The 283,551-nt window shown below is 46.6% G+C and overlaps 10 protein-coding genes across 22 annotated transcripts in view; 6 read left to right on the top strand and 4 right to left on the bottom strand.

The window, feature by feature from the left end:
* The window catches only part of PDE4B (phosphodiesterase 4B), a gene marked incomplete at its 5' end in the record, with an annotated part of 194,197 nt that extends 155,098 nt beyond the window's left edge, over nucleotides 1-39,099 (top strand). For both annotated transcript variants that reach the window (XM_082314235.1, XM_082314236.1), the window contains 10 exons: nucleotides 11,503-11,615; nucleotides 27,014-27,107; nucleotides 30,250-30,428; nucleotides 31,025-31,123; nucleotides 31,262-31,426; nucleotides 31,840-31,939; nucleotides 32,651-32,805; nucleotides 32,902-33,024; nucleotides 34,060-34,242; nucleotides 37,044-39,099. In XM_082314235.1, the coding sequence (XP_082170361.1) occupies nucleotides 11,503-11,615; nucleotides 27,014-27,107; nucleotides 30,250-30,428; nucleotides 31,025-31,123; nucleotides 31,262-31,426; nucleotides 31,840-31,939; nucleotides 32,651-32,805; nucleotides 32,902-33,024; nucleotides 34,060-34,242; nucleotides 37,044-37,409 (1,577 nt within the window). In that variant the 3' untranslated portion in view covers nucleotides 37,410-39,099. The remainder of the gene's footprint in view (nucleotides 1-11,502; nucleotides 11,616-27,013; nucleotides 27,108-30,249; nucleotides 30,429-31,024; nucleotides 31,124-31,261; nucleotides 31,427-31,839; nucleotides 31,940-32,650; nucleotides 32,806-32,901; nucleotides 33,025-34,059; nucleotides 34,243-37,043) is intronic.
* Nucleotides 39,100-52,959: 13,860 nt separating this feature from the next.
* Nucleotides 52,960-109,588, top strand: SGIP1 (SH3GL interacting endocytic adaptor 1; the record flags this gene model as incomplete). The annotated part of the gene is made up of 25 exons (XM_082314302.1): nucleotides 52,960-52,978; nucleotides 53,501-53,545; nucleotides 72,101-72,164; nucleotides 74,742-74,766; nucleotides 76,205-76,282; nucleotides 77,473-77,529; nucleotides 78,116-78,170; nucleotides 79,161-79,336; nucleotides 83,218-83,229; nucleotides 84,060-84,084; nucleotides 84,506-84,557; nucleotides 85,335-85,420; nucleotides 86,700-86,792; nucleotides 88,046-88,120; nucleotides 90,157-90,612; nucleotides 93,795-93,916; nucleotides 94,796-94,922; nucleotides 98,455-98,514; nucleotides 103,928-104,039; nucleotides 104,449-104,604; nucleotides 105,086-105,218; nucleotides 105,511-105,713; nucleotides 106,300-106,364; nucleotides 106,961-107,125; nucleotides 109,578-109,588. 25 exons carry the CDS (start codon nucleotides 52,960-52,962, stop codon nucleotides 109,586-109,588), a joined length of 2,472 nt encoding a protein of 823 aa, XP_082170428.1.
* A 6,836-nt stretch (nucleotides 109,589-116,424) lies between these two features.
* On the top strand, nucleotides 116,425-119,110 carry DYNLT5 (dynein light chain Tctex-type family member 5). The gene is made up of 3 exons (XM_082312535.1): nucleotides 116,425-116,480; nucleotides 116,605-116,729; nucleotides 117,568-119,110. The coding sequence occupies exons 1-3, from the start codon at nucleotides 116,444-116,446 to the stop codon at nucleotides 117,769-117,771; spliced, it is 366 nt and encodes a 121-aa protein (XP_082168661.1). The 5' UTR covers nucleotides 116,425-116,443; the 3' UTR covers nucleotides 117,772-119,110.
* Nucleotides 119,111-119,303: 193 nt separating this feature from the next.
* INSL5 (insulin like 5) lies at nucleotides 119,304-121,074 on the bottom strand (the record flags this gene model as incomplete). Its single annotated transcript, XM_082312692.1, has 2 exons — nucleotides 119,304-119,545; nucleotides 120,900-121,074. The coding sequence occupies 2 exons, from the start codon at nucleotides 121,072-121,074 to the stop codon at nucleotides 119,304-119,306; spliced, it is 417 nt and encodes a 138-aa protein (XP_082168818.1).
* Nucleotides 121,075-125,602: 4,528 nt separating this feature from the next.
* On the bottom strand, nucleotides 125,603-142,803 carry DNAI4 (dynein axonemal intermediate chain 4; the record flags this gene model as incomplete). Its single annotated transcript, XM_082313253.1, has 16 exons — nucleotides 125,603-125,864; nucleotides 126,654-126,880; nucleotides 127,539-127,637; nucleotides 128,335-128,456; nucleotides 128,656-128,813; nucleotides 129,895-130,046; nucleotides 131,730-131,816; nucleotides 133,183-133,433; nucleotides 134,718-134,912; nucleotides 135,403-135,561; nucleotides 136,742-136,881; nucleotides 138,342-138,498; nucleotides 138,723-138,832; nucleotides 140,932-141,122; nucleotides 142,002-142,164; nucleotides 142,766-142,803. 16 exons carry the CDS (start codon nucleotides 142,801-142,803, stop codon nucleotides 125,603-125,605), a joined length of 2,511 nt encoding a protein of 836 aa, XP_082169379.1.
* A 481-nt stretch (nucleotides 142,804-143,284) lies between these two features.
* MIER1 (MIER1 transcriptional regulator) lies at nucleotides 143,285-182,786 on the top strand. 7 transcript variants are annotated; one of them, XM_082314070.1, is made up of 15 exons: nucleotides 143,285-143,444; nucleotides 143,681-143,730; nucleotides 143,819-143,963; nucleotides 161,183-161,207; nucleotides 162,755-162,900; nucleotides 168,080-168,247; nucleotides 170,769-170,901; nucleotides 173,115-173,179; nucleotides 173,489-173,561; nucleotides 176,842-176,993; nucleotides 177,582-177,663; nucleotides 179,013-179,107; nucleotides 179,632-179,759; nucleotides 181,468-181,607; nucleotides 182,457-182,786. In XM_082314070.1, exons 5-15 carry the CDS (start codon nucleotides 162,802-162,804, stop codon nucleotides 182,780-182,782), a joined length of 1,461 nt encoding a protein of 486 aa, XP_082170196.1. In that variant the 5' UTR covers nucleotides 143,285-143,444; nucleotides 143,681-143,730; nucleotides 143,819-143,963; nucleotides 161,183-161,207; nucleotides 162,755-162,801; the 3' UTR covers nucleotides 182,783-182,786. The 7 variants fall into 7 exon arrangements, with proteins under 7 accessions (XP_082170196.1, XP_082170191.1, XP_082170190.1 ...); XM_082314065.1 differs by lacking the exon at nucleotides 143,819-143,963 and having other exon boundaries at nucleotides 143,353-143,730; XM_082314064.1 differs by lacking the exons at nucleotides 143,285-143,444; nucleotides 143,681-143,730; nucleotides 143,819-143,963 and adding an exon at nucleotides 144,413-144,454.
* Nucleotides 182,787-186,950: 4,164 nt separating this feature from the next.
* SLC35D1 (solute carrier family 35 member D1) lies at nucleotides 186,951-199,220 on the bottom strand (the record flags this gene model as incomplete). 2 transcript variants are annotated; one of them, XM_082314071.1, is made up of 12 exons in its annotated part: nucleotides 186,954-189,655; nucleotides 190,523-190,605; nucleotides 191,529-191,607; nucleotides 191,937-192,004; nucleotides 195,366-195,458; nucleotides 195,973-196,075; nucleotides 196,386-196,454; nucleotides 197,268-197,339; nucleotides 197,830-197,897; nucleotides 198,232-198,318; nucleotides 198,401-198,434; nucleotides 199,018-199,220. In XM_082314071.1, the coding sequence occupies 12 exons, from the start codon at nucleotides 199,218-199,220 to the stop codon at nucleotides 189,547-189,549; spliced, it is 1,068 nt and encodes a 355-aa protein (XP_082170197.1). In that variant the 3' UTR covers nucleotides 186,954-189,546. The 2 variants fall into 2 exon arrangements, with proteins under 2 accessions (XP_082170198.1, XP_082170197.1); XM_082314072.1 differs by lacking the exon at nucleotides 197,830-197,897 and having other exon boundaries at nucleotides 186,951-189,655; nucleotides 199,018-199,190.
* Nucleotides 199,221-203,987: 4,767 nt separating this feature from the next.
* Nucleotides 203,988-223,812, top strand: IL23R (interleukin 23 receptor). Its single transcript, XM_082312455.1, has 15 exons — nucleotides 203,988-204,100; nucleotides 206,482-206,576; nucleotides 207,363-207,656; nucleotides 207,805-207,928; nucleotides 208,860-209,056; nucleotides 209,241-209,386; nucleotides 210,245-210,404; nucleotides 211,379-211,461; nucleotides 211,743-211,959; nucleotides 212,847-213,044; nucleotides 213,802-213,885; nucleotides 220,260-220,310; nucleotides 221,150-221,246; nucleotides 222,472-222,562; nucleotides 223,012-223,812. Exons 2-15 carry the CDS (start codon nucleotides 206,519-206,521, stop codon nucleotides 223,630-223,632), a joined length of 2,421 nt encoding a protein of 806 aa, XP_082168581.1. The 5' UTR covers nucleotides 203,988-204,100; nucleotides 206,482-206,518; the 3' UTR covers nucleotides 223,633-223,812.
* A 13,066-nt stretch (nucleotides 223,813-236,878) lies between these two features.
* On the top strand, nucleotides 236,879-255,069 carry IL12RB2 (interleukin 12 receptor subunit beta 2; the record flags this gene model as incomplete). Its single annotated transcript, XM_082314626.1, has 15 exons — nucleotides 236,879-236,936; nucleotides 238,028-238,354; nucleotides 239,026-239,140; nucleotides 240,820-240,995; nucleotides 241,200-241,339; nucleotides 242,022-242,166; nucleotides 244,867-244,946; nucleotides 248,175-248,394; nucleotides 249,671-249,871; nucleotides 250,874-250,975; nucleotides 251,055-251,210; nucleotides 252,042-252,179; nucleotides 253,467-253,554; nucleotides 254,160-254,259; nucleotides 254,569-255,069. 15 exons carry the CDS (start codon nucleotides 236,879-236,881, stop codon nucleotides 255,067-255,069), a joined length of 2,547 nt encoding a protein of 848 aa, XP_082170752.1.
* A 7,703-nt stretch (nucleotides 255,070-262,772) lies between these two features.
* Nucleotides 262,773-280,029, bottom strand: SERBP1 (SERPINE1 mRNA binding protein 1). Of its 5 annotated transcripts, none has more exons than XM_082314050.1 (10): nucleotides 279,504-280,028; nucleotides 276,048-276,216; nucleotides 274,978-275,115; nucleotides 274,759-274,854; nucleotides 274,082-274,156; nucleotides 271,540-271,717; nucleotides 268,325-268,372; nucleotides 265,594-265,767; nucleotides 264,437-264,475; nucleotides 262,773-263,182 (listed from the first exon to the last, which is right to left on the bottom strand). In XM_082314050.1, the coding sequence occupies exons 1-10, from the start codon at nucleotides 279,889-279,891 to the stop codon at nucleotides 263,126-263,128; spliced, it is 1,362 nt and encodes a 453-aa protein (XP_082170176.1). In that variant the 5' UTR covers nucleotides 279,892-280,028; the 3' UTR covers nucleotides 262,773-263,125. The 5 variants fall into 5 exon arrangements, with proteins under 5 accessions (XP_082170176.1, XP_082170177.1, XP_082170180.1 ...); XM_082314051.1 differs by having other exon boundaries at nucleotides 274,759-274,830; XM_082314054.1 differs by lacking the exon at nucleotides 274,759-274,854 and having other exon boundaries at nucleotides 279,504-280,029.
* Between the last annotated feature and the right edge of the window lie 3,522 nt (nucleotides 280,030-283,551).

Raw genomic sequence — 283,551 nt, 5'->3', positions numbered from 1 at the left:
GCCAACTCAGTCAAGCTAGGAGCCTCTTAGCAAGTCAAAGTGCAAAAAGAGAGCAGGCAAAGAGTGAAAAGGACTGGTAATGACGGAGGGATGTAAAAGCACTGTTTTGGCGTGTGGGGTGAAGCTGGTCAGACCAAAGGCTGATGGAGCTGTGGCTAGTGAGGAGACTCCAATGTGGGTATGGAGTAGGAAAAAAAAGTTCAGAAAAAATGTTCATCTATGGGGGAAACAGCCTAGTGACAACTGGTACATGAAAGGCTGAAGTACTCGGTGCCATTTTTGTCTCAATCTTTGCAGACAGAGCCTTGCGCCCAGGCCCCAGCGCCCACCAGCCTGCTTGGGAAGGAGAGGGATGGAGAGCAATGAGGGAGTAGTGGGTTAGGGGCAATCTGGAGGAGGTGGATGTGTTCAAGTCCATGGTGTTGGACAGGATTCAAGCAAGAAAAGCTGGTTGATGTGACTATAAGGTTATTTTGTGTCCTTCATGAAAAATTGTGGTGCTTGGGAAGGTCTGTGACAACGGGAAAAAGGTCTATCTTTGAGAAAGGTGAAGGGGATGTGGGGAACTATGGCCTAGTCAGACTCTTCTTGGTCACTGGAGAGGTCACTGAGGGTGTCCACTGGAGTCTGTTTCCAAACACACAAAGGACAAGAAAGTAAATTGGGAATGGTAGACACAGATTTGCCAAGGGCAAATCGTGCTTGAAAGTCCTGACCTCCTTCCCCAAGGGCTAGGGGGATGGCCTGGCTGTGGGGACATGGGGGGAGCTGTGGGATACCTGGCTGCAATGAGCACTTGGGGACTGTTTCCCACAGCATTCCCACGTGGAAGCTGAAGCAGCATTGGCCGGACAAATGGACTGTTGACAGGGTTGGATATTGCTGGACCACCAGGTTCTAAGGGTGGTGATGAAGGCTGCATGTCCACTTGGTGGCCAGTGACAGGAAGGGTGTGGGGTGTCTGTCAGTGCCCTACAGCTACTTGAGCATCAGGCTGATGTTGTTGATTAGCTGGGGATAGTCCTGCTCTGAGTGGGAGGCTGGAGCAGATGACCTCTGGAGGTCCCTTCTAGCCAGTTTCTGTGACTCTGCGGTAGAGAGGTGCCTTCTGCAGTTAATGGAGAAGGATAGGCACCTCCGGAGGGTGATTCAGCCCATCACAGCAGTCATGCTGAGAATAGACCAGGATCACCCCTTGGAGGTCCCAGCCACTTTCCACTGACTGTGCGGGGAGCTTAGGTGATTAACTTTTAGACAGCTAAAGATAGCTCAGATGAGACCCCCCCCCCGCCCAATGACATTTCTCCAGGCTAATATTACTGCTTATCGGCGTTGCTCAAATTACATTGCAGCTGGCTCAGTGATCGGGCGGCGAGCGCGTTGGCTGTTGACTCAGAAACATCACTGCTACTATGGCAGTCGAGTGACTAGCAGACGTCTCCTGTGCTTCGCGTCGTGGCCGAGTCACGCTGCAGGCATTCCTCCCGTCACTGGAAGCCTCCGCTTCAGTGGTTAGATGAGCTGTGGCTTCTTCCTTCTTGGGATGGCTGCAGCAAGGGGATGTGAAGCACTTTGGTCTTGTGTCGTTCCCTACAGGCAGGAGGTTTTTCCTTCTCCCTTTCATTTTGCTTTCTGTGGTCCCCGTGCCTTTGCTTGGTGAGGCGTCTCTGCTTGCTCCCTGGAGTCCTCCAGGATGAACCTGGATGTGTCTCCGACATTTTTGGCAGCTGCTGTTTTAATCACTGCCTTGGCGTCTTCAGCAATTTTGGAGCCGTTTTTCTAGGGGCTGAGTTTTCCCAGCAGCCTTTCTGGGCAGCTGAGATGGTGTGTCCCAGAAAGGACCTGTCTTTAATTAGGGAACTTATAATGACAGACTCCTCAGCAGTGTAACAAAAGAGTTCATTTCTTCTGCTCCTTGTTGCTTTGGGGAAAAAAAAAAAAAAAAGAAAAATGCCCCCCAAAATCTTGGCCTTATTTTGCCTGTGGTTGTAGCGCATGTCAAACAACACTTTCATCAACAATTTCAGTATCACAAGCGTTATTCCTGGCAGCAGCATCTCACTCATTTCCTGGCATTTTTCGCAATTAGCAGTAGAAAGCTTTCACTTCACTTTTTTGTCTCTATCTTCCTCTATCATCTCTGAATACAGACTCCATTGTTTCTGCTGCTTTTGAGCCTGTGTTAAGATTTTGTCTGCGTTCCCCCACAGCTGGATCTCCTCCAGTGCCCCTCTTCAGTGTACCTCTAGCAGTGGCTTTGCCAATTAATCCCATTGTCTCTCTTTGGAGGCGTTTCGCTACCCTGCCGTCTTTTACCGCATCTCATGTATTAGCGCTGGGTAACAGAGAAGTCCACATTTCTAAAATAGCTTTTTGCTATTACTTCGAGACATGCTGCGCTCCGTTCATTTGCATGCAGTGCCTGTGCCCACGCCGTCCGCAGCCTGCCCGTCTCCGGCTGAGCTCTGGCACCTGCTGGCCCTGCTCCACGTCTCTCCTGGTGCCCGGCATGGCTGCATTGTGCCGGGGCGCAAGCGAAGAGCCCTTCGCTCTTACTCCCATCTCCCTTGCATGCCAGAGGGAGGCTGCAATATAGCTGCAGGTGTGAGAAATGTGAGAGGGGACAGCTAGAGTTACTGGTCGAACTGGAGTCCCAAAAATACAATCAGGAGGGGGGAGAAGGGCAGGATCATCCATTTGTTCGGGGAGTTGCTCAAGAACATACTGGCTCCACCTGTTCCACAGGTGCTGGGGCTTTATGCCTTTCTTAGCACATCTGCACTTATCTTTGCAAAAGATATAATTAGTTTCATTGCATACAATGAAATGGGGGGGGGGGGGGGGGGGAGTGCATCTCAATACTCTCGTTGTTCCCATGATTTTAGATTACTCTGTAATTCCAGGCCCACGGTCCAGTGGACTGGGAGTGCGCAAGTGTCCATAAACCTACAAGAGGGAACATGTTCATGCGCTGGCAGCGTTGCCAGCATGTGTGGCGTTGAGTAGTTCTGCTGGATACATCTTGCTTTTGAATAATACCTTCTTTTAGGAACATTTCTAGCTTTTGTGCTTGAGAAAAAGTTGAAAATCTGGTCCATAGGCTCCCTGGATATTGAAAAACGTACAGGGCATCTATAAAAGAAACCTGTAATTACAGGATACAGGGTTTTTTCAGTGCTTGCAGTTTGTAAGATGGTGCTATCAGACTTGGACATTTTCATTGCAGATTTTAAATGAATCACTGCAGTTGTGCTCTGTGCCTTTGATTTTGTTTCCTGTGAATTTTCAAACCCATCTATAGAACAATTTTCTGAAATATATTTGTTGGATGTGTTAGAACAATGGCTTAATTCAAGGAAATAGCTCTCTGCTCATGGGTAGTCATGAATGCACTAACAGGATATATTAAACAAATAAATTATTTGGTGTCAGTTATTCACTCGGCATTGTCAGGGATAAATATGTAAACATGTCCGCACAATCTGTAAGCAACCACAGATACATTAGGGAAGGCAAAGGCTAAATGGCTGACAGCCTGCACAAGTCCCTATTCTATCAAGTTTTGGCATGTTGTTTGTTGATAAACCTGTTTTACTGAACACCCTCTATGCTCCTGGGTTTTAGAGTGACGGTAGACACTGGCTAGTAATTATTACTATTATATAGTAATATATACTTATAAAAAATAAGTAAGGCTTATAAAAATCTCGCTTTCTGAAGTAAATAACCATATTCTTCTGTTGAAGGGAACTGGAGGGAGCACCTTTGGTGATTTGGATCTATGTGACTTTTATCTAAGCCGTGACCACATGAGTACCTTGTTAAATCACGCAGGCCACCCTTCCTTTTTTTCACTCCTTTCCCTTTTCCTTCTCCTTCTCCTTTTCCTTTTCCTTCCCCTTCTCCTTTCTTTTTCTCTCCTCTAACCTGCATCAGGACTTATTATCAAATGGGTCTCAGCTGAAGCACGGATGAGTTCAGCTGGTGGATCAGTCTTTTGTGGCTTAGATCGTATGTGAGGATCCCACAGAAAGGACTTCTGCCAGCTTGCTTAGATATAAGCTCTTAGTCATTAGCAGCCAAGGAATGAGAAATGTAAATGAAGCCTTCAGTAAAGATTAATGATATCTATACCGCTCACAAAATAATAATGTCATTCACGTGATTAACTAGAGGATCTCCCTTCTCCTCTTAATCTTTTTTGTCATCTATAATAATGATAACAGTTATGATAATCTATAATAAACATAGTATGTTTTATAATTAAAAATGGGTTTTCTTAAAGTCCTCTGATGAATTCTAAGCAATAAAGACTCATAATGTATATTGTTACAATTTTTAAGAAATGTCCATATCTGAATGTGCTTTCATTTTTAATTTTTTTTTTACTTTGTAAATTATTTTAAATATCTGTAAATAAGCAAAATATTCAAATGTGCCTCAGACCTCTGGGACAGGGGTTGAGCCCTGTGGATTCACACTGAGAAGTACGTACATTTTTAAATTGCACTCTTAATTTTATTTTCAAACATTTCTACAAGTTAAGAGCCCGGGAGTGTGCTTTCAAACATTTCCTAAAGCAGAGTTTTCAGTGCCTGCAAGCGGTTTCATGCACCAGGATAAACATTTACATGTTCCCATACAAGGACATGAGGACTTCAAAAGCCCCAGCTCACCTAAGAGCCGTAGTGGAGCTCAGTCCACCAAATCTACTGATTATTGACTGTTTGTTTCCCTGTCACTACTGGGAGTTAGGAAGCATTTTCTTCTGTAATACTTGTCTTTTAATCTTTTGTTTCTTATGAGTGTTTGTCTGCTTCGTGTTTTGTTGAATTTTATCAGTTTGTTAAACATTCGAGGAACATTTCAGTGCCTGCCTATTGCCACGTTGTACATACTGGATTTGGGAACAGATCCAGTATTAAAGCTTTTCCAAGGCAAAAGTGAGCAACTGCTCTTATTAATTTTATTTTTAAATGAACAGACTTGATCCAGAGCCTGAATTGTTGTTGAGGTAAGGTTAAGACAGAGTGTTAATATTTTTTATTAAATCAGCTGGAATCACTGGAAAATGGGTACCTTGGTGGCTTCAGTGGCTGTCCTTTGAGTCTCAGATGAATTGCTGCTACGAAGGCAGGCTAGAGCTGAGCGCAGGGTGCTTGTGGGAAGGACGGCCTCAAATGTTAAAGAAGTTTAAATTATAAATAGCTCCAATTTATTGCAGCCAGGGTGCAATTAAAAGTAAATAACCCAGAAGATGTCTTACTGGCACTGTAAACAAGTGGCTTTGCATGTGGAATAGGATATACTGTGTTAAAGTCGGGAAGACTGCTGCAAGCTGCAATGCCTTGCTTTTTACCCTTCATTGTAAAAGTTTCTCTTTGCATTTTTTGGCACAGAAAGCAGCCCTTTTTGATAGAGACTGTTGGGGGGGGTTGAGTCTCTATCATGCCTAAGGTTTACACGTGAAGTTACAATCCATTAGGAGTAACTATTTCTTTTCTTTGCGGAATTAGGAATTAAGTCTCTTATCAGTACAATCAGTCCATAATTTGATCTTTAAGAGCTGAGGAGAGCTGAGTTTGTAAAGATGTCTGCAAATATTTGCATTCAGCGTCTCTCACCTGCCAAATTGGTCAATCTGTTCACAAGATAGAAACCTGTTAGTAATATTAGCCTGCTAGATCATGAAAAATTTAGTAATTTGGCACCTAAAATATTCTACTGAGCAAAGAGGAGAACTGCAACTCCTCTCCAACTTTTTTAACTCAACTGTTTGGGATCTGGTATTTTGGCCACTCTTAAAACTTTTTAGCCTTTACACTTTCTGCCAGAAGCAAGACATGCTATGTCTTGAGGTATTTATTTAAAAGGCACTAGAGTGACAAGAGAGAATTGTGAGGGAATCAGGAGAGAGAAAAACTCACTTTGAATTTTGGTGTTTGGATCTAGTTTCAAAATGTTTCCTAACTTGATTTATCTCCTGCGTAAGTCAAAGGCAAAGCCACCATTCACTCCTGCAGCTTGGGGACGAGGGTCTCTGCCCCACCATCCCGCCGTGCTGCCTCGTGGGGCTCAGTGTGCTTGGATGACAGGATGGGGGACAGTGAGTTTGTGGGTTAAGAGAGGAACCAGACTGCACAGCTGCAGCTGCAGATAACATTGGCCTTGTGCTCGGAGATATCCCGGCCAGCAGCGAGGGCAAGCGTGGGGGCTTGCACGCACAGCCATGCAGCGGCGAGGGGCTGCAGCTCTGTGCTGCAGAGAAGCGTGGTACAGGCGGGGTTGCTGGGGGAGCGTCGGGCAAGAGTTCATCACATTAAGTCCCCTTCTCATCTGCGACACATCATAGGCCTTCTGAAGTGCATATTTGCTCTTATGCTGAACCATTCTCAGGAAGGAGGATGATCTCCAAAACCTTTCACTTTTCAAGTACTCCAAAAGAAAAAAAATCCTCGAGTCCATATTCATTAGCAGCTCTCACTGTGAGAAAACAATAACATGGCTAAGTTAGTAAATGGGAAAAAGGTTCTAAAAATGGGCTGCTAAGTCACTTCTCTAGTGAGAGATACTGTATGTTCCATCATCTTACGGAGATGAAAAAGAAATAGATGGCAAAAAATACCGAAAATGTAGTTGTTGCAAAATATTGGCACATAAATGAATAGCATTTAAGTACGTTAGAGTGCTCTAAGTGCCAACGGAAAAAAGGGCGTGCTGCTGCTGAAGGCTTGGCCAGTCTGTCCTCTGATGGACTGGCAGCAAATCAGGTCTTGTGACGAAATGTCACCTCAGTTCCTGCTAAATTGCCATCAGGATCGAAAGTCGTGCACAAACACCATGGAATATTTCAAAACTGAAATTAACTCCTTTTGTTATTTAGTTCTTTATTCTGTCTTGGAAATGATTTCACGTAGGGCGCTAGAAAAAATGACGGAAATGCCCGTTATAATTTTACGGGTAAGGGCTTGGTTATGCAACACCCAAATATAAACTGAAGCATGATACAGTTGAAGACGCGTCATATAGTATTCCAGGAGACCATATCCAGAAATTGTAGGACTGCTCCCGTAAGTGGCCATGTGCCTCAGCTGTACCAGGAAGGTTATCAAAGTCTGTGAGTGGAGAAGGTTTAAGAGTGTTTCTGGCAGAGGATGTTGCGCTCCTGACGTCAGTGGGATGCTCACCTTGGCTTCAGGGAAAGAACATGTCATGTAGCACCTAAACTTCTGTTTACTGTTTATTTGAATCCCTGTAGTCACACTAGATACCACTCAGTGAGAGAATCCCGATGCACTTCATCTTTCTCCTCTGACACTTCTTTTTCTTCTCCCCCTGCTTTTGTAGGGTTCCTCCATTCTCCCATTTGCATTTTAACCCTACCATCACTTCCAGTCCCCTCCTGCGCCCCACACGGCCACTGCTGCAGAAGCAAATGCTGCTGCTGCAGGCAGCGCTGGCACTGAAGCACCACAGGCGATCACTGAGAGCTTATTGTACTCTCGTATATCGTGCTGCATCGAACACAGCACTGGCTGTGCCATCTGCAGGGGCTGATGCTGCAGGACCACTGAGCAGGGTGGAAGGTGGCACGGGGCATCAGGAAGGGAGGAGCTGCTCCTTCTCCGGAGGTCTGTGTTGGGTTCTGCTATAAAGTATGGTTTCCCTTCTCAGTATCAAAATGTACTGTTAATTTTAAAATATTCAAATGCAATTAATGTGGCATATATCCACGAATATTAACTATTAAGAAAGTCAGAAAATCTGTGTTATTCCCTTTTAAGAGCATTCCCACAAAAAGTTATTACATTCGTAGAAGAGTAACTTCTAATTGGCTTTAAATCTGACTGTTATTTTTGGATAGCTGTGTATCTTACAACATTTTATTAGGGACTTGGAGTATGTATTTTAATTTTACATGCTGTTTTTCAAAAACACTTGGTGCAAATATGGCCTTATCTGTGGAACTGTAGCCAGTGCTTTCACAATTTATTTGTAAATAGTCACAACAAGTTAGCAAACAGGGAGTTAGCAGAGTTGCACGTTCCCACGGAGGGCTGGTTTGATACGAACTGGGGTTTCCAGGTTGATTGGTCTCAGACTGGGTCACTTAGAGAGTGGCTTAGGAGACAGTTACTGAGTTTCTAAGAAGGATTGAGCTCTGGCTGTCTTCCTTCTGCCGAGGAGGATAGTGTCTTTTCATCTACTTGACTGTCTAGTTTCTTGAAACTCATACGAATGTGGTATCTTTGACGTACTTACTGGCTGAGCAAATGGAGCTAAAACTCACCAGCAGGTTCAGAAATGACTGAGGAAGGAGGGCAGGGAGGGTGGAGAAGCTGAAAGACATGCAGACACCTGGAGGGAGGCACGCCATCAGAGCCTCATTTCACAAGACTCATTTCCTTAAGAAAATGAGTGAAAAAATATTTAGATTAGTCGAAACCAAAAGACACTTCAGAATTTAAGAGCTGCTGAAGGATGCAGGTGATGCATCTTTCCCGGAGTCCGAAGACCCAGATGGAGCTCTGGGCAGGCCAGTGGAAATGTCCAGGCGTAGCGTCAGAAAAAGCGAGTTCTGAAAGAAACGTTAACAGTGCTTTTATATGAAAATACACTTCTTCTAGACCGGCTACTAAACAGCTTTTGAACAGCAGCAGATCTCACCTTTTTTTTTTTCCTTAAAATGTTACTTAGCAAGAACTGTTTGCTATCACTTTAGTGTATCTTTGCCATTGAATGACTAGAGATATTTTAAGTGGCAGTTTTCAACACATCTGCATTTAAATCGTTAATCTATTGTTCTCTAAATGTTTTTGTTGAAAGGCCTAAGTAAGTGGTAATACTCATATTTTTACATGAGTAAACCAGGCTTCAGCCTGAAGGGATCCCCGCTGTTCCCAGGCTTCCTTCAGGTCGCCTCACTGAAAGGAAGCAGACGGGCAGCTCACACTCGCGAAACACCAGTGGGAAGGAAGGGTCATTTTGCACAACTGTCCAGATTTACTGTGCTAAAAATTCTATAAAACATTTGGAATGTATAAAACATTCATAGTATTTTTATCTGATCTTCTAAAAACTGAAACTAAAAATTTAAATAATTTAGAGCTAGCAGTGGGCTAGTACCAAACCCATTCATTCTATACCTAAGCCCTGAAATTTCCTTTTTTTCATAATTTGCAGTGTTCTCCATAATATCTAATATCTTTCCTTGATGGATTTGGGTTTTTTCCCCCTTTTATTACACAAAACTCAAATTCTGAACTAAGGGAACAGCCTGGACCCTTCCTCAGCTCTGGGGAAAATAAGTCCTTCTGTATCAAGTGTAGATTTCTGTTCTTGGTCTTGCATTGCCCCGATGGTTCTTCTGGAGGTGAAGACTTGAAGTGAAGTGCTAGGGGCAGCAGGTCCTGCAACCCTGACCCTGGGCAAGGCTGGAAATCCCCAAATGGCTTAAATTAGGGTCTAGTGCCAGAGTGAGCCTGTTCCTTCTGCTACAGGAACGCGCACGGAGCTCGCGCCGTGGTTGCATGCCGTGGTCCTGCTTACTGAGAAGTCTTAGGGCAGGAGAACGCGTTACAATAACACAGTACGGTTCATTATTTAAACATATGGTCAGCTCCTCTTTAGTTTGTCTGAGGAGATTTTTTTTCCTATTCCTAATCTCATGATTTAGCCTGTGTGAATTTTATCAATGCAAACGTTTTCTATTACAAGGAATTTGAGCCCTTCCAGGTCAACTAATTTACATGATAAAGTAGCTGATAGAGAACATGCATGTTAGAAAGGAAAATACGCCCGAGTTCTGTGTGTTTTGGCTATTTCCACCTGCTTTTTGATATATATATCACAGAAGTATGCAAGAACGAGATTACTTGCCATGTTTGGAGCTCTGTGAGCACAGAAAAAACATTAACTTTCAATGCCACAAAGATTCAGATTTACTGAATCTTTAAAATGTGTCTGTGCCAAGTGCACCCTGCGCGTTCATTGCTGAATTACTCTTGGGCAGCATTTATCCTCTGCCACGTAACTTCAAACGCTGAACGTACGGTCTCCGTCCAATGTTAGTGAAGTTCGTTGTTCTACGGATAGGGTGAACGATGAAGAGGATCTGTCCTTGGGAGGGCAGATAGGGGCAGGAGGTGCAGTTCCTTCCCCCGGGTGCCGCCGAGGGCGGCAGCCCTGCGGGGAGCACACCCCACGCGGTCCCAGCGAGCGTTTGGTAGGGAGGGCAGTGGCGTACACATGTACGAGGCATATGTATATACGGCGTGTGTGCTATACAGCAGATACATTGCTGAGTGTATATCATAGCAATCCCGACCTCTGATGTCACTGTTACCTGCTCAGCCAGTGCCATTAGAAATGCTGAATCCATTAACTTTGACAGATTTATGGGGTAAGCATATGTCACTGGTATTATGAGAAGCAGTTACATTCATGGGGAGATTTTATGATTCACTGTATCCGCTTATGTAAACCTTAACTTTTACGCCGAGAGCCACTCAGGAGCACGTTGTCCAGCTGGCAGGGTCAAGGAGCAGAGCTCGGTGGGAGCAGGGTCTGGCGGGGTTGGGGAGTAGGGCTGGCGAGGCTGGGGTGCAGGGCCTGCTGGGGAGCACGGGCGGGTGGCACTGGGGAGCAGGACCAGCGGGGTGCGGGGCTGGTGGCTGATGGTCAAGGCTGGCGGGGAGCACGGGCTGGCAGGATTGGGGAGCCAGGGGTGACGGGGACCAGGGATGGCCGGGTTGGGGAGCAGAGCTGGTGGGGTTGGTGAGCAGGGCCAGGTGAGGTTGGGGAGCAGGACTGGTGGGGTTGGGGAGCAGGACTGGTGGGGTGCCGGGGTTGGCAGGGTTAGGAAGCAGGATCAGGTGGGGTTGGGGAGTGGGACCAGGTGGGGTTGGGGAACAGGAGCTGGCAGGGAGCAGGACCAGATGGGATTAGGGAGCAGGGCTGGCAGGGTTGGGGAGCAGGGCTGGTGGGGTTAGGGAGCAGGGCTGGTGGGGAGCAGGACCAGGCGGGGCTGGGGAGCAGGCCCGGGGATCAGGCCCCGGCAGGGCGCAGGGGCCCGGCCGGGCGGGGAGCGGGGCTGGCGCAGGACCAGCGTCCCGGGCGCGGGCAGCGCCGAGCGACGGGGGCGGCCCGGGCCCCCGCAGCAGCCGGGGGGGGCCGGCGCTCCCGGAGCCGCGGCCCGGCCCGGCCCGGCCCTGCCCTGCCCGGGGGGCGCCCGCTTCCCCGTCCCGCGGGGGCAGGGCGGGCTGCGGGGCCGGGGCGGGGCGGGCCGGGGCGGGCCGGGGCGGGCGGCCGGGGCCGGGGCCGTGCCGGGTGCCAGCGGCGGGCGGGGATTTGCTCGCCGGCGGCGAGGGGAGCGCAGCGGCGGCCGCATGATGAGGGAGCGGTGCGGCACCTCCGGCGGCGCTGGCGGCGGCTCGGGCGGCCCCGCCATGGAGAGGCTGCCGCCGCGCCAGCCCGACTACATGTCCGTCTGCCTCTTCGCAGAGGAGCCCTACCAGAAGTTGGCCATGGAGACGCTGGAGGAGCTCGACTGGTGCCTGGATCAGCTGGAGACCATCCAGACCTACCGCTCTGTCAGCGAGATGGCATCCAACAAGGTGAGCCGGGCGGCGGGGGGATGCGGAGCGGGGATGCGGGGCGGGGATGCGGAGCGGGGATGCGGGGCGGCGCGGGGCACGGCAGCGTGATGCCCGGCCCGTCTGCGCCTCTGTACAGGAGGGCAACTCCAGTTACTCCCGGGGAAGGAGGTGCGGGTTTCCCCCGCAAGTGGCACGGCCAGAAAACACTGGCGGTGGCACGGCGGGACGGCGCCGGGAGAGCGATCCTTACCGCCGGGCTCATTTCTGAGAAGTGAAAGAGGTTTCAATTAGCGCCGGTCCCTTCGGAACCGAGATTACCAGAAACACTGTTAAAACGCCCGCATTTAACCAATTATCACTTCAAAAGTCAATTATCTTCATTGTTGTCTGTCCGTAATAATGGAAAACTCTAAACATTGTGGTACGTTATTTTATTGCTGTTTTGTCTTTCGGTAAGCGTTTAATTTCATTTTTAATGTGGTGGGCTGGCTCGGCACCGCTTGCCAGCACATGATGAGGGTGCGAAGTCAAAGACCGTGCGTAGGGAATGAGCTTCGAGAGGAGCCGCTCGCCCGCCTCCCGGGACCTTTTTTTCAGTTTTTAATGCGCCGTGAACGAAGGGGGAGTTTAGAGTTTTTCTGCGAGGAGTACGGTGCTAAAATAAAGTAAGCAAAGTACGCTGCGCTAAAAGGCAGAGGAGCAGGAGGGAGAGCGGAGAGTCCCCGGCGTATACTGAGGCGCAGCAGAGAGGAAGGAAAGCGAAATGCGAGGTCTGAGCACCTTTGTGCAACTTTTGGAAGTTGATGTTCCTGCCCGCGCCGCCCGTGCTGGAGCCGGGCTCCCCAGCTCCGTCCTGCCGAGCCAAAGCATCAGCCCAGGTTCGCTTCAGCATCCCCTCAAGTCAGACCTCAATTTGCCGGGGTGGCAGCTGCTGGATGGGAGGCACTCCCTCCCCCGGGGCCGAAGCCTCCTCCCCGCTCTGATCCCAGCCGCTGCCCGGGGCAGCGCTTGGCTCCAGCGGAGCCTTTGCACCTCCGGGACAGGCTGGCTGCTCCCCATCCCCGTGCCTTGGTTTTTTCAAGTTTTCTTGGTTTCTGCACCCAGGCTTTCAGGCAGCGTTTACAGCCCTGCGTTGTCCGGTGGAGCAGGTCATGCAGTCCCGGGCTGAGCTTGCTCGGTCCTTGGGATGCGGGCTGTGCCTGCTGCATCCATGCCTTTGACCAGTTGCCATGGTTAAACCCAGTTCTGAGTTGTACTGCACGAACCCGATGTGATTATTTTTTTTCCTAATTGGAAATTAATGAAATCAGAAATGCTGAATCATAAACTGATTTTATGGAAAAAGTTGAGCAAAGAAATATCCCGTGTTATTCCAGCTTCCTCCTCTGTTAGTGATTACCACGACGTGCAGGGGCAAAGGAAGCAATAAAAGTTTTATAGACCGAGCTTTCAAGAAAGGAATATTATTTTTTTTGAGTTTGTGTTGAGGGAAGCCAGGGTGAAAGTTGAGAAAGGTTTAGGCTGCAGAGAAGGCTGCTGCTCCAATGTGGACGCTGATGCCCTTCATTTTGAGATTATTTTTTTTTTTGCTGAGTGCCAAAGCTGGACTCGTGAAGGTGAAAGACTAACTAAACTGCTTATTGTAGTAATTAAAAGTTGTGATCCCTCTGTGTGCAAATGGCTTACGGCTGGGTCGAGCAAAAGGTTCCTGAAACTTTGTTCTTTCATAACCAGTTTCTGAAATGTCTGCACTTTTTGGTCAACTTCCAGTATCGTTTTCATCTCTGAAAGAAGAGCATAAAATGGCCTCACACCTCGCTTTCCTTTCCTCATCAGCAGTAAATATTGACACAAATTAGTTTGGGGGTTTGTGGTTTTCGGGTTTTGGTGGCAGATGTACAATCTGCTGAGTGATCTTGCAGTGCGAGGAGCCGTTGGGTTGGAAACGTGCATCTTCAGGAGGAGGCTGCAACGGTCCTTAATTGGTCAGGTTTTTCCCTTCGCCACGTATCCCACTCAGCTGCCTGCTTCGGTCAAAGGCATTTAAATTTGTCACCGGTAAATAGCAAAACAGTCAGATGTTTTGAAAACAGGATGCTTGGGCTCCACGTTATTAAAGAAAAACGGAAAGAGAAACAGTATAGATAGGAAGAAAGCAAATAGACTCAGCATGCTCCCAAGTGCAAGAGCAGTATAAACAGTGACCTATCTTCCTGACCTCTCCTCTTGACGAGTTCCTGGCCCCACGCCACCCAAGCCAAACTACGTCATTTGAGACTGATAGTAGGCATGGCACAGCTGTTGCAAGTGTGACTCGAATTTCCTGTCTCCTTCCTGACAGACGTAGTTTAGAAAATCCAGAGTTGCAACAACAGCAGGCAGAGAGGGAGTATCTCGCCATACGTGTTTGCAGGGTGATTCTCAGAAGTCCTGCACCAAAACGGAATCGCTGGGGGGAAACGCCATGCAGGACGGCATCCTGGCTGTGAGCTGATGGTTTTTGGAAAACATCAGTTAAAACATGTGCGTATACTTTTTAAAGATGTGAGTTAATTACAGGAGAAGTGAGGAAATGAGCAGGTAATCTTACTGTGAGCTAACAAGCCTGATTGCACTGACATCACTGTGAGCCAAGGGAGCACTGCCGCTTGCACGGTGGGACCCTACAGTCCTATGACCGGGGATCGGACATCAAACTGGCAAAGAGGGGAGCTCTGCTCCCCAGCGTGCTGTTGTCGGCGTCCGTGAGTCCTGACGCATTACCAGAGCAGTGCCTGATCTGCAAACCAGCCCCAGTCACTTGCTGCTCCAGCTGCAAGCTTCTGCTAAAGAACAACTGACCATGCACTGGTGCCCTTAACTTTCTAAATTAGAGAAAAAACTACCTGGAAAACTACCTGGTTGCAGGGAATGCAACTGACATGAAGGGAATTTATTTTCCTGACATTACACTGATCTTTTGCTGTGAGCAGAGTATGGCACTGCAGCTTTGCAATGAAACAAAATTACCTGTAAAGCTCTGTAGGCACTCAGTGCTGCCTGCAGAAGCAGACCACATGTATTTACATTATTGTAACATATATATTCTTTTTTTCCTGCATTTATCACCCTGTCCAGCTTCCAGCTCAGGCAACTGCTGTGTCTCAGAAGGACTTGTGAGTCACGGGGCTGCCGAAAAAGACGGGGTATTTTCTCTCTTGGTGGCTACTCTGTAATGTTGCGTTCGGCATTAGGCAGCTGTCCGCAGCTTCGCTTGTCCTGCAGACGGAAGCGCAGGACCCTCTCAGCTCTATTACCTAATATAGCATTTGGGATCTGGGGGAGGACATGCTCAGTGCGTCCCCCGAATCATAAGAAGGAGCAAGTATTTTTCCCAGCTGAAATGCTGCTCTTGCCAGCTCCAAGTTTTTACGGAGCCATAATATCATAGAAATGAGGGATGGAGAAAATGTATTATTTCTCAAGAGCTACCTGCCTGTCTGTGCAGGATACAGCCCAGATCACATGTAAAATGGATATATCTGAATGGACCTAAGCAGCACCTTTCCATCTCCTTAAATTGGACCAGTCTTATTTAGAGCTTTTTGCAGTCCATCGAGTAAGTAAATGGACAGATAACATAAGTTGTAGTCTGTGGGGATATTCTAATTTTGGGTAGACAGAGGTGGTGTCATCAGGGTGCCTGCCTTGTGCTCTTGCAACTTTCAAAATCTTCTTCTGTCCCCAGACTGTTCCTTGGGGGACCCTTCCCTGCCAGCACTGCCCATGCAGCTACAAACACTGCAGAGTAAATCCTTAAACTCTCTTATTTCAACTCTTAAAGACATCTCCGTTACTACCGAGTGCTGAATAACATGACTTAAATCTTGCCACCCAAGGCCGTTTTCAGCCAGCAGCTCGGGGCAGCAGCACGGCGGGGCTCCACAGTGCTATCTTGGTCGCTTGTGAGCCAGAAGCCACTAAGATAAACATAACTGATTTCATTTTGCTTGTATTTCAAAGGGCATTTCGGTCAGAAAAGAGGAGCAAGGCCGCACCTAGTTTTCAGGAGACAGTGGCTAAATAAACATCTGGACACTAATGTAAACTCCTGAGGTCCGTGGTGGAGGTCGAGCACGGTGTGGGGCCAAGTGCCAGCAGCGTATGTGCTGGGCTGCACAGCCTCCGCTCTCACTCGCCTGTCTTCTGCCAGTCCATCAGCCCCGAATCTTGTCCTCTTCGTACGTGATGTTTCCCTTATGTGGTGCCGAGCTGTTTAGTCTTTCGGTTGCTTTTGCTGTAACTTCCTTTGTTTAATATGCTTTAAAATAACCGAGCGCCGCACAAAGAGAGGCTTGTTCACTTGTGCAGCAGCCAGCGAAACAAAGAGACTTCCACGTCTCCTGTTTTTACAAGCCAGGATGAATCACTGAGCTCCGCACGCGGTTCCCCAGCCGCATGCCGGTATTCCCCTCGCCCGGGGACTTGCGTTACGGAAACAGGGATCCACGACCAAGCGCCTGGGAGAGCTCTCCGGAGTGCGGCAGGCCGGTCAGAGCAGCCCCTGGCATTGCTCCCGGCAGTCCCTGCAGAGCTGGTCCCTGGAGAGCCCTAACCCACGTTGCGTGCTCCGCGGCCGTTAACTGTTTCTTAGACGTACAGCTGCTGTCTGCAGAGCAGGACACTAGACGATCATTGTGCCTGATGAACACTGCGGTGGGAGCTGTTTATACCTGAGGTTGGGAATATTCACTCCATCTTTGTTTTATCTGATGGCATTTTATTTGTGTTGAGGATGTCCTTGTTCTAGAGGACAGGGCACTGTATTTCTTCAGGCAAAGCTGTGTGTGATGCGGGACCCAGGTTTTTTAACAGGGACACTTGGGACTCCAGTGAAGCCTGCTGGGTGAGGAGGAGCCAGCTCTGGACGGTGGCTCTGCCCCAGACTGTGATACCCCTCAGAGCTCCTCATGGATGTTCAAGACTTGGGGAGCTGGGTCCCAGTCATCTCCTGTGTATCGCTTCTCATCACTATCCTAAATGGATTTTAGGATAGCTGTCTCTGTATCCATCCTATTCCTCCTCCCTTGCTCTTTGGCCACTAAAATAAATAATTCTGATTATTGTCATACGAGTGAGGTGGAATAGTGGGGCCATACGTGGGCTTATTTAACAATCTAATAGTTTGGTCTTGCAAGCCCTCTGGGCTGCCAGTTTCCAGATATCTTAGTTAAACTGATTCAAATATTAAAAAAATGAAATATTGGAAAGCTTCACCATTGTCTGTGAAAAGTGCCAGTCAGGAGCCCTCCTAGAGCAAAGTGACTTTGAGTGGCCGACACTTTCTCATCCTCTGGGACTGTTGTGATAAATGAGCGCGAAAAGCCTGTACGAGGGCGATCCCACAGCCATGCACCGCACGTGCGGCTGGTGCACATCTAGATAGCCACAGCAGAGATGAAGGCTTTGGGGTTTGAGTTTTGCTTCAAATCCATCTTCCCAGGAGCCTTTCTGGGGCGCTGCCATCCTCCGGGACACAGCGGTGCCCAGGACCTTCTAGCATGTCCTTTAAACATTTCTGCTTCTACTTGGATGTGATGGGTTTTAAAGTTCTGCATTCTCAGACTTTTACATTACAGCACATTAGGGTGGGGCTTAAATAAATAATAGCTCAAAGGCAGGTTCAAAATGAATCATGATTTGAGGGCAGGACTAGAGAGTCACTAACTGTTCAGAGCAGTGACCTCTCTGGAAGTGAAGTAAGGATACTGGAGATGCATGAAGTCTCAGAGGAGGAGCATCACTTAGGATGGGAGCAGGCTGTGAAGGATTTCAAAGTAGGATTTAATCCTCAGAGTCCTGACTCTGATCTTGTGGACCAAGCTGATTTCCACAGCCTGCCTCCAAACTCCTTGGTTTTTACCCAGTTGCAGAACAACTGCTTTTGGTGGGGCAGCTGGTGATCAAAATATTTGCACTAAGTGAAACTTAATTGAAAGAAGTTGTGTTATCAGAGCTAGAACATGTTGTGGAGGTGTATTGGTTTGAAAGCTCATCCGTCAGAGCTCTTAGAGGGAGAGATGCCTCTGATTAAAGCCTTTGCTCTGTGTTTAAAGCAAACAAACAAGAAATGCCTCACCTTGCTGCTGGTTTAGCACAGCTGGGCAAACGCTACATAAAAATTATTCTGCAAATCATTTGCCTATCTCTGTGTGAGACGGATTTTTCATTTAAATATATTTACATTAATTAGTGCATTCCGTATGGTTTTGGTGCTTGCATTAGGCTCATTTTCACTTTGGCAGGACCAACTGCCATGTTTTTTTTGGTGGGGGGGGGGAATTGTATTGTAGAGCTACACTGACTTCTTCCACAGGACTTACTCTTTATCCTGTGTTTTCTGAAGCAAAGGGACTTATGTTGACTAAAAGTTGCCAGAGTTTTTCTTATGGGCATCTTGGAAAAGTCATCTCAGGGCACAAAGTTATTTGAATTTTCCAAAGCCTGTTCTCCTACTCAGGTAAAACCCCAGCTGGATTTGCCTAAATGATGACTGCGGAGCCTGACTCAAATTTAAATTAAATTTAAATGGCTGCTTCATACGATTAACGAAATCCCATGTTTAATTGCATTGCTCTCTTGTTAAATGACAAATGCTCTTCCCTCTCAGTTGTTTGTTGTTTTGTTTTTTTTTTTCCTGAAGATTGGGAATGTAATCCAGGTATATTGCATCTGAATGTCCAGCATCTCCTTACCGTTCACCCCCAAACCCCACAGGAGTAGGGATGCCTCTGCCTGCTTCCTGCCTGCCCTGGCAGGGACGAGCGGCTGGGGAGGCTCTTTGGTTTGTGGGCTCTCTTTACGTAGTCGTTTCGCTTCCTTTGGCACTCGAGACTTCATCAGTGTGGTTTGCATGGGTGTGACTGACAGAAGATTTTGGTCTGAGATCTGCAGCCTTCTGGAGCACTATCTGCTCTCAGATGCTCTCAGGCCACAGATGTTGTCAGCTGCATCAGGTCTTTCTTTAATCAACTTTATGTCAACAAACAACCTGCTGTAGGTTTTAATTTTGCTGTTGCTTCCTGGCCTTCAGCTCGGGCTGGTACTTACTGTCTCTTCTTCCTGATTTTACTTTTGCAGTTAACGTGACAAACATTTTTCCACCTTGTAAAGCTCTATAAAAATGATTTTGCAGAACAAGTGTTTTTGCTTGTTTCTGGTTTGATTGACACACCTCTCATTCGAGTGAAGAATAAAAGCAGCGCTGGGATGAAAAACTGATATGAATGCTCATCGCGCTGCACACAGCTGCTCTGGGAAAGGTGGTGCTAGAGTTACCCCTTGCCTGTAGCTTGTCGTTTGTGTGTTTGTCCTTTCTCTTCTGGTGCAATTTGGTTTATGTTATAAAAATGCACCTTTCAGTGATGGAGAGAGAGCAGTTCCTGGGGACTGCTGCTCAGCTTCTGTCTGATCGAGAGTTCTTGCGGTGTGCAGTTTTAACAGGTGAAGAGTTTTGGTGCCAGGCGTTTTTTTGCTGCTTACTGGTGAGGAAATTAATACAAAATATAATAAACTGACATGTAGACTCCAGATATAGTTGCAAGTATTAATTGGCTAGAAGAGACCTATTGTTAAGTATAGGAGGAGCATTTTGGATGAAGTAGAAACCAACCTGAGCCTCTTGCAAAGGAACCCAAAGCTTCAGTTCAAGCTGCAGACTGGGCCATACCCCACTGCCGTGGTTTTTACGCCAAAGGAGACACACAATATGTGCTTTGTCACACGATGCAGCGTGAAATCTTAAACTCTCTCAGTCCTGCTATTTTATGTCCATCCAAACAAATGTAAATCTAAACCAAGGGCTGTTGGGTACCAAACACAATGGTATTGGATAGACCGAGACTTGAATTCATCGGCAATAGATGCTGCAGGACTGCCCCGATCGAGGAGGTGGTAAGCAGATTTGGCCCTGCAGGGTATGGCAGGCATTTTCTCTGTGTGCCAACAAAAGCTCGGGCAGGCACACCTTATAAACACATGACACATTCATTTTCAGGAAAGTAAACGGAGTGGTTTCTCCATGACCTTACCGATTCCCCAGCATCGGGTGGAGGGGGTTTTTCTTCTGCCGCCTTACCAGTTCCCAGCAAGTGAGTAACATGCCCTGAGCCTGCTTTTAAATAAGGAAATTCAGTATCAGTTTCTAAGCAGTGCAAATTCACAGTGCTTTCCTTGGGCAGGATCCTATAGGGAGTTTCTCCTTTCCGGCATTTTAATGCAATTTACATATTTCAAGTCTCACTTGTCTGGAAATGAGCTGGAAATGTACTGGTGATAATACTCTTGCTTCAGGTTCCACTTCATCACTTTTTAAGCCCCGTGTTGCATAAATACGTCCCACCCAAGGGAGGTTCCGCTGCTTTCAGAAACACTAAACTTTATAGGTAAAATCTAAATATTGTTCTGTCTACATCAGATATATGTTATTGCTTTCAGGAGCAGCCACATGCTGATTTATGGCAACATGCTATTTATTTATCAACATTTACATTGTGGATTTTTAAATTATTCTAATAACATAAGGCCAACAAGTTGGTCATGATGTTACTCCTTTAAAGTCTTCCTTTGAACATATATATAAATCAACTCTCCTTTGATGTGAAATTGGAGATTTCATAACCGTGTGTTTACTTTTTGGTTTAAAAAATAAGCTGAAGGGAAAACAAAAAAAAACCAAAACCCAAATAGTATTTTGTATCTCATTAAAAATAGTTTCTAGTGCATTAAAAACTATATTGTTTTAGGAAACAAGAACTAGAAAGAGTTGCAAAAGCATTTGATTTTTCTAATGACTGATAGTTGACTGCAACCATTCCACTTTTCTCCAGGCACTGAAATATGTCTGAAAACTTTCTCCTTTGGTACTGATCGGTGTGAAACGGGCTCATTTTTTCTTTAAACATTTAAATGCACCTTCCCATCATCTTTCATGTGAGTGCTTAAAAAGGAAAATCGATAGAAGTTACGAAGTAACAAGGACAGCTGCAAATTTGTTTGACACAGTCCTTTCTGTAAGTGATGTAACATCAGGAAAGCACAGATAAAGGATCAGGTTCCTGCCCCTATAAATCAAAGAATTTTAACTCTTTTGACTTGTGAACTTTTTAAGAAAACAGAAAATGAAATTCCCCAGCCCTGCAAAATCAGCAGGTTTTCCAAAGGTACTTTGGGGAAAAAGCAGAGTAATGAAGAATTATCTTCAGAGAGTTACAAGGTGCTCGTGTGCCAGAGATCTGCTTCTCTGCCCATCTCAGGAGTGAGCAGGGGGTGTCCAGGTTTGGTACTGACTGCTGTCCTGGGGCACCCGGATTGCACCCTGTGAGTCTCGCTCTGCCTGTGCTCAGGCAAAATCCTAACTCCGGGAGTTTTGTCTGCCTAAGGGTTAGGTGTCTCTGTGCAATAGAGGAACAAGGTAGCCGTGTCAGGAAGGGAAAGCTAGGAATTTACATATATTTCTTCCAGCTTCTCAAACACAGGTGATGAGATTAATCTCATTTTTTAAAACATGTGCAGTAGCACATGAGTGTCATATCCATTCCCTTCAAGCGACCAGAGGTCCAGACAAAAGCATTACACATTTGCTGTTTGACCCGGTTACTGCATACATGGATGAGTAATTTCCCTCCTGCATGTAAATAATTTCCGGCTGGACTCGCGTTTCCGCTCTGTCACACAGGCAGGTGAGTGTCAGCTCTTCCCAGCTCCCGGTGCTGGCCATCCAGTTATTCCCAGGAGAAGAGCTGTTGAAATGAATGGAGTTACACCAAAGTTTAATTGCGCCTCTGAAACTGAAGTGATTTACCTGGGCAATTAAGCTGAGAAGGATTCAGCCCAGCTGCCTTTGCGTGGAAATCAAAGGCGAAAGTAGCCCTCGTGCCACAAATCCTTTTGTTCTAAGGATTTCTAGGAGCGGTGGAAGAGCGAGGGATGTAATGTTTGCGTCAGAAGGGTGGGTCGCCGGGAACAGAGTTTATAAATATTTTTACACACTGGAGATCTGCACCGAGATTCCTCCATCAAAGTGTGGGGTGGGACCCCACTCTCCCTAGGTACTTGGGGCTGGACCCGCAGCATCTTAGCAGCTCTTTTATCTTGAAATTGCCCTCAGCTCCTGCAAATGACTAAAACTTTTTTAAGCAGCCTCTTTGCATAAAGACTCTTGGCCTCAGGGAACCCCAGCTGGTATAAATCGACTTCAAAGGATTTACATCAGCAGCAGATACATCCTCCTGTCTTTATTCTCCCTGTAAAGCACCAGGAACACCTCTGATGCCTTACTCCAAAGGGGAATAGGAACAGGAATAACAGAACTATTGCTGGAGCCGGTGTGGGGGGCTGGAAAGGCCAAGAACTGTGTGTGCCTCTGCGTGGCTCTCCCTAACCTTCCTAGGAAAGGAAGAGAGTTGTTTCTTGAATAAAGAGCCAGAAAGGTGGGATTTTCCACATTGAAGCACCAGGGAGATTTCCCATGTGTGGCTGGATGCTGCCCTGGACTCCACCCCATATCGCATGCGGCATCCCTGGAGCCAGCGCGCTCCCAGCGTGCTTGGGCTCCTAAATGTGGCAAATCTTATCATAAATTAGGCCAAATTTTCTTCCTCTGCGCAAAAATGAAGGCAAGCAAGCTTTGCCTGCAGAGCATTTGGTTAGGACGAGGTGAAGGACCAGCTGCCGAGCGGTTGAAGGAGCTGCTGTGCACTTGGTGCCGATGCCCCTGCCCTCCCGCGCGCCCGCAGAGGTCCCCATGGTCGAGTCCTTGCAGAGCTTTGGGCTGGGGCCAGTGCTCAGCCCCGCGCTGCCGCTGAAGAAGTAATAGCAAATAGTGCAACTGCCGGCGCGGAGAAAACGTGAGCAGCGAGGGTGTGGTATGGGCAGCCAAGAGGGGAACTGTGAGTGAACTTTCCCAATGGTAATCAAGGAAATTACCGCACGCACGCACAACTGGAAAGCTGGAAAGAAACTGTGATTCCCTCTACCAGAGAGTATACGAAAAAGGGTCACTGCTGGTAATCAAAGAATGATTCAATTTCTGGGAGACTTAATTTGGTTCAGATGGCTTCTGCAGTTACTTCAGAGCATGCAAAACAGGAAAACTCTACGCGATGCGGTGGCTTTTTCTCACACAATCTTCCAGATGGTTTTAGACCTCTGTGACTTGCTGGGAAGGTCAGCTGTACCACCATGTGTATTTGGTTATTAAAAATTTCAGTTGGGGCTTCATCTTATTTACGTTATCTGCACTCTTTTCATCAGTTGAAAGTGTTAATTGCATGGTCCTGTGATTGGAGTTTGGGGTAGAGAGAAGGGAGCCCCAAGCCCATTTCCTGATTTTGCTTCTTTTTAAGGGAAAACCCCCTTGAGTTGGGGTGGGCATCCCCTCCCGTGTACATCCTCGTGTGCGCGCACGCATATTCTTATGTGTGCCTCGGTTCCCATCTGTACAGCGAGGTTATCAGTGCTTATTTCCTTTGTAAAAGGCACCGAGATGATTATTAATTATGAAAATAACAGCACATGTCCACATGTTGCTGATAGGCATTATCATAATTGCCGAGCTGAGGGCCGTGCTGCGCTCATGCACGAGCTCTTTAAAGCAGCAGCACTTCTGTTTGCTTAATGGCAGAGCAGTTGGTATTTTCTCATTGCTAGCGTGCAATCTGTTTGTTTTACCCTTTGCTGTCAAATCGATTTAACGAAGGGATCGTTACAGAGGTTTGCACATGACATCAGTCATTGATCTGTGCAGAGAGGCAGCAACGTGCTTTCTCCCCGCGGGCGCCGCAGGCAAATGGCAAAGCAGTTCAGAGGAAGCAGTGTCGCTCCAGAGCATCCCGACATCAAGGGAAGCTCAGGAAAAATCCGAAATACCCCCCACGAGCAGTGAAGACATTGTGATTACTGAGTGCACCATCAGCATGCCTCGGTCCATGCTGAACTGTGTTGTTTTTAAAAGGGTATCGTGTTATTAAGTAAATCCTGCTTAGGTGCCAGCATCATTCAGATGGTAAATTGCAATAAACTTTGCAAAGCATGTGGGTATTCTCATAGCACTGTGGGTGTCTCGGCTGGGTTTGGCACCAACAGTCCTTTCAGCAGTGCTGTAATATTGCTGTCTGCCTTTATAAAAGGTTGCTGATTAAAAGTCTGGAAAAGTGAGCAAGATTAAGGCTGTTGGAGGAGATGAAGGGGACAGATTTCTAGTTAAAGATCAGATATGAGAATCCCAAGGTCTTTTATCTGTCCTCATCTCTGCTGCAGGTGGCTTAGGTGACCTTGTGGAGGCCATTTAATTGCTTTGTGCCTCTGTGAAGAGGTAGCAGCTACCCTTTGTACTTTATGAAGCAGTTGTGAGGTAAAGGCATTTTTTTCAAGTGTTTGTCCACCACTTGCGATTATTTGTCTGAAAGGGGCGATTGTATAGAAAATCCGACTGATTCAATGTTGCTTAAAAGTTTTTTGTGTGATCATCTGATTATGGTGTTTGCCTTGTAAAGATAAAAGCCTCGATCCAGAGAAATGTTTCAGCACTTGCTTCGCTATAAGTCTGTGGGAGTGCTCACGTGTTGGTGGCTGGTGCTTGTGACCGGCGAAAATACGTCACTGTGAGGAATGATAGGATCAGAGCTCTCCTCTCCTCCCACGGGCTTTCTCTTACTTGGTTTTCATTCGTGCTGCCGCTCGTTCTCAATCACTAAGGTTTCTCTTAGGAGTTTCAAAAAGGCTTTTGTCCCTGTTGGTTGGCATGAAGTTCAGTGGAGACCCCATGAGCCAAAGCCCTTGCCTGTGCCCTGGTGCTGTGGGATGCCCTCATGGGCAGCCGGCATCCTTCACATCCCGCTCCTGCCTGTATCCCATGAGATGGCATCCTTCACATCCCGCTCCTGCTCGCATCCCATAAGATAAGATATTTAAACTGGTTGAGTAACCCGGAAAGTGAGGCTTCACTGTGTGACATTCACACTGGCAGGGCAAGGCAGGTTGCTGCAAGAGAAGACAGCAGAAGAGGTGGTGGTGGCAGAGTCCGAGCAGATAGCACCCTGTCTTTGGTCTGTGCAGATAGCCACGTGGTAAAAGGGTGGTGGCATCAGCTTTCCACCTCTGATAATCATGAATTTAAGGAGAGGAGAAGGTGGGCTCACAACTTCATTTGTTCTGTGTGGTTCTTATGGCCGAAAGGCTGAGCGGGAATCCCATCTGGACGGTGCTGAGCAGCGACTGGAGCCATGCCTGGCCAGCGAGGCGTGATTTTTGTGGTGCTCGGTGCTGATCCGGCAGCCTGGGCAAGGAGGGAGCTGCTGGCTCTGCGTGGGCTGTGCGCAGGCTCTGCATCTCCCTGCCCGTCAGCTCTTGCAGTGGGGGCCGGGGGTGCGATGCAGCACGGGCTCTCCCCCCTGCCCTGCATGTCCCACAGCATGCGAGGAAGCCTCGTGACGTCATGCCAGGCGAGGCTGATGGCATTTAATCAAGGCAGTCAGAGAAGGAAAATAATTTTAGACCAAAGATTGCACTTTTATTTTAGGAATCCTGGCTGCTGTTGTGCGGCATATTACAGCCAGCAATCACCAAGGACGTCCTAAAGCAGTATGAATGCTGCACATCAGCGGTGGTTCCTTGCTGTGATCTGTATTGCATACACAGTACAATGTGCTTTGCTTTTGATTTGGTGCTAAAAGGACAGCTACAGCTTCCTAATAAAGTGATTGCATTTCAGTTTAGAATAAAAATTAAAGTAATGATTAAATCTTGAAATTCAGATTGTGAATATATTCTTCTAAGAAAGAATTTATTAAAATCTTATATTGTGATTGCAGGCTGACATTACGGATTTAACGTTATTATTAGTTTGTACCTTTTACCTGAAAAATATTTCCAGTTTGTAAAGGTACATTTTGCTACATTGCTACATTTTGCCCTTTACCATGTAGGGGAAAAAAAATTATGATCACACTGAAAATGTGAAAAATTATGCTTTTAAAAATCCATATGTGAATACTTGCTTTGAAAATCCTCAGTCTCTGTAATGAAGAGGATTAAAAAAAGCAGAAATGGAGAAGAGGCTACTGCCTACTTTTGACTTATTTAAATATGCACAGAGCTTCCTCCATTTTAATCTTCCTTATAAAAAGATGGCTGTGTTGCTAAAGCTGGCAGCCCCTCAGAAACCAGCATCATTTTTTTGTCGTACAGTTCAGCTGAGCAAGGCTAATGTGGAGTGGGGACCCCCTTCAGCCAACTAAGCAACCAGGACGATTCATAATTCATAAGTGCTTCCAGTCATCCAGCTGAATACATTTGGATTAGTTCGTTTCTTCGTGCAATCCCTGATTTCATTATTCTCTCCTGCGAGCAAATACACCCACGTTCAAGCCCTCTGTGAAGATGCTATGCCAAGCTTGGCTTTGTCTGGGATTAGCAACTGCCGGGCTTTGGGGGATCTCTGGCTTTGATGAACGCTGATTTTTTTTATTGACTGGGGAAGGGGGGTGTCCGCGTGCCCGAGGAGCTCTTCTGTCTGACCGGCAATTTCTCCGTGAGGATTTGTGGACGGTGGCGTGGAGTTTTCCAAAATGCCTGAAGCAAACTATTTGTTATCTGTATCTTGGGGTTATATTAAGGTGGGTTTAAATCCTGAAGGATTATGAATTACTGTTTTTTTGTGCTGTATTGCTTGGATAAAAGCTCTATAAGGAAAACATGCTTTTTAAATGGTTATTTATGTGTACTGTATGGCAAGAGGAAAACATATGTGCGTACTGTGCATGCGGTGTACATGTATGTAAATTTTTTTCTCCCTTTGGGAATTCACTGTTGCAGGATAAAATGATGCAGCAATGAAAATGTGTGGTTAGAAAATTAGGAGGATGATAGCATGTATATCTGGGTGAACAAATGCTTGAATCTTACATTTTACTGTAATGATCCAAGCAGATCTTCAGATTTATGGCATATTTCTCCTCTGCTCTGTTCTGAACATACGCAATTGTCTTTTACTTGCATAATTCAAGATGGAGCAAACTTATAAAATTCAGAACAAAAGAAGGTTACAGGATGTGGAATTTAAAACCAATACAAGAATTTGATCTTTCAGAGAGGTTACCTGAAACATTATCTTCTCATTTGTTAGAGTAAAAACTAATATGCATCTTTGGAGGAAATCAATTTGGTAGTTTAGTGTACTGAAAAGAAATATCTAGTCATGATGATGCTGAACAGTATCTAAATGAAACCATATGTCACTGACTCTGTTCCAAATATCTCCAGAATTTTGCTTTTAACGTCTTGCTTGTGGACTTGCTTGTGATACAGTTTGAGCTGTATTAGTTTGGAAAAGCATTCAGAAAAATGCCATCTTTGTGTATGTGCTCTTCCCCTCCCAGTTCAAGAGGATGCTGAACCGGGAGCTGACACACCTCTCCGAGATGAGCCGCTCTGGCAACCAGGTGTCCGAGTACATTTCCAACACTTTCCTGGGTAAGGCGTCGCATCCCAAGCTTTCGGGTGACTCAAAGATAACAATTAATGGCAGCCTAATACCCACCAGTCAATGCTTGTGCCCAGTTTTCCTTTGGGGCAAAACATTATTTAAATGTTTTGATTTTTTTAATTTCAAAATGGATATAGGGAGGAAAATAATAGTGTTTGAATAAGTCTATCCACAGAAGAATTCCTTCTCTAAATCAAAAGATTTTTTCTGTTCACATTGAATTAAGTTATTGGCAACTGCATTATGCAATATTTGATCTTTGTGTTGACCTTACGGAAAGGACAAAATCACACAAGCCCAACTGCATACTCTCATCTTTGCAACTACTGCCTCTTACAGCTGCATCTTCACCCTTCAGAAACAGGGGTTCAGACAAGTAGGTTCAGCCCAGACATTTTATATATTACTTTGTGTGTATTTGCTCACTTTCCACTGGAAGTCAGAATAAAGAGTAAAGAGAATATTTTGCATTTCATTTTGTTGGAGCTCATAGGTCTACTGACATGAATTAATCCTCTGTGTTTACAAAATATATTTGTTATGAAAAATATAATTTCCTGTGTTTTCAAGCAGCTTAGAATTTGTGACCATTTGCATATAAAATGAAGCATAGCACAGGACCCTCATATACATATCCCTGAGTCCAACAGCTTAAAATGCTGAGTGTATGTGGGATGCCGGAGCTCATGGGGGACTCATGCCCTGCAGTTAAAATGGCCCAGAACGCATTCACTGTATGACAAACAATTATTTCCATTAAGGGATTTTAAAGTGATTTCAATAGCCAGTTGCAACTGGAACGACTGCGTGCATTTAGGACACATCACATCATTAATAATCCATGTAAGTCTGTAGCTGCTTTGTGGGAATCCTTTGGCCCTGTCTTATCGCTCAGCTTAATCATGATATCCAGAACATGAATTAATACAGGGAATAGAAATGAGACTGCCTAGCTGCCAGCCAGCAGGCCACTTCTTCAGCTGGAGAGCCTGGAGCGTACACAGTGCGCCGGGGAGCATGACCACCATGGCATTTTCAGGGAGTTTGTTGTTTATCAGCTCTTGCCAGTAGGCATATGTTGCTGGAGCAGGATGTGCTGCAGCAGAAATACCCAATGTGGCTTGATACTGTGGACCTAATATAAAACTAATAAACCACACATACACTCATAGTGGAGTCTGTATCTCAGCAGGGGCTAATTAGCTGAAGCTGCTGCTGGTGCTAATGGGGCTGTATTATTCCCCCTACTCAGGCTGCGTTAGGTAACTGCGTTTCCCTTTGCAGGTCTTGACAATGGTCTTGTTCATTCCTGTTCTGCTTCTTCTCACATACTCTGTAATGGTGACGTCCTCGCTCTTTTGTGGCAGTATGAGGGCCGGTCAACCGCTTAGGGCCATGTTAATGCCAAGTGGTGCAAGCTCTCCAGATTGGGCTAGATTGCAACTTGATTACTCATATTAAAAAGAAATTAGTAAAGCTTTTAAAAAGATCTTAAAGCTTTTTTAGGAAGTCATGCTGTTACATTTTTATTAATTACTTCCCTCCCCTCCCCCCCCTAAAATTTGGTTTAAAATTAAATGAACACACAAAATAACGGGAGTCTACAACTGAGGAAGTTGAACAAACAAACAAACAAAAAAATATGTGGTTAGGACATTCATTTATCTCCAAACAGTGTTTGTTAGATGGGGATAACTTATAGATATTAAAACCAGATCATGTTACTTCATTCAGTCTCTTGACTTTATTAAATGAGCTGAGGAAGGCACCAAGAAGTGATGTCCTCTGCAGAGGGGCCAGTCCTGCAGTCACCATTTAGTCAGTGAGAGCAAGGACGCCAGCTTTAGATCTGTATGAAGGACAAAGTTGAAAAATGATGGTTTTATCGTTGGCCACATCACATAAATGGGGAAGACCATGATGGCCTTTCAGCACATGCCCTTTCCTAAGGGGCGAGGGGTGTTGCTGCTGCCACCACCGTGGAGGCATGATTTAACAAATTATAGAGATTTCTGTTCAAGAATGTCAATTTTATGCTGCCTTAGTGTTAGTCATTGCTAAGGAGATTATATAGAGGAAAGTCCTTCTGTTGTTCAGCAAAAACACACAAGGGAAACACCCATTGATGTCAGCTTGACTGTTGCTGTGAATAATGGCTTCCTTCTTAATTGCAGTGTTGCAGATGCAGTGGTGGTTCTTATTTCAGAGATTTTTAATTAAGCCAAGGCAAAAGTAACTAATGCCTGGACGCCTGGTCCCTCCAGAGGTCCTCAGAGATGCAAAGGTGCAAAGAGATTATAGTGGCCTTTTCTAAAAAGTTCATGAAAAAATGGTTAGTATGAAAGTAATGAACCACTGCATTTCCATTTGAATGCAGCCAATAAATCAGTTGTAAAGGCAGTAAGTGGCATATGTGGATAGATTTATTTATTAAACACATCTCCACAGCCAAGTTTTTGCCCCACTAGGTGCCTACTTGATGTGCGCTAGTATTGTTACTATCTCTGAGCATGATAATAGAAATATGACCTGTGCATTGTATGTTATTCTATACATATTTGTAAAGGACAAACGTTTAATAAGTCGGTGACACCAATTTTTTATTGGGTTGGTGTTTTAAGAGCAGAGGGTATGGAGATGGGTTTGGCCCTAATAAGTGTCAATAAAGTGAATGTGAAAATATATGCTTATGTACTTTATTGAGGAAAAATGTGTTGTTTGAATACACATTTTATTTTCCTGAAAATAGGTAATAAAAATTAATTGAGATCTAGCCATAAGCAGAACCTGGTGCCCTTCAGGCATGCAGAGCTAGCTCCTGTACATGTGCTGTGTCCCCAAGCGATGCAGCTTGAAAATGGCTATGATGAAAGCAGCCTGGCGCTTCATGTCCCAGCAGGTCTCAGTGGGAAGGTTCAGTCTTGCAGAGGGCAAACAGAGGTTATGTGACTGTTTTGCTTTGGTTTTGGTTCAGTTCGATCCCAAATTTAGGGAAGATCCCCAGCAGAAACACACAGGTTTGAACCAGGGTGCGGAGCCACTTAATCAGCAAAGCTAAGGCTTGGTTCTGGGGGGTGTGATGGGTGCTCACGCTGCAAACGATGTTGAGTCATTTCACCTTTGTTACAGACAAGCAGAATGATGTGGAGATTCCTTCTCCCACCCAGAAAGACAGAGAGAAGAAGAAAAAACAGCAGCTCATGACACAGATCAGCGGAGTGAAAAAATTAATGCATAGCTCAAGCTTAAATAACACCAGCATTTCTCGATTTGGTGTGAAAACAGAAAAGGAAGACCATCTGGCCAAGGTATGACAGATTCTTGCCATTCTGGGAGAATCAGTGTTATCTGGAAGCAGGGGATGGACTGGCTGGATGGACTGCCCCCCTCCCCCCCAAACTGGAATCGGTGTCCCTGAAGTGATGTGGCCATTATAAATGCTGTAATTAATGGTACCAGGCCCTAACAGCATATTCTATGTTCATAAATTCCTTGAAAATATCCCTAAAATAATAAAAAAAAAATGTGATGAAGGCTGAGGGCAGTAATTATCAAACACAGGAAAGTATAACAACGCCATGTCCAGCAAACTGGCTATGGGGCCTTTGTCTCTGTCAGGGCATTTCTTCTTGCTACCTGGAAACACACATCACAATTAATTCCCCTGCCACACAGAGAAATGTCATCTCCTTGTACAAGTGCTTTGGCATCAGCCTTTCACAGTTATGCTGTGTTCGTGTACTTTATTAAGTACGTGTGTTCAGGCACTTACATAATTACCATAATGAAGATTGAATTTGCATCTGTTTAAATTTTTGGAAAATGCAAACGATGTGATGCAAGTGATGAATACAGAATTGTCTTGAAAAATATTGTAACCGTTCTCTTTTTGTCCTTTCGAAAGGAACTGGAAGATCTGAATAAGTGGGGTCTCAACATATTTAATGTTGCAAGGTATTCCCACAACAGGCCGCTCACCTGCATTATGTACGCTATATTCCAGGTTCGTGATTTTCTGATCAAATTTTGTGTTCTTTTACAACACTGTTTTAGTTTCTACTTGCTTTCTGTTTTGTTGCCTTCTGCAGTACGACATCCTTATTTGATATATGCATGTATGCTTGTACCATTTATTATACAGGAGCGAGATCTACTAAAAACATTCAAGATCTCATCAGACACTTTTGTAACGTACATGATGACGCTAGAAGACCACTACCATTCGGACGTAGCTTACCACAACAGCCTCCATGCTGCTGATGTTGCCCAGTCCACCCATGTTCTGCTCTCTACCCCTGCGCTGGATGTGAGTTAGCTGGTTTGAGCTAAGTGCTTTGTGTTGGGCAGTTGTTGTGTTTAAAGGTGGGATGGTGGCTTAAAAGCACCACACTGCCTATGTGAACGTAGGAGAATAACCTTAAGCTGCATCAGTCACCAGTAGCACTCAGACTTGCAAAAAGCAGTGTGCTGCCTGCTCTTCTGAGGGCTCAGTTTACAGCCAGGGAAATCACCATTAAGAAATTTCAGCAGCAGCTTTGCCAGTAATCTCTGTTTCATCTTAAAGAGCACATGCTGCTTGTAGACCTTTCTGCTGTGTAAATGTCTTCTTCTCAGAAAACTAATTTAAAAAGCACAATTTGTTTCTCTAAATCAGCCTCCCAAACTGTTGAGAGACAAAACATAAGGACTTCTCTGACAAATTCCTTTTTTTCTTCCTAGGCCGTCTTCACTGATTTGGAAATCCTTGCTGCAATTTTTGCAGCTGCAATTCATGATGTGGATCACCCTGGGGTCTCCAATCAATTTCTTATTAATACAAGTGAGTTTTGTTTCAAATACAACAATAATTTCATCTGTGAACTTGGAAACTAATGGAAATGCATCTTCCATTGCAGCGAGGTCACAAATTATGGCTTTCAGACTGCATTGCTTTCTCAAAATATTGTGCAGTAAACTAGTTAGATGTTTTGAAATAAAGCAGTAATTAAAATTAAATTCCTAACAAAGGAAGCTATTGTAGTGCAATTTGCAAGTGCCCTTGAATCTTGTGAATATTACTACCTGCTAATGCGTAATAGTTCTTCCAGTCCTGAGTGCAAATTTTATCATTAATATAAGATAAATAATGCTATTGCTATTGACAACGATAAAGCTAAATATTGTGGTTCATATTGTGTTCTGCAACAGGCTAAGCATGTATCTTGATTCCAAAATATGAGTATTGTTCTTTTTTGGAAAGTGCATTTGCAGGATTCATGCTTTCTGTTGTCAGTGATTGTGAAGCCCGTAACTAAGTCAACCAAGTACTATTTTGTTCATTAGAACTGAGCAAAGGGCTGTTTATATTATATACATATGTGCTCAGATTAGAAAACCGCATGCTCTTGGCACACATGAAGCAAAGAAAGAAAACAAAACTTTTCCCGATTTGTTGCATACAGATAAAGATTTTAGTACCCAGGACAAGCATTTGCTGTTTGAAATCACATATTTCACGTGCTGGAGTCACATATTTATGTTGCTTTGCTAGATTCTGAACTAGCCCTGATGTACAACGATGAATCCGTCTTGGAGAACCACCATCTTGCTGTGGGTTTCAAACTCCTTCAGGAGGAGCACTGTGACATCTTCCAGAACCTGACCAAGAAACAGCGTCAGACGCTCAGGAAGATGGTGATCGACATGGTATGAACTATGCACGCCCTGCTTCTTGTCTCAAACAAAAAACTATGTTCTTTGTATGGTGGCCTGTACTGAGATTGTATTTTCATTTCTGTAAAGGTATTGGCAACAGATATGTCCAAGCATATGAGTCTGTTAGCTGATCTGAAGACTATGGTGGAAACTAAGAAAGTGACCAGTTCAGGAGTCCTCCTTCTGGACAACTACACAGACAGGATACAGGTACATCAACCAAGTTTCCTGGATTTTGTGTATTTCATTCAGGATTGAAGAAACTGTGCTCCTGTTTTTACTGTGGCTTTTAAATGGACCGTATATAGAAGCTACTCACCTAAACTTTCAGCAATCATTTTCTTCTGTTCTGCACCACAAAGAGGTAAAAGGTGGTGCCATATCTTTTAGGTAAAGGAGGTTATGTTTTTAACACTTAGAGCATGGAACTGCAAACATGCACATTCTTCTGAAGTTAATCTATATGGCTGAGTTTTTGAGGGCTCCTGAATTTCCTTGCTGCTTTCTCCCGTTTGTTTCTCCTGTCGAAAAAGTATAGCAAGATTGCTATAGCATTGCAAGATTGCAAGAATTTAATTTGTAAGTCCATACCTAAAGCAACTCTCACGCTGAGCTGAAATTATTGATGTACAGTCTGTTCCCTATATAATCCTTGAATTACAGAAATGACAAAGCAGTACTGGAACAGGGTCACGTAGGTAGTAGGACAAGACGCATCCTGATCTTCTCTCCTCTTTGATGGCCAACTTCTTAAGAACAGACTCATGGGAAAACTCTCCTTACATTTTTATTTAAGACTGCTGATGTTAAAAACAGGTCACCCTGTTGCTGTCTAAATCCTTGCAGCCACAGTTAGTCAGGCACATTTTGTGTGTGTGTAGAAGGGATATTACTCATTTAATAAAGTAGGAACATTTAACCATCTGAGACCATGGAGGTAAATTTTGAATAGTGGCAAGCACCTGAATTCAAAAACAAACCTATATGATGTAATGAACATTGCCACAACTGCACCCTGTGTAAGTATCAAGTTACCTGAGAAACATACAGCATGTTTTACTTTTGAAGCGGCCCATAGCAGCTAGTCGTATATACGGAGATGTTACGATGTTAATATTTTTATAGTCTGTTGCATAATCAAAGAGTCTTGTGGTTAGATGTTCTGAATTAAGCAAGCAGATAGAGCTTGAAACCATCCTCTTTTTCCATTTGATTTTATGAGTTTTCTGATTAATGTAATTGCAGGTTCTCCGAAATATGGTACATTGTGCGGACTTGAGTAATCCCACAAAGTCTCTGGAGCTGTACCGGCAGTGGACGGACAGGATCATGGAAGAGTTCTTCCAGCAAGGAGACAAAGAGCGAGAAAGAGGAATGGAAATCAGTCCAATGTGTGACAAACACACAGCGTCAGTGGAAAAATCACAGGTAATTGGCTGTGAGCTGCATTTTTGTATTGCCTAAGCTTGTATTTTTAAAGCGGAGACAAAATTCATCTGCTTTCTCTAGCACAATTAGGCAAACAGCCAACTGTTCAGAGCGTTGGTTCTGATTGACCCTGACATCCAGCTGTGCCTGAAGCTCATATAGACTGGCGAGGCTGTTCAGACTCCTTTATGTACCCCTTGGCGTCTCCTCATTTCCAAATGCGTGTACATCTTGCTCTGTTTGCGTCCCAGTTTCCAGAGTGAGTTGGTTTCCTTTTGTTCCCCAAGCTTGAAAAGTACAATTCTGATCTTCCTTTCTGCCAGGTCTCTTCTGCCTTCACACCCTCCAGCCTCCTTAATTACCACCTCCTAAACCTACTGACATCGTACCCCATGTTAGGCATTTATAGCAATGCCAGCCCTGTTGTGCTGCAGGGTTAGGAGCTTCTCCCTGCTGAGATCCACTTCAGGACACTGGAAAAGTCTGGATGTCAGTCGTTATTCAGCCTCGTCCCGAACAGTTTTGCAGTGCCTGATGTGGCTGGTTAAGTTAGAGATCTGATGGAGCTGCCGTGTGCTGGATGAAGTCAAAGAAATATTTATTTATGTCAACACAAACCTTAAAAGGAGCTGGATATGTCTTGTTTTTTGAGATTAACTGGCTCATCCGTAGTTCTGATTCATAGATTAAACAGTTTCAAGGTCAGATTTTGTTCTGACCTGTGTAGCACAGGCCATAAAATTTCACCCGGTTAGTCTGTAATGAAGCCGGTAATTTATGTTTGCCTAAACATATTCCAATCTTTATATAATGGTGTCTTGGTTGTTGTTTTTAAATGACTCGAGCAAGTCATCATCGAGGTTTTTCAGCTTGAATAAGTACAAAATTGATGATAATTATTTCCAAATGTCCTCTAGGGCTAAGCCAAGTGGTTTCAAAATTATTCACTCAACCGCGTGGTGATTTTGTTGGAAAAATCTGTCTTATTTGTTAACCTAACAAGGAATGAATCCTTTGGCCAGGCTTGGCCAGAAAATGCCCATGTGCTCCACATGTGAGCTCCAATTAATTTTTTGTTTCACATGTGCACTTCCCAGAGGTTTCAAAATGGCATTTTTTGCTATGTAAAATGAACGGGAATTGCACGAAATGACTACCACTGAAATCCCAACTAGTGGCCAAGGAGAAAGGGAGGTGGCATGTCCGTTCAGGAGTGAAACAAGGAACCGATGGGAAAATAGCATGCAAGTATTTCAAAGCTCTAGGTGGTACCTCTTTACATCAAAATATTTTAAGATCAGTGCTCAGCCAGCTGGCCAGCTATTCCGTGATTTGGGATGTTTGTTTAAAGAAACAATGACCTGGTTACGAGGTGACCGATCTCTAGCCATTGGTGCTGTATAGCCTTTGAGCATTTTGAGTGGTGGTGAAGCCATCAGCTAACCATACAGAATTTTTTTTTCACTTCAAAAGTGCTCCGGAACATGTGCTGCAGGAAATTTTCATCACCTTTTTGTTTAAGCTGCCTCAACAGTATGTTACAATTGAATGTTAATGGTTCTATTGACATCCTGTTGTGTCTGAAGGAGGCATGTGTGATTTCCAAAGCAAACACCTGCACGTTGAGTCTGGCCCCTTTGAGAGCCATTTTCCTGCTGCACAGAAATGTTGTCCAGCGGAGCGAGGAGAGAAGTGACACATTCTGCCAAGACGGAAGAATTTCAATCCTCTTTATGGCCATTCAGTTTTCTCCATCCTGGACGTACGTCCTCTTAGTCAGACAATTGAAAAACGATTTAGCTCAGAGCTTACGCGCCAACCGGCGGAAGGACTGACGGACTCGGCCGCAACCCTCACTGTTTCCACCGCTGGCACGTCACTCCATGGGAGTCGGGCAACAGCGGTCTGTCCGCCTTCGTGCGGGAGGAGTGCTTCTTGGGATGAGCTGACCTGCTTTCTGCACTCTTTCCAAAACAAAATGAAAGGAAAGGAAATCTCTACCAGGGCTGGCTCCGCAGAGAAACAGGGTGGCTGCTTTGGCAGAGTAGAGGAGAAATGATGAAATGTTTAAAGATGCAGAACCACGAAACAGTTCAGAATAGGTACAAACTACACACCATAGTAAAATACACCTAGAGGTGAAACTTCAGTCCATAAAAGCAGTGACATTCAGCATTAGGACGGCTGCTCGCCCTGGGAGCACTGCCGTTTTCACAGCTGCCAGCCACATGCATACCCTGGGGTACCGGCAGCGTTGCCATAAATGCACCAGCCTTGTCCACAGTCACCAGGGAAACCTATCTGAGACACAGCAAACTTTCTCAATGCTTAGGGCAGAGGCAATGATCATCTGAAATGCCTCTCTGCACTAACAGCTGGTAAGAGGCACCCCTCAGTGGGGTGTTCTGTCTTCAGAGCGATGGCTTACCCCGACTTCTGCAGGGCAGGGATTGAGCCGCTAGTCAGGAACAGGCATCGACAGGGATATTTAAAATCACGCGTGCAGCCAGGGATGGGATTGGCAGCTCCGTCGCTGAGTTTCCAGGCGACTCCTGCTTTTAGTTAAACTTTCATCCAATATTTGATTTTGGACAAGGTGTCAACCTAGTCCAACGTTGTAGGTGCAGCTTTGGGTATCAGATGGTTATGTCTGCAATTAGACTGTGCTGCTTTGGGAGTCTGCTCTGAGGCAGATATTTTGCTTGTAAAAATCATGTATTAACAGCATTTGAGCTTTTTAGACACCCATCTGCTCATAGCCATTCCCTTCCCCTAAGCGTGCATGTTCCTGTGTTTCTCAGGTGGGATTCATTGACTACATCGTCCATCCGCTCTGGGAGACGTGGGCTGACCTGGTGCAGCCCGATGCCCAGGACATCCTAGACACGCTGGAGGACAACAGGAACTGGTACCAGAGCATGATACCTCAGAGCCCATCTCCTCCGCTGGAGGAGCGAGGCAGGGACTGTCAGAGCATGATGGAGAAGTTCCAGTTTGAACTGACGCTGGAGGAGGAGGATTCGGATGGACCGGAGAAGGACGGCGAGAGCATCGGCTACTTCAGCAATACAAAGACACTCTGCGTGGCCGACCCAGAGGAAGAGGATTCACAGAGGGAGGCAAACATAGAAATCGTGACAGAAGATACGTCTCCTGTCGACACATAATGTCCCGTACCTGTGTGAGTGGATTTTAAACACTTAATGAGCATGCAAGCAGTCTCACGGACTAGCCTGCAGCCTGGGTCTGAGGCCTGTGTCTAACATTGGCTGAAAGATCTTCCCAGCTACTTGAGATTGGAGTCAGGGTTAAAGATCGTGTAGTGAATGATTGCTCAGGAAATTAACAGGTGATTTACATTGTGGTTTGAGCCTTGTCAGCTAAGAGCATCGTGTTGTCCTGGAGCTGGCTTGGGTCATGACTGAAGAGTAAATGACACACAACTGAGAGATTTTATACTGTTAGTTTTGGAATTTATACCAGTTAGACTGATAGCAACTACTGATTAATAACTCTCCATATAAAACCTGTCCACCTGACCACCTGTCTGCAGACCTGTGTGCCTTCTTTGTAAACACTTTCATGTCTTTTCAAGAGTCTATTAATTAAATACACAGAGTTTAGTATAAAAAGTGACACAAAGTGTTTCAAAATTGACGGATACTTTTTTGATTCTTCCTGTTACAAGAAGCAGTCTTCCTTTTTTCATGGGCAATACCTGTCACTTTACTGCAGTTAATCACTTTTACAGACTAAATAGAAGGGAAACCCTCTGTTTTGCATTACTGCACCTTTAATCGTCTTCTTAATACCCCCGGTGACCCATTTAAAGTCACTTCATGCCATCATGCACCATCTCTGTTCGCTTGCTAGGAATAACAGTGTATTTTCCCCAACCGGGTTTTATTTTTGTCGTGCGCAGGATAGAGGGTAGGTTGTTTCCACGGCACAGTGCAGTACATATATAAGTAAGCGTGATAAGGCAGCGTGTGACGTGCGTTCCCCCTCGGCAGCTCCTTGGCTCAGTGGAAGTTGCACGCTCGGATATTTGTGTTTCTCTCGCCTATTGTTCATGTTTCCTAGATCTAGGTCCACCGTTCTCCTCCTGCACTGCCTTGAGCTCTAACACCTCCATTACTGTTTATAACAGTGTATTTATTACATAATGTATATACTGTAATGTTTTGTAAGTTATTAATTTATATGAATTAACATTGCCTGTCGGCGGTGATGTTAATTGTGTAGAAAACTCGGAATAAGAGTTGCCTTTTTTTCTTGTAACCTTTTGTATTGCATAAAATACGAGAACCTGAACATAGCTGAAGAGACAGACGCAACCCAGGAAGGGCATTTGGGTGGCAGCCGCCCGGGGGGGGTTCGTCTTCACGGTGAGCTGGGGGGGACCGGACCCCAGGGCAACGGGTGAGTGGTTGGAAGTGCTGCAAACCTAGAGGGGGGGAACCGAAAAAAAAGAAACCCCCGCGAACGGGCCGGCTTTTAAATGTCACGTTCCAATTTCTGAACAACCCAATGTGAATTTCTATGACAAAAATGTGAACTGATGTAATAATTGTGCTGTGAAACTTCTGACAAAGCTTGTCCGGCATCGTGAGCGGTGTCAATCTCAGTTTGTAAAATATGTTTCAAGCTTTTGGTCCAACTTGTGACTAACTAGTTAATGAAAATAGCACAGTTGTGCATGATCAATGGGTTTGTATGTCTGTTGAACACTGCATTGTTCCAGGTGGTTATTTTATTGTTTCCAAAAGTTTCACACAATGTATGTTATAGTATTATATATTGTGTTCAGATGCATTCATAAGAGATTTTTATATGAAGTGAATAAATGAAAGCATGACCCTGCCTGCGGCTCTTCGTGCTGCTTTTTTCAACAGGTCGGCATGGGCAGTACCTCAGCTGCAGGCGAAGGCGGCTGCGCTCGCCGCGCTTGGCTGGGACTTGGCTGGCACCAGGGGTGCAGTAAAACTGAACCCTCCTGCGGCCGAAACCCAGCAGACACGCGGAGCCCTTGTCTTACGAACGGGAAGAGAAGGGTTTCTGCGGCCAGAGGGCACGGCTGCCCTCTTCGTCGTGCCGGCTGCGAGACCTTCGCCTTCCTGAGCGGCAGCCGGCGGCGGAGCGGGGCTGGTGGCAGCGGCGACAGGAAGGCGGTGCAGACAGGAAGGCGATGGCCGCAGCCGGCAGCGCAGCCTTCGCCCGGCGCGGGGCGGCACCAGGGCCAGCTCGGGGGATGCTTTCATGTCCCGGCCTGACCGAAAACAACTGACTTTCCAGTAAAAAAACATCCTGCCGGCAGGCGGTGGCGGGGGCAAGGGGCCGGCGGGGACCCCGCGCCACCGGGGACTCCCCTGAGCCACCCTCGCTGCGGGTGCCAGCAGGGGAGCTGGCGGTGGCTGGAGGAGACCCTGCTGGAGCACCGCGTGGGTCTCCGCAGGCTTTCCCCAGGCTCGCTGGCTCCAAAATGAACCACGTGGAAACGCGGATCCCCCATCCCGCGCCTGCCTCCCCAGGCAGCACTTCACAGGAGCAGCGCGTACCAACCCACCTCCATGCAAACGCCTCCTGTCCCGGTGGAAGGGGGCTTCACCCTCAGCTGACCCCGGGCTGGGCAGCCGCCATTAACACTGGGTGTGCTCGGCGCCTGCCTCGCTGGGAGCCGGGACGTCCCCGTGCCCGCCGGCTGCAACCCTGACCAGGGTGTTTCTCCCACTGCCTTGCCAGGATTTTAACCGCTGGTGAAAACTTCTTGACGGTGCTGATACCAATTTCTCTTTTCCAGTGAATTTACCCCTATGCATCATTTACATGCGCCTTTGCTGTGGCGGCTGCATCCGGCTGTGCCCGGCGCTGTGCCCACGGCTCCCGGGGACAGGCAGAGATGGGAAATGTGTTGTCGGGCTGGAAAAACATTTGCAGTTCTGGGTGGAGAAAGTGGCCAACTAGGACAGAGAGGAAAGAGCTGAAGTTGCAGGTAAACCACCAACCCACAGCCAGCGGACGTGTTAGGGGGGAGGTGGTGTGCCCGGGTGCAGGGCCAGCACCGGCACGGGGTGCTCTGCCCTGGCCCCCTCCCCTCCGCCCGTGCTCCCCTCCCTTCTGCCAGCCTTCGCTTGCTTCATTTCTTCCCCTTCCAATGACCTACTTCTGCCAGGCAGCGGCTTCATCGTGAGTACATGCAAACACGGTGGTGTTGCTCTGGCGCTGAAATAACAGCCTCCTTTCACTTCTCCTTCTCAGCAGCAGCAGAGAAAACGCTCCGATGGCAGCTACGTTGCAAAACTAACCCGAATCCCTTCTGTTTTGCTTCCATTTTTGGGGTGCAAAATCCCAGTTCAGGTGCGGGGCAGCTTGCTGGCTCAGTTCTCCTGCTTTCTGCAGGGGATGAGGAACCCATCTTGGCTCTGCTTTACTGTCCTCACGTCCAAAACTCCCACTGGCCCCGAGCACCCTGTGGGGTTTGCATGGTTTCCTTCAGCATCGGAAGCACGTCCGCGTGGAGGCAGCGATGCGGTGCTTCCGCCTCGCTCGGTAGTGGCCTGGATGGACGGTGCCGATGGGTGCCTGCTCCCCGTCCCTGGTGGTCCCCCTGTGGGTGCAGCCGTGCTGCCTCCAGCGACCCCCAGCAGGTCCTGGCTGCGCACAGAGAGGCTGGGAATCGCTGCTGCTCAGAGAATGGGGTAAAGCAGGATGAAAAACAAAACCTGCAGGAAAACAGGGTGAAGAAAGTGTGGCTTTTGGGGGGGGGGGGGGGGGCTCCCAGGTCTGTAACTGGGGCATGCAAACAGGTGTGCAATCCAGGCATGCAACCAGCTGTGCAACCGTGGTGTGCAACTGCAGCGTGCAACCGTGCATGCAACTGCAGTGTGCAACTGCAGCGTGCAACCATGGAATGCAACTGGGCTGTGCAGCCCAGGTGTGCAATGGGGGTGTGGAACGCTCACTGGTGCCGGGTCCAGGAAGGGCTGGGGTGTGCGTGGGGTTGATGGTGCAGGACCCCAGCCCAGCTGGAGAGGCTCAGGACCTCCAGTCTCGGGACCGCAGGACAAGGGGGAGCACACGCTGTCCCCTCCTTGCTGCCAGCGTTAGTGATGGATGTTCCCAACAGCCACTACTTCAGCAGTGGCCGAGTGGCAGCCGTCCTCAAGGACATAGTTTCCCGCTGAGGCCATAGAGCTGGGTTTTCACGGGGGATTTCCACCAGCCATAAACCTGCCCGCGGGTGTCAGTCCTGGGGATGAGCCACTCTTTGCTCTGCGCAGGGAGCGGAGCTGGCGCTTCCCTGCAGCGCAGGGACAAGGGTCCCGCAGAGGCCCCACCGCTGCCAGGAAACTTCTGACCCAGAGGTCGGCGTTGTTAATAGAAACCATGATGCAAAGAAATAAAATAATAAACCAGCTCTGTTGCTTTTTCCCATGGCGCACAGGCACCGTGCCCGCTCTCCTGGGTGTGGGGCCAGTTTTCCATGTTCTTCTTTCCCCCTTGTCCGTAGGAGTTAGGGACGAGCGTGGGCGTTCGCACCTGCCATCCACCGCAGCGATGCACACCAGTGGCTGCAAGCCAGCGCTGGACCCTGCTGCAGCCGGAGCCGCTTGCGGTGCTCTACACCAGTGAAAAGTGTTGAAGAAATCTTGGGTTTCTTCTGAGGAAATGCTTCGAGCATGTGGATTCCTCGTCTGAATAACAACACGCATACACAGGTATCAGCAGGTATCCTGAACCCCTCACTGCAGGCCTGGCTGGGGACAGGGATGCGGATCCCTGCGCTGGGGCCACCAGAAGCCAAACATCGGGATGGCTGAAGCCACAGCAATCGCCTCTCGTTTGCATAAATAGCAAAAACACCTTTAGAAATGTGCTTTTCCTGCAACGGGTGCTCGGTGCCTGGAAGCTGACTGCTTCTGCTTGTGTTTTGGCCCCACCAAGGTTCACTTCATGTCCACCACGTTCGCATAGGGGATGATCATGTCCCTGAGCACACCATGGCCCGCAGCACTGTGTCCCTCTGTGTGCCAGCCAGCGGGATGGAGCATTTCCCAGGTTATAATCCAACCGTAAGGATTTGCAAAGTGCTGGAAGCAGTTTGCTGGCTGAGGAGATTTCGGTGCCACTGACGTAGAGTTCACCTAAAAGTCCTACAGATGAAAAAAAAGAAATGAAAATCTGAAGCGCTGACAGTTTCGTAGTCAAAAACAGGAAGGAGCTGGGGAGCTGGCGCACAAAGCACAGATTTTATCGAGTCTGCGGCGCTGGAATGGAGCCCAAGGGCTCACGGCACCGGTAGCCTCTGTGCAAAGGGGAGGTGGGTCTCCCGGTCTGGCGGCAGGGACGCTGGCTGGGATCCTCCCAGGGCTGGCCAGGAAGGACAGGGCAGGTTGTGGCCCAGCTGATGCAATTTAAGATGCGTTTAGGTGTTTTAGCTCTCCCAAACATCCCTTTTGGGGTGACACAAGGAGCCTGTCCCTGAGGGCTCCCCATGCCCAAGGGCTCCCCATCCTGGAGGGCTCTCATCCCTGAGGGCTCCTGTCCCTGAGGGCTCCCATCCCCAAGGGCATCACCACCCCTGCTCTTGCTGCACGAGTTTCTGGTCTATTGGAGGGTATTTCTGCCATCCTGGCCAGATGCCGTCACCACTTCTGTCATTTCAGCACTGTGGGAGGTTGGGGACAGCAAAGCTCTGGCCTACATGGGGCTGTGGGATGCACCCCTGTTGCAGGGGCAGGATGGGCTCTGCAGCCCCCTTACCTGCCCAGAGCAGGCTCTCCTGGGACACCCGTTCGCGTTACAGGGGTACCCACCCCGCGACTTACTGGTGGGAGCGCTCAGATTCACACGCTGTGAGCTGGGTGCAGCTTGTGCTGGCGACGTGGTAACGTGCGAGGGGCCAAATGCTGCCTTTGCTCACGGCAGCTGGGCCAGCTGCAGTCTGGCACCGTTTTGGGGGGCTGCAGGGGTGCTGGTGAAGGCTGACCCACAGGGGACAGCAGGACCAGCCTGGAGACATCCTCATCCCCATGGCAATCTTCTCATTGCAGAGAGAAGATTGCTGCAATTAAAAAATAATATATATATTGCAGAAGACATTTCCCTGCAGGAGGGGGTCGTTGCTGCCAGCGGGTCCTGCTGTGGGTCCCACACGGGGTCACCGGCTCCCCTAGGTCCCCCCGCCCCAGTTGCTGAAGCAGCTTCAGCTGGGGCCGAGCAGGGGATTTTTGTTACATGAAATAGTTCTGTTTTATTTCTTCCTTTGCCTTTGCCACCCTCCTGCCTCGCTGCCTGGAATGGGCTCTGTGAGCAGCCCTGCCTTGGCTGGGCATCACACCACACGTCGGGGCGCATCCTGCTGTGGTTTGGGGTGCAGCATGCTGCGATTCAGGGTGCACCATGCGGCATTTCAGGGCTGACTGGCTGGCCTGAGGAGGGGGGTCACCGCTACGCTGCGGACAGAATTCAGTCTGTGACAATGGCAGGGCCAGGGAGCCATCCCCAGGGAGCACAGGTCCCCACGGCATGGGGCTCAGCCCACTGCAGTGCCACTGCCAGCCCCATCCTGCCTGCGCAGGGCCGCCTGCACAGCTGCCCAGCTCCCATCCTGCCTGCGCTGGGCTGCCTGCACAGCTGCCCAGCTCCCATCCTGCCTGCGCAGGGCTGCCTGCACAGCTGCACAGCTCCCATCCTGCCTGCGCAGGGCTGCCTGCACAGCTGCACAGCTCCCATCCTGCCTGCGCTGGGCTGCCTGCACAGCTGCACAGCTCCCATCCTGCCTGCGCTGGGCTGCCTGCACAGCTGCACAGCTCCCATCCTGCCTGCGCTGGGCTGCCTGCACAGCTGCCCAGCTCCCATCCTGCCTGCGCTGGGCTGCCTGCACAGCTGCACAGCTCCCATCCTGCCTGCGCTGGGCTGCCTGCACAGCTGCCCAGCTCCCATCCTGCCTGCGCTGGGCTGCCTGCACAGCTCCCATCCTGCCTGCACAGGGCCGCCTGCACAGCTGCCCAGCTCCCATCCTGCCTGCGCAGGGCCGCCTGCACAGCTGCCCAGCTCCCATCCTGCCTGCGCTGGGCTGCCTGCACAGCTGCCCAGCTCCCATCCTGCCTGCGCTGGGCCACCTGCACAGCTGCCCAGCTCCCATCCTGCCTGCGCTGGGCTGCCTGCACAGCTGCCCAGCTCCCATCCTGCCTGCGCTGGGCTGCCTGCACAGCTCCCATCCTGCCTGCACAGGGCCGCCTGCACAGCTGCCCAGCTCCCATCCTGCCTGCGCAGGGCTGCCTGCACAGCTGCACAGCTCCCATCCTGCCTGCGCTGGGCTGCCTGCACAGCTGCCCAGCTCCCATCCTGCCTGCGCTGGGCTGCCTGCACAGCTGCACAGCTCCCATCCTGCCTGCGCTGGGCTGCCTGCCCAGCTCCCATCCTGCCTGCGCTGGGCCACCTGCACAGCTGCCCAGCTCCCATCCTGCCTGCGCTGGGCTGCCTGCACAGCTGCACAGCTCCCATCCTGCCTGCGCTGGGCTGCCTGCACAGCTGCACAGCTCCCATCCTGCCTGCGCTGGGCTGCCTGCACAGCTGCACAGCTCCATCTGCCGAGGCCCCAGACCACTGCACAGTGCAGCGCACAGCGTGGGACGCCGCACAGCCAGGATGTGCACAGCAGGGATGTCCACTGCGGGGACGCAGCTCGGACACACGCAGCAGGGACATGCACTGCAGGGACACACACAGTCGGGGTCCAGCATGGCTGGAGCTGTGCACAGCTGGCGACCCAGGCAGCTGGAGCAGTTCATGGCTGGGCCCCAAACAGCTGGAGCCATGCCCAGCTGCGGTCCCACATAGCCAGGGCTGTGCACAGCTGGGACTGTGTACTGCTGGAGGGGTGCATGGCTGGCCCCCCTGCACATCTGGAGCAGTTCATAGCTGGAGCCTTGCACAGCTGGAGACTGAGCAGAGCAGGTGCTTGAGCAGAGCTGGAACCCCACACAGCTGGATCATCGCACAGCTGGAGCCACACACAGTTGGAGCAGCGCACAGCTGGATCCCTGCACAGCTGGATCCCTGCGCAGCTGGATCATTGCAGAGCTGGAGCCATGCACAGCTGGAACCTCACATAGATGGATCCGTGCATATCTGGAACCCTGCACAGCTGGACGCAGTGACTCCAGGCCTGCTTTGGGGTGCTCACCTTTGGGCATCCCTCTGCCTTTTTTGCCAGGTTGCACAGGTGTTTCCCAGCATGAATGCCTGCCCTTTCCCCGCTCCGATGTGCCCCAGCATCGCTCCTTCTTGCTCCATAGCAGCTCACGGTTTCGCATTCACTGTGCTGATGTGCAAGTGCAGCTGGTGGGATCCAAACTGACCTGTCTGACCCATCACCCAGCCATGGCCCAACTTCTTTGTCTCCCACCTTCTGTCCCTCCCATCTAACGCACCGCCTTCAGCACCCACATGTTTTTTCATAGAGTCTTACTATATGGGTCTTGCAGAAAAATAATTTTTTTACAAACGAGGGATAAATGTTTCTTCCCTGGCAATGTGGGCCACATTCCTGGCAGCTAGAGGATACAATCACATGAAGGGCATTTACGGGTGCTTGACCAAACATGACATTGCCACCACATCAAAGGTGGGGAGTCACAAGGCGTGAGGTTACACACCACAGCAGCAACAATGCCAAGCGTTTGACTTCCATTTGTCTCGGACTAGGCTGGCCATCATCTCTCCACGAAGTGTGCTCCCACCCAGCCTGCGGCAGGTGGTTGGAAACACCCTCGAAGGCTGAAGGAGACACCAGGAAGGACCATACCCTTTGCAGGGGGTTGGAGAGCATCTTCTTGGGGCTTTGGAAACTGGTGGGGGCAAAGGCTTTCCCTCCTGCCTGCCCAGGGCACCACAGGTCTTCATTAACAGCACCCTCTGCCTCAGGGCTACCTGCGCCCCTGCAGACCCCACACCAGACTCTGGGGCAGGCTGGGTGCCATACCTACGCAGCAGCCAGGAGCACCCCGATGCCCGAGCAATGGCCCTCTCTGCAGCAAAATACAGGTAAATCCTTGTAGCAGCCCCAAAGTGTGCTCTTAGGGCTGGGGGAGCAGAGGTAGGAGGGGCTTGCAGCAGAATGGTGGTAAGAATATTTTCAGTGTTAAAATAACGTATTTTTTCCATAACCTCATTCTCAGCTGAGCTATTTGGGTAGAAATCTTCTGCCCCTCACAAAAAAAATCAACCCGAGGCTGGCAACTGTCAGAAAGCAGCAGCGTGACTGGGTGGTGCCTGGCTGCAGCGCTGGGGAGGGGGAGCAGGATGTGCTCCCCGGGGGTGTCCATGCCAGCCGCATCTCTGGCCAAGCTGCACCCGCCCGTGCAGCAAGCAGGGCTCCCGCCTGCACCGGGTTTTGCTGGACCCATGTGGGTTGTGCTGGTTCGGCTTCCTTGAGGATGCAGCAGAGCCCTGCTGCTCCCGGGGAGAGCGAGTTTGCTCCTGCATGGTCAAGGTGGCTGGGGTTTTTAGACTATTTAAAGTTAATAAGCCATCGCACCTGGAGGGAAAAACGTGTTTGAAATATTGTTGGATTTGGACCAGTGCAAAATTTCCAGTTTATCTTCCACTGGGTCTTCCCATCGCAGGCAGCGTGGCTACCTCTGGCAGCGCGCGCAGGCAGGCGCTGGGGGCCGCGGGCAGCGTGCGGGGCACCCGGGGGCACCCGGGGCTGGGCTCTCCCGCTCCCCCTGGCACCGCAGGGAGAAAACCCCCCAAGCCGGCGCCGGAGCGGAAACCAGGCGCTAGGCAGTGCATCTTTGGCTCACTTCATTTTGGTTTGCTGCGGATCATAGGTAATCCCAGTCTTGTTCTTTGATTCTTTTTTCCCCTTGCTGATTGATACTCTAGTTAAGCTAATGCTTGAACTGCCAGGAAGAGGGGAACAGCGCAGGAGCTCAGAGCCTGCTTTTATTTGTGCTAGTATCTAACGAGGGAACAGCGTCCAAATGCATGAAGTTTCTTTGCTGACACTGTTCCTATAGAGTTTATTTTACATTTGAAAGCTGGCGCTTGCTTCGCCGCTCCCTGCGTGCTGCTTCGCCTCCCTTTCCACCCTTGGGGTGCAGTGTTTCGAATGAAATGAATGTCTCTTTGGGCAGAATTGGATGAAATGGTATTTTTGGGGGTCCCCTGCATGCGGGTGCCCAGGGGCCAGATCCTGCCTGGGCTTCCCAGAGAGGGGGGCTCATCCCCGCTCCCACCTCCCGGTGCCTGTTGGGGATGCTGGCTGCAATGCGGGGCAGTGGGGTGTCCCCAGCCCAGCGAGGTGTCAGGAGCCGGGGTGCAGTGCTGACTGCTGCCTGGGCTCGGGGGCACATGGGGAGGCCCGTTCCCATCCTGAAAGCGCACTCGGGGCTGATGCTCTCAGTGATCAAGTCCAAAATGGGCTTAATAACATTTAGGACCAGGTGCGAGGTGTGAAGTGGGGCTGCTGGCTGCAAAACCCCATGCCTGTGGTGCACACAAGGACTTTTTCAGTGTTCCTGAAAGCCTTCTTTCTAGAAAAAAAGAAAAAAAAAAGGCAATTAACAATATTCCCTCTGCCATCTCTTTTCTGAACAGTTGGGCAGTTTGTTGCTTTCAGGCCCATAAACAATGACAACCCGAGTGGATGTGGGGCTGCAGAGGCTCCAGGGGCAGGGTTTTTGGCTCAGACCCCTGTCCCCACTTGGTGCAGGAGGACACCAGGGCAGGAGCATCCCCGGGGCAGCCCTCAGCTGTGCCTCGTCCCTGTCGGGGTGTGGTGCTGGGGTGCTGGGGCAGGTGATTAGCCTGATTAGCCCCTGATTAGCAGGGGTGGGGGCCAGGAGGAGCTCCTGGTGCAGGGGAGGTTGCTGAGAGGAAGAGAAAGAGAGAGCAGAGGAAGGTGGGTTTTGGTGTGGTGCGTGCGGAAGGTGTCCTTCCTGGCTGGGTGGAAGTGGGTTTCAGTTACTGCTCCATCAATGGTGCTGGTAAATGGGTATTTTTGTATGCAGTGTCTCTTTGCGGTGTGATTTGCAGCGATATGGAGCAGGAATCCCAGCCGCCCTGGAAGGAGCAGCTTGCAGGGCGTGCACAGGGCTCCCATCCTGCCTTTACACCCCAGGGCGTAGCCTAATTATCTCTGCTTACATGATAGCTATTAAGTAAGGTAGAGTTGGCTCTGGCAGTGTTAAATTGCTCCTTGAGCGTGCGTGTTGTGCCTCTGCTCCACCAACACCTCTGTGCTGCAGGGGCACCTGGCTGCCGCTCGGCTGAGGGGCCCTGCTCGGCAAAATGTGAGTTTTGGGGGCACTGAGTGGGCCTGCAGGCTCCAGCACATGGGTGCCTGCTGCCCTCTGCGCCCCATGTCCCGCTCATGCCTGGTGATGGAGACAGTTGGTCCCGTGAGACACTGTTTGGTTTCAGGGGAACTGCTGCCCATTTCCAACCCTGTTATGACTTGTGCCGTGGTTGTGATTAGGGGAGTTGCTTGCTGTGCTGGTTCTCAGCCTGGGCTGGGTGCTTTGGGGGGTGCTTGGCAGGGTGCAGAGCATTTTGCAGAGTGCTCCTTGGGGGCTGGCTGCGGTTGTGTGCCCCCGGGGCTGTTTCCCTGCGTGCCAGTGGGGGCAGGTGTTGGGGGAAGGCAAGAGGCAGCACGTGGAGAAGCGTGGGCAGGAGCGGGGCTGGCGAGGCTGGGGGAGGCCGGGGGCACAGCGGGTGCCGTGCTTTGCTCCTGTTGCATCCCCAGTGAGCTTCCTCCACACCAAAGATTTGCTGTTCTCTGTACCCGGAGGAGAGCCAAGTGCACTGAGTCTCTCTTTAAAGGCAGGATAAGCACGTTTTCCCCGGCACTGCTGGGAAAGCAGGCGCCCCATCCGGCTCTCCTGCCTCTCTGAGCATGCATCCCTGAAGGGCTATGGCACTGCGGGCCAGGGCTCGCTCCCGTGTCTCTCCTCAGAACTGCTCACTGAGATGGAAAGGGCCCAGCAGCTCTTTGTGCGTGGGAAAACCCGGGATGAATAGAGCAAAAAAACTAATAGAGCAGAAGGTAACGGGCTTTATTGTGGAGCAAGGAGCAGCTGCGGCGTGAAAGGGGCCCTGTGCCCGGAGATGTGTGGGGATGCGGGTGGGCGCTGCTCCTCTCCTTCCAGCCCTGGCCAGGGCACCCTGTGGTAGCCCGGGGTGCCCGGTGCTCCTGCCTGGGGTGGTGGCAGCGAGCTCCTTGTGATGGGCAGGAAGGGATGAGATGGGGCCCGGTGGCTGGCAGGGCTCGTTCCTGTGAGCTGGTCCAGCCCTGCTCCCGCCAGGGACCGTGAATGCATGTGCAATGCTCTGGCTGGGCAAAACACGATGCAGGGTGGTTGAGCCCAGAAGCATCTCAGGGCACAGCCTTTTTCAGCTCAGCTTCACAGGCAGCAGCATTTCCAAGAAGGTTGTGTGAGCCCATTTGGTGCTCGGGACCCAGCTGATGGGCTGATTTGCCTCTGCGCCCTCCTGAGCTCACTGGAGACTTGGGCGAGATGCTGCTGGTGGGGCCCTGCGTCTCCCAGCCTCCTCCCCTGGTAGGGAGAAGCCTTTTGAGGAAAGAATCTTGTAAATGTGTCACTTTATCAGAGCCCAGATGGCAGCCTATGCAAGGGCTTGGGGTTTGTCTTTAGCTGTCCTACAGCAAAGGCCAAACATCTGCGTTCGCGGTGAGACTCCTGCATCCCAGAACTTATAACCTCCAGCAAACGCACACCGACTTCCAGCGCCCTGCATGGAGGAATCTAATTTTATGGGGGAAGAGGCAAATGGTTGAACTCTGTTGGAAAGTCTATTTTGCAGGTGATGGGGGAGAAATCCCCAGCGCTGCGTAGTGATGGGAGCTATTGGTAATGAGGCTGCCAGGGGGTCTGGCCTCATCCGCTGTGTTTCCACCTGGAACAGATAAATGGATGAGCTTATTTTTAGTAAAGGTTTAATTATGGTTTAGCGAAAGGGTTGTGGAGCCACGTACGTGGAGATGTAAACAATCCACCGGCTGCCCGCTACCGCCGTTAATGCTGGGGGATTTGCCAGGGCCAGATCCTGCGCAGGGATGAGGCTGGCGGATTGGAGCTTTATTTAGCAAATCCCCGTCCGCGCTGTGCCCCACGCTCCTCGCCTGCCCCGGGGGCACTCTGTCCCCGGCCGGCCGGGGGACGAGCTGGGCTCCTCCGCTCCCGCGGCGCCTGTCACATGTACCTAAAGCATGACTCTGCTCGGATATGAGTAATGCACTCCAGTGACTCATTTTCTGCTTTTTTTTTTTTTTTAAGGCCGTTGACTTTGTCTCTTGATGTTTACTTGCAGCCTCCTAATGCGTATCCTTCAGGAGCCACCTGAGATTTCCAGCACTTTTGCTGAGAAATGTCCATGTGTCAGCTAGTGTGGTTGGAAATCGTTTGGAAATCTGTAAATACCAATTTTACCTTGAAATGAGAGAGGCTTGCCCAGCTCTCCCTGTGCCTCCCAGCTTTGGGAAGGGCCTGTGGAGGGAGCTGGTTCATGGCGTCATTAGTGTGGGGTTAATTTTGCCCTCAGGAAGATGAATTTTGTTTTTTCCACTTGACAAGAATTATTTCATAAGGTTGAGACATCCTGCAGAGCCGACCAAAGCTGGAGCTGTGCTACGGTTAGCAATAACCCATGGGTTTCCCACCTGTGCTAATGCAGTATATGTTGGTGCAACATAGAGGCTGCTGCAACTTGGCACCAGAATGGAGGAATTTGGTAAAGAGAACTTATTTAACCCATTGCCCAGCTTGGGCGCGGGGTTTGCAGGGGAAGTTACAGCTCTTGTTTGTTTAAGGAATGTGAGGCCTGCTGGGGAGCATCATGAGAGCCATGGGAGGGGGGCTGGCAGGTCTGTCCTGGCTGGAAGCAGAGCTGCTGGGATGCAGGATGGCTGCGGCAGCACCATGCCATGCTGTGCAACAGCTATATGAATTTCAGAAGATAAGTGTTATTTCGGTGTGCCCAGGAGGGATTTGGACATGGCAGGTGCGGGTCATCACCTGGGTGTCCTGCCACGTGTGCCAGCCTGGTTCCTTGGGACATTTTGGGGTTTGTCTGGGGGGCAGCGGAGCAATGTTCAGTGCATTGCGCTCTCCCTGGGATTACAAATGCATTTCCCGAAGGTGCTGGGCACTCTTCCCTGCAACCCCGCTGCCTGTGCTGAAAGTGCAGGCAGCTGAGGCAGGTTGCAAGAGCTCCTGGCAGGGATTAAACAAACCATCTGTTAAATAATCCTGTCCCTCCGCCTGGGTGTGTGGTGGTGTTTCTTGCTGGCTGGGATGGGTGAGGGCTGCAGCTTGCTGCTTTGGGGCTGGGGACCCTCGATGCTGGAGCTGATGACGTGGTGTTGAAGCTCATTTCCCCACTGGTGTAACTGAACCCTGGAGGTGCTTCATTTTTAGATTTTTTTTTTTAATGTGAAAGATGGGATTTTTTTTTAATGGGGAAAAAAATGGGAATTATTTTTTAATGGGAAAAATGATGCAGGTATTGCTCTCCCTGCTTGTGAGCAGGGTGAAGTCCTGAGAAATGCATGGGGTTGACTGGGGTGGGTCCTAAAGTTGGTGATGAAGGGTGAGAGGTAGAAGTTAAGTTTCCATCACAGATACAAGGTCATTCTGAAAAGCTGCATTTGTGAGTGCTGAAATGGGCTGGTTGGGCTGAAACGCTACTGTTGTGCCTGGCGGGGAGCAGAGGCAGGGGGAGGCAGCTCCTCCACGCTTGCAGGTTGGTGCTGATGGTCATAATCCCCATCTTTGCTGGGCGCTGAACTGCGGTGGTGGCCTCGGGGACAGACCCATGTGCACTCCCGGCCTGGGTGTCCTCCACCTCTGGGACAGGGCTGTCCCTGCTGTCCCTTGCAGCGGTGGGTGCTGTTTCAGATGAGCACACCAGGGACACAGCTCCTGTTCTTGCAGCCGTGCATGGGGACTACTTCAGTGCAAGTGTAAGGGGTTTTAAAGCATCTTTTCTGCCAGCAAAAAAATAACGTAACTGAAGTTTTGGAGCTGGGTAAAGCCAATTTTGCCAGAACCAATTTTGTATCTCACATATTTGCTGGGGTAGTCCTAGTAGTGTCCCATGTAACTCCTACGCTGGCATTGCCTGTCACCTCCAGCCAAACTCCCCTCTGCCCTTGTTGCAGCTCTGAGAAATGGTTTTCAAGCCGGTGAGGGTCATGCACCCCCTTGGGGGGCTGACTGAGGCGAGGCTCTGTGCCAGGGGGGCTGGATGCCGTGGCTAGCAGAGAGAAATGGGGGCACGTGGCAGTTTGCTGGGACGGGCTCATAGCATCTGGCTTGGGTGGCATCTCATAGGGCAGAGGTGGCACCAGCTGCTGCTGGCCGCAGTGATGGGAGGTGGGGGGGGTCCCCGGGTGGGGGGTGTCCCAGGCAGAGGCTGGGGGTCAGCTCTTGCAGCCCCCCACCCACCCAGCCTCTTTTGTTCCCCGCTCTGGTGATGCTTCAGCTGCTCTTCACGCAAAATTAATTCCCAGGCGCTCCTGGAAGGCAGTCGGGGAGAAATCTCTCCCGCATCATCCTTTCGGGGCTAATTGCTGGTGATGTGACGTCAGCTCGATGGATTTCTCTCTTGAATGGCTGCGGGAGAGGCGAGGAGGGCCCGGCGCCCGCGGATGTGCATCTGAGCTCGCAGCCCTTCTGCTTGCCGAGCATGCCGAAGCTCGCTACCGGTGCGAGCTCTGCTGCCTTATCCAGGCTGGATTTATTTCCCCCCCCCCCCTTCCCAGCCGGTCTAATCTGACAGCGCCTGGTAATTAATCTGGCTCCTCCAGCCGCTGCAATAGGATTAGAGGGAGGGGAAGTGCGTCACGAGGTACGAAGAGGGGTTATGCTTTTGGTGAAAGTGTGTGTGGGGGAAATGGGAAATAGGTTGGTGCGTTCCCGGTGGGGGTGTGTTGGGAGCGAGCGCGCATGTGAGGAGGTGCGGGGCGGGAGGGACCCGCTGCGCCGCTGGCAGCATCGGAGCCGAGCCCGGCTCGTCCTCCCTTTCTCTCAGCATCCTCCGGTGATCCTGGAGGTGATACAGGCACAGCAGCATCCATGGCCTGCCGTTAGCTTCAGCACCTTTTTTTTTTTTTTTTTCCTCCCTTGTTACTCTGGCAGCTAAGCAAGCTGGGGATCAGAGGCATTTGATTGAAAGGCTTACATTAAGCATCTGGTAACTGGGATCGTATTCTCCTGTATTTTTTCAGGCTCCTTGGAAATTGAGGAATGCAATTCTGCCACCATGATGGAAGGTAGGTGATGATCTGAGTATGTCTTTCGGGATTGCTAGAGTTTTAAAAGCAATGGTGGAGGAAGGAGGATGCACTGAACCTGTGTGTGTGAATCCTTTTCTGTTTTAAGAAAATAAAATAAAAATAATAATAAAAATAAAATCTTCCCCTCCCCCTAATCCTAATCAAACTGAAGCACCCTGCCCACTGCCGGCGAGCTGGCAAGCTGGCGGATGGTGATATAATATCAAGCTCATCACATTATTTGCAATTCCATCCCCAGCCCTGTGTAGGCAGTTCAGGGTATGCAAACGCCCGGTTAACCGGCGGAGCCGCCGGTTCCTCCAGCTGGCAAGGTGGCAGCCTGGGCAGGGAAAGGGAACCCAGGCCGGCACAGCTTGGTTGGCATTAAGGTCCTTTAAGTATTATTATATCCTCTGCTTGGAAACCCATTTTCTCAGCCTGACATGATGCACAGAGGATGAATTTAAGTGTTATCTGTACATACAGACTGGGGGCTGTGAAGCCTGTCAATAATAGATGGAATTCTATGGTTTTTACAGCATAGCTGTACGGATGAGCATCTTTTCAGTGGGAAGCAAGGATATTTGAACTTAAGGTAATTTTTGCCATGTAGTGTCACTGTTTTGAAGATGCAGGCTCTGAGGATGAGGAGAGGGGATGCTGGATTGAGGCTTACTGGAATAAAAAAGGAAACAAGAAGGAAATATGGGCTCCAGGCATAAGATACTTTAGGGAGCCTTGTGAGACTGTGTGTTTGATCATGTGTGGGAAAAGCCCCTGGGCATTTGTTAAATAAATTTTAACCCATGTCGTTTGTCTCAGCTGTATGTAAAGCTCCTCTTTTTTTTTTTTTTAATGCCTTGTGGAGTAAGATGCAGGGAAAGGAAGATGTTAATTTTTTTTTTTTTCAGAATAGGTACTTCAGGGCCAACAAGATCAAAATATTCTGTATTTTTTCTGTAATGGCCCATTGGCTGAGGCAGAAGGGCTCACCTCGGCGAGGGCTGTGCAGAGCCGCATCCAGCGCCGGGCTTGCAGTGCTGCCGGCATGCTAACCAGGCAGCTCCCCGGCCTTCCCGAGATGACAGGCAGAAATTAGACTGCCTCTCAGTGTGTCCCTGTAAATCATGGTCTGTTACCCTGTCCAAATTAACCTAGGAAGGCGTTGGGCTCCATGTAACCGAGACGTCTTGTGTTGACTTAAAATATTTGCCTAACCTTGGAAATTCAGGTGCTGTAATGGCCATGTGTGAACACAAATTGCTGCTTGCTCTTTTTTGGTTCCTTGTTGTTAAGGGAATGAGTGGTGTTGTTCTTTGATATGAGGAAATGCCTTCGATGTCTTCTCTAATATTGATGATAGTCACAAGCAAAAGAGATCTTAATTTTAGACCATGACATCAAACTCATCACACCATGCTGACATACATGACACATTGGGAACCAGGCACGCAGTCTGTGCAAGAACAGGTAATTTTAAAGAAGATGTCATTAACAACACGGTTTCTCTCAAAAGTGCCTGCATTTGTGGAGGAATTAATGTAGATAAATTAAAGTTGGCCTGCTGTAATTCTTAGTTTGTGTTATTTAACTAGTTCTAAGGCTGGTTGGGGGGAAGGCGATTGGCTTTTTTTGTTTGGTTTGGGTTTTGTTTCTTTTTTTCCTTGAGGATTTTTGCCTTGCTTATGAAATGCCCATGGTGTGCTGCTGTGCAGGAGCCTCGGCTGCCATGGCTCAGGCAGGTGGGTGCAGGCAAGGGGCTGGCGGGGGGTGTCCTGCCCTGCACTGGAGATGTTGGCTGGGGATGGGGCAGCTGGCTTGTCAGGCTCTAGTGGAGGCAACAAAAACAAAAAAAAACAAACCCCAAAAAAACCCAACCAAAAATAACTCCCCCCAAAAACTAGCCATAAAAAGTTTCCCCATTATTTGTAATTTATTAAACTGCTTAGTGTTGTTCCCCAACTAGCTAAGGTGTATGGGAACCTAGAGTGGAAGCAAGAAAATAGCATTAGAAGACATAATTACTGCTTTTAATGCATTTTTAAACAGTTGGAAACTGTCTCTATTTGTGGAATAGTGAAACTTTTGTGACCAATGTCCTACTGAAACACTGACACCTTGCAGAGATACTTTATTTTAATATAAGAATGCTTTTGAATGTGCTTAATTTGACCTGAAACTTTTGAATCCTCACAAAATACTTATAGTTCCCTGCAGTAAACATGTTAAAGGATTTTTATTATTATAATAAAGTATTTAAATTGCTTGCAGTGTGTCTTGCCAAAATGTTGGACACTGCTGGAAGCTGAGGGTGGAGCTCGGGGAGGAGCTGGGCTGTGCCTGCGCCCACGGGCAGCCCCAGCACCCCCAGTGTTCAGAGCAGGGGGCCACCCAGCATCACCCATGTCCGGTGGGATGGACTTGACTCGTTTATTTTTGGATCCTCTTCTTTGGAAATAAGAGAGTTTGGCTCCTTGGGAATGATGCAGGATGTGCAATTTGTACTAGTTTGTTCTGAACCCAATATGGAGTATTTTCTCATTCTCCTGGTAGATGGGGAGAAAAAGTGCATATTTTTCACTGTATGCTTAAAAATCACAATGACATCTAAAAAAACTAAGTGTGGACACTGTCTCAGGATACCAGTCCTCACTGGGAAGAGAACTGAACACATGCCACATGGTGTCTCGACCACCAGAAGTAGATGGTCCTCCACCTCTGTAGCATGGTGGGGTGCGGCGTGCATGAGCGTTGCTGTTGTTCAGCAGGCTCAGCGTGTTGGGGATGGTTTTGCTGTGCTTGCCCTTGCTCACACAGGTGGAAAGTAGGTGTTGACGATGGGGACTAAAATCCTCCAGCTTTGAATTGACGAAAATAACCTGCAGCAAAACTGCGTCGCATGTCAGCACTAGATCTGGGACTGAAACTGCTGCTGAAAAGGTCCCGCTGGGTGCTGGAAAGGTCTCTGCATGTGTGGCTGTAGATGTTGAGAGGTCTTTGGATCTTCTCTTTGATTGTTAAATAACTCACCAGTACTCAGAAATGCACTGAGCGTGTCGTTAAGGTAAACATCCGTGCACAAGAACAAGTTTATCTCCTTTTTTTAATCTATCTGTTGCATCTCCAATGTACTGAAGGTATTTTATACAACTTAATTAAGTTTTGAAATCACTGCTGCAACATGTCACTCAAGCCAGAAGCTCTGTGATGTTCAGAAAGATTAGACAGCCATGTGGCTGATGGGAGCAGCTGTGGTTACATTAGAGAAGGTAATTTCTTCTTCTGCGGGAAATGGTACCTGCATTTTTCCAGAGCCCAAACCAGATGTTTGCTGGGGAGAAGCTTTCCCAGAGTGGAAATTTCTCTGTAACTCTCTTCTCCAGGCTTTTTTGCACCTGTTTCTGGGGAGTTTGGTCACTCCGGGAACTTCCATGGATGACTGGTCATATCCAAAACGGCAAAAAATTCCTTGCATCATCTTTTAGCAATGGTTGTCTCCAGGCCTTACGTTTTTCTTGTGCTGAACAGGTAGTACTGGGACCGGAGGCATCTAATAGCTCATAAAAAAGCCTTTTTCTTCATTAGGCAAGAAAATCAGCTTTATTATATTTTAGGTGGTCTCGTTTTGGTAAATGGTGTATTTAAATGTGCTTAGTTTGGCTGTGTGACTCGGCAAGGAAATGACCTGGTAGAAACATTTGGTTTTCCGTTGAGAAACCCAATAGCATGTTTGAGGCAATCAACATATATTCAGGCATGGATGGCAAAACCATCCTAGAAAATGCATGAGGACCATAACACCAAATTAGAACCTGTATTTTCCAATATGTTGTTTGAGCGATAACCCATGACTGAGCTCAGGCTTGCAAAGAAGCTCAGGGCTTTGGCTTGCAGGAGCATCTCCAGCCATGTCCTGAGATGCAAGGGGGATTTTTTCAGACCTGCTGGAACCTGCTGCCTAGCCAATAGACCTGACACTGGTGGGGAAGCTATTTTTTTATGAATGCAGGAGAAGATTGTTTGACCCTTCTGTCATGCTTGCACAGCACAGGGTGATGCTGTGCCTGAGCCAGCAGCTTGGCTCCCCTCATAGCACAGGGCTGGGGACATTTCACCACTTCTCAAATTCAAAGACATGCATAAAGCCTTTTGGGACGTGTTTGGAGGGATGGTCCTGCCCACAGGTGCTGCTCAGGGGACAGTGAGATGCTCCCACGCTGTATCTTGGTGCTTCCAGTGACATCTCATGCACTCTGGGTTAGAGCTGCACTGGCAAAACTGGACCCAAAGAGCATCCCCATCAACATGGATTGAATTTGTTCGGCTGAACAGGTTGCAGTAGCAACCTCTAGCCTATGGAGGGTGGGGGCAGAAATCCCTTTTTGCAGGCATTCAAACCCTTCCCACTGAGCTGGTTTGGGTTTTTCCAGCTCTAGTCCACTGGCAGCATGTTTCTCCATGCTAAGGGAGGGAAGGGACAAATGGCTCTAGTTCAAAACCAGCAACGCCAAGCAAAAGGCCCCACCCAAACCCTGGGAATCTGGGAAGTGCTTTGGATTGGGGCCGGTGGCACTGGCCAGTTAAAACCCATATGGAGCCAATGTGGTGGCTGAAGTGGTGACTTTGAGGATTTGAACCAAAATAGGAGCGAGGCAGCAAAACCTGACATTTGCCTCACACCTAAAATCATCGATGGGAAGTAGTGGCTGAAGCAAAACCCAAACAGGGTTTTTTTGAGGGGGGAGATAGAATAGAAAATATGGCAAAACTCAACAACTGCATGTGACACAGGTCTGCAAAATGTCTCCTTGGAGTAAACCCCAGTTTAAAGTGTGCCCTTGGGCATGTCTTAGACTGGTGCCCAAACACAGCAATTGGGGTTTCTCTGCCAAGGCAAAAACTTTCTGCATAATTCATTGGCCTTATTCAAATTTTAAAGACGCTTTAAAAAAAAAAAAAATCACAGGTTAAATCAGGTGTCTGTTCTTCTTGAACCTCCATCACAGGGTCTTAAGCAGTTAAATGTGGAAAAACATGGTTGTGTGTGGAAATACCTTTCCTTAAACGCTGGTGTTGAGGCTGTGAAGCTGTAGGTGGTATAAAATGTGATTTACCCAGCACTTGTGCTGGGGATCCCAACCCACCACCGGGATCAGAGAGGGGACAACATGGAAGGAAAAGCAGGAAGGAGAAGGTAGAGCTCCTTCCCAAACCAGTGACTTTAAACTATTTTCGTGGCCAAAACTTGCTCTGGTTAGAGAGACTTTCACTAAAAATCCATCTCTCTTTGGAAAGTCAATGGAGGTATGATGCTGGCTGCCTCCCTGCCTGGGCTGCGAGCAAAGCTCACATGTGGTAGCATTCCCATTTTCTGTGTTGGCCCTGTATAGCCCTTTTTGAACTTTAAGACAGTATATTTGAGTTTCTAGAGGTTCAGTAGGAAAAAGGCGAACACCTGACTGATGTGAAGTTTGTTTGTTAGCGGAGTCCGTTGTTCATGTGCAATGCAGTAGTACAAAGTGTAGCCCTGTTTGCCTTGCCAGCTATTGAATAGCCTCAGCTATTTGTTTTTAATAGAAGTTCAGTTGTAGGCTGATGTTTCTGGGGGCTTTTGAAGGTTTTTTGCTTTATCTGTGTGAATGAAAGAGGAGTAAGGCTTGCAGTAGTTACAGCTACTGTTCTTTTGCACTTACAGCATCACAGAATGATGTATTTTAGTTTTCAGTTTAGTTTTCGGTGTTTTTTAATTTCATAGATGGTCACCAGGCAGCTGCTGGTGCCAGCACAACTGCCCGGGGTGCATGTGCTTTCCTGGGAGCCAGAGGCGTGGGATTTTGGGGCTGTCCTTTGGGACAAGCACGGAGCTCCTACCCTGTCCTACAAACCCCCATCTCCTCTCCACACTAGTGAGATTCCCTGCAGCGATGGGAAGGGGAAATTCCCTACCCCATCCCTATTTACATTGGATTAGTGCTGACAATGATAGTATCGTTTGAAAGCAGTGAGGTACCAGGACTGGAAAATCATACTTTGCAGCCCACATTATCTGGGAGCCATTTCTTACCCATCCCAGCCTTGGAAAAGCAACCCTGACTTTGGCAGATCTTTCTTTGCATTTAAATGATGACTTTTTTTGTGTGTGTAGTTTTGGGGTCTTTTTTAGGAAAGTTATTGAGAAAAAAAAAAAACCTTAAAATTCTCCACCTACGTGTTGCAGGGAATTCAAAACATCAACTTTAAATTAATGTCATCATGCGTAGGATGTGTGGAAGTAATCTTTCAGGGAGGTTTGGGATAGGTTGAGCCGAGGAGGTCGGGAGCCGCAGTGATGCTGTGGGCAGGTTTTGCAGCCTGCCCTCATCACCCAGCTGCAGCTGCTGGTTTGGATGCCTGGAGGATTTCATACAGCCCCACAAATATATGGGTTTTCTAAAGTTGGATCTATAGAAATCATTAAAGATGCACGTTGTTATTAGAGCCAATTAATAATAAATGGGTGTCAGGCTTTTAAATGCATGTGTGCATGTCAGTGGGCATTTACTTATTTTGTGCTTCCCTTAAAATATCACCCAGCATCACACCTATTGCCTGGTGGGTGCAGGTGAGACAGGCTGTATCCTGTGCCCTGCTCCTGTTACAGACAGCATCAGCTTCAAGAACAAGCTCGTGCCTAAAACATCAGCCTGGATGAGTTTTTTGATGGCTTAAGCAGAAGCTTTTGTATCAGCCAAAAATGAAAACAAACTTGGGTATGATGAGACAGTACAAAAAAAAAAAAATCTATATGAAAATCTTCCTTAAAGATCTGAACCCTGTCCTTGGGACCAGGCTTGTGGTGGTCAGTGGTTGGATGCAGACCCAAATCTGTGTGCTTCTTGAAGGGCTTTTTTTTATTATTCACTATTGCTGAGAGCAGCATGATTAAAAATAATCTTCTCCAAGTATTTTTCTGTCAGCAAATAAATTAATAAATGCAATGCTGCTGAAAACAGCTCTGTAGTCACCTCGTTACTGGTGGAGTTAGCTTAGAGCTGGTGGCTTTGGTAAATATGCCTGATGATGCACTCATCCGGGGCACTTTTAGGTCCCTCTTAAGGTGCCCTTACAAATGTCAAAAGGGGACTTAATTTTTAATATGATTTATTGGAGTTTTGCAGGGGTTTAGCCTGGTTTTGACGTTGGCGCAGAAGATGCGAAATAAGCCTATATAAGTTATTATTAAGATCATTTATGCTTCATGTTTACCTGGCTCCTTTCACCTGGGGACCTTGAGCTCCTTCACGCCACACAGTTCCTCTGCGGGGAGACAGATGGGTGGAAGAAGCTCTGTCAGTTTTGTCAAATGCTGCCTGGAAATGAAGCCTTTCTTTGGGTCAGGTCTCCTGCTCTTATTGTTAGTTACACTGTTGCTACAATTAATCACTGCTTTGAAATCAAGGTATTTGTTTGACAGCAGACCGTGGGAGGAACAGGACAGTTAAAAGAACTGGAAAGAAGTGTCTCGTCACGCTTTATTTTGGGTGTAAATCTTCACCATATGCAAATGTGACTATTGCAAATTTTTTTTGGATGACCGAATTGAGAGCAAGTGACGCTTTTCCCTGGCAGCTCGCCCGGAGTTCTGCCTTGTCGCCAAGGAAGTGGCTCCCATGTCATGCAGGTGACAAACCCACCCTGCCAGCCTGTGTGTCCTCTTCTCCACCTGGGAAACCGGGAGTGGGAAGTCACGGAGGACCACACAGATGTCAGCTGCAGCGGGGTGGCCTTGATCGAGTCATGGGGTGGATGGAAGGCTGTTTCTTAGTGTCATGCCTAGGCAAGGATTTTGCTGGGTTTTAATAAGTCCTTATGTTTTGCATAAACAGTATGACTGCAAAATTGGTGTGTGTTTTATAGAAAATTGTCAAAGTAGTTGCTGGGAGTCTGTGGTGTGCATGGAGGCAATGGGTTTTACGGAGATGCCTTTTAAAACAAGGCTGTGAGATGGGACCTGCTGTTGGCCATGGCTCCAGCCAAGGAGCAGATGTAATGGCAAAGCCTTGCAAAGAAAAGGAGAGGTTTGCAGTCTGATTTTTCTTTTTTTTTTTGGGGGGGGGGGGATGGGCCAGAGGAAATACCAGCATGGGGGATATAATGTGCATGGGTGTCCCCTGGATGCACTCCCTGCAAGGAGCTGCCCTACCAATGAGCCCAATGCCCTCCTGCATCTGCTCGGTGCTAGGTGAGACATGTGGGAGCACCTCATCTCCTGTTCCCAATAAACCAAAAGCCCCCTAAAAATAGAAATCTGAGTGTCATTTGGGAGGGAGATCCTGTCCTGGACAACTTCTTAAGTAGCACAGCAACCTTTAGAAATGCATCTGGTGTTTTTGTGTGTGTGCCAGCTGTGAATGAAAGCCACAACTGTATCCAGATTTAATTTACTGACAATATTGGTGGAGAAATTTGCGTCCTGCGTCCCTCAGTTGCCGTGCACCTGGGGTCTCTGAAAGTTGATATTAAAAATCTAATCTCTGGGGAAAGCAGGCAGTGAACAATTCCTGCAGCTGCTTTACTGAGGTTGGTGAATAACCTATGAGCAACAATTTGCTTTCTTCTGATGTTAAATAGTCTTTAAATGCTCAGCTCCATTGAAGAAGAAAAATGAATTGATGTCCTGTGTGTTGTGATGCATCCTGCTGATGCTGCCCTTTATTTTAATGATAGCCTATAGGTGCTGGCCTGGTCCCCGAGCTTTGCTTTGGGGCTGGGGCTTGCTGTGAGTGGGGCAGCCCTGCTGCATGGGAGGAGAGCTGGGTGTGGGTTTGCTGAGCATCCGTGCAATGAGATGGAAACGTTTGGGCTCCTTGCTGCACCCAGCTGCAGTGATGCTGATTTTTGCAATGTGCCTTGCCATGGGGAGAGCACATGTATATATAAATATATATGTAATATAAATATATCTCCATGGCTCAGGGTGTATTCCTGTGTGCTGGAGCTGCAGTTAAAGGCTGGGGTCTCACCCTGCACTGCAGGCACAGGTTATCTGAACTGAATTGTGCCTGCAAAGCAAAGGGGCCAGTCTAATGCCCAGTCACAGGTTTAATCTCGGGTACATTTAAATAAGCCGGTGCACACCCCCTCACCACAATGAGCGCATGCCAAGCAGGGGTTTCAGCTAAAGGGCTGTGCTATTTCTCAGCCATTTGAACTCCTGACTCCAACTGCTGCGATGAGTATTTGGGAGGATTGCAAATGGAAAACTGTGCAGACCAAAGGGAAGGGGAAAGATGTGAAGGTCCTGGGAGCCCAAACCCCTCTGGGTACATGGAGTGGATGCTTGCTGCTCCAGGGCAGGAGCAGAGCCTGGTATGGGGGCTGCTGCTCCAGGGCAGGCAGGACAGGTGTGTCAGTAGCCACAAACCCAGAGGTGGTCACTTGGCCACAGGGCTTTCTCCAAGTTCTTCACATCTAGTAGCTGAAATAGGATATGTATTTTTAGAAAGGTGTTGAATGTTAATTCAAAAACTCCTTAGGCAGAGTTCACCACAACCTGTTCAGAGACTTAATTACCCTCACGGTTGAAAACGTGACTGTATTTCTGAATCAGCCACAGGATCCTGTATTACCTCTGTCCATTGGAGCACAGATCCCTTCATCACCACGTTTCCATTCCCGGGGTAGATGCTTGGACCTCAATGCAGCTGCTCCCGACGTGGTTTTGGTGCTGTGCTGAATAGACGAAGCTTCTGCAGGTGCCCATCTCTTTCTTCAGCCTTTCAGCTGCCCTGATTGCTGTCCCATCAGCCGTGTGCCAGCTCTGGGGTCGCTCCAGAAGTGTTGGGTGGTGGGGTTGGGCACAGCAGCTGAGCAGGACCGAGCCCAGGTGTGATTCCACCTCTCTGCTCCTCTTCAACACGTCCCTGCCTGATGGGGGGGGGGGGGGGGGGGGGGGGGCTTGTTTTTAGTACAAAGCCTTTGATTTCCTTGATGATAACAAGAGCACTGTCACTGGACCGCCTCAGTGAAAGGTGGTGTGTACCACATCTCAAAACCGCACTACTTACAAGGCTCAACAGCCTGGGACCTTGAGCCAGGAGCAGCCACTCCTGCTGTAGGAGAAAATGATCCCAGAGCATTAACTTGGGATGTTTTATTTTATTCAGACTTATTTTTGATCTTATTTTAGGCTCCCAAACACTGTTAGTCCTTCAATGTCTTCCAGCTAAAATTTCTGATAAGGAGCAAACTTCTCAGCATTTATTTTTATTTAGAAGAAAAAAAACCAAAACCCAAATCCACAGCTGTTGTCGCATACTTTTGTTTTCAAGTATTGCCTTTCCTGAAAGCCACAGGCAATAAGGCAACAGTGTTGAACTCCAGCAGAGAGCGGCAGTGAGACCACCATCCCTTTGTCCTCATTTTTTTCACTTTCTACCAGGGAGAAACTGTTGTAAGCAGGTGGAAGATTGTAATACGTGTCTGTGGGACTTTGCTAACCAGACCATTTTTTTCAATAACTTGGAGGTGTAACAGGGTAGAGTAAATTCACATAGGTAGACAGTAAGGACCTTTAATGCCTGACTAGCTTGTTATCAAAGATGGCTTTGTTAGCCCCCCATGGCAAAGCTAAATGTAGTGGTTTAGTGACAGTTTGCACTGGAAACTATTGGTTTACTGGGATGAAATATGAAGTACAGTGAGATCACGCAGCCACTGGGCAGACCTGGATGTGCAATACAGCACTGCACGTCTTCAGAAGGGGCATCAACTGTTTGTTTTAAAAATTACTTTTTATGTATTTTGAGGTAGCAAAGCAAGTAAGCTCCTGCGGGTGACTCCTCAGCCTTTTTCAAGGGGCTTTCCAGCAAATTTTCAGAAAAATAAATTTGCTGATTGGTTAAAATATAGACTTTGCTTGTGCAGGGAGAGTACTAAGTCTAGTCCTTATCCCAGGGAGCAGCTGGTTTCTAGACCCCCAACAGTCAAATATCAATCAAAATTATCATTATCAAAAATCTTCAATTCTAGGTAAACCTTCTCATTTGAAATCAAGGCTTGTTCACAAGTCAAATGTGCATCACACTGGGAATTTGTGTTCTTGCTGGGAAGCACAGCTGCCCCTTGGCCCAATCTCTAAGGGTCTGGTGGTGGTCCCCTCCCCGAGCTGGGGGTGGTGGCTTCCGTTGGTGGGACTTGAGACAAAAACTACTTTACCTGGTGCTATTAAAGCCTGGGAACTGTTCCTGCTCCCTGAGCTGCTGCCATGGCACCTTCCTCCTTCATCAGGGCTTTGTCCAGTTGTAGTTGATTTGAAGCAAAATACTCTGATCTGGCCTCAGGACAGATTCCTCTTTGAAAGAAGTTCTGGGTTATTTCTTTTTTTTTTTCTTTTTTTTTTTTTTTTTTTTGGTACAAGAGGAGTTGAGCTGTAAGAAATGCATTGGTTTTTTTGGGAGGTTTGGTGGTGGTGGTTTTGCTTGTTTGGTTGTTGGTTTTTTGATTTTTTTTGTTTGTTTGTTTAATTGGTAGGAGTATCTTCGGTATGTGTTTCCTGGGAGCTATGGTCCTGGAGGATGTCCCTGTGCTGTGAAGGATGGGACATCTTGGCTGGTGGAGCAAAGTGCTTGAGCAGGACAGCCCCAGCAGACCCATAGGAGAGGCTGGGGGAGAGCAGTGAACCACAGTGCTTGCTGGGGACAAGGAGTTGGAGAGTGTGTTGTCAGAAAGTATAAAATAGTGTAATTTAGCCCTGCTAGGAAAAGGAAACCTTGAGAATTAAAGGGGAAAATGAACAACCAGTCGACTTGAAATAGAGAGGGGTTTTAAAATTATTTCCTCATGGGGATAAGAAGGGTAATTTATTGACTGAGAAGACAGACATTTGGTAAAAAGACCCGGCATGCATTATTTATGTCACTTTGCACAGAGGATGGGAGGATAATGCTAGAAATAAATACCCTCGACAAGGGGGAAAAGAGGGAGACCACAGCAGAGCAAATGCAAAGCTATTTGCAATACCAGGAGCCTGGCGAAGCCTGCAGCCTTGCCTGGGCTGGAGACTGGTGTGAGCACTTTCCAAGGACAAAATTATATGGGTTTAAATAGGTTAAAAAGTGAATCTTTACTAAAAGTTGGTCTACAGAGGTAGCTGAGATGCAGCACTTTAAATTAGGAAAGAAGGCAGGTAACAGTGTAGGCAACTGTGTGTTGTTAGTTGCCTGCGATGACCTTTAATGGTGATGGGTTTGTGGCTGGAGCCTGGTGCCTGCAATGACACCAGGGGAGGCAGGGGGAGCAGCAGAAGACCTTGACTCCTGAAGGACGCATGTTGTAACCCTGGCCATGGCCCAGTTGCTGCAGGAGGAGCCCCCTCAGGCTGCCAACACGAATGGTGCCATCGCTGCCCGACTGCTGCTTCTGATGGTCGATCCTCTCTTCTCCAGAGTAACGTCTGCAATTAGACTTGTAAATGAAGGCGGTTAAAATATTAATGACTGTATCAAGGCAGTATGCGGAGGGCTCAGTTCCTCACCGCATTATTAAGCCTGCTGAAAGGCTGGTAATGAGCTTTAATGCAAAGGTTGGTTTAGGTAGAGCATTTTAAATGTTATGAAGATGTATACTAATTTAATTACGTATGAGGTGGGCAAACCCAAAAATAACATGGACTGAAACAGCATAGTTACTGAGACTTGACTTTTCTGCTACTGAGGCCATGGCAGTTGAGAATCCCTGGTTTTTGCAATGGACCAAACATGCCCATTTTCATGTAAAATGTCATCGGTGCAGCACTTGAGCCCGAGGTAGGTGCAGGCTGCTGCTGTGTCATAGCAGGGGAAACTTCTTCTGGGCTGACCCACAAAAAGCGTTTGGGATGCTGCTGTTCGCATTATTTAGTTGGGGCTTGATGTGGTTACACCCTAGCTTCTTAAACTTTAATTTACCATTTGGCTTTTTCCTCTGGATATGACTCAGAGGATTTGTGTAGTTTTGTTTTGTCTTCGGTTTTGTTTTGCTGAGCAAAGAGAGGATTATTATTTCTTCAGTAAAGCAAGCCAACACCAAATACAAAGTCCTTTGGCTATGAAACAGCAGCAGGCTTCCACGTCTTCAGACCCAGTGAGGTAATTCAGTAAGAGCACGCACAGGTTTGTGTGCAGTGGGAAAAGGGGATTGCTCAAATCCAGCTCCAAGCTGCATGCAAAAAAAAATCCACACCACCAAGACAAAGAAAAAAGGAAATGTAATAGTGATTATTTCTGGCCTCCCTATTTCTCCCCCTTCTGCCTTCTTCCCCCTGTCCCTACAGGTACTTTGGTCATTTTTTGCACAGACTAAGTTGAACTAATTTCAGTAATTTTTTTCTTTAGTCATCACAAAAGAGCATTTAAGGCACAGATAGTCTCATTGATGTCCTCTCCATTTTAAGAGGCATGTTGCTTTTATGAGGCCCATCCTCTGAGTGAGTAGCTTTTCCTCCAGGGACCCCCCTTGATATTTGGGGTTCAGAAGCAGCAGCTGCTCTCATTGCCTGGGGACGGAGGATGAGGGACTTGGTTTGGGAGAACAGGGTTCCTTTTCTTGTAGAGGTGTTAAGTCTTCAGTATAGAAAACAAGATGTTCATAGTTTTTAAGAATAAAGCTCAGAAATCTCCATAGTGTTAAATACTAATTCGTATTTCTCAGATGCCAATTCTTAGGTATACCAGGAAAAAAAATGGATAATAGTAAATAAAAGGTGAATAATGCCCCTGATTCGGAGAGCCATTTGTGTTGGGAATGAGATCCCTGGCACACGATGATTAGTTCAGCCTTGGCTTGTGGCTACTCTGAGTCTTTGAGTAAGAGCATTTGAAGCCATTTGGCTTGAGCACTAATTGCAGCATGTGAAGTTGTTGTACCTTGGAGGGGCCGGTGGCTTTCCCCATGTTAGTCCTCCGCGGGCAAGACTGGTTTTGTGGCTATTGATGTAGTTTTAGGCATTCTCGCTGCCATGCAGGTAATACCACATGAATGACTCTGGGCTGTTGTGCATGAGGCTCATTGAGGAAAACCTGCTGAAGGAGACAGCAGAGATGTCAAATACATCCATCCACAAGAAGGGTGTCATGCTGGTCCTTGAGCAGGACGCACGGGTGCGGTATTTGGTGCTGACATTGCTGGTGTTTTCTCCAGCTTATGCTTGTGATGGCTCGATGTGTTGGGGGCTCATACTGGTGTTACTGTGCCCCTTCAAAGAGCCTAAACTAAACTGCTAGTGAGGGTAATGCATGGCCTTTCCTGCTTGGAGATCAGGGACAGCCCACCTCTGCTTTAGCCACATAATAACTGTGCAGAATGAAATCAGCTCTTAATCTTTAAAAGAGTGGTGAGGAATGCAGTAGCTGTTGGTGGGAAGGCACGCCTGCCCCCCTTCCCTGGTGCTATGAAACCAGCAGTAAAGCTCGAGCTTTGTTGTGACCTTTGTCCACCTCAAAGCACGGATTTAAGCTGAGATTAAGACAGAGACATGCTGCCTGCTCCACAGTGCTGCGCAGCCTGCAGAGGTGTGTCTTTCCTTGTATTTTGGATGTGACAAAAGGGAGAAGGTTTCAGGAATGTAGGTAGGAGCTTCTGTAATTATTAGTGTTACGTACTTGAGCGCATTAACGTTCCTCCTATGAGTAAGGTAGGAAGTCCCTGGGGTGAATGGATGGGGAGAGGGCTAGGATGGCAATAGTTGCAGGGTTTTAAACCCTTCCTCTCTGGTGCTGCCATTAGCCCAGTACCGCATCACACCCATCTTTATCACTCTGTCACTTATGGGGCCTGGGACCTCATTCCCAGTTTTCCGACACCTCTGGTAGCCCTGTAGCCAATGGGTTTTTGGTGGCTGAAGGCTGTGACACTACTGGGCAGAGTTGGTATGGGTCAAAGGAGACGTGTTCCCAGTGTGCCACGTACGACCTGTGCAGCGAGGTGGGGTGCCTCAGGGCTTTAGAAAATCCTTGCCTCTGGAGACCTGCAAGGGAAGGGGTCTGGAGGAGCAAGGAACAGCTGGGTGTCTTGCCCAGGTGTCCCCAGCAGTGCTGGGCACAGGGTGGGGACAGCTGAAGGAGTGGGCTGTGTCTTCAGGTGACACATGCAGCCCTTCGTGCTGGTGTCACCCAGCGCTGCCAGCACAGAGCAATGCAGCTCTCCACGTCTTCCCACTGGAGAGTGGTTTGGATCTGGTACCCAGTGCTCCTTGATGAGGAGAGGTGGGATTTGATCTCCATGCTAGGTGCTGCTTTAGAGAGCATCACCCAAGTGGTGATTTCAGCTCCTCCCTGCTCTGAGCCATCCCTTGATGCCTTGATGCATGGATATGCTCTATTTTATTCTTTCGTGCCTATCTTTCTGCTGCCTCACTGCCTCTTCTCTGCTTTCTCTCCCACTTACCATCACCTTTTCTCTTCCAGCAGTAAATCTGTCTTGTCCTGTGAGGATTCCCTGAACCTGTAGTGTTTCCATCTATCATTCACTCTGTGGACAAGGTCTTATTACTTTTTTGTAAGGATGACTCTTGCCAGGACTGGTTTGATGGTGCTTCAGTTCCTAAAACCCACTGAAATGAGACTTGAGGACCAGAGTGTGCAGTGCCCTTTCATGTACCACCCTCAGCTCTGTCCCTGCACCATCAGACAGGGTACTTTTAACAGCTCTCTGGGCTGGGGTTGACCATGCCAAGAGAGGCATGAGCTCCTCTGAGCTGCAGCCACCTGAAAGCAGAGCTGTCCTGGAAAATCACCACGTTGTCCCCCACCAAACTGTGGACCTCTCTGGTGTCACTGTCAGGGGACAAGCAGCCAGTGCCTGGCCCCAGTGTGGGCGATGGGGTTCAGCTCCCGACGGCTCTTGACAACCGTCTCCAAAGGAAGCTTTCATTTTTGTTCTGCCTTTTCTAAATATCCCCTTTTCCCCTCAATCATTACCATTTTAAGCAGATGGTGGGCCTATTATATAACTGAGCAGAAGGCTTCATTACAAAATTTAGCCAAATCGGGTGCTTCTTCAGATAAGACTAAACAACAACTCATTTCTAGGGTTTTTGGCCCTCCCCGTTCTACTTTGAGTTTGGAAAATGAAGTTATTCTAGGGGGTGCGATCAAAGGAAACCTTCCTCAGTTATTAATAACTCAATTGAGTCTTGAAGAAATTGTAGGAAAGCTGAAAGGCAAGACGTAGTAAAAACAAAGCTGTCTGCCCAAGGCTGCAGGATGAACCTGTGGAGTTCAACATCGCTCCCAGCTGCTTGTGCTGCCCTTAGCAGCTGGGAGTGTATGGATCCCATAGGCTGGGGGTGTACGGGATCCCATAAGTGATTCCTTCATCCCTGACCATGTAAGGCTTGCTTTGGGCAGACTAGGGAAGTGCGCTGGGTGTGATTTTTTCAGGAGCAGTCCCTTTATTTCCCATTTCATGGGGGGAAATGTCCAACCTAAAAGCTCTATGAGCAATACCAAGGAGACCTGCTGGAGCCTCTCCTGGTCCTACCCTGGCTGGCTTAGTCCTAGTATTGGCCTGAAAAACCACCCAGCCATAGGGTATCGAAAGCCTGAAGCATCCCACATGTATTTTGATAATATAATTTAAATCCATCGATTTTTTGATGTGCTGCAGAAAGCTAGCATTTGTGTGCTTGTTGCATGCTTCAGTCAATGCCCAGAAGAGTAGGATGTTCCTGGGAAAATGGAAAATAATTTCAATTCAAGGGCATGTTCAAAGCAGGAGGCAGACCAAAGAAACCCAGTCTCCCCGAAAAGCATCAGTCAAACAAACTGTGCTGGGACACATAGCTCCAGGGACGAGTGCTCCTGTGTTCCTGGGGTGTCCAGAGCTGATTTCAGGGGAGCTACAGGAGATTTGACTGAAAGAGCACATCCCTCAGGGTAGAAGCTTGAGGTTTTTTCATTGAATCCTAGATAGTATTTTTCAAGAAAGCAGGTTTTAGCACAAGTATAGGTGTGTGCTTCTGGTATGGCACACATTCCGTGAGCTGTGTCCCAGTCGTGATAACCCTGGTTTATGCCGCTGAGCCTTGTCTGCACCTTTGAAAATCATTGCACGCTGCATTGGGGAGAGGAAGCCTTGCAGCAGTGGGGCTGTGCAGGCCCAGGGGTGGTTAACAGGACTCCTAATGGCAGCGTGTTCATCTTTCCTGCAGATTCACACCATAGCTGTCTCCTTGCCACACAACTGGACTCTGTGCAGGTGCCCATGGCTTCTTGGTGGAGCGCCCTGCAGGGCTGGCTCGGCACCCAGCAAGGAGGCAGCAGGGCAGCATGGGTGCTGCCAGACCTGCCTCTCCTCCCCTCCGTCCCTGCCAGCAGGCCCTGGGCTGTGGTTAATGATGGTCCCTATTTGCTGGGCAACGGCTCGGCTCTGCTTTCCGTGAGGTTTTGGGGAAGGAGCTGCTGTCGAGCAGGGACCTTCTGTGGTTCCTGAACACTTGATAAGGTTGTTTGCTGCGGGCCAGCTCGTTGCATCAGTGTGATCTGTTGCATTTGCTGCTCCAGACCATTGCTGCATCCTTGCAGCTGTGTCTGCTGTGTCTGACCCATGGTGCTTCACATTTGGGTGACTTCCAGACCAAAGCAAAACTCCTAGGGGCTCCAAAACGAAGAGGCCAAAAATGGCTGTTCTGTGCTCAAGGGCCGTGGTTCATATTGGCTACTTCGGCCACCAGGACTTCTAAATTGCACCCTGACCCAAGTTAATTGCTATTGTGCTGCTGGCAGTGATTATATGACGAGTGTGCCTGGCAGCACCCAGCACGAGAGCAGCTTCCAGCCGCAGCCAGGTCTCGGTGGTCGGGCTGGATGGCCACTGCCAGCAGAAAATTATCTGCGTGAAAAGCAGCCAGCCAAGTGAAACGTGCTAGCTTAAAATGCTCCAAATGCCTGCCTTGGTGTGCTTGCTGCAAGCGGTTATTAAAAATCCCTCTTGTGGATAGCTCTTAGGCTGGAAAAGAGGGAGAAACCTGCAGAAACCCACTCTCCTCCCTCTGTTTTTAAAAGTGGTGTGGCGGTGGCCACTGCCCTGATGGGCTCCATGGCTCCCGGGGCTTCCTGCTTCCCAGCCAGCTCCAGCATCGTTGGTGCCAGGCATGGTTTTAAGCACTGTGCAGATCAAGAGTCAGTGCAGAAAATAACCAGCCTCGTGGTTTAAACTGTGGTTTTGGGTTTTTTTTTTTTTTTTGTTCGGTTGTTTTTTTGCACCAAAGAGGGTTTCCCCACTGTGCCTTAGTACCCACATGCAGCACAGCAAAAGAGTGTATAATTAAGACAGTACGCTTAGAAATATTAACTGTGAAATATGTAGTCGCACACACTGAGATCAAGTTAATAAGTGCTAAGTGAACAAATAAAAGGCATAAGCAAATGTGTACACCACCTGCAAAGTCCTGCTGGCAGTTTCTTGGGTTTGGGTCTTTCTTTTTTAACCTTATTTATGAATTACAGCTGACAAGGGAATAAGGAACATTTTGCAGGATTTATTAGAAGCATGATATTAATATTGCATTCTTATTTATATTTCTTCTATCCACAGGATTGAAAAAACGTACAAGGAAGGCCTTTGGTATACGCAAGAAAGAAAAGGATACTGATTCCACGTAAGTCAATGAGATATAAACCATGTTAATATACAATGATGCTGGGGAGAAGTTGACGCCGGTGTGTCAGGACAGGAAGGAAGTAGGTGCATTGTAGACATTTGTCATCCTTGGATCAAGTCTTGTAATAGCAAATACATTTAAGCTGTTTCCTGTTGTACATCCAGTGGCCAAGAAATAAGGTATTTTCTCAGTGGCGCTGCAGAGATAATAAAGCCGGTTCTCCACGTGTTTGCAATTTACAGTGACAGTTAGCAGTGATCACAAGAAAATTACTCCTCTGGGAGTTTCAGCAGATTAATCTCTGCCCAAACTACTGATTTGCCCGTCTGCTTAGATATTTAGATGCAAATTCAATTTAAACAGATGCCTGTGCAGGCAGTGAGGCCGTCGGTGGAGTGAAGGGCTGTAGAGCTGTGTGGTTGGGGCAGGCTCGGGATGGCGAGAGTGCATGGAGCTTGTGGAGCACGTGCTCCTTTGGCTTTGCTGTAAGAGATGCTTTTGCTTCCTGGGAAAACATCTGGCGGGGGTTTCCCCCACATCTGGTGGGGGATGCTGTGCATAACCACTGGCAGGGCGTCGAGCCCAGCCCAGGGAGGGCTCTCTGCTGCCACTGATGTGGCTTTGGGAGGGATGTCCCAAAGCAGTGTGGCAAATGAGCCTGTTCAGCCCGTGTGCTGGGGACGGAACAGGTGAAAGGCAGCAGGGAGCCCCGCTCCTGCACTGGCAGCATCATCCGGGTGCTTAATGTCTGGCACAGCAGAAACCCTGTGGGTTTTTTTCTTTTTTTTTTTTTAAATTTGTTTTCCTGAGCTATTTTATATCTCAGCAGCCGTTGGTGAGGTTTCACCATGCCATGGCCGGTTCTGGCCATGCTCCCAGGGCCACGGCAAGCTCGGCTGTACCAGCACCTGCAGGGCTTTGCCCACTGCAAAAAGGGGCCCCAAAATATGGGGGAGACATGGAATGTATCCCAAGAGGGCTGTGCAGCACTGAGCTGTTGTCCTGCTGGCAGAGGGGGGCTTGTCACCAGGAATGGTGGCTGTCCATCCACCAGCCATGCAGGCTGCGGGACAGCCAGGAACTCCTGCTCCAGCTACGTATGGCTTCATTTATAATTTATCAGAAGGATGGGCAGGAAACAGGCTGCTTCGCATCTTCCTCTTCTGCTCACGGAAAATCAATGGAGGTCCTGCCTTTAGCCAGCACCGTGATTTCCACACTTGCTTGCAGCAGCCTGCTCTTCCTAGAGGCTGAGGAAGCTGGTGGCACACAGAGCTAATGAATCCTAGGGCATTCGTGATGGTAACAAGCTCATGGAAAGGCCACTGTGGGGGAGATGCTGCAATTAGCAAGCAGCAGTGATTAGCATGTCGCGAGGTCGCATCACGGTCATCACCCCGAATGGCTTTGAATGCTCTCCAAATCCCCCATCGGCAGCTGGCACGGGGCCGGGAGGAGCAGCGAGGGGTGGTAGGTTCAGACAAACCCTCTGGTCATCCCCGGCCACAGCTGGGCCACTGCACCCCCAGGACCTGGTGGTGGGCACCACGGTGTGGGGTCTCTGGAGCTGCTGCCTGGCTTCTGGGGAGATGCAGGATGTGTGGGATGCAGCGCAGTGGTGAAGGACCTGCCACCCCCTTCCCTCCACCGACTGGGGGTCTCCGCAACTATTTCTGGCTGGGCTTTGGGGAGATGAGCAGGAGGTGACATTGCCTGCACGTAGGGGAACCAGGAGGGATCTTTGCTACTTCCAAAAAATTTCAGAAATATTTGAGCAAAGAGATTAAATGCAAGATAGGAGAGATGGGAGGCAGATGTGTATGAATTGGAGAAGTTCATACTTCATACTCCCTCAACAGAGGGAATGCGTTACCCTCTGTTAAACTGGAGTCGGATGGGCAGCAGCTCCCTGCAGAGTTTTGATGATGCCCTGAATCAGTCGTTAATTTGTGGCAAATCTCTGTCAATGCATAAAACTCGGGAGCATGTGGGAGGTGGAGGAGCACGTCTGGTTTTCATAAACATATTTGTCTTTTCACTAAATAACTTAGCATCCTTAGACAGCATTTAAATATGGCTGCTGAGCCTGCCATGCCGTGTGCTGTGACCGAGGTCCAAATCCCATAAGCGGCTGGGGATTAGGATCCCTAAGGAGTCTCATCAGTTTTCAAATCCATTCATAAGAGAAATGACTGGGCTTCTGGCAGAAGAAAAGTCTCTAAATTACTCTATGTGTAATTTTTGTCTCCAAGAGGATGCACACCAAGGGAAGGGCTGTGGGGCGGGTGCAAGGAGGAGCCAGCCCACCTCCTCAGCTGGGAGAGTGAGATCATTGGCAGGAGCACTTTATTTACTAATAAATATAAAATTTGTCCTCTGATAACGTGAGAGCAATGGTACTGAGACCGTTGTGTGGGTTTCACGAGGAGCGTATGGCAGGTAATTCAAATTTGCTGACAATTTCATAATTAAAATCATTGCTGCTATGGATTTGTCAAGAAAACCATTTCCACAAGTTAATCAGGGGACGGTGCAGTTTGGGAGCTAACATGGCTGCGTTTCTGTTCTTTGCAGAGGGTCACCAGACAGGGACGGCATCGTAAGTATTTCATGGACCCTGGTCCTGCTTTCCTCTCCTGCTGTGGCCCCTTAAATGCTAATTCCTCCATCAGCCACCATCAGCATTTTGTGAACTGTCTCTTCCTTTCTGTTTAATATAGAAAATAAATTTCCATAAGAAGCAATCTGTTTAAAATAATGACATATTCCAGGTTTTCTACAAAATTAGAGTAAAGAAAATAACAATACAGAAACACCTGACGAGCGCCGTGGGCAGAGGGACCAGGTGTCCTGCTAAAACCCCTGGCTCCGCATCCTTGTTTCTACTCCCACTAATTGGCTTGGGTCAGATTTGCTGTATAATGAGTTAAGGGAAAATTGCCAGAACAGGTGTTTCCAATACCTATTTTTATTTTCTATATTAAACTGAAAATAAGGAGATACTTGTCTTTGAATTATTGCTGCTTTTATTTATGGTGTTATATAGAAATGCCCCTGCTAGATCTGGGTAGTAGATGGACCACGTCTCCTTTAGCCATTTGATTTCAAGTTTCCAAATAAGTATGTTGGGCTCAGACTGGGACTCTGATGGTCGTTATTTCTTGAGCAAATTCAGATGTCAGAAGCTCACCTTCAAATAAAAATGAGACCCCCTTGTGAGGCTCAGCAGGGAGAGCAGTGCTGGGGTGTCTTTTACAAAGCCATACAAAAATTGGGGTGCCAAATTGCTCCTTTAGAGAGATCACTTTTTTTCACATCTGACCCAAGATCCTTGGCTTTGGGCTCACCCTGTGTTCGTAAGCTACTTGTTAAGAAATAGCAATTAAAAAAAAAAAGTCTGCAGCTTGGGTAGTGCTTTAACCAAGGCTCTATTCAGCAGTAACAAATAAATGAAATGCAAGGAGCAGCCCAGAGCAGTTCCCTTCACCGGCACAAGTGCTGTGGACAGCCTTTTCTTGCCAGGCATGGGCACAGGTACCTTGGGTGAGCTTGGGTGCCCTCTCAATCAGGCTCCTATTCTTGATTTTCCAGGTGGCTTGCTGTTTAAGCTTGGGGCAGGGCAGGGCAGGACAGGATCTCCAGTGCCCCAGCAAGCTGAAGGATGCAGAAATGCAGTTTTTAGGAGGGTGTAATGAAGCCACTGAATGTGTTGGTGCAGGGCGGGGGAATTGGAGGATGGAGACATCTTGCTCCTACAACATGTTCTCACCATAACATTTGCAGCCACTGGAGTGGCCAAGAGGCAAATCCTCTGACTGCTGAATAGAGCCCCGTTACCTGCCCCCAGTAAAAACTACGCTTACTCCTAATGGAGCCACAGCTGAGCCCTCCTTTTCTTATAAAACTGTGCAGTGTGTTTGCTGATTCCTTGTAACTTATTTTTGTGTGTTTAAAAAAAAAAAAAACAAACAAACAAAAAAAAACAACCACCACCCGATACTTTAACCCTTTTTCTGCCAAACCCCAATCCCTTCCAGCAGCCCAGCCCTCATCCCAATGAGCCACCTTGCAATAGCAAACCCGAGAGTGTGCGTGAAGGAGGAAAAAAAAATTCGGTAAGGAAAACAGAGCTTGGTTTACAGCTACAAAAGGGTTGTTAAAAACAGTGAGTAATTTTTGTTTTGAAATCCAGAATATAGGAAAATACCATTTAGGTTGAGTCAGGTGGATGTATGAGTTGAATAGAAATGGGTTAAATACAAATGGACTGGGGGAAAAGCAGAAGTCCCACATCACTGCATTGAGAGTCTGATTTTTCACCCTTGTACCTCTAATGAGGCTGCTCCGTTCTTGGGCAGCATCGTGAGGACCGTCGGGTGAAACATGGAGGGCACGGGTGCTGGTGGCCTGATCCAGCCCCTGTGCTCCTGCTACCCCAGGACGGTGTATTGCATTAGACCCTTGGCAGGGTGCTGAGGCGGGGGGGCTACCTCTGGCAGCTGAAGGGAACCAGATTATCTAATTTAGGTGCCCAACATAGAGAACCCAGCCTAACTTCAGTCCCCGAGCTGGCCTTGCAGCACTGCTGGCTGGCTGCGGTGGCCAGTGGGAGCTTTGGGGATTTTTTGGATGCCCAGAGCTGACCAGCAAAGGGTCTCACAGGCGATGGATGCCCAAAGCCTCCTTCCAAAGCAGACCCTCCTCAGTCCGAAGCAGCAATAACCTGTGTGTGTGTTTGTTGGTGTGTCGTGACGTGCATTAATGCCGCATCCCAGCTGGGTTAGCCCGGACTCCTCTCACTGCTGCAACCCAGCTTCACCGCACAGTGAAGCAATGACACCCGGCTTGCTCTGCGGGTGGTTTGGCTACTGAATAACAGAAACAGTATCCTCCTTTCAGTGTGTTCTGGGGAAGGTGTTTACCTCCCAATAAATGGCAGTGCCACCTGTGCTCGATGGGCATCGGAAGCCCTTGCTGCTGCCAGCTCTCCCCATGGGCTGGAACACCCCAACACGCAGAGAAATAGCCATTTAATTTCTCTTTCTTAAGAAATATTATACATTCAGCTAATGAATGTTCAAAAAAAGCCTTTTAGCTCTCTGGAATGGAAGACCTTCCAGAAATGGGAAATGCTGTTGTGTATCGCTGATGTGCACGTGCAGAGCGGCTCTCCGTATTGCCTGCGCAGGCACCTGCAGCAATACTCAGCAGCATCCCAGCTGTGTCAGTGCACACATATAAGGTATGCTGTGTTCTTGTTTCCTTAATTTAAAACTCGGAAATTTTGTTTTCTGATGTGTTGCAGAAGAAAACGAATGGAGCCCCGAATGGATTTTATGCGGAGATCGACTGGGACAGATATGTAAGTGTCCAAAGGAGCCTCCCTGCCGTCCACCCATGCGGCTTCTGACAGGGGACCTGGGCTGCGCTCCTATGCCACCGTTTAGGCTTTCTGGGTGGCCATTTTGGGTGATGTCCAGGTGTTAGTTGTGTCCAGATACATATTTCGTACCTGCATCTTAATTAAATAGTATAAAACTGCCCAGAAACGGGCTGGCGCCAATGCCCAACACCCTGCAGGTGAGGAGAGCGTTGCCCGTGCCTGTAGGGTGTTGCAGTTACCCAGAGAAAACCCTGGGTTGCAACCAAGCATTGCAAAAAACTTTCCGCGAAAATTGAGCGTTACAAAATCTTACCTGTGAAAACTGAGCACTGCAAAAATTGATCTGCAGCGAGGCTGGGTGCTCAGCCCCTGCTAGATGCCCCAGTGGGTGCCGTGCCACAGCATGGGTGCCATTTGCTCTGTGCAGCCCCAGGGGCCACCAGTGGGCTGGAGCAGTGCAGGCTTTTGCTGGACATCGCCTCCCGTGGGAGGAAAGAGCTGCTCCAGCTTTCCAGGAACAGAATTAGCATTCCTAATTCTTTTGGGTTTTTTGTGCCCTATTCAGAATTCACCTGAGCTTGATGAGGAGGGATACAGCATCCGACCTGAGGAACCAGGCTATATCCTTTATTGTTGGCTTTGCCTCTTAGTTTACAAACTGTAAGATGAGCTGGGGTTCACAGGCAGGCCACTGACTATTTATTATTATTATTACTACTACTATTATTATTATTACTACTATTATTATTTAATATTTATTTATTTATTTCCCCCCTTTTGTTTTCCTTTTGAGCTGTCACTCCACAGCTAAAATTGGCTCCCAGAGGGAATTACCTGAGGCAGTAGAGCAGAAGGTGGTTTTAATTGCCTTTGATCCACTGCTATGAAATGAAGATGAGGAGGTGTGAGCATCGCGGGGAGCACTGCAGTGGGGTGCCCCATGGAGACTGTGACGCCCCATCCCATCTGCGGTGGGTGCACCTGCAGGGCTGTGTGTGGGTGCCGGCCATGTGGTGCTTTGTCAGGGCAGAAGTGATCTGCATGGATGAATGCTGTTTCAGGGCAGAAATGATCTGCATGGCAGTAGAAGCAAAATGAGCAAAGATCAGTTTGCAGCTCCCATAGCATGCCCTGCTAAGGGGCGAGGAGATGTTGATGGCCAGAGCCCATGCATGTGCTGAGTTCATAGGCTGGCAGCAGGTTTTAAGCCTCCTCGTTGCAGCTGGAGGAGGGTAAGAGGAAAAGCAGAATTTCTTCCTCTGCCACTGCTGAAAAATGCTGGCTTTCTGTGGGTGATGGGCCAGTGCAGTCACGATGGGGAGGAAACCCAGGCACTGATTCAAATAGCTGCTGGGCTAAACCAGGGCTGGCTTTATCACTGTGAGCACCAGTTCCCACGTCCTCTGCCCGCACATGGATAAAGCAGTGAAACATCACAGCAGTGACAGGCACGGCAGGAGGATTTGCCCCTGCACACTGGTCCTGCCCTAGGGCGTTCGGAATAAGCATTTCCAGAACACCTAATTCCCACTCTTCAGGGAGGCTTGAGCCTTTGAATGCCAAGGCTCTGCCCTCACAGCAGAAGGAAATCTTCTTTAACTGTGCTCTACCTACCAAAGGAAAGCACTTCTACTCCTCGAGTGAATCCGAAGAGGAAGAGGAGGCGCACAAGAAGTTCAACATTAAGATCAAGCCTTTGCAGGCTAAAGACATCCTGAAGAGCGCGGCGACAGTGGACGAGCTGAAGGCGTCGATAGGCAACATTGCACTTTCTCCGTCCCCTGTGGTGAGTCCTCGGTGTTTCCATTTCTTCCCCTGGCTGCTAAAGCAGTGGTGCTCTGCAGGGCTCATCCTGAGTGGGCAGGGGGCTCTTCCTTAGGTGCCAATGGTTATGTTTGCGTTTGTGTCCTTATTTATAGTGTCTCATCTATATAGAGGCAATAATGTGACTGCAAGGAGATCTCTGATGTGTTGTAGTGATGTTTCCAGTTCAAAATGTCTCAAAAATTCCCTTTCCTGCTCATAAAACAGAGCAACTGAGATCAGAATATACTATTCCCTTATTTTTCCCCTTTTTCCTCATTTTTCAATGTGATCATTATTCAGGACATAAATCAGATGTGTCTTGCCCTGATTCCCGGGACAGGGAAAGCATCTGTGGGTTTTCCACACTTCTACTATGGGATGTTAGAGGGACATTTCTCACCTTGGGGGTGAATTTGGGGTCCCTGGAAGGAAAGGTTGTCTCTCTTTAGTCCCTCCGGGTATAAATACCATCACCCTCAGGTTTTCCTAAGGCTTGTCAAGATTTCTGTCGTCTCATCCCAATCTGTTCAGCCGTGAAAAGATTTGATTTTTGTCTTTCAGTGGGCTTTAGTGTGGGCTTATAGTGTCTTTTCAGATGAAGCTTTCTATGGTTTATAATTAGCATGTATCTGAAGTGTGAATGAGTCTCAAACTCTAAGCGAAGAGGAAATAAAATTACTGTGTTTTATTTCTTCTTTCCAAACCAACACAATGTCACCAATTTTAATGAAAGCTTCTGGGACAAGTCACTGTCCTTGGAAATACCAAGTCCCTCTGGCACAGCTCTGCCTCCCTCTGATCCTTGGTCCCTTTTAGCGACATGCACTTCTGGATGCTTTTTGCCCTGTGACCAGGGAGTTTCTGGCTGTTAGCATTGAAGAGTTAGAAACTGCAGTTGGCAGTTTTGGGAAGCACAAAAAAAAGGGGGGGAGAAAAAAAAAAAGGAGGGGGAGGAAACAACAAAACCACCACCACCAAAAACTCCCCACCAAAATTCAGCAAAAAAGGGGGTGGTGGTGTTGGAGACTGGCAATTATTTGCCAAATAGGTGGATAATTTTGATCAAGAGAGGGAAAAAAAACCCCAGAATTTCTTATTGCGAAACCAAGCTAATTTTGATTTTCCAAAGCAATGACCCCAGCAGTTTGGTGCACACGTGTATATGCGTATAGTGTAGGAGACAACGTTATTTTGGGAGGAGAGAAAATAGTGCAACATTTTAAAAATGGGATAGGGAAAGCACTAAGAATTTATTTAAGGGGCCAAGTCTATATTTGGTGTATTCTCCTTCCCTTCTGGCTTTTATTTCTGTATCCCTTGCTGGCAGCAGGCCGCTGCCACAGGGGTTTGCTGCTCTGGGCACTGCAGGGCACCCACCCGTCACGGGGTGTAGCTGGTGGCTCTGGCTCAGCTGTGGCAGAGGTGGGGAGTAGCCACTTACTGATTCTGTACTGCAGCCTTCAGTGTAAGGATTTCAGAGAATCTAGCCAAAAAATATAAAGCAATGTTGTCTCCAGCAATAAATAAAGAACTATTAAGAAATTATCAAACGATTACACTCAAGTCCTAGCAGTCCAAAGTTCCTTGATTATATTTATTCTTATTGATGAAACACTTGCATAATTTTGCACCAACATACAAGGATTAGGCTGATGTGGCCAGCAGTTCTTCTGCACCTCTCCTTTTCCAGGGAAACAAAGCCCCACAAAACGTGTATTTTGCTAGATATAATTGTCTCTCCTCTTTTCTGTGGCGTTTTTCCTGCTGAGGCTGGGGGGAGTTTTGTCGTCAGTTAGGAAGGATTTAGCCCCTGGTGAGCATGCCTGTGTGTGTCAGCGTGGTGCAGTCCAAAGCCTGCTCTTTGGGCATTGGGTTGGGACACTGTGCTTTGCTTCGGGGAAATCCCTGTCCCCAGCCACTGCTGGAAGAGCACAGCCTGGGGCTGGGGCCGATGCCTCCTTGTAAGAGAGTGCAGACGTGCTCCGCTCAAATGGCTCAGGGAAAAGCCCTGTGCCAGGCTGGACAGAAGGAACCATGCTGCTTCCCTGTGTCAGGATCCAAAACCTGGTGTATGGAGCCAAAGGGCGCAGATGGGGAGGTGAATGATGCCACTGCTGAGCGGCTGGGCACTCCCTGCGCACCAGGTCCTGGCAAGTGGCGCTGGCCCCGCTGTCCAGGAAAGCACCAGTACCCCAGGCAGGAGCTGGCTGAAGGAGTTTTGCATCCATGGGAGTTCCATGCTTTGCTGTCTGGGTCCCTGACCTCGTCCTGGGCTCATCTCCTCTCCGCAACCAGCTGCAAAGCCCTGCTCTGGCACCCTGATCCTCCTGTGCACCAGCATCTCTTGGAAGACAGCAGTGGGATGGGAGATGCAGTGTCCATAGGCACTGTCCTCCCTGTCCCTTTGGGGTGTCAATTATGGTGCCTTAACTTGAACACAAGAAAAAAAACTGGAGATGCTGCTGTAAACTGGTGTCAGCTGCATCCCCTGTCTGAAGCCCAACAGCTCAGGTCTCATTTCTGGAGAAGTATGCAGGTGGTGTTACAACCTGCCCGTGCCATGTACCGTACCAGCAACAGCCTGGCATCTTCAGACCTCCCACCCTCTTCCCTGCTCCTTCCTATCGGCAGGTCCTGCCCACTTCGCTCTTTGCAGCACAAGAAACTCAGCCCCAGGAGCAGGGGCTTTGGAGCGGTCTGAAAAAATAGTCACTGGGCAAAGCTGATAAGTAATAGCCTTAAATTTAAGCACTTAGGGGTAAAATTGTGCTTTAGACTTTCCTCTCATATGGGCCCTTCCAAGAAATGAAACAGGTTGGGAAATGGCCTTTGTCTATATCTAGCAGGGCCCACTAATGACAAAGCATGTGAATCCTTTCCATAAGATGGCTCAGATGCAGGTTTTTATTTCTATATACTCTCTCTTGCTCCAATCTTCTGTTTGAATGAATGACAGCCTGGCTGGATGCACGCACGACTCTGCTTTGCTGTATGTTTAACAGTTACAGACCTGATGATTCTGGTTGTAATACAAATCTTTTATTTCTGTATTATCCCTTTATAGAAAATATCTTATATTCTCATTTTCTTTTTTTATTCTTGTGCATTCTTTTAGAGGAAAAGTCCGGTAAGAAATACAGTTTTTATCTCTTATAATTTTTTTTAACACAGTCTTGTGTTCTCTTGTTTGCATGGTTCCTGTTTTGCATGTCTCTAGAGCTGAAATGTAAAATGCAAATAACAAATCCTCCCATTCTGGAAGGCATGGTGTTTACTATTTTGCTTCTTCCTTGATTTAACTTAGAGCATTTTAAAATAGAGCTAGGCTGTCTTTGCTTTGAATGTACACAGTCTGAGCATATAGTTTGGGTGAAAAAGCTGGTGGTTTTGGACAAGATGTATAAGGGCACAGTTTTATCTGAGGTATGTCATTGCACATCAGAAGGTATGAGAAAGCAGAAAAACCCATCAGGGGCTGATGACCTCTGATGCCACTGTATGCAATGGTGATGGCTTCCCCGAGAGAACTAGGCTTCAGGCTGTTCTGAGCCCAAAAATGTGGAAATTTACCCGTTCCACTGGGTTTAAGTTCCCTCTGGAGTCTCTTCTGGACACTGCTCTCCACCCGCCTCGTGCCCCATGGCCAGGGTGACCCACCAGCCCATGGGAGCAAGATGTTGCGCTCCCACCAGCGGGTGACGGGGCTGGGGGCTGCGTGGAGGGGGAAACCCACCCAGCGCTGCACCACTGTGGCCTGTGAAACCGTGATGGAGGGGTGTGATGGGCGTTGGGGGTCTTGGGGTGCTGACCTGTTGCTCTCTGACCAGGTGTCTCTTCTCTCTTCCTTCTCGCTGACCGCAGCGGCGCAGCCCGGTAAGCACCCGCGCTCGCTGCTTTTGCCCCTGCCGCTCTGGGAATGGGGGGTGCTGGTGGGGGTCTGAGTCTGTACTGGGGTTAAGTGGTGAGCGCAGGGGAAGGGGAGCGGGGTACTGGTGCTGTTAGCTGCCCTGCTGTGTGACCCCAGGTGATGGTGGGATCTTATCCCCCCAGCCAATGCAAAGGGGTCCCTGATGATAGGCATCCTCCACCACTCGACCTGCATCCTTGCAAACCCACTGGAGACCCTGCCCTTGGTGCAGGCAGAGCCACGGTGCTCGCAGTCCCCGTTGCCCGTCCCCCTCTGGCAGGGCTCCCACTTCCCTCTCTGCCGTGCAGCCCCCGCTCCCGCGGTCTGGGGGGGTTTGGCTTTTGCTGCATGCAGGCACATATGTGTTGTGTGGCGAAAGCGAGGATTTAGATTGCTGAAAATAGGTTATTTGGCTTAGATCGATTTGCAGCCCATTAAACATGAGGATTTTGGATTTATGTCACTTCTAATGGGGTGAGGGTGCCAGTGACTCCTGTAAGCCACTCGCAGTCAGGATGGCTGCAAAGGCAGCACTGCCAGGTGATGCCTTTATGTGGCTCAAAATCCTCTCGGTAGGGTTTTTCTGCTCCCTGTAGGCTGGGAGCGAACGGGATTTCACAATGCACATGTGCAGCTTGGCATATTTCAGCCGCATACAGTAAATATCACCCTAGACAGGCAATTCCTGCCACATCTGCTGGGCTGCTTTGCTCCTGCTGTGTCCCTCCTTGGGTGACAATTGCTATGCGCCTGTGTCCCTGTGCATTCTGCTTACCTCGTGTGTTTCTAATTCTAGGGGACGATTAAAAGGAATTTATCCAGTAAGTATATTCTGCAGCCTTCAAGAACAGTGGTAGCTATGGCAGTGTGGTGGTGGTTTTTTGGGGAGGGGAAAAAAAAAAGTGCGAGGAGGTTAGGTTTGCTTTAAAGTGGTCCTGGCAGAACTGATGGCACCCAAATGTCTTCCTTAAAGAAGGTCATATGGGACATCCTTGGGGCACCCTGTAGAAACAGTGCAGCTCCTTAGTCTATCTCTCTACAGAAATAAAATCTGAGTTAATGAAACAGAGCTGTTAGTGCCAGCATCTCCATAGCCGGTGTGGGACGGGACACGTGCTGTGCCAGTGGCACGCCTGGTGTGAGCCCTCCTGCCAGCACAGCCTCCGGGTGGGCTGGGGGTGATGCTCAGGGGGCGGGCGGGGGAACGGCTCTAATCCCGGCGCTGTCTGTCCTATGCCGCAGGTGAGGAGATTGCACGGCCCCGGCGTTCCACGCCGACGCTGGACTCCGCCAGGTCAGTATGGAGTCCATCGGTATAATTATCCAAGATAGCTATGTTTGGGCACATCATCCCGATGTGGTTTTTAAACATTTTGATGAGCAATTGCACATTTACACCATTGCTCAATGGGAAGCATCTGTTTTCATCTCCAGATTTTGATCCTTTTTCATGTATACATGGATAGGTCAAACCCAGAATAACACAGCAAGTTCAGGGGGTATTTACTGCTGCACAAATATTACTGTCACCTAGCTGAGCTACCTGAACTTGGCTCATCAAAGACACCACTGCAGAAACATCACTTTTATAACTTTTTAGGCTCATGAGACAGCCAAACTTTTGTGTGGAGTGTTTAAATAAGCTGAGTAAATGCTCTGTGCCGATGGATGCAAGAGGCAGAGGGAGCTTTGGGTCCACGGGCTCTTTGCTCAGATGCTGTGTGAGTAAATGAGAAAGGAGTTGAGGTGCCCAGGCAGCAACAGTGGATCCCCCTAGAGTGTGGCCAAACAAAAACATTCAGAATTGAGGTGCTGATGGCAGTGGCACCCCTGGTTTCAGACACACAGCATCTCCCACAAGAGCAGCAAGGACATCCACTGCTGGAAGTTGCCTCCAGCCTGATTGATAGGGAGAGCTGGCAAGTGTGGGCTGTGGGTATATATTGATTTAGGAAAGCTGTTAGTCTAGAACATAAACACTCCCTGAAAAATATACATATTTGCACTCAACCACCAGGTCTGAGTACAAACCTGAACCTCATGGTTCCTCTGTGCTTGTCTCGTCCTGCAGCAAGAAGGCTGGGGAGGACCCCGCTGCGCTGGCACCGCTCTTCGGGCCCCCGTTGGAGTCGGCGTTCGAGGAGCAGAAGCTGGACGGTGGGTCTGGGGACAAGGGTGGCATCTCCTGGCAGTGACCCTGTCCATGCTGTGCCTGGGGACGGCTTGTGGCACCCAGGTCTGCCAGCAAGCAGGGTAGCCTTGGTGGTCAACCCCACAGCCCTCCTCTTAAATGAGAGGAAAAAACACAATTAAAGCAGAACGCAAAGGGCGGTAGTTGCATTACAGGCAGTGTGGGGTTGGGGTTTATATGGGTTATATGGAAACAGAGCAAGTGTTTAAGTCAATTAGTTAATGATGTGGTCTTGGGACAGATCCTGAAAGAGAGCAACTAACGAATATTAAAAATATTGACTTTCAAATGAATCTCTGGTTTTGCCTGTTTAGCAGGCTCTGCTGATGCACCTCAAAACGGTGTGTGTTTAACAGTGGCGGCCATTAGCTTCTGACACCGCAGCAGCATTTCAACATCATGCTAATTTAATTGAAGGAAGATATGAACGGAGCAGTCTGGCAGGGCTTTACAGCTCCCCGTGCCCATGAAGATGTCATCTCAGTCATGTCATCTTTTCCCAGAAACTGCGTTCCCCTGGACAGGAGTATAGGGACACTTTGTTCCACCCCCAAGCCTTTCTTTTTTTTTTTTTTTTTTTTTTTAAAGCTTTCCTGAAGTGCAGGGATCTTGCAAGGGTTTTTCTCCCCAAAGAAAAACCCCATTCACCCGCTGGAGCGGTTTGTTCCCGGAGACAGCCAGCTCTGCTCGGCTATCATGAAATGGCTGCTGCCACTTGTAGCCTGGTTATGTCTTGTAATTAATGACTCTGGTTAATTCTCTTAATCACAACTATATTTGCATGCAGTTCTTGACATGTAAGCTAAGAAAAACAGTGCAAAAAGTTTAAATGAGATATAGAAGAGGATTTTTTCCCCCTACAATTTGTGTGAATGTAATTGGATCTTTTCATTTTAATAGCTGGTTTTTTCTGTGTATACTAAAATTCCAGACAATTTCTGCAATTAATGCAATGTTTCACTTAATGTAATAAGCCTCCAAATACGTAAATGCATTGTTTTGTTTGTCAAGCATCATGAGTGTCAAACTAATTGCATGACCTGTTTAAAAATCAGACAAGCTTGTAATTATCTAACATTACAGAAAAACCCCTGTCTTTAATTAATGAGAGGTTTCTGTCACTATTTAGTTTCTTCTCTTTACAAGCCTCAGATGAATGCATCTCATCTGTGTGTTTTGGCATTTGTAAGAAAATAGTTTTATCAATGCCCTTGCATGTGTATTTATTTATTTTTGATTTTTCAGCTACTCTAGATCAGCCTGAGATATGGGGTTCGGTCCAGCCCATCAATGCAAGCGTAGAGTCCCCAAAGCTACCGAGACCTTTTCCAACTGGAAGTAAGTGACCGTGCAGGTTATCAACCGAAAATAAATTAATATATACAGAAATCAAATCTTTTACTTTTCCTCATCAGCACTCCTGTACTGTGCAATTCTGTAACATTTTAATGCCATAGCAAGTTAGAGGGGTTTTTCTTCCTCTGGCTTGACTCTAGCTGCAGGAAAGACGGGGGTTTGATAAGGGATGGGATGGATGGTACCCAGGGTTGGAGAGATGACGCATGTCCTCGTCCTCGCCGGGGAAACGTACTTCTGTACTTCTGTCGGCGTGTGCTCAATTTGCAAGTAGAAACATCTCTGGCCAGGGCAAATGGCCTGCATGGAGCCAGTGGTTAAACCCGCCCTGCCCTCGGAGGCGAGGAGTACCTGATCATTTGTGTTAATGATGCAGTTATTTGGCTCGAAAGGTCGGAAGCACCGGTTTCTCCAGGCTAACATGAGGAAAGGCGACACAGCCCCAAATCCCTGGTTTTCACTGCAGCTTTCCCCATTGCCTGGGGCAGCCAGGGGAAATGCAGCTTTTCCTCCTCCCTAGCTGCAAAGTCATTCTTTCCTTATTCCCCTCTTCCTTTTTCCTCTCACTAGCTATTAGCACAACCTATTTCATGCCAAACCCAACCACCAGCCGTGGTGCTGCCGGCTGGCTGGTGCCGATGTGCCAAGGTCAAGGCAACCTCTGGCCATGTCACAAGCTTGCAAGGGGATTGTGACACTTGTGATTGAAATGGTTGCTTAAGGTGCTGAGCTGCGGCCTGGGCTGCTCCTCCAGGAGGTTTGGACTTGGATGCTATTTACACCTGCTTTGTAAAAGTGCCCCTGTAAAGCAGTGTTGGGTTAATTGGCCATGGCATTCCTCCTCCCATGTGTGCCTCCCAGATCTGTGCAGGATGGGCACATGAGAAACGCGGAGGCAGATAAGTGCCTCGGAGGCTACAGGTTTTAATTAAAATGTTAATTCAGGTTTTAAAACATGAGTACAATCTAAGATTTAAAAATTAAAAAAAAAAAAACAACACCAAAAAAGACCCAACAAAAGAGGCCACCAGCGATTTCTTGTTGCTCAGTGAAATGCTGTAAACTCCCAGGCTGCAGGGATGCTCCTGCTTGCCTAGCAGTCATCCCAGGGCTGGTGCTACTGCCTGATTTGCACCTCAGCAGCACGCAGCCAGATCCCCTGTTCCCAGCGGAGCTGTGCGCATTCCTGAACACACTGCCACTGAATTTTTCCCTCTCTCTGCTCTGTTTTGCAGCGCCTCCACCGCTCCCACCGAAAAACATCCCGGCCACGCCGCCGCGCACTGGCTCTCCTCTGACGGTGGGAATAGGTAAAAGCTCGGTGTCGTGTCTCCTTGCACGTGCCATTGCACAGCCCCAGTAGACTGACCCAGAGCCTGCGGGGGCTGTGCTGGGGGGTCAGATCCCTGTGGCTGTGTTTTGGAGACAGATTTGGCCCCTGTGCATCCTCTTTCCCTTGCATTCGTGGTGCTTCAGTGGATGCTGCAGTCAGGGTGATGCTTTAGAAGTGGTGCAAAGATGCCTTTGACTCCAGAGCCAGTGTTGCCCTGGTGAAATTAATGCTCTCTCCTCCCCCGCCTTTGATATTGGTCACTTTTAGAAATGAAATGCAACACTAACCTTCAAGTCCTGCTCAAAATTGTGAATAACTAGAGCACTGTTACTGCCTGGAGTGGCACTGCACAGCCTGTGCTTATGAAATAACAGGGCATGTGGCACCTGCCTGTGTCAGAGGGGCTGGTCCTGCCCTCCCTACACTCCCAAATTCCTACTGCTGTCAGGGAAGGTGGGAAAAGCCCCCCCTGGTCAGGCAGTCCAGGGCTGGCAGCTGGAGATGCGGAGGGGCAGGGGAAGGAGAATGAAATGGTACCTGGAGTAAAGGACAGCCTGAAGGAAGGGATTGAAAGATGCTGTTGAATGTAGCCAGAGGACATAAAGTGCTTATAAGCATATAATTCATGTTGCTGGCAGGGTGCTGTCTGCTGGAGCTGCAGGTTTTGAGGAAAGGCGGGCAGTCCCTGGTCTCTGGACAGGGACACTGTATGGACACATGCATGCAGAGCACCTCGGGGCATTATTAACATTGCCATGAAGAAATCCCCTGCTCTGAGCTTACTACTCTATCCATCAATATTTCATTCATGCTTCCATATCTTGATTTTTCTATTTATCTAAGCGGCCAGACTGGCAAAGTGTCTACCTACATATGTAGATTCATCAACATGAGCAAATGCAATGCCCAGCCATGTGTGACAGTTTATTTGCTGGGGTCTGGCTTGCTGCACGCTTCAGCCTGTGCATCAAGTAAAGCAAGTGGCAGAGGTCTATTTTCTTCTGTTTTAGCAAAACTATATTTTAGTCTCTAAACGTAGAACCACAGATGGCTCCCCCAAATGCAGGAACAGGGGTGGGATGCTGACACGAGGACCCCAGAGGGCACGGTAGTTTTAGCAGCATGCACATGGCTGTAGCAGGGGCCATGGGCTCCTGTGCTACCCTGGTGCTGTGGCCACACGCTGCCCTGGTCCTTGCCTCATGCCTCCGTTCAGTCTGTGCAAAACGGAGTCACTGAGTACTGAGCAGCCTTCCTGACGTTAGAGGGCTGCCAGCTCCCAAAGCTCTAGCCCTCAGGGAAGAGAAATGCAAGAAAACAGGGTAGGAAAGGAAGGATGGAGGATCTCTCTCCTCTGGATGCGTAACATTTTGCTGATGAATCCTGTCTCCATGTTGGCTATGAAGTCAGATATGAACATTGATGTGTGGTAGCTCAGTTAGTGAGCAGAGCCCTAAAATACCCTTATCTGCTGCTGCTTGCAACCGAAATACATACACCCTGTCTACTTTCCTGTACTGCATGCCCAGCACCAGTTCTTGCGAGTGTCAAGCCAGCATGTTTAAATATATATATTTATATGTGTGTGTTTATAAATATATATATAGTGGAGTGTGCAAGAGAGCTTAGTGCATAAGTTTAATATCTGCTGATAATTCAGATGATAATGACATAACGATGTTATCTAGACGATATGTAACAAAGGCTGAGAGCCAGCGGTAAATTTTGGGAGGATATGGGTCTGTTGTGTATGAAGTGATGGAGGAGGAGCTGGGCTTGGCTTGTGGTGCATGTTCTCTCTCATACAGTGTATGTATTTCAATCCAGTGTGGTTCATTATATGCTGCATATAACCTGACATAGAAACTTTCTTGCACATGAATTATATTCCTTGGCAGCTTATAAGAAAACATGCTTTTAAAGCATCTCCTCTAGAAAGTAGTGACATAGAGCCCTGTAGAGAATAGTGTGACTGCAGTGCTCTTGGTTAATGCTAAACTACTTTGACCACAGGAGGGGACCAGACAGCAGCAGAGCTCAAAAGTGACAAACTTCCGTCCATCAATGACTTGGACAGCATTTTTGGCCCTGTGCTATCCCCCAAGTCTGCTGCTGTTAACACAGAAGACAAGTGGGTCAATTTTTCTGATCAGTCCCCGGAAAACGTGACTCCGGAGTTGACGCCCCGGGAAAAAGCAGGGTCCCCACCAGCGGCAGTGGGCAGCCCGGCCGATGCTCCAGTGGCTGAGCCCTCCCGCCCGATCCCTTCACCGCTCCACCTGGAAGAGGTTCACAAGAAGGTTTCTGAGCAGCCCCACCTTAAGGATGATAACTTGGAGCCGGCTGCCTCTCCCAAAGATTTTGGGCTGGGACAAAGAGCAACCCCACCTCCCCCTCCACCACCCACCTACAGGACGGTGGTCTCCTCACCTGGACCAGGCACCAGCAGCGGCACGGGAAGCACCAGCGGTACGTCCCGCAGCCTTGGGTGTGCTTTGGTGTGGCCGTGACCGCATCCACGATCCCCTCCTGCCTGGTTGTGCCTGTGCCCGGCGCCCATGCTCCCACCCAGCCGTCTTGTGCTTCCACGTCCAGCGTCTGCCCTCAGCCTCCTGTGTCCTCTCCCCTGCTCCTTGCTGCGTGTCTGATGGTCAGATGGGTCTGACAGCCTTTCCCCAAAGCTCTCGTGAGCTGCTCTTCCTACCCCTGTTACGCACATAACCCCCAACACAAAATTAGGCATAGGATTGCCATTGCTGCAGCTCTGTCCTCAGTAGGCTTCAGAGCGAATATAGGTGGAAACATTTCGGACAAATAATCTGAGCGAGCCTCAGAAGTAGGGGAATTTAAATCTTTTACAGACAGACAGGTCACCGCATACCATCACCCCAGGGCTGCTGAGACCAAATAACTCGCAGCTCAGACATGGCATGGGTCTGAACGGTGCTTGGTCCCTTTTGGCTGTGAGAGCGTGGATGCCCAGCCACATTTGGAGAAATGGCTTCAAGGATGAACCTCTCACAAGGGCAGAACCTCATAGGTGTGTCTGGCATGGGCTGGCTGCCTGGCTTCACCTGTTTAATTATGAATGTCTCCATGCCCATTAGGGCACACGAGCTCATCGGAGGTCAGCTTACACAAGCTCTTCCACAGTGCTTGAGAAGGTGCAACCTGATCCTGTTATTTTAGAGGCTGACCCCAGGGCACTTACTGTACTGGTGCAGCTATGATGTGCAAATCCCCATCCCCACCAGCTGCTGCGCTGCCGTCCTGCATTGAGAAATTATTTTTGAAAGCATTACCCTGCAGAGCCTTGCAGACACCTCAACCTCTGCAGGCAGTGGTGGGAGATGATGGGTGTGTTGGGTGCGCAGCTCCCCAGCCCTGGGCCCGACCACTGTCACCAGCCTCATCTGAGCTTGAAAGCCGTGTCATCTTTGGGGGTTCGCCACCTCTGGGAGTGTGTATGGGGCTACTGGGGGTATCCCCCCAAGCGTGGCTGTTGCTGTGAGTGTGGCTTCGCTTTAGTGGTGGTGGCTTTTCTGTGCCGGCTAGGCAAGGCAGCTGCGGGGTGGGGGTGGGGGTTCGTATGGGGGCTGCAGCATCCAGCTGCCAGTGGCACTGGTCTGAGCTGGGACTTCTCTGGGAGATCGGCAGCAGGAAACAGCAAGCTGCTTCCTACAGTGCTCCACCCCGATGCCAATGGAGCAACTGCCTTGCGTGAGCGGGGATCTGCAGGACGGGGATGTGCTGGTGGCTCCATGTGTGGGGATGGATGGAGAAACCCCACTCGGCGAGGCAGCACTGCCTGTTTGGGAAGACCCACGTCTCTTCCCCAGAAGTTACCTCCTGTCTCAGTTCAGCATGCTTTGCAGCCTGCTGACTCCTCAGCCTTAGCCAGCCCAGCGTGGGACAGTGAGCTGTAAAAATGCAAAGTGTTGCAATACACACACAAAAATCATGCAAATCTTCAGAAAGCTGCATCCTGCAGCAGCTGGTCTGGGTGCATGGTGCAGATCCAGCACCCTTCCCGCTCCTGCCCTCTCCACCTTTCCAAGGCCCCTGTGGCTGCATCTGGCCCTGGGGGTGTCTGGCTTTTGGATGCCTCAGAACAGAGACATCCCAGGATGCCCTCCTGCCTTTGTATCCCATGGGAGCCCAGGCTTATGGGTGCAACCGAGGCAGGGCTGGGGACTGGCATCCCAGCAGGCTTCTGATTTCATGCTGATTTACAACATGCATGCCACAGTTTCTTGTTGCAGAAAATATCTAGAGGTACGTCGGTCTCCCAGGGACCTTAAATATCTGAAGAATAAACCTCCCTGGATGAAAGATGATGTCTGGCAGGGCTTTGGCTAGCCGCTGGCCACTCCGGAGCTGGGGCAAAATGCATCCTCAAAGTATCCACCTTGTAACACTCATTCATTGCTGCTAAGTTACTTTCTCTCAGTAATTCCTATTTTTTCAGGTTTTTATTGGGATAAGGAAGGAAAAATTCAAACTTTAGTTCCCAAATTAGGCTTCTAAATAAAAATGGCTTGAATTTTGGAGTTGCACAAATGAATGGCCAGGATTTATTCTTTAAACAAGCCCATTTCTCATCCTAGCCTTCTGTCATTTACCTGTCAGTCTCATTTCTATAGCTCTAGCTTTGATATTTCCTTAATCTGAGCTGTCACCCAAAAAAACTTAGTGAACTGATTCTCTTGTAAGTGGGGAAAAAAAAGCTAAAGACATACCCTTATTGTTGCTGTGAGCAAAACACGCTGCTCTGCAGATCGCAACGCACTGCTGTGCTCCATGGAGGCTGGTAGCAAATGCCAGCTCAGCCATCCTGCAAAATGGGATCTGCATCTCCTCCCGCTCCTGCCACCCCTCTTGTCTTGGTGCAATCTCTGACTGCTCTGTACAGCACCAGTTATTGAACTGGAAGGAATTTCTGTACATGGAAAAAAATAGTCTGCTGGGTATCCTCTTAAGTATCTGTTAAAATTTCAATTTGATTGCAAAAAGTCCCCCTTCACAGCAAGGCAGCAGCCCCTGGGGACCATACGAACCCTGACGACAGCACCCTCTTGTTCTCTGAAACTCTTCCAGAGGGTTGCGAAATGCTTTGCACTCCCAGCAAATCTGATAACCTTGCTCTTTCACCCTTCCTCTTCTTCACTTGGACAAAGCATTGCCCCTCTCACCAGGACCCCCTCATTCCTGTGGTGGAGGACCAACCCTGCTTGCTGGCTGTGGAACCCCAGGAGCTGTGGCATCAACACTAGCTGCTGCAGGGGTTAAACTCATTCTCGGCACATCATTTTTCTCCTGCCCATGTGGCTAGTTTTCAGGCAAAGCCGTAAGATGACTCCAATAATTTTGCCCAGCAGACCTGGCTGAGGGGGTTGGGTACCCGGCGCAGATGGGCAGCCCCTGCAAGAAATGCATCAGCATCAGGAACCCTGAAAAGCTCTTCTCCCGTGCAAAGCTGCTGGTGTGGAGCGGCTGTCAAGGGGAGCTTGTGCAGGGTGTGTGTGGGCACCCATGCCGGCTCCTGGGGGAGCAGCCTTTGCTTTGAGATGGGGCACGGGTGGGCACAGGGCTCTGGGGGGATATCTGTGGGGGCCATCCTGCTGCGCACTCACGGCTCCTGTTTGTTGCAGGTTCCTCGTCCCCGGCTCGCCCTGGCACGCCGCTGGCCGCTTGCAGCACCCCTCCGCCACCGCCGCCCCGGCCCCCCTCCCGGCCCAAGCTGCCCCCTGGCAAGCCCGCCGTCGCCGACGTGGTACGTTCACGGCCCTGAGCAGGAGCGTGGCATCCACAGGGGATGCATGCACTGTGGGGGCGGTGGGTCTGCATTTGCAGGCTGGTGAGACAGATTAACAGAGCGGAGCAAGTCATTAAGAGCAAGTAACTAGCGGGTGCTGCCTGGGCCGTTTGGAGTTTTTTATAATTTATTCACCGAGACAAATTGCACCTGGGAAAATGGCTGTGAACCCCTCCTGCTCTGCCTGCTGGTGCAGCCCAGAGATGCCAACCACGGGCGAGCGGTGGTTTGCAGTTACGGTAAAGGCTGAGGGTAAAGCAGTGTGGGTCTGGCCATCCTGGGAAGGGTGTCTGGCTGGCGGGGGCTGCCCGGCAATCTTTGGTGGGGCTCCCCACCACCGTACTGCGCTGGCTGGGCAGCTGGGTTCTGCCCTGACACCCCGGGCTGCTTCAGGTAAGCTGTAGAAAATTTTTGGATTGATGTCATGGATATAAAATTATCCCTAAAGGATCCATAAGGACTCAATGAGCTGCTCTCAAGTGAGCTGGCACGTAGTGGGCACCACTCTCTTCCCGACAGCGGGTGCGTTAAATCCATCCCATGGGCCCCACAGCTCCCATCCTTGGTGCAGATGGGGACTTCAAACACCCATACCCACAAGATGGTGGGAATCATCTGCTATTTTTCTAGGTCCAGACTAAAATGCTATTGGCACTAAAAGAACTAAAGTTGTTCAGTTTTGCACTAACCCAGCAGGGCTGCCCCGGGACGCCAGCGGAGCCAGCTGGCCTGGAGGTACAGAGGGTTATGGCTTCAGGCAAAAGCTTCTGTTTGTTTGATGCAAATGTTACTGTGCATATTTTCTTTAACCTTTTGTTATTTTATGTTTTTCTACAGTCCAGGCCTTTTAGCCCTCCTATTCACTCATCCAGCCCTCCTCCGATAGCACCTTTAGCCCGTGCTGAAAGTACTTCTTCCATATCTTCCACCAATTCCCTGAGTGCAGCCACCACTCCCACCGTTGGTAAAAACATACAGCACTGCTGTTCTTTCACCTTTCCTACCTCTGAACATCCTTAAAAGATTCCTGAAACCTTGCTAGATTGTTCTCCAGTTTCACATTCATTAATTTTCATCAGGTTTCAAAATGCAAAAAGGGATTTGCGGGGGGTGTAACAGATCATGAACGTGATGCTGCTAGGGAAGCTTTCTTTGTGGCAGCTCCAAATGTTGTGCAAAATGAATGTTTGGTGAAGGCAGAGGTTATCACTAAGTGAAATATAACATAAAATGTGATTATGGTCTGTAAATTTAATCAAAATAAGCTTTTTTTTGTGGGGGATGTTTGTACCCTGGAGGGGAGGGGGGCTGGAAGCCAGACCTTGGGATCCAAGAGACAACTAATATTAAATCTCTTTGAATGTCTTAAATTCATACTTCCCCTTAAAGTGGTAGCGGGAAATGGGGTCTTGGAAAAGGCTCTTCCAAACCATTAGCTTGGCACACCCTAGACCAGAACAAAGTGCTGCAGTTTTCTTTTGGAGGAATGTCCTGAAAAACGTGGGTTTTGCCAAAACCCCCCAGGTGCCCCCTGGGGCCTGAGACAAGAAATGCAAATAAAGTCTGGCTGGCAGCTCCCAGGCTCCACGCACTGGGTCCCCCCGTGCCTCCCTCCTCCGTCCCCTCCATCGTCTCTGTCCCCACTGCCGGCGCTCCTTCCTCTGCCATCCCTGCCTTCCCACCCGGCTGCCAGCCCCACCTCCCCTTGCTTCCCGCAGCTCCATCTTCTACCAGGAACATCCCTCCTTTTTTCTTTTCTTTTCATGTTTTTTGTGATGAGCACGCCTGGTTTGCGAGGCGGGGAAGGAGCTTTGCAGGCCATGGCTGGCATAGGCTGGGAGATGGGCTCTGCGGAGGGAGCTAAACCCCAAAAAGCCAAACCTGGCTGGTGTTCGTGCGTGCTCAGCCACGGTCCTGGCTGCAGCGTTTCCCTCCAGCTGTCACCTTACGAGCCATGGGGAGCAGCAGCATCGCCACCCCAACAGCATCTTAGATGGCTGGAAGATGATGGGATGGCCCGAGCCTTGCGGCGCGTGCTGTCCCCATGGTGCTGGTGGCTGCGCGTGCCCACCCGAGCCCTCCCTGTAGGTTTGCTGCTGGAGTCTTCAACCTGCGTCTCCATCCTGTTGTTTGCTTCCCTCTCGAGGTGTTGTAGATGCTTGTGTACCTGTTCACCGGCTGTTGGTCACCGTCAGAGCATGCTGCTGGAAAAAAAATGCATCTGAAGCAAGGGGCCGGCCAGCCCCGAGCATCCCTGGTGTGTCAGCTGTCGGTCCTGTCTGTGCCCGCTGTCCTGCAGCTTTGGCAGTGAGCTGCCGCCAGTGGGGCTGGCAGTGGCCCCAGCCAGTGCCTGTGGGCACGGTGGCCATGGGGCGCTGGGACCCATGGTGGTAAACATGATTTTGGTGGAGGGAAGCAGTCAGGCTGAGCACAGGGATGGTTGTGGGGGCTTCAGGAGGCTGGGAGAAGTTGCTGTTAAATGGGGGCTGCGTGCTGGTCCTGTGGGCTGAGCAGGTGACGGGTCCCTTAGGCTCTCACTTTAATTTTTTTTTTTCTCTCTAACACATATTTTTGTGAACAAAAATTGCTGCTTGATGTTTTTAATGACCTACCCACCCTGAGCAGCAGAGGCTTACGTGGCTGTAGGGGGCAGAGAAGCTGTGCCCACTGACCCCAGTGGCTCCCACGCCCTCTGTGGGGGTTTCCTAGAGAGCTGAAATCAGCGCTCTCAGGTCACCCGTCAGCAGGGGGACGCTGAGCGGGGCAGCCAGGAGGAGCACCCCCAGATTGCAGGTTCTGCACTTCCAGCTCCATGCAAACCAAGTGTCGGGTGCCGTGTTGCCAGGATTTGGCCTGGGAAAAGCCGGACGGGGGGGCAGGCAGGGGCAGACGGGATTTGGGTGCCACTCCAGGAAAGCCCAAGCATCTTCCCCTTGTCCCCACCAAGGTGGCCGGGGTGAGGGTGGGCACTGGCGCTGGGCGAGCATCCATGCAGCACTCACCTTGCTGCACCGGGCTACAAAGCCATAGCGGAGGAGACGGCGCTTCTAATTCCTGGGTTTGTCATGCAGAAAGAGAAAAAGATAAGGTGAAAGGTGTGCAGGGCAGGGGAGGGGCCGGGAGCAGGGCTGCATGGGCAGGGACAGGCAGGTCTGTGTGCACGGCAGCGGGTCGGGGACCACTGCGGGTCCCGTGGGACTGGCACGGGGCTGGGACACTCCGACCTGGCTGGGGCTGCCCACAGCCCTCGGCTTGCCTCTGGGTCCGTCTCCACCACGCTCTCCTTGTTTCCTGTGGCAGAGTCCGATGGAGTTTGTCCAAGAGCATGTGGAAGAGTTATTGCACTTATTTGTCCTCTATGCTGTACTGGTTTGCTATCATTGTGGTTGTCTGTGCAGTCTGAATAATTTATTGCAAAGAAAGAAGCTGTTATTTCTGTGTCAGCGCCCCTTCCGTTATTTTTCTCGTTAAAATCCTTCTCTGTCTTTTTTCGTTGATACAGTGCGCTGCTTGATTTCATTTGGGATTCATTTCTTCATTCTTTTTTTTTTTTCTTTCTTTTGCGTTTCTTCTGCTTATGTTATCAGAAGATGATGCTTTTATTGACAAACTGCCCGCGTTTGAAAGGTGCTGTGAAACGCCTGCAGGTACTGTACTAGCAGGGTGCTTTTGAGACATCTGGCTTTGGAGCGGGCAGCTGCGGGCACCCCAAGTGCCCGAGCCCCAGCACCCACCGCTCGCAGCACCTTGCATGACAGTTTCTCAGTGACAAAAAAGACTGCGAGGTGAAAGACTATCACCTCCTGAATTCAAAAGGGTTAATTGAACAGCTCGAAAAGCCGTTTTTTTTTCACTCTACTCCTAGTTATTTCAACAGTACCTGGTGTCTAACGTGGCTTTTGAGGCAGTGTGAGTGTAGGGAGCTTGTGGTTGTAATGGGAAAGGAAAAATTCCAGTTAGGTATCTCCTGCTCTCTGTGCGTGTGTCTGTTTATCTGCAAGTTTTATGTCCTGAAATGCAACAGAAAATACCTACATTTCACTGTCACTTATTTTGCACATGGGTGCGGCATGCGGTTGCAGCATCCCGCTGGGGAAACGCTCGCTGCTGCTGTTGTAGCACCGCAGAGACATCGCTGGAAGTGAAGAAGATAAGGCGTGTTTGCCAAAATCAGTGCAGTTAAAATATACTAACGGAGTGCATGAGCCAAGAAGCCTCTTCTACTCTAGACAAAAAAGAGAACCCCCCCCAAAAATCCTTACCAAGCGGGCAAAAATAATCTTCCATCTGGGCTTCCATAGCTTTGCTTTCTGCTTTCTGTTTCCTAAGCCAAAACCAGAATTTAAAAGCCTCCCCTTTCCTTGCACGTGAACGGCTTGCAGCGCCTCGTCCCCTCCCCGTAGCGAGATAAATGACCTGCTCTGTGACTCACACTGTGTCCTTCTCTCTCCCTCTCCTTAACCTTTCCCATCCCGCTTCAACTCCTGGCCATACAGAGAATGAACAGCCTTCCCTCGTTTGGTTTGACAGAGGAAAGTTTTATTTGACTTTCGAAGGTAAGTAGTGCATAGCATACCTGGTAACGACTTGCTCCTCTTGCTCTTGCTCTCTGACTCCCGGGGTTTCCTTCAAAGGCTCCAGTCCGGCTTTCCATGCAAAATGCTATGGCTACTTAGATGACATCACAAGTTCGACCAGAATAATTTTGATTTGATTTGTGCCATTTGTCCCAATGATCTGTTTCCCTGTTTATTTATTAAAAAAAAACCCAAACAAACCAAAACCCAAAAGAATATTCTCGTACTGAGACTGCGGTTAAAACCAGAGAGCGAAACCACTTGCACTCCCGAGGAACTTGACTCTGTCAACCAGGGCTTCTTTCTACTCTCCCTCGCAAGCTGCTCGTTACCCTGAGCGGGCTGTGGCACTGTGTGGTTAATGAAAAACCAAAGGGCGATGGGTTCTCCACCAAGCCGGGGCCCCCTCCCCACCTCCCATCAGATTTTTCTGCGGCGAGGGGTCGGGAGCATGCCAGCACTACCAGCAAGCATAGCTGAAATGCCACAAGGTTGTGCTGCCAGGGCGGCTGTTCAGAGGCATTGCGAATTTCGGGGTCCCTTGTTGATGAGAAGGCACACTGGGGAGGATGCAGGGGAAGAAGAGCTTGTTTTGGGGCGGGTGGCAGCTTCTCTGAGCAGCATCACGTCTCGGAGAGTGCAGAGGCATGGGTGCCTGGGCGGCCAGTCCCGCTCCAAGAGCTCTGAGGCTTTGGAGGAAGCCTCATCTCACAGACATTGCACCAACGCTTTTCTTTAAAAGAAAAGCGGGGAAGTTTGCTAGCAGCCGGAATAGGTGCTTTAAAGCCTGAAGGAAGCACTTTGAAGCTGTTGTGGTGCTTGCAGGCAGAGCTGGGCTGGGGCAAGCTGGGGGATGCTGCTGTCACGGGGCACGCCAGAGCATGGTTCCTGTGGGTCTCGCTTTCTGTGAAGCGTGTGATCCGTGTCCCCTCCAGCAAATAGCCGAGTGGCCCGGGATTGCGCTGCCTGGCCACTGAGCACGAGGTGTTGGTGTTTATGGAGCAAACACTGGTTTGGTGAGCGTGATGCTGTAGCAGCAGCAGAAGGCAGGGATGGAGGTGGTGGTGACCAGGGGGGTTGGTTTCTTCTCTCCTGCCTTCTTGCCTTTTAATCGGCCACAGCTGCTGGGCCCCGAGGTCCCCGCTCCAACAGCAGCTCCTGGCTTAGGCCTGGGAGGGAGCCGGGGAGGAACTCCTCCCGATTCTCATTGCAGTTTTGCTGCTTCCAGCAAAAAACCCTTCCTGGGTTTCCTTTCCCAGGTGTTGACTGCTTGCCCGGAGCTTTGGGAAGAGCTGAGCGTGGTAGAGCAGGGGCTGGCGAGGGCTGTGCCGGCTGATTGCTGGGTTGAAGCAGCCGCTTTCAAGCATTATCCCTCAGTATGTGTACCCTGGCACCGCGCGTCCCCACTGACCTCCCTGCTCTGTGTATCCTCCTCCCCCTCGCTCAGCCTAGCACCAGCACTGCAAGCACATCTAGTGTTTGGGGGTTTTCTTGTGGTTTTGCGTATTAATGTTTTTGAATGGTATATTTGAATTCTTGTACTTTGTTATGGCAGTGTGAATGGTCTAGAGTTGGGAGCGTGGGTTTGTCCAGGGCACGCTGGCCAGCTGGCACAGCAGCAGGGCTGCAAGAGCGTGGCACTGGCTCCAGGCTCATCTCACGTCCTGGGAAAGAGCTATCTGGCTTCCACACACTGTATTTCCTGATCTATCCCTAAATCTTTGAGTCCAGCTTAAATAAAAAAAAAAAAAGCTAAATTTTAATGCTCATCTCTAGGTAGGTGAAAGGAGATCTGCTGAGTTTGGCATCTGTAACTCAGGGCATGAAATGCCAGAAGAGAAATGATCTTTTGTTTCTGGGTTTGGTTTGTTTTTTTTTTTTTTTTTTGCGAAGATCCATGCATTTACAGAACGTGGGGTAGTTTGTTTGTGTGTGAAAAGACATGGTGCAGCTTTGGTGATGCTCTCCTGGATCCACTCCAGCATCACTGGTACTCAGCTGTTATTCCTCCATGTCTGTATTTTCCACCTTTGTGTAGGGAAAAGTAAGGCCAATGAACATGGCGCACTGGTTATGGCTGGATCCAAAGCTCCATAAAGTGGATTTTTTTTTTTTCTCCAGTGTTATCAGGTCATTTTGCCAAAATGAAAATTTCTAAAAATGTCTTCTGAAGCAGTCACTGAAAAGCCAGATTTTTGGTGGAGGCGTGCTACAGTAGCTAGACTTGTCTCTCAAGTTTCTGGAAAAGAATTCTAGGGCTTAAAATAGATTATGCTTTTCTTTTTACATTAAAGTTTTTATTTAAAAAGTTGTTTTGTGTCTGAAGCCATTAAGAGAAGAATATATAGGTTCATGAGGGAAGAGTGGAGGGAACCAAGAGTCCTGAATGCCAATTACATCCACATGATCCTTATTCAAAATCAGATTAGAAGTGTGGAGGATGTTTTGTTGCTGTTGCTGTTCAGATGAACTCAGATTTTCAAAGGCCAGCTGAGCCTGGTAATAGAGATACATGAGACGAGGCGGTTTATTCTTGCACATGTGATTTTTCATTCTGGAGAACGAAGAAATCTCATATACGTACAGAGAAATGGTGGGAGAAATGAGAGATTGAAAATCAGGGAAAAGGCACATTGGTATGAGAGACGCCTACCCCTTGTTCGATGCTCTGGTGCAGTCTAGGCTAAACCCGGCTGCAGTCAGAGTGTGTATGTTTGGGAAGTGGGTTTTTTTTCATTTCCAAAGAATAATGATTATATTGCCAAGGATCGTGGGCTTTGCTGCTGGATGGCTAAAGACCTTCCTCTCACCTCCCTGCTGAGATAAGCCTGATGTTACTCTGCTGGGTGATACCTCCAGTTTTCACCCCTCTATAGCCAGTCTCCATTGATGTTTTTGAATCTCATCTGTATCTCTGAGTGGATGTGATGAGAACATCCCACCGCGTTCGGCTGGATTCGACGTGCTGGGGGGTCATTTCTCTAGGTGTGGGGAGCAAGGATGCGCTCTCTGCACTCTCTGATAACCCAGCAGTCATGTCTGTAGAAAGAATTTATAAAAAATATGTTACCCTACTAGTCCGCGGTGCTGCCCCGTGGCCCTGCGTGTCCCCTCTACCACATAGCCAGGTATTGCAGCGGGGCTGCGATAATCTGCGTGTTCGGTGGTTTGGGGGAGCTGCGCGTGCAGGCATGGACATGAAGCATCTGCTACTTAAAGGGATGTGTCTCGAGTCCCTGATGCATAGCTTGGGGCTGTGTCCTCAGAAGCAGAAGGCTTGGGGTGCCGCACGCTGCCTCCCTGGGGTCATTAGGATAATTAATGTGTGTGTGGCGATGGGTCTGTCGTGTGCGGGTGAGATGCTCAGTCTGCTGGTCCTGTGCATTGGGGCAGCTGGACACGCTGCACTTACTGAGCATCGTTATTCCAGGCTGTGGCTGAAACCTACTTATTCCCCTGAGTCTCTTAAGACGTATGACCAAGAGGGACACATGTGGCTACATTAATTTTTTACATCCTTTTAGGTTACTTTAGATGTTTGAAGGGAAAATCCAAGCACTGGAAAGGCTCATCTGTGCCTCTAGGAGACAGCAACTTTGGTTTTATACATTAATGTACTGTCTGCACGGATGCATTTGTAAGGCGTGAGGAATCTTCATCTGCAAACGCCACATTTTTTCACAATTAATATATCAAAACTCAAAGTGTAACTTAAGTGACAGAAGTGCTTTCCTCAGGAGACGTTATGAACCCTGATTTCCTGCACCCAAACCCTATTATTTACTCGCACAAAATTTGCAGCAGCATCCCAGGACCTTATTGTACATCACACAAAACCCATGGCAGATTGCTTAGATTCAAGGCAAAACACAACAGGCAACGGGGCAGCAGTGGGAAGCAGCAGATAAAGAAGGGAGGGGATTATTGTTTTAAGATAGTCCAAGCAGAAAAGCAGGAGCTCACCAGAAATATGCTGCATTTTGCTCAGTTGCTTTGCTTTTCCCTTGCCCCACTGCCTGCGGAGGTGTTGCCTTTTCCCAGGCCTGCATTTAATCTTGTACGGTTTCGGCTGAAGCTGGCACACGCTTGCATGCTCTAAACAAAACCCTGGGCTGAATTAATAGCCCATTTCACCTGCCTGATCCAGACCCCGTAAATGAAGGTAACAGAGTAAGGGGGTGTCAGGGTCCCCGGGTAAGCTGCCCCTCCGGAGACCTTTGCCATTCCTTTTTAGCTGGTTTGGGGCAAAATAATCCTTGTGCTTAACCTGATGTACAGACTATGATACAAAAAAAAGGTTCCAAAAGGGTGCGTTGTGGAAAAATAGATAAGGCTGAAGTGGGGGTGCCAGGGCAGGAATGGTGACCTCTGAAGGACTTTTTCAGGTGCCTGGGGGATCAGCGCCTTGTACATTGGGCGACCAGACACTAATCCTGGGCTGATCTTTCAGTGTTTTCCCCACCGGAGAGGAGAGAGCTTTGCCATGCCAACAGCCCCCGCTCGCTCTCCTCTTGGCGGCGGGCGCTGGGAGCAGGACATTGCCCCCACGCAGGGTTTCCAGCATGCCTGGGGCTTCTGGCATATGCTTGCAGTGATGCTTTCATCCTCAAATGTTTTTCGGAGATAGGCATTCCTGGCCAGGAAAGGGAAACCTGCATGTGACCATGCAGGGCTGAATTATTTTAGAGCCTGGCTAGTGTCCATGGATGCACAGCATAACTGAAGCAAACGTCTCCTCTTTTTTTCAATCATATAAATAAACCGTGGATTGATTGCTTTAGCTTTTGCACCCAGAGTCCCACGTTCTCCTCTGTAGTTCCAGATTTCTGATGATTTGCAGATTTGCCGTAGCGTACCGCAGGCTTTGTGGGGTGAGCAGCCGTGTGGGGGGTTTGCCAGGCATACCGGGGAGGAGAGGGGAGCGTGCCGGGGATCGCAGGGGTCCCCGCATATTGGGGTTCCCTCAGGCAGGAGTTCAGGCAGCGTCGGGGGGAGACTGCCGACATCCCGCTTTCCCACAGGCAGCCTGAGCTCTCCAGCCAAGGAACAACGAACCTCCCTGGCCTCTCTTGCCGGGGCCCAGAAACCTACTGCAAAAACTGTCATGCAAAGCCTGCCACGTGGCAGCCCCTCCGGAGCCATGCCGCTGCCCTGCATGCTGCTCGTGGCTGGGGCTCCTCCGTTATTTTCTTTGCTTGCTTTTCATGGGGGGGGATAGATAATTTTAAAATGTTTTTGAAGCCTCATCCAAAGCCTGGGGGACTTTTTCTTAATGCTTTCCCATAAAGCTAGGCTGGGGCTCTTGGTAAGCACCCCCTCGCCCCGGCCCTGGGTGGGGAGCGGTGCCATTTCTCTCTGCACATAAGAAGGGGAGGTTTTTGCTCTGTTGCAGGCTCATCCCGGGGACCCAGCCCCCTCACCATGGGGGCACAGGACACCCTGCCCGTCGCCGCCGCCTTCACAGAAACCGTCAACGCGTACTTCAAAGGGGCCGACCCGAACAAGTAGGTGCCGACCGACAGGGTCTGGGTGTCAATACAGGGGGTCCTAGGGTCAGGACAGGCTTGGGGTGCTGTCGAGGCTTTGGTGAGCATCTCAAGGGATGGGAAGGGAGGAAAGGAGGTGCTCTGGGCTTGGCACACGCGTGCTGGGATGTCACCAGGTGGGGGGTCCAGGGTCAGGATGCTCCTGGGGTGTCCCCATGAGCATCGGTCCCCATCCCTAGCAGGCTGCCAGCCTTTGTTGCTGTTTCAGCTCGCTCTGGTTTAGGACCACAAGAGGCTTGTTCCCCCGGCGCAGAGGGTGGGAAGTGGGGTGCTGTCACCACACTGCCCCTGGCACGAACCCTCCCCTCCTGCTGTGTTTTGAGCCGCCTGTTTCCTCCCCCCTCGGTCTCTGTGTCTGGTGCTGCAGGTGTATTGTGAAGATCACAGGGGAGATGGTGCTGTCGTTTCCAGCGGGCATCACCCGACACTTTGCCAACAACCCCGCTCCAGCAGTGCTCACCTTCCGTGTGCTGAACTACAACAGGCTGGAGCACGTCCTGCCAAACCCCCAGCTCCTCTGCTGGTAAGCCCCCGCCTTACCAGCATCCCAAAGGAAGGCAGGTTTCCAGAAACATAAGGTGCTTTGCACAAACCCATGGCCTGAAGTGTCTTCCTTGGAAGCCTGCCCTGATTTTGGGAAGGGAACTCTGAAGCCCTTAAATATTTGCCTGAGTACTCCCTCTGAGAGCAGCCCCTTTGCCAGGCAGAAGAGCATCAGCAGAGAGGAGCAAGTGCTTTGACGGGGTTTGCTTGTTTTGTGCTTCACTCTGCTCATTAGACCTCCTGTTTGCAAAATGAGATGACCTACAGGTTGCATCTGCTGTGCCTCCCTGGAAGTATCTGAGGACAAGCCAGACATATGTGGGAGGGAGACAATATTTCTCTAAACGTGGGATTAAATGCGGTCCCAGCTGGTGGCTGGCACTGCTGTCCTGCATGCTTTGTAGAAAAGCTTTCTTCTGCCGAGGTGGCTTACACAAAGGGTTAATTCTCCCTCTGTGCAGTGACAACACGCAGAGTGATGCCAGCACGAAGGAGTTCTGGGTCAACATGCCAAATCTGATGACTCACCTAAAGAAGGTATCGGAACAGAAACCGCAAGCCACCTATTACAATGTGGATATGCTCAAATACCAGGTAGGGGTTTTTTTGTAAGACAAAACTGTGTCAAAAATGTGTGCTTATCTTATAGACATAAAAGATGGTATTTCCCCAGTGCACAGTGGAGATAACGTGAGGTGGGGGCATGCTATCCCGCTAGTCACTTCTGTATGTCACTAGGTTGCCTGACTTTGAGCCCAGTACGAACTTTCTATGAAAATACAAGGTATCATCTCCTCTGAAACCAAATGCAATTACCGTGTCTGTAAAATGGGATTTCTCCCTTCACCCCTATGGAAACTAAATGTTTTTTCTGTCATTTTGGAAGGTATCTGCCCAGGGTATTCAGTCTACTCCATTAAACCTTGCAGTGAGCTGGCGGTGTGACCCTGCAAGCACTGACCTCCGCATTGACTACAAATACAATACAGAGGCAATGACCACACCGGTAGCTCTAAACAATGTCCAGTTCCTCGTCCCCGTCGATGGAGGAGTAACCAAACTTCAAGCTGTGCTTCCTCCTGCTGTCTGGTAGGAATCACTCGCATGACAAAGACCTCGTTAGCTGTCTCCACCATGTCCCTGCCTAAAGCAGCAATCCTGCCTGCTGGCTGCAGGAGCAGGATCGCCCTCGGGAGGTGTCTGCGGGCAGGAGCTGGGGGCATGCTGGGGACCCAAACCTATCCTCCTCTTGCAGGAGGAAGCATGCAACCATACTCTGCTTTTTTTTTTTCTTGCCGTTCTCACAAGCAAGCGGTCAGAGCTGAACGCATGTGCTCAGGCAGCAGAATAACAACCCTTACTTTGTGTTTTGGCTACTTTTATCCGGGGCTCAGAGGGAAGCATGGCCCTTACTGCTGTAGGCACAGGCATACATGCTTGCAGTGGGGAAGCAGGGCCCGGCCCGGCCCCACTGCTTCTCGCTCATCACTCACCTGCAATGCAAGAGCGATGTTTTCCTGCTCAGGTCAAACCCAAAGCCAAGCTCCCAGAATTGCAGCTCTGGAGAGTGGCACCGGAGCTGCTCCCCCAGCCCACACGACCTTTAGCAAAGTTCAAATGACTCCTTCATAATTTCTTGTTTCCTACAGAAATGCTCTTCTTCATGTGTTTTTAGGAATGCTGAACAGCAAAGGATATTGTGGAAGATCCCTGATATCTCTCAGAAGTCAGAAAATGGAGGTAATCCTGCAAATGTGCATGTTATTAACTCTGAATACTTAAATCAGACACTGACCCATTTATCATGCCTGCACACAAGTCCAGACATACAGGTTCCTGCTGGTGCTTGCCAGGGAGGATGCTGTTTAAGTCGAGGAGCAAAGAGCTTTGAAAAGCAGGGATACGTGCCACTGGTACTGTTTTGCCAACTGCTTTGGCATCACGGAAGGGTATTAACACAACGGGTTTGGATGTGGTTGTTTGCCAGGTCCTTTGCTCCGTTGGCCCTCTCTGCATTTGAAGGCTGAGGCCCCACGTTGCATCCCCGTTGGGGGAAATGCAGCTTCCCATGGGTCACTTCTCTGCGTGTCACCCATGCAGCTAGCTTGCTTCGTATCGCTGGGGTGTCTTAAAAGTAAAAATCTGTTGGGAGGATGAGGAGGTTTGCCTCTGGCCACCCCCCAGGGGATACTGCTGGCTCAGGTACCACCGTAGGAGTGGGCTTCACTTGCAGCACTTTGGCCATCTTGTTGCCTTTGCTGGCAAATCTGGCCCTGGGACACGGGGCGTGCCTCTGCGGGCTTGTAAGGGTCTTGTGCGGGACTTTTAAATTGCAGGTGTGGGGTCTCTACTGGCCCGATTCCAGCTCTCGGAGGGGCCGAGCACCCCAGCCCCCCTGGCCGTGCAGTTCACCAGCGAGGGGAGCACGCTGTCCAGCTGCGACATCGAGCTCGTCGGCGCCGGCTACCGCTTCTCCCTCATCAAGAAGAGGTTTGCAGCAGGTAGGTGCCTCACCCCTGGCTCCTCTTGGGATGGCAGTGTCCCTGACAGAATCACAGAATCGTTCAGGTTGGAAAAAACCTTAAGATCATCAAGTTCAGCCGTTAACCTAGCACTGCCAAGTCCACCACTAAACCACGTCCCTAAGCACCACATCTGCACATCTTTTAAATACTTCCAGGGATGGGGACTCAACCACTTCCCTGGGCAGCCTGTTCCAGTGCCTGACTACCCTTTCATGAAGAAGTTTTTTGTAATACCCAATCTAAACTTCTGCTGGTGCAACTTGAGGCCATTTCCTCTTGTCCTGTCGCTTGTTACTTGGGAGAAGAGACCGACCCCCACCTCGCTACAGCCTCCTTTCAGGTAGTTGTAGAGAGCAAGAAGGTCTCTCCTCAGCCTCCTCTTCTCCAAACTAAAGAACCCCAGCTCCCTCAGCTGCTCCTCATAAGACTTGTTCTCTAGACCCTTCACCAGCCTCGTTGCCCTTCTTCTCCAGCACCTCGATGTCCTTCTTGTAGTGAGGGGCCCAAAACTGAACACAGTACTCGAGGTGCGGCCTCACCAGTGCCGAGTGCAGGGGGACGATCACTTCCCTGGTCCTGCTGGCCACGCTATTCCTGATACAAGCCAGGATGCTATTGGCCCTCTTGGCCACCTGGGCACACTGCTGGCTCATGTTCAGCCAGCTGTTGACCAACACCCCCAGGTCCTTTTCTGCTGGGCAGCTCTTCATCCACTCCTCCCCCAGCCTGTAGCGTTGCATGGGGTTGTTGTGACCCAAGTGCAGGACCCGGCACTGAGCCTTGTTGAACCTCATACAGTTGGCCTCGGCCCATCGATCCAGCCTGTCCAGATCCCTCTGTAGTGCCTTCCTGCCCTCCAGCAGATCAACACTCCCACCCAACTTGGTGTCGTCTGCAAACTTACTGAGGGTGCACTCGATCCCCTCGTCCAGATCATTGATAAAGATATTAAACAGAACTGGCCCCAGTACCGAGCCCTGGGGAACACCACTCGTGACTGGCCGCCAACTGGATTTAACTCCATTTACCACAACTCTTTGGGCCCAGCCATCCAGACAGGTTTTTCACCCAGCAGAGTCCAAGCTGTAAGCAGTCAGTTTCTCCAGGAGAATGCTGTGGGAAACGGTGTCAAAGGCTTTACTAAAGTCCAGGTAGACAAAATCCACAGCCTTTCCCGCATCCACTAAGCAGGTCACCTTGTTGTAGAAGGAGATCAGGTTAGTCAAGCAGGACCTGCCTTTCGTAAACCCATGATGGTCACCTCTGGCTGTGCAGGCACGCCTGGGACTGCCCTCGCTGTATATTTGTTGACCGTTCAAACCCAGAGGTCCCGCCGCAGCACGGTGTGATGGGGCTGGCTGGCAGAAAAGGGGAAAAAGCTCCTTTGCATGGAATAAATCCTGCTACCGCTTACGAAAGCCTTGAATTTCATGGGCTTTTTTCTGCTTGTGGGTCCTGTATGAAAGGCAAGGTCTGGGGATCTTCAGGAAGAGCTTTTGCCCCATTGCTGCAGATAAATACAAGTATTTTTCTTTTTGCCCCATTGCTGCAGAGAAAGACAAGCATTTCTCCGTGTGCCGCTTGTGCATCACAGCAGTGCGGCCGTGGGTGCGGGGGCCAGTGGAGGCAGGCAGCCGCCTCCCGAGAATCGGGGCTGCTCCCTCCCTGCAGCTGATTTCTGATCCCATTTCTAGGTAAATACTTGGCCGATAACTGATGGAAGCTTATGCAAGTCTATGGAAAATAATATGGAAAATACCCAAGGACTGCTGGGCATGGAACGGGTTTTAATTACAGTTTAAGGAAAATGAACTAAATCCTGCACTTGGGACATTTCTGTTGGAAGTGTCGACAACTTTCAGCATTTTTTCCTTGGAAAACACCGTCTTGACCAGTCCTACAGTATTTACTTCTAGATGTAACATTGTTAATGGTTTTAAAATGTAATTATTGTATTTGTAAATCGTACTCATTCCAGTAAGGCTGTATTTTGGCAGTTAGACACTTGAGTTTTAGCATTTTACCATTCATGAAATGGATGTAATTTAAACTGTGGTATATAAATTTAATAGTAGTACTGTCGAATGGCACAATGCTTACAGAGGTAGATTACATTTTGTCAATATATACGATTTAAATACAATACTGATAGCTGTTATGAAGGGGGTGCCTCATAAAGAGAGAATGAAGTAGAACCGACATGCTGATTTACTTTTTCTTCAGACCTTAGTATGTCTCATGGTGATGAATAAAAAGCTCTATCTTCAGGTTTAGCTGGTTTAACTCCAGAAAAATATTGCTGTAAATGTGGAGGTTCCCAATAGAGTCTCCCAGCAAAAAGCAGAAAAAAAATGTCACTTCTATAGAGTATTGACTTCAAATTTCCATTGCAAGCAACCTCTGTGAACATGCCCTTGTTCTCTTACAGCTGCAGATTAACCGTCAGGAGTCCCAGCAGCACGTCCACAGGCGATGAGCGCTTCTCTTTGCCCCATGCTCTTACATTTTGCAGAGATGCAGATAAGGAAATAAGCAGGCAAAGAGGCTGGGTAGTAACTCTGAGCTTACAGCACTGTTCAGAAAAGTTATTGCTGTTTTTAAGGACGCATTTTCCAAGCAGTCTCCAGATTTTTGGTTGCATTTCTACGTTCCTTTGCTCGCCTCTTCCATTTTTGAAAGCCCCACAGGTTTAGAAAATGCTTTAAAGACATGCAGCCCCTCTCCGTGCCTTTCCATTTTACCACTTAGGCAGGAAAGCATATATATACAAAGAAAGCAGAACGAACGCAGCCCAAGCCTGACCCTTGGTGGGACACCCAGCGCTGGCTAAGGCCAGTGTTGGTGTCAGGAGAGCAGGAGCAGAGTGGGGGGCTGCCAAAAACATGGGGGGCAGGAGCCCACCTCACTGGCATCAGGAGCAACTATCTTATGGAGATGGGAAAATGCATAAAACTGCTAAGCTGGAGGCTGCGGGGGAAAAATTGTCCCTCTGTGTTTTTCCTGAGCCGATGCAGGCTTGGGGCTGGCCTCCTGCACAGTGCGCTGCTCCTCTCTGTGCATTGCCTGTGCAGCATGCAGCGTTTGATTTCTAGTTGACGTTAGTCTCGGCCTTACTGCTGGCAACATGCTGATACCATGCATGGCATTAATGCAGTGGCATCTGCCAAGATGGAGAGCTTGTTTTAATGGGAGAATTTGGTGATATGGGGAAAAAAGAAGGAATCTTTTCAAAATTAAATGCAGCTGCTGTTCAGATGCACAGAGAAGCATAGGTGCATCCACTGAACGTGGTGCTGGGGACTTTAGAAATGTGTGAGATGACAAATAGTGCTAATTTTACAGTCACAAATGTTGCCAGGATTAGGCTTGTGCATTTGCATTGGAAAACTTAGACTGTGCATGTTAGGAAGTGCTTGCTCACAGAGCAGTTTGGGGTGCCGTAAGAAAACAGAAATCCATGCCCATCTTAAAAGAAAATAAGAAAATCTGGAGATATTTCAGTTCTGAGATGACTCCCAGACTGAGATATGTATGATAGGGTGGTTGATTTTTGTGCATGCTCACAAAAGGTATCAACACAGAAGGTAAAGCACAATTGAGTTATGCAACTTCATACATCTTTGCAGTTTTTGAAAGTAAACTTGCCAGTACTCTTGGATGGAGTGTTCAACTCCATTAATAATTTTTCCCCTGAAATGGAAATATGTATCAACTGTGTAACCTACCCCTTTCTGACATAGGAATATAGGGCAAAATCTAAGAATCAGTTTTTGCATAATTGGTTCATGCTGTGTACAATTGTTATAAACTCATGCTTCTGAAAGAGCTCTATGTCATAGTCCTGAAAATAAGGATTTTATAATGTAAATATTACCAGAACATAGATATTTTACTTTATATTTCATTTGAAAGACAAGGTGTTTACATTAGCATTGGGTTTTTAAATGCTTTTTAAACAAAAAAACCCATAACCCAAAGCTCCCAAGCTTGTCCCATTTGTGCTGTCCCACGAAATGGAGGTCACATTTCCCGGGTGCATGTCGGTGCGGGGATGCAGCCCTTGGTAGAGAGATGAGAAAGTCTCGTGCCCTTTCTGGGTTGAATTGCCTGGCAGACCTGAATTCAATGTGCCGGCACGTTGGCAGCCCCACAGGGGCACGGCCCCCTCCAGCCACCCACAAGTGACACAAAACAGCTATTCCCAGCCCACGACACTGGGACCAAAACCAGCAGTTTGGGACAGGTTTTTTGCATACTCCTTTTGCCAATTTTTTGCATAGTGTTTTAGTTCACTCGGTGTTTGCTCAGGAGCATTGAACTGCGTGTCTCCACTTTCCCTCCCAGCATGACCATCCTTCTGGACTCCTTTGCAAGGAGACATTGGTCCACATTGACCATTTAGTTTTCCTGCCCTGCTGGTGTCTGAGTAGAGAGGCAGAGCAGCAGAGTGCCCCAGGGATGCTTATTTTGTCAGGTATTTGTTTTCCCGCATGCTGTACGAGTGTGGCACCCCAGCGTTACCCTACGTGGGGAGGGGGAACAGACCAGTTGCGTTTCTAAGTTTGAAGTGCAGGAGGCTGGTCCTCTTCCCACCTGGCTTTGAGAAGGTGTCACCAGAAAAAAGATTACGAGCAGTAGCTTGGGATGTATCAGACTTAAATTTAGAGCACCAAATAGGAGCATATATGGGGATGTTTATCCCCAATTCCAGCTTCTGTAGTAGCGGTGAGAGCCCCTGGCTCCGGAGAGGGCACGGGGGATGCACTGCCCTTTTGCATTCAGGGCACTCAAGCTCTGCAGGCTTCACCTCCGCTTTTAGGCAGGAAAAACTGCGTATCTTCAGGGAATGCATCTGTTTGGCACTCCCTGCCCACTAGCAGAGAGCAGCTATGTCAGCAGGGAGTTGAAAAGGCGGCGATTCGGTTGCCTGTAAGTCACCTTCCTAGAGCAAAGCATCGGCACTCTGTTTCTGAGCATGTGGCCCAGCAGGTCTTTTGCCAGGCTGAGGCTGAAAAGGGGGCTCAGCCCTCCAGCACTGCCCAGCACTTGCACCCCTCAACTCAGCAGCACTCAGATACAACTATCTGAGTGAAAAAAAAAAAGGATAAATAAAGGAGGCATTCAAATAATAAATAGGTGTGATGCATGCAAAGAAAGGCTTTAGCTTGGTTACTTCTGTGGACTTTTCCCTTTAGACTGTGTCCTCAGCCACCTCTCCCCCGAGGGATTTTCCTCTGGGGTCCCCCGGTAGCTGCCAGCAGCCCACGCCTGCAGGGTCAAGGTGCCCGCTGACAGAGCAGGAGTGTTTTTCCCCACTGACACCTGCAGACTCGGGTCTTTAGATGTTAGGAGCAGGAAGTCTTTATTTTGCAACTTTTCTTCTTCTGTTTGTTGCAAATATTCCTGATTCTCAGCCAGCTTACGGTGCTCCTCACAGGAGACATTTCAGACCAATTTTCTACTTTAACAATATTTCTTAATAACAATGAAATTGCTCAATAGTATGAAATACTACCAAATAACAAGCTTTTCATTTGGTGTTTGCATTTGTTCTTAAATATCGCTCCCCTATTATAAAGCTTCTTCTTATTTTTGCTGTAAGGCCACTGTCCATTAAACTCCTATTCCTGCCCAGCTGGTGTGAGTTCTCAGTGCGTACGTGTGTGGCTTCACTCGCAAAAGCTTTGTCACACGAGTGCAATCTTGTACTGAGGAAGTTACACAACTGCGCGCTCCTCCTGACGCAGGCTGCACTTTTAGTACTGTTATTCGGTATTTCAGTTAAATTAATTTTGTCTTCCTTTTTAGGATTTATCTATTAGAGGTTTTTTAAAACATAAGTGGGGAAAAAAAAAAGTTTATGTTAAAATGACATCCCGTTTTGGCCAGGCAGGGAGGGGATGGAGAGGGAAGGCAGTTTCCCAGGCAGGCTGCAGGCACCGTCACACCCTCGCTGCGGGATGCTGCTGGGGTATCTCTCATGGCAGTGCCCAGGGTTTGGGCTGCATGGGGGACACCAGAGAAATACGCTGCTTAAACTTAACGTTTTGAAGCCATGCACACCTGCAGGTGAGACCCATCTGCTACCTTCTTTTAATGTGATCACTGAAACCCAGGTTAGTTTTTTAGTGCCCAGTCGTAAAAATCGGTCAGCTCTTGTGCGGGTGGTTATTTGCCCACCAAGGTCCCTGCCAAGACCTTGCCGTGCTGCCCACACCACTGCAAGTCATATTTGTATTCATTTCCCTAATTCTGGATGATTCAAACCAGCCAGCGATGGCACTCTGTCAAACTGCAGCTGCAGCACGAGCATCATATAAAGAGTCACCACTTCACTTTCTTGCGACAGAAGCATTTTTAAACAGTTGCACTGCAATGAAAAGGTGACATATTTTTAAATGACCTGAGAGAGTCAAACATCTTTTACTAAAAACATCTGGCCCTCCTTGGACCTCTCTCTCGGTTCCCTGTCTCCTTCGGCAGCAGTGCGGTTCCTGTGCCCACCGGGCATGTGGTGCAGTTCTGAATCGCAGAGGAATCCTGCTCCATTGTACCTTTTTTTTTGAAATACAGCCCACAGGCCTGTTACCCAAACACCCAACATCTACTTGAGAAAGCCACTTCAATACACTGAATATCAAGTGATATTTTTTCCCTACCCTTTTGTTGTTTTTATGTGAAAATGTCTTGGTTAAAAAACTTAATTTTGAAGCTTACTGTGACCAAAACATGTAAAATCATCACATTGTACCTTCCTGGTAAGAAATTACTGTCTCACAGATTTCATTTCATAGCCAGAATTATTCTTCTTTTTCTCACAGTTTCCCAAGGAAAGCAATTCTTGCAGAGCCAGGGAGTTTTATGATCATCAGTATTTTAATTCTTATTTCACTGCAAGGCTAGAAAAAGATCTGCGGAAATACCCCACGCCTCCTGTGTGACTTCCCCTATCACTTTAGGAGGGACTGCAGATAATGCTGCTGACAATTGTTCTTAAAATCACGAGCATTAGTGTGGCAATGCTCTTCAAAGGTTTGCACACAAGCAGGACTTCACTACAGGCCAAGCAGTATGTGATAAAACACGCCAGGTTTTAGCGAGGCGTTCAGGTTATCTTATTCGTCCATTAGAAGTCTCTGTTTCTGGACACGGGGCGAATCGCCGCAGACCTGCCGTCCTGCTGTTGGGTTCGTAATCCACGCAGGAGGGGTTTTCCACCCCAAAGCGCTCTAAGGTTGATGAAATCACCCGGTTGCTTTGACGGCATAAAACGTGTGGAGACGTTAGTTGTGGTTTGAGAGAAGAATCGAGCCGGGTTGTGGTTTGAAGCTCTGGTCCTGCAGCCACGGGCTGGTGGGTGGAGGGCACAGGGTGCGGGAAAACCTCGCCGTGACACCTCTGAACCCAGAAGAAGCCCCAGAAGTGAATTGGATTTCCCAGGCTATTGCCCTGTATCGTTTTATGAACTCCCTCATGTATAAAATGTTTATAAATATTTGTGGATTAAGATACACAAGTCTATTTTTAAGATTTAAGTTAAATAAGTTAATTAATGGCTGGCCGTTTTGCCTAAACGTGCAATGAGATATATTATACCTTTAGTCTACGATGGCCTAGGTACTGCTTAGTCTGTGATGAAAACTTTGCTGCTTACCTACTGTTCTCAGAGAAAAAACTGTAAAAGACGTACAGGTTTGTTGCACACGGACTATCGCAGCAAAGCTTTGTATTTGACCACTGGTAATATGAATGTGTTGTATTGACTTGTTGAAGATAATCATGAAACAACATATTTTAAATGTTACTTGCCTTATAGATTAGAATACGACTATGTGGATATCATTTTTGTAAATAATGTTTTTTATAAATGTCTCTCCTCCATTCTCCCCGTCACCCATTTCCCAAAATCTTGAATATGCAATTATTTACCATGCATAATGTTGCAACAAATAAATCCCCATGTCAGAACAAAGTTTATTAATTCTATACATAAGAATCACATTAAATACCCGATTGAGTTGCAATTTAAATGTGATTTTTTTTTTCCTTGAAAATAAACAAAAACGGTAAAACACTGCTTTCTCCAAGTGAGCTTCGCTTGCACGTGCAGGAGCACCCAGAGGAGCTGGGCAGAGGTATCAGGGGCTGCTATGTCCCTAGCCCAAAACATCATTGCTGCCGGAGCTATGCGCAGCTTCCCAGTCTCGGGACGGGTTGGGGTTGGCATGTGGGGACAAGTGGACATCCACGGGGATGGGTGGAGCTTGAGGGGATGCATGGGGGCTGTGGGGACATGAGGGACTGTGGCTGTGGGGGCTTGTGGAGGTTGAGGGGACCCATGGAGGCCACAGGGACATGTCAGGGCTGTAGGGATACTTGGGGGCTGTGGGGACATGAGGGACTGTGGCTGTGGGGGCTTGTGGAGGTTGAGGGGACCCATGGAGGCCACGGGGACATGTCAGGGCTGTAGGGATACTTGGGAGCTGTAGGCACACATGGGGACCTGGGAGGCCATGGGTACCCATGGGGACTGTAGGGACACGTGGGGACCTGTGGGGTCAATGGGTATCCACAGGGACCTGTGTGGGCTATAGGGACATATGGGGACCGGTGGAGGCCACAGGGACACATGGGGGCTGTAGCCACATGTGGGAGGCCATGGGGACACATGGGGGCTGTAGGCACACTTGGGGACCTGTGGAGGCCGTGGGGACCCATGGGGGCCCTGGGGACCCACAGGGGCCATGAGGACATGTGGGGGCTGTGTGAACCCATGGGGACCTATGGAGGTTGCAGGGACCCTCAGGAGCCACGAGGATGTAAGGGAGCTGTGGGGACTGTGGGGACTGTGGGGACACGTGGGGGCCACAGGGGCCCACGGGGACTTGTGGGGGCCCATGGAGGCTGTGAAGACACGTGGGGGACTTGTGGGGACCTGCGGAAGCCATGGGGACACCTGGAGCCTTTAGGTGTACATGGGGACCTGTGGGAGCCATGGACACCTGTGGGGGCTGCAGCGACACGCAGGGACCTGTGGAGGCTGTGGGGACATGTGGGGGCCCTAGGAACGCACAGGACCCACAGAGGCTGCGGGGGTCTGTGGGGGCTGCGGGAACATGGAGGCGGAGGGGGGGATGGCGGCCTGTGCCGGCGACAGCCCCGCGGCCTCGGCGGGAGGGCGCCGGCCAGCGCCGCCCCGCGGCCGCCGGGAGCCGGATCGGCTCCCGGCGGCCGCGGGGCGGCGCTGGCCGGCGCCCTCCCGCCTTTCCGCCTGACCTCCGCAGCGGTACGGGGATGCATGGCGGCGCGGCCGGCAGCGACCCCCGCTCGGGTAGGTGCCAGAGCCGGGCGCTTCGGGGCGGGACGAGAGGACCTCCGAAGCGCCTTCCTCTGGCTTCAGCGCGGTGGGTTTTTCCCTCAGAAAACCGGGCTTAACCTCACCGCCTGCCCCTCAGGTCCCCCCAGGCGCTTCCCGGTGGCGGCGGTGGATGATATCCTGAAGGATGTGCTGGGGAGCTACCTGAGGGAGCAGCCCTACGAGCCGGCCCGGTGCAGGGACATGGCGAAGGACATGGCTGAGGTACCGCTGCGCTCGAGGCGGCCATTTTGTCCTCACGCCTCGACGGGGTGTCAGGGAGGTGGCCGTCGGGGCGGGGAGGTCCCCAAATATAAATATCAAGTGTAAAACAAATGCTGGAGGAGGCCATCAAGATGCACCAAGGCTTGGTCTGAGACGGGTGCGGGCTTATACGAGGTAATGATGAGGTTTGTTTGAGCAGCGGTGGCTCTGGCCAAGCACTCAGTTGAGTAAAAACCCCATGCTGCGGTTGCCCTGTCCAGAAATATCATTAATAAGTTTAAGTATGTATCAGACCTTTCTGAAATAGGCCAGTTATGGTAGTGTCTTAATTCTGCACAGTGACACATATGCAGGCTCCTTCTCGGTTAAATCCAGTCTTGCTGCTGAGGAAGGACTGTCCTTACCCTTTAGTCTTTCAGCTGATTTGGCCCTGGAGAGCTCGCTGGCATTAAAAAAGCAGTACTGTCTGCTCTGCTTTTCCCCCCTGTAGTCAGCATGTAACTGTGAACACATATGGTATTCACGTACGGTAACTCCTTACTTAACATCTGTGCTTGCATTTCAGTAGTCCAGCAGGAAGATGTGCCTGTTTTTAGCAGATAGAAGTGTTGGTTCTCTTGTGAAACAACCGCAGCAGCATACATGCCACCTGTCCGCAGGGCTGGGGGAGTTTGCGGTAGATGTTTCAAATGCTGCAGTTCAAAGATTGTCATCAGAATTGTTGTAAGGGCTCTACAGTGCAATGCCTGCACTTGTCTCTCCCAGAAAACCAAATCCCTGAGCATCCCCTGCAAAGAGAGCTCGCCTCTTGTGTCTAAATGTGTTTTTTCTCTTGCAGGTTATTAAAGCTCGGGTAAAAGACCTTATGATACCAAGGTACAAGATTGTCGTGGTGACACATATTGGGCAGCTGAATGAGCAGAGCATGCAAATCGGAAGCAGGTGCCTGTGGGATCCTGCGAGTGATACGTTTTCGTCGTATGTGTTCAAGAACACTTCACTGTTTGCTCTTGCAAATGTCTATGCTGTCTATTTTGAATAAGGAGGTAGTTGAGTTTAACAGCAGGAGAAATGAACGTTCAGCCTAACTCTTCCTGTTTCTGTTGTTGAAAACGGTTGTGAAGGACCAAGGCAACTTTCACCTGTTTTGAAATGTGGTTACCATAAGTGTTTTGGTGGTGAATGTAGTAATTGTATTTCTCAGAGCTTTCTCCGGGAAGTGATTCTGTGTGAAATGCTGTTTTGCACCTGATTCTAGCTGCTTTCAGAACCAGGTATCCCTGTAATAATTTTTTCTTCCTGAATTTACTCTCACTATGTGATCCCCAAGTAGAAACCCCATTTTTGGGAAGTAAAACAAAAGCATTTTAAAACTATCCCCGTTAAATGGCGTTTGCGGGCAGTTGAGCATGTGCCAGGCCCGTGGCCCCAGCTCAGTGCACATGCTGTATTGCAGATGCTGTGTCCCGTTGAGCCACAGTAGCTCGGTGCTGCAAGTTACCCTGCCCTACCTGGGGGACAGAGGGATCCCTTCAAACCTTCCTGCCGGCCCCAGAGGTGCCCCGGGCAGGCTCTGTGGCAGGAGGGCAGCAGAGGGTGAGAGAGTCAGGAGCTTTGCTTGCTGGGGCTGGCCTGGTCTGACCAGGAGCTGCTCCTGAGCCCCAAAAAAAGCCCTGAGTGCAGAAAAGGTGGCTGAGAGAAGGTGGTCAGTTCTGCTTGGAGAAGACTAGCTCAGTCCCGTAGTGTTAGAAATCAAGTGAAAAATGTCTTCAAATTATATCATGTTTATAGATCTAACATATCTGGGCCTTTCTATTAAAGGTGCTTGAATCTAGAAAAAAAAAGTTAAATTGGGGTTCTCAGCTGATTCCTGCCTATAGATAAGAGGGGAAATACAGCCGTCTGAGCTCAGAAGTGTATTTCCAGTCTCCCTGGGTGCAAATTAACTGTCTGCTAGGTGGGACCTCAGGTAGATGTTCCTGGAAGCAGCTGGAATAGGAAATAAACGATGGCTACTGCCTGCCGCGTTGAGGGGCTCGTGCTGACGTACCGCAGGTGCCACCTGCTGCAGCCGTTCCCCTGCTGTGGTGGGGGGCTGCCTCACGGGCCCTGCGGCGTCACGCGCTGCGCAGAGCTATCTGCACTGCCTTGGTTTTACGCTGATTCCGAAGACGAGACTTTTTGGTACCCATATTTCACAGCTGAAACCTGCTGTTGGATCTTCATAAGTAAGAGAACAAGCATATAATAAATTGGTCATTATATTACATTTTATGTGAAAAGCTGAAACTAGAACAGCAGTTAGATGGGAAGAAGTATTTGTACTCATGACTAGAAGTTTAACTCTAAACCACTGTAAACGCTTTGTGGAATCCAGGCAACTCAACCTGAACTATCATTGTAGCCGTTTGCTGGTTTGCACTACAACATTTAACGCTCAGCCTTTATTCCCTAGTGTACTCTGAAGAATAAAGCTACAGTTAAAGAATACAACTGAAATAATTGTGTTTTATGTCATGATTATTTTAATACATGAAAGCTGTGACACTGAACCTCGTCAACATCTCCTGCATTTTAGCACAGGGAACTGATCTCTTTCTCGCTGCAGCCGATGCTGCAGCAGGATGTGGTAAGCAGCTTGGCTACTTCGCGCTTTTTTAGCGTAGACATTTTCCTGGCGCGTTGCAAGTCTCGCTCTGTCTCAGGCTTGACGTTGTGGATTTCTTCGCTGTCAGTCTCCAGCCTCTGGTCTGTGTACATGGAGGAGTGGGCATAACCGTTGTCCTCTTGTGAGAAAGGCAAGGGATTTTCACTCTCTGTTGCATAAAAATTAGAAGCTAAAAATTAGAAGTCATGGAATCATGAGTAGTTTATAATATTTATCTTTACTAGAAAGACAAACCAGACTACAGCCAGGGAGCTGAAAGTATTATCCTCCCTGTTTCTGAAGTGAACAACCGAAATGTACCGGATCACTGACTACTCACCAGGGCAGTATTAAAATAGACACGAGGTACGCATTCTGTGATTAACATGTTAAAAAACCACTAATTTTTGGATTTATATCGAAGAGTGTTCTTTGTAGGACTAGTTGCCTTATCAGTCTTACACTGATATATTTGCTTCGAAGGGCAAAAGTGTGATTTGATGTGTCAGTGTCACTTGACCATGTTAACCTGGAACTGCTTGTAGGTTTCCTGAAACGCAGGTATCATGTTAAGGCATCAGATGATACCCCACAATTTCAAAGTTCCTGGATGTTCCCACTTAAATTACGCTTGCAATTAATGTGCCTTTTAAATACCACAGTACAACTGGGCAGTGCCTTATGGAGTTTATAAAGGTATAGTAGTTATTTCACTTAGTTTAGCAGTGGGGGTTTCATCTCCTTTAATAGACTCTCAGGTAGGATGTTGCAAGTGGCATTGCTTTTTATGTTTGTTTAAAGCTGCTGCTACAATAGAATTTTCAAAAAAGGCAGATGTTACTACTTGGAAAGTGTAGAAAGCCTCTGGTCCTGTCATCTGCCTCATTTATTTTCTTTTTTCTAGTTATTTTAACCTGTCAGAGTACAAATTTCTACCAGTGCATGTAATGGCTGAGTTTTCTGACTCTTATCTAAAAATGCGCTAGTAAATAATATATGCGGCACCCTGTGAAGATATTTAAATTGCAGAGTATATATTTGACATACTATAATTTTAATTATAATATTCTTAGAGTAAGTTCCTGGTTTCTAGTGGGGAAAGAGGGGTGTGCTACTGAAGACAGTGGTGAAACTTGCATTGACTGTAGCAAGGCTTGTCTCTGACATGTAAAATGTCATGGCATAAAGATTTTCAGTGTTAGCCTTGGGCTTAACTCATGGTTCCTCAGGCTGACTTGGAAAATCTTGATCTAAATGTTGTTCGTTTAGCAAAATAGCACACTAAGCTAAGCCAAGCAAGCTGCAAGGAAACAAAAAATGTGAAGTTGCACCACTTGCTGTCTGAAAGCAAAGCCCATGCTGTTCACGCCTGAGCTGCACCCATTTAGGGGAGCAGCAGAAATCGAGGGCACAGCTCTGCCCTTAGGTACAGCCTGCAGGTGGTTTGGTTCTTCTGAATCCCCTCAGATTTAGGCACACCTTGCAGGGGGCGTTAAGCCTGTAATGCATTGATTAGTACTTACCAAAGAGGTAGTGATAATCAGGCAAATGCCTTTTCCACCGGGAGCCGCCACAGGTGAAGACGATGGCTCTGACAAAGTCCCTGCCGCAGAGCCTCACGGTGTTTCCTTCGCCTTTTCCTTCACGTGCCACCATCAGGAGAGCGAGCAAGGCCAGCGCCAGCACCGTGCCCCTCATTCTGCAGCCGTGGTGCTTCGAGGCTGGGTGCCGGCAGGGCAGAAGGGATCTGCAAGGCCGAGGTGGGGAGTCCTGCTGACATCCTCTCATTTATACTGACAGCCCATCCGCGCCACTGAGTAACCGCTCATTCTGAGGATGACTTAATGTTTGCTAAAAACAGGTTAATCACTTGTTTCTGGTAATGTTTTAAGTGCTTTGGGATTTTGGTCAGGTATTAAAGACTTCTTAAGACTATGTAACTGCTTTACTATAGGAACACATGTAGTATAACATGTTTATAGGGTACGGGCTTAGATCAACACTGTTAATGTGTATGTTCTGCAAAAACGAAACGGTGTTTATTACGTAATTTGTAGATAATGGGTTTTGTCTCTGTGTCTTTCCCACACACCTGTGCTACCGCAGCCTGTTGCCCAGTTGTGCCTGTTATCACAGTTTAAGCACCATCAGGTCTTTTTCTGTTCATGATCCCAAACTAAAAGGGAGTTAACTTCCAGTGATGTCCGCAGTTGCGTACCTCTTCATTACCCCTGCCTTGTTCCCTTGCCAAGCATCCCCTTGTCAAGCTGGCAACTGCAGATGCTTCAGGGGAATCTGCTGGTGCCGGGCAGCCACTCACGAGAAAATCACGTACTGAGGGGGTTTTGTGGCAAGTGTAGGCATCCAAGCCTGCAAATGCCCTGCTATGGCTCCTAGCGCGCTACGTGATAGGACACGATCCGGCAGCACGCAGAGCGTTTGAGCACAGTGACCTCGCTGTAACAAGCTGTACAGAGCAGCGGAGTTGCTTGGCAGCTTGCGTCCGTAGGTATTTGCCTCACAGATTTGCTGCACAGCTCACGCGTCTCTGCAGTAAGGCCTGCGGACGTGGGCCTTGTCCAAAAAGGCATAGAAAAGAGAGGGAGATGGCTCTAAACAAAGCACAGAATAGCTTCAGATCGGCGTCCTGGCCATCCTTTTCATTTTGATAATATCTGAAAGGCAGAAGTGGGTTCACTGAAGCAGCGTGGAGCAGTGTTGCTGTGCTCTGGGACCAGAGGGCAGTAGATTGGTTATGCTGCCATGGATGTTGTTGGCTGCAGTTCCTGTAAGCTTCTATAAAAAATGCTTGCAATAAAATGCCTTAAGGAGAAAATTTGTCAATTATGAGGTCAGAAATTCCGCGTTTAAGAACAAAACACATGAGGAACTTCGGAGATCTTCAGCACTTCCTAGCACCACAAGTGTTTTCCAGCACCATAATGTTACAGTTAATTAGTTTACACGATGTGCAGGGTGAATTACGATGTGTTACAGCCTTGACAGAAAGCTCATTTTTTGCCAGTAGCATCAGTAAGTAAACAGTCATGACCACCGATGGAAAATATATGGTGTATTTTGTTCAGATTTGTAATAATGATTAACACATGATTCACCTTAATGGGTGTCTTTCTTTGAAATGCACAAAGATTAATTTTATGTCAAGGATAGGCTTGCATGTTCACTGTAAAATGTGCAGAACACAGAAGGAAGTGAATGTTAATGCATCACAAATGATCTTTAACTTCGGTGATGTGTTTAAATGTTGGACGTTTATTGTCAGGCTAATGAGAGAGTCTGAACGTTCTGTATCTATAAAATACATGTCTTGCTACATAATGCTTTCAAGAGCAGGCAGCTATTGCTTCCGTCAGCTGGCAGGCAGAGCGCTTTACTGCCAAGCTCTTGTATCGCCTAGCTCCTGTGATGGGGGAATATAGGGCTATAGCCTGGATCTTATTCTTAATTACTCATCTGTAGAGATGCTCATTATTTTCTGTGAGCAGTCAGTTGCTGAAAATCCTCTAAGACACCACAGTCCAGCTGGTGGCTCGCTGGGTGTTTTTTTCTGTTTCTTCTGATCTGCCCCCAAAAAAGACAGCCTGGACAGCCAAACGCTGCCTGCTTCCAACCATCAACGCAGGCCTGAGCAAGCGTTCCCAACAGCTTTTGGCTCTCCAGCTGCTGGGGGTGGGCTAGGGGAGGTGGTGAGATCTCGAAAAACACAGATCTGGCTTACAGAGCTGCAAAAGTCAATCCTTGCTCCAGGACCACACTGTTACCTCGTGTGAGGAGCTTTCAGAAAAATGTCAGTGTGGAATAGAGTGAATTTAAACTGCAATTTTACATTATCCTAATTTGTCAGGGGTTGGAAGAGCTGGTCTCTGTTTTTGCCTGGTGTGGGATGATCTGCAGCTCGCAGGAGCACCTGATGCCACTCAAAGCTCAGCTTTCACCCTCAGCAGTGGCTTCTGGGATGACAGACAAGATGGATCTGATGAAAAGTCCATTCATTTACTCCATGATTTCACAGGAAGATACAGACCACATCTGGTAAGGACTTAGGCTGTATGATAGAGTGGCCTATACAGGAGGTGATTCTGGCATTTTTGCTTTTTGAGTAACCCAGGGAGAAAAGACCTTGGAGGAAAAAAAAACAAGGAGAAAAAACCCAAGGAGAAAAGACTACAAAGACCTTTCTATTACCTTATCTGTATTATAGGGAAGGCCGTCTGTGTGTTAATACTGTTTGTCTAATGAGGGGGACTTTTAGGGGAAAATGTAGAGCACTTGAAAGAAGTTTCTAACCAGTATGGTTTCAAAGAGAAATTTTAATGATTGAAAAAGAATAAACAGTTTATGTTAATACTACAATAAGTCTTTCTTGCTGTTTACCAACTGAGAAGTGGTATCATTTAGTTACTGTTAAATAGCTACAGCAGGACCAATTATGTCATGTAAGGTATCAACCTGTAAAACAAAAGGAAAAAAAGAGCTGTATGACAGTGTAATTGCAGTATAAGACATGCAGTGATCCAGAATTCCTATTTACGAACTGAGAACAGAATTCCTTGTGCAATGAGCATCCAGAAAGCAGGCTAAGGTAGTTTGTATTATGTCAGCTGATTCTTCTGTGGAATTCTGTTAATACTACCCTTATCTCTAACAGTGCTCCTTGAAAATAGCACTTTTTGGCAGGCCTGTTTGGATTGCATTTGTAGCGTCATACTTTGCAGCATACAAACATATAGGAAATTAATTTTCAAGGTGATACATTATGGTAGCTGTACTTAGATGTGATTGCCCCTGAAGTAATTATCTATCTCCCTTTAGCTTTAGTTGTAGTATGGACCCTGTTGTGCTAAGCCTTGTACGTACCTAAGCCTAGGAAGACATTGCTGTTATCAGAAAAGGGAGTGAAAGAAATGGATGATGCTGGAAAGCGGGGCTCCTTCAGCTAACGAGACTCTGTGACTCAGTGGCCAGTTAGGCCACATGCCCAAAGCCCATGAAATTAAGCACTGATGTTTTTAGTCCTGTTCTGGTGACATACCCAGAAAATTATCCCTATACTCTTATTACCTGAATTTGCTAATTTCACCTCTCTAATTTCACCTCTCTAATTTCACCTCTCTAATTTCACCTCTCTAATTTCACCTCTCTGCTTAGAGGATTTGGGCTGCTTCATGGTGATTAGCAGGAAAAAAACCCACTAATTTTATTTTCTAAGTTTAACAACAATGGCCTCACTTTGAGGTTTTAAGGGAAATATCTTTTTGCTCTGTGGTTTACAGCACTTGGCAAATGAGGCTGGTAGTTACCAGAGTTTCTGAATGCATTGCTGACAATTGTGAGTTATTAATGCTGAAGACCCTAAGAATGAAGGTTAGATTACCATTGGCATTTTCTTTCTCGCCAACTTAAGTTTAGTGTTTTTCACCATGTAACTCGGGATTTTAAAAAGTACCTGTCTCACTTTACAAATTGGGCTCCCAAGTCCAGTAAGCCAAAGCTACTTGCTCAAAGCTGAAAGAACAAAGGGAGCAGTGCAGTTTGGGGCTGCAGGCCACCTGCAGATAGATCCTGGAGGAGGGATCCAGCTGGTGCTGGAGTACCCAGGGTGGCATCGGAATTTTGTATCATGGACCGGGCAAGGAGGGCCCAGCGGGGCTTTGGTATAAATTAGCACTGATTTATCCAAAAGTGAATGGAAGGGGTTCACAGTTGACATCAGTCAGTTTACACTGCTGCTGACATGGAATCTATGCAATGGTACGATTGGAAAGGAACGTAGTTGTAAGGCAAGCCAAACTCTCATATGTCATGTCGGAGAGAAAAGCCCTCACTAGGGTAAGTAGTGGCTTCTGAAGGAGTGAAGGCAATACAGAGCCAAAGGGCTAATGGGTTTGCTGACACCCACAAAGGGAGACTATCTTGTTGGTAGCCAGGAGAGGGCACGTCGTTCCTGTGTTGTCAGCAAGCAAGGGCATTCTGCCAAATACAGTCACCTGCAGACTGCATTTAGAAGAAGCTCCACCTTCCTGCCCTTGCCCGGAGTGTCCCTCCCAAATCCAGCTGTGGTGAACCTGGATTTGCGATCAAATGAAACCTGAATTTCGACGTTGACTTAACTGTTCCTGAAGTTTCCAGTGGTATGGCATGCGGAAGAACAGGAACCACCTCAGATTTTAATCTGGTTATGGAATTCTCTCTGATTCCATCTATTTCAATATTTATTAGCTAGATCCTTAACAAAAGCCCCTTTCTGAGGAATGAAGTACCAGACAGGCACGCAGGCCTCTGAGGACCACCACCTTTTCCTAGTGAATCGTACCTTATTACTGTTGGGAGCAGCCAGGTTCTGCAGCTCAAACACACTGACTTCTCCTTTACTGTCCCCTACGAGAAGGCAGTCAGTGTTCTTAGCAAAGAGTACAGACGTGAATTTCGCTCTTGGGTTGGCAAAGCAAGAGATCACGGGCTTGAAGCTGCAACCCAGCAGAAGTAACAATTAATAGGTAACATTGCATTCACCTGAGTGTACTATCATGTAAAGACTAGCAGTAATGCAGGCCTGATAAATGTTGCATGTTTTACTTTTTATGTTCTAGATTAACTCAAAAACTAAGCGAGGCAGTGTTTTGTTTGATGTCTACCAGAACAAAAATCCCAGCTGCTATTGACTAAGATATCCTGGTTGCCTAAAATCTGTCCTATTGCCTGATATGTGGGGGGGTGGTTAATATTTTTATTATATGAATAATTTGCTTTTTGCTACCGCAAGATTTGGCAGGCCTCCTACTCCACTGCCAGCTTCATGCTGTCATTAATACTAAATAGTACAGACCAGCAGCACAAGGCCACAGATTAACTAAGCTGCACATGAGATGTGCACCTACTTTACAGTAGTGGGAAAATGTTGAGAGCTATCTGAACTTCTGACCATCCTATCTTTATAAAAGGTCCGAAGTAGCTCAGTTTTGTTATTTGTCCTTTTAACTACAGAAGTGGTAAAATCTATGATTTCTGCAGCAAAAAAGCAGTTTTACCCTTTATCAGTTCCATGAGGCATCCAGCTCCTTCTCTTATAATCACAAGACTCTGGTAACTACCATTTGCTTTTACAAAATGAGTATTTCAAAATGCAATGCTTTCAATAACTAAGCAAGCAAATGGCATTGAGCTGTCATGATCTGATAACAATACTGATTAAGCAATAATGTGAAGCCTTTGTGCCATTAAGTTTCAGAACCTTCTTTAAGAAAGTAATTACTTACATGCTGTCACTAAGATCCCAAATTTCTACTCTGCTTTCATTTGCTGCTGCAAATATGAAGGCTGATTTTGGAGACCACATAATGTCATGAACAAAAGCAGTGGTGGAACTGAAAGTTAAAATGGGCGTCTGTGAATCCTGGTGCCATAAAATAATGCTCCAGTCTGCAGAGCAGCTAAGGAACGTGTCAGTGCTGAATGGATTCCAAGCGACTTTGTACACAGGACCCTTGGTGTTTGGGAAGAAACAAAACAGAACTTTGTGTTATTCTAGAGCTACAGCCTCAGGATGGTTTTTAATAGTGACCTTTCATGGAAATCCCTGACTGTCCTCTGACCTTAATAGCAAAACCAGCATTGTGTTATGTGTACCCATAGGAAGTTAGGATGCAGCAGATGTGATAAGACAGGAGAGATCTTAGGAATAAAAGCATTCGGTTGATTCTGCCCCTTCACCAGTTGTTAGGAGAAGCTCATGCTGAAAGGGCAGCTTCTTGCATGAAGCAAAGACTTTCAAAAAAAGAGGCGCTGTTAAAGTTCTGCCATTTTTCTCTCAGAGGTAAGACTATTTACCTGTGGTTTGCAGGACTATCAGATTGTTTTCTTACTGATTGTTTTCTTAAAATAAAGCCAGAACTAAAGCTTTAAAACAGTTTATGGTACAAGTTTTAATAAATTACTTTAAAAAAATCCCTATAGTGTAGAAAGTAATCCTGTAAGACTGTGATGCTTTATGCTATGGGAATTCATTCCTAATGTAAGAAAAGAAGTTAAGGTTTCTTTTGTTGCAGATGTTTTGTTTAGTAAATATAAGCAAAGAAACTACTACATTTGTGAACTTAATTGAACAGTATCTTCTGTCATTACTTTTTCTATGTATCGCTCACCTTATGGCCTCTGTACGTCCTTAGAAACTGCTCATTGCATGAACAAGAACCCTTGTGGATATGACCCTCTTCTGTTCCAGCAAGATAAAAATCAGTGTCCTGAAAGAAAGGTAAAAGTAGCCTAAGTTCCATTAACCTATCTATCACCCATCCAAAAATTTATAAAGGACTGGATGAGTTTGGCAGTGACAGTCCTCTGAAGAACCAAGGTGGAGCTGGCAGGATGCTGTGTGTTGGGCTGCTTGCATGTGTGCTGCAGAGGTGTATATGCAGTAGATAAAGCGGTGCCAGAATGTATCAGGTTTGCTATGTGTGTTCTCCATCTATGCAGAACATATGCTATGATTTTTGACTTCTGAAAATCTCGCACTTTCTGCGACCCACACGGGCAAACGCATGAATTCTTCAAATGCTCTGAGGACAAAATATTCAGCTGGATAGAGGAGAAGCACAGCAATCTAAGTCCTAGGCTCGGGAGATGTTGAACAGTCAAATTCTCACTGATTTGACCAACAGAGGAAAGCTACCCTAGGATCTGGCCCAAAGCAAATGTGAGTAACATGGCTATAGTTGTTCACATACAGGGATTACTTGCTTGGTTTACCGTATCATCCATTTTGGGTAAAACTGTTATTAGCCAAGAAGCAATTTGTTTCAGAACAAAATATGCTTTAAATACCAGTGCCAAGTCCCAGGCTAGTGCCTATTAAAGCAGCTCCAGCTGAGGATCTCACCCCTGCTGCATAGTTTTCCTGGAAAATACTTTCTTTAGCCAGGATGGACTTTCTGAGCCTACCTTTGGATGGAAGTCAAAGCACATTCCAGCTGCCTGTCGAGATATCAGAGCTTCACTTTTCCTTTCTTTCCCACCTGGTAATTTTTTCTTCTCACTTTCTGTTCGCTTTATTTTCATCAGATCTGTGCAAATAGCAAGAGTTTTTGTCAAACAGGTATGTGACAGTGCTATGAATAACTCATGCTTCTTTGAAATGCTCAGCAGCTCTTAAATGTTTGGTGTATGATAACTGGTATAAAGAATGTCACCTGAAATAAAATGAAGCAATTGTAATTTCAGGTATTATTCCTCTGCAGAAAAGCTGCAGGGTAAAATGCTTACCAGTGCAATCTAGTCTTTTCTGTATAAGCCACTCAGTTATTCGGCCATCTGCTGAGATACAGATTAATCTCTCTTTTTTGCCATCTCCTGTTGCACCTCTGTCCTGTTCCACCCACCTCAGTTGCCATACAGGACCTGTATGTTTATTTGAGGATTCACTTGGACAAAAGATGCACATGAAAAATCATATATGAACAAAGACAAGACAATATATTTGAAAAATAATTAACCTTCCACTTTGTAATGAATGTCAAGTCTTATGACAGAAATGTTGTTTAGCTTTTCTTTAAAAAAAAAAAAAAATCTGAACATTGGCTGTTTTCTCCAGGAAAATTTTTCTTTTATCAAACACGTTTGATATTTAGTTTCAGGGCACTGTTTATGTGCTGACACACCTTTTATTGATACCTGAATCATTAAATCAATCTGGACTTTGTAGGAGAGTGCCCTAGACCTGGGGAGCTGCCCTTAGGGAAACGTCTCCCTGATCACACCCCACACCCCCCCCTCTCATTTTCTTCTCAATTCCTGCTTATCCCTCACCTATTCTGATGCTCTCTCCATTTTTGGCAAGTGGACTCAGCGAGAAAACACCATAAGCTATCACTGGTCTCCCACAAGGATTTATTATCTGGGGCAGGATTGTCCTAGTTTGTTAGTATATGGAGTATAAAATTATACGTGCTGGTAACTTGCTGCGTTTTCTTACAAATTCAGAGCATAGTACTCATTTGTTTCACCTTTCCAACGTGGGGAACTTGCTTTGTATGCACAGCAACAGCGCAGAGAGTTTCACACCCCAAATAAGGACCAGTGGTGTTAAAGTAATGTAAGCATTTAGTGGCAGAAATAAGAATAGAGAATGATGGCAGGGCAGGGGGAGATGGCAGTGTCTGAGGATTTGGCTGTATCAGTGTGAACAGGTGGATGGGAAAAGTCTGGTTGGCCCACGCTGGCCCTTTCAGGCATTTATGCATTATCATAAATTTTTGTGTCTGCAGTTTTGCTCCAGAAACTTCTAGTATTTGAGAGTATTGTTTATGTAGCCATTTCCAGTCAAAACTGGAAGGCATTGACAAAAGTTGGAAATAAAAAAATTATGCAACATCCCTGAGCATTCACAAGCCTTAGTTATCAAGACAGTTACTATTCCCTCAGCTTGTCAGTTGTGGATATTCTTTGATTTGTTATTTGCTAAGACATGACCAAGGTGGAGGAGACAGGAAATCATAGCCTTACCTGCTGTCCAGAAGTGCGGCGTTATTACAACTCCGTACATTATAGATTGCGACAGAACCATTGTACATTCCAACTGCTAAAAGATTCGGGCTTTCCATAGAAAAATCCAAAGCAGTAACACCATGCTCACACTGGAAAATACGCTCTGGCCACTGACCAGTAGAAAAATACAAGAATGTTTTAAGTTAGTTTCTTAATTTACCTCGGTCTTCTCAACACTGGATACTAAATTGCCAGGCTCTGCTGGAAAATTCAAGTGCTGATGACCATAGTGACTACTTCTAGACAGAAATTACGTATTATGTTCTAAATGGTTCAGTTTATTTCTTGCTGCAATGGATAAAATTAGGAAAAAATAAAGACTATGCAGAAATATGACACCGTAAAATAAGTTAGATGGGCCTACTCCAAACCAAATACCTAAAAATCAAGTTCCCTAACATTCAGCTATGTGAGTACAGTGTGGGGGTTTTGTTTGTTTGATTTGGGTTTTTTTCTTTTTAAAACAAACTTCCATTTTGGAAAATTTCTCGAGTTGTTTTCTATCTTGTAATTTGAAAGCAAGTGCCTTTCCAATTACAGCTAAAATGCAATCTAATGTACTTCAGGTAATCTGTAAACTGCTATTTTCATGCCATTTCTCTATGTAACCAAAGAACTGATTCAGCTGTTATAAGATTAAATCCTTAAAGTCACTGCACCAAGCTCTTGAAATGGGAAACAGTAGAGTGTTAGTTTGCAAAGAACTGTATTTCAGTGTGCATGCCAGACCTTATTTCTTAATGTTAGGCACCTAAGGACTATGGTGACATCAGAGAATCACAAGAGTAGTTGATTGTTGTTGATGTGATAAATATGCATAGTTTGACTCCGCATGGTTTAAATTAGTCTAATACACAATTTTGGGCAAGTGAAGTTTGTAGAACAAATAAAACTGTGTAATTTGACAGCAATGAGGTGATTTTTACTATGTTGCTTTGTGACCGAGATTTACAAGTTTTTTTTTAAAAATGGCTAGTTTAAAAAGGATCACTTTTCAGATGGATATGTAAAGATGTAAATGTTATATCTAGGAAATCTGCTGTCTTTTTGACAGTATTATGAGAAGTTAGATTAGATAATTACATTATGTACTTTTTTTTTTCCTTCAGCCTAACAGAATATCATGGTACAACAGAAAATGGATTGGAAAGGGTAATCCTTAAATTTAAAATACAAATGTTCTTTGTAATAAGAGTTTGGAATTATTGAACAAATGGTCTATAGATTTTGAAAAACAAAAGGTAAATGGATTTATTTTCACATTTGCTGTGCTCAAGACTTTTCCAGTCTAAAAAATAATTTCTACACAGCTGGGTCTACCCACAGTAATAACGAAACAGATTTATAGTCTTGGGTAGGTTGCCCTAGGGATTGGAAATGTGATACAGAGATCTGCATTGCTAAGTTGCCTAGCATAGACTGGTACTACCTGAGAGTTGTAACCATCTGTTAGTTGTTTGGTGGCCTGTGTGCAATGAGTTTAGTTCCTGTGAACAGATGTCCATGTTACCAAACCACCAGTACAGTCAGCACCTCTGTTGGAAGTGTCAGTTGAGAGGAGGGACAGGCACAGAAACTAAACTGCTTCCTAGAGGCACTTTCCTTGAGTCAAGGTTTAAGCACATTACTAGGTACTGCAGCCAGAATCAATTTTCCAGAAATGTGTGGTTTGGGCTAGCAAATTCAACCTTACTGGCTCGGTCTTGCTCTTTGAAACAGGAAGAGCGAAATAAATAGTATAGCAGAAGAATGCATTGAAGAAAAAGAAAGAAAACAAACTGGTTGCTCGTTACCATGGGGTTCTTCAATGACCAACAGCAAGCCAAGCCTTTCTTCTGTTCTTTAAAATCAAATGCTCCATAACCAACAGCTAAAAGATCCTAAAAGCACAGATTAACAGATATATCTCAGTTTAACTTGAAGTTCAGTTGTGTATTTTTAAAAGGCAACTTTCTGCTAACAGTGGCTCTCAGTGCAAAGTCTGGAAAAATAATGCTCATGTCATATGCAAGTAGAATAATACACAAGAAGAACAGAATTTTGGAATTTCTAGAATACTGCAAATTGGTTCAACTAAAAGTGCATTCGTAGTCACTGTCAGTTGGGTTTTCAATCCCCCCTCCCTGGCCATCATAAAAATATGTCCCTTTCCAGAGATGAATATACATTATTCTATAACCATATTTTAATGTGCAGTATTTAATGGAATATGTAATAATACTACTACTTTTCTCTCTCAACGCAAGCTGTAAAAGGAGCTTCAGTGACTACCTCAAACTCCTAGCTTTTAGCCATCTACAGTGGGGTCCAGTGAATTCTGTTCATTCCTTTCCATAAGTAGGAGTAAGAAACAGCTGCAAGAATTTAGTCTTCGACTCCATTTTTTTTCCTACACACAACAAGTAGTTTGTGAAATGAACACTTTAAAAGTAGGTATTTGTTTGCCCTATAATGATAAGACTGAAGTCTATAAATGTGTCCAACTTTATAATATCTGGGGATCTGGTGTACTAACAGTATGAAATGGTCTTTATTTTCTTTTTTTCCCTTGGGGCAATCTTACTTACAATCTTACATCCTCATTTGCTTTTTACCTTCCTTCCATTCATTATTTTTGTTGTGGCCATAAGAGAGCTCTGTTGGAAAAACTGCACCTTGCTTCACTCTGAAAGTGGAGATGTCCGAGTCATTCTCACCTCCACTGAAACTGAATTAAATAAACTTGGGCCAGCTGCTCAGAAACCTGTACCTGTTATTATGCATCTTATCCTTAAAGTTTGATGAATGACACTTTCTTGGGAAAGTACTGTTAGAAACAAAGATGTGGTATCTAAACTATCATTAATAAACTCCATCAATGGTGATAAAGTTTAGTAGTAGGGGTTTAAATTTCAACTTCCAATTCTGTAACAGACCAAGTCTATTATCTTAACGTTGTTGTTCAGGTGACCGCCCATAGTAATCTGGACCAATTACATTAAATTGTGAACCAATTAAAGCTGTTGTGATACATTTGTAGGAAAAGCCTAGTGCAGCTGTCTAACCTGTAGAATAACATAGCAATATTATTATATGGAAGGACAAAATACAGAGAGTGGGATGCAAAGGCAACCTACCTGACTGTAGAGATTAAACCATCTCTCAGATCCCTCCCAACAAAGTACTTCAAAATCAGCAGTTTATTTACACCAACAGTTGCTTATACCATTTTGTAAACAGCTTAGAAGATGGGATTTGTTAACTCACTGGGTTTACTTTGCTCCAAGCCATAGTGCTCACATTGTGACCATTAGTTAAATCACATATATATGACCACAGCCGTTCCAATCTGGGAGGTACAATTTCTTCTGGCGTTTTACTCAGATCTGACAGAATTGATGGGTCAATCAATGCTTCCTTCTGCTCTTCCTTATCCTTCTTTTCCTTGTCATGCTTTTCCTGTTTAGTTTCTTTCATGGCTGCTACGTTACCACTAGTGTCTGATCTAACATCGGGATCTAAAATGCACAAATATGGTAGAGTTTGAGTAGCAACATTTCACTTATCTAACTCCAGTCACTCACATTAGAAAAAAATTGCCCTTTCAACAAATATTTTGCAGCAAAAGAAATGAAGTGAAGATTCAAGGAATTAAGACATCCTAACTTCTAAAACTGCGGCTAAAATGTTGATAGGGACATAGATGATGGCTGGATCAGGCTGTAGTGTGCCAGTTATGCTCCAGGTGTTTAATGAGTGGATTTAGCTACCCAGCAACAAGTTATGAATTTACATCCACCCCCCACCAGGAATGTTTCTAATATCTCGTATTTAAAAATTTGTTTAAACAGGGATTTTTTCAAGTCAGATGCCAAATTTTAGAGAGCCACACTTACGCATCGATGCTGTAACACCGTAGCTAAGTTACATGATGTTGTAATACGTTGCTCATTACTTGGGAAAATTAAGTGTAGAGCATATTTTTAGACTGCGTTTGCTAAGTATTTTTTTGTTTACTCAGCCCTTTATTTTATGTAATGTGCAAACCATAAATTGATCTCAGATCACTGTTAACAAAATAAGAACACAATAACTGCCATATTGTCAGAACAAAAGTCCTCCTGGCCAGTATTGTGCTCCAGCTGTAGCTAGTTCCTGAAGAGTGACAGAATATAACAGGTTCATTGCCTGAGAAACTGAAACTCTCTATGACACGAAGAGGTACAATACAATAAAAGCAATATGCATCTGCCTTTTTTTTTTTAATCCCTGTGTTAACTTGGAACTCCTGTAAAAGGTAAAATATTACTCAGCGCTTGGGTCCAGGTAATGCCTCTTACAGTCTGCAATGAATGTACTTGATGTTAGACACTGAACATCTATCAGGCTAAAACTTCTGTTTACCATCAGTCTCCTTATAAAATAAATTTTTAAAAAACTGTAAAAGACATTCCAATGCAAAAAATGGTTGGAGCAGTAGCAGAATTAATCTGTATCATCTTAACTGTCAGGAAACAAGTTTGACAAATATTTTGAGTAAGTGTCAGTTTGTGGTGATAAAGGGAGATGAGCCAGCTCAGAATTCATTCATTCAATTCTTCCACCAAGTATGGTAGGGATGTCTGTTAAAGTGAGTGTAAAACTGCAAAGTTCGTGTTGACATCTCATAAACTCTCCTTTCCTTTGCCTATTTCTTAATGACTTGTCGTCTGTAAAGACATTCAATGAGGGACATATGTCCATTACTTTCAATACCATGCAAAGCTTTGTGCTGAAAACAGGGTAGCCAATAAGAAACAAACCTATAAGGACAGGAAACTGCCGATAAGCTGCAAGTTTGGGTTGAAAAATGTTCTCCATTAGAATCCTCTCCATGAAAAATAAATCCTGCTGAAATTTTTCTGATGTTAATATAGCTTCTGAATGGCATTCCTCCTCTTCATGGATTCTGGCAAGAACAGCACCTTCTGTAATCATTATAGAAGAAGTTGTGCTGCCTGATGACAGATAATATGGGAAAAAACAGTTTTAATATGATAATAGTTTGCACATAAAAGTCAAGGGGATAAGAAGTCTCCTCCTCCTCCACATGCAAAAAGCATAGAATGATCTATCATCATCAAAATAATTCTACTGTTAATTTTTTCTTGGTTTAATTTTGTTTTCTTTTATTGCTCAAATACTCAGTATGATGAGATACTTCTGGAATTTTTCGCAATTGGTGTTTTGCTTCTCCTGTCCTACGTAAGTTAGTACCAGCAAACTTTGTCACTGACTATTTATCTTTATTTAAGATCATTAATGACGGCATTGGACAGAAAACGTCTTGGTGCAGACCTGTCCAAGATTCTTTAGCAAACTCTCGTTCAAGTGCCAGACAGGCAGACCAAGCATTTTCCTCATGTAGTTTCCACCACACAACACAGTGATATGCATGGTTTAGAAGGATGAAAACACAGCAGAAATGTAAACCTGGAAAAATGTTACCTCTGTTAGAAGAGACAGATATAGTCTGATCGTGCTCTTTGGTTGTATGAGATTTGCTGCTTTTCCCAGTTGTGGCTCTGCTACCTTCTGCTTTTGACGTAGGTTCTATTTCTGATACATTAAATGAATCGTACAAGTCCCAGGAAGTCATCATCATTCCTAAAATGAATTACACTGTATTATACAAGTCTCTTGTTTCGCTACATTATTATAAAGGACTACATACAGCTGAGCAAAGATTTACTTTTTGTACTACACTCCCAACTGTTTGGCAGAGGGGCTTTGAAACCAGCTGTGGGTCGAACAAGGCTGTAGCAACAGCTGTTGTGTGATTGCAGCAGCTGCATCAGGGTCTTCTGGGTGTGTGGCTTCCCTTCAGCAGGGCCATCTCCCAGTGAAGCAATGCTCCGTAACTTTGCCTTTGTGTGCTCAGCTTTTCAAACATGGGTTGGAATGAGCCCCGCTGATGCTTAAGGCACAGAAAAAAGGGGAAGATATATTTTCAAATCAGATTAATATCTATTTTACTTCCTTTTTTCCACTCATTTTACATAAACTAAGGAACACAAAGGAAAAGTGTTTGGAACAGCATTCCCTATAGTTTTCTTTGACCTCCTACACACAAAAAAAAGTCCATAGTGAGGCAAAGCTCAGCATGCACATCTAAAACCTAGATACTCCTCTATAATTTTTTTAGAGCATTGAGGTTGAACATTTTGTAAAATTGCATCTATCTTGTGAGACTGCCAAGATTTTCTGCTTTCCCCAAGATTTAAAATCTCATAACAGAGGTTCTCTTCTTCACATTATGGCAAATAGAAATAGAAACTAGCGTCACTAAAAAGTTAAGGGGAAAAAAGGGAACTGTGTCCTTTCACATTTCAAGAGCATAGATGAGTATTAGGTGAAGTTCTGCCTCCTAAGCAGCACGCTCTTCTTGCAAAGTGCTGAGGCAGGCAGGACACAGCAGCTCTCAGCTAGCGTAATGACTATTTTATTGCAATGGATACAGTGCACCAGTACCAATGCTCAAGTTTTAGGAGGGGCAGAAAAGGCCACCACAAATCACACTAGCCTGGCTGAACTTAAAGCTCTGAAAGTGAAAGTTGAAGAAATGTCTTCTCCTGCTTAGAAATGGAAGAAGAAAGAAAAAAAACCTTTCCTCAGTATTCTGCCTGTGTACAGAGAGTCTTCTGAGGTCCCACAATCTAGCTGTATGCTAAATATTTAATAAGTAAACTAAACATAATAATAAACCCAAGTGCCTATGGTACAATGTAGTAAATGAGAGCCTGTTCTTATTAAATACCCTTTCCTATATGGTACTCAGAAAGTTTACCTTTATCTTCCATGATGATTTTGTCACATTGCACTTCCTTGTTCTTTGCGGCTCCATTAATGGTTTGCATCATTTTTTCTACAAAGCGATCATTACCAGGTCTATTTTTGCAAATGTCAACATAAATCTTATTCCGCTCCCTCAAAAAAAAAGAAGTCTATATTGACTTTCTGAAAAACATTTGCATTCAACTTCTCAGTGTATTTAACCACAAGTTGAATAGGAGAGGATATTTCATGTCATAAATTTACTGCTCGGGTTTTTTTGGATTGCTAGGTTTTATTTCACTCTATGTATCGTCTTTCAGCAGCTATTTCTGACCTTGTGATGGTGTTTGAAAACAGAAATGGCCTGTAGAGGTAGGCATCAGCAAAAATCCCTACTCCAACTACCTCTGCACTTTGGTGGAGTTCAGAGGAGTTCAGAAATATGTAGCTTATCCCTTGGGAGTAAAAGGCAATGCATCCAAGAGATAAAACTGAAACTAGTACATTTCTATTTTGTCCAGCCCTTAGGTTCTGTAGGAATGGTCAGTGGGAATTGTGAAACTTTTTCTATTATTTTGGTTTCAATATTCTAACAGCAGACAGATTATATCCTGCCTTAGTCCACCAACAGGTTGCTGTGCTCAGGAAGAGTCACCGTCTGTTCCTATACAGTTGGCATTATGTGCTGTGTACACCAGCTAAGTCTGATTCATAGGATGCTCTTCCTCTTACTTCTTCCCCAAAATCACACTAGTGTGATTCACAGACAGTGGGGGTTGGAGTCCTACCATGAACTTTGTGTGTATACTAGCAGAAAAAACTCAGTTAGATAAGTTGGTTGACTTGCCAGCTGCAGTACACTGCATCTCAGGCTTTGGGGCTTATGTCTACAAAAGCTGTGTGACAAGTCTATCAGTCTGATATCCATCATGGAGAGAACTTTCCTGCACTCTGTCCCAGTCAGCTCCTGGGAGTAAGCCAAAAAACTCTGTGTTCTGGGTTAACTCCCTACCAAAGTTCATGGTAGTCTAGGGAGGAGGCTCTGAAGTGGAAACACACTAGATGCAACTAAGGGGAGACACAATATTTTAACAGGCAAGGTCACTTGCGGTGGGGTGAGGTTTCTTCTAGCTAGGAGCACTGTGAAGAGCTTCAGAGGAAGCCAAGGCCTGCCTCGTTTGTTTATGTCTTGGCTATTAATAAATGATTAGCTGTAAAGCTACACACAAGAATCAATGCAGAGGTTTGCAGTTTCTTACTGTTTTCATTAAAATTAAATTGTGTAATTCATGTATACCACACTTTTCCATCTTCTCTTTCCCCCATCCCTTGTGTGTTCTCTTGTCACCATCCCCTGCTTTTGCTAATCTGCCTTAATTTATCAGTGAAAGAGGGTATGGATTTGATCAACAAGGTGGAGTTGTAAGGAATTTAGGCTGGCTTGGCAAGAGAGGCTCGAGCCCAATATGGCTTTAAACAAAGGTGAAATGACAAATTGTAGTAGTCGGAACACTGAATCTACGTGTGAGCAGCCTGTTCTGGACTTTGCGATCAGCAGAAATTGGGTGTGCTCAGTGTACTACATACATGTACACGACTACCAATATACATACAGAACTCTTCCAGCATCTTCTGATTCTACAGACACCACAACAGATGGCATATCCAATATCCAGATAGTTTCCGTCTCGGTGAGGTAAATATCCACTCTCCTATCTAAGTCTTCTTTTGTCAGTTGTTCTTTTATCTCCTCTTGCCTCACCTGCACATCTGAAAAATTATATGAGGTTAACAAGCAAGACCTTTTCTGCTCTAAATTTAAAAGAAGACACATTAATTCTAAAAGTATTGTAATGATCTGGAGCCAAAACTTGTGAGGCACTGAGTTCCTTTGAAGTGCTGGCCATCTCACATGCACTGACTGCAGTGTCTCACAAATCAGAGTGTTCCAAAGAACAGTTTAAATCCATAATTATACAGTGTATGTTCTTTACCAGATAAGCTAACAGTTGTGTCTCGTCGTGAGCCAGGTTCTACTGTTTCATTTAGTATGGACTCAGTTGTTGATGCGTTTGATATAGAAGTACTGCTGCTTCCATATGCCCTTCAGTAACAAAGAAATAAGCAGAAATAGTATGTGAGAGTCCAGATGTCAGTTAGCAAAGCACTACAAAAATAGCAGCCTTGTTATCAGGATAAACCACAGAAGACTGTAATACACACAAACAGTGACGCTTGCGTTGGAAAAGAAGTCATAGAAGGCTTAGGAAAGAAAACAATGAAACGGTTTGAAAAAGGCTTAAAAAAGAATTCCTCTGGCAGCATATCGTGAGGCATTAAACAGCTGATGGAAAAGAAGCTGTTAAGCTCTCAGATTCATTCTTAGCATATAATAACGTGAAGTGTTGGCTACCTACTGTGTGATAACGCATACCCACAGATAGCACTGTTCTCAACCAGAATTAAGATCCTTTGGTGCTTTGCATGTGCTGAAATGTCTTTGAAATGCACAAGAAACTCATCTGAAGGGGTTAGCTTGTTAACAAAAATAGATAATGTTCAGAGAGGGGATAGCTGTGATAACTAGAAGTAAAACTCAAAATTTAGGTACAGTTGAGAGGTTTGTCAGCAGATTTTCTGTTCCTCAAAAGCTAAATGTGAGCAATTATAAATATACAAAAGGCATTTGAAAAAGACAATTTTTAAGATTTGTATTTAAAACTAAAGTTAAATAATTTAATTTTGTTTTTTAAATGAAGAGCTCTTGTCTCCAAAAAGGATGCATTTATTTTTCAGGAGATACCTTGTATTTTTAAGTCATTTTTTTGGTGTATACTCGCTCCTGGTTAATATCTGTACCTCTAGGATTATCCCTTATGATAGCCACCCTAGGAAGCATGACAAAAAGATAGTTCCCAAAGAGCAATTTCTTTTTCTCAGAAATCACAGTGGCATTAACTTTGACAAAGCAAGCAGTAAATAATGCTTTTCTTTAACTTGTATTTTTTTCCAGTGCTGACTTTACTAATCTTTTAGTCCTTTTGATTAAATAAATAGCATCTCCACTCCGTACAATTTGAATGTGTACACACCGTTGGATAAAGTGATGTGGTTCATTATTTTTAATTTTAAACACATATAGTTATTACCTTCTTTTGCATGACTTAATTGAATTTGTCAGCCTGAAGATAAAATGGCTCAAGTCCATTGACTTTGTTTATTCCCTCTGTACTGAAGGTTTGTAAATGAAAGCTAGTAAGTAGTGAAACACATCATAATTTAGCAGTTTTCACTCAAAAGTTTTTGTACAAGAACATTTTTTGAAATGGATGCACATAATCACACAGAGGTAACTTGCTTAAATTAGTTTAAAAGAGAGGATTCTTATTATGTTAACAGTATTTTGATATTTGAACTGAAAGAGACAAGTTTGTAAAAAGGGCTGTCTGTACTGAATAAGTATCATTAAAACTGACAAAACATTTTTAAATAAATGTGTATCTCTTCAGTGAAACCAGACCATCTGTTTCCAAAGCATTTTTCCATACCGACAGCTAAGCAGGTATTGATATATTCCAGTTTTTGAAAAAACAAGCTTGGGAAAGGCAGAGAACATTTGAACTAGCTAAAGGGAGTATATTAATGAGCTGAAAATGCCCCTTCTCAACTGTACAGCCTTGCTCAGACAACCAGAACACAACCTCCTCTACCTTTAAGACAGTGTTTTGTCACATATCTGTGCATAGGTTCTATCACAACTTTGTATGCAGGCCTAACCACTACAAAACCTTCAGTTTGGATGTCTGCATTTTTTAACTGGGAGGTACTCATTACCATCTCTAAAATTGGCCCATTCTGGTATGTTACATAAAAAAAATGTGTTTTAGGAAGGAGGATTTGAATAAAATTAGAAATATCACAGGAGTGTGTACTGCAGTCTGCTTTATGTATGTATTAGCATTTCAGCAGTAGTTCTGACATAGTCAGCCACAAGTACTGACAAATTCCATTTATTCTCTGTTACTATTCCTCAAATTTTAAATGACGACTATGACCGGAAAGTTTCTGTATTTTGATAACAGAGTACAATCATTAGCCCTGCACAATTATTCCAGCTCCCAGCCTCTCTGAAGAGAAGATGTGTGGCTGCTGCAGGGTAGGAACCCTGTGATACAGGATTTAAGAGACAGCATATTGACTTACCTTGAGAACGAAGTTAAACTAGCATTCACTGCTGATGTCTGATGTGTGGAAAAAGAAGAGAGAAAAACAGATCCTGTGGCCTCAAAGTAAGCACTTGATGCTAAGAGTTTGCCTTGCCTGGCTACAACAGTATTTGGATCTGAATGGAAGAGTGGATGGGGTGTCACATCCTTTCCTTCATCATCAAAAACCTGAAGAAATATTTAAGTAATGATAATAGTTTCACTGTGTTCCCAAAACAAGCAACAGTGATGACACTTGCAACATTTTATCTTATCTGGAAGAAAAAGAAGACCCTGATCCAGACAGGAACCTGACAGAACAGATAGATGGGTAACCCCTCTCTGCAAATGATGCCTAACATACACCAGCACGAGGGTGAGGGCGTTTGCATTCCTGCTTCGCCTTTAGGGTTCAGCCTTGAGAAGGCTGTCACCTTTGCCTGGGACTTCTTTGGAACCCTCTTTATAGAAATGACTGCAAAATATCTGGAAAAACTATATTCATCCCACTGTCAGAGCCACTTCTCGTTCTTCGTCAACCCTGTTGTCTTTTCTGGCTTATTTAATCTATAATGACTACCAAGAGTGGCTTATTGACTGTAACTATTCGTGTCAAATTAACAGTACAGCAAAAGCAATGAGAGAAACAATTATGCATCTTTTTTTTATCATACTGCTCAAAATATTTTATTGTAAGAAGGTATTCAGTAAGGTCTTTAAATGACTTTCAGATTATGTTACGGGAATCTTCTTTAGGTAAAGACATACAGGTGCTACAGTCAACATATCTCACGTAGATTTGAAAGCAAGTAGTTCACAGATTAGGAGGAGGACTGTTAGTCTGATTTTTTTTTTTTTTTTAATTATTCTTGCAGATTGCTTTTGGACACTAATCACCATCATTTCAGAATGGATTAAGCTCTTGGATCATTTTCTTTCTCCACAGCTCTTCAACTTCAGACATGCCTTTTCTTTCCTCCTCCCTCTCCCACTTCCTTTCTGACAACTTTTAACATCGTCAGTAACCCACATTTAAAACTTTTTAATAATAGTGTAATGGCTTCTCACCCGTATGGCATACTTGTTACCCACGAGAGACGCCCTGTCCACAGCTTTGCCATCAGAAGTCGTGGATTGGCTTCTGCAACTCGCTGCTCTATTTGCATAGATGCCACTTAGGATGCTCGCTCGTCTTTGGCTACCAGAACTTGCTCCTGATCCTTGCCTTACCCTGAAATCAGCCGTAGAAGTTGTCTTTCAATCAACAAAATACAAACAACCAAATATGATTCCCAAGTTACTTGTCCCTTAACTTTCATGAATGGTTTAAAAGATTTAAACTGTTCAGTGTGATAATCCTGAAATACCGTAATTCCTTCAGAAAACCCCCGTTCAGCTTCTAAGGCGGCTTTCTTAGGCGGTGATAGGAGGAGCGAGGTGGACAGGGGTGGGGGCAATGCCTGCTGTAAAATAAAAGCCTAGAAGACATTTTACTGGTATTTGGTTTCCTGGAGCTAAGCTTACAAACGGGAACTGATGTGGCAATAACGGGGCAAGACATACAGCCTGTGGCTGCGTGCGGGGCCGGTTACACCGGCACGCTGTCGCGCGCTGCCGCCGGCTGCCCGCTCAGCCGGGGACACCGGCGGGAGCCCGCCCGCCTCTCTCTCTCCCCTTCCCTCCCGGCCTGCCCCTGCCCGCCGGCCCGCCGTGTCCGAGCCACCCGAGGGAGAGCCGCGCGGCAGGCCCCGAGCCGGGACAGCCCTTGCGCGGGCTGCCCGCGGGGAAAGCGCTGCTGGGGACCCCCGCACCGCCGGCCAGCGGCCACTCACGGTGCAGGCCGCCGCCGCCCGCCGCCGGGGCCCTGCATGGCGACGGCGCTCGGCCGGGGCAGCGCGTCGCGCGGTAACCATGGCAGCGCGCCCCAAGACGCGGCGCGGGGATTGGCTGCCAAGGACGGCGCCGCCGATAGGTCGGGCCGCGGCCCGCGGGCCGCGCTCTCTCCCGCGTCCTGCCGCCTGAGGAGGGACCCCGCGCCTCACCGCGGGGCCGCGGCCTCCCCGTCCCCGGGCCCCGCTCCGTGCGCGGCGGGGCTGGGCCTGCCGGGCCGCCGGGCCCCCGCCTCGCCTCGCCCCGCTCGTCCAACGCCCCGGGGCGCCCGCCCCCTGCCCAGCCCGGGGCTCCTCCCCTGCCGTCAGGGCCGCGGCAGCCCCCGCTCCCCCTTTGTCACTGAAGCACAAAGGTCCTCGGCGGCGCGGGGAGGCGGGAGCTCCCTCCGCCCCGCCGTAAAACTCGGCCCCGGTGGCGGGGATCGGGGCAGGTCTGGGATTTTTGAGGGGGCTTTAGGGTTTTGGATTTTTTTTTTCCCCTCGTTTGCTTGAGTCAGCAAAGTTGCATGCGTGGGTGCTTTCCTTTCAGCATCGCCCCACGGGGACCATTTTCGAGGACTTAAAATGCGTTTCGTTGGGAAACCTGGTGGCAGAGGAGTGGCTCGTGAGAGAACTGCAGATCGTAAGTGATCTGTGCCCCTCTAACGGGGAAGAGCCGGAGCTGGCAGCCTCCCGGCTCAGCCCCCCGCCCCAGGCCGGCAGAGACTTGAAGCAGGGGGAAGAGCAGACGCAGGCTTCCCCCAGAGACGGGGCCAGACAGGCTTCTCGGAAGTATTCAGCAGACTTTAGCGTCCTCACTTTAAAGAGCAATTGTAATGCCAGACTTCGGGATCAGGAGCTCTCCCCTTTGCCTTGCAGGGCTGTGCGTGTCCTTGTACCAGCCCTAGGACAGAACTGAACCTCGGCAGGTGAGGCACCCGGGGAAGGTTTTAGAGAAAAGAGGCAGAATTAGGACTGGACGTCTGGTTTGTTGGGTTTTTTTTTCCCTTTACGTAGGACCAGCCTAGCGCTGTCGGTGTCGCCCCACCCAAGGGTGTCAGGCACGGCAGGAGCCCCGGGCGCGGGTGAGGAGCAGTTCCCCGAGGACCCCGCTCTGCTTCGCCGTGGGTGCGGCAGCTTCCACGCCTGTGCGGCTCACCGCGTGAGTACGACTGCCGGGTCAGGAGCCAGGTGGGAGGGAACGGCACCGAGGCCGCCGTGCGGCGCGGGGCATCCGATTTTAAAGCCGATCCCGCCGAGGAGTGAACGGCGGCGGCTGCTCCCGGGGCCGCGGCGGGCGGTGGCCCCACCGCTGACAAGGCGGCCGCGGGGGCGGGGCCTGCGCCCTGAGTGACAGGCGGGGGGGCGCGCTGCGCCGGGGAGGGGCGGCACGCGCCCGGCAGGCTTCCCGCGCGGCGCGGGGAGGGGGGGGGGGGCGGTGGCGGAGGAGCTGTGCGCGGTGACGTAGTGCGTGGCGTGCCCCCTCCCTCTGCCCGCCCCCTCCCGCCGCTCCCCGGCCCCCGCCGCCGCGCAGACCGTGACCCGCCGGCGCTGCTTCCTCCGCCGCGGCGGCGATGTGACCCCTCCCCCGCCCTCCCCCCCTCCCCGCCCGCCGCCGCCCGCCGGCCCGCCCGCGCAGCGAACATGGCGGAGGTGAGAGCGCCGCGGCGGGGCGGGGGCCTGCCCGGGAACTTGTTGCGCGGGGCCGCGGCCGGGCGGAGCGTCCCACAAGTTAGTTGTGGGGCCGGGGAGGCCGCGCCGGGCCCCGGGGCGCCGCCCCGCGCCCGCAGCCCCGGCGCCCCCGCCCGCTCCCCTCCAGGGCCTACCGCCCCGGGACGGGGAGCCTCGCCCCGGGGGACCGGGGCGCCGGGCCCGTCTCGGCGGCGGCTGCGGGGCGCGGGCGGGACCCGAGCGCGGCCCGGGCGGGCGGGCCGGCGACCTGGAAGCGGCGCCTCCCGCCCGAGGGTGGCACTGGGAGGTGGTCGCCGCCGGGCAGGGGTCTGTGCCTTGTCCGCTCTACCGGCAGCAGCCCTCTCGGGGGGATGCTAGAGAGGAGCCCTCGGCTCAGCGGGGGATGGGGCCCTGCTCCTGAGCAGCGAGGGCGGGGCAGAGGGCAGCGGAACAGGGCCTGTGCCTTCCTTGGGACGGGGTTCATCTTGGGGGGGATGGAAAGTGGGGTAACCTTACCTGCTGTGGCGTGGGGGAGTGTAATCCCTTCGGGGTGGAGACGGATGCGCTTCTTGCCAGCTCCTACCGTCTGTCTCTGTCCCAACGTGAAAGAATTGTTTCTCCCGGGCTTTGATCGCAGCACCATTGCTCGAGGATAAAACATATATTTATTTTCTTTAAATATCTTTTTGTAGTCGTTAAGACAAAGGGGAATTGCCTTTACTGGAAGGCCAGCCCTTCCAATCTCTGGGGAGGGAGACCTTCCTCCTGAAAAAGGGAGAAGGACTATTGAGGGGAGTTGAAGGAAATGGGAAAAGGCTTATTGACCTCTTTTCTTCTGTGGGAGGCAGCGTGAGATACGTGTTTGATTATTGAGGTGTGGATTTGTCCATCGCGATAGAATCTGGAAGAGCAGCTCTTTTGCTTCTTAGGAGGCAAGTTAGAACAGATGAATAGATATTTCATTAAGTTTTCTTTAAATTATCCTAAGATTCCAATCTTAAGGTAATTTGCTGCTTGAACAGTGTTGACAAATGGATTGGAAATGCTTGTTTGAAAGTTATGCTATTAAAAAAAAAAAAAATCTCTTCTGTGGGACAGGCATTTCTTCCAGCCAGACTGGGGGGGGTTGGAGGTATCAGGATTAGAATATTTTACAGATGAGGTTTCTTCCCTCTTCCCTTGAAATTCCTTAATATGTGTGAATTTTTACATAAATTTATTTTATCTTTCCCTCCCAAATGAAAACTCTAATGAAGCATTCTTCCTGTTACTCGTACAAAATGTACTAATCTAATCTTAGAAGTTAAAAGAATCTGCCTGTCTGTTGTTTTTTTTTTTCTGTATCTTGAGGGGCAGTGAATCACAGGTCTGATTCCCTAGTAATTTCTTGGCTGAAAAAATGTGGCTATTAAACTTCTGTCACCTGTAAAGTTGGAGAGACATATTGGGGCCCATGCTGATCTAGGCATCACAGTATCCAGGATCTTTGTCTCAAGTTTCACCAATTACTTGTAAGTTTTGTTAATTAAACACAGCATTATTGTGAAATGTTCACACTAGCTCTCTTCTGGTGGGAGCTGAAGTTCGCCATATTGCTAAAGAGCCACAGGCAGTATGCTGAATTACTTCCTATTCTGTATTGTCACGTACTTATATTGACGTTACAGCAGTGATAGCATTGAGAGTTGTAGGGGATTTGTGCTGCAGAGAGCAATAAAAAGTCAGTGGGGTATGGAGGTCAGGCAGGTTTTGTTTTTCACTTTATGGACGTTGTTCCAACGGGTAAGGCTTTTATTACGTATTGGTCTTGATATTTTACTAAGAAAGGAAGAGGGTTTTTTTCCCCTCAGTATTTTGCTTTTTTGAAAAAAAGCTAAGATGAATTCTTTGTCCTATTTTGGCTTCTTTATTTTGGGTTAAGGGGCAGGAGCAGCATAAAGGGGCTGTGAAAGCTTTGATCCACCTGTGGGATGAGTTCAGTGGCACAGGAGTGGCAGCAGCAATGTAGGCTTCGCTGACATGCGTTCACAGCCATTAAATTGTGTGGACAACTGTTTGCGTGGCTGCACTGTGTTCTGGATCGGGAAACAATCAGAATTTTAAAAAATAATGTTTTCTTTCAGTGATTTAAGCTAGGAGCAATGTCCTGAATATGGTTCCTAGCACAATTTACGAAATATATAGGGGATAGGATGGGAAGTCTCCTTAGCACGGCATCGCCACTGAAGCTCTGGTATCAGCAAGCTGCCTAGAGGAACTGAAGACAACTGCCGTTACGTGGTGGTGTGCTAGGTATGCTGGAGGAGGGGTGTGTTAGGAAAGCAATGCGCTGCATAATGCTATGTTGAGAGAGAGCAAGGGAAGACTGATAATTCAAGCAGCCCTAGGACTTGCCTGTCTTGGCAGACAAGGGGCCTAGGACCAGCCTGCATTTGAAAATGTGGGTGGAAGGTAGGACTGCTGTTGGGCCTCTTGTCTCTTCCCCATCCCTCCCCAGTGGAAAAACCTTGTGCTGGCTCTTTCAAAGGAATGCACAGGAACTCATCCTCCAGTCAGGAAAGATCCTAAAATGTTGTGTTCTAGAGAATCAGACAAGCTTTAATGCTAGAGAGATAAACCTCAAAAAATAAACAATATAAATATGAAACTTTTCTAATTTGACAGGAAAGCGCTTCAGACAGGAGCTCTGAGCCTGGTTAGTAAGTAAATGAGTCCAGAAAGTGAAACTAAATTAACAAAAAATGCTGTTTCACTTTTGTAGAAGCTTACCAGTTTGAATACAGAACAGACAAAAAAAATATGGATTTTGAATATATATTAAACTGGTTTTAGATTTGGGATTAATAACCTGTGTTAGGGTTTCATTTTACTTTGAAGCATGTTCACGTGATTGGTTTGAGTCCTAATATTCCAACATGTTAGAAGATTGTTCTAGTCATAAATGGGAAAGAAAACATCTCAAACTTAAGATGAGCTCAAGCTTTGTGAATATTACCATATCATGCGTTAAGCCTCTTATTTAGTCTTTGTGGTGGAGTGAATGCTGATACGTACATATTTTTTCCAAGTACGAGTATTTTAATGTCTATTGAGAAGAAAAGATTTTTGACTGAAAAGCTTGATTAGTAGTTGAAAGAGAATGTTATTTGTTTATTCAGACATTATAATGTTTGAATAAAATGTAAGTGAGATTGAGGTCTTCTGATTCCAAAAACTTGAAGAGCTGGGGTCAGACTTTTGTGTTGAAAAAATAGGCAGATAAATACCTACTGTAATTTCCAGAAGTGCTGAATTCCTGCTGTTACTTTATTTTGTTCCATGATAGGATGCGCCAGTCAGGTTGCTACAGGCATGTGCCAGGATACTAAACAGGCAAAACTAATGGGAAAATGATGAGGGTTTGTAGGTTTGTTTGGTTTGGGTTTTTTTTGTGTGGTGGTTTTTTTTGTTGTTTTTTTGTTTGTTTTGTTTTTTTATTAATTCACTGATGAATAAGAGAAGTACCAGGGCTGCTGTGTGGGAAAGAGGGTAGTCATGTTTGGTCAGAGGTGGGGTGGGAGAGTTAGGGACATACAGTATCCCTGATTTTGATTGGCATAGCTTGGTTTAAATTTCAAGCTGATTTTAATTATGGGTTGAGGGGGGATGGACAACAGCTGAGGTGGTCTAACAGCTCCTAGCTGCCTGAAAGGGGAGATCCTGCTCCTGCTGCTGCTATTGCGTAGGTGCTTCCTGAACTTCTACTGTGGGTAAATCCAGCTCACTAGCTTAGAAAGAAGTGAAAAGCTCCCTACAGGGTAACCAGTTGTATTGGCTAATGGAAAGATCCAACAGAGACTAGAGCTGGTGTGAGGATGGCATGGGGCAGCAGAACCAGTCATGGGCATCAGCGGGAGGGTGATGTATTCCTTCTTCCAAAATGTCAAGCTCTGAGATTGACTCAGCTTCTCCTCACACAGTATCCTTGTCTTGTGCAGCTCTGACCGTTTACTGTTGCTGAAATATACTGTCCTGTTTCTCCCAACTCTTGAGCAGGCAGTTGACCACCTTCATGGCAGCTCCTAGTGTTTCTTGCCCCTCAGTGAGGTTATTCAGCTTTCTGACCTGCTAGAATAAGAACTTAAGTTTTTCCTTCTGCAGAGTGAATTTCTGTGGGGTTAAAATTTTGAATTGGCATCCTAAGGTGTCAGGCAAGTATGGGAAGAAGCAGGAGCATGCATGTCTTAGAGAGGAGCAGGACCGCTTCTCTTCTGGTATCAGTGGATGGTTAAACTGACTCAGCCTGATTTCTTTGAGTGCACTTTCACGTTGTTTGGATTTCTGAAAGTTTAGTTGCTTTTGACCAGAAAATAAGTTTATTAACATTGTGTGGCACTGCTTTAATAAGCCATCTTTAAATTCATAATGTCTGCTAAAATTTTCCTTTTTTCTGAATTTTATGCTTCTTTTCAGTTGAAGACTTTTAAACTTTGTGAATTTAACTGAATTCTAGATTTCATATGCAGCTTGAAACAACTTCAGAACATAATGTTTAAGAAATACATGATCCAATAACCATTCCTATTTTTTACATTCTTAATCTTTGTATTATTATTAAGCTATGCTACTACTTTAAAACAATATGCATAAATGTGTAATAGCCTCCCCTGTAGGAAGCGGTAGTAAAGTTAACACGATCATTAATGTGTTTGCAAATTGAGATGTTTTAACAGTCAGGGAGGACAGAGCTTTTGAGTAATGCATGGATGCAAAATAAGGTCAAAATAGATTAAATCAAGGTTTCCTGCTGACTGATCTAAATCATGATTAAAATAGGTGATTCACATCAGTCCATCCTGTTGAGGACTAATTTTTTTTTCCTCATTTGATCTTAGCTTTAACTAATTGTAATTTTTTTTTTGTTTCATTTTGGAGCAGTTATTGTAGAATACCTCAGAGAGGTATCTGTGAACCTAATGTAGATCTGGGAATTCAGTTTTCTCACTTCCTTGGTGAGAATATAAACTCCAAAGTGGTTGGTTATAGTCACTGATTGTATTCCCTCAGTTTTTCTGACAAGCTGTTGAAGGGAAAACAATAGCATTTTGTGTTCTGCATTTCTAATCTTGGAAAAGAGTTGTTTTTCTTTTTTTCTGTCATAATAGAAGAGTTTTGTGGCTTTTTGGTGTATGATAGAACATTGATGTTTGTGGGCTTACTGCTTGGGACTTAGACTTCTTTCTAATACAGCGGAGGGATTTTAGGTAGTGAAATTGTTGAAAAGTTCAGGTTCTTTTTGAGCTTTTTTCCCGGCCAGAAGCCCCAGTCTGTATTAATATTTCACTGCTAATCCATTCATGTCACAAATTTTTTCCTTGTTTTCTGATTAACTGTTGTGGTTGTGGTTTGTAACACTCCTTCAAAATGGAAGTTTCCTTGGTAAAGTTCTAGTGAGCATACTGTCCTGTCAATGAAGGCATTCCCCTTTGGCTGCAGCTTCCTCCATCTATCAGTCTTCCTCAGTTAGCCTTAGAGCATCAGCCCTCATCTAGATTTTCTGATGACTTGATCCTTTAGGTAAATCACTGCACGTTGGTTCTTGAGCAGGGATGACTACCCGGGGGTACAATTGGTGGTTCCTGGTTCCAGTCATCTGCTCTGCTCGAAGGAGGACGAGAATCAGTTCCACTTTATTGTAAATACATTAAGTTAGTGTGTGAGTTCAGCAGGTGATTCAGCAGCAGCATGGTCATGAGCCATTGGACAGAAGCTGCTTTTACCACCCTAAAGCGTGCTGTCTCTTCTTTTGACTTGGAGGCCTGAAAAATGTAGCTACATCTGCAGTACTTGTATGTGTGCACCTTGGGTGTGAGTGTTCAGGCTGGCGAGGTAGTTAGTCCCTCTAGTTCAGAGATCTACAGGGTGATCAGAAACTGCCTTGACAGTCTTATATCATCATTGTCTGTCTGTCCTGCCATGTTGTCCCCCTGGACTTTCAAGGTGCTATTTTTTCTTGCTGGAGGCTACTCCTTCTACAGCAAGTGCGGCAGAAAGGAAAGCATGCTAGTCTCGCTCTTTGGAAGCCTGTAAGTTCGTACAGATTCACTTTGGGTGCACCTTTGCTTTGTTGCTCCTGCTGTGGCATGATAACCTGACAGAAGTGTGGAGCAGATAGAAAGCTGGAGAAAGTTAAATCACCCCAGGGAGAGTCATGACATCCTTCAGCCTTCTGTGTTCCCCTAAATCACTGCTTTTTTTTTTTTTTTTTTTTTTTTTTTTAAAAAGTAGCAGCTGCTACTTTTGTTAGAGGTGCAGTTGAAATACCTTTCTCTTTAAGAATTTTCACTAATATTTACAATATTGAAGATGTCGGCAGGTGATACAGTGACTTCTCTGGCAAAACCGACTTTAAAAGGGTACTTAAGAAAGGCTGCGGTTTGTTTCCCCTCAGGTGTGCCACTACAGATTTATGGAGCCATGTTGCAAACCAAATGTCTGAAAGCTACACATTAACAGTATCCCCTGTGAAATACTGTGTATCATCTGTTTCCCCTTTCCAGTCTTTTCCTGGTAAAGGGATTTAGGTAGATTGATACAGGACTGAGTCAGCTGCATTAAAACCCAACCTGTGGTGCTTGCCAGTTAGGCACTCTGATCAGGCAGTTTCTTCAGAAAAACCGAGGCTGAATTTTTTTTTTTTTTTTAGGTTTTTATTTATTTATTTATTTATTATGTAGTAATAAACAGAACCAAACCTTACCCAATATTTTTCTCAGAAGAAGCAGGTGGAGAGAGGGAAGTGAGCAAATAAGTAGTTTTTTAGGGCTACCTGCAAAATCTCAAAACTCAGGATTATGAGATAATTTGGGGTGGAAACTCAGGAGGTCTCTGGTCCAACCTTCTGCTCACAGCAGGGTCTGCTCTGAGGTCTGACCAGCTTGCTCAGGGCTATCTCAAGTCTGGTCTTGAAAACCTCCAAGAAAAAAGACTGGGCAACCTGTTCTAATGCTTGGCTGCCCTCATGGGGGAAAAAGTTGACTTTAGAAACTCTTAAGTAGAATCAAGTCTAGGAAGGGAATAGCCAAGTCAGGGGACCTTTGCTAAGATGGTAGTTTCAAGGCTTAGATGTACATGTTTGAGATCCGAGTTGAAACATTGCACTTGATCTTTATGTTCTGGAAATATAAGAATTTTCTCATTTAGCAACCAAATTTAAAAAAAAAAAATGTATATAAAAGGTTCCATTTCATGTGCAGAAGGGCTTGGATGTTGCTGTAGTTTTGGCTGTGGAAGCGTTCACATGTAAAACCACTAAATGAGGGGCAACAGTATTTTTTTTTTTTTTTTTTTTTTGGTCTCGCTTCAGTATGTTGCTCTTTTCTTCCCAAGGTGAAAATGAGGCAAACCATTGTCTGACACTTAGGTTATTCTGATATACAACACAGGGAGAGAGGGACAGGCTGGAACTGTAAGCCTTCCACTGAAATACCTGTTCATGAAAAAAGACACTTGCCCTCTTGAGTAAAGGAAGTTCTTCGCCATTTTAACTAGTTTTCTCCAGGCCATCATTTAGCTTAGCTCACTGGACAGTTTATTAAATGGTTGCCACAGTCGGTTCTTAAGACTTCAACAGTTGAGGCATGGGTCTTGCAAAATTTTTTAGCTGATGAGCTCCTGTTCTCAAATAAGTTGAACTTCAGGGTGTACAAAGTTAGTTTCTAAACCTTATGTATTCAAAACTTCAGTTTTCATGCAGTCTTTGAATACTATTCATGTAACTGCATATCTGCATTTTGGGAATAAATGTGAGTTATATTGTGAACAGAATACATATTACTACTCACATATCAGTAATTTCCTTTTAATTAGTCTGCTTAGTGAAATGTAGCTTTAGTATGTATGTGGCTTCAACATCACTTGTGAGGTAATTACATGTATTCTCTACCTGGTGCTTCATTCTTCGTGTTGTTATAAAATAGGTAACACTGCTGCATTTTAAGGTTTGTTTGGCATTTAATATTAAAGTTTTCTGTGCCCCAAATGTTGCTAAAGCAAGGCACTGCAACTCAGAAGTTAACTTTGGTATTTTCCTGTAGCAGAGTTCAAAAGACCTGAGCATCTACTTGATGAATTTGTCAGGCTTATTGCTATCAATATAGACAAAATTTAATTTTGGTTTTTAACTGGTTTATGTAACACTTAAAGAGCTATTAAAGATAACTGAGTCAATTTGAACAGAATGTGTATTTGTCATTGTCTTGTGGAGACTGCAGATGCTGCTAATTTTAAGACGTTTCTTTATTAATTGATTATATTAAACAGCATGAAAGATGTTAACAATTACTACAACAGTAGTTTTTTAGGTAGAAGTGAAACTGTGTAGTGCCCTGTCAGTTCTGTTCAGGTGTTTCTTTGCAGGCTGTAGAACTGTAAAGAGAGAAAACTCAGAGTGTTACTTCCACGGCTTTCACGTTTTGGAGTATCCCATTCCCATCCAAGCAGCTATGAAGCATTGGAAAAAGACATGAAAATCTCCTGCCAGCCTGCAGAAATGGGCATTGCCTGGAAGCATATCTCTGCTTCTGAAGTAGTGGGTTCAAAAATAAGCTGTGAAAAACTGGTGTCTTCAGAAGGCTGTTTGCATTAAATAAACCTGTCATGATGCCAATTTAGTTTTACTTTTACCATGTAACGTCCATCACAAATTACAGTAATACAAACATCCCAAAGTCCAGTGAGTTCTTGTTGTCAGAGTAATGCTGTAGTCTAGGTATTTTTCTGCATCTGATATGTGTCTGCTACGTTCATCATTTGACAGTCCAAAGGTGTCTGAAAGAGACTGGCCAACTTCAGTTGCATTTATTCCTATATCCATACACTGGAGAACGTATTTGATACAATCTTTTGGCTTGGTTGTTGCCGCAAGTGTCACTAACCTTCTGAGAACACCTACTCTGCATGTCTTTCCTGAGACTCCTAAAAATACACATGGAATAAAAACAGTGACAGATTCTTTTAGTGCCACCCAAGCCTGATGTTTCCTTGCTCAATGTCTTTTCTTTTTCTCTTTACTGTAAGGTTCGTATTCTTCATATCTCAGAACTGGTATTTTCTTCAAATTGCTCATCTGGAGCACTAACAAATGTGCTCAACAGTGTATCCATACAGCAGGACTCCCTTGGTTGCTTGAGCTTTTCCTAGTTGTCCATGAGTTAGGAGTTCACAAACGATTTTTCATTCTTTTGAACCCACAACAAATGTTCACTGTTGCATCTTCTGACAGTGTTATGCACAGAACAATTTGAGTGTATCAACTGTATATCGTAAGCATCCCATAGTTTTTCTCTGCTGGACCTTGGATAACATAGTCGTCTTATAGGTAGCAGCTCTTTGTTCCCATGAGTGCCCTTGAGGCAAAAAAAGTGCTTTGTACTTCTCTGAATTGCTGCAGCAGAAATTGAAAAGCCAGTGAAGAACAGGGGTATTCTTTTTCACAGGAATTGCTGTTATATTAACATACCATAGCTTAGGACTTAAGATCTGATGATACCTACGTAGCCATATGATCTTTAACTACTGCCAGGAAATTTTCATAAGCAAATGCCCTCAAAGCCATCTGTTCTACCCTGGCCAGAGTCATGATCACTTGGAGGCAAGGAAATAGGACTGAATAATCAAGAATTGCAGTAATTGTCTTGAAATGACTTTTTAATCATAGGATGCTCTTTCACCTTATGTGTAATGCTAACAGATTGTCACAGGTTACTCCTGATCTCCTGTCACATACCATTCTTCATGTGTCTAGCTTCAAACTCGTGCTCTAGATTGTTTGCAACATGTCTGGCAATTGCAAAGGCCCAAGATGAAGTACTTTGGCTCCCTGATAGGATGTAAAACTAGTGTTAGTTTTCTTTGAGATTGGTTTGCTGAACCAGCACATGCTACAGCTTCCCGATTGCTGGACCAGGCACAAGTGGCAGAAGCACATGGAGTGGTGGGAAGAGGTCAGACTACTACTTTTGACAGCAGCTGGCCATTAATATAGATGAGATGTAATGTGACACCGCATCTAGCTAGAAATAGAAGGCAGAAAATGATTGGCAGTGCATCACTTAGACTAAAAACGTATGAAATGCAGAGATGATAATCCACAAACTAGGACAGACTAGGTAGATATGGTAGGCAAAGCTTAGAAGAAAGGAATAGAGACCCAGAGGCTGTTCTCCTAAAAGCTGCCTATGAATTCTGTGACAAAGAATGAACTAGAACCTCTCAAGGAATGAATCCATTCTGTGAAATAGCCTGAAATGGACTTAATGCTTCTAGAGGTGATTGGGTTTTTGCAGATTTTCTAGTTTGGGGTTTGTATTTTTTTTCCTTGCATAGACTAGGATTGTACTGGGTATATATTTTGGAGTTGTTTAAAAGTCATGGGGGTCATTCTGAACTCTAGAGGCATTGCAGTATTTTAGCAATGCTTTTGAAGCAGTGAAGGCGGTGATTGCTTTAGCAGTATTTTGGCCTGTAGGGAAGGCTGTTTGCTTTCTTGAGCCTGTCATGCCTTCTCCATACTATTTTAGAATACTGAAAGCTGAACTTTGTTTCTTAAAGTATGCTTGACTTCTATGAGATTGTTTTATGCCCCACTATGGTTTTGTGTCCACTCTCAACAGGAAAATGCTTCATTGTGGTAGGCTCCACTGCAGTATTTATTGGAGCATTTAGTTACGGAATTGTTGAAATTGGAAGGGACATCTGGAGATAATCAACACCAACCCATTGCTCAAAGTGGGGTCAGCTAGAGCAAGTTGCTCAGGACCGTTGCCAGTCTGGTTTTGTATACCTCCAGTGCAGACACCACAACCTCTCTGGGTAATGTGTTGCCATGTTTCATCACTCTTACACTGAAAAAAACTTCTCCTTATGTTTCAATGTATTTGAGTTTGCATCCATTGACTCTTGTCACTGGGTGCCATTGAGAGAGACTGGCTCCGTCTTCTGTACGCTCTTCCATCAGATATTTATGCACATGGATCAGATCTTCCTGAGCTCTCTTCTCCAGGCTGAACAGCCCAGGCGCTTAGCCTCTCCTTCTGTGTCAGGTGATCCAGTCCCTCAGTCACCGTTGTGGCCCCTTGCTGGAGTTGCTTCATTCTGTCCCTGTCTCTCTTGAAATTGGAGCGCCCAGCACTGGGCACAGTACAGCTCTGCGGATAAGGACCTGGGGGTCCTGATGGACGCAGAGTTGGCTGTGAGCCAGCCATGTGCTCCTGTGACAAAGTAGTCCCCCAGCACCCTGCTGGGGGGACTCAGCCCAGGGGAGATCCATTGGTAATACTATTGGGTAATACCATGGGTCTGGGGCTGGGCTCCCCCCAGGACAAGACAGACATGGACAGACCGGAGTGAGTCCAGCAAAGGCTGTAAAGGTGCCTGAGGGTCTGGAGCACCCGAGATGCGAGGAAGGGCTGGGAGAGCTGGGACTGTTCAGCCTGGAGAGGAGAGGGCTCAGGGGGATCTTATCCTTGGATATAGATGTCTGATGGGGGAGTAGAAATGAGGGAACGAGACTGCTCTCAGTGCTGCCCAGGGACAGGACAGGAGGCAATGGGCTCACATTGAAAATCAGGAAATTTCAATCAAATGTAAAAAAAATACCTTGGGTTTTTTTTTTCTTATTTTAAGGGTGATCAGAAACCAGATCAGGTTGTCCAGGGAGGTTGGGCGCTCTCCATCCGTAGGGGTATATAAAACCTGACTGGATGAGATCCTGAGCAGCCTGTTACAGGTGACCCTGCTCTGACCACAGGGTTGCACTTAGACAATTTCCAGGTATGCCTTGCAACCTCAGCTGTTTCAGGAATATTATACTCCAGATGTGGTTTCACCAGTGCTGATTGCTGCTCTTAATGCAACACAGGATGCTGTTTGCCTTTTTTGTCACAAGGGCACGTTGCTGGCTTGTGTTCAACTCAAGTGTCCACCAGGACCTCCAGGTCATTCTCTACAAAGCTACTTTCCAACTGGTTGGAACCCAGCCTATACTGCTGCCTGTAGTAGGAGGTGATTCCTCCACACATGAAGGACTTTGCCTTTCTGTGTTGAACTTCATGAGGTTTCTGCTGACCTGTTTCTGCAGCCTGTTGAGATCCCTCTGACTGGAAGCGCACTCATCTGCTGTATCCACCACTCCTCCCAATGTTGTGTTGGCTGCAAAGATGGTGAGGGTGGGCTCTGTCCTGTTGTCCAGGTCCCTAATGAAGATGCCGGATGGTATTAGCCCCAGCCTTAATGCCTGGGCTCTGCCTCCTGTCACTGACACCCAGCTGGACTTTGCTGCTTGTCACAACCCTTTGAGCTGAGCTGTTCAGCCAGGTGTCCAGGCACACCCTGCTTGTCCAGGCTGTGCTTCGTCGGTTTGTCTGTGAGGGTGTTACGGAAGATGGTGTGGAAAGCCTTGCTGAAGTGAAGACAAGCAGCATCCCCTGCACTCCCCTCATCCCCCATGCCAGTCCTCTCATTGAGGGAGGCTTTTGGGCTGCTCAAGCATGATTTCTCTTTTGTAAATCCATGCTGACTGGGAAATGGTTTCCGGGAGGGTTTGCGCTATCACCTGCACAGGGGTGGGGGTGAGGCTGTTCAGCCTGTAGTTCTCTGGATGATTATCCTTGAAGAGGGGAATTATGTCTTTTCCATCCTGAAAACTTCTAAAGGGTGACAAACTTCAAGTGGGACTGGAACAATAGGCTCCAACATTTATATATGAATCACATAAAAATCTATGCATGTGCACACGTGCATAAAACCATACAAGGTATATATGCATCTGAAGGCTGCTGCCTGGCTTCAGGGCAGAGGTTAGAGCAGCCTCTGTTCTGGTGGTTGAGGATTTTAACATAGGAAACCTGCTCTTCCGAATTGAGGTGGAGAGTTGGATGTTCCCCTTTACACAAGGCTCATGGACCAACAGGCCTCCTACAGGTCTTTTCGGCTGTTGGCAAATCTTTAACAGTGGCTGAAAGCAAAGCTGTGCTTTTAGGGCTGGGTTTTTTTTCCCTGTGAGGGCTGAGATGCTGCCATTACACCATGCTAGATTCTGTTTGCTTGAACTCATGCTATCCTTAATTCACGGTAAAGTGAATGCTACCTTTCCCTCAGAACCTCTACCCTATCTGGTGGTGCTGTAAAGAAAGCAGAGTATAAGCTATTTTTTGCTTTTCCACAAGTGCTCTTGTGCTTTGAGTCACAGTTATTTTTCTGGACATAAACATAATTATACCATGAGCTAATTCTCACTGACCACCTTGATTTCTTCAGTTTTGGAGGCATGGCTTCCTGATGCTCCTGTTATCCCTGGTTTATATGCTCGTTTTTTCTCATTCCTTTCCTTCTGACTTGAGGCCTTTCCCCAGAACTTTCCTTGCCAGGTTGGGCTGGGGTATAAAGCAGGTGAGTCAGCAAGGAGGGGCTCCACCTGCCCCATGTGTGGGCCAGCCAGAATTCCCCAGTGGATTACCACTGCAAAGGTGAGACTAGCACTACAGATCTATAAATGCATAAACTGTTTCCCAACTGAGCCCCTCCTTGAAATGCCTCTGTTACATCAAAAAATAACCAGGGAGGTGGGGAGTGGTTGTTTAACCTTAACAATAGTGCTAGTACTAGGTTAGAGGGAAACTGGCCATGAGTAAGTGCAGGTTGTATCTTGGAAAGAGGTTTTTTTTTTTGTCATCAGGAGTGTTAGCTTGTGTAAAAGCCTTCCAATAACGATGCATTTTAATGGTTGGGCAGGAAGAACAGTTTTGAGATGGCATTTGCAGAATTTATTGTTTACTAAGTAACATGTTTTATCCCTCAGAATAGATTATCTTCAGGGCTTTCTAGGACATTATATCCAACTCTCTGTTCCTATGAGGGCAGAGTTGTTTCTGGAATAATCTTTCATGATAAATCATGGGAATACTTTTTCCCTTCTTATCTTTACCAGCCCTGGTTCTGCTTTCCTCTTCCCATCTCAGAGCGACTCGGTATTCAAGTCACTTGATTTTGGTGAGAGCAGTCTATGTTTTAATGATGAGTCATTATTTGGATGCAAAGTATACTGATACTACTGTACTAGGTCAATACTTGGTTAAAAGGGGACCCTGACGTTCCAAAGACCCTTACATGAGGATGGGGTCTCCACAGCTTGCTTCCTGGTCTCTGTTGAGGCTGGATGTATTTGCAAGGGACTTGATACCTTGGCAGAGGCTCATTACGAGGACGAGAAAGCTGCACCTTGACTTCTGCACAATCCACAGACCGTACAGCAGCGTTTCTGTGCTGCCCTGGTGAATTGCTTACCATTGCTGTTTTGGTTTTGCTAGATTGTTGCAGTTAATACGAGCAGTTTAGCTTCAGTTACGTTTCTGTTATGCCCTCTTTGGGTGATAAAAGTTCCTCTTGCTGCTAGTGGTGGCTGTAATCTGCATTTGCAATGCTCATTTCTTTCATATTTGTTATGAGAGAATTGTTAAGGAAGACTTAGTCTTTATTTTAAAACTTTCTAAGATACTTCTTAGTGATGTTTGCCTTTCCCTTATTTTTTCTTTGCACCAAACATGCAGTATTGTCTACCTTATTTTTAGCATTGTCTGCCAGAAATAGACAGTTTGAATTTATTTGTTTTCCTACCTGTGATTGCTAAGACTTTGCTAATTTGCACTAATAATTGTGTATTACCTATTACGCATTACCCAGTTTTCCAAGTTTATCAGACAAACAAAACATACCAAATAGAGATCAGTCATTGCTGGCTGATTTTGATATTCAACTGTAGCTCAGTATATGCTAGTAATACTGTACACTGGAATTTTTTAAGATAATCTTAGCAAAGAAAGATTTTTAAACTGTAGTCATTAGCAAAACTTCCTATGGCATCGTGCAACACTTTGCAAAAATGCTTTTAGTGCTTACCCACTTAACGTGACTTTCAGTCTACTTAATTGTACAGATATGATTTCTCTTGGCTTTTTTGTGCAGTACTGCCTTTTAAAGCTAATACTGCCTAAAAAGCTAGTTCTTGCAAGTCAGCAGTGATACTGCACATAAACTAAAAACGTATTTGGATGTTAGTAAGTATGAGAACAATAGACTGTAGTGTCTCCACCTGGAGACATTGTATATATTCTATATTTTCTTTAGGCTGTACAAATTTTAGTATTTGCTTCGCTAGGCCAGGTGTTTTGGGTGGAAGTAGCCTGTGCAAGTGACTGCTTGGCCATATGAGATGAAGTCACGGAGAAGGAAAACGCTTTAGTAAATCTTGGAATAATAGTAGAAGTTTTTACTTGAGTTTAAATTTACCACTTTCTAACATAGTATCTTGTTTTAATTTTGCATACAATTCTGGGTGTATAGATTTTGCAATTCTAGTAGGAGTACAATCTAGATAGAGTACTAGGCATACACACAAGTATCTATCATGAATGTGCAAATTGAAGTTTTCCAAATTATTTCTTGGTCAAATGCAGGTGGTTTTTCATGAAGACAGCATTGTATATTATGTAATATAACAATATCTATGATACCAAACAATATCTCAGTTTCCAGAAGGTGGCAGGGAAAGGGGTACTGCAGCTGTCTGAAGTAAAAAGTCAGTCTTCCTAACTTTGAAAAAACCGCTTTATTAGGTCTGTTCCTGAAAATAGTTGAAACATTTGCTTGCATTTTCAAAACAAATGAGGTTTGCATGTCTGACATGCAAATTTCATCCCAGGAGGTTAAAGATTGGCAAAGTTATAAGCAAGGGAAAACAGAATTTATGAATGAAGACGTTTGTTCTGATTATAAATGTAAGGTTACCAAATATGGTAGGCCAAAGGATGTCTCTGTTACATAAGGATTGTTGTGGAAGTCTAATTTTTTTTCCTGTATTTCAAAATATATATTTGTTTTGTAGTCTGTGATCATATTAATTTGTGTTATAAACATATTTGGGACGAAAGTCTGGCTTGCAAAATAGTTTTTGTTGGTTTTTTTTCCCCCTCACAGATGGGTTAGAGATTAAGATTAAATTGCTTTTTCTTTTTGTTCTATGAGTAGTTCTCATTGTAATTTGTGATTACCTTTTAAGAGTGTGTACCTTAATTTAAATAGAACAGAGAATTTGTGTGTTGCATAGTATGCAGTTTCAAATAGGAAGAATAATTTATCTTGAACTGTGCTTCCACTGTCAATGTAATCTGGCATATACCTTGGTTGTGGAAAAGGGGATTTAGTACACAGAGTTAGATCAGAGCTGGATCGTTAAAAAATAACCTATCACTACTGTTAGTTTTCAGTTTTGTATTGGCATAAAGGAAGAATTGGAAATGAGCAGATAGAGATGGAGAGAAAGTAGCATTGCCCCATCTAGCAATAGCACCGATTTATGCCATACTAAGCTCATTGTGGAATTGTAATAATATTTTCAGAATGAATTGTTTTGCTTTATTTTATACCTTCATCAACTCAATTATTGCATCACAAAATGGGCAGTTCTTCCAATTATTCTTGCTGAAATAGTGCAGCAATATTGGTACATAAAGGAGAAAATGAATACTGTTTACCTTAAATTGCTTCAGCATGTTTGTGGTGCTTTATTTGTAAATATATTACTTGCAGTGACTTGCTTTGTATCAGATGAATTATTGCTTTGAGTTTGTACATGTTCAACATAGAAAAAATAATTTCCTGTGTTTTCTCTTTTAGCCTTCTGTTGAGTCTTCAAGCCCAGGTAAATATTTTTAATATTTCCTAAACTTGTGAGGGAAGAGGGCACCCTTGAAAAATTATCTTTTCTGGTCTCTTCCAGTTAATAATCTAAGGATATAATTTGATGAACAGGTTGGTGGAAGTACTGGTTTAAGCAATCCCTGCTTTCTTCCAGTCTGTACCAGCACAAGTTTCTAAATGGTAAAATACACTGGGGAGATATGATTCTTGTCTTTGCAAAAGCTGCACGAACACGTGTTTGGGAACGCTGGTGTCTTAAGGAGCACAATGTGAGTGAGTGCTGGGGGCATGAAAGAGGCTACTTCACCCAGCAATATAGTTACCATCCCTCTAGGCATGGCTACCTGTTGGTGTTAGAATTAAATATGGAGTCAAAAGTTAAGGCACTGTATGGTTTAACACATAATAGCATCAAGAACAAAAGCATCAAGAAAAGCAGTATTTTTTTGCCTCATTGAATTACTAAAAATGAGGAGTTTCATTACTTCTGTTTTTAAAGCTGGTTATTTTCTGATACTCCAGTATCCCAGAATTACTGGCTATCTAGTAGTCAGCCTAAGTGTAAATTATGAATATCTGGGTGTTTTTTGTTCACTTTTGTACCACTGTACTTACTGTTATTTATTTCCAAGGTTTTTGGCATCCTACTAGTGGAAAAGCTTTCCGCTAGTTACTTCAGATGGACTGCTGCTGTCTCTCGAGCTCTTATTTCTTTCAGAGAAATAATCAAGTGCTTTAACACTTCAAACTACAAAGTATAGTTAACTTTAACCCTTATAGTCAACCTCTTCCTCTTGCATCATTAGTGTGGGTACACACTTCAGGCTTTGGAAAATGAAATTTAAATTGTCCACGGAGACAAGTGGAAAAATGTTAGCAGAGTTAGAATTAGAAATCAGGTATTGCTGAATTACATAAAAATGCTGCATCTGCCAAACCATTCATCCGTTCATTTATTTCTCATTGTCATAAAATATAACCAGACTTCTTTACAAAGAACTGTGAAAAAACTGCATGGGGAAAAATAACTAAGGATTCTGCATCATAAATAAAATCTGCATAACTGTGAAGCTTACTTTAAATTTTGGAAAAGTCATTAGACTGTCTTTGTAGTTGTAGACAAGAAAGCTTCCAAAGTACAAAGGAAACAACTGCCCTGAGCTTATATTTTATGAGTATTTCTGCTCCCAGTAGAATTCTTGATTCAGGCAGGTTTATGATTATTTAAGAATTAAGTCTTCAAAAACTGAACGTTTTACAAACATTTAACTAGGGGCCCGATGTCCAGATATATAGTACTTTGAGAACTGGCTGGTTAAACAGTATCTCCTGGTTCTTTTTGCCATGATCTCTTACTACCCAAAGGACAGCTTTCACTGTCCTCTGTATAATGAGATTGGCTTTCCCTAAGATAAATGATTGAGGGATTTTGAAGATATTTTAATTTATGAGTATAATTTGAGTATTAAAATGTCACCAAAATTAAAAAATTAAACTCTGTGAGGCCATGATCTAACTAAAAACATTCTTTAAAATGTTTTCTATCAGGAGGTTCAGCAACATCTGATGACCATGAATTTGATCCATCAGCTGATATGCTGGTGCATGACTTTGATGATGAACGGACATTAGAAGAGGAGGAAATGATGGAAGGAGAAACAAACTTCAGTTCTGAAATAGAGGATCTTAACAGGGTAGGTAGCCTTAAGTAGTCATAAAACACAACCACAGCCCACAGTCTCACACAAAACATATGCAGGGTTTTTCCCTTATATTTGGAATTTAAAAAAAATCCACCCCTAAAACACTAATAGGCAAATAATACAGACGGGCGAAAGGGGCTGAGCTAAATTCGCAGTTTTCAAAAGTTGGGAAGAGGAAACTGGTACATAAATACTTAATAATGTATAACACTGTGCTTGTTTAGTTTCTTTTTGTGTATATGTGCTGGTGTAGGATTTGCATTCTAGAGCTAATATAAGTTAAAGTGCGCTCAAACTTGTGTATTCCAGTGTTGTTATTTTCTGAAGCACTTGCACTTGATTAGTGCATATAGATTTTGATTTTTTTAAAAATCCCAAGCATTTGTATAATACTTTAGTGGAGCATATAGGAGTATCTTCATTTTTAAGATGGAGGAAATGGAGATGCAGATAAAATGATTTGCTCAAAGCAAAGAGTTGTCAGCAGAGCTGGGATCAGAACTCACAATTATTGTTAATAATGATAAATAAAGCTTAAAATGTGTATCTTCTGAAATAATTGCATGTAAGATTTGACATTTTGAGGTTATGCTGTCACTTATGTATTGTCTTAAATTACTTCTCAGGCAGGAATAATATTCTTAAATTACAAACTAGGTTCATTATAAATGTAAAGTAATTTAGATACTGTCTGTGACCTCATTGGCTGAAAAGGCTTCCAGAACAAATCATTAATGATTCTCAGATGCATATTCGATGTACAAATCCTATTTAGTATAAGTGATTATGCCAATATGACTTTAAATTAATTTAGTGCATTTAGTCTACATTCCGGGTGTAAATGATAATTTCTTTCTGGTAGTTTCAGGTTTGATATTAAATGGTAGACATAAAGATAAATAAATAGTTTGTGAATCTAAATATGCCTCATCTAGATTAAATAAGCAATGGAGCTCCACATTTATGTCATGTGGTTTTTAAGTTGAAAATATGTTTTCTTCCCCTCATATTTTGTGAAGAATCAGCATCTGGTTGTGTAATTCTATCACCACATTACAATGCTTCGTTTATGACTGTATTTCAGCCATCAGTTTATTCCCTCATATCTTGGTTGTTGGGGCTGCAAGTTTATAATTTCTCCATGTGTCAGCTCTTTTGTGATCAGGATGGTGAGCAATGGTATAACTTAGATTCACATTGCTCTGTGTGCTGCTCTTCTCTGCAGGATGCTTTTACAGACTGGCAGAGAATCTTGCGGTCAGTTTGCACGTGTATTGCAGGTAGGGCTTTTACTGAGTTTCAGATGCTTCCATGCCAGCAGGGTCTTGCTAGAGACCTGTGGCTACTTCTAGTTGTGGGATAGCAGGCCACACATCAAGGCTTACTTTTATCTCTTTTTTTTCAGACGTGGATGATAGGCAATCTAAATCTCAAAACTATTGTCAAGACAAGTGCTATCCTGCCTTTTTCTTTCCCCCAACATTTACACATATTATTTCAGATTTCCCCCAGGCTATGAATGTGCCTGGTTTACTAGTTCAGCTCCTTCAGAGATGAGGTGGCAGTTAGGTTTTGCAAAAGGATTTTTGAACCTTAATGATTTAACTCCTGACTGTCATAAAAATTACACCTTCTGCTGAGAGTGAGGATCTTTTCTACTTGTTGCTTGAAACTCTGGTGAATCTGTAATGCATTAGTACTTGCAGTTGAGTAGCAACCTGCATTTGTCTGTGCAAGTACATGTATGCATTTTTGTCTAAATGGCAGTAGCATATCTGCGTCTAGAGACCTGAAGTTGCCCTCTATGCTGCTGTAGTATAGGAAAAAATACACTTCCCTGAGAGCAGAACAGTACCTGAAGGGAATCAGAAGTATTGGATTTGGTGGTTCTCAGTGATATTTCTTGAAAGGTAAGAGTTTTTCTTGGGCAGGAAAGCTATCTGCAGGGTGGAGCAGCAGACTATCCTTGATCATACCCAGACATGTAGTCAGTAATACTATTTTTGTGTGTAGGAGCATCTATACCAGATGTGACCAAAGTCCTGGCTAACCAGTATTCCTTCTTCAGCAGCTTGACAGACAGTGTTCAGGAAGGTGGGCCTGGGATGAGACACATCTCTCAGTGTTCTGGGCACATGCTGACACTGCAGTTTTCCAAAACGCAGGAAACTTGGCAGCATAATTTTGGTAGCAGGAAACTGCATTCACGCTCTGTCTTGGAAATAATAAATGACCAGGCCCCAGCAAGTTGCAGAAACTCAACTTCCTCCTACTCTTAGCTAAGCTGACTGTACAAAGCATCAGCTGGAGGGGGTGTGACATGGAGGATTTGACGAGTGTGAGGCCAAGTTCTTTACCTTTGTGCTGCCCTGTCTGTGGGCAGAGCACTGCTGGGTGGTGTGTGCTGGCTTCCTGGGTGCCTCTGGGAAGTGGCGAGCATTGTGCTGTGTGTGGTGCCTCCCTATGTTACTTACAGATTTTTAAGCTTTTGACTCCCTTCCTTTTTCCATTTGTTGTTCTGTATAATCCCTTGGTTTCTCCTGTTGGCCCCCCCCTTTTCAGGGAGGGCTCTTGGGTTTTCTTAGGGTTACGCACCAGCATCCTCTTGTCTTTAAATGAGAGAACCATACATGGAAGCATGCAGTGTTTCTCCCAAATATTCTTCCAGCATCTAGCAGGGTGCAGTTCAGGCACGTATGAAAAAGATGTCTCTTTGTCTGTAATGCCTGTCAGTCTTATTTTTCCTCCTCCCATGGACTTGTCCATTTTATTGTTAACCTCTGTAAGCTTAGTGTCCACGAGGCATGTGGCAATGTTGCATAGTTCATTTAGTGTGAGAAACGTTTGGTTTTTCAGACCTATTCTGTGTTCATTTCAGCGGTTGCCCCTGAGCTCTTCAATTACAAGAGTGTACAGTCATTTATATTTACCTTCTCTGTGCTGCTTATGATACAGTTCTCTGTTATATCACTCCCCCTCACTTACCTCTACTCCAGATGCATGAGTTATAATTCATTTCTTGTTATTAAACATCTTCCACGTAAGAAATATCTGTATCTTTGATAAGACTTGTTCCTTTTTAACCTTTCCTATTTTTGCAATATCCTGAAACAATACAGAAATCATGATTTATATTTTATCTCGGAGAGTTGCTGACCCTTGGGGCTTTTTGAATTGTAATGGACTATTTGAAGTTAAGAGGCTCTACCTAAGAAAAATGTAAATACAATACCACTTTCCTAGGTAACATATAGTAATATGCCTGTTGCATCATTCACACATACCTATGAATTGTGGTCAAAGTTCTTTTTAATTCTCAGTCTGTTTCTACAAATGGGATAGTGGTGAGGAGTGTTTAATGAAAGTATATTACTTTCCAAAACGCATTTGTTTGGATAATTATGAATAGGATTTTCCTGATAGTTGTACTGTCGGGTTTTAATTAAAATCACAGTCCTGTCATGTTGTCTGTGTCAGTAAAATATTAATTCCCCGCTTCTAAGAGTTCTTTCCATAAAATGATATGATAGGGACCAAGAAGGCAAGAGGGAAGGTGAGGACATTTAGGTGCACATGGTCTGCATCTACTGTGTATGTAGCTTAACCAAAGAGTAGACCAATAAGTGGTAGAATGGGTTAGTTGTTTGAAGTAAAATAAAATAAAATACACAGACAATGAGTACTGGTAACCTCTGTGTTATTCTTATTTTTACACAGCAGAAGTAACTACACTTGCCTTTTGTAATTGGTATTGTTAGTATGTTTCCAGAAATTAGAGAGGTGTTGATCAGTGAAGGCCCCTAGGAAAGGATTTCATTGGAGGAAGTCTAAGGTCAGCCAATAACTAAAAATTCTGATTGTCAGCTGAGATGTGCATTACACACTAAGAAGGAATATTTAGAGCAAGCATACATCTCTAAATAATAAACAAAGGATTTGATCTTGTGAGAGAGATAATTTTAAAATGCTGTCTGAAAGTTTCTGCTCTGAAAAATCTCGTTAGGGATGCCATATACTGCCCCTGAAGTCTGGATACGGAGGTATTAAAAGTAATAAAGTAATTTGCAGACCCGGCAATTAATAATTTTATTAATAAAGTGAATGCAATTGATTACAGTTTGTGAGCCACTAAATTTAAGAACTGACTGTATCATTTGAAATGTCTCTTCAGAGTGGACAGCATTCTAGATACAAAGATTTTAAAATGTGCACATATTTTAGCAGATTTGCTTCCAACTGTGGATGGTTTTGTAGACAATTAGCTTAAAATGTACATGAATCTGTAAACGTTACTACTATCTTTACCTGGATATCAGGTGATCCTGAATATAAGATGATCTCTCATCCCCATCCAACCCCTCATTTTTTGTTTTGCCCATAAAGGGGAGAGGTACAGAGAGATGGAGAGGTGCATTTTTGCTGTAATTTTGTATTCAAAGCCAGGGTTGTAGAACTGTGTGGAATTGTCCCCATAGTGCAACTCCTCAAACGAAGATTTAATTCCATGTTGAAGCCAGGTACTGCAAGTTCTGGTCCTTATTCTGTTGAATTCCTGGAGACACTGCAGAAATCACTGCCTTGCACTAGGACAAGTTCCTGCCTGCAAAAACTGTCAATACCTTAGCTGTCTGTGTGAAGCTGTTGCTGCTGACACACATTTTATCTGTTTTTTCCACAAATATGCACAAAATACTACAATTTTTTCAGGTAGTTTTTGGGCAGTAAAGGGAATTCCAATAAGGAGTGTGTTTGCTCTGTGTACTGAAGGGGTATGCTGTAACCAGAGGTAACCTGCCACATTGCAGTGCTTGTGTTTTGGTCAAATAGTAGTAGACGAGTACCAAGGGAGGGGTGGGGCATACAGCCTTTTGGTGCCCTTCTAATGAGCTTTATGGCCCCTTTGAGAGATTGGTGGTACACGAGGTCTGCTATAAATTTATAAAGGATTAAGAAATAGTTCTGCTGCATAAAAACCCCACATTTTTCTTAGGAGCCGAAAATTCTATTTTTGACTGTCCATTCATTTTGGAGCGGCCATTCTTAGTACATCTGATCATCATCTATCTGTTTTTGCTGTTATGTTTAACATGCACACCTTTAAGCTGTAGAGCAGATGTGGGATATAAAATATTTTTGCTAAAATCTCAAACTTTGTTTGGATGTTTATCAGGAAAGTGATATGCCAATCCAGGAGCTACTTAGCCGTTATGGCTATGATGGTACCATTCCACTCCAAGAAGATGATGATGATGAAGATGATGAAGAGGAGGAGGAGGAGGGAGAAGATGATGATGATGTTGATAATGATGACAACAGTGGCTGTAGTGGTGAAAACAAAGTAAGTGTTTACACTAATTTGAAACTGATTTTCATACAGCAGTTCTGTACTAGGCAGCCACTCAAGATGCCAGATCATGGCAGAAGTAATTCACAATATAGTTGATTTCAGATGCTTTGTGTACTGAACTCTAATGTTTATTCTTAATTACCCATCTGTATTTCTCTTCATTGCTCTTAATTTCATCTGTATCATTCCAAACTGTTGCTGCAGCAAATTAGGGTACGTGTATACCTATAGCATTACATAAGAAGGGATTGTAATTGTCCTTCAGAAATAGTCTGACTTCAAAACTGAAGTTGTAAATGCCTGAAGGCACCTTTATAGATATGGCTGAATACTTGCTTCAGCTGAAAAGCTGATCTACTGAAACTGAACAGTGAATTGTGGAATTGAATTAAATGTGTCTCAGAGTATTGGAGATGGCTGCAAGTTTTCTAGCTTTAGTATTTTAAATTGTATTTCTTTCAGCCTGGCAGCCCTGGTTGTACTTAAATTGTTAACTGAATCTAATGCTTCAAATATCTTTGCAAAATGTATAGTTTTGAACTTAGCATCTTTAAAATCCTGTTCTGTGTGCTGTTAAAATAAATTTTCTGATGTAGAAGAGTCTTTTCTACTTGTGTACGTCATACATATTTGTAACAATCCTGTCCTGTCATGGGCACAGCTGTAACTTCTCCCTTACGGATGGCATTCAGAGTTGCACCCTGAATTCCACTGAAGTATGAAACCCTTTGTATTGTCAGTAACAAAAAAGCTTAGGCGTTAATGGAAGTTGCATTACCTAATCTGGCTTTAAAAAGGGTGCATTTTGTTCTTTGATATCTTAACCATGTTAGAATCTCTGGAATGCGACACAGAGTTGAGGAATGATATATCTGATTCAGAAAATGAAGTTGTTAGGATTTACAAACTTCCTTGACAGATGCTGTAAAAGGTTGCTGTTTGTATGGGTTGAATAGTTCAAAAAGAAGAATGATAGTTTTATTACTTCTGAAAAGGTTCGAGAAGCTGGAGAGGGGGAGAAACTTACATAACATGAAGTATTCAAAATTAAAAGAAGACACAAAAATGGTTTATTTTGTTGTGCATGGTGGTGTTCCTGAAGTCTCACTTTCTTCTTGTGTCCTTGCTTCTTAATTACTTCCTGACGCAGCTTCCATCTTCTGTGTTCTCATGACCTCCTCTGTAGTTCTTCCGTCCTATTACTAGCTGATTTAACATGACGCCTATCTTTTCTCTTAAATGGATGAAATCTCAGTGTCTGTCACTGCTGTTAGCAGCAAGAGGAGTCATCTTTGTCCCTCCGTAGGTCACTAACACTTCGTAGCGTGCTGCAGAAGCAAGTGTGTTCCTGCCTACTGGCAGCTATGGTTCACAGTCTGGCACCGTAAGCGCAGCCAGTGGGTTAGCCTAATTGCAGACTTGGCGCTGTGGCTGAATTCAATGTGTGTGTTCACCTATTCTACCCCAGTTTTGATAGGGTTGGAACAAAGGTGGTGGGGAGGACTGGGCACAAAGAGAGCTAGCTAACCTGTTATGATTGTTTGCCTCAGGGTACAAGAATGAGAGCTCTGAAATGCTTGTGTGCTCTTAGCAGAGAGGCAGTAAAATACATCTGTGGGGGTGGAATAATTTTATAAATCATTCAAGCTTTCTCTGCAAGTGCTCATCTTTCTACAGCTTATTTAGCTATACTGCACTTAGCAATTTTCTATTTTTAATCGGCTTTATGCTGCACATGTGATAATACTCTGGTTGCTGGTAAAGGTACACATAAACATGTGCTGTGCCTCATGCTTCTGTGTTAGAACTAGCAAGTATGAGTGCTTACAATATAGTCATAAAACACATACAAGATATTGACAACATGCATTGAAACAGAAAACACTAATATATTTTTTTAGCCTTTAACATTTTAATTTTCCTTAATTGTAGTAATTCCCGTAGTTGTTGTGGTTTATCTTCTAATAAAGAAACTTGTTCTAATTTTTGATCTTTTAATGACTCGATGTACACTTGAGTCTACTGATATGCTTGTCCCTGTGGGTTTGAACCACACTATTGACATTAACTTTTATGGAAGGTACCATTTCCATTTGATTAAGAAAAGCATAGCTAGTAAATCATTCCCCCCATTTTTATTGAAAATTCATAAGGAAAGGTTTTAAAGACCAAAGTAAAATTTGAGGTTAAATGAAATTAAATGAAAACTGCAAGGATTTGTTTGACTGATTTAAAAAATTAGGCATGATATTTAATTGTGGTTCATATTTCTGATTTGTGTGTTAGAGTCTGAGTGTTGAATTGATCTGCTTAAAATCCTGGTCAATAAATAATATGATGTGTTTACACATTTGTTGTGGCTCAGTCTGGACAGACCACAATCTATACAGTCACTTCAAGTCAGATAAAAGATACCTGGGTTTGATATACTGACAATTTTGGAAAAAATATTGCCAAAATTGTGTTTGTCACAAGAGAGAGCTGATCTCCTGTTTGCTTTTTTGTATTTAAGGAGGAGACCATAAAAGATTCATCAGGTCAGGAAGATGAGACACAGTCATCTAATGATGACCCAGCACCATCTGTTGCTTCTCAAGATCCACAGGAGATAATTCGCCCTCGTCGATGTAAATATTTTGATACAAGTATGTACAGTTTTGTACCAAGCACAGTAATCTCAATATGATTGACCTTTGGTGAAGAACTGCTCAAGTTAACATAGTAGTCTGTTTCTGAAATGTGCATATTGATACCTATAAACATTTGTTTGTTCTCTTTCATAACACTGCTCTTGATTATCCTTATGCTCAAAATAATAGGCAACAAAAAAGTCCTGGTTTTAGCTGAATGCTAAATCTTCTCTGCAGATAAGGGACTCTGTATAAGAACAGTAGATACTTTGTCTTTTTAAAAGAAAGGATTAAATTGTGGAAAAATTTAAATTTCTACAGTTTTGAAAAAGCAAGCTCTCAGACAGTGTAAATCCTTTCATGACACTACTCTGAGTGTTGTAACAGTACAGTTTATGATCCTGCAAACTGGTTTGTATGAATGTACCCTTGAGAAAAATTTTCTTGTACATGGAGTCCAGGTGTGGTAAATGACTGTTTAGTATGGTATTACCTTACCATCGTAGTTTCAGCTGCCAGTTCATACTAAGGACATAGGTAAAAATATTTGCAAGTAGAAAACGAACTGTTGCAACTAGATAATTGCTGCACAGTGTGTGATTATCATGACAAGGCCTGGTGACACCAGTTTATGTACTCATTCAAAGAGGTGAGAGTGCAACTGAAGGAAAAAGTAAAAACTGAAATTTACTAGAAATAGAACCCCAAGATCGCTAATAGAACCTTCAAGATCGCTAATACAGAAAACAAAAGCAATGAAATGTGAAAAAGACCAATAGATTGTTAAACCTGAAATAATGAAGGGGGAGATAATGAAGAAAATTTGCTTCAAGAATTCCACATTTGGTACTGTTGCCAGCATTGTGGACTGATAATGTTCTCTCTTGTTTTGTTTAAAAATTGGTTTTGTAAAAAAAATTTGAGACTTGAGCTAGTGTTATGTAGCTGTCCCTTTAGACAACTCGCATTTCTGTGGCAATCTTACTTAATAGGATCTGAACCTTTTAGTATTGAGCTATCAGCAGGGCCATTTGGACAACAGATACTTTACCTTTCTTTGATGGACGTGACTGTTGCCGATGTTTGAATTCCTACTGTTCTATATTTGAACAAACAAAAGTTAAAGCAAAGGTTCCTTTTGATACCTTATTCTTGATACTTATTAGCCATGACATTGTAGAAATGCCGTTTTCTAATATGTAGTTTATTTTAATCCAAAAATGCCAAGGAGCCTCAGCATGTAGCTGTGCAGAGGATTGCAAGTATCTTAAACGAACTCTTATTTTTTAAGCATAGCAGTAGCATTAGCACAATGCAAGTGGATTGCATTAGGTTTGGGGTTTTTTACAATGTTCAGCTGTGTACAGAATGTAATTTAATGTAGAAATAATTTTAGTGCTGATATTGTCACATGCTATACATAAACCAGATATTGCAGTTGCTTTCAGTACATTGTGAAAGGCAGCTAGCCTATATCATAAGGAGCTTAAAATTTTTGTCAGTCCTTATCCAAAATAATCTATTTTAAATGCTGCTGTGCATCTCTGAGCAGTACATCCAAGCCTACTAAATCCCCGTAAGACTGAGAAAAGCACACTTGCAGATTTCTCGCACCTTGTGTTGTAGTCTACCTTAAATTCAGTGACAGTTGCTGTAAGGGAAAAAGAACAGCAGTAGCGATGCTAGGAACTCATTGAAAATGGTGTTGAAACCCACATGTGGATGCTGAACATCCGCATAAAAATACTTTCCGAAAGTAACTGTTTGTAGTAAATTTGGATGTGAATCATCTCAACTGCTTCAAAGCTGGGTGAGGGGAAGCAAATTTTAATTAGGTGGTAGTAAAATTGATGGATGTATTCATTTGTGCCTTAACTTTTCAGAGCCTGTTGTGTATCTTAATCCATTCTAAATGTGAACACTGGATGGATCGTTTTTTAAAGTTGTCAATACTGAAACATTTAGTATTGTCACGAAAACTGCCTTGTGCACTTGCGTGGTGTTAGATAAGATGGCAGCAAGGCAGAGCAGGGCTGCTGTGTGGCTGGAGGCTGGTGGGAGGAGAGGCTGGGCTCATGTGCCCCTGTCGCCCTTGCTGCGGTGCCCCCAGGAGCTGGCTGTGACATCCCAGGGCCCCTTGCTCAGCCCGCTTTGCTGGAGACTGGCATTGGCATGCACGGGCCCCATCACAGCTCATTTTGTGTAAATATTTGAACAATTTCTTGTAGATAGTGAAATAGAAGAGGAATCTGAAGAAGATGAAGATTATATTCCCTCAGAAGACTGGAAAAAGGTAAGTACTAAGTGCAGTTTAAAAAGCCTGTATTTCATCAATAATGAGATGATCTGTTACCTAGTAACACTGAGCTCTATAGATCACCCAAATCCTCTCCAATTTTTCCCCATAAATATAAGAGTTTTGATAAAAGACCTCCCCAAATAGTCAGAAATCCATTTCCATATAGTGCCTTAACTGTATTTTTAGATTTTGAACAATTAAAGTGTTAAGGGGTAAAAAAAGATGTGGTAATTCTCTTGTTTGCTAACAAAAAACATCACGGCTGTCGTTGCTTAACTTCTTGTTTCTGTTATTTCAAAACAGGAAATCATGGTGGGCTCTATGTTTCAAGCTGAAATTCCAGCTGGCATATGCAAATACAAAGAGAATGAAAAAGGTGAGACTTAGCACTATTACCATTATCGGTATGTTTGAAATTATTTTCTAATGGGGAGAAATAAAAGATTTGATAGATGTCACGTGTCTTGCAAAATAAAAGAGCTCCTTCAAGTAAAAATAGAACCATCATCTCAAACTGTAGTTCATCCTGTACTTGAACATCACAGCTTGAGTTTTGGAAGGGGAAAAGAAAGATTATATTGCTGGCCTGTTGCTTGTTGAACCCTTGTATTCTCATTTGGTGATGTACACAAGCTTTCTGTGTAGCTTATGTTAACCTCTTCACCCAGTGTATTTCGTTTATGTGAAACAAAATAGATAATAAAGAAATTGTGTTGCTGGAATTGGATTAACGTGTTAAAAGAGGCAAAATGGTACCAGCAGCTTTGATTTTCACAATTTATAACTCTTCAATCAGTATTAAAGAACCTCTTGTTCTACTTTTGGGTTTTTTTCCAGGAACTTTCCCCCATCCCACAACCAGAGCCTTTGGCTGTATGCTGTCAATATAATCAAGTCAGGAAAGGTAGACCCAGTTTAAACCCAGCTGTGAGCTTAAAAGAAGCAAATTTTTGTGCTAATTCAGCCCATTACTAAGAATTTGTTTACACTGCAGGTCAGTTTGAGACTGTGGCTCTTGTAGTTTTGTATAAGTTAGTTTTTAAACTGACCAGCACAAAACTCTGTACCTTTCTAGAATCAGAGTATATGCTCAAGTAGTAGCAGTTGTCTTGCTTCAAGCACCAGGTTGTGGTAGCTATGCTGTAGCCTGATCTAGCTATAAACTGTCTAAAAAGAGCATCAGTCCTGCTATTGACTTAGAGCAGGCTCACACTGAAGCTCACACATTGTCAGCTCTGGACTTCATAGCCAGAGAGGTTGAAAAGAATCTAATTTACAACTACATGAGAAGTCAGGAGCTTCCATTAAAAACAGAAAATAGCAAATTAGAAAACATCTGCTTTTTAGCTGTGAAGAAGTTGCCCTTCGCACGCTTTCCTGCTTCTGTCTGAAAATAGAGCTTGAACTATGTGTTTGCCTGAGATGCAGTAAATTATGCTTTACTGGTCAGTCATCTGCTTTGCCTGGTATTTACTCAGCTCTAAATGGCTTCTGGCCTCCAATAATAAAGAAAGATATAGCTGCTTTGTGCATTGCAGTAACCTGTATAAAATACTTTTTCTTAGTCCTGCACGCTACTCTTTGCAGAACAGAGAACTACGTCACGGGCAAAAACCACTGAGGGGAAAAGTTAAGGCTATTCTATTTTTATATACCAGTGGGGTTTTCTATCTTCTGCCACTTCTTTCCTTTCTGCTGTCTTTTGGATGTAATCTTTAACAGGACTCCAACTGGAATATTAATGAAGCTTAAAAAGTTAAAAAATAAATGTCCGAGACTAGGTATTTAGTACTTTCATGTACATATCCCATTTCATGTAAAATTCCCAAACACTAAGAAGGCTAGTCCTTTCATATCCAGTTCCGTAAGCAAAAGCACAAAAATGATAGAACTCTTAAGAATAACCACATTGCTTTTCAGAATGTGTTCTCACATGCTGTTGTGAGGAAAGAACGACCACGAAATCTACACTAAGCTAATTACAGTGGACTGGCTCTCTGAGAAGTATGCCTGGAGACCAAATTAGCTGCTACTAAACAATTTCAGGTTATGAAAAATGTACAAAATTAAAAGATATGTTTTCAGAAGGCTTGGACTTGAAAATTGAAGGATAGCTCTGAAAACTGAAAGGTGCTGAAGCTACTTTGAGACTTCCTGACCGCTGTCATTCATAAACATTACAGTGTACTTAGCTTGCATCATTAAGGGTGGCTTAGAACCACTTATCAGTTATCTTCTGAAAAGAATTGTTGCTTCTGCTGGAGTTTGTATCCCAAGATACCTAGAATCGTTTTCTTAAATGAGCAACCAAACATCAGATTAGGACTAGCTTTTGGGAAAAAAAAGTTCCCAGAAAATTGTTGGCAGCTGTTTTCAAAGAGTATGTCATTTGTAAAATGAAGCTGTCTTTCTTTGCAAGACACTTAAAAATTTTCCTTACCAGTTTTGTTTTTTTATTTGTGGTCTACTTTCATGTTAAAAATAATTTTCTTCAAGTGGAGATGCACCTAGCTGCCACTCTGACCTTTCCACCTGCACAGAATGCTACCGTATCTTCCCTTCCTGTGCTGACCATGCTTTCCCAAGTGTTCGCTCCTTCTTTCTCTTGTTGGGTAAGAGTCAAAGGTGCTCACCGAGCTAATGGAATCAATGTTAAAATTACTTTCTTGCTGGTTTTTGTAAGGTTGTCTTTCACTGAGGACTGAGACACAAGCAAGGTCTGGATACTTTCCTGATTCTGTTTTTTAATAACCTGAATTTTACTTTATTTTGCTGTACTGGTATTTTAATCCTGTAAAGCTTGTAGGTTCTTCAAAATAAAAATGGGAGATAATTCAGAGGGTATATCATTTGGCCATGTTCCTCCCATTAATTTCTGTTTACTATGGCTTCCCTGGTCTGAAAGCTCATGCTCTGAAAAGACAGTAGAGATTTGGTAGTATTAAAATTCAGTGACCTTGACCTGAATGATTTTCTTTTAGAAAGTATTTTTTGGAAGTAATAGGAAGGTCTTAGCAAAGTTTTCTTTCAGGAGCTGTTTGACTTCAGAGTGTCTGGCATCTGGGTGGCATCTTCCCTGGAGTAGTAGTGGATCTTGTTGCTGGCTTTTGCCAGCCATGTTAGCTAATGCTTTTATATTTAGTGGTCCAGACACCTGGTAGTGTTTTTAGCACCATTTTTGGTGGTGCACTTTTTGGTTTTATGTGATTGATCCTAATCATCTTGCAAGAAAGCAGATATAACTATTTTCTGAAACAGTTTTCCATATCTGCTGGCTGCCATCAGCAAAACTGTGCTGCTTAGGGAAAAGGCATGCTGGATGGATCATTCGGGGACTGTGTTGGGTAGTGCTGCTACCTCGTGATTTGAGTGGCTTCAGGAGGAGGACAGGGAAGGTGGAGGTTCTGGAGTGTCATAAATGGGTCCTAGAATCTAGAGCACTGATTATGCCAGAGATTTGAAGACAATGTGAGGTATAGTATCCTAGTCATTTGGATCACTCTGAATTTGTGAGACTGTCTTTTACCTGTCCTTGTGTGTGTTCTGGATTAACGTTGGTGCTCTTCCAAGGTTTCATAATCACTAGCTTTATAAGAGAGAATAAACTTCTATATTGTTGTTTTAGCTTGGTTTTATTTTTCTTGTGGTTAATTCAGTGTATGAAAATGATGACCAGCTGCTGTGGAATCCTGACTTCTTACCGGAAGATAAAGTGATTGAGTTCCTAAATGAAGCATCAAGGCGTACGGGTGATGAGAAAGGCCTAGATGCAATTCCTGAAGGATCACATATTAAAGACAATGAGCAGGTATATAAGAATAATTAGGATTTGTAGTTTAATATTGCAGAATTAATTATGCCTTTATTTTATTTTATTTTATTTTGCTCCCAAGAATTAAAATTGCTTTTGAAACAGCTTTATTATTCCTTGTGGAAATAGAAATGTGATGGGTTTTTTTTTTCCTCTCAACAAATACTAAACTGTTAACTTAGGCTTAACATTGCTTAATGTATCAGTGCATTCTTTTATATATAAATAATTGTGTATGAGTGAGTTCTGTTCTTTCAGTTACAGATATTTTTAAAGTTATATGAATGCATACTTATTTTTTTTCTTCATACAAAAAAAAACCCCATTAATTTTATGAATTTATGCAGTGGATGAAAATGTTAAAATACTTTACCTGGATATACTTGGTTATGTAATTAGAGATTTGGAAATTTAAACGGAGGAAATATGTCTTTGTACTGTCTTAAATTATATTACATTCATTCAAAGAGTTTATTTTTAATCTTTTCTTAATAGGTGTTAGTGATTTACTAAGTATGCTTCTGTGGCACAACGTAAATCGAGTGGTATCTAGAGTGTTAAATGTGTGTCTTTTCATCTTTCTAGGCATTGTATGAACTCGTTAAGTGCAATTTTGATACTGAAGAATCATTACGAAGGTTGAGATTTAATGTAAAAGCAGCCAGAGGTGAGCATACACTGAAAGTTAAGTTTATATTGTTGAACTCTCATTTTATTTGTTACACAGGTATTGGGTTTTGCTGTCAGCAAACTGAGCTTGACTGCATGTAAGCCTTAAATATCAGTGCCCATTTAAATGCAACCTTCAGCAAATCTCTTATTGTTCTCTGAGAGAATGAAATTAGCAAATGTAGTATAAACAGGTACATGCTCAAAGATGGTGTGTAAATTAACTTCCTGTCAGTAGAGCTTGATATTTGTATCTGTGACTTTAATAAGAAGTTAAAATTTAAAATTATTTCTTAGCAACTGAATTGTGCGTTTCTTGGGCATTTTATTCTTTGTTCTTCTAGACCTTTTCAGTCATCAAAGTTAACGGAACAAACATAAAATATAAAATGAAATAATTCACAATTCTAAATAAAGGAGAATGAGCAGCTAAATCTTTTATTTAAGAAAATATAACACTAAAAAAACCCTGGTCTTAAAGATGCTTTTGGAGCCTTAAGAAGCATTTCCTATTTTGGTATTGATCTTTATACTCAAAGGAACAAGAAACTAAGAAAAGGCACAATTTGCTTTCCTTGCACATTGATCTGTTGGTTCTGCTTTCAAACCTGTGGCTTCTCCAGAGTTCACTGTGCAAATCACAAGACAAGAATGATCAAATAGAGAAGATTAGTTTGTTCTCCCACTATTTTAATCCTTACTTATTCGTGACCTTAAGAATCAATAAAGCCAAATTATATTAAGTTCTTAGAAGTGTGGCTGAAAGTTATTAGGAGTTTATTCTGGCTTCAGTGAGGCCAAGATTTCCCACCCAATGGTGTGAGCAGCACAGTTTCTCTTTCTACCTAACTGGAATTAGCAGCCTATCATTGCTGACTCTTGCCAGCAGTAAAGATCTCATTCCTCATTCCTTTTCCCCTGCTTCTTCCAAATACCAGCAACCAGTTTGAGTCCATAGTATGAACTCCTTCATGCTGTGTCCTGGCTTGAAGGATACCTTCTTCCTATGGTTCGAGGGGCAGAATGGTGAGACTAAGTTTCTAAGCCCTTCTTCCTCTTTCTGCTGCCCAGTTATTTCCCCCATGCGGCAGGGCTGGAGTTACAGACCAGTTATAACAGTCCCTACCGACTAGCTACTTAACGCAGCCAAGTTTCCTGCCTACTCACTAGAAGGGGGAATTTTCATTTTTGTACTAGTAAGTGAAATTTCTGGAGGTGGTTCTCATTTAGTCATCAGATGGTGTAAGAAACTTGAATACCACGTATGTTTTCTGTCACTTAAGCTTTCTTTTATTGGCCATATGCTTTTTTGTTAAGTATTTTCTTTATTGCATTTCCTTGCTATAGAAGAATTATCTGTTTGGACAGAAGAAGAATGTAGGAACTTTGAACAAGGACTGAAAGTCTATGGCAAGGATTTTCATGTGATTCAGGCAAATAAGGTAAACACTGAGTTTTAAGTGCAGGTCTCACATTTTTTTAAAGCAATGTAATTGTAAATAGATTCTTATCCTTATTTTCCTTCACCCATGACCATATTTACTTCTTGTAATTTTTATTATATGTATGTCTAAATTGGTTTGTCAAAATCCAGAATCCTCCGTAACTGTGGCTGTGAACCATAAGTTCAGAAAAGTACAAAAATCCTACTGTGCATACATACAGGAAGATCTGCATTCCTAGAGTCTTATTCTGGTCTTGAATAGACTGGTGAAACAGACTTGAATATTTCTCCTGAAGCTGTTGCTTGTGGCACCTCACGATATCTGCAATATTCTTAGAAACACTATTCAACTTTGCATTTCAATTTCTGGGCCTCTGAAATTTTGAGTCAGTGGTTTCCACTATTTCCTGTGTTGTATAAAGAAGCATTGACTTTGAATTTCACACCTTTTGATTTAAATGGTAGCTTTTTGCCAAAAATTTATTTAAATTCATCAAAATTTGCATTGCACGTATTTCCTAGGTACGAACAAGATCAGTTGGTGAGTGTGTAGCATTCTATTACATGTGGAAGAAATCAGAGCGTTATGATTTCTTTGCGCAGCAGACCCGATTTGGAAAGAAGAAATACAATCTTCATCCTGGTGTAACGTAAGATGTGCATTATTTTTATGTGCTTTTACATGTTGGATCTGAATCTTTATTTTATGCTGCTCTAATCTGAAATGGTATGACAACCTAGGGATTCCATAGTCCCAATTTGCAGCAGGAAAACAGCCAAGGTGTAAGGAAAGCTTGCTAGTGCGTATAATGTAATTTCTAAAATACATTTATTTGGAATAAGGCAAACAATTTGCATTGAACAGCTATTTAATTTAGCTTGTGTTCTGTTTAAATGTTTCACAAATGTAACATTTCTGCAAATATGTGGAATTTTTTAAATGCTTGTTTTACTTTAAATAGAAGTTTTATACAAAGGTGTTAGTCACAGGTTTCAGGTGGGATTTGTGGTACGTGCTGTAGTATACTCTTGAAATGTATTGTCTGGCAAGAATTCCGGCCAACACAGTACCCAATACTAGGGCTTTTTTGGGTGTATATAGCTCCTTTCCCCATTCACGTCTCTGCTAGGCAAAGAAAGAAATGTCTGTGCATAGCTGTGTATTTTCCTCCCTCAAATCTGAGCAAGTGAGCCAATGTATTCTTCTGCCCTTCATTCCAATGCTATGATTTTAGTATCTCACTCCTTCCGCTGACGTTCTCCCAGTCTTTTTACTATTATTTTTTCTTCTCATTTGTTCCTGGCTTCTCTGTTGACCCTTCTTTTTAATATTATTGTTTCTTTAATCATTTTAGAACTGTGTGTTGGACCACTGAAGTGAACTTGCAGTATGACATTAAGGGTTGCCATCTGTGGCTTTGTAAAAGAGTGTTACAGAGAAGCACCCAGAGCTGCTGGATTTTCTTAACCAGTTGTCAGGGACTGTCTGTCTCCCCTTCTTCTTCCAACTTCCCCCCCCCCCCCCCCCCCCCCCCCATTTTTGCCCAAATTAGTAGACATTTTTGGTTGTTAATCACTTAAAACATTCTCTGATTCTTTTGCAGTTGACTGCATATGGTGATCAGAAGGAGTGTCGTTAAGGATTATACTTGTCTATTCTTGAATGCTTTTGCAGATAGATGTGGGAATTTAGGGTGCAGTATCAGTGCCATAATAATTATGTGTGAGGATATGCTGTTTCTGGAGGTAATCCAGACTAATACCATATGTAGAAGGGCTTTACCAACCAGCTTTGTTTGTTTAAATATTTCATAAGAGATTTACTATTAGTGACCTAAATTGTAGGACTATAATAGATTTCAGATACGGAAATGTCTTATCTTTAACTGTGAAGTTTTTAATTTGCTTTTAACTTTACTGCTTTTGAGGTTGTATGTGCACAAAACTTATTTACTTTAATGGTATGTTATCACTGCCGCAGCAAATTGCAAGAGCTTAGTATGAACCTGCCTGAGAGCATCACCTTGAAAACAGAGTCCACAACATCACGGCATATTGAAGTTTCTGCTTGTGCATGGTCTTATGGCACTTAGCATAAGCACAGGCTGAATTTACATAGGTTGGCTGCAGTGATTGGTCAGCAAATATGTAGTTGCTGTGGACAAACCATATGTGGGCCGGTTAACACAGGAGATTACTTAAAGTTGCTTAACTTTGCAAGATAAGTCTGTGCATTTCAAAAGATATAAAATGTGAATTGGTCACACTTGCAGTATATGCAGTGAATATTTTTGTGCAAGTAACACCAATCCTTTACACAGCAAGGGCAATGCTGAATGTGCTGTTTCTGTTGTGTAGAGATTATATGGACCGTCTCCTGGATGAAAGTGAAAGTGCTGCTTCCAGTAGAGCTCCGTCCCCTCCTCCTACAACTTCCAACAGCAGCACCAGCCAGTCTGAAAGGGAAGACAGCACAACCAGCAACAGTAATCAGAATGGTAAGTGCGTGCCCTGTCCGTCCTAAACAGAGTGGCCAAATCATCGCAGATGACAGGCCAAATGAGAAGTTCAGCTTGCCTCTCTAAAAACAAGTCTATTTTACTTTTAAACATGGTGTTAGCAGCTTTAAGATAAAACGTTTTTAAAAAAAGCTATGTGTTTGCATTTAGCCAGTGGTCACATACTGAAGATAAATCTCCACTAGAATCTTCCTTTTAAATGTAAACAATGTTATTGTCTTCCTCATGCTAGTGTAGTGTAATGCTAACTGTGTGAGAAGTCCCATGCAGGATATTTAAAACAACTGAGATGGGAACTGGGCTATCATGCAGCACACTAGTGCTTGGCTCAGGAACACCGTTAGCTATTCTTACCAGACGTGAGGCATTGAAGAGCAGTTAGGAATGGGAGAAGAGCCAGGGCACGATCACTTGTGAAGGAAGAAAACCTCAAAAGCAAGGGACAGCTGTTCCGAAGGAGCTGGAATGAAAGCAGTAGCAAGAGGAGGGAGGAGCTTGGGTGCTGAATCAGATTGTGAAAGTCAAGCGGAAGCTACAGAAACTGCCCAGGTGAGGACAGTCCACCTGCAGCTTGTACCGTTATGGGATTCTAGGACATTTTCTTGGCTGCTGTTGCTTGCAAGGGCTTCCATAAACTCCGTCATGGTAAGTCTGTCATTTGTATGCAAATGAATGAGTCGTTCATCACACAGTGAGGATACGGAGAACAATATTGGCTTTTTAGTTCAATGGGACTAGTGAGACTTCTGCTTTATTGACCTATCACAGATTGTTCTGTTACTGCTCATGCTTCTACTCTCTTCCTTACGGTATGTCTCTGTAACGCAGGGGTGTCTGCTAATGGGCCAAGTGAGATACCAAATAAAGATGAAGCAAAAATTGAAGGATTGCATGTAAATGGACCTACCAGTGGCAAGAAAACACCTCACATGGATCTGGATACAAATGGGTATGAAACTGAAAACCTTTCCATTGACCCAAAACTTGCTCATTCAGCTTCAAGAAACGAAAATGATTTTGAAGAAAAAAATGAAAGACCTCTAAAAAGACGAAGAATTAACAGCAATGGAAAAGAGAGTCCAGGTTCTTCAGAGTTCTTCCAAGAAGCAAACTCACATGGGAAGCTTGAAGAACTAGAAACTTTGGATGACTGAATACTAGGAGCTGATTTTATTCCTTGGAGTAAATTTTGGGTGTCTAAAATTTTCAGGGTTGATGGGTTACCTTACAAAATCCAGTTCTGTAAAACAATTTGCTGAGATTTTTTCTAATATCTTCTAGTTGGCTCTTAAGATCTGATTATTTGTTTTTTTCAGTGCTGAAAAGCAGTAGGAGAATATTCCATTTCTCAGAGCTGGCAACTGTAGCTCCGGGAGCTCTAAGGCTCTTAAAAATATTTGAGAAACAAATCAGTGAGTTTTTGCAAAGATACTCCCAGCCTAATACATTAAAGAAACTGCTGTGTGTAATACACTATTCAAGCATTGTACAAGTGAACAAAGCATCCTATTTGAAGCAGGGGGCTGGTTCAAATGTTGCAGGAAGTTAAAATGAAATACAGAATGCCAAGACACACGTCAGAGTAGACACAGAGACTTCCACTCACGCTAGCGAGAGAAAAGTGTCATCCCATTGTTAAGGAACCCTTATGAATCCTGAAAGTTACGAGCACAACTATTTTTATATATAGAAGTTTTAAAAGGTAAATAAATAAACCAGGTCAGGTTTGTGTATGTAAAATTGTTGACATCAATGATGTCTTTCCATATTCTTTATCTGGGCTAAAGAAATACATTCTGTATTTTTCCAGATTTCTTTGTAGCCTTTGAAAGATTTTTACAGTACTTATGTCTTGATTGAACTGTCCTTTCTTAAAACAAAAGCTTGTATAATTTTCTTAACTTGTACAGTTGGTAAACTTTTATGAGAGAATTGATATCCTGAGTCTAATGTCAGCTTCATTTTATTTTGCTGAACTCTTTTCTAAAAAAAAAACAACAAAAAAACCCCAAACCAAACCAATTGACTTAAAAATGCTTATTAGTCACCAACATGTTATTTTCTTCTCAGAAAACAGTAAACAACATGAAGAATGGTTAGAAGTCATTTGATTTTGAAAACATGATTTTTCTTACTTCTGTTTTATGGCAAATAGTGATGCTAAAAATTTGTTAAGCATGATGCTTGTGTTGCACAAATTTTCTTGCTTTCATTATACATTTTCTCATTTTATTTTGAGCTCAGATAAATTTCACGTCAGCCAAATGCTTAAGTTTACTAAACCTTGTTCACCAAGATCAGGTGTTAGATTATCCGTTGATTTATTTTTAGTCTACCTATCATCTTCTACATTTCACTGAGCACAGGAAGGGTAGGAAATGGGTCAAGCGATTCTGGCTGTACAGGTTAGAAATGGCCGTGCAGCTGGTAACCTGATCCCGAATTTCTGAAAACCAGTGGACCTTATATGGCTGGGTATTTCAGTGGGAGCAGAAACATCACATACACGTACTTGGTACAGCATATACACATATATACACATGCAGTATATAGAGATTCACATGGATAAGAAGTGAGAGTAGGTATGGGTAACTATTTTAAGATTAAAGTGCAAGAAACGAAAATTCTTTATAAATGCGTGTGGAGGGGGTGATGCTCACCATCCCACTAGCATAATTTGAAAGTTGTTGAAGTAGGGTTTACATCCATTAAACAGATTTTTAATACCGGTGTTTTGTTTTTTTTTTTTTTATTATTTTTTTAAGCCACAGCTACACATCTACTATATTAAAAATAGGAAAAATTGTTCATTTGTATAATTTATAATCTTCTCTCCTCCTCCTCTGGCTTACAGGAGTGCTGTTAATTTTTAATTGGTTATTTTTACTTAAAGTTTATGAGTCTTTACGATTCCAGTTTTAAATGTATGGTCCTATGGTTTGAAATGAATGTATCAACCTAAAAAACCCAGCTGCTAAGGGTTTCGTTTGTTTTGTTTTCTTTTCAACTATGTGTACTTGGACTTTATGGTCATTAATGAGCCAAATCCTCTGGATCCGGCATGGCTCCACCACCATGATGAGTTACTGGAGTGTATGAACCTGCTGTTCCCAGAAATGTTGTGAATGATCTGTTCTAACTGGTTCAGCTGACGTGCAGAAGTCGACATCTGCCTAGAATTAGACAGCAATTTATGTGGAGAGGCAAATCAGTAAGGTTTGTTAACATATGGCCTGCATTAATCAATTAATTAAGTGATTGCTTTAGTAAGAGGTTGCTGTTAATTTTACAATCTGGTTTATTAATGGAAACCCAAAGTATCACAGCCTTATATCAAAGATGCTCTTGAGATGGTTTCAGACTGAGGGTAGTGCAGTGCTTCTAAGAGTCTTTGAAACTAGAGTCCTATTTTCAATTTTATTTTTATGCATTTTTGTTGGCAAGTTGGAAATAATTCCAGAAATATATAGGAAAGTTTATAAGTAAATTGTCTCAGGCTTCTGTGTGAAATACAGCACTGTGTATATTTTCAGGAATGTTGCTTTGGTTTTTTTATCTTACCTTTTTTTGGTGATACGTAGATGAGACCTGACATTCCATAATCGACAAATATGTAATGCTCAGCTAGACTTTAAGAATATTTAATTATAATTTACATTTTGTTTATGCTGGTGTTTTATACAATACTTTGTTCATGTTCTTCAAGATGCAGCCACTATAACTTCGTAAGTCATTGCACTACTAAAGCTATTTAAAATGCTAGAAATAATATAGTAACTTTGATCTCATTTAAAAAGCTTTCGGTACAGTTTGGAGCCCAGAAGTGTTCGACCGTATTTCCAAACTGTGTTGAAAAGATCACAACTTGCATGTGACGCTTGGGTATGTTTTTCAAGCACTGTCCTGATGGGTTCAGCTGGAGTGGGTCTCCTGGATTCCTGAAGTGCTTTAAGACTGCAGCCTGAATGGCGAATCCAGTTCAACAGCATAAATCCTTGCTGGGCTTTCTAAAGGATTAAATGTGATACTAAAAAACCAACCACACACACACAAACTTTACAAATTAGTTTTATACATTTTTCCACACATAGTAATTTTGCACTGTTAGTAATTCCCCTCTCTTATCCCCGCTCCCTGTCTGCAATTCTGAAAAAGCTTATTAAAATATTTTTTTAAACATACTGTCTGCATAAAAAATTCCTGAGTTTTTTGCTCAAAACGGCAGGTACAATATTTCTGCTTACAGAGGATGCGAAGACCCCCTCCCCTTGTAGCAGTGTGGTAGTGACAGTTGCTGCTGCGGTGAAAACCACAGAAACAAAATAACCTTTTCTGATTAAACTCTGAACCGTTTCTTTCGTTCCCCTAAAACCAGGTGGCTCTCAGACCCTTCTTGCCTAACACGTCCCCAGGACCCTTCGGGGCACTCGTGGAGCAGGGCTGGGCATCACTCAGCAGCTGGAGGGGCAGCCTGGGGAGAGGTGGGGTTTGCTGTACGCTTTAATGTAAAGGCAGCGTAATGTAAAGGAGGAGAGAGAGGAGAGCAGGTCTGGTGCTGCCACCGAGGGCAGCCAGGGCTAGGAAAGGCGGCAGCGGGTTAGCTGTGGGTTACAACTGAACAGTTAGTTTTTATTTCTAAGTCAAAGGCCTGGTGAGTCACAACGCTGCTGTTACTCCCAGCAGAAAGCCCCAGAGCACCAGGCAGGAGGTGCAGCAGTGCCCTGCCACAGCATGAGCCACCTTGGGACTGTCAGGAGCAAGAGGTGTTGCTCTCCTTCCCGCCCCGGGCGTGCCAGCTCGCCCTGCGCGCGCTGCGCAGTTTGCTGATGGGGTCCAGCATGGGCTCTTTTTCTGCAGTTACCTCGCACGCAGTCAGAGCGCCAGCAGAGGTGGTTGAATGGAGCATGAAGCACCTCGAGGAGCGCTCCATCCCCACAGAACACATCAGCTCAGGCTAGCTGCCGAGAAGGGACAGGACTGATTTTAGCAAGGCACTAGGGTTTTCTGGTTGTTGTTTGTTTTTTTTTTTATCCCATTCGATACTTTTCCTATTCCCATCCTCAAAGAATATTTAAAGCTGAAAACCCAAGAGACCTCCCTCACCCCCCCCTTCCTCCACACATACCAGAGGAGACCCAGGGGGCTGGGGGAGCCTCAGCAGCTTCAGCATCTCCACGCTTCTCTTGCGGCGACAGGGAAGCGAGGGCCAGCTCCTGGCAGCAGGCAAGAGCCGACGGGGCAGGAGGAGGGAAGGTCATTGGTTTATTTGAAGCCAGTACAAAAATACATAGGCACATAAAATCCTTTTTTTTTTTTTGCTATCATCACTGACTGTTATATATAAAGCCTGCCATACATTCAAATAAAAAGGTCACCCTTTTAGTCACTAAAATGGTCATTTTGTAAATAGATTCTATATAGAAAAAATTTTAGTCAATTAATAGCATAGAAAATACTGTTGTAGGAACTCTGTTCACTTTCCCAGTGTATACAATGCCATCCAGACCCTGGCACTGAAGTGTGCACAGTTACAAACAAAACAAGCTTTAAAAATATTTTACCATTTGGACAATAAATCTAACCAGTAGATTCAAAAATAAACAATAATCAAAACTTTTGACAGAATTGACATCCTGACTGCGAACGCCTCAGCACAGCAAAGTTACAAGCAAACATGGCAAAAAGTGATTTGCGGTATTTCTGTTCAAGCAAGCGAGACGAATGCACAGGCTGGGCTGAAGGACGCAGGTTTGGTCTGGTACGGCACCAGTAAAGGCTCGCGCCGGAGGGGGCTCCGGCGGCTGGAAGCTGCAGGGACCAGGGAAACCCAAGATGGGGGTCTGCCAGCCCCAGCACCTCCCCAGCTGCGGGGAACCAGTGCAGGGACCAGTAACCCCGCCTGGAGCTGATGTGTGAATAGCTCTGGGTCTTCTGCACAGCAGGAAGCATTTATCATCTTCCCCCCCCCAAAAAAAAGAGGAGTTCTGCAGCTGATTGCAAATCCAAGGCTTTACTGAAATTTAGGAAGCGATAAAAAGGACCAGGGAATTTTTTTTCTTCTTCCAATTCTGCACTATGGGGGGGGGGGGGGCCACTGAAGGGCTGCTCCTCGCTTCGGGACACACCGACTCAGCCCTCTGTGCTGCCAGGTGCCTTATAAATACCCTAACCACACCACTCCCCCGCTACGCCCATTCAGCATCCCGCTGCCCCAAAAGGGAGCCCCCCCCCCAGAGGGAAGGGAAGACCCCAGCTCCGGTACGGAGACATCAGCTCCGGCACACCTGGCCAGAACAACGCCAGGGATGGGATTCTGAAGCAGGTGGCAGCGCAGGGGCTGGCAGACTCGCTCCCCATCTTTACCAGCACCGTTACAGAAATTCTCGGTCACATATAAAAACTTCAATGATGTTAAGCACTCCAATAAATGCAGCTTTGCCAAACAGCAGTTACATTTTTAGCAAATATCTTCCAGAAACAAGTTATCTATAGAAGCTATTTTCTTGGTTACCAAAGGAATGTATACAAAAAACTCATATAGTTTTACCAAAAAATTTTTTAACCAAAATTATAAACAATTCTTTTTAAACTAAAAGACAATCCATGGAAAGACCTAGAAAGAAGTGCTGTGTCAGACAACCTTTAAAAAAAAAAAATCAGTTAAAACTGCCTGACATATTTAAAATCCCATTCTTTTAATGGGTCACAAACCAAAGACGACTTCCTACATAAAAAAACTAACTAACTGCGGGGACAGGGCTTGGCCAAAGCTGAAGTGCTGGTGCTGCAGTGTGGGCATGCTCCACACGTGCTCGGTGCCGAAGGGTGGGAAGGGGATGGCAGGGGCGGCAGCCTTCGCTCGGCAGCGATTTTCTGGCCTGAAGGAGGAGGCTCTCAGTGCCAGGTGGGACAACGTCAGCTCTCCTGCAAACCCTGCAGCTACTCCCTGTTGGATCCGAAGTGCCCTGCAAGGGTCCCTGCACCAGGGCCAGCCCCGGCACGGCCAGCAGCTTTCCCAAATCCAAAGGTTTCTGACGCCAGGGTGGTTTGAGGGAGGCTGCTGGCCCTGCCGAGCTCACCGGTGGCAGGTAAAACCTTCATGTTGGGAACATCCCTGAGCCTCGTAAAAGCAACCTTGGGCAAGAGAGAGATGGGTGAATGTTTGCAGGGCTCTTAGAAACCAAGGAGGGTAAACCCAAGCTTTAAAAGTGGGTTAAAACAGAACCAAAAAGAAAACCTAACAAATCTAAGTTCAGAGAGCACTGAGCATTCAACAAAGGGGTTTTGGCCCAAACCAGGAGCATCCTGCAGAAGTGGCTTTGCTGGGGGAATGCCTGCGCTTGCCTCGCGTGGGCTGCAACGCCACAGCTCCCCTCCCTCTGCTCCTCTCCCCTGGGGAGAGAAGGGGTTCGCCTGCCCCTCGGGGCCAGATCTGTGCCGGGTACCACGGTCTCACCTTCCCGCAGCAGCAGCACGTGCTGCCCGGCCGGAGGGACCAGGCTGGGGGAGGCACGGGGCAGAGCCAGCCCCGGCATCCGTCCCCGGCTGCGCCCACTGCCCGGGGGGGCAGCTGCACCGAGACGAGACACGACGCAGCCAAGGATGCTCAGGGTACGGCCCGCAGAGCTGACACAGTCCTCTGCGATTCAAACGTGTACGCTGCTTGTGCCAACCTCTACTGCCAAATCTCACCATGATTAGAAACCCGTTAATTCCTCATGATCAGACTTAATTATTAGATGTATTCTTCACTGTGCAGTCAGTTATCTTCCCAATCAGTTGTAAAGGCAGCAATCTAGATTGTGCAAATTAAGAGCATCACCATTACTCCATGGCAGGCACACTGGCTTCCTTCCCGCATTCTGCCCATGATCAGCTGAACAGAAATGGGTTGCTTCCAAAAAAAGCCTTTCCCTGGTCACACAGAGCTTTTTCCTTTAATATCCATCTTGATGCCAGCTTCAGACTGCTTGCTCATTTGCTCCTCCGTGAAAGTGATGTAGGAATACACCAGGCTTCCAGCAATACTGCAAAACAGGGTCGGGTATGAGAATGAAACATCCCAGCTCAGAGCCCCAGAAGCGACCGTGCGCTCACTGCGCACTCCGGCACACGCGTGGCCGGCTCCCTCCTGCGTTGCACAACGCAAACCTGCCACCAGCAGCCCGGAGGAGATGCTGCCTTTTACACCAGCACGTTTATTAGTTATATAGACCTGCCCTGGGCAGCCACAAACTCCAGTTGCCAAAGAAAAGTCAAAACTGTGGTATGCCAATGGTCAAGGATCTGCTGCAAGCATCAATTTGCAAGAAAATTCTGTTTTCCTCCTAAGATTAGATATTTTGTTTAATTTGTACCCAAATGCTTGCTAGCCTGAGTCCCTAGCCTAGTGCTGGACCTGCTCCATCACTGAAGGAATCCTGCTGAAGGACAGGGGGAGAACAAGGGAGACTTTTCACAATACAGAAATACACCCCAGACCAGAAAGGAGACTTTTCCAAAAGCTGTACTGAAATACCAGGTGAAATAAAACAAAAAAATATTTCTTTTGCTACCTTAATTACATGATTTAGATACAGAACTCTGAGAACAACTTAAGTTTGCTGGTAAAACATGCTTGTGCGTTCTCCTGGGTTTAAAACAACCAGAGTCTGTCTGGGGGCTCCCCATGGCCCGAGCAGGGACCAAGCGGCGCGGCCGGCGGCACGGGGCTCGCCCCGGGCTGCGAGATGTGGGTCAGCACCACGCCGGCTCTTCTGCTGCGGCACGAATACCCATCCGTAAAGATTTTTGTTTTTTTGAAAGAAGGGTTGAGCCAGTCAAACCATCTCAGTTTCACAGCAATTTTCACTTGCAAATCATAAATAAAAACTGCAAACGCCCGACGTTCTTACCTGATATTTAAACCAATGAAGTTCGTCCATGTAAAAATATAGTCTCCTCCAAAAAACATACCAATATAGGTTATTAAAATATTCTGCAAAGGAACAAGATGTTAGCAACGTAAGTGTAAGTTTCTATATCGCCCGAGACAAGTGTATGCTCTGTGCATTAAAGCAATATGGAGATGGGAAACCCCGGATGCAAACAGTGTGAAATAGGCAAGCAGTGATAATACTGGACTCAACGCAGTTGGGTTTAGAGCTGCTGAGAAACGCTCCTGAATGGAGGCTTTGATTGCTGGGGCAGCAGGGCAGTGCCACCGCCGGGCTGTGATGCTCTCCCTCATCTCAAGACCGTCACTAAAGCCAGAAAAATGCCCAGGAGTACCCATCTATTTTTGCAATGGGCTCGTTGGGCCGAGGTGACCCAGATGATCATGGCTGTTTCTGAGTGTTTTGCACTTCATTAGCCCTGGGGAAGCTAAATGCACCAACCACAGCCAGCACCACGCACGGCTGCTTGCCATGACTGCCGTACAAACACGCAGAGTATCTCTCTACTCCAGACAAGAGCAAAAAGAAAAAAAACAAACCAAAAAATCCCACTGGAGCCATCCTCCCCTCCATGCAGCACACAGCAAAAGCCCCAGAGCCTCCATCTAGCCCTTCCCATGCTGCTGCTGAGCAGATGACACTGCTGCCTGCGCGAGCAGAGCCAGGGTCGCACAGTGCTGGAGCGGCACGAAGCCGGTGCAGGGCGGCTGCGGATGCCTCAAGGCTGTTCACAGCTTTTGCTGGAATAACTCCCGCAGGCAGGCAGCACCCTGCCACACGGCCCGGGGAGGTGCGAGATGCCTCAGGCCACGCAGAGCTGGAGAGAGCCCGGGTGCCTGGCACGTCCCAAGCGCTCCATGAGCCCCCGTGCCAACAGCTGAAGCCGCTGTTTAATACGAGCCCCAAGCAACAATTACTGCAAGGCTCGCCTGACGGCGGCCCTGGGAGCAGAGAAACCGCTTACCTTAATGCAGCCAACTATTGTAGTTGTAAGAGCAGAATTATACTGAGTGCAAAGAACTGTGGAGTACATCAAAATAAACCTGCAGGAGGAAGAGCCAACGTCAGGCACCAGGACACGCTTTGGGCACTGCCATTCATCTCTGCACCTCTCCCCCTTTTTTCTAGAGCAATATTTGTACCACCACTTTTTTGGCTAAATCTGCACTGAAGCAGGGTAGGAAATAATTTCCATCTGCCACAGCTCTCAGAAATAGTGTCCTTATCAGGACCTTATCAAGATTTATATATATATTTTTTAAACGCAGAACAGCTTAGACCACCAAAATACACTACTGCTGGACACCCCCCCAGCCGCTGGTTGAAGTCCTTGGAGGCGGGCAGCCCCCGCCATGGCAGTGTACATGCTTACCCCATTACACACGACAGCGTAAACTGCGCAACGAAGAGTGTGTCTGCCCAGCCCTGGTACTCCATTGCCTGCAAGAAACACACGCCAACCCTTAGAGGAGGAGAAGGAGATGCAGTAATTCATAGCAAGGTGAGAAACAAACCTCCAACATTGGCTTTCACATCATAGCAGGGAAAAAAACCAAACCAAAACACAGCCCAAGGTGACATCCTGGGGCTGCAGAAGGGCCAGCTGCCCACGGCAGCATCGCCCCCCAGCCCAAGCCAGCACCCAGCACACCCGTCACAGAAACTGGCGAGTAACAGTTGTACAAGCAGGAGGAACCAGGAGGAACCAGGAAAGGCATTTCCCAGCTGGTTGTTGTCCAAAATCACCCTCCTGAGAGCCCTGTGCAGTGGCTGCGGTCACCCACATTTTGTGCATCCGAGCTGCAGGCAGCAGCAGGAGCCTCTGAGCCCCCTTGGCCACGTCAGGGCTCGCTGCAAGGCAACCCCAGCGAGAGAACCCTGCCACCGCCACCCACAGCGACAGCTCTCCAGGCTTCCGATGTCTGAAAGGGACACGAAAAGCTCACATATAGTGAGTTCTGAGGGGAAAGCTCAGAAGAGCCCTTGTCAGGCACCGTGATCAGCAGAGTAAACCACAACGCTTAGACAGCGTGTCCCAGGGGAATGTAACCTCTAGGGACGGTGCTGACAAAATGGCTAAAGGAAGTCTGGATTTCATGGTAGGGCTTTTTTCAACTGGGTTGTGTTTGGGTTTTTGGGTCAGGTTTTATTTTGGTTGGTTGGTTGGTTTGGTTTTTTTATTATTATTTATTTAAAGTTACACTCCATGCAGCCAAACCCACGTCTTTGCCAGCTGCAGGTCTAGGGACAACTCCGAGGACAAAGCTCCAGCAGCAGGAGATGGCTTGCAGTGGGGACAGGGAGGGAGGCCAGAGGGTGGTGCTGCCAGCCAGGCTGGGGACATGGGTCAGAAGGAACCTCATGCAGCTCAACAAGGGGAAATGCAAAGTCCCGTCTCTGGGGAGGAACAGCCCCAGGCACCAGGACATGCTGGGACCACCTGACTGGGAAGCAGCTCTGCAGAACAGCCCCAGGGTCCTGGTGGACACCAGGCTGACCATAAGCCAGCAACATGCCCTTCCTGCAAAGAAGGGGAACGGTGTCCTGGGCTGCATTTGACAAAGTACTGCCAGCAGATCAAGGGAGGGGTTTCTTCCCCTCTGCTCAGCACTGGGGAGGCCACCCCTGGAGTCCTGGGTCCAGTGCTGGGCTCCCCAGTGCAAGAGAGACAGGGACATACTGGAGGGAGTCCAGCAAAGGGTCACCAAAGGACTGCAGCATCTCTGCTATGAGAGGCTGGGAGAGACTGCTGAGCCTGGAGCAGAGCAGGCACAGGGGGATCTCACCCATGTGTATAAACACCTGCAGGGAGGGTGCAGAGGGGATGGAGCCAGGCTCTTCCCAGTGGTGCCCAGTGCCAGGACCAGAGGCCATGGGCACACACTGACACACAGGAGGGTCCCTCTGGACATCAGGAAACACTTTCTCACTGTGAGGGTGACTGAGCACTGGCACAGGTTGCCCAGGGAAGTGGTGGTACCTCCATCCATGGAGATGTTCAGCACCCAACCGGACATGGTCCTGGGCCACCTGCTCTAGGAGACTGGACCAGATGATCTCCAGAGGTCCCTGCCAACCTCAGCCAGTCTGTGACGCAGTGAGGTGGTGAGGACACAACAGGGCAACAGCTGGTGTCCCCCCCCCCCCCGCCAGTGGGGCAGGGACTGGCACAGGGGAGAGAAGGGCTGCCAAGCGCACAGGGATCCTGCCTGTCAGCTGGGACGGTGCTTTCCAACAGGGACACGAAATGCCAGCCTGAGGGGCACCTTCCTGCAGGTGGTCCATCCCCTTCACCCCCAGGAATTATTTGCAGGGCTTTGCTCGCCACCATCAGCATGCCCATTTCTGCCTCTCGCAAAGCGTGGCGTGACAAGACATGGTTACCTTTGATGCTTGTTAATGAACTACTCATGCACGTGGATGTGTTAAATCTTGTACGGTGGGAGGCTTTCCTATGCAACCCCCACTTCTTCCCAGCATGGCCCCCCACGATGCAGCCCCCCATCCCGGCTCTGCCCTGGGAGCCATCCCCGTGCGAGACACGTTCAGCTGCACGCCCTTCACAAGAGGGTTTTTCATCAGGCTGCAAACGTGGAGTTTCCTGGCAGCAGCCCCAACAGAGTGCATCTTTGTCTGCCTCTGGCTGCCAGCAGCTTGGCCGGGGAAAAAGAAGTTATTCAGGGAAAAAAGGGAAGGAAAAAAAAAAAAAAAAAAGGGGCAATGTCTCCACAGGCTGAACAGAGGCTGCACAGTGCAGCACAGAGCAACATTTTGCTCCCCATCCACTGGCTCCTGCTTAAAAATGAGCACTTTATCCCCAAACATATCCCACTGAGTCGCCCTTTATGAAGGGCAGGGTCTGAGCTACCTTCACCCCATGCAATCGCTTCTCCTTGCTAATCGCAGCTCATTATCTTAGCGACTGCTTACCAGGGCTCGTCATCGGGGCGTTAAGCTCCTAATGAGAAAAAAGCCACCAGGCTCTCCCTGTCTGGGTATGGCTGGAGGGGACAGGACGGGGGTGCCTGTAGGGGCCACCGGCACCCACAGCAGTCACCCATGGGCGTCTGGGTGGGCAACATCTCCAGCCTTCAGCATTTGCCTTCCCTGCCCATGGAGAGGGATGCTTGTTTCTGCAGGCATGAAAAGCGAGAGCTCTTGCTCAGGAGCACCAACCGAGTATAGCTGCACATAAGTGAGTGTAATAATAATAATAAACAACAATAATACAATATGAATTTCAAGTATATGGAACCACATATAAATCGGATCGTGCCCTGTTGGGGCAGCACGGGCAAACTGACCTCCAGAGCAATTCAACATAATAACCATGCCAGTAAGAGGGAAGGACGGAAAGAAGTCTGAAGCAGCCCATTTATTCTAAAAATACTCAACTTCTTTGTTTTAAATAATATTTGGTTTCACTTATTGCTCTCGCACTTCCCCATTCCTCAAGCATTACAAAAATGCCTGAATGGAGCAACTCTGTGGATTTAAAGTCCAATGTAAGACTTACAGTTACTTTTTACTCAGGCAGCTTCCGTCTCTACCCCAAAACCCAGCCTCAAACCATCCTTTGCCCGAGCCTCTTCCCTCAGATGCTACGCAGTACTTATTTGCAAATTGGGGATAATTAACTACTTTGCAGTTTCACATTTTGAGTACTTCCGATTTTACATAAGACGGCTAAGTTACAGAAAAGTACATTATAACAAACTGTAAAATGTTCTTCTAAGCAATCCATTCTGCCCATAAGGTATTGTGCCTCTAAAGATTTTGCTTTTGGGGGCAGGAATCCTACCTTTTGCGCATCTCCGGTGAAGTAGGCAATGGTCAAGGTAGGAAGGATCATAAACAGTGCATTGTAATATAGCAGACCGTATTTTCCCAGCTCCTAAAAATAAGAAACATCTGTGTACTTAAGTTGGTTCCAAGCAGGAATATAAAACCTTATTCATATTGCTACTGAAGACTGGATCTTGTGAGCTAAATCCACATGGGATTCTCAGAAACAGAACAGTTGGAGGTTGTTTTTTTTTTATATATACACACACACACATTTGTCTGTATATTTTTATATATGTATGTATGTATGTATAAAAAAAGAGACTTGGGTGACAAGCTTGCAACAGGCTTTATGGCCACCATCAATCAAAACGCCATTTCTTTGCTGTCGCAAGGGACGGCTGTTGTAACCGGCACAGGGGCAGGGCTCTGGCCGGCACCATTTGGCAACACTGGCACCGAGAACAGCACAGCAGTATTGCCAAACCTTCTGGACATGAGATTTTGGGAAAGGGATGGGGTAGCACCAGGCAAGCCTCCCCTCTTTGCCCCTTCAGATACAAGTTGCTGCCAAACCAAGTGCAATGCTGCAATGCCCAGAACGAAGCCAAAGGTCAGCCTACCTTTGAATCCAGCTTCTGTTTCACATAGGCACCATTTGCAGCTGTTAAGGCATCGTTAATAAGGATAAAAATATATCCTTCCAGATCAAATGCCAAGTCAGCACTGGGAAAGGGAAAAAAACCATAAGTTAAAGCTTTAAGCTGCGCAGAGTGTAACACTTGCAAGATTTCTTCCACCCTCTGTTTAGCCAGTAAGTTGTCAGAGAAAGTTAATCATGCAAGGAGGGACTGGGATTTGGGTCAGTAAAACATTCTTTCCTACTAGAGAGCATGTCTGAGGGTAAAAAAGTCAGCCTTTACTCTCTCTCTTCTTGGGACATACTGCAGTACTTGATTCACCTTAGCTTTGCTAGCTGGCCCATGCAGGGCGCCTTCAGAGACAGAGGAGAGGGGACAGCAAACCAGGAGCTCACCTAGCAGCTACGAACGCACCGATGATCATAGCAAATACTGTCATCTGAATACTCCAAGAAAACTTCTTCCTGAAAAGAGAGGCAGGAGGACACGGCCAACATCCACAGTTAAATCTTTACTGAAGTATTGTGAGCACTCTGGAGAACAGCAGAGAGAAGCCTTTCCTCCCAGCACATAGAGGGGGGAGCAAGAAAACCCCAGGCAAACCAAGCCGTGCAAAAGCAGCAAGTAAAAGCAAGACATTTTAGACAATTATCTCTGTGATTTTAAAAACAAACAAACAAACAACTTGGCATTGATGAGGTGCAAGTTTATGGGGTGCTACAACTCTGCCTATTGCAGCAAAGGGTTCAGCTGGGCACGGGGCACCGTGTGGGGGACAGGACCAGCCCAGCACCCCAGTGGTGGCCCTGGGGAGGGGGTTGTCTGCACACAGCAAGAGCAGCTTTGGGGTCTCTGCAAGTCCTCGCAGGGAGGAGAGCTGTTAGCAGGGGCAGACGGGCACAACACCCTCTGCTTCCAAAACTGCACCGCACAGCCAGGCTGCTGCAAGTGGAGACAGAGCACATCCATCTTCCCCCTGCCTGGCAGCTACAGTCGCACCTCGCCTCGCCCAGCTCCCTCCAGGCATGCAGACAGACAGCGGAGGAAAGGGCTGTGCAGATCAAGGCAAGTAACACACTGCTGCTCTCTGTATCCGCTTCCTCCACCCACCCTCGTTCCTAAAACCCAGCTTAGAGCCAAAACCCCTGACCACACAGATCTCCGACACACACAAACTCACTGACACACTGCACGTCATTCCAACACCTTCAGGCTTTTGTAACTCTAACGGCATTCGTCACCAATAGCCCGGGAGAGAAGGGGCTGGGAAGACTCACTTGAGCAAGAATCCTTCGGCAAACATTGTAAACAGGATGGAAAACCTTCGCAGGACAGTGAACATCGGCAGGCTGCAAGAGGAAAGTTTAGCAGGGTGAAAGGGATTCCCCACCCTGGCGCTGCCGAAACGCAGCTCTGCAGCCGCCCGCAGAGCACCAAGCAGGCACTGGGATAAGGGCTCCAGAGAACAGAGCCACGTGCGAGCCTGGCAGCTTCCTTACGGAAACTCCATTACTCCCACACCCAAAAAGGTATCACTTATGTCAGACCTTGTCAGGGTGGGGGACCCCGGGGACTGCCCCAGACCCTCAACTACGGTGGGCAAGGGCCAGACCCGCGTCCCTCCCTACCCACTGGCTGGGGGAAAGTGTTTGGAAACACACACGTGGCTTTTTTTTAGCATGGGCAGAGAATGAACCGTATCGCCCCGAGCGGCTCCTGCTTGGGTCACCCACACCCCTGCAAAGCCTTAGGGCTCGGCAGCAGCTCCCCACAACCACCGGACCCCCCTGCCCCAAGGACCCCGTCGTACACCCCCCGGTAGAAAAAAGCCATCCATACTTCAGTTTCTTTGTGCTGAACAGTCCTGTGATCTGGTTCCCGAAATACAGAAGAGGTAGAGGAAACGTCTAGAAAATTTTAAGAGGGATAACACACTGCATGAGCCACCAGAGAGACAGGGAACTCCCCAGCAGCACCCTCATAATATATATGAAATTATTTCCACCCGCGACGGAAATGTTCACACGCGCACGTGTCCCAGCTCCTCAGCCCGGAGCTGCTCCATGGCCGCAGGCTCCCGCGCAGCTCCCTGCTCCTGGGGCAATGAGCATGGGCATCCCGCTGCTGAAAAGCCCATGGTGGCCGCCGCGGGCAAGGGGCTGGGGCAGAGACCACCGCCCGGCCTCGGGGCAGAGGAAAAGCGCCCGGGGAAGGAGGTCAGTGCCCGGGGAGGGGGCTTACCCGCCGGGGGACATGCCTGTCGAAGTCAGGGAACTTGACCACCCGCAGTGCCTTGCCCGCCCAGAGCACCGCGACCGTCGCCAGCATCTGCAAGAGGAGAGCGGGGGTCAGCCCGACAGGCCCCCACGTGGGGAGCCAGGGGGGACGGGACAGAGGGGACCCCACTCACCTGGCCCAGCCCCACACACAGCGAGGAGGGGAACCTGCGGGCAGAGAGCAGACATCAGTGGGGGCACCCACATCGGGTGCAGCCACGCACCCCCCTGCCGTGTGCGTGGGGAGCACGATAGCGGCAGCCCCCAGCCCCCCAACCTGCAGAGCCCGTAGCCGTGGGGGGCACTGCCCAGCCGGGCAGGGGGTCCCCGTGGGAAGGGGGGACACCCTCGGGGGGCTGGCAGGGCACTGCGCTCCCAGGGGGTAAAGGAGGGGTTTGCATGGGGGGCCCAGCCCCACAGCAGGGGGGTGCATGCAGAGGGGTGCCAAGGGGCGTAAAGGACCCCAAGGCAGGGGGGCATGCGTAGGGGCGCCCGGCCCCCAAGGACGGCAGGTGTCGGGGGTGCCTGCTGGTGCACGGCACCCAAGGGTGGGGGTGCATACAGCGACTGGAGGGGGTGCCTGCCCGGGGGTGCCCGCTGGTGCACGGCTCCCAAGGGAGGGCTGCAGGGGGGTCTGGCACGGCAGAGGGGTGCACGCTGGGGGGCCGCGATGCAGAGAGCCCCCGGGAGGGGGGGGGGGGGGAGGGGGGTGTCACGTCCAGGGTGCAAAGGCCCCGGTCGCAGGCCGTACCCGTAGGTGGTGAGGACGCTCTTGTTGACCACGACGATGAGGAAGGAGCTGAGCCCGTAGAAGGCCGCCGCCAGCAGCTTGAGGCAGAGCGTGAGGCCCGGCGCCGCCATGCCCCGCTCCGCATCGCCGGGCGCGGGGGCTCCCGCGGGGGCTCCCCCCTCGGCCCCGGCCGCCGGGCGTCTGCGCGCCGCCGCCGACGACATGGCTGCGGGGGCGGGGCCGGGGCGGGGCCGGGGCGGGGCCAGCGCGGGGCGGGGCCAGCAGCGCGGGCCGGGGGCACGGCGCGGGGGCAGTGCGCGGGGGCTGGCGGGGGGGGCATCGCACGGGGGATTTGTTGCACGGGGGTCTGGCGGGGGGGCACGGCACTGGGGAGCACGGCACAGCACGGCAGCCTGGCGGGGGGGGGCAAGGCGTCGCACAGGGGTCTGGCATGGGGGACGTTGCACGGAGGAGTGGAGCGGGGGGGCACGGGCGAGGGCACGGGGGAGTGCTGTGCAGGGGGCTGGCATGGGGGCATTGCACAGGGGCCTGGTTCCGGGGGGGCGGCACTGGGGGGCATTGCACGGGGAGGGGGGCATTGCCGGGACGAGGGGACACGTACTCCCAACACGCTGCAGCACGTGCCCGTTTGCGGGCGGGGGGGACCCCTCGCTCCCCGCAGCAGAAGCAGGGCGGGGGGTGCAGACCCGCGCTGGCACTGCTGTCACCGGCACGGCCGGGCACGGGCACGCAGCACCCTGCGGCGGGTTGCCCTTGGGTGACCCTGCACGCTGGATTTTGGCACCAGGACTTTCCCTTTCAGAGATTAAATCTTCCCCTCTGGGCCACATTCTGCCAAGTGGAAAAACCCCAAAATAAGGCAGCTTGAAAAGAAAAACACCATCCTATAGGTTACATCAGAAAACCCAGCATTGCTTAGGATTTCGCTGGAAGACAAGAACTAACACAGGCACCTAGAGCAGCCACTGCTGCGCTATCTGCTTTCCACCGCCCACGCGTCCCACTCACAGCTGGGGAGCCAGTTCCCACCCAGCACGGTGGCCTTCCTCCGGCAACACCAACCGCGGTGGGGCCACGGCCACGCCAGGACGGGGGCTCACAGCGGGGGCATAGCGGGTGCCCACCAGGGCAGAGGCACGGGTGCCCACCGCGGGGGGGTCTGTGTCCCACAGCCCCTGGGGAGGGGGGGACTGGGGAGAGCACATGGCTGGAGGGACAAAGCCAGCGCCGGTGATGCTGCCCCGAGTGGGTGGGTGGGGGGAGACAGAGGGTGGGCATGGGGTCTCGCAGACTGGGTACAGAGGGATTTGGGATGAGCCCCAGCTTGGCAGCCACAGCACTTTGGGGTTGTTCCTGGTGGGAGGAGGTAAGGTAGCTGCGGGGTATTTGTTGCCCTTGGCCCCAGTGGTGTTTGCAGAGGAAACGGCCCCTTTTTGAGAGCTTTATCCCCAGTTATCTCCCTGCCACGTCCAGACCTGCCTGGGCACAGCCAACCCCTGCGGCCTCCGGCATGAAACGGGGCATTGTGGCCCAGCAGGCACGAGCTGCTGCTCGCCCCGGTGCGCTGCTGCTCGCCCTGGCACGCTTGACCTCACGCCCTCCCTTTGCAGGGGAGAAGCAAACTCTTTGCCCAAACTTTCCTTTTTTTCCCCTGGCCGATTTGTGTCCCCACTGCTGTCCCACTCCCGACAAAGGGGTGTGGGAGGAGCAGGGGCCGTTCCCCAGCATGGCTCACACCCAGCTGCAGGAAGGACAGACCGACTTTAAAGCATGGGAGCAACTTTCCCATATCTAGGATGTCCTTTTAGCCTGGCCAAAAACCACAATCAAAAAAGCTTTCTCATTGGCATCACCTTCCTTGTTCCTGCGCTAAGTCCTGTCCATCCTTATCAAGCTGTAGTGTGGGCTTGGACCTGGAAATATTTACTCCTCCAAGAGCAGAGAGGAACCTAATCCTGCCCGGACACTGGCGCCAGCGGGATTGACGCAAGTGGCCCCGATTCCCAGGCCAGCCCCCCCCCTGGCACGTCCGCTCCCCCCAGCAGCACCGGTGACCCTGCGGTGATGGACAGAGCGCTGCAGGCCTGCTAGCACATGGGCAACCCCTGTGAACCCCACGGAGGGGTGTGGGGAAGCCTGTGTGGGTGCAGCCCCCCGTCCTCCCAGCAGCAGCCACGGCACAAATGCCACCGTGGCGGTTTTAAGGTCAAATATTTGGACCCTCTGGGTGAATGGGTTTGGTCGGCAGCAGAAGGTGTATCTGCGGTGATGCAGGCACGGTGAGAAGGGGACATGCCTGGTGCCTGCCACAGGACCGTGTGCCTGGGATGGCCATGTCCTCCGTGTCCCTCATGCCAAGCGCAGCTCTGGGTAGGAGAAAAGCACTTCGCTTTTGGCAGCAAAGCCCGTTCTGGCCCGACCTTTCCTTCCTGCTAAACTAAGCCTCTGACTCACTGCAGTAATTTTAGCATGCCTGGCCAGCAGTGAGCCCACCAAAGATAACAAAAGTTAAATTAATCCAGTTTAATCTTAATCTCATTTGGCGACCAGCTCAGCCAGAGGTTTCTCCCCAGTGCCAGATTGGCGATGACTGCGGGGCAGCATGCACATCCTGGTGGGGGAAAGGGGATTCAGAGCTGGTACCCCCAGGGGACGAGGGCAGAGGGAAGGTTGGTGGGGCATGGCAGAGGTGGCAGGATCCGGCAGCACCGGGTGCTGGTGGCAGTGGTGGGTGGGGGGCTGGCGCGGGGGCCAGGGCAGGGCAGGTCTCGGCAGCCAGCGAGGAAGTCTCTGCGAGATGCAATCGCCTGTGCGGGGGCGGCTGCACTGCTCGGGAAAGTCACACTAGAGCAGAGGTGGGAGCAGGGCGGCCCCCGCACTCCCCCATGCATGTTGTTGGCCACTTGAATTCAGGGCTAGTGGGTGCACACAAACCATGGGTGCTGCTGGGGGAGAAGGGGCGCAAGCACTCAGTGTGACCGAGGCAGGTTGGGAATCGGGAGAAAGTGCTGGTGGGGAAGAGGATAACTAACCCCAACCCTGGGCTGGACACAGTGAGAGTGCCACAGGGATGATTGGCCAGGCTGGTTCAGCTGGAAAAAGGCTGGGAAGTACCCTGGGTCCCAAGGGAAACAGGCACTGCATGCCGAAGGCACCATTCTGCAGTGCACTGGGAGAAGCCTGCCATGCCGTGCCGTGCCATGCCGTGCCATGCCATGCAATGCTAGTGTCTGGAAGCACACTTCTGCAGCAGCAAAACCACCTTTAGACATCAGGCTGTAAGGAAGATCTAAGCAAATCTCAGAGCCCTGAAGGGAGCAACAGGGATAATGGGGTTTGGAAAGCCCAGGCAGTGTAACCTGCCTCGGAGGAAGGCTGGAGCAACTGGGTTTTGTGAGCACAGGGAAGAGCAAGCCATGGGAAAGAGCCAGGCGTAGCGCTCGTGCTGCTCCCCTCCTGCCCAAGGGCTGGCTGCCTCAGGGCACCGAGCCGCAGCTCGAGCCGCAGCTCGCTGTGGCCACTCAGGAAGAGATAAGACACGAGTTTAACTGGCGCCAGAAAAGACTGATAGTGGATATGAACAAACCAAACTGGGAAATATGGGAACTGGCAGCTCAGAGGGGCTGCGACACCCATCCTGGGAAGGCGCTGAGGCTGGCTGGGTGCTGGGGTGCTGGGGAGCAGGCACAATGCACCATGCCTGGAGGCACACTGCACCACACCTGGATGCACTGTGCCAGCTCCAGATGTGCTGCCCCAGCTCCAGATGTGTTGCCCTGGCTCCATATGTGCACACCTACTTTGCTGCCCTCCCTCCGGATGCGCTGCCGGGCCCCAGATGTGCAGCCCCAGCCCCAGATGTGTGCCCTACAGCGGGTCCCACCCAGCGTTTCTTGCTCAGCCCCAGCTATGTCACCGAGGCAAATGACCCCCCGGCCCTGACAGCCCTGCAGAGGAAGCTGGGATTCCCCCGGGACCCTCCTTGGCTCGCTCCCCTCCGCGCCAGGACCCCCAAGCCACAGCAAAGCCCACCCACAAGGCAAGATCCCCCTCTGCCTCCTGAAAACAGTTTTCAATAGATTAATACAAATACTTTCTTTACATAATGCATTAAAGACATCCACAAAATTCTCACCAAACCCCTCCCGATCTTGTTTGGTGTGTGTACAACTATACATACAGATACATTATATATGTTACTATAACTACTCATTATAATTTCAGCACGCAGCGAGGTTTCCCCACCAGGCTGATGCCTTTGCTTTCACCCACCCTTCACTGTCACAAAAAACCCCCATAGATCAGTCAAAACCCAGACCAGCAGGGGCTTTCTGGCAGAGGAAGGGTCTGCCTTGCTCCGGGGGAGTTGGAAATTATGTTCCCTAACGTTTTCTTGGGAGGGCAGAGGCGGGTGAGCAGTGCGGTATTTCCTGTGGTTGCAGCGTCTAATGAGGTTAACACTGTTATTGAGGTTAACTCTTCAACCGACATGAAAAAGGAAGCCACGGGCTCTGCAGCGGGGGTGTTTGGGAGCTGCGGCGGGAGCCGGTGGAGTTGCGGAGCCTCAGCCCCTTCTGCGCTCTGTCCTGGGGGTCCGCAGCTCGTAGCATCCCTGGATGAGCTGGGGACCGGCACAAGCAGAGGGGGTGACACTCAGTGCCGGTGAAAACAACCTCAGTCCTTAAGGAGTTTTTCATTGTAGGCTTCTGGGGTTAGTAGAAAAATGTTCTTTTGCCAACGGAGCTCGGCCCAGCTCCCCAGAACCCCTCCGCTGGGTTCCTGTCTCCTCACACGAAGCCATGCGAACATAAAAATCTCTTTGGGATGGACTTAAATTTGCCAGGGTGACTCCAAATTCTGTAACAAGCTAAAGACTAAAAAGACAAACCCCCCGGGGCTGTTCCTTTAAGGGATGCTGGGTTTTCCCATGGACTGACTCAGACTGGAAACTCTCAGTTTTTCTCGACGCAGCTATCTAGGTCAGGCTTGCTGACAGTTGCTGATGCTTCTCGCCACACTCGGCAGCCCCGGCCGCAGCAGCGGGGAGAGGGGCCCGGGAGCACATGTCCTGAGGACTGGCAAGGTAAGGACCCCCTGGATCTACCCAGCTTCCAGCCTGCTACCACCCAGATTTAAAGCCAAAAAATCCCAGCTCGTGTTTCTCAGCTGCTGCTTGTGTGCATTAGCTGCTTCTGACACATGTTGCCAGTAAAGATTTCGCATTGTTTGGGCTTGCACAACTGGGGCGGCTTTTTCCTTCTTCTTCATTTGCTTTGCATTTCTTTAGCACTAAAGTACAAGGAGCCTTTTTAATAGAGACGAGATCAAAGACCAGTATCTCTTGACAAGGGGAATGGTCTCATTCCTTCTGGCTTTGGAGTTTGCAAATGCCTGTAAATTGGAATAGAAATGCGAATGTGAGTGATCCCCAGAGGAGGCAGAGCCTGCGATCTTGTCTTAGAGCTCGCAGCTGGGCAGATTTATTGTATTTTCAGCTCTTTTCATAGACCACGAGTTTGTTTTATTTTTCCCATTTGTTCTAACTTGCAGAAGGTTTACAGGCAATTGGGAGGCCTTCAAGTTCTCTTAGTGGGTCAGGTAATAGGAAGGCACTTGAAATTTGACTCACTCATGAATACTTGAAGAGCCCTTAAACGAGGTCAGCTCACACAGCAGGAGAAATACAAAAGCATTAGCTGTAGCTAGTAGCTTGGTTTGCATTGAACAACGTCATTTTGAAGCTTTTACAGTGGACTCTGGTTCAGTGTGTCCCTCAAGGGAAAACGTGCCATTTCTAACATCTGATTTTGTATAGGGTCACTTTAATTATTGCTGGCTTAAAAAGAAAACTATGGAGGTGTGGGGCTTTGCTCAGTTTTCAGCACCGTGCACGTGAACGGGGTATAAGGCTATGGTAACGGTCTGCCCAGCACCCTGTCCCGCACCCACCGCAGCATCGCCCCAGCCTTCGGGGGGACCCAGGTGTGCAGTGCAAGCTGCTCCCAGGTGGATGTTTGTCTTGGGAAAGAGCGATCCCCCCCCTCCAGGAGCTGCATTTCCTTGCACCCCGCTGGTCTGTGCCCTGGCTGCTGCAAAGCTGTCCCAGCCCTCTACCCTGTACCCCATACCGTGTACTTGTACCCCGTGCCATGAGCCCCGTGGGGCTGGCGAGGCTGGGCTTCCCCTCTGGAGGGGGGTTGGCCTAGGTGGCATGAATTCAGAGACTGGGGAGGAAGGCGAAGTGAGCAGGGCTAAATTCAGGCAAGACTGTGGGATACGGACACAAGCGTGGCTCCTTAGATAGAGAGGGAAGCCTTTGCCTAGGATTTTGGGACTGTCTTGGGAGAGTGCTGCCAGGAAGAGCCATTGCTTAGCTCGGGCAGGACCCACCACAGCAAGGGGGTGAGAAAGACATTACAGAAACGGGAAGTTTCTGTCCCTTGAAATTATGTCTGGTCGGGTCTGAGCATCTCCAGGGATGGAGACTGCAGGGAAACCCCTCAGGGCAGCCAGCCCCGTGAGTGGTCACCCTTAAAGTGCTTTTTCTTACATTTGATTGAAATTTCCTGATTTTCAATGTGAGCCCATTGCCTCCCATCCTGTCCCTGGGCAGTGCTGAGAGGAGTCTGGCTCCCTCATCTCTGCCCTCCCATCAGACCCCCTGAGCCCTATTCTCTCCAGGCTGAACAGCCCCAGCTCTCCCAGCCCTTCCTCACATCTCAGGTGCTCCAGACCCTCAGGCATCTTTGCAGCCTTTGCTTGGACTCACTCCAGTCCATCCATGGCTCTCCTGTCCTGGGGAGCCCAGCCCTGGACCCAGTGCTCCAGATGTGCCTCCCTAGGACTGAGCAGAGAGGCAGGATGAAGACAAGCAGCATTCCTTGTGCTCCCTTCACCCACCATGCCAGTCCTCTTTGAGGAAGGCTTTCAGGCTGCTCAGGCATGATTTTCCTTTTGTAAATCCACGCTGCCTGCTCCCATTGCCTCTCAGTCCTCCTGCGTGTGCTGGGAGCTGGTTTCCAGGACGGTTTGCTCCATCACCTGCCCAGGGGTGGAGGTGAGGCTGTCCAGCCTGTGGGTTACCAAAAACTGCATGAACATACGTGTCCGTATAAGGAAAAGGTTGGAGAAATTTCACAGATATGAAAACTAAGAGAAATGTCATCAGAGGTGGAAGCTCAGGGAAAGCGGCCTTGGGGCTGCTCACCAGGGCTGGACATTGGGCTCTGCCAATGGGGTGGCTGTTACTTGAAATGTGGAGTCCTGTGTGCCTGCGGGCTTGTCCCCCTGTGCTCCCACTGCTGGCATGACCCGACCTGACCCCAAATCCCCAACAAAACCCTCACCATGCATCCCTATTGCCACCTCTGGGGCAGTCCCTGAGCATCCCGTGGCGAGGGCACACCCGGACGCATTGGGCACTGGTGAGGCTGGTGGGACAACTCACACCTTTCCTCCCCCCAGACTATGCCACACGTGGGCAGCAGCCGCAGCCCAGGCCATGGTGGGGTCCAGCAAGGCTTTGGCGCTCCAAATCCTGCTCTGCTGCCTGTGCGGAGGTAAGCAGCAGCGTGGCATGGCTCGGCACCGCGTGGCAAGGCCAGCACAGCCACCACGGCATCACCCTCGCTGACCAGTGGAGCAAACACCCTGGCCTTGCCAGGGAATCGGAGTGGGAGTAGGAAAATTATAGGGCTACAGCTATGAATTTTGTGGGGAGCACTTCATTCGTGTTGAGGGGGCTCTTATACCCTGCAGCACCCTCTCCTCTCTGCTTGCATCCTTGGAACGGGGCCATATCCAGCTGCGCTGAAGCACGCAGGCGTTTCAGCGGCTGTGACAAGCAGTGTGATCCTGCCTCTGCACACACGAAGCCGGAGTGCAGCTGCACCCTTTCCAGGAAGGCCAGATCGAGCCTGATACCGGCTGTGAGCCTGGTTTGCCGGGGCTGGTGCAGAGCCCTCATCTGATAGTGAAGGGCAGCACACGCCTCTGCACTGGGGCTGCTGCCCTAATCTCGGGGGATCAGAGCTCTCAAGACTACGGGTTATTTCCCTGCAGTCATTTAAGCATGAGAGCAAAACCTAAAATTGGTGAAATTAGCTGTTTCCGATCTGAGGAGTTGAGTCACCGGGTGCCGGGTCGCTGCTGAAGGCAGGGGGGTTTATCCCCATCCCAGGGGGGACGTGGGGCACTGGCAGCCCCCCCACCGTGGGGTCCTGCCATGCTGCTGCCCACATCCAAGCAAAGCAGCCACCCGTGCGGAGCGGTGCAGCCCGTGGGCATCATCTCCTCCCGTGGGACACTCACCCAGAGCTGCCCTGACCTGGCGGGTGTTGGCGCAGGTGTTGCAAACATCAGGTGCTCGGGGCACGTCTGGATCGAGCCCGCGCCGGTGGTGCAGATGGGCTCCAACATCTCCATCAACTGCCTCTCCACCCTTGGCTGCCCCTGGGCCAAGTTCATCATCTTCCTCAACTACAGCCTCACTGAGGGTCCCCTGCGCCCCCTCAACAGCAGCACCGTCCAGCTCCAGCTGCACGATTTCCGGATGCCCTTCGGGACCGTCGCCTGCTTCGCCCGCTGCCCTGACAGCGGAAGTCTCCTGCTGGTGTGCGGCACCCACGTCCTGGCCGGCTGTGAGTAGCCCCTGTGGCTATGGGGTTTCAGTGATTTTTGTTAAGCCAGCAGCACCGAGGAGGTCGGAGGGGGGGCGGGTTGCAGCAGCCTGGGCTTTGCATTGCTGGGCGGGGTGCCCATGCCCTCTGCCCAACTTTGCCTCTGCAGACCCTCCGGACCCCCCCAGCAACCTGACCTGCACCATCCGTGAGCATTCGGGGTACCTGGCATGCACATGGGATGCGGGGCAGCCAACCCACCTGCCCACCCACTATGCCCTTCACCTGCGCAGGTAAGGCCCCACAGGTCGGGGGGCTGTGGGACAGGCGATGCGCTGAGCCAGACGGGGCTGGGAGGGAGCGCAGTAACCAGCAGTGCCAGCGCAGGGTGTGTGGTTGGGGCGCAGCAGCCACAAACCCGGGCGACACCAGGGCTGCTCTGCGCTGGCGGCTGGGAGTGGGCGCCATGCCCTAGTTACGCTTTCTAAAGCTCACGTCTTCCTAGTCTCCTGCTTGCAAACCACGTGTTAAAATGCAAGTTTAATTCTGCAGGATGGACCTTATGCGCTCAGTGCTGCTACTAGTGGCCCAGAAAACATTGCATCATGTTGCAAGGCACTACAGCCATGCATTTTTTGCAGATGCGTTGACTCTCTCTAAGCTAAAGCGCGTGCAGAGGGTGCGGCTGGTGGTGTGCACCTAATGCTGCCCAAACCCCGAAACTGAAACTCTAGCAGGGTACAAAAGCTTGAACCTGAAGCAGGCGTGCTGGCTGCTGTGCAGCGTGCCACAGCCCTTCCTAGCTGGCCCGGGATGCTTTCTGACACGTCTGACACCGAAGCCCCCATGACACAAGACTGGCAGGTTTCCAAAGTTAATCTGACTCAATTATTAAAGGAAACGCATCAAATCCTGTCATACATAGGCTTTGTGAAGAGAAGTGATTAACCGCCTGCCTAAATTTGCTTGGGTTCAAACTTCGAACCATGCAGCCAGAAAGAACTGAGCAAGTTCCCTTCCTACAGCAAAAATGCAAATGCCCTGCAGAAATGTCAAGAACCAAAGGCAACTACTTCCTAGTTTGCTTTAGGAATGACAAACTCCAGTTTTGGAGATGACTGTGCCCCAGTCGCAAGCCATGACCCCTTGAGAGCTGGGGCCACCTTTCCAGCAGGTGCGTGATGCCAGGACGGGCTCTGACTAGGGCTGCTTTCTGCTTCCCAGTGTGGGCACGGCAGCGGCGGACGATGCTGAGGATGCTGAGGAGGAGGATGCTGAGGAGGAGGAGGTCTTCCCCGCAGGCTCGCCAGTGCTGCTGAGTGCACTGCGCAGCAGGAGCCGCTACTCGGCATGGGTGCAGGCCAGCAATGCACTGGGCAATGCTCGCTCCACCCCACGGTGCCTCGACCTGCAGGAGCTCGGTATGTCTCTCCATCCGTCCATCCATCCATGAGCTGCACTGCACGCTGGGGCTGTGCAATGCCATATGCACTACCCTGAGATGTTGCTTTAGAGACATGCACAAGCGGTGTGGCTCATGTGCATGAGGGCAGCCCCCTGTGGCATGCCAGCCCCCAACCCACGCTTTCCCGGCTCTCCCCGCAGTGGTACCTGCTCTGCCCCTGGTCGCCAGTGCCGAGACAACGGAGACGTTGCCTCCCAGCACCACCATCCACTGGAAGAGGCAGACGCTGCTGGAGAATGTGCACTGTGAGGAGCGACACAAAGCCACAGGCGCCCTGGCATGGCATGTGAGACGGCCCAGGACCCCCTAAAACCTCCCCCCATGCAGACCTGCGGGAGGGGGGCCCTGTGCGAGCTGCCCCCCTACAAGCTGCCCCCCGTTAGGAGACGTGCCAGTCCTGGGCCTGCTGGAGACCCGTAAGCACCCACGGGCAATGGGAGCATTTGGGGTCATTCAAAACCCACCCCTTTGCTTCAGTGCTGGTGGGGGGCACACAGTCCCAGCTATGGGCAGACCCCCACTTTTGGTGGGGCAGGACAGCTGATGCCCTCTGAGAGGGCAGACAGACCTTCGGGCAGGGCTATCTCTGCTTTTTAAGCAAGAGAGCAAAATTCAAAGTATTTTCAAACGTTATCTAGCTCTGTGAGGACAAGGCAAACCAGCCTGTAGCGATGCTCAGTACACGCACGCTTCATCGGTCGCCCCACACACTCGCAGACACAACTACCCCTGGGGCAGCTCCACCCGGCTCCCTTTTGGAAAGCTCCCCAGGTGCTGGTAGGGGCTGAGGCTGGATCCCAGTGCCCTCCGGAGCCCCCATGATGCCAGAAGCCCAGTGCGGTGGCGGGCAGGGGGCTCTCACTGCACCTTCCCAACTTGCCCGGTGTGTTAGCAGAGGGGACTGTGCGTGCACCGCGTCTCGCAGCAGCATCAGTCTCAAAAACACATGCTGGAGCACCACGGGAGGGGCGATGGGGACCCCCTTGGCAGGCAGTCCCCCGGGGCAGGGAGGACCGTGACCGTCCCCATCCATGCAGACAAGGAAGGCAGCAACCACTGTGTGCTCCTGCTCTGCATGAGGGACCAGTGGCAGTGGGGGGCCAGCTGACTCCTGCTCCCCACTAGCACCCTGCTTCCCTTGCAGGTGGAGGCGTGGGATGGTGCGGCACAGCACAGGACCTGCTCACGGCACAACCTTCAGAGTAACACCCAGTACGTGTTTCAGGTCAGGTGCCGGCTCAGCCCTGCCAACAGCCCCTGGAGTGCCTGGAGCACCCCCTTTTTCTACACCACCCCCGAGGCAGGTAAGCTCAACATCAGCACTGCTCTTGCTGCATTTTCCCAAGTAGCCCATTGACTCCTTGAGATGCTCTGCAGGGACCTGGCCCAAGCTCCAGCTGCTGGGCAGCTCAAGTTAGCCACCAACATGCACGTGCATGGTGTGCACATGGCATGTGTGTGGTGTGCACATGGCATGCACACGGCATGGGAGCCTGCACATCCCTGCGCTGCCAGAGACCACTGTTGGCAGACATCAGGCACAATGTTGTGGCCCGGGAGGCACCGCTGCCGTCCCCAAGATGCAGCCGAGGGCTGAGCACTGTCATGAGCTGGCAGCTCCTCTCATGCCCTCTGAGCACTCCCAGCCCTGTGGCACGTTGCAGGTGATGGCAATTTTGGCAGACTCCTAAGGCTGCTGCAGCACGGTGAGAGCCAGAGAGAAACCAGGGGGCTTTGCAGGCACATGGTTTTCCAAACAGAAAGATGGATGGGATGTGCTTATGCATCTTTGGTAGCTGGCTTGCTTACTCCCCGGCAGCAGGGAGCGCCTCTTGCCCTTGGTGGAAAAGCCGCATCAGCCGAGGTGTCCCACCAGCCACAAATACCTGTTGTCTCAGGTCAGCTTTCCCCCTTTGCATCTCGGTTACTAACAGCAGGATGAACTTAGGCACAGCCGGCTCAGTTATCTCGGCCAGCAGCAGGCTGAGACACCCAAGGAGCAATGCCTGCGCTTACGTCCTGGTCACGGCAGGGAAGCCGAGGATGTGCTTGCCCTAAAAAGCAGTGCTTGCTGCTGTTTGCAGTCTGGGCCATTTCCTCTCCGTGGCGGCAGAGCCATGCAGCAGCGAGCCTGCCACCGGCTGCGTGGGGACCAGCCCGCTGCCCCGCGTGGAGCCACTGGCCAAGCAGGGCTTTCTGCAAAGGCTGTGCGTGGGTGGGAGCCCCGGCTGGTTCCCCTCTGGGGGCTCACACCGTCGTCCCACGCTTCCTCCCACAGCCCCTGCCGCGGCACCCGACGTCTGGCGGCGCCTGGGCCCGGCATTCCCGAACGGCAGCCACGAGGTGACGGTCTTGATCAAGGTAAGGTCTTTTTTGGCAGCGGCTGTGAAATTTTCGCACGCTCTGCTCCTCCTCGAGGAGAGCACCTGCCAAGAGGCGGTTGAAGGCAATGCCCTTCCTGAAGAGCCCTTTGACCAAAGAGTTGGGGGGAAGATGAGACCTCAATATGTCCTTAGGACAAAATCTCTCCATCCTTGAAAAATCTATCCGTGTGTCACCTAGCCAAGGGGACATCTGTCCTGTACTGTGGCTGCTCAGTGTTGATCCCCCACGGGGCTGTCTGTCTGTCTTGCCATTCACAGCCCCTGCCACCCCAGGATGCCCGCGGGAGGATCCTGGGCTACATCGTGGCCGCCGAGAGCCCCAGGGGAGTGCTCCTGCTCTGCAACACCTCCAACACAGCATGCAGTGTCCTGGTACCCCCAGGAGCCCGCACCCTCCACGTCACCGCTCACAACTCCAAGGGGGCTTCCAGCCCTGCCAGCATCACCCTCGGCCAGGACATCGGCAGCTGGGAAGGTAGGATCTCACACACCCCAACTGCAGCTTAACAGAGATTGGATTTTATCAGGATTGCAGGGGAAAAATGCTAGCTTGTGCTAAAGCAAGGGAAAAGTCCCAGTGGAGCTCTGCCCGCTCCGCCAAGGGAACACAACGTCCTCCAGACAAGGCCAGCATCCCCTGAGATGGAGATGCTCTGCGGCCGCATATTGCAGCCTTTGGACTTTGAAGGCTGCAGCAACAAGTTTAAAAATAAGTTTGTCCTGCCTGTGTTGACTCAGCACAGGGATGCTTCTCTGCTCATGCTCCCAAAAATAGCTCCTGCTGCCTCTGCGAGGGAGACAGCCCCAGCTGTGACCCAGGGTGAACAGAAAGGGAGGGAAAAAAAAAAAATCCTTTTGGACGACCTTAGGTTCCCCGTGCCACAGGTTGTGGTTTTCCCCACAACCACACTTTCCTATTTTTGAAAAATGTCTCTTTTAATGAGCAATGGGAGGGGAAAGTCCCATTCAAATTGAGGACAAATATATGACTAAAAAGAAACTAAAGAGAAATAAGGTGGAAAAAATTCTCTAACCTCTCATACTTATCAGAATCATGTGCCTTTCTTGTAAGAAATGACAGGTAAAACATTTCAGATGAGACATGACAAAGCTGAAGATGTGCTTTTGTGACAGGTGTGTGAGCAGAGATGTATAAATACATTTTTATATGTATATAAATATAGATACATTTATTTTATATACATATAAACCCACTACATTCTAGAATCTCTTGTTGCCTCTTCAGCCCTTAAACACTTTCAGGAAAGCCACATTTTGCCTGGGCTTAGCTGACCCTTCCAAGTTTCCTGCTCTTCGGAGATGAGGTTTGGGTGATAGCCCCCTTGCCATCTCTCTCCACAGAGTTCCCAGCGCCAGCAGCCACGGAGGTCAGGCCTGAGAACCGGAGCAGGGTCTTGGTGGCCTGGCAGCCCCCCCACCGCAGCGGGAGGTCCCCAGTCTGGTTCATAGTGGAGTGGGTTTCCACCACCCAGTATAGCCAGGAGGAGCAGTATTTTTGGAAGAAAGTTCCATACCAGGAAACGCGCACGTACATCCAAGGTAAGATATTCCAGGGGTCCTTTCGCTATTTGGTGCAGTTCATCAGGATGTTATAAAGCCAAATATATTTTAAAGGCAAAGTTTCATTTAAAATCAAGCCCTACCCACTTGTTTTTGCAGAGTGGGACCAGGAAGAGCCCCTAGGGAGCAAGGAGGAATGAAGCAATAGGCAACATGAGGGCAGTCAGTGGGATTTGGTCCCCCAGGTGAAAGTCACAGGGAAAGAAGGGACAGGGAAAGAGAATGAAGTGACGCGTGAGCTGGCAGGCAGGGAAGCCATGCTAGATCCATGGAGGCCTGCCCAAGTGCAGGAGATGCACATGTGTATTTAAAGGATGCAGAGAGAGAAGGCACAACACTTGATGCACCAAGACTGTTGCTTTAGCACCTCTCCTCCCCGCCATTCCCAGAGACAAGCCTGTGGGTCCTTACCAATGCAGCTTTAGCCCAGCAGCATGAACATCTCAGGACCTGTCCCACTCCTGCTTCCCACATTAATTCTGGTATTTATTGGGGTTTGGGTACCTCTTAGCCAGTTACTTGACCAGGCTTTTGCTCCTCCACGTGTGTTTTTGAGAACAGCTCGGCGCAGTGGCTTTCCCTGCGGGGGAAAGGGAGGTGTGCAGCGGGCTCAGAGCTGGGCACCCCCCCACACCTCCATCTACTTTCACCACTCAGTAACAAGCCCTTGAGCAAGCCTGGAGCTTTCACAGCAGCTTACAAATACATTTTAAAAGCAAATCTTACTTCTTTCCAGAAGAGGCAGCAGCAGGAGGTCTCATCAACGTGTCGGTATACGCAGTCTACCCTGACGGGGTCAGCAAACCAAGCTCCAGCCAAGGTAAGCCCAATTGGATGGAGAAGTTGCTGCTTGCTGCAATGGAGCTGCAGAGCTCAGTTTGCTGTTTCATTCTTGATGTTCCCACAATCTGTCAGTTTTGTAGAATTACTTAGTTTTAGAAACAAGATGTAAAACCCTGCCATTGACCAGAGGAAAGCAGGGCTCTAGATAGAAACTTGGCTGCAGGACATGAAGATAGGGATTTTTATCAACGCATCTATATGACAACCTTCTCTAGCTGATCTTTCCTCCTGTGCATAGATCTAATGCACATGAGAACCACATCTTACTTGACAACATACACCAATGGAGTCATTCTCCCTTTTTGTGATAGAAAAGATGAAGTCGCTGCTTTGCACATTTGACAATAAAATATTACAGATAAACCAAAACATAGAATCCTAGAATCATAGAATGCTTTGGGATGGAAGGGACCTTTAAAGGTCATCTAGTCCATCCCCCCTGCAATTGGCAGGGACATCTACAACTACATCAGGTTGCTCAGAGCCCCATCCAGCCTGTCCTTGAATGTTTCCAAGGATGGGGCATCTACCACCTCTCTGGGCAACCCGCTCCAGCGTTTCACGACCCTCATCACGAAAAATTTTTTCGTTGTGTTTAGTCTGAATCTACTCTCCTTTAGTTTAAAATCATTACCCCTTGTCCTGTCACAGCAGGCCTTGCTAAAAAACTATCCCCATCTTTCCTGTAGGCCCCCTTTAAGTATTGAAAGGCCGCAATAAGGTCTCCCTGCAGCCTTCTCTTCTCCAGGCTGAACAATGCCAGCTCTTTCAGCCTTTCCTCATAGCAGAGGTGCTCCATCCCTCTGATCATTTTTGTGCCCCTCCTCTGGACCCGCTCCAACAGGTCCATGTCCTTCTTGTACTGAGGACCCCAGAGCCAGACATGGTACTCCAGGTGGGGTCTCACCAGAGCAGAGTAGAGGGGCAGAATCACCTCCCTCAACCTGCTGGCCATGCTTCTTTTGGTGCAGCCTGGGATATGGTTGGCTTTCTGGGATGCGAGAGCACATTGCCGGCTCATGTTCAGCTTTTCATCTATCTACCCCCAAGTTGTTCTCCTCAGGGTTACTCTCAATCCCTTTATCCCCCAGCCTGTATGATACTGGGGATTGCCCTGACCCAGGTGCAGGACCTTCCACCTGGCCTTGTTGAACCTCATGAGGTTCACACAGGCCCACTGCTCAAGTTTGTCCAGGTCCCTCTGGATGGCATCCCGTCCCTCAGGCATGTCAACTGCACCGCTTAGCTTGGTGTCATCTGCAAACTGGCTGAGGGTGCACTCGATCCCACTATGTCATTGATGAAGATATTAAACAGCACTGGCCCCAGTACGGACTCCTGAGGGACACCACTCATCACTGATCTCCATCTGGGCATTGGGCCATTGACCACTACCCTCTGGATGCGACCATCCAGCCAGTTTGCTATCCACCAAACAGTCCACCCATCAAATCCATATCCTTTCAATTTAGAGAGAAGGATGTTGTGGGGGACCATGTCAAAGGCCTTACAGAAGTCCAGATACATGACATCCATAGCTCTTGCCTTGTCCACTGATGCAGTCACTCCATCATAGAAGGCCACTAGGTTGGTCTGGCAGGACTTGCCCTTGGTGAAGCCGTGCTGGCTGTCTCAAATCGCCTCCCTGTCCTCCATGGGCCTTAGCATAGCTCCTAGGAGGATCTGTTCCATGATCTTCCCAGGCACAGAGGTGAGGCTGACAGGTCAATAGTTCCCAGGGTCCTCCTTTTTATCGTTTTTAAAAGTGGGTGCAATGTTTCCCTTTTTCCAGTCCCCAGGGACTTCACCTGACTGCCATGACTTCTCAAATATCATGGTGAGTGGCTTGGCAACTACATCAGCCAATTCCCTCAGGACTCTGGGATGCATCTCATCAGGACCCATAGACTTATGTATGTTCAGGTTCCTCAGGTGATCATGAACCTGATCTTTCCTTACAGTGGGAGGAACTTTACCCCCCGATCCCCGTCAAATGGTCCATTGACTCAGGAGGTGTGAGAAGAGAGGTTACCAGTGAAGACTGAGGCAAAAAAGTTTTTGGGTACCTCAGCCTTCTCCTCATCTGTTGATACCAGCTTGCCAGTTTTGCTCATCAGAAGGGGCATGCTTTCTTTAACTTTCTTTTTCTAGTTGATGTACCTGTAGAAGCCCTTCTTATTATTCTTTGCATCCCTCGCCAGGTTCAGCTCCAGCCAAGCCTTGGCCTTCCTAATCCCATCCTTACACAACCAGGCAGCGTCCCTGTGCTCTTCCCAAGATACCAGTCCCTGCTTCTGCTGTCTGTGCATTCTCTTCTTGCCCTTTAGTTTGACCAACAGGTCATGACTCAGCCATGCCAGCATCTTACCTTCCTTGCCTGATTTCTTGCACCTGGGGATCAAGAGCTTTTGTGCTCTATGGAAAGCATCCTTAAAGATCTGCCAGCTCTGTTCTGCTCCCTTGTCCCTGAGGGCCATTTCCCAGGGGGTCCTGTTTATTAACTCCTTGAAGAGCTGGAAGTTTACTTTCCCAAAATTCAGGGTCCTGACTATACTCTTCACCTGACCTTTATCTCTCAAGACTGTGAGCTCCACCAGTGTGTGATCACTGCAGTTGAGGCTGCCTCCAATCCTGACATCACTGATGAGCTCACTTGCATTGGTGATGACCAGGTCCAGTATTGCATCCCCTCTGGTAGGGTTATCTATAGAAACACAGAAAACAACTTTTACAGAGACCAACTGGCCAAGCTGCAGCCTGCCCTTTCTTACCTAGGGTGGGAAGCAGGCAGGCTTCAGTTCTGGAAACTGTTGTAGGTAGAGGATGGGCCAATTTACAAAGGAAAGTAAGAGAAAGGACTGTCATCATCTCCAGCACTGTGCATTGGCTTTGGTTGTCCTCAAGAGCTGGGCATACTGAGCTCCCTGAGTCGTTCCATCCTGCTGCTTGTCCTCATCCAGGTGAATCCATGCTCAACATCTAGGCACTGAGGACACCTCCTAGCACCACCATATCTGCTCCATGGACACCACAGTGCCGACAAAAACCTCTTCATTTAGGGATTCTGTACACAGTGTCCAGTGGTGGCTGGGCAGGTCCGTGAAGACAAGGGAAGGCTGAGGTCAAGTCATGAAGTCAGCCCATGGGTCAGAGTTTAGACCTCCAGGGCTCCTCCAGTATAGCCCCATTAAAGGCTGAGGACCCAGGGCTCATCTTAAATATCCCCCAGGCAGGGGTGTGGGTGGAGGTCCCAGGTGAGGCTGGTTAGGGCCATTAAGACCTGTTAGTGCCCTCGGTGCCCTGACAGAGCTGGCTGCAGGCAACGGTAACACCTGAGGACGTCATCAGTTCACCGTCCCATGCTGTGATGCAATTTTAGATGGGTTATTTGAAGCTGCTCAGATACTTTCCCTATGACAAACCGGCTCTGTGTTTCTGGTTGGCACCCCTTGTGGCTTTGAGAAGGACAGTTATTCAATTTTGTCCCAAGAAATGGAAGCAAACTTGTTCATCCCAGGCTGTTTACGGCTGTTAACCCTGGCTGTTAGGTGTTATCCTCACGGACATGCTGATAGCCTTTGGCTCTGGGCAGGTTGAGGTTTGGGCACCTCCAGCTCTGGTGACATGAATTTCCAGGGTCCTGATCCTCAAGTGGGCTTAAACCTCGACAGCAGGTCTCCATCTGTGCAGAAGGGGGAAGAGCTGGGTGTCACAAGGAGGATGCTCTAACCTTTGCACTAGCAAACGGCTTAGAAACATGTTAAGTGCTTAAAAATAGAGACTTCATCCTTAGAGGTTGCATAGACTCTTTTAACAAAGATTGGGGGTTCATGTGGGGAAGTACCAACACGAGGCAGCAGTGAAGATTGTGTCTGTGACAAGGTTTGCTTCCAAAGCACCAGCACAACCCACAGCTGACACCCACAGTAAAGCCCTCCATCTTGAACCCACAGGTTGAACCTCATTCTTCATCTTCCTTATTCAGATGGAGCCCGTCCATCGTCAGTAAGGCGTTACTGTAATCATATTAACTTTTTTGAATTTATACAAGTTCAATGTGCCAGTGACACTGGCCCCCCAAAATGGCTGAATTCCCAGGCTGCAGAATACTGTACTCCATCACTTTCCTTCCACAATCCCATATATTCGAGAGACACTTTGCAGCGTCTGCAGCGTGCTCCAGCTGAGTGGGCTTGTAGTGCAAACACACTCTGCTTAGGGAATTGAAATACTTGAACTCCAGGAGCTCTGCTAGATGATGTATATACTTCAAATGCACAAAATCAGAGACAGGGCCTTTTCTGCGATTTTTTTGGCCCTTTGGAGAGGAAGAAATTGCATTTGGCCTTGGGTTTGTGTTGGTCCTTGCAAAGCAAGTATCAAAGAGAAATGGAATGGGGCTTGCTCCACCAGGCTTGGATAAGCTCCGTCCTTTGACCGCTGCCATTTCATTCTTTAAAGGCTGTGAATTCCAAAAGGTTTTCACTCATTTTCGTCTGAATCAGTCTCAATTGATGGGTTACTAACTCTGTTGCAGAAATCACTGGTTGAAATCAGGCGGCCCATGTTGTTTAGGATATTATTATATTTAGGATATATTATGTTGGATATCCTTAATTGTCTTGGCCAGCTGAACCTCTGTGATTGTAGGTGAGGATGCTAGCTGCTATTCGTATTAATGCTGATCCTCTGCTTAAATGCATTCAGCCCTCTGCTGCCCTGAGCGGATGTTTGGCTTGAGCCAGGTGATGGCACCACTCTGCGGAGGAGGTGGCTTCTCGTCCCTGCTCTGCTGGGACAGCCGGCTTTTGGGGACAGAGAGGCAAACGTGGGGAGCAGCAGGATTTTTCCTAAAGCACTCAGCCAACTGAAGGGCACAGAGGAGTTTCCAGATGTGCAAATGAGGGTTTTCATAAAGCACCTGGATCCTTGTACGTCTAAAGATGCACTTGCGAGTCTGCCCTTCCCAAATTTCCCAGTATTGGCAATTTGCTGTCTCAGGAGAATCCTGCTGCCAGTGTGAGTTGTGCTTGCATGGATGACTCTGCAAAAGGGGCTCTTTTTTTGCCAGCTGCTTTGGGCATTTCACTTCCTTCAAACACAACACAGACCCACAACCACATCATCAGCAATGCTCACCACCATTGAAAGACATAGCAAAATCATAGGGGGAGCAGAGCTGGAAAGGATGATTACCTGATCCGAAGGGAAGATCAGCTGTATTGCTTCCATTCCTGACAGATGTTTGCTGAAACTGCTCTTGCATTTCCAGGAAAAGGCAACCTACCCCGGTGCTCCTCAGCCTTGCTGCTAGAGCAGGTGTCCTCTTTCATGACCCATGCTCTAACTACTGCAGTCCAAGATGACAACTCTCGTCCTGCTTGCGGTGAAAGGGGACAGATTACCTTCCTTGTCCTTGCCTCAGCATGCCTTTCCCCTGCATGCTCTGCCTGGGATGCCCCTCCAGTAGGGCACATTCTCCTGAGGGCAAGCATGCATGCCATGCACATCCCAGCAGAGCCCCTTTTTCTTGCGGAGTAGCCCCAGCCCCAGCAGATCACTCCAGCTGAGGTCTGGCTGCAGGGCACAGTGGTTCCTTCCCCCTCAGGCTGGCTGTACCATTCACACCTGGCCTGGGATGATTGCCCCAGTCCCCATGCAGGGAGATGACCCCAGGGAGAGGGCGGTGGGTGGCTTGTCCCGACCGCAGAGCTGTGGTTCTGGTCCAGGCTACAGATTCAGTCCAACACCCAGCCCAGCAGTGGGATCACCCTTGGCCTGGACCGTCACCCCTTTTCTGTAGCAGCAACAGCACCATATATTTGTTAAGGAGAAGAGATCCCAAGGGAATTGCTAAATTTGGCCGGGAAGAAAGCTTGCTGATTATTTTAGCAAAAATACACTTGCCATGGCAGGCTCTTTAGCTGCAGATCTTCCCTCACCGCACAGCCCATCACACAAACAGATACCATCAGAAAATTCAGTCCCATGGGGTTCAGACACTTTGGGAAATAATCTGTCAGTGCTCATGGAAAATGATGTACAATTCCTCAGGAAGACTAAATTCTTGTTTCAGGTGCTGAGGGGAGCAATATGCATGAAAGATGTTTGGTAATTGGTCTTATGTGTTCATCAACATCTCGTTTAACTGGATCTCTGAGAAATAGGAGATTGTGTCGAGTCCAGCCAGAGCTGGAGTTACTAATTACTTTAGGGGGCTTAATTTTTCTCATTATACCATTATTTATTTTTCTAAATAATTTTAACAAAATAAAAATAAGCCATAGCTTGTATGTCACCTGCTGTCCTCCAAATAAAGTTACGGACATTTTTTATCTCTCTCTGTTTAAGTCTCTTCAGAGGACCAGATCCTCGGCAGCATCTACAGCGAGATCTCCCATGGTAAGAAGATAGTAGCTCAGACTTGGTAAACTAGACTTTTTCCTTGACCAGGAGTGGAAGTTTTAGCCCGAGCAGCGCTTGCAGCATCTGGTGATGGGGAAGCAAAAGTTCTCTTTACACTTTGGAGAGGTCAGGGCCAGAAAAGCAACTTTTCACTTGACGGGGACATGGGCTCCATGGCAGGAAAGGCTGCAGTGCTCTCACGGCTTGATAGCACCTGCATAATGCATGCTTTAAGTTTTGCTTTCTTATGAGACTTATAATATAATGTACATTACAACAAGTAGGAGTTAAGAAAACAAGGGAAATATGATAATGTTAACATATAGCATAAGAGTGATAGACTGTTTTGACCTTGCCATTTGAACCGAAGACTCATTTAAATGTTTCCCATCCATTTTTCTAACTTTGGTTATGCTTCTGGTTTGCACATCTTCTGGTAAAGGTTATGTTGTGATCTGTTGCAGTACTTAAACCAAAAGCAAAACCAACGTAAGCTGAAGAATTCACTTCAGCATTTCTGGAAGGTAAGGCTGCATAGGAAATGGTTAAACACAGTGATTGTACTTCTTCCAATTACTTGGCCGAACCCTCCCAACCATGGTGATTGGGGCCGCAGCGTCCGTGATGCTCTGGTCACAGGACAGTGCGGACAGGACAGCAGTTTTGGTTTTGCTTTTGTTATGGCTTTGCTTTGTTAATTGAGGAGCAAAAGGGCAAGTGAGATGCTGAAGGCTGCTTTGTCAAAGATCTGCCCTTTATAACAACAAACGTTGTGGCAGATGGGGCACTGGAGCAGGGCCACCCGATTGACCTTTTTCCTCTCTATCCTTTTTCAGACGATGACATTGGAGTTTTCCTGGGACTGGGCGTCAGCGTGGTCATATTATTGATTGTTTTTGTAATTTTGATGTTCAAAAAATCAGCCAGAAAAAGGTATTGCTTTCTTGACAATTTTTTCCTTATTTCCAACTCCTGCCTTTCCTCCAGAATATTTTAAAATTAACTACAGAAACCTGCTCTTACTAAGGATGACTTCTCCCATTAATCATATTTCTACATGAAAAGACATCTATGCACTCTACAGTAAGGCAGAGACTAACAAAAAAAGTAAAAATCACTCCTCTGCCAAGGCCAGACTTAGGGACATGCAGTATATTATTACACAGATATAAGGGGCAGAAAAAGAGAGGAAAAATATAGTCTGTGTAGGTAAGTTTTATCCTAGGACTTGTTACTCCCTGTTTTGACTGAGGAGGGGATTCTGAAGCCCCTCACGCCTGGACCCTGAGGGACAGGCAGAGACTGGAGAGTGCACCAGTGCAAAAACTCAACAGGGAGAATCCTAATACTGGTTTTTAACACTGACTGCTGTTGACTAGGCACCCTCACAAACCAGCACTCCTTTTGTCCCAGTTTGCTGTTTAACTGCAATAAGGGTGTCCAGGAGTCCAGGCACTGCTGTCCCCAACAAGTCCACGGGAATGGGTGACCTCTGTGGTGCAGAGCTACTGGCTGGATCTTCCCAACAAACCAAGAAATAGGGGAGAGGAGACCTGGGGCTGGAGGATGTTGAGGGGCTGCCTCTTTCGGTTCCTGAACCCAGCCTAATTCTTCTGCTCTCGATGTAATTGTGAAACACGAGCATTTCAGCAACAACAGGGACTGTGCATTTTCCCAGGAACACAGCAATGCATCAGAACATCAGCAAAGCTCAGCGAAATTAAAATCTCTTGCGAATGATTTTCATTTCTGCAGGAGCTTTGGCTGTAGGAAAATCAGCTTTCATTACTGCTTTGTATTTGATTTCATCAGTTCAGGACACACATGGCTCCTCTGGTTCATACACATAGCTTGGGTCTCCCCCCACCCCCCAGTTTAGCAACATTTTCCCATACAGACAAGTTTTACATAACAGATTTAACTAGAGTATTTTAGCTTCTAGAATCAAACCCAGAGGAATAAGGTTGAAAGATGAACAGCTAGAGTTCAAAGGGGGGAACCCACCCATATGGGGTAAACCTGGGGCTTCCAAGCCATCCATGAAGGATGGATGCACTTTTTGTGTTCCCCTCCTGCCAGGGGACAATTTCATCCTGCATGAACAAGTGACTAATAAAATGGACTAAATTTGGGGTTTTATTTTTTCTTTTTGGTAAAGAATTAATGCCACCGTTGTGTCGCTCTTGCCAAAATGGCTGTTTGAAGACTTTCCCCACATGGAAAACAGCAACGTGGTAAAGTCACTCCAGGTAATTGCACCATTATCTCCCAGCTTTTCTTCAATTGTCTCCCCTTAGATTAAAGCTCGCTCTGGAGCTGTGAGAAACACGGATGGGAAGAGGAACCAGGAACTGATCAGGAATCATTTCCCAGGCATTTGCAAGGTGCATGGGGACTCAGCTTACCTGAGGTCTTTAAACCTCACCTCGATGTACACTTTATTTAGTGGCCACAGTTGGCTCAAGCTGCCCTTGAAGTGCGTGCAGAAGCATGGAGACATGCACAGCTTCTTCCCTGTCTTCTCTTGTCCACCCCGCTATGGTCTCTTTCACAGGGGGGATTGGATGAGAGAGGTGGGAAGGAAGACGAGATGAAGACAACAAGTCATTGCTCCATTTCTTTCTTGGGATGCTCTAATGATATCTCTCCGATTGGTAAAATTTGCCAGTTTGTTACTACACTCATCTTTTTTTTCCAGGAAAAGAGCGATTTCATGAGTAACAGTTTCTGTGAGCCATTCGTGGACACTAGTGACCCCACAGTTATGGAAATCGAGGAAGTGCCAGCGCATGAGGAGTACAAGAACGTGGCCACCAGAAGGAAGCCCAGCAGAGAGGTCCCTGAGGACAGGGATCATCCACGGAGCACAGCACCTGCCAGCATCATGGCCCCTGAGCAGATAAGTGACTACAAACCTCAGGTGTCTGATGGGAACCCGCTGGGGTACGTAGCTGCCAACATTTACCAAACACAGCCCCCCACAGCCCTCCCAGAACCGGAGACGAACATCTTCTTCAGAGACTACACGAGCCCTGTTCCCCACCTGTGGGATGGGGAGGGAGCGGGGCACCACGTCTGTCTGTTGGAGAAGATCAACCTCATCTTAAACAACAGCCGGAGTGGGCAAAGCCACGCATTCAGCTCAGCCCAGGGGGGACATGGCTCCCTCCTGGAGAACCAGTGGGGACATACGCTGGCCAGCGACGTTCAAGAGCAAACGCTGGTCCCCGATGAGCTGGTCTCCTGCCTGAGAGCCATGAATGGGGAGTCGGTGGATATAAAGACCTGCTTTCCACAAAGCATCGGAAGATTATTTTGAGAGAAATTGTGATAAAAGAACCAAAGCAATGACCATGGCACACCTCAGCCTTTGCGACTGCAAACAGCAGAACCGGAGCAAAACTCCAAATCTGAAATTCACCCTCTTAATTGACTACAAATACTTGTGGCTGCCTGGAATACTCTGGCCAGTAAATCACAATTTTAAACTTACCTCATATTTTCACAGGCATAAAGGCATAAACTTGGATTCCTGTAGAGAACTGAAATACGAAGCAGGTGATTTTTGCAGGATGCAATATGCTTCAGTTATTATTCAAAATCATTCTCTTGTTAAATATTTGGAGCATTTCGTCCCTGGAGCTGATTGCAGTTAAGATGGATAAAATGGTCCCTTAGTCATCCTGACTGAATTGTGTAAAATGTCTTGGGATCACTGCTAATGAAGAGACACTACACCGAGGAAGATTTATATATCATACAGCAGACATGGGCACCAAGAACATGAACTCTTTTCTGTATGACAGAATAACCCAATTTCATTTCCCCCCCATTCAATAATAAAAAGCACATAAGGTAAGAACAAGCCTTCATCGTCTGCCAGACTGATTTAAAGTCTCTCTAAATTGGTCACTGGGCAGAGTCTTCACTTTGGGTGAAGGATTTATCACCTCCTCACAGCAGCTTGTCAGCACCTCAGCCTTGATGTGTGAGGCAGAACGTGGCACAGCGAAATGGCATTTATTTGGCACATGGCAGGGAATTCAGATCTTCTGAAATACAGAAAATGAACTACAGGCATCACCTTCCTGCTGAGTGGCTGTGAAATCATTGAAAAAGTTGTCCGGGACTTCAGAGGTGGTCTTGCAAAATGTTCCTAAAGCAACCAGAAACTCCCTGGAAATGTGAAAGTTGGATTACGTATCTATTCACTGATCACCCACACCTGTTTAAGGAAACAGTCCAAATGTTTTTAAGGAATACAAGCATGAAAGAAGTTTATGATACTCTGTAAAATGCCTGAGCACTCAATGCTCTCCATGAGGTTTCCTCGGCTGGTCCTCCTCTCCTACCTCTGATGTCCCAGCGGAGACTGGTTTTGATCTGGAGCTTAAGCTGGTGGAGGTGACACTGTGTGTGGGTGGCATGGGGATGGGTGCTGTTGCCAGAGCCGCACACCTGTGCATGCCTGTGCATGCCCTTGCACACCCGTGCACGCCCAGGGCTGTGTGAGAGCACTGCAGAGCTCTCTGCCGAGTGGGAGGGGAGGGCAGGAGGGCCCTGCCCTCGCTGCCTTGGATAGCTGGGGGCCAGCTCTTTCACGAGCCGCTTAAGCCTCCGCAGGCCAGCAAAGCCACATTCCTCCAGCTCATACACGTGCTGTTTTGGGGCTGTCTACAGCAGCGCATGGAAGCTCTGCATGTAAAACTCCCGTTAGAGACAGCCCAGAGCAGCCTGCTGCAGGCGGTGCCTTCCCCACCTTGCATCCCGCTGAAAGAGCAAAGAGCACATGGCTCCCGTCATCGTTAACAGGAGGGACCAGGGGCTTAAATATGCCCTGCTAGCAGCTTGGCATGCTTGCAAGAATCCCATCATATTTGCATATAGCTTTGAGTCTCCATTTACAATAAGTAGCACAAAGAACCTCTGAACTATATACCCGTACGTGGGATTTCTGCTCACTGAGGAGCTTCTGTAGCTCATAGGGTACTGGTTGACTGAGCTGACCATGCATAGCACAGCGAATATTTGCAGAGAATGTGTCGTGTAAGAATGATGTTAACACCAGCACAATAAAAGGCAAAAGGATCATCTGACTGTGCATTACTGAACAAAAATCTGTAAAATAGTAAGAGCAAGACTTGACAAATTTTTGTAAGACTTAGAAGTTACAAAGCTAGTGTAAATGCTAACATATATAATTACCTATCTAGAGTTATCCACTCTATTATGAAATCACTTTTTGCAGTAGAACTGCTAAACCTGGAGATTATAATCTTTCTTTCAATTTTTGCTAGGCACTGTATGTGTTTCTCTAACAGCTGTTGCACAAATGGATCAGTTTTGTTGTTTACTCCTGGATTCCTTCAAACCAACATTGTTGTGCGCTGTGCTTATTTCCTTTTAACAACCCAAGAGATCTGTCGCTTAGATTTACAGACTAGTAGTTACCTGGTAAGACAGGATAGGATACTTCTTTAGAAGCAGCAAACTGTTTCCAAGCCAGAAATGTGACTTTTACGCATAAGCGAGTCTAAAATTAGTGATTGCTGCCTGTGCAGGAAGGAAATTGTAAAAGAACAGCCACGTACTATCAGCAGCCTAAATGTGAGATGGGGAAGGTATTTTTTTCAATGTCCACATCCTGAGAGTTGTGCTGCCTGTGTTGCCTGAACTACCAAAGCCCGTGGGTGAAAATGCTTGTCTTGTCAGAAAACAAGCATGAAAGCCTGGGCTTACATTTCAGGTACCTGCTGGTTGAATTTCCAGCCCTGCTAACTCACTTCAGGATGGATACCTGCAAATATATCTGTGGTCAAAGGAGCACAGCTCCTCTCCTGTTCAGCAGCTCTCAGCACACAGTGGTGCAGGGATGAAACATTGCCCTGCTCTTACCATGCACGCATGCTGCATCAGTGGCAAAGCTCCCGCTGATTTCTTGGGGGCCAAAGGAAATATTTCTTCTTTTCATGGGTGCATGGATGCATCTGGTAAATATGGACTGGTTACTGGAGAAAATGGAAAGAGAAGGGCACAAATATATGTGTGTATATATGTAATGTATATAGGGGGTGTGTGTGTGTGTGTATATATATATATTCCAACTCAACTATTCTATTCTCATATACAATAAAGCTTCCCCTCTCCCTCCCTTCTAACCCATTTGGACAGTGCTTGTATCTACCAGTGGTTTAAAAGAGGTGACAGGCTTGGTCTGGGATGGATACACATGACGCTCACCTCTGGCAATGAATGCATCGGTGGGTAAATTGACCGGTGCGTGAAGAAAGCAGGAATTTTGATAATAGTCCAATACCCTGATGCCACATCATGTCCTTGGTTCCAGATTTTCACTTGTCAGACATGCTCTTCACTCTGCTGTTTGTCTTTGCCTGCTTTGCCCTTGGAAAGCCCTTCGCATCCTGCCTGTGCCTTCTTTCCACCAAGTGCGGTATTTAGGGATGTAAACCAGCATCCTGAGTGACGGGGATCGAACTATAGGCGTGCAAGTCCAACACCGAGATCCTCATAGTGAGCAACCCTTGAATATATGGATGGTCCAGTGTTTTCAGTCAAATCATGATGTCGCTCTCAGTACATTTATTTTAACATCCCACAGTTCACTCCCTCAAATATTACGTGCTCTCTAATTCTTGATATTATCATTTTCTAAGCCTTTTTCTAAGTTTGGTTATATTGTTGGCAGCCATATCTTGTGCCAGTGATTTCCACAGGTTATCTGTCAGTTTGGCAATGAGTTTCATGGGTTGTTCAACTTCATTGCAACATGGAGTTACATACCTTGGAGGCACGTAAAGGAAGTATACGCTGAGTAATGTCTCTACCCACAGACAGCACGCACCAAAAAGCATTGATCTCTTGTGTAACTCTCATTCAACCTGTGTGAGATTGCAAACTCATCTGTACATTATCTCATGCAAGTGAAATCTCTAAGTAATTATTTTATGACAAGACATTTTCTTTTAGTGCTGAATGAGTAACATGGAGAAAGCGGCTGCTGTTGAAATTACAGTGGGGGGGTGCTTTGCACAAAGCAGGCTTTCTTGGTGTGCAGAAGTGGTGACCCCACGTTCCTTGATGTAAAAGAGTGGTGATCCATGTGCTTTTGGCTTGGTGTCCCTGTCCCCCAGACAGAGATAGCCGGAGGCCCGCAGAGATGTCCCTCACCAGCCTGGGGAAGAGCTCAGCGAGAGGAGTATTGGTGCAAGCCAGCAGTTGCCCACTCATCTAAGTGTAATGTAATTAAATATCAAAGCACAATAGTTCATAGCCCACAGAGGTGCACCATGACACTGTCTCATTGCTACTCACAGCTCTAACACAACCTCAGTAAAAAGGATCCTTTTATATAAATGGAAGGCGAGAACAAATTAAAAAGAAATTGGGCGTAGTCTCTTCAAAGCTTCAGCAGGCTCAGAGAAGAGCAGAGCTGTTCAACTGCCTGCTCTTATCTCTATCCCATTGCATCGGTACAGGGTATATCAGGTGTGAGCTTGTGATCTTGCTCAGGTGCAAGCCCTCAGCTCACCCGGAGGAGTTACCAATAGCACGGTGCAGATCAGCCAGAGACACAGCCCCTTTGGGTCTTGTTGCTTACCTTCCCCCTTCAAAAAGCATGCTTGAAAATTAATTAAATGAAATGCATAATAAATACATAATAAATAAACTTAACATGTAATAAATTATGCATTAAATATGTATCAATAGCTACAATTTTAAATCACTGCTGCTGTGCCACCATTACCATGCTTTCTGCAGGAGGACATAGCATTAATTCTGGTTTAGTGTTTGAAGCACAGGAGAGCTGGGTTTTAGTCTCAGCTTAGTCACAGACTGGCAGCGTGACCTTCACCAAGTCACTTTGCCTCCATTTCTTGTCCACAGGGCCTGGATAGTAACAATTACTACCTCTGGTAAAGCCTCAGGATCTAAAGTCCAAAAGCATCATATAGCGTTTGGTAATAGGAACAGTACAAGAATATGAAGATAATAGAAATGTTTTCTGAGTAATCTTGGGCTGCTCATTTTTATTCTGCATATACATTTGCCAGACTACTGCATGCTGAATGGTTTGTAAGCACTTGATTGTCAGTAAATATTGGAAGAGATTTGATGGCAGATAAATATGCTGCAGAGACTAAAATTGGATTAAAAATAACGTTTCACAAAGCTAAATAACAACAGTAGACCTCCGGGGATTTCTGAATGCACAGACAAAAGATCTAAGCCCAGGTTGTGACCAACACTTGTGTGCAAAGCTGCAAATAAATGCCTGGATCAGCAAAAGCCTTCTGAAAATGCGGCAACGGAAAAACGACAGTAGGTGAAACAGCCACACAACAGAAGTAGGAATATTCATTAAAAATAATGCTATTTTGTATAGCCTCTTACACTCCTTAGCCTTCAGGGGGGTTAATTCTTTAAGAGGGAAGATGAGGAGTTATTCACAGGGTAGAAGGGCTGAGCACAACAGCAGAGACTGAAACCAAACCTGCATTTCGTAGAAGAGGATGTGAGAAGTGAGGCTGTGGTTTGTGTCTTGACTGGCTTCACTGAATGTCAGCTTCACTGAATGTCAAATCCCATGAAAATATCACTTGTAAAGCAATGGGAGCAGGGTTTGGCTAAAAGATCAAAGCAAGCATTGAACACAATGAATAGAAAACAAACTATAAAAGTGATCCATTAAAGGAGATTTCAGGATTGCTACTTATCAAACCAGCCACGTCTTTCCTTAACAGAGAGGAATTAATCTTGCCACAAGAATATTAGAAAAACCCACAATTCTTAATCTCTGAAAGGATGCAAGGTGATCCTGTGTCTCACACATTGTCTATATGATTTTCTAGAATGGCACTGTTGGACGCATGCTCTCCCCATGAATTCAGCCTTCCTTGGCCTTGGCTTGATTATGAACTCAAGAGGAGACAGAGCAATTGCATCTACCAAACTAAAAGTAACTGATTTTATCCTGCTGGGTTAAGGCAAATTCAGTGAGAATCACTGGCATACACAGCAGGTGTAAAACTGCACAGACTACCTGTAATATTGAAGACAGACAAACATGCAATGAATTATTGCCCATTCTTCTGCTGTAGCAGTAACTTCAATATTACTATAGTGTCGTGGACCAAGACTCTGCTGTCTGGGTTGCAAGGAACTGGACATCTGAGTAGCTGAAAGTCATTAAAGAAGCTGAAGCAAGAAAGGCAGTGGGAATGAGCAGACCCAGCTCAGTTCCTGGAAGCAGAGCTGCGTGTGCTTGGGCCGTGGTTTGACATTCAGCAGCCTGAGCTGTTGTGTCCCCCCAACCACGTCTAGTGGTCCCACCTCTTCCATGGCGCTGACAGGAGTCACGGTCCTGCGAAGTAAATTGGATCAAAGAATTGATCATAATTCCAAATGACAACATCTGTGATTCAGTTTTGTTTATTCTTATGTTTAACAGTGAATTAGTGTTACCTTTTTTGAGCTTCTCAAGCTTTGGTGTTGGTGCTGCACGCTGCGTTGGTGACCGCAGAAGGCTGGTGTGCTGCGTGTTGGTGTTGCCACTCTGGCTGGCTCCGTCTGCTCCAGAAGTCCATGTCCTCATCTGTCTGTGGTGGCCCTGCTATTGAGAAGGTGCTTCCCTGCTGCCCTGGTTATCAACTGTTGAAATCAGCAGCTAAAGCTCAGCACCAAAGAACCGGAGACCTTCTCATCCATAGGGAGAGTGGCCAATGATGGAGGGTTGGCAGCATCACAAAAAACCACAGACAAAATATGAAATTGCAACAAAATGCGACTGCAGTTTTGACAGCAAGATCAATGCAGTGCTCATGGCATGGCCAGAGACCTCTCATTTAGTGCAGTGCTGCTGCACAGCTTTGCCTGTGTGGTCCCTGATACAATCAGATCTAGAAACTGTACTCTCTTCTGGAACCTCATCACCAAAAACAGAGTGAGAAACCAACAGATATTCAGAGAAATTAAAAAAAAAAAAAAGAGCAGGCTGGAAGGAGTGACCCTTCTACTGGGTAAGAGGTGCCAGTCTGAAAGCAGTCTATGAACCTCTGAGGTCTTCAAGCAGGCAGAAAAAATATTTGGGTTTTTTTTTACTAATTGTTTGTCTTTGCTGACACAAGAAAATGGAATTACGTTGAACACAAACTGAAGATAAAAAATCATGGCATACCTTTGAAAGAGCGGGGATGCAAACACTATCACGACAGCTCTTCCTAAGCTGGACTAGACAATGTGGTAAAATCAAGAACTCCAGAGAATGTTATGGAGGAAATACATTAAATAAACAAATACTGCTCCTTCTTGACTGACCACTGGTGACAACTACAGCAGGGTTTTTGGATATACTCACAGTCTCTCGCATGGGTTTTTAAGCCGCCAATAAGTAACTCCCAGTGATCTGCCACTCATCATTTCGACGTTGATGACTCACCACCATTCCTTCACAATTCTTCTCTCTCAAGGTTATTTCCAGACCTACAACCTGACAAAACCAGAGAGTGTAAGGGCTGCACCTGCTGATTTCACTTTTGAGTTTGAATTACGTTTCCTCCAGTAATATTTTTAACACTAGCACTCGCCTGTTTTCTGACTGGGCTCCAGCCTTCTTCCAACATCAGCTTTAACGTTCTCTGATTCTCATTAAAGTATTTGGAAGAGACAGCTTTTCACCATTTGAAACTTTTTAAATTTTTGATAGCAATTTTTTTCCTTACAAAGCCAATGGACACAATGGCTGGATAAGCCATTCCTGGTCTTCTGTTTCATTTTGCTTTGCTTTAGAAGTCTCCTTTTATGTGCATGTTTGACCCCAGATAACTTATTTCATCTTTCACTTCCAGAAGCTGAGCATGAATTGCCACAACAGTATACATTCAAATTTCTTGACATCATTTACACCCATTTTATTTTCACTATCTATAAGGAAAGTCCATGTTCTTTACTCTTCTTCTTTATTCCAGCATTCATCATGTTATGTGGGTGGGTTGAAGCAGAAAGCATCTTGACCTCAACACACTGAGTGCCTCTACCAATAGAGATTCCTTTCCACTTTGTTTCACTGGAAGCTCTGCAGAAATAAGAAGCCACGGTAATAGCAGACACCCATATCTCATGCCCCAGGGGTGAGAGAAGCGCTCCCTGCCTCCCTTGCTGTAGCCACCATCATCTGCTGTTGGCAGCAAAGGTCTGCTAGGAGGCAGTTTGTAATCCTCCTCCTGCAAGCAAGCTCCACCCGAGGCAGCTGGTATTCCCTGAAGTGCACGGTCAACAAGCTGCCTTAGGTCTTGCATTTACAGCTGTGCATTGGCATATGCTCAGTTTGATCGTATAGGCTTCACCCTGTGAAAACCAGGCTACTGGAACCTGCTTGCCCCAGGCAGGTGTGGATCTCAGACAGCACAACTTTGCCTGAGGTGTAAGGGATTACACTACAACCACTAATAGCATTTTGTTACAGCCTCTTTCTTTGCCCTCCTCTGCTTCGGTACAGATGCTCCTCAGGAGCTAGCCGCTGTCACCACCAAACATCACACGTTCTTCTGTCGACTGCTGCTGGTGCTTTCCCGAACTTTGTTTTCAGAATCACAGACACCCCCTCCTCTCAGAGAACTGATGACTCCATACTTTCCTTGACATCATCCCCTGCCTGGTGGAGCAGGGAGGTTGGCACAATGTCCTCTCAGCACCAGCAGCTCGATTTGCAGCAGGACCTTGTGCTTTGGCTCTTCTGTTGCAGTCAAGCAGAGGGTAGAGGTGTTGGTGAGACACCCAACTGCGGGGAACATGCTGTTTTCTTTATGATTTGTAAGTACCACGTGCCTTCTTCTGGAGCTTTGTGCTCAACACAAGTCAATGAAGAAACAATTGTATGAAAAAGCAGACTTTGGTGCTAAAATATAAGCAAAGAGGAAAAAGAAAGCAACTGCATTTTACGAAAGGCAATGGATCAGTGATTTTCAGTTTAGCTTCCTGTCACCAGAACACAAAACTCCGATCACTTGGGCCACCCAGCAGGCATCTTCCCTTAACTGTATCATCGATGAGTAAAACACCACTCAAGTTTGGCTAATGCCAGTCGAGCACATCATGTAATGGCTGCTGCTGTATTTTTTCCAAAGAGGAGAAGTAAATACATGTGGCGAGGTGTAGCGAGGAACGAGGCCTCGATAAGAAACACAAGATAAAATTCCATGCAAACTCCTAATGGCGTCCTGGTTTAAAATTATATGAATCCTGGTTTTGCAGAGTCTAGATCAAGGCTGTGCTGGGAAGCAGTACTGTGAAAAGTGACAATGTAGTGTGAACTAAAAGAAGACAGGGAGGAAACAAGATGTATACTTAAAAAGAAACTGTCGATATTTGGAATTTCATAGGGTACAGACTCGCACAGTTCACATATGATATCTTTATGAACTTTGTCAACTCTCTAGAAAGAAGTACAAATGTTACGTTGGGCTTTGGAAGAGAGGTGAAGTGGCCTGGAGGTTCAAATGCAAAACTCTCGACTCACGGAGGCTGCAAACTTTGTGCTTACTCTTCATTCATTTGAATGCCTGCCCCCAAAATACCCTTGCTAGAATTTTCAAGCTCATAAAAGTTAATCACATCAGGGAGATGCTGTCAGGAAAACTGAGTTTATGTTATCAACATCCAGAAAAGAGAAGGAACAATAGTAAGAAGGTATTTTTTCATTAAAAGCTCTTTTAAATATGGTGGTAGTTTGTGGGAGCACCGAAAAAATGCGAGAAAGCCAGACTCACATTAAAAAGAAGAACCACAGTGGATGTATCTCAGGACGAGCCCCTCTCTCCTAACAAGGAGAGAGCTAGGCTTTATTTTATTCTAATTGCACTGCTTGTTCTTTCCAGTTTAAGAGGCATCACGCAGGTCGTGAGAGTTATACTTGGAGTTTCACAAACTTTTTCTGGTAATCTCAGCCTCTTCTCATAGCCGGGCTTTCTGCCGCTGAAGTTTCCCGCGGACCGCCTTCCCGGCGCGGTGCCCCGGGGCCGGGCCGGCGGGGGCAGCCGGCAGCCGGGCCCTTGCCGCCGCCCGCTGCCTCTCTTCTGCTCTTCCCCTGCCTGCAACCAGCTGCTGGCAGGGGGCCGATGAAAAACTGCCGGGGCACGGAAAAGCCCCCCCCCCCCCCCGCCCCCCTTCCCCGTACGAGGTGGCCCCCGGCTGCCGGGGCGAGCGGGGCCGGCCGGGGGCGGGCCGGGCCGGGCCGGGGCGGGCAGGTGCCGCCGCCGCCGCCGCGCACAGGCGGGAGGCTGCCGGCGCCCTCCCGGGCTGCGGGGCTGCGGGGTGAGTAACCGCGGCTCGGGGGGCGGGAAGGGGAAAGCCCGGGCTGCCCTCCGCCCGCCGCTCGGGCCGGGCCGTGGGGGCGAGGGGGCGGCGGGAGGGGGCCTGCCGGGGACGGGCATCCCCCCCCCCATACACACACCGCGGCTTTTCGGCCCTGAGGAGCCATCCCCGGCGCGCCGGGCGCCGGCCCGAGGTGTCCGCCGCGGGCAGCAAGCTGGCGGTGCGCTGGGAAACGCAGCATCCCGCCGATGGGGGCCTCGGGATGCTGGCTGCCCTGGGGTGCTGCCTGCCCCGGGATGCTGCCTGCCTCGGGATGCTGCCTGCCGCGGGATGCCCGCTGCCCCGGGATGCCCGCTGCCCCGGGATGCTGCCTGCCTTTTTGCTCGCTGCCCCGGGATGCTGGCAGCCCTGGGATGCTGCCTGCCCCGCGGTGCTCGTTACCCCGGGGTGCTCGTTGCCCCGGGATGCTCCTTGCCTCGGGATGCTGCCTGCCCCGGGATGCTCATTACCTCGGGATGCTGCCTGCCTCGGGATGCTCGCTGCCTCGGGATACTGCCTGCCTTGGGATGCTGCCTGCCTCGGGATGCTGCCTGCCTTGGGATGCTCACTGCACCCTGGACAGAGCCTCCTAAGGGAGCACAGCGCTGAAGGGCCGTCCTCTAGAAATAACGCCGTCCCTTTCCTTCCTACGGTGAGGTCTTATTAAATACCTCGTGCTCGGTAGCTCTGGTGAAGGGTCGCTGACCTCGGGCGGGATGGCACCAAGGCTGTGGTTCCCCAGCCCGAGAGCACAGGGTGCCGCCGTCCTCGCTGGGCCTGTGGCAGCCAGGGCAGCTGCAGCGCACCCGCGAGCCTGCCAACGGCGGGAAGTTTCCCTAAAAATGCAGCTGGTGTTATTAGCGATATGTAAGCACCAGCGCAGTTTGGGTACAAATAGCATTTTTTTCCTGCGAGAAATGTTCCTCTTTCCACCGGCGCTGGTCGGTTGTTCCTGCGGGTTCCCTGTAAGACCCTGAGAACAGACACTTGCCTCGTGTGGAGCTTTTTCAGGGAGAAGTGGGGGGAAGGGCGTTGAAAGTTGGTGAAAAGCAAACTACAGAGTTTTTGTGCTTTACAAGTGATTTCAATTAAGACCTTGAGTTGACTGCCGTAAACAGCCGATGCCGTTATGGCGAATCCATAGGTAAACAAAATATACTTTCTGTAGCCCTTGGGTTTTCAGTTGAGATTTCGTAGAGATAAGTATGCATAAACATGCATGATCTCATACTCTGTGAACACCTTAGGTACTGCCTCTACCTTGTACTCACCAGGGCAATGTCCTTTATATTTTCTTTAGCCTATGCCCAGCAATACTATTTTCCCTCATTGATGTGGAATCTAGAGATTTCTTTCTTCTTAAAAAAAAGGTTTTCTGTGTATCTTTGCTCTAAGCTGGAGGTTATTTCTTATTATTTTCTCATATTTTACTCACAGTTTATATGCTCTGCTGCACTCATAGGATGCTGAATAAATTGTCTAGCACTTACCTAAGTAAACCACTGATCAAAATTATTTGAAGTGAGACTATTTTTGTCTATTGACTCAAGTATTTTGGGTACAGTTTTGCTGTCAGACAGCAAGCTGTCTGAAGGATGTTTACACAGTCACTGGGCAATTTCAGTTTATTGGAAGGCAGAGCATTTACTTGAAGAACCTTGGTGCTGTGATTGCTCATCCTTGCAGTTACTAATCGCCTACGGAAGGCACCGCATGAAGTGTCTTTGCGTAAAGCTGAGGCACTGAAGCAAGGCTTACCATTTCAGTCTGAAGAACACCTGGATTTAAATAAAACAAGGTGTTAATATGCATTTTGGCAATCTTATGTATTTCACATTCACCTCAGATATAATTTCACTTAAAAACATGGAATGGATCCTATCTCTTTATATAAAAACAGCCTGAAATAACTTTTTTATTGTTTTTATATTAATATACATGTAGCAAAGACTATATTGCGCAATGCATCCCCATGGAAGTGCCCCTCCATCCAAGATAGCATGAAAAGCAGTCAGGATTTAAGGTTTCACTTTACGGTAGTTTGTTTCCAATATGGCATCAAGTTATTACAATAGCTGCATCTCTGTGACAGGTCGGGAGTTATAGAAAGCGCTTGTTGGTGTATTCACTTCTGAAGTAGCTAATACATTCCCACTGCTCCTGTAGTTCTGCAGGGGAAGGGTGAAAAAGGAAATAGTTGTTAATGCTGGTTGCAAAATGTATGGGAAAATATTGAGCTTAGTTCAGGCCGACCTTGAATAATTTGTGTAAAAAGTTCGTATTCATAACTTCCAGTACGGGTATGTGGGGTTTATCTAGTAAACATAGGTTTGCATTTGAACAGAATTTTTGAGCAGTCCTGCGGAGTTTAAAACATTTCAAAGCTGTTTTGTTTGGTTTTGTTGTTAACGGTGTGCTTACTGTGTGTGTCTGCAGCTTCATCTGTTAGGGCAGAGTTAAATAGTCATAAATAAGCTGTGTGGGATGGCTTTCCTTTTGGAAAGCAGTCCAAAGAAATTGTAAGATTGCTAGTTCCCAAGGTCCTAGCCAAAATTTTATGAGTTATACTCAGGTCTGGAAATCTTGAGACTGTGTTAGTCATATGGGATGAGATCAGTTCACTTGGATTTGGGGTCATCTGTACAAAGTCTGAGCACAGACCTGCTGAAGAGCACACGAGGGTCCTCATGGGGTACATAAATGGGGCTGCTCCATCCAAAAGAAGGTGCAGGATTTTGGGAGAGTGTGGGCTGTGCTGGAGTGTGGCATGCAAATCTTGGGGAGAAACAGCATGAGGGGTACTGATGGTTTCTTCTTGTTGTCCTTCACAGTAAGAGTTTTGGTTCTGGGCTTGCAGGGGGTCTTTGGGGGTAAAGGGAACAAATATTTATTTTTCTAAAGCACAGAGTTGTCCAGTTTTAAAGCACAGAGTTTTAAAGTACCCATAATTCTGCCATTCCCTTAGCTCTTGTGCCCGTCTTCAGGGAGAACCATCTAAAAATCAGCTGCTGCCTACAACAGGGTCTCGAGAGTCACAACTTAGCAGTGTTAGCAGAGAATGCTAGTTAGAAAGGTCTCATGAGATAAGCATTCTGGATTTTCTGAAGTTGTAAAATAGTAAAATACAAATATCTATAAATGATTTTCCCACTTTTTAGGAACTGGTAAAAGGTATTCATTTCTCTATAGGGAGCAAAATGCTATTTGCATGGATTGTGCCCGCAGCAATTTGGTTGTTAGTGCACTTCACAGCAGGTAAGATTTTTTTTTTCCTACATAGCAATTATCACTTAAAAGAAGCACTCAGGCTAATTAGGGTTTTTTTTCAGCTTCTGTGTGGTATACTAGTAAACATCTTTCTCATTAGCGAGAGCAAAAATTGATGCTTGATTAGGTTTGTACTGTAATTTCCTTAAGAACTCCTTGATCTGCTGCTACTGCTGAGTGTCCTCCCACTCTCCATGGCAATGCACTTTGTCCTTGATGGTCCGGGCAGGCTGTGGGCAGCAGTGTCTGGTCTGGCAGGGCTCCGCGTGCTGGCTGCACGGCTGGGAGTGACCGCGGGCAGGGGTACGGCCTCGGCTCTCAGCAAAAGAGGCAAATACAGAATCTTATATGCTCAGGCACTGGCAGCTTGGACATATGTCTATGCATAATTGGTGCTGCAAGCGTGTTTCATTTGTGTATGTGGTATATAGCAAATAGTTGCTAATAAGTTATGGAGGGAGGTTACTTGGTTTAGTTCCAGGTAGAGCTGCCAGTTACATGAGAAAGCATCTCTACAGTTAGCTTCACAAAGACTTTCAGAACTCGAAAGTAAGGAGAAATGGTGCTTCAGCATTTTCCCTTGTTTTCTGCCGCTGCTCAGCTTGTTTGCCCCCAGTGCAAGTGTCCTGGAATCTGCCAGTGAGTGCGTGCTCTTGTACGCTGAGCACAGGATTGCCTGTCCCCATCTGCATCCTGTGCCACTTTGAAAAGACAATACCATGCAAGAGAAGGTCTCTACGAGTCAGAGAAAACGTTGCTTGTCTCTTCAGTAGAGACATGCCTGCCACCGCTTTACTGAAACGAAGATATTTCCTTTAACCACAATGAAAAAAGAGTTCTGATAGGTTTTGCCTGGGGTTGTGCTTTTTTGCTTGATGTCTGGTAACTAGCCCTTGGTTTTTGATCCCCAATTAATCAGACGGATGAAGACTGGGCACAGCAATATACCATGAGTTACCATGCAGAAGCAGGAATTCCTGCATTATAAATTTGGGGAGCCTCTCTTCTTCAAGCGCAGCATGTTGTACAAGTTAAGTGATGTATCCGTGTTAAAGGTTTGTTTTCCCATTCTGTTGCAGAAGGATGCAGTAAAGGGAACACGACTGCTAGCAAACTTGCCCATGGCGCTGCAGAAATATGTGACAAAGGGAATATGACTGCTAACACTGCTTCTCATGTCCAGCCTGGAACCAGTATCACTCTCTCATGCCAGCTGAAACCCCTGCGATACACTGAGCAGTGCAGGATAGCTATTTTCTTTAACAGCTCTGAACTAATTAGCAATTACAGCAGTTCAGTAAGCACCAAGTTTCTAGTCCATACATATGGCAAACACATGTTTACGTGCAAAATAGTTTGTGAATACAAGAAAAAACTCATTTGTGGAATCGATATAGAATCTGGAAGTAAGGAGAATTTAATTATTCCTTGTTCTTCAACATTTCCTGTGGTACCTCTGAGACGTGTTAGAAACTAGCAGTGGGTGGCCTTTTCCAGAAAAGGTGCCGTCTTTTAGTGGCTCTTTGTATTTAAAATATTCCTGGATGGGACTGTGCAACTCCGTTATTGATAAACGGAGAGATGCTAAATAAAACTGCCTTCTCAGAGGAAATATCATACACCCTCCTGTTCTACCCCTAACACCCACCAGTCTCTCCAGGACACAAGGGACTTGCAAGAAAAATTCTAAGGAAATTTTAGGTTTTCTTCTAGCCTGATGAGCTGCTGCTGCAGCAGTTGTCTGCTATAATAGTGCTACTTTTTTTAAAAAAAATAAGAATAATGGTTGATTGCTTCAAGCAAAGCTTGTGGTGCCCAGTCCGGAGAGCTGTTAAGCACTTGTATTCCTCTAGCACCCTGGTAAAGTCACTGGGGTTTCACTCAAGTGTCAGAGGTCTCAACAGGCTGCAGAGATGATAGACTCAGCTATTTTCACAAACAAAAATTATCAGCCTGAATATTTTGCACTTACTTGTCCATAGACTCTTTAAAAAAAAATCAACACAAACCTAGCATTTCTTAAAATGTCTCCTATCAACATCTTTAAGGAAGACTCTGATAAGTATATCTGTTTAAGATCCTCCAGATGAGCCAAGAAATGTGTCGTGTATCCAGTATGGGACAGATGGCCATCCCACCTGCACGTGGGATAAAGGAAGGCTCACATACATCAACACTACATATGTAATACAGTAAGTAACGCAGGGATGTAGGCTCTTTAATACCTATAATTGTATCTTAGAGGGTTTTTTTTATTTTTACACCATTTATTGAAGATTTACCCTTATCAAAGCACATGAAAAGGTGGTTTATGAATAAGTCAATCCAAGGCTGCTGTGATCACAGAAGCAAACTCCAGCAGTTAAAACCCCTTTTCTGTTCACATCTGTGCGTGCTGCACTGCAGCAGTTTGGCTCCTTCTGGGTTCAGCAGGTGAAGAGGGTATGCCAAGACATGGCTCCCTTTTGGAAATGGAAGGTTAGTAGGGAAAGTGGTCTGAAAATGGCTGCTCAAACCTGCTGCTTTCCTGTGGTGGATTTCCTCTATTTAGTGATTCTGTGGTTAGCAGTGCCCGCACCAGAAAACCTGCAATCGGAGCTGCTCACTGTCTTGGAATTTAGCTAAGGAGACGGAGAGGGACCTTGCTTGGAAATGTGTTATTTTTGCTTCCCATTTTAGACCCAACCTGTATTTTTGTTCTCTCTGGTTTGGCTGAACCTTCCCCGAAAAAGGTTGTGGAGACTTCTGCAGCAAACTGTGGGGAAGGAGCAAAGGTTCCCTAGAGCCCGTCAAGGCATGTTAGGAGACCTTTGGATTTCAGGAATCACGGTGCATAGGAGGAACCTTATTAAAAACCCCTATTCAAGCAAACATCTGGGTAGAATGAATTAGTTTTGCCCTTTATAAACTGCTGGATAGGCTGCACTACTCCCCATTTATTTCTGAGGTGCTGCATGTTGACCATCTCCTTGCCCCGTGAGGCTCACTCTTCACCTTCTTCTTCTTCCTCACCTGCTTCTGTTGGCCAGAACTTTGTTAGTAGCTTGTAGAAACCTGTCACTGCTCTTAAGCAGAAGGAGAATATACAGGTAATTTACAGAAGAGTAGGGAAGTGTGGATAATGAGTCCTGCAAGTGTGGTAACACAGAGATATAGCAGTGCTTGCTAGTAAGTTATTAAGTATATTACAAAATATAAAAGGTCAGCCTGAAGCAACATGATACAATTGTCTCTGATTGAGGTGGAAGAAAATACACAGAGAAGCTAAATGAGTTACCCAAGGCAATGGGTTGAACGACAGATTGAGAATTAAAAGTTGTGTTTGAAGTCACGCGGTCTGAGCATTAGAGTGCAGATAAATGACATTTTTAATCACTAACTTATGTAAAAAACAACAACAACAAAAAAAATCGAAATCCATCATCCCCCAAATTCTGTGTACCAACACCTATGCTCATTCATAGAGAAATATTAGGTAACTAATATTAGGTAACCGTTACACTATTAAAAGGAACCTACTCACATACTTGCAGCTCAGTAGAAATCCAGAAGTATTTCCTTTGTCTGCAATTAAAAACAAAAAGCAGTTTAACACCTTTACTACCAATTTAGCTAGAGGAGTATTTACTGTAACCACTGTATTTAAGCAGATAAAGTAGATCTTTCAAGAAGCAGATGACTCACCGGGCTTTCAGTGCAGTGGTCCTCCCTTGAAAGCTAACCTGCAGGGAAGCTGCTGAAAGAGCCGCAGCCCCAAGGGACCCAGAGCAGCACGACTGTACGGGGACGCGAGCCGTGCCCCAACGCACCCAGCGTTTAGCTTTCACGGCATAGAGGAGAGTGTTAACCAAGAGTTTTCCTTCTGTTCCAGGCTATCAAATGGGACGGATGTCTTCTGTGTTTCAGAAGAAAGTCTGAATAAGAAGTTTGGCTCGCTGACTCTGAGCAAGTTGAATTTTGACTCTACTTACAGCGTTGTGGTTGCTGCCTCCAATGAGCTAGGCAGTGCTTTTTCACAGCCACTCGTGTTCATGTTAATAGACATAGGTAAATGCATTACTTATCACCTTTCAGTCAGTCCCAGCCCTTTAGAAAGACATGAAAACATTTTGAGCACTTTCTTGTTTAAACCTCTCAGAAAAAGCATCCATCCAGCCTAAACAAGTAATTCTATTTTCCACGTAACCCCCCCCGTTCTGAGCTGTGCTGCACATCTAAGCGCTGTTTGCTTCTTTCTGTTTTTGCTGCTAGTGAAACCACATCCTCCCAACTTTTTAGTGGAATTTGAAAATTCTTCTGCGACCAACTGCACCTTTTTTTGGCATGAGGAAGCACAAGTGCAGCACTGCAGGCTGAGATACCGTCCACTTACCAGGCACAGCTGGAGCACGGTAATCCTCTTCTGAATAAAGAAGGTTATGATCCTTGGAGGTTGCTTTAATATCGTATTTCTTACTAGAATCACTTTGTCCAAATTTGCCTTTCTCTGCTCTTTAACACCATATTTAAGAAAAACTATTGCCTACTGGTCAAAAGTGATCATTGGTCTAAAATTGAATGAGGGTAAAACACTGATCCTGTAATAAAGCACGTGCATGAATATTTCCCCTTATGTCAAGTGTCCATACGATGCACAGAAGAATCAGAGGTTATGTTTGACCCACCACTTTACTGGAAAATGGTCATATTTGCTCATTGTAGCTCACAGCTACAGGCACGCAATTTCCAAATGTTTGTGCTTTCCCTAATGTTGATTGGAAGTCTTTGTTTTTATTTTAAGTAGTAAAGGAAATGTATTGCTTGAAGTTGAGTAAAACACATGAACAGAAAATTTGTTCTCTTCACATAATGAAATGAGGGATTTTTCTGATGAAGAACTGCAAGTCTGATGATTCATTGCATTGTTCTTTGAGTTATTAAAGTTGCTTCAGATCAGGGGTTTCCCCATTGTTTTTTAAAGATGTGTTTTGGCTGGCTGGGCTTCCTTTGGGCATTAGTAATTCAGCCTGTCACTGTCTTCAACCTTTATTTCTTCATGAGTTTAACATTATATGTCCTTCATCTTCATTAAAGGTTGAAAGCTTAAACAGGGAGAAATGCAGTCTTTATGGTCTGGAGCCTCATACAGCCTACGAGTTTCAGGTCAGCTGTAAAATTCACCCTGAGCGAGGACTGTGGAGCAACTGGCGTGCGTACCAAACCCAGACTCCAGAAGCAGGTAACACAAGACAGCATCTCCTGCACTAAGCCTGTGTCTAACCTTTGCATACAAGTGGAGACTTCAGCCGATGAAGTCAAAATGCTGCTGGGTTTTTGCTGGTTGGTTTGCAGAGCCTCTGTAGATCCAGACACAGAGCAACAGGGAAGTAACTTCTGTAACAGAATTGCTTTTTTAATGAACTAAAAATGAAGCTGTTTGAGTTTCTTGCAAAAGAGGAATTTCAAGAGTTCACTGAGAAAGTCTGAAGGATATTTTCATTTGACTTGGTAGTGTTAGGTTAACTGTTGAGCTCAATGATCTTAAGGGTCTTTTCCAACCTAAATGATTCTATGATATTGTTGAAGGTTGGAGGAATTTTCTCTGCATTGCCTGGAGCCATAGTGGCACATCTGGAAAAGGCAGAGACAGTTGTGCAGCTTAGCTGGGGAAAGAAAAGTATTCTGTATTGGTCCATACCTAAGCATTTTACTGAATTTCTGCAACAGCCCCATACTCAGGTCAGGATGACTGCTATGTCACCCTCTGGTGCTGATGAACCACAGTTCAGGTGACACACTCTGGGTCCTTGAGCTCACCCAACAATTTGCTGAGAAGTTGAGTGAATTGGCCAGGAAACTGCCTGGACTCTCTCAGTTCTGCTGATGCTGGCAGGTTTTAGTAGAACAGTTTAGTTTTGCCAATTCATCTTTTCCCAAGTAGAGTAGTTCTTTCATTTGGAGCCTCCCCAGGTGGCCTCCTCCACCATGCTGTGGAGTTGCTGGAGACCTGGGTAGCTTCAGCAGAGCAGAACCTGGCCAGGCATTTGGGAGAGAGAGATCCCACCAGGAATTAGGTGAGCAAAGAGTGTTTCTGCTCCAGAGGATGGCACAGCAGACTCCAGGGACACACACAGCACCAACCTGAGGGCAATCCTATTATTTTCTGCCAACTCTAATACTGGCTGCCTTGGGCTGGCTGCGGGCTCACATACCTGCCTGCCTGACTTCACCCTGAGCTGCACGAACTCACATACTGCAATACTTTCAGTTCTTACGAGAGAAGAAATGTTCTCAGAAGTTTGTGTTTCAACAAAGATGTGTCAGCTGCCTTGGCATCCCCTCCTTTCATCTCCTGCTTGGCTTTCATTGCTCATTTTTGTGAATTACTATAAGCTCTTCAGGCTAGTGCCATTATTACTCATGCTACTTACCACTACTGACAGCATCAGTTTCTGTAAGAAGCATTGATTGATGCAGAAGGTGTGAACTTTTCCTTCCCTCCCCCACCTTCCTCTCAACAGTTTTCTCAACCTTCTTGATGCATCCTGGCTTGCTACGGCATTTGCGGTCATCACCCCTCTACCCAGCCGATGCCATAAACTGAGAATCTTTTCAGCTAATCAAGGAGCATTTTCTGTCCTCAGACTAGGTAACAGCAAGGGGAGGTTGCAGGCGAGAAGCTCTGGGTACATCATGGTTGCTCTTCTTTGAAGGAGCTGACATTCTACACATGACTTTGGCCTTTTACAAATTCAGGAGTATGCCTTTTCAATGAGCTACGTTTTTTCCTGTTTCTCTGACCTGCCACAAAACTTGCTTTATGCAAGCACTGTTCACAAGTGAGCTTTTATTTTTCTCTAGATAATTTGTGTGGTTCACAGGCAAAATGAACTTTAAAATCCAAGCTGGAGTCCAACAGATGCAATCCCATATTTTATTTTTTCCTGCTCTGAGCTTGCCCCTTCCTCCCTCGCTCACGGCGAGTGTGCTCTGGTTTTATTTCTTCTGTTGGTCGTGCTTCTTGTTTCTGTTCCAGTCACTATGTGCAGTTAATGCAGGACAAATAGCTCTTAACATTGCTGGCATTGGGTATTTTTTCTGTCTTTGAATTTAGCAAATAGCAGGCAGCCCCATTCTAGCTGGGACTGTCCAACAGCTGCCTGCTTGCTTAGGCTATTAGTCGCAATTATTATTTGAATTTGATGAGGTGAGGTTTATTTTGGTGAGGGACCTTGAGGAACCAAACTTCGTTATCTTTGGTCACATTGCCTTTCTTTATGTGTCTTTATCTGTTTCTGAACCGTTGGAGCACATTTTCCACCAGTTTCTGCAGCCAGAAGTTTGCTTTAGTGTTATTTTGGAAGGTTTATTCAAAACATCAAGGGTTTCCAGTCACTCTGCGACTATAAGGAGAATCGCAGAAAGAACAGGGGTTTTAAGCTACCTCTGACAAGGTCCTACCCAGCTAGCTATTAAAGACATTCATTGCCTAGAGCCAGACAGTGAAATCCTGCAGATCCTACAAACCGTATCACCTGAAGCTGTCTGTTGTTTTAGGGTTGATGTATCTAACCCCAAGGACCTTAACTAGCTTCAACTTCTATGCAAAGACGAGAGCTAATACTGTCACTTTGATGCATAGGCTTCCTCAAGAGCCATCCTGATTACCGAGTGCAGGAGTGTGCAGCAGAGCAAAACCCTCTCTTGGGTTTATGGCTTGTTCTCTTCATGCGTACCATCATGTGGGCAGTCATCAACGGAGCTGAATTCTGGCTGCAACAGCAAATACAGGCTATTACATATTGCATCATTTCATTGATGTTTTAAATCTTAAATTTTAATTGTCTCAGGATTTTTACCTCCTTCGCCTACCCAATGCCTTGTTTGTTTGCTTCAAAATACAGCCAGTAATGCTGCTCACTTTTTCCTTCCACACCAGTGCCGACCGGGCTCCTGGACATCTGGTACCGACAGCAGGACGTGGACTCCCAACAGCAGAACGTCTCTCTTTTTTGGAAGGTAAGTTAAGTGAAACCTAAGCAGATGAGGGGGAACTCTGGTTTACGTGTTCACAGGAAAGGACTGAACCCAAGGAAAGCACAGGGTTTTACCAGTGCCCAGTGACAGGGACATGGACCAGCTCTGCTACCCAAGGCTTGCCTCCCCAGGGAGATTCAGCAATTCTTTTCTACCTACAATTTCCCTTTTACAGTTCCCCAGACTTCCAGTCACGCTGGAAGTATAACACGTTCCCAGCACATCACATCAGTGAAGAGAAGCGGAGGTATCACAGCTCAGTTACCACCTTTCAAAGATACACATTCCCTCCCCCTTTCCACGAGGCGACCTGCATCCCTGATGATATATCTAAAAAGACAGATAACAACCTTACAGACTTCCTAATTTGTTTTCTAATTAATATCTCCCTCTCCTTGTTCCCCGCCTTGTTGTTGTTTGCCATGGTTGCCATACGCGGCCAGGACAGGAGTTCTGGGAGGCCAGGAGGACACCATGCCCCGTGTTCTCCATATGCACACACCTCGTGTGTCTGCTTTTGGATATGAGCTTCCTTCAGCGGTGTTTCTGCTCTGTTTTGCTTATATGAAGAACAGAACAATGAAGAATGGGGGAGACAGAAGAGGCAATTTATTGTAATTGCCCTTTAAGGTGACCAAACTCTAAAAAATTTAAGAGCTGGATGTAGTTTGGGCAACTGAAAGGGTCCTGTCCATGTCACTGCTGTGTGGATGGATGGTCAGTCGAGGCTCTTGTCGCACAGTGGCAGCAGGAAGAAACTGGTTTTCTCTACAGGTGAGAGAAGCAGGTGATGGGCAAACCACATGCAAAAGGGTTTGCTAATAATAAAGCTGCAGATCTGAAATTGGACAAACTCAGAGTTGAAAACGGTTGTTTGGGTCTGCTGAGCCATGCCTCCTGTGAGCTGGGGACTGACACCCCGCAAGGGAAATTTCAAAAATAATTCAGATTAAAACCCAGCTGTAGGGTAAAAATTCCACATTACCATACATTACCACCCAGCTCAGGGGAAAAGGCTTACACCAGATCTGCTATACCAACATTCCCAGTGAAACCAAGCCCCGTTACCCGTGCTGGGTGCCGAGTTTCTCCAGCATGACCTGCCCAATGCTTAAAGCCAGGTCCAAGAGGAATTTTTGGATTGTGGGGTGTTTTGCTGTGGTGGTTTTATTTCAAAGCCAGTACTTTTTTTTAAAGCATAGATTATCTTTGACTTCCAGTTTGCAATCTCTAGATAACCTTCCTATTACTGTTACATCTTCTCCCCACGCCAAGAAGCACTACACTATAAGTGAAAGCAGAAATTCTCATGTGATTATATGACTCCCAGCCGTTGTGGCTTTAAGACATTTAACTTTAAGACCTTTATCTTGCAATAGTGAGCTGGCGACACTTTCTGTATCGAAGCAGCTTCCTGCAGCATCATTCATAAAACGGGTGCAATACATTACTTTTCTCATTTTCACGACAGCTACAAAGCAAAAGATTCAGGCTCAGTACAACAAACTACCATTATAAGTTTTCATATTTTCACACTAATACCAAAGAAAGTATCACCAATTTAATTTCAGCAGGCTTTCAGAGTGGTTTCAGCACTGCATTTGTCCCGAGCCACTGCCAAAGCGATTGTAAAACTGCAAACATTTTCCTATTTTTAAAGGTGTTTTTTCCCCTCTTCCTTTTTTTGTTGTGTTATGACAAAAAAAAACCCAGCCAAACAAAATGAACTCACTGTATAGGAACTGCAGGAAACCGTGAAACTGATAGTACAACTGCAGACACCCGGGGTGGAAAAACCAGTGAGAGGTGTTACACAGGACAGCACAGACTGACTTTTCAGAGAGGTGTATTCTAACTGGTTGAATTTAAATAATTCTTTATCATGGCTTTAAGTAAAAACCTGGATTTTCCCAACAGCAAAAATTGCCCATTTTTACAAATCCAGCTGTGCAGGTAATACTTTTTTTTCCCCTTGTGAAAAGCATGGCTTGAATTCAGACTCAAGGAAGGAGGAGAGTGTGTGATTCACTGTCCCCAGCTATACTGCTGCTTGGAAAATTGGCAGCAAAAGAGCTTCGCTAAACTGGAATTAAACAGAAAAAAATAAATAAGAAATAAAAAGAAAGATATGCAACCTTAAGAGAGACTCTCAGGTAAATGCATGCTCTTGGCCCTACCATTAGTTAACTCATTTCGTGTAGCTAGATGCCACAGATTCCCAAGAGCAGAGCAGTGATGGAGCTGGGATAAGGCTTGGGAATGGACAGCATGGGTCACAGGGCTGGGCAGCAGCAAAATCAAAGGGAAAAATCAGAATAGGCTGTCGTACAGGTTTCACACAAATGTGCAAAATCACGGTGGAAAAGGGACATTCTGCAGCAAAGACACTAGCTTTCTTTGGAAAAAACCCATATTTTTAGCAATAAAAGTGCCTGTTCACTTATGAACCTGTATTCCTAGGTTGATACTGATGGGGAAGCTATGCTACCTTTAAAATGCATTAGCTGTGCTTCAGGCCAACAGATCTTGATTTAAAAAAGGCAAAAAAAAAAAAAAAAAAGTATTACAGAAGAAAGCAGTCTCAACAAGCAAGCGAGCAATCTCTGTAGCGGTGCTTGTTTCGTGCAGCTTTTAGAAGAGAAGAAAGTGAAAACTGATAATTGGTTACCAAAGAACATTACCTGGTATGTGCTATAAGCCAGCAAGTAACACTGTCGCTGTAAATAACCTCTTCACTATTAGAACAGAAAAGGAAGAGAAAAAAATAACTTTGAGTGAAAGTTCCTCACTTAAATGGGGCAGCTTGAGCATCGGGGTTAGGGAGATGCCCTGAAGCCATCCCCTGCTGCCAGGCAGGAGGGCTGATATCAAGGCTCCTCACCTGCACCCAGCGTGGGGAAGGGGCCGGTGCTGCTGCTGCACCGGGCATCCCAGCGTGAGTGGACAAACTTCAGTCCCGCGTGAGCCTGTGGGCTCACTAAAGCCTCCTTCAGGAGGGTTTGTAGGTGTGACACAAAGACCCCTCGTCTTGTAGGTTTGTTTAAAAGCAGGTGAAATATTTGGCTCACGAATGGCCAACAACACCTTCCTCCGTGAGCAGGTCTGAAACCTTCCCGGGCAGCCTGCTGGGGCACCCCGGCTTGGTACAGTCAGCTTTCTGCAGTCTTTGCTCAGCGGAAGAAGAGAGCAACAAATGCACTTTCCTCGCAGGCTTTGAGCAAGTCAGAAGCGAGAGGAAGAATCCTGCGGTACACAGTGACCTTTGAAGCCCTGGGCCAGCGGAGAGCCCCGGCAGGAGAAGCACACGTTACCACCCAAACCAGCTACGCCAGAGTCATGCCGAGGGTGGACTACAAGATAACAGTCACTGCCGAGAACTCAAGGGGCAGGTCCCCCCCTGCATCCATCGTGACCAACCTGAGCATCCAGGGTAAGGGCTTCTGCTTGGTCTGGACCACTGGGAGTAATACCAGTGCTCTGCTTTGTGCTACACACCATGGAATCGTTCAGGTCCTACCACCTGCTACTCATCAAGGTCCATCTCAGTGAATCTTCAGGGATCTGCAGATACAGTTTTCAGTGTGGTCAGGGGTGCAGTTTCATGACATGTTAAGTTGCCCTGCATTAGTACTGCTGTAATTTCACCTTAACCCCTTCTGCCCACACAGGCGTAAGCCACGCCGTCAGCCATCCAGGAACCTGACACAGCAGAAAATTAACCATGCCAAAAAAAAAAAAAAAAAAAGTTTTTTTTTTTCATGAGAGAGGTGGCAGGACTGAAGGGAGGGTGATGGTGAGGGGAAATGCACAAGCTTTATCTCCTGTGAAATTGCACTCTGTTGTACCTACACAGCAAAATTAACAAGCGTTCCTTGAACTCACCCAGCCCCGAATTTCCTGTGCTGGTACCAGGCACGATGGAGCCTTGTGGTCTGAGGTAGTTTGTTCAAAGAGGCAGTTCTCTGTTTGCTCTTGTCCTGCTGTAACGTCAGTAAAACAGTGACAGAGCCACTGCCAAGTATTTCACCTTTTCCCAGTGCTGCACGGAACATCAACAGGATGCTCTCCTCCTTCGGAGGCAGATGCACAGCTCCTCAGCTTGCAGACTGAATTGGTTACGTGAGCCCCTTCGTTAGGTAGAGATAGGATTGGTGCAGAAATATCACTGGTATGTGGTTATTTGGAGGCAGTAGGACAAGAACTGCTTTGTGGGCTCAGTTCAATTGTGTTTGTTAGAAAAACAGTTCAGAAAAGGTGCTGGTGTTTTTTATACTAGCGATGAAAATTTGGTGACTTTCCTAACATTTTCTCCTGTAAGAAAAAGTAACCTGGCCCTAGCTGTGAAAGCAAGAGCTTTGGTCTTGTGGAGATGGTGCGTGTTTGTGGCTTTATCACAGGAGGAGGGTGTTGGTATGACAGTGTCCTCTCGGGGCTTGGGGATGGTATAAACAAGCAAAGCTGTGTATGTTCAAACTGCTGCACCATGAGGCAGGATAAGAATGTGGCTCTATTCCTATCAGCACAGAGATCGCCCTCATAAAAATACCTTTTCTTTCAATGGCAGTTTATTTTTATACATTGCATGGTGCCAAACTGGATGAGACATGGTAAAAACTGTATGTCAAACCTACTAAGTCCACCTGAGGTTAAGGCAAGTTTGTGCTGACGGTGTCTTTTTTGTTTGGTTGTTCTTTCTCCCCTGTAAGACCTACCTCCTCCTCAGAAAGTCTCTGCCGTAGCTATGGGAAATAGCAGCATCCTCGTCAGCTGGAAACCCCCTGTCAGATCAACCACGTCCATCAGCGGGTACGTGGTGGAGTGGGCAGACGCACAGAGGAACACGCACCTGGAGCCCCATCCAGCCTGGGTAAAGCTTCCAGCCTCCAACCTGTCCACAGTGTTAGCAGGTACCTACCACCTCAAAGTAGGATGTTACTGAGGCACCATTTTATTTTGAAAGCTTTTTAAGGAACAAATCAGACTCTAGTTTTTACTAATTCAGCATAAGAAATTATGGCATTTAAAGCTTTTTGTATGGGATAAAAAAAAAAAAATCCATGGCTTCTCTGGGCTCAGTTCCGCAGTCACTCTCAGCTGAGATTTATATCTGATAAGTAAAATGTCTCTTAAAAAAAAACAGTCCCTCCAAAATGAAACAAGCTAGCTAGAGGTACAAGAGATCAAAGGGTTAAGAAAAGACTATTTCCTTTCTGCTAATTGTTGGTTACTAATCCTAACCAGTACTACGTGTCAGCGTTCTGCACATTGGATAGCTATGAAGTTACGATGGGGGTGACAGCGAGCGTCACCCTCGTTAATTTTTCCTGTCTTCTGTCCGGGTGCTGTGCCTCCGAGGTGTTTACATCCCTAATCTTGAATGAGCTGGAAAAAGCAGCATATTCATGCCATCGCTTTGTGCTCGGCTTTGGAAAGGAGAGAAACGAGTTCCTGTCGACCTCCCATAACCCGCGGGAACAGCCCAGGGAAGCATGCTCACATGAAGTCATGGGGAAGAAATAGGGTGTGAGATTCTCGTGCCTCCTAAGTGACCTTACGCATAGCCAAACCCTGCACCTCATATCTTACAGCAACAAGCTGGGTAATAGCTGTTCACCCCCTCGCTTTACCTGGAGCACAACACGTGGTTGCGGGTTTCCTTCGGAGGGTACAGGTCTGCCGGCAGCTCTTGCTTCATGAGGAGACGAGCGCTAACATCACTTGCTTTACACACAGTGAGGTTCTGCCAAACTGAACAGGAGATCAGAGAGAAGCATTTCTTTCCTTCTTTATGAAAGACGTGTTAATAAATCAGAGGATTCATCTCAGATTTAAGCAGCTAACGTAAATACTTTAGCCATGACTGTAAATACTTTAACTAGTAACTCTACGCTTTTAATGTCTTTATTTAGAGCACATAAAAGATAACGTGTGCTATCAGATCAGCGTATTTGCACTCTATCGGGACAGAGCAGGACAAGTGGCATCAGTTAGGGGACACTCAAGAGCAAAAGGTAAGTCACAGTAATACTCTTCCAGGTATTTTTAAGCTAGCTTAAGTTCAGCTTTAAAAGGCAGTCTTATGTTTTGCAGCACCATCAGCTGGGCCCCAGATTTATGCAACACCACGGGCAAACAGCATCTTGGTTTCATGGGAAGAAATCCCTGCCCACCAGCAAATGGGCTGCATCATACAGTACCATATATACCTGCAGAAAAAGGACAGGGAGGAAGGCCCAGACGTCTACAGTAGGTATCTGGTGAAGACCAACGTGATGTGCATGTGCTGCGGGTGGAGAACAGAGGGGAGGGAGAGAGAGGTGCCTTCAGAAAGCTCTCTGTAGTCAGGGAGCCAGAGGCAGCTGGTCTGCCATGAGGGTTAGCAGCCAGATTGAGAGGCAGCTCCCTCTGCTACAGCTGCCCATCAACAGGACTACGTGTTCAGGGCTTCCAGCTTTGAGTCAGATCACGTTAAGTTACTTTGAATGTGGAACTATCAGATTTCTCTCTGCTTTTTTTCTTTTTTTTTTTTTTTTCCTTTACTTATTTTCTGGAGTCATAGCCACTGCAGGCCCTTGTAATTATTGGCAGGGTAAAATAACAGACTTTCCAAAAGCCCTGCCCAACAAATGCATACTCGGCATGACACACTGAGACACGCTCGGCAGGCAGCACCCACTGCATTCCCACACCCACACGCTTTTCCCACCCAAGCCCTCTCTCACTCTGTCTGCCTAACTCCCAGGCTTCCACCCAAGAAATGTTGTTTTTTTTAAACTTTATGCGGAAGTTGCATGACTGTTTTTAATGGATCATTATGAAACATTAACTTATCAAGCAACAGTAGTCAGAAGACAGGCTATGCAGTCCTGGGTGTCCCATCTATACAATGGCACAGGTCCCCCCTATAGCGTTGGGTCTTGTATAGCCCTTCCAGTGATTCGGTAACATAGAAAAGGAAATTAATTAAAGTAACAAATACCTCTCCATGCTCCAAGCACTGGAAACCCAGTTCATTGAAGTTAAATGCAGCAAAGGCGTGCTAGGCGCTTCATTTGCTTCTCCCCCTTTTCCTTCCAGCCATTTCCAATGCGACTGCCCAGCGCTCGTTGTACATCACCGACCTGCAGCCCGGTGGGCACTATGCCCTGTGGATGACAGCATTGACGGCTGCTGGAGAGGGGCCCTGGGGCAACAGCGAGCTCGTCTGCTTGGAAAGTATGAGTCTTTGCCGGGGTGGGAGGCCAGGAGAGGTCCTAGCCCCTGGCCCCCTGTTTTCCACAGAGTGGAAATGCTTTCCACTACTCTTCAATTACTGAAGATCTCTAGTTTCCAGTAGTTTTAAAATGTAGCATCTCTTCGTCTTCAAGCTCCCAGTTTTGTGCCAAGACATTAGCTGTATCATGTAATAGTAGTTGAAGGTCAGCAGGATGGTCTATTGTGAAGGGGGAAAGAAGGGTTTGGTCCCTTCGAGTTGCTGGCCCAGACATCTGTGCACTTCAAGCTCTGGCACAGGTATCCATGCAGAAAGTCCTGCTGACCTCCACATCTCCCATGGGTCGGTGGCTCTCTGAGGACCTGCGGTCACTAAAGCAGCCATGACCTCAGAGCCTTCTTGAAGAGCACAGCATCATGTGTGTGCTCCCTGTTCCTGTGCCTCCCAGGGGATGCAAAAGCAAGACCTTCTCCCAAAGGCTTCTGACCACAGCTAACGGCAGTCATCAGGGCTTCTGTCCTGCAGGATGGATTGCTTTGATCAAATTTGTTGTAAGCCCAGGTCACTAAATGATCACTAAACCCCAAGAAAAGAGTTGATAAAATTTGTGTTGAAGTGTTGCCAGAGAGTTTGTTTTGCTGCATTTCCTCCCTAGCAACATGCCACGACAACAACTTTAAGCTCCCGAGTCGTGTATGTTAGGAAATTTATCTCTGCAGCGTAGGAGCAGGGCTTCTCTGGAGGCAGGTTTCTCCCACGGACTGTGGGAGAAATCCAGGGAGGTGAGCAGGAGAGGAAATCAAAGCAATCCAAACAAGTTAAAAGTTTCCTGGTATAAAATCTGGATTTGTGAAAATTACATTTTAAGCAGGTAGGGCAACTACACTAAAGCCAAGGCGTTCACTGAGAAACAGTTCAGTCACTGACAGTTCATTAAAGACACGCTGAATTTTGTAAGATCTTTCCTACTTAACACCTCTCTGCTGCATGCATCACCTCAAGTTTATGTCCTCTCTCAATGTTTGGTTCAGTGCTGGAGGAGAGATCAGCAATTGCATGCTTTGGGTTGTGGACTGCGTATCTCAAGAGATGCTGGTAGACATCTTTATCTTACAAAGTACTGTCGTCCCCAGCAGTCCATCCAGATTCCTGACTTTGAACCAAAAAATATTGGTATGTTTTATGAGTGCAAACACTAGTCAGGCCACGACTATTGTCCAACTTGAACTAGCATATTTAAATTTTTTATTTTTTTAATAAAGGTGAATGATGGGTCTTCTGTATTTCAGGTGCTGGGGACTGGATGACTATTGTACTTACCTGCAGCTTCTTTATCTTGTCAGCCTGCATTTGTTCTGTGCCTCCAGCAAGAAAAGTGTGAGTGGATCCATCTGTTACGTTCCAATAGAACGGAGAGTTGTTATTAGAAGTGAGAGTCATGTCCTTTCAGGACACCTTGGGCAAGTGAGGATTGTTCTGAATAAAGGCTTCGGAGTACATAAATGATATTAAGAACACCCATTGAGCTTAAAATATAGCCTTATTTCATATATATTGTGAATTTTTAACCTAGAGCTTAAGGTCTGCTTCCACTGAAACAAAACTGAAGGGTTACAATCCTTGGCAATTAACCTGGGAGCAAAATGAAACCCTGAGATTAAAAACTGTTTTACTTTAGAGCAACACGCATGTATCCCCAGCCAAATTTTCCCGGAGTGGGGCTCACGGCCGTATCCAGCAAGCTCTGCCCGCAGGGCTGCTGTTAGTCATGGCAGGAGGATGCTGGGCAGCACTCACCTCTGCTCAGGAGCTGCACTGCCCCGTCAGCCAACCCGCTCCCCACCCAGCCGGGGTCCCTGCAGGTCCCTGCTAAGGCAGAGTCACGATTACACCGAGCTCTTTGGCGATCGCGCGCACAAACAGCACATCAGTGCTGCAGGTATCGGCATTCATGCTTTTAATTGCACTTATTCAATCTGCAGATTACACTCGCTCCTCTCTGCACTTATGCCGCAGTGGCAGAGCAAAGCCATTCCAGACCCAGCTAACGCGACATGGGCTAAGAACTACATGTCTGTGAAGGTAAATTGTACTTTTTTTTTTTTCTTCCAATCCCCTCACCTTCAGAAGAAAAAGCAATTGGAGCCATGCAAGTCAGTAATCTCTTAATGCAACAAATCCAGCAATCTCTGATAGTGGATAATCTCTGTTCTCATATCACATTAGACTGTAGGATGGATCGGGCAAGTGAAACGCAAGAACAACGCAGAGATCTTCCATTTTTAGCAGTATTAGCTGCTGGGGGGGGAATGCTTGCATTGTGGGGGTGGGAGGTCGCAGGCTATCGATCACATAATTAATTATCGCTGCGTGGCACGTGCCCCTCCACAGGCCGAGCTGAGCTTGCCCTCCAGCCTGTTCCTGCATGGCGCCGGCAGCTTTGAAGAGCCCGAAACAACAGAAGTCGAGGAAGCCTTCGCGAAGGCCGACCCCCTGGCCCTCCAGGACAAGCTCCTCCTCAGCACTGTTGGCAGCAGGGGAAGCGGCTGGCCGCTGGAGAGCGGCTCGGGGCACGAGGAGCCGGAGTACAAGCCTCTGCCCAGCACGGCAGAGGGAGAGGGTTACGAGCAGCAGCTTCCCGACCTCTACAAGAGGATAGTGGTGGAGGTGACGGAGCACACGCAGACCGTTTCCGAGTACATCGCCAACCCCGTCACCGACAAGGCCACCGCGTACCTACCCCTGGTTACAGGCACTACTGAAGGCCACCCTGAACTCGAGTGCAATCCACTCTCCATCTTCCCAACAACTTTTTTGACACCCGTACTTTCCTGTGAAGGGAATCTTACTTTGGATACAGTGAAAATAAACTGCAGCTCTTTCACGAGGTAGGCAGTCAGGGTGATGTAAAGCCTGGCCTGATTTTTTTGCACTTTACTGAAGTATTTCAGTGTGTTTCAGTACAGCCAGTCCAGTAACTTGCATGTGGCACCTTTAAGTAATAAAAAAAAACAACTCACCAACCTTCCCAGCACTGCAAGTCACACCTTAACTGTACAATACAGCAGCTCCTCATCCACCCACCACGCTCGGGTAGCATTAAAGACAGAAGATCAGGAACGCCAGGGCTGCACGGCCCAGCTTTTGGAGAGGTTAATTACTCAGATGCCTTCATGCTGCCCGGGTTGTCCCAGGCCCCTGTCCCACTGCCTGATCACGAGTGGCTCAGCCTGGCTTGGTCCGCCCCAGGAGTCAGAGATGTGCTAACCATCATTTCCACCGCTGCTCACCCAGGAAGAGCAAGGAGTTACGCCAGGGCCAGACCTCAGCGTCCCAGCAGAGCCACAGCTGCAGCCCTTGCTCCTCCAGCTGTGCACAGCAGGTTAGCGATGCAGCATGGGGACATCCGCATCCACAGGTGCTAAACCTAATGCCCACCAGCCCGCAGGTAGTATTCCTCGCTGCAGCCCCAGCACCAAGTCGCATTTGCCCCCAGTGACACCAGTGCTACAGCTCACATGGGTATCGAGGGCCACAGCTGCAGCAGGGCTGGCAGCTCAGCCAGGGCCAGCCTGCCTCCGTGGCTCAGTTCAGGAAAGGAGAAATCCTCACCAGAAATAAAAGCAACAGGCAGCGCATGTACACAAGAAGTCAAATGGACTGGTGAGAATTTAAATCATTTATTGAAGTATTCTAATTACAGGTTTGAAGTATGTGTTACACATTTAATGACTTTGTTTACTATATGTGTATACATATAAATAAAATGTTGGAAACCTTTGTTTCCTGTTGTTTTCTCTGGTCAAGCTCAAGTGCTACGCTGCAGCTATACACAGAATAAGGTGTCTTTAAAAACAAAGCCAAAGCGTTGCTGCTAGAGATGAGGTAGTCCAGACCTGAACTTACCTGGAGCATCCTCCTCCTACCCAGGATCAGGTGGCTGCTCTCCATCCGCAGCTGGCTACACAAGCTGTTGATGAAACCCTCCTGTGATACCACCATCTCAGAGCACCTCCACGAACAGCTGTTATCCAACTCGGTGAGGAAACGGCCCTCGGCAGCCCTGCAAAGGTCTCCTTGCACAACAGTGAGAGAGATGCACCTGCCTCACCAGGCTGCTACCTCAAGGCCATGGCTTTCCCCACCGCCTTTCGCTTGAAGTGAAAAGCAAACCCAAAGTGCTGGGTTCGGGAGATCTCTGTTGGCTTGTTCCCCCCGTTTCACTCCAGGTGTGGCTATGGTACCTTCTACAGGAGGCCCACACACTCTGGTGTTCCCCAGTTCAAAGGCACAGCAGGACAAGCCTGTAACTGTTAATAATCAGGCACAGGCTGCCTTCTGAGCCAGTGCCACACAGGTTGGGGTTATTTGCATTACTTGATTTGCCGAGGTCTGTACCTCCATCTGGACTGCGACGCCACCTCTGCAGTGGGGGGGGAGTCTATGAAAATACTTGTGTGCACGTGAGTTTTAAGGCTTCTTAGGAACATGAAATTCAAGCCCTGGCACCAGTTCTCCTCGTGTTCAGCTTTCAGTGACTTCTCTGCACTTCCCTGCAATGCCCAGAGTGTTTCCCTTTGATCAACACAAGTGATCACAAGCACCCTGGCTCTTCTCAAACCTTTGCTTTCCAGTCTTCTGTTTCTGTGTATTGAAAACAAAATAAAACCATCAGCAATGATTTAGCTGTTGCTAGCCTACAGCCACATGTATTCCCAGGAAGGAGATGCATCCTGGTAAAGGCGGAGCAGCTCGGCTGCCTCAGCAGCCAGCAGCCCGCAGCCCGCAGGACCCAGCAGGCCACTCGCTGCCAGCTCCCACCAGACGCCCACAAGCCCCGCCAAAACCGCAGTCTCACTGCCTGCCCGAGACACGTTCAGTAGCTGGAGCCTGCAATCAAAGCTGGGGGCATGACAGCGGGCGGCACTCCTCCTGGAAGTCGCTTCTCGGGCATAAGGAACCAAGGAAGAGAAAGAGACTGAAGACAGCTACTGCCCAGGAAACTGCTTTCCCAAAGCAGAGGGGAAGTGCTGCAAGGAAACGTTGCAAGAGGAGAGGAGCAGGAGCAGCAGCACTCCAGGTAACGGCTCTGGCGTGCTGCAGTCCGGCGACCTCACGGTGTGCACTTGAGGGCTCCTCTGCAGCACAGAGACCGCTTCCGAGATGCACGTTCTTGCTACAGCGCTCGCGTGGCCCACCTGCGCCGGGTGCGCGCGACGGCCGTTCCCCCACCATCCCAGCACAGGGAGCGCGGTCCCTGCTCCTGCCCCCAGCTCACCTGCGGCAGGACGCTGCCCGTGACCTCTCCCAGACATGCCAAGGGATCCTTCTCGTATCGTGGCTGCAGCAAAGCTTATTCTTCCTGCCAGGTAACTCAGCAGTCACTGGAGGATGAGAGTACTTACCCTTACTGCCCAACCACTCGGCATGAGCTCACCACATTCACGGCAGAAATTGTGCACTGAAGAAAAACAATTCCCAGATGTGCCAGTAAACGCACGTGGCACAGCCTGTCGCTCAAGAGACGTGCATGTACTCATTAAGACACAGCACAGAGTCTGCCTCGCCACGGTACCAATGCAAGCGATGTACGCCTCCCCCTTCCACCCACACTTTCAATAGGGGTGTCAAAGCTGGCAAGATTTTTTGATCTGCAGGCTCCCAATAAAGCCACGTGCAAGAAGGCTTTGCAGCAGCTCTGCAATACAGCCTTACTCATGTAGTTACCAGAAATTTAGTTTTGAGTTGTATTTTGGGATAGTATTTCAAGCCTGGGACTTGTCTGCATCCTCGCTGCCACCGCCAAACTGGCCCAGGACCTCCACGCTCAAGGCCACAGCTCGGACATGGACGCAGCTCAGACAGGACAGCAGGGGAAGATGCACTTCCACATGAAAACAGCTTTTAACAGCAGCCCACAAGCGATCTGCAGAGCAGCCGCCCCTTTTAGCATCTTCATCCAAGTCTGACAAAGGTAAACAGTGGCCCACTGTTAAAAGGAACTGCTGCACAAAAAAAGCACACAAGTAGCAATGGCCATCTTGTCCCAACGTGCTTCCCTCCTTCTCCGCATCGCTGCCCTGCAAGTGCCACGCAATCTCACTGAGCCAGACAGACCTGCAGGCACTTTCTTAGGAGAAAGGACAAAAGCACGTCTTTTCATTGCCCTCCATACAAGACAACGGAAATCCTGCAGTTTGTCAAGTAAAAATCCCAAACACAACTGGGCACGGGCTAATTCAAATTGCTGAACTGAAAGATTGCAGTAAAACCAATTCCTTATCTCATTTGCCTTCACTCTGCCCAGTAAGGAACGTGTAAGTAAAATACAGCTCCCTCACCTCTTAGTGTTATGATGACCTTTGTAGCAGCATCTCGCGGGTGAAGATCAAACAGCTCAAGCACACTTATCAGTAACTATGTGCAAGCTCACACCCTAGGGCAGGGAACCGACACAAACCAAAGCAGCCTCGGCTCGCACTGTACTGCCCACACAGGAGCATCAGCACCAGCCCAGCTCACCTCCTCTCCCGCAGCACACCCCAGCAAGCCGACAGGTTTACTGCTCCCTGCCAACACAGAAGACACATCAACAGCCGTACAACTACCCAGAGCTGAGACACTGCACACAGCTGACAGCCCCGTAGCACACCAAGTCCTCACATTTTTCTTACTTTTGAAGTAATTGTTGCTGAAATATGAAAAAAAACAAAACAAAAAAACTGTAAGGTCCTACTTGCTTTCTCTCTTCCAGGGAATGAAGTGACAGCATGCTCCAACTCATCTGTCAGGCAGCTCTGCACATCCTCCAACTTGAGCCAAAGTGCATTAACCCTGCAGCCCTGCAAGCTTCAGTCCTGGAGGAGAAGCGGCCAGCCTGCGGGCTCCAGCCACACAGCTGGCCACAGCCCAGCAAAGCAGAGGCAGCCCCCACTGCACTTCACTGCTAGGAACAAACCCGAGGCCGCTTTCTTAGTGAGAGCTGAGAAAGTGAGAATAGCTTTGTTAGCTTATGTCCTCCTCTTGCACTGCCTTTTTTCCCTGTCAGGTATTTCACCTGTGAAAATAACGTACTTCAGGGAGACAAACTGCACCCAGACCAGTCTGGCAAGGCAGCGAAGCACCATTCCCCATGTCCACACAAGGCCACTCACACTGTGAGCTACACAAGTGTGCAAGATTTTTGGCAAAGTACCAGCTCTGCCATTTTGCTTTTTGGGTCTAGCAGCTGGTTCCAAGGTTTGGTCTCCAGCCTGGTACACAGACATCTCCCACCTGTGAAGCCTGGCTTGGTGTCACTCAAAGGCAAACATTTCACTCGGACTTGGGTTGGACATCGAAGACAAGAGAACTCCATTTTCATGCTCTCCATACCCAATCTGGCAACCACCTCAGCAAGAGGATTCTGGCTGGGCATCAGACAAATCAGTACCTCAAGTCAGCTGCGTACAACTGAATTAGATACCTACTGCCAAAGAAAGGTATTTTTTTAAAAAAAGTCAAAAAAAGCACTATAATTCATCTATTTCTGCATATTGATCTTCAACTTCAACATATGGATAAAAGAACACTAGAGTGCATTTTCTCCTTGCTCTTCAAGTCTCTAAATAAATTGCCATGTGGGGCTTCACATAAAGTCTTACTCCCGCTTCAAGAGACAAACAGCATCATTAGTAGGAGAACAACCAAACTTTTATAATGCCTACCTGAAAGTCTCCCAGTAAGGGCAAACGAACCATTTTCCCCGACAGTCAGGTTACAACCCCCCAGCAACAATATTACATTTGGCTTTTCTAGCACAGCACCCAGCGCAGTAGGGGACTTGCTGACCACTATGTCAGGGCACTCGGCACTTGCTCAAACACACCCTGAGCCTGGCCAGGAGGCTGTTACCTGGTAAAGGCAGACCAGAACAGGAGTACAAAATGAAGGTAACATGGTCTTTGTAATGATTTTAGAAAAGAAGCAGGTTAGCAAATGCTGGAAGTGTCAGCTTTAGGCATATGTCCTGCGTTTATTAAAACAAGAGGCGTGGCTATGCAAACCAATCTCCATGGGCAAAAAGTCATTACAGGTAAGAGTGGTCTCAACTCCTCGAACTGCAAACACCACATATTCACAGTGACTTCTGATGTTTCAGAAGAATTTATGCCCTTTCCCACATGGCTAACACTTGCATTTATTGATCAGTCTTGTTTCCTCCCAGCATCAGTGGCATTCAATCTGTAAGATGAACTTTCATGCTCAAACCTTGCCATCATTATATTCTAAAGCCAATTTGCACCACATGCTTCTCTGTTTCTCTCCAACTTTTTCTGCTGACCATCTTTTTCAAATTGTTCAGATTTTAAAAGGTCTAGTCCTCTGGATTTAGCGTGACAGCAAAAGTAGCAAATAAGAGGACAGAAAGTGCTACTAAAGAGCAAGCCCATTAATTGTAAGTAAACTACTTGGGAGACATTTTCCCAAGGCACAGTCCATTCCTGGCAATGGAAATGCCTGGGCACCATCACAGCAGGCAGACTGGACCACTTGGGGCAGAACCTAGATGAGACGCTATTTATCTAAGTGGTTTCATCTCCATGTGTTTTCATGACATTTTTAAAAGAGCATGAAAATAAACCTTTATTTCAGTTAACACCCACCAATATTAAAGATATATGTTCACAGTTTTAGTTCTTGACACAAATGGACTGAAAGAGGCAAATTTACATCTATCAGCAGACAGACCGATTGTAAGTACAAGCTGTCTCGAAAGCTGTACGTGACATGCCATTCGGGAACTGCTCTATGCTCTAAAGCAGGAGAAGGGAGAGCTTCTGACCAAGTCCAGCTAGCAGGGCCCCAAATGACTGACTGGCTGGCCCACAAGTCATCTGGGAAAAAAGCTGAGTGGCAAGTGAAGCAGCAAATATACAGTTTGGAAAAGGAGAGGAAGGTTTATGTTACAGAGAAAGCTTTTCCGCAAGTGTGTTTCTGCATATCAAGGCAGTCATTTAATTGTATTATTCAAGGTGTCCCTAATGCTAGAACCGCAACACATTCTACCAAACCACAAAGGGAGAGGGAAGAGGAACAACTCAGTGCTGGACCTCCAACAGCCCTCCCGCTGAGCACCTCTGTAAGATCTGCTTAGAGTCAGGAGAAACAAACCAAGAGATTTTACCATCCACTGTTTGAAAACTTGCCTCCTTCTCACAGCCTTGAACTTTAAACTATAGGTGAGTGCACTAAAAAGTCTAATCCAATGATATTAACAGTGGTTTACAACAAAAACTTTTGTAGAAAATAGTTCAGATAAAGCAAGCCAGCTAAACACCACAGTTAAGGAGTCTGATATTTCATATTCAAAGGTCTCCAATACTTTTTGCCTGTCCTGTACAGCTTTTAAAAAAATAGGGCGTTACCTTTTGTTTTCTATCTACCTAGTTAAGAAACTACAAATATGTCATAAGCTGTCCAAAGTGTAAAACATTAAATAAAATGAGAAACCTGTTTCTAGTCTCCTAACAAATGCTGCAGATAAAAACCCTAAGAAACCCTCTTTATTAGTCATTCTCTCAACTCCTTTTGTGTACTGAAGTGGTAATCCTGCTCACATGGATTAAATTAAACCTACGGCAAATTTCTATGGGAGTAGAAAGGGTTTCTTACAATCGCACTCTGAAAAACATTCATTTGTCAACTAGCTATCAGATCTCAAACACTGCACAAATCCAGAACAAAATTTTGATGGAGAAGTTAAGTGTTGGGGTTTTGTTTTGCATCTTTTTGTTGTATCGCGCACAGATTGCAATGTCCCCATCTGAAACGGTAAGGCAAAACTCCCTCCTGCCAGACCCAGCCAAGGCCTGTGGTTTCTTCTTCAGAAGACCTGCCACTGTCGGAGCAGTGCTGTGAATACATCAGGTACCGATGTACTCGTGTCAGCAGACTGTGCTGCTAAATTCCACGTCCCAGCTGGAGTCCAGACGGACTGCCAGAGCAAGAGCTACCACCTTCCCCCACCTCCCAGCTCCAACAACAGGAAAGGTTACTCCACTCTACAGGGTACCCTCTCAAAGAAAAAACATAGGTAATTTAAAAACTTTTTTTTTTTTTTTTGGCCAACAAAGCATTTTGTTCTGTTGAAGGGAGGAGGAGGGAATAAAGGTAAAAAGGGGGAGTGAAAGATGTAATACATTAATTTTAAAAAACTGTTTAGACCAGTTATCCACACATCATTGCTGGATCAATACACAGGTATTTAACTATAAACCAATGTGCTCTGAATCTTTTTCAAGTATCTGGTATCAATTTTGTATAAAGATTTTGCGTAAACAAACTACCAAACATAGATGAAAAATGACTGTTTTTCCAAGTCTGAAATTGAGCATTAAAACTAAAGTACTCCAGGAGTTAGTATTCCATACAGCACTAACAGTCTGCCAAATTAAAAATTTCACATATTCGAAAAGACCACGGGCTGATAAAAATCTGCTAAACAGGAATTAAGGAAACGGAAATAGTGTGCAATAATTAAAACCCAGTTTGTAGTTTGAGGAAAATGTCTAAAATCCTGAATTAAAAAAAAAAACCACAAATGAAGTGAAAGCTTTTAACTGGTACACACTGTTCACACCTATATTTCAAGTTTGGAAACGCATATTTTCAAGCAGCAATACAAAAAAGTATCCATGAAGAATGCATAATCTCTGAAAAAATTATGAAAACATCCCTGCTACCATTACATTTCTAAATACAAAACTGACTACCATATTGTTGCTTCTGTGTAGCGAGAGAAGTTCATTTTCAAAACAGATAAAATTCAGTCTTTAGGTGTGAATGGTATGAATGACAGTCTCCTTTTTTTTTTTTTTTTAAATTTCTTAGTTGTTTAGGATCCTTAAGCATGCAAGCCTCGGAGAGGAAGGCCCGACGAGGGCAGGGTTGGCTTATGACATCCAGTTTAGGACAGAGCTGGGAAAGCCTCTGGGTCATCTACATCAGGAGCAGAAGCACTTGACTGAAAGAGAAACATCAGAGTGTTATTACCTTCAGTGGCATCAAACCCTACTGCGTTTCTAATTCTTCACACATTACCAAGTCCTTCCATTTGCTAGGCGAACGCGGCTCAGCGCACAGCTGAGCTGGGCAGTGCGAGATGTTAGCACCGCTCAACTGCGAGCATGCGTGGGGGCCCAGCGACAAGCCTGAGCCTCTGTCCCTGTGCAGACAGACTAGGTGGCACTTGCACGGGGCAGCTGCAGGCACGGGGACTCCCTGCACCCCAGACAAACCAGGGTGGGAATTCTTCCTTTTTAAAACTACTTTAACCTGAACCCTATTCAATAGGGAAATACCGTGTTTCAAACAGGTACACACTATAGTGGAATAAGCAGTCTAGTACTGAACAAATTACTACAAGAGCAACTTTTCCCCTCCCATGATAAGCAACTTTTTTTTTCTTATTCCAAGGACTAGAAAGTCTTCTATATTACTTTTTGAATCAAAGCTATCCAAAGAGGCATTATAGGCAAACAGACCAAGTTTGCACATGATTATTGCACAAGGTTACAAGTACATCTCTTTTTTCCATTCTTAAAGAGATCACTACATGTGATACTACTTATGCTATTCTACTAGCACATAGCCATCAATTCTTACTGAGGGACATGACTGAAGTGTTACAGAAAAGACCTGTTTGTAGCACAAATTAAGTTTCAGATGTTCAACTTTTCCCACTCTCAAACTAGCTGTTGATAAAAAGAACTTTTGTGCAACCTAACCCTAGAAATTCACACACACTAACCAAGAATCTCCTCAGTACTTCCCTATCAGAGTTTTTATAAAGGGCTCTGTACCACACCTAAAAAAGCAGTGCTACAATGAAATGCAGAAATTAAGTATTTTAGAATACTTCCATGAGGGATGTGAAAGAGAAGAAGAGCAAGAAGAGCAGGAAGAGCCAGGATAGTGGAATTTCCTGTAAACATATTCATTTATCAAGACAAAGAGATAAATTTAAACCATTCCAATTAAAGTTGTATCAACCTCTATAGGCAAGACTAAGACACTGCAGAACTACCCAGCCCACAAACTAGAGTTAAAAAGTAACAGCAGGGTCTTAAGCCTATAGCCTTAGTAACTCCGGTTGCTCATTACAGAAAAGCAGAAAGCAAGCCAAAAAAGCCAATCCACTCCAGGAGGGGAATTAACAGTCCCTGCAAGAGGAGGGCCTTGTTCACAGGTAACATAAGTGCCAGCAGAGGTCACCAACCTGGTTGGGTGTGTGGATCACGTCAAACTCCTTAACCAACTGGAAGGAAATAAACAAAGTCAACATAAAATAAGCTGCAGATCTCAAAGTTTTCAACTACTTTATGACAGCATTCTTGAAGAAGCAAGATGCCATATTAGTGAAACAACTCAGAGCAAACCACCACCATTTAGAATCATAGAATCGTTAAGGTTGGAAAAGACCCTTAAGATCATCAAGTCCAACCATTAATATCAGTTCCTTAAAATTTTCTTATATTGGTATCAGGAGAGAATTTTCCAACTAATAAGCCTAAAACTTAAAGTGATCCAGTGTAAAAGAGAAAACAAAGTCAGTGTCCTACATGAGACAAAAATAAGCAAGTCTAGTCTATGTGAAGAAAGCCACACCACACAGACCAAACTCATTTTCTAGTGAGAAACAATTAGATTAGATGCATTTAAGCCAAATAAATGATCCATATTAAATCCAATCTTTACTGCAGCTATACTACGGTACTTCAACTCTACATGTTCTCTCCCCAGCCCGATTCAGTACTTAGTCCTGAGTATTTCCTTAGGGCTTTAGGACTAGAGGAGGAAAAAAGTTACTGTGGATTAGGAAAAAAAACCAAAAAACAAAAAAACCAAAACCAACCACAGTAAGAGTCCTTTTTCTACATGAAAACTTTAAGTTCCTCAAATTCAAGCTATAACATGCAGCCATAAAACCAGTCTTTCACCCCCAACAGGTCACAATGCAGATACACCGTCCTGACTGTGTCTGAAAATAACTGCTCTAACACTTGCAGTTCTGCTCTGGCACAAACAGAAGCATCTCATAGTACATTCAGATCTGTCCATATAGAAGAGTAATTTTTTTGGGTTTAGATACAACCTTCAAAGATGGACACTCTCTTTTTACTCCAACCTACTCCCCACCCTCTCTTTTTTAGTGTTTAATAAGAACACTGCTAAAACATTCATCCTTTTGTCCTGACAGTAACCTAGTTTAAAGTGAACTTATAAGAATAGACATGTTACTTCGTTTTAAAATGTCGTGTTTGTTGTCAGAGCAACTCCCTCAGAAATAAGGAAGACATCTAAAATTATCTATCTGAAAATCCTAATAACAACTGAAATTAAACGCCTTTGTAGATGAAAGCTGTAGCTACTTACCTTGTCAGTTCTCCCTCCACGGCTGGCCCTGCCACCACGCCCTCGGCCACCCCGTCCCCCTCTGCCACCACGTCCGGGGCGGCCGAGGTCTCCAAAGTTGATCTCCAGCTGGGATGTAATATCATTTGCTGGCTTGCGGAAGTGATGATCCATTACAGAGTCCTCAGCATGAGCCTGAAACGAGTGTTTCTTCATGAGTAAGAAAAATCACCAAAGAAACTTTTTCATTTGTAGTTGCACTCTTACCACCACACCACGCGTGTTCACCTCCAAATGTACTCCCAAATTGATGACTGATTACCTTGATTGATTCAAGTTAAAAGATAGTGCAGGAATTGTTAGGAATCAAGTTATACCACTTGTGCAGATGACAAAACCACATATAAGTAATCAAATAAGCGCTTGAGCAAACAAAGGTATTTTGCATTTCCAAGATAATTCAGGGAATCTCTGCAGTTCCTTCAGAGGAACACGTTTAGGTTTATCCGAGACCAAATTGACTATCACCAAGCCAGTATAGCATTCCAGCATTTCTCTTCTTCTCACTTCATATTCTGAGAAATCTTCAGGTTCTATCAATTCATTTCATTCTTTTCAAATACTTACTTGGTAACCCATCTTTATTTTGCTCAATGAGTACTTTACACTTTCTCATTTGCTTAGCCCTGTATAAATATTTAAAACAAGGGAGATAGTAAGAATCCCTTACTGGTTTGTATTAGCCATAACAAACAGCAAACGAGGCATAAACAGTTCAAACACAATGTAACTGAAATAGCTAAAACCATGCTAAAACAGAGAACCAGTCTCACCAATTACACTGAAAAATATGACTCTCACTACCTTTGACATGATACAGCAATCTCTTACAGCTGGTTGGTTCCCAGTGAGAAACCTGAGCCTCACAAAGCAAGGTATGGGCCAAAGAGTTACATCTAACACCAAAAATGCTACTATTCAGCACATTTGAGTATTTCACATTATTACACACTGAACACAAAAAGAACCAAGTGTTTTTAAATGAATTATTTTTCCTATTTTGCACAAATAGTTTTTCCATTTGGTAAGTCAGTTTCAGGCACCTATGGTGATACACAGAACATAAAACTGACCACACTGGATCAGACCAAGGGTTTATCTAGTCCAGCACTCTGCCTCTTACAAGGCCCAATCATCATGTTTTGGAAACGTGACAACATACAACACTTTCTTCTCCTATAACCACCTAGTTTCTGGCACAGCAATTTTCAGTTTGCTTCTTTTTTCCTACAGAAGTGCCATGTGCAAGCTTAAGCCTACTGACTATAACTTGCTTTCCTTGTGGTGCAATTACACAATATGCTGACTTGTTTCAAAGGCAACATATTGTGCAATTAGGCCCTACACTCTTTAATTACAATTTGTGGATCCTTCGTAAGGCAGCCAATGGATACACAGGGGTCTGCAGTCAAAAGGCTGAAAGCTGCTTTCAGGGATTCCTTTAGTCAGTCACAAGCACCGTAATGTACAGAGCCAGAAAGAGCCTTCTCCCCCCACCAATCTCATTACCCCTTTCTGTGCCCAGTTGTACGTTTGGCCTCCACAACGTCCTGCAGTGGAGGGCACTGCAGTTTAATTCGGCACAATGAGAAATACCTCTCCATGCTGCTTTATTTCAAACATTTCTCATTGGGATTTATTCCATGTAACCAACTGGTCCCCATCCCACTCCCGATTTTATAGATTTGAATTGTACACCCTTCCCTCAGAGATCTCTTTTCCAAACCGAGGAAGTTACCCTAAGCAGTTATTTTTCAGACAAAGTCATTCCACGTCTCAGCCTGACATTGCACTACTCAAATGTAAGTACACCGACAATTTGTAAAACAGTACACAATACCATTTGTTACAGTTTTGACTCCTTTCCTACTAAATATTTTATCTACAGTTTTGATCACTGCAGGGTACTGAGGTGATATTTTCAACTTAGTGGTAGTTGTACGACATCCTCTTTTCTGAGATGTAGCATCAGTGGCTTTGTACAATAATTCTGTGCATTTCCTTCCCTACACTGTTATTGCTTAAAAAAGAAACACTACAGTCTACCAAAAACATTTTATTTTCACAACTTAACTTTGGCTTAACCACCAAACCCAACAAATAGTGAATTCTGTATGTAACCCAAAGATTTCTTTATCCAAAATAACTAAAGCCAATTTAAAACACCAGTAAAAGACTTGGCGTGTTCTCCTCATACTCTTCTATCACTTAGGTGACAACAGTCAAAGACATACCATACAAATTGCTTATTCTGAATCATCTTTGGAAGCATTTAATTTATATGTATTGGCAACTCTCAATAGTGCTCTGATCTAATAACTGGTTGCTTCTCGAAGGCATTGCTGCATGTATGGGTCTTGGGAAAGGCTGTCAAAAATTAAGAATAAGCTACTAGCAGAAAGGGGGGCCAAAGCAGACAGTGAGATATGGAAAAACAACAGCAACAAAAAATAAAGACTCATGATAGAAGCATTTATGATAAGGTTTGAATTCAGCTCAAACAGGAGCAAGGGTACTGATTATGAAGGGTCCTACATGGCGCACAGTTAGACAACAGGCATGGACAGAAGAGCTCCATATTGTATCCACTTGTATTCTCTATTTTTGTGACTTCTTAATATCCAGACCTTCATTTCAGAAGGGGCTCATATCAAAACACAGGTATTACCAGTTAGATATAAAGGATCAGTACCTCATTTGACTCCAGCAGACTCCCCTGCATTTCTGTCATCGCCTTTGTCTGATGAAAGTTGCGTGTCCACGCCAAAGTGACAAAAGGAACAAAGGGAGAAAACAAAAGGAAGAAATGAGACTCAACTACATACAGAAACAACAGGTAATAAGGTCACATGAACTTGCCGGATACAGATGTCACTGAGCACATGAAGCAGCAAAAGGATGAGATCAACAGCTGTGCAAGCATCCAGAAAGACCAGAGGATGGACTATACCACAGGCATGGAGACAAGAGAAATCTCGGATCGATACCAAAAAAGTTTAACAAAAGCTGCTGGAAACTCTAGTAGAGACCATGCATGCAGGCTGATCTCTAGCACCTCAATACATTGGGCACACTGTGTACAGAACTACACAGATAAGAGGGTGGGATGTTTAAAATTACTGTTAATGAGAAAAGGTTTCTGCACTATTCTGAACTATTATTTTCCAAAACATATTTCTCAGTCTGCCATTGCAACCTCCTCTAAGGAAGTGATTAGATTAGCAAGAAAGTTTGAAGGCACAGGAAAGTGGTACAGCACAATAAAGCAGATATATAGAGTAGGAACTGATCTACTAGTGTATCAATCTTTCCAGGAGACTTGCATCCAACTTTTTGAACAAATTTCAAGATCTCTCCATAATGTAACTCCTTTCCATGTTTTATTCAGCTGCACCAGTACAATTTAAAAAAACTCAAGCCACTAAACCAGCTGCAGAGAAGGAAAAAAGAAAATCTCTCTTTTATGGCATAACCCAATCTCCTGGAAAGAGTCTCATTAGACTAGGGCTGCCAATACACATGGATTTCATATTAAACCAGCAAGAATCTGAGACAGTATTAAGAGTTCATTTTATACAAAGTATCACTTTCACTTGCATAGCAAATGTGACAAAGAGGGAAGACCTCAGATAGGGTCAAGCATTTCACCCCTCAGTGAAGAGTACAAGTAGGAGGAGAAGGACAGCTCTTTCACAAGACTAAGGCAGATGAACAGTACTAGAGCCTCATACTCCCATTTTCTCACAGATTCCTAGGGCATTTTCCCGGTAGTTCTCAAGCTACAGGAATGAGGGTGGTCATCACACCACTTCAATTCAAATTTCTGAGAACACCTACTAGGGCACATTGTGATTTTTCAGCCATAAGAGTACAGAAGGTTTGGGGCTGAAAACCAGAATTTACCTAGAAACCAAGTCAACTTCCACACATCAACTCCCTTCTTTGCAATAAGAATCACAGAAACCTTACATCAACCTTAATTTCATAACTCATAAGTCTGTCCAAGAGGACAAACAGAAAAAGAACAGCAGGTGATTGGTAGGTTTTGTTCCTAACTTCTAAATATTCCACGTTCTAAACCTGCTCACAAAGGAGCCGCAATGAAGGCTTTCCCAATGCCTGTATTATAAAGCTATTCTGCTATAATACTTCGCAAAAAAAGCCCATGCTGCTTCCCAAAGCATCAGTGAACAATGAATAAGTGAAATGGGGAGAGACATCTGCTGGACATACAATAAAAGCAGGCTAAAAGCATCTAGATTTAAAGGCAGCTTTGTTAATATCTCACTTCTGTGCTTATACAGCATGGAGCTGTTAACTTCTTATGTGATAGTGTTAAAAATATCTGACTCATTTCTTCGAAGAGAAGTTAACCGAACGCACTTCCCAAACAGAACAATCTACTAATTATGTCAGTTCTTCCATGAAAGTAATTTGATTATTCTCATTGGTTTTGTTTGGTTTTTTTCTGAGTTAACTACTGATTCATTTTTCAAATGAAAAATACAGTATGGATCTTTCTAGCTTCTAAATTACTCAATAGTACCACCACCTTATTATACTATCATACATGCAGATATGTTAAAAAAGACTGTCTTCAGCTGACTAAATGTCAAACAAATCTGCTTCAGCGAGACTGAGGCTGAGGGGACTTGCAGGACTACAGTTTCAGTAAATCTTGGTAAAGTACATAATGCTTCTGTTTAAATCTACTCTTTTAATATATAGCAACATTAAGTCTAACTCAGTTTCCCTTTTCTATACAAGCCAGAGAAAGTGGTATCGAATTAACACTTCAAACACTGAACAGCTTAAGGTAAACAAAAAGATATGCAATCATTTAAAGCTTACACAGCAAGAAAAGAAAATAGCATAATTGTAACAAAGTCAAACTCATTCCGAGTTCAATGTGATTACAAATGGAGTTTTCATTGGAAAGTACTAAATAGTGCCTCCCCATCTGTATTATGCTCCCAGCTTACAAGAAAAAACTGACAAGGTGTGAAAAAGTAGAAATACATATTAGAAGACCAAACAGCATATTCCATACTACTCAGTTAATTCAAAGGGAACCAGAACCATCTGGTATACAAACTTGCAGGCCACTGATTAACAGTGGGCCGCTTGAGATATTACAGAGCATTAAAAACAAAGATTAAAACAAAGATTAATGCAGCCCTGCATTAGAAAACAGAGCTCTCAGCACTTCCCTCCCTTCTGAAGTGAAAGAGTATGTCTCTCCTTGCCTTCTCTCTATCTTGGAACAGAATAATTAAAATTTTGGAATGACTGAAATGAGTATGCTTGAGAAACTGCAATTTAAAAATAATTCTACAGCAACTACGTTGAATATCACTGAAGCATACAAATATATTTCACCTGGTTTCTCAAAAGCTTGAAGGACACTTGAATATATATTACTACAAAATGAGAAGATACCTATGTTACAAACTTCAGATATACAGTTTAGGTATTAAGGTGTCTGAGGCATGACCAGTATTTCTTCAATCTTACATCATGTTTAGCAAGAACCATAAATCTGTGTACTGCATAAAAAGCAAAGAAACAAATTTGATATTGACAAACCTCTCCTAAAATGCTCAACAAGAGACAGTCCTTACAAAGTTACCTGCCCAGATGCAGCCATATTCCAGTCTTATCTCTAGATTATATCACAGTATACACCAACCTAAAGGTACAGAACAACTGCTAAAACTAACCACAGTAAGAATGGCTACTTATGCTACTGCATAACTTCAGTTTTATTAAGAGAAACGTTCTTCCCACTTTATAAAATTTTAGCTACAGGTCAGTGTCTCAAAGAACGGAGCTTCCACTCCAAGAAGTGCATATCAATAGAAAAACCTATACAGTCTGGATACTAGCAAATACTGAAAATCACTTTACCTCCTCGCTCTTTGACTTGTGAAGAACAAATCCTTTTTTCCATTGCCCATCAGCACCCTCATTTGGTTTACGGATGTTGAACTCAACTTTTGCACGATCCTTACTTTGAATAGCTTTCCACTCATCCAGGGTCATTTCCTTAGGACCTTCTTCCTTAACTTCTTCAACCTCATTCTCTCTGTAGTAAATTCATGGATATTATGATCATGACTTAGAACTCACATTCTAGATACAACAAATTCAAAATTGGTTGTTAATCAGCACCAGATTATAAAAAAGTTTGTCAAGTATTTAGCAGTGAAGAGGTGTATATAGAAAACCCTCACTTCCACCACTCAAAGCAGACAGGAAAACTCAACTCCTTTAGCCAGATGGCCAAAAAAAAAAAAAAAAAAAATCACAGCCAGACACTTAAGCAACTAAATGGTGAGCACAGCACAGCAAAATGTTAAAATTTAAAATTAACACTGATCCATGCCATCTATTCTCCATGTTAATGACAAATTTCTTTACAAATATAAAAGCCTAACTTCTGCAATGGACTTATTTAGAGCTATTTTCCCTTTTTGAGATACCTCTCAAGTTAAGGCAGTGAGAGCAAGCTTGTTTTTACCACAATTTTCAAGCTTGTTAGTTTTTTGAAAACCAGAATTTAATCAGCTTTGGATAGTCTGCTTCCTTTATTGAACCAAAGACAATTATTAATTTCCCAGCTAACTAAAACAATTTTTACTTTCAGCTAACTTGAAAAAACAACAGCATACAACTTCATTACTTGTGTGATATCACTTCACTGTAAATCTTTGGTGCCTCTACCTTCTGCCAAAGAGCTATTTTTAAGTAAAACAGACAACCACTATGCTCAATAACAGATCATGTTCCAACTACACAGGCAGTCAATCCTCTAGTCATTCTTCAGTGTGTTTATGCAACTAAATTTCTGATTTATGGAACACTTTTGCCATGTATGTGCAGCAAAAAGATCACGAAAGCCTCAACTTCAGAGAAAAGATCTTAATTTTGTAGTCATTAATTTTGATGTAATAATGCTGAGGTTATACGTCAAAATGACTGTATTTCAATTTTTTCTCATTCTGTAGGACAGAATGATTTTTGACATGGTATATATTCAGAAGCATTTTTTTAGTTCAAGGCAAAGATATTATCCCATGGCATTCTGCACATTTTACTGCAGTAAAACATCCTACAATTCTGGTGAAACATTTAGGTTAGAGGTCCACACAAAACTAGCCAACCTGAAAACTAACCCATGTAAAGATGCTTTTCTATAAAAATAACTGACAGGTTACAACAGATGCATTACATTTGAAACTGGGAAGAGTACATGTTTTCTGCAGATTTGAGGAAGAAGAAAAAACATACAAATAACCTGCAGAATTTTTCAGATAACTGATCCGCACATGGATAGGTCAGTTTCTGGTCAAGCACCAGGATACTGCTACTAATAAAGATCCAGGAAATACTGCAGACACAACAAATTTAATATATCCAGATTTCCAATACATATAATCTTTTTAAGGACTAGCTAGCTTGCATTTTCTGACCAATGCTCAAGCTGTAATTCCTTAAAAATTCTCATACTACTGTATACATGATGACCTTAACCTTGGATCACCACAACCTTGGAGAAGTAATAGCATTTAGTATTCTTTTTGTTAAACTAAATCCATTCCTTATTCTCTACACAGTAATTGTACCCTCTTTACCACTAACCAAAGTTATTGATAAGGAAATCAAGCCTCAGCAAACTCCACATTAGAAATCTCAGGCAAACTAGTATTTCAAAATTCTATCTTATCTGTTTGCCGTTTTCTTTTGAATTCGCCATAAAGCACATTCCTCATTAAAATAAAACATTTTATTGTACTACACTACCATAAAAATTTGTATCACATTTTTACGTCAACTCTAAGTATCACTGCTGCTCATTCTGCTTCTCTAATTACTCTATTTCATTCATCCAGTCACTGGTTTCTTCTGTAACAGTGTCCAAGTGGAGTGAGAAGCAATCAAGTTAACTTCTGTGTATGCAGGCAACTTTCAAAGAAGCCAGAGAATGAAAGAGATACAACCTTTCTTCTACAGGCTAGTCACACAGTCTCAACAGTTGCTTTGAAAAACTAAGTTTAAAAAAAGTTGCCTTCCACTGGCAGAAGAACATTTTGTCCCTTTTACTTGGTGGTTCTACCTACCTACTTATGAGCACAGATGTGTTTGCATTTGGTACTTAGTAGTTGCAATCCCAAGATCCTAAGCATATTGGAACTGATTGTTAATAACTAAATCTGAAAGTGACCCAAGAGCCTGCATGACACTAATGAACTGTTTCAAGATAACAATTTTTAGACATGCAATTTTTAAAGAGACAGTCTTTGGGCAGCCCTGTGGATAATTTCATATCTACTGAAGAAAATAAAATCAGAGTTTGGCAAAACAAAAGTAGGAATAAATATCAGCGGTTAAAGGCAAAGTAATACTACCTTTGAAGCAATCAAAGAACATTAAGAGCAGTGGTACTCACTTGTTTTCAGAATCAGCAGGCGGATGTTCCTCTCCCTCTGGCGTTTCCTCAGTTACAGCTGACTGATCCAATTCACTGCAATTACATAATGTTCGGAGTTTTGTTTTTTAAAAGTTCATCCCTATTTAAAGCTACATACGATTAATGACTAAATTCTATAGTGGATTTCTACAACCCACTCTTCTTGAAAAACAACTATTTCATTAAGAATTAGTGCTCTCTGTGCCTTTTAAATTCTATGCTTTCCACCTTCCTAATGGTTTTCCCCAACACTTACTAGTACCCATTCTGAAAGCCTCCCGCTGTGCCTTGAGACACAAAATGGATTTTGGTATTTAAAATACTGTTTCCATGTAATATTTGTAAAAAAAAGCATGCTTAATTTGATCAAAATTGTTAAAATTAAATTGTTCTATTTTTAGTAAAAGAATTGTTCAAAAAACAGCACAAGATGCCCCCCAATTCCGAACTTCCTCAAAATTCTGGTTTTAACAGTTAAGCCATCTCTTATGTTACAAGACATCACTAATTTTCTAAACTCTGCAAAGTCGGCTTTAATAGCGTAGCAAAAATTATCAAAATCAAAGGCAAAAAAAGGCAGCTAAATCTTTACATTTTGCAAGCTGTAAGAATTAGGATTCTGCTAATAGTTTTCTGAGCAATTACAGATTACTAACGTTAGCTCGTCTTTGACGGTTCCCCAGTTGTGTGATCCACTGCCACCACGCTTGTCCTCATGCTTTAGGCCGCTGAAATGTGAATGTGAAACAGAACTAACAAAACTGAGTTAACATTATAGTGTCCAGATACAGAAATTCAAAGGCAAATTTTAAATTGTGTTTTAATTGTAAAGAATAGTAAAAAAAAAAACACAATAGAAAAAGTTAAAGACTTACGATCTATCACTGCCACTATGTCTGTCAAATTCACGTTTGCCACGAGAGTCAAACCCGTCTCCTCTGCCCATTCCACGTCCACGTCCACGCCCTCTTCCAAGTCCACCACGTCCACGCATAGGTCGGTCAAGAATGGGTCTAGCATGGAACAGCCAAACTTGAATATTTCACCTCCAAAAATTTACAGCATGGTTTTCTTTTTCTCTTTTGAAAATTTTACTTACTTACTTTTCCTCTGATAATTACTGTAACTGTGTTGAGGCTCTAATTTCAATACCAAATTATTACACTGAAAAAACCAAAATATATAATGCCTGCATCTTAGAAACTGGAAACAAATGCTCAGAAGGATTACCATTCATTTGCATCTTCTGGCACTAAATTCTCAAGTTTAGCATTTGTCTCGTGTTACATCACTAGCTGACACTACAATTTCAATTTAACTCACGTTCATCCAACTTACTTTTAAAAGAATTTTAACTTTGGCTACTAGAACTTAGTATTTGAACACTACTTTCAGAACACTTGAATTCTGGATGCTATACGATACTCGAGACACTTTAAAACTTGCCTAGACATAAGATGGCTTCACCGATTCCAGATCTGAATTCACTGCAGCCAAGGTATAAACACCTACATGGACTAACTTTTATTGGCTTGAAGTCAGCTGCATGGATTTAAGCAACAGCTGTAACAGCAAGCAAATCTCATCCTGCAGGCAACAGCTATACTTGAGTTCCTTTCCTGACCCATTTGCTATAGATTTAGAGAGATATGGTGGATATCACACTGATTTAAACCATATTTTCAGTTAAATCAATGGAACTGTTCATGTTAGCTCACTCCCAGTCTATAACTTGAGCCAAGTTTGTAAACAAAATCATGGAAAAGGAAAGAAAAGTGTTATATTCTGCATGCCACGTACTCTTCTTGTGCCTGACAAAAATTTAATTCAATCAATTTAATTTTGATTTGATCAGCTTTTTTTTTTTTTTAACTTAGTAGCAGAAGGCAGGATAGCCCCTTCATATCAAAACTAGGAAAGCTGTCAGGCAAGACAAAATTCTTACTTATCAACAGAAAATTCTCCTCCTTCGCCTTTCTCATCAGCAGGTTTGTCAAAGCGGCGCTCACGAGGAGGTCGTCTGTCCGGTCTCCTGTCAATAGGCTTGCCTTCACCCTGCTGTTGCTGCTGCTGCTGCTGCTGCTGATCAGGCCTCCTGCCAATACGTCTTATCCCTGAAACATTAGGCAAAACACATCAACGGAATGTGGAGCTGCTCCGGCAGAGATACTGACTCTAACACCGTAAAACAATATTGAAGGTAAACTGGAATTGAAGTTTTTCTTCTAGCCTTTTGACTAGATAATCTGAGAAACTATACCTTCATCAAAAAGTCACTGTAGATCATTTGACTCTTCTTATTCACATTTTTATGCAGCATTTCAATTAAACAGTATTTTGTACAAGTGTACATTCTTACAATATTGTAGGAAACAAGACCTGTCAAAGCACACAATACATTAGCAATCCGTGTTAAAACAATAGGGTCAACTTTCAAAGAAGGATCAAGGTAAGCAAGTTTTTTTTTTTTTTTCCCTCTGAAAGGTGCTTTTCAGGTAAAACAAGTGGTTTTCATTCTGATGCACACCAAAATGAAATCAGTGTCACCACACTGGACCCGAGTCCCTATGACAGCCACCCCACTTCATCCCACTGCGCTCCTCTTGGGAACTTTTTTGGCCAGCAGTACGACCCAGGACAGAGTGTGCTCTCCCACAAAGGCCACCCTTACCCAGACAGGTGTCACTTGTATCCCAGTGAGCAGGCAGCCCATTACAGCAGGTACTGGTCAGTGACGAAACGATGTGTTCATCCACACCAATACTCTCAGTCCAATATGTGCTCCCTGACAAAGACTCACCTCATTGTGCCCTTACTTAAAATAGCTTAAGAATATACTGTGCCACTGAACTGGCTAGCATTCTTCTCTGCCTCTCTATGCCTTCTGAAAGATTTTTTTTTTTAAATAATAACTCCCCATGGGCATTATCTTCTTCACTAAGACATCTGAAGGATCTTAAACACAGGGTTTTTTTCCCCACTCATCTGAAAGGCCCATTTACTCTTCTTTAGAAATATCTGGACAAAACACATTACTCCTTTGTTATACTATTTTCTTGCCAAAATGTTTAGGGGAAAAAACACTAAGCAAAACACCAAGTCTGGCTTAAGAATTGTGAACTATCTTTTAAATTAAAAGCTGCCAATTTTTCTTTTTTTTTTTTTTTTTTTTTTTTAAAGAAATAAGTTCCTGCCTAACAAGCAATGTCATATTTGGGTGGGGCTAAAGAAGTTACAGTTGTAATGATATCCAAGCCAACACACCCAAATGAACAATGTCTTCCTTACCTTACAAGCTGTACTTAACATGAAGTTTGCATGACATACATTGCTTGCTAAGTAATCCTTACTCCCTGAGGAAACACAGGGGTTAAGCTCACTAGCATTTACTTTGAAAAGGGCTCTCAAGCTAAGGATGACCATTTCATCTTAAGAGGCAAAGCTCGGCAAGGAAAGCAAACGGGCCAGTGTCACATAGGAGGTATGCTGTAGAACTGGAATGAATAATCCATGTCTTTTGAATTTCAAGTTCAACACCCTGCACTCTGAAAAATCTGGTTCCTGGTGAAGCCTAACCAAAAATACAAGTTATTTCTTTTTCTTACTATCACAAAGCTTTGAACTGGCAATTCAGCAGTCAAATAATCTGCACCTTTCCAGAGTAGTGGAATACATTCACACATTCACACTGCAATACATTCACACAGGACACAAACCCTGTCGATACCACAGCACCCAACACCTTTATAACGTTAGAACTAGTGTCCCACACAAAAAAACAGAAGTTTTCAAACTGGAAAGTCACTTTGTTTACTACAGCGCTCCATACACACCGCTACAAAAGCAGGCCTGACTTTCTCTGTTTCACTGCTATAATAAGCCATGAAATATTTTTTTCATAGTGAAGTAGTGCTTGTTCTTGAAAATGAATGTGAAAACCGGGAGGTAAACACGTACTGCTAACCCTACCAAAAGCCCTCTCTGTTCTCTTGTGTTGGCCAAAGACACTGCCCATGTTTCAGGTTCACCTCATGCAAGACAACACCATAATTCTGTATCTGACTAATATTTCCAGAGGACACTAGCTTAGTAAACTGCTACTCGGGATGAATTATTGCATTGCTTACAGGGAAAAAACTCTCAAGCTTTAAAGTACAAAAGATCCACAAGCAAAGCTTGTCATAAGGTGTTTTCAAATAGCATTTGAGAGGCCTGCTAAAACAACTAGTAGATTAAAACATTTTCTTTCTTAAAAAGCATAAAATGTGGTGGAGAATCATTTTGCAATATGCACTGCAGTAAATGCTAAAGTATTAAGATGCTTTCATGCAGCACTGTGCTCCCCTGAACTGGCCGCGTTTCTGAAAAGATCGCTTGAACTGCAGTTAGCAAGTTAGTTCCTCACCCACACGCCAACTGCTGTCACCACACTTCGATACGTTTCAAGGATTCCAATTTAATCAGAGTTCTGACCAATTCGATGTGCACTGAAGTCTGCATGCTGCCTGCCACGGGGCGACATGTGTGCACAACATCTATCCTTTTCCATACAGAGCTGCGTCCTACTACTTTGTCCACAGCATATTCATTTAACCTATTTATACTTTGTTTTCTTTTTTCAACAAAGTTTCCCGTGTGGAATGTCTTACGGGTTTACACAAACACGGCTGAGAATTCGCACAACCTGTTACTAAAACGCGTACGTGATTCCCTTCAACACCATTCCCTAGAAAAATGACCCAAGTGACTTTGAAGAGCCCGGGGACTGCCAGATACCCTGTCAAATACGTCAGACCACCCGAAACACAATGCAAGTTTAGGATGCGCCGCTGGGATTTTCTCTTTCACGCCACCCTTCAGGCAGGCAGGCAGCCCTCCCTCCCTCCGCCGTGCCCCGCCAGGCCAGAACAGACGCTTCGGCACAGAGGCGGCACCCGGGCACCCCACGCACGCACGCCTCCATTTTGCGCGGGCCGGGCGGCGGGGACACACCGCCCGCGGCCACGTGCGGCCGGGCAGCACGGCGTGCACGGCCGCCGCCGCTCCTCCCCGCGCTCCGGCCGCCCGGGCCCGCCGCCGCCGCTGCCGGGCCGGGCGGGCGGGCCGCCCCCTCGAGGCAGGTGCCCCGGGCGGCCTCCCGCGGCCCGCCGGCCCCGCCATGCGCTCCCCCACGTGGGTGCGAGGCCGCCGCCGCGGGCGCGGAGCTGCCGCCGCCGCGGGCTCGGCCCTGCCCGGGGCCCCCCGCGCCGCGCTCCGGCGCCTTCCCGCCGCCTCCTTTGTGCGCGGCGGGACGCGGCCCCCGCGGGGCGGGGGGCGGCCCCTCGGCGGGGCCGGGCCGGGCCCGGCAGCGCCGCGGCGCTCGCCTCCCTCCCCCGCCGCAGCCCCCCGCGGCCCCGCTCACCCTCCTTTCGCAGCGGCGCGCCGGGCTGGCCGCTGCCCTCCTCCCGGCGGTCGCCGGCGCCCCCGGCGGAGGCGGCGAAGGGGGGCAGCGGGTTCTTGCGCTCCTTCTGGGACTCCCTGCGCAGCTGCTTGGCCGCGCTGCCGACGCCGCCGCCGGCGCCCGCCTGGCCCGGGCCGCCGCCGCCGGCCCCGCCGGACGAGTTGGTCTGGGCTCCCGCCGGGCCGCCGCGGCCCCCGCCGCCCCCCTGGCTCCCGCCGCCGCCGCCGCTCTCTTTCCTCCGGGTCTCGGCCGCCCGCAGCACCTCGAAGGGGTCGGACTCGTCATCAAAGAGCTGGTCGAAGCGGTTGGTGACGACGCAGCCGAAGCCCTCCTGCAGGTGTCCGGGCATGATGGGCCCCCGTCGGCGGGATCCTCCTCCGATGCTGCCGGGCCCCCGCGCCCTGCTCGCTGCCGCACAAGATGGCCGGCCCCGAAGAGACCCGCTTCTCTTCCGGCGCCGGGCACATCCGGGCACCTCACCCCGCGCGGGGCACGACGGGAAAGGCAGGCGGCCCGCGCCCGCCGCCGCCCGCGCCCGCCCGCCGAACTACAGCTCCCGGCATGCCCCGCGCCGCCATTGTGCGGGGCCGCCGCGGCGGGCGGGGCCGGGGGCGCGGGGCCTCCCGCTGCCGCCGCCGCCGCCATCGCCGCAGCCCGGGCGGGGCCGGGCCGGGCCGCGCTGGGCAGGGAGCGGCGCTGGGCCCGCTCGGCGCGGGTGGGCCCGGGGCCGGCCGCGACCCAGGGCCCCGGGGGTGACCCGGGGATGCCGAGGGCCCTGGCAGGGGTTTGCCGGCGGCCGTGACATCAGTCCTGACGCAATGAGCCCCTTTTTTAAGCCCCTTTCTTAACTCCAGGCGTGTGTGCCTGGCGGCCCGCGCCATTCGCCCCGGCTCCAGCCCGCTCTCCTGCGGAGCCGGGGGTCGCCGCCTGCTCGGAACAGCCCGGCGGCCCGTCCCGGGGGTCTGCCGGGGAAATAAAGTGGAACAAAGCCCACAGGCTCTGTTTTGTAACGAATTCCACCGGTACCGTGCAACAAACCACCGGGGTATGCGTAGAGCTTATGTAAAGACTAAATAATGCGGGCTGGCTGCAACAAAGTTACAGTTTTTAATTAGCTCTTAAGAGCACAGTGATACACCTGAGTGGAAGCATGACCCGGTCACGAATTTATGCTTTCATACTTGCGTGTATCCGGGTAAACGCACTGATGTATGAAACTGCTGAATATCTCACCCTGCCCTTCTTCACCATCTTGTTGCCTTATAAAAGCAGGTTAGAAAAAATCTGAGGAGCATGGCACCGCAGACAGACATTTTGGGTTTCCCAGCCCAGGCCCTCGCACGCAGCCGTGGGGCAGCCACGTGGGAGCCAGTGCTGGGCGCAGGCTTGGCAGCGTTTGTCCCCTGCGATGGCCGTCGCTGGACCCACCAGCAGATCCAGCGCAGACTGGGGGAGAAACACCCTCCCCGTTGTGCGCCGAGGGTTAGAAAGGTGACGGTGCCACCGTGTTCGATTTGAAAATGGGTCTTACATCGTGGTGGTGAAGATCGTCACCACGAACGCTCAAAGTACCTCGCATACGGAGGCTGGGCGAGCGTGAGCGTGGACACAGTCCTTCTGTCGAGAGATCGAGTTAACGCAGGGACGTGTTGCTCTGCTGAAGATACAGAGCATTTTTGCATTCAAAACCTGTGAATCTGACACTTCTCACTAGCATTAAGTTGCTTTTTAAAGCATGACACTGAGATAAATGTGTGTGTCATTCAAGGCAACTTCAGTAACAGTGGTTTAAGAGATTTGCTGCTATAACCAATTAAAGTTACTGTTTCAAAACCTTGCAGATTTACCTTGATCTTAGATGTATAATAAAATTTCCTACTTTCATTAACATTCATACTCATCTAATTAGCAGATATAAGCAGATATACACAATTAGAAGACAATATCAAGTGAAGATGGTAAATATTTGCAACATTAACTATTCTTTATCATTCTATTTATAGCCAGTGGGAATTATACTGAGAGATTAAAACATATTTAACTGGCACAGATTTGACATATCCTTCTAAAACACTGTTTCTTATGCTCACAGTTTATATCTTTAAGTAAGTTGTCAGAACCTTTTGGTCCCTGTTAGTATAATTAAGTTTATCCTCAGCAAGGATAATACTTTTAATATTTGCCTTGCCTACTCTGAGAAGTTAGGCCACTTTAAATAATTGCTTTAGAGATTCATTTCGTTACATTTGTTCAGTTCTTGAATGCACATTGCCCATAAATTGGAGACTCCACAAACCAACTGGTTTTGAAAAGTAAGTCCACATTTTAGTTGCTTCTAGATTATCCGGAAATTATTTTGGCTGCATTTATTGTTCTTTGTCAGCTTTCCCTGCAGTACCACAGCCACCTCTGTTCTGCTTTTGGGAGGCCTTGGAGGAAGCCCCTCCTGCAGTACCACTGCTAGGTCTAAGGGGGTTTGAAGCACTGCATCGCTCGTGGAAGCAGCTCACCCTGTTCTTGGGATATTGTTAAGTCATCACCGTAAATGATATCCTCAGAACTCAAAATAGTTTCCTCAAGCAAGCCTTTTGCTTTTGGGATGAATCAAACACCACCAAGCAACACGTGATTAAAACTCTGCATTTACATGGCAGATGTTTTCAGGAACAGCCTTGAACCCATTTCAGCCTCCTGTCCCGTCACACGCACCGAGGCTACATTGCATCATATGCATTTTATGAACAAACTACAAATGTTTCTCGCTTGGAGTGCTGCAGTGCTGCTTGCCAGATGGCATGGATGGCTTCTTGTTTGTAAGAGGGCATTTGCTCACAGAAATGGACTTCTCAGTTGCCTGTCTTTGGGGCTCGGGATTTTTCACTCAAAGGGAAGTCAGAGCATCTCTCTCTTGCTTTTGCAAGGACTGTGCATATTCAACTCCCCTGAGCTATACTGTAAGCTGATGTACATTCAGTATTCCAAAATTTTCCAAGTGTAGACATGGCATAATAGGTTTTGGGTCATGCCTTGAATTAATCACACACACACCAGATTCAAAGTATTTCAGTATGAACTGGGAAACTGACCATCATGTGAATACAATCACCAACAACCAGACTTATTCATTCTGTGTAGCAAGAAATAGGAGTTGCAGGGTGCATGGTAGGAAGCTCCGGCTCTTCTCAGGACCATCACATGCTTTGGCACGCACCGCCTGCTTGTATGTTGGCGTTTGTAATAAAGAGGCCCAGCAATTAGCCACACAGGTCAAAAGTCCAAATGACAATGTTGTCTGCCAGATACAATTCACAGTTTTCAGGCGCTTCTGGCCGTAAGACAACATTTCAATTCAGCAGAGCTGAAAAGCCTGGCTTCCTACACCTGGGGAGCTACAGGTGGGTCCCACTGGGTTCATCGATACCTTGCAGAGTCTGGAGGAGCATTGCTCCTCCCGATACCTTGCTTTCCTTCTGGAGCATTGCTCCTCCAGATACCTTGCTTGCCTTCTGGAGGAGCATTAGCAGGTCCCTGCCCTGCAGCCAGCTGCCTTCTTTCACAGGGCTGACAAGAAGATAAGGCTTTTCTAATCATTGTTGCTCTGTTACATCTGCTTGACACTGGCCAACAAATTCAAAGGTGACTGGGGGGGACGGCTGAGGCTGACAGCTTTGCACACGCATTGCTTCCTTAGGAAGCTTGACCAAAATGTGTTCTTCACAGTTTGGTTTGGGCTGAGATACTGCAGACAAGCGAGGCTGGTGTCTGCTCTCCAGCACGGCTGGCAGGGGCAGCACCCCGGCCACCGCGCAGGGCGGCTCAGGAGAACCACAGCCAGCTGCAGCCAAGCTTCAGCAAGAAACGGCCCCAACTGCTTTTCACACCGCAGCCACAGTTTGCTGACAAAGCTCTCCTTTGTGCTGGAACAGTGTGTGCCCCGGCTCCTGGCTAGCATGGCTGCTGCGCAGGGGCATCACACCTCCTCACGTCTCGGCCCATGCTGGATAAGGAC

The sequence above is a fragment of the Platalea leucorodia genome (assembly GCF_965183815.1).
Source record: "Platalea leucorodia genome assembly, chromosome: 5".
Lineage (NCBI taxonomy): Eukaryota > Metazoa > Chordata > Aves > Pelecaniformes > Threskiornithidae > Platalea > Platalea leucorodia.
Note: the sequence above shows the minus strand (reverse complement) of the source record. Positions and strands in the feature narration are given on the sequence as shown.

Excerpts from the sequence above, each read along its gene's own strand:
- IL23R (XM_082312455.1), top strand. The coding sequence starts at position 206,519 with ATGGTGGGGTCCAGCAAGGCTTTGGCGCTCCAAATCCTGCTCTGCTGC. Across the intron at positions 210,405-211,378 it reads CTACACCACCCCCGAGGCAG|CCCCTGCCGCGGCACCCGAC; the intron begins GTAAGCTCAACA and ends TTCCTCCCACAG. Across the intron at positions 211,462-211,742 it reads AGGTGACGGTCTTGATCAAG|CCCCTGCCACCCCAGGATGC; the intron begins GTAAGGTCTTTT and ends TGCCATTCACAG.
- MIER1 (XM_082314064.1), top strand. Across the intron at positions 173,180-173,488 it reads CCTCAGAAGACTGGAAAAAG|GAAATCATGGTGGGCTCTAT; the intron begins GTAAGTACTAAG and ends ATTTCAAAACAG. Across the intron at positions 177,664-179,012 it reads TAATGTAAAAGCAGCCAGAG|AAGAATTATCTGTTTGGACA; the intron begins GTGAGCATACAC and ends TCCTTGCTATAG.
- DYNLT5 (XM_082312535.1), top strand. The coding sequence starts at position 116,444 with ATGCATGGCGGCGCGGCCGGCAGCGACCCCCGCTCGG. Across the intron at positions 116,481-116,604 it reads CGGCAGCGACCCCCGCTCGG|GTCCCCCCAGGCGCTTCCCG; the intron begins GTAGGTGCCAGA and ends CCTGCCCCTCAG. Across the intron at positions 116,730-117,567 it reads TGGCGAAGGACATGGCTGAG|GTTATTAAAGCTCGGGTAAA; the intron begins GTACCGCTGCGC and ends TTTCTCTTGCAG.
- SERBP1 (XM_082314050.1), bottom strand. The coding sequence starts at position 279,891 with ATGCCCGGACACCTGCAGGAGGGCTTCGGCTGCGTCGTCACCAACCGC. Across the intron at positions 275,116-276,047 it reads GGAGAATTTTCTGTTGATAA|ACCCATTCTTGACCGACCTA; the intron begins GTAAGAATTTTG and ends GTTCCATGCTAG. Across the intron at positions 263,183-264,436 it reads TGATCCACACACCCAACCAG|TCAAGTGCTTCTGCTCCTGA; the intron begins GTTGGTGACCTC and ends TTTCTCTTTCAG.